Here is a 261,073-nt window from a genome sequence, read left to right as displayed (position 1 = left end):
CCGGCCCGGCACCACGCGGCGGATGGGCCGGTTCCCGTTCATGGCCATGATCTCCCGGATGCGCTTCCAGTTGGAGCGGGACAGCACGAAGTTGCACTGGGTGGCCCCGATGTCGTAGAGCACGTGGCAGGTCTTGACGCTGGGGTTGTAGCCCTCGGCCCGCGCCGACACGCGGTACTCGCCCGGGTTCAGGATGCGCCAGTAGTCCCCGCCGCTGGCTGCAATTGGGGGGCAGCAGGGTGGGTGGGGTGGGGTGGGGGTGGCACAGTGCTGCCAGCGCCCTGCCAGCTCCTCACAGTACCCACCTGTCCTGACGTTGTGGTTGATGCCCCCCACCACAATGGTGGCGTTGGCAATGGGCTCTCCCTGCTGGTCTGTCACCACACCCTTGATTCCCCGGTGAGTCTGGGTGACGGAGAGGGTTGAGTGGAACTGTGTGGGACACTGGGGCAGCTCTGGTCACGTCCCACTACACACCTGCTCCATGAAAGTGAGCAGAGACTCCTTGTTGTTCTCCCACTCCTGCTGCAGCTCGCTCTCATGGGGGAACTTGTCACAGCCCAGGTAAACGGAGAGCTCCAGGCAGTTGGTGTGCAGGTAGCTGAAGTCATTCATACCTGCAAGAGCACAGACACGCCCACCCAGCCCCTCGCTCACCTGCCAGTGGCCGGGTTGTGGGGCAGCCAGGCCAGTGTCCCCAACTCACTGCCAGCCCGGGGCCGCCACTTGGCGCCCTGCACGATGCCCATGGCGTCGGTGACGTCCTGCGCGTGGCAGCCCCCGCGGAAGGTCTCGGCCATGCTCAGGTGTGCCGAGGCGTAGGAGATGGCGAGCCAGCGGAACACGGCGTGGTCGGGGGTCTCCTGCAGCTCAGGCCGCTCGTCCTCGTAGTCCAGCGGGCGGGGGGCAGCCGCCGGCGTCGGGGGGCTGGGCCGGGCCGTGTCGAAGGGGAAGGACACCAGCTTCTCCCCGCCCTGCAGGTTGGCTCCCAGCACGAACGGGTTCTTGTCCATCCACGCCATCACAGCCCTTGTCTCCACTGCCACCTGTGAGGCGGGCACAGGGCATGAAATGTCACCCCCTGCCACTCTGTCCCCGGCCCTGTGCCCTGTGCCGCACTCACCGCCGCATCCTCGGACAGGTAGTGCTCCGGGATGGGGATGTGGTGGTTGGGGAACTGGTGGGGCACCAGCCGCCTCTCCTCGGCTGCCCACAGTGCTGAGGCCAGGTCGGGGAAGTTCTCAAAGAGGTCAAAGCCTTCCTCTGTCCAATGGCCCAGTGCCCAGTTGCCCAGTTCGGAGCCCTGCAGGCAGCCCAGGACACTGGTGAGTCCAGGGGGGCTGCATCCCACCACCCACATGCCATCCCACTGCTCCAGGTCCCATCCCCTTCCCTGACACATCGCAGGTGCCCAGCTTGGAGCCCTGCAGCCAGCCCAGGGCCCTGGTGAGCTGTGAGGAGGGAGCTGCATCCTACTGCTTTGCCATCCCATCCCATCCCATCCCATCCCACTGCCCCACAGCCCACCCCAGCAGCCCAAATCCTCCCCTGCTGCTCCCCTGCCCCATGCCACTGCCCCGTGGCCCCCTCACCGCCTCGTGGGCCAGCTCGTAGCCGTCGGGGTTGAGGGAGGGGACCAGGTGGATGCGGGTGTCGCTGACCAGGCCCCGCACGCGGGGATTCCCGTCCTGGTACTCCTTGCACAGGAACTGCATCAGCAGCAGCAGCAGCTCCCGGCCCAGCGCCTCGTTGCCGTGCAGCCCCGCCGTGTAGCGGAACTCGGGCTCACCTGGAGGGGCCCAGCAGGGTCAGCAAACACCCGGGACCCTGGCTGGGGGCCCCGGTCCCTCACACCCCCCTCACCCGTCTCGTGCTCGCCCGGGTTGTCGGAGATCTCCATGGCGTAGATCTTCAGCCCCCGTGAGCTCTTGCCAATGTTGTAGATGCGGGTGATGGTGGGACACTCCTCATTCACCACCTTCATCAGCTGCAGGGTGGGGAGACATGGGGCAGTGCTTGGGGAATGAGCTCAGAGCTGCAGAGGATCCCACACCCATGGAGGTCCCACCCTATGAAGATGCCCACGACCACAGAGAATGCCATGCCCCACAGAGGTGCCCACTCCTCATGGAGGATCCCACCACCGTGAAGGATCCCACCACCACGGGTGTCCCATGCCCTACAGAGGATCCTGCCCTTCAGCAGTGCCCACCTGCCTCATGTCCTTGTAGGAATGGTGTCGGAAGTCCAGGTTGTCCGTGGAGGTCACCTCGTTCTGCTGGGTGTAGTAGCTGCTGACAGCTGTGGAGGGGACAGGGACAGAGCAGCGGGGGATGGCTGCAGGGGTCCCACCCCTGCGGCCCCCAGGCTGCTTTGGGGTGACTGTTACCCGAGAGGGGACAGCCCAGGACCTCCAGGCGCAGGCAGAGGCTCCCGTTCCAGCGCTGGGGGTAGATGCGGATGTAGCGGGCCACCACGGGCTCAGGGAACTCGCTCAGCACCGGTGTGTCCTTGTCCACGTTGCCATAAAACATCTGCCAGGAGGGAGAGATGTACCCCAGAGACTCCCTCCCCGCGTTTGCCCTGTCACCCACCCAGAACAGTCCCCACCATCTCCTCGTAGCCGTTGCTGTACATCACCCAGTGCTGGCTGTCGTTGCTGAAGCCCACGTAGAAGCTGGTGACAAAGTCATCGCTGTGGGAGGACAGGGACAGGTTGGGACGGGGGTCCCCACTCTGCTGCCCCCCCCAGGTCCCCGGCTGCAGCCCTGGGTGGCCGTACTGGATCTGGGAGTCGCGGCCCTGGGTGACGACCCCGGTGAACAGCGTGACGCGGCGCGTGTCCACCTCCAGCCAGTGCGCGCGGCTGTCGTCCTCCAGCGCACCACGCGCCGTCAAAGAAATCCTCCTCGTTGGGGCCCGCCTGGGGAGAGGGAGGGGGCGTGGGCAGGGGGTGTCACTGTGACCATGGGGCAGGGGCTGGGGTGTCGCCGTGGGGCAGGGGCTGGGGTGCCCCTCCTCACCTGCATGTTGAGGCGGCCGCGCTGGGCGCCCAGCCCGTGGCGCAGCATGGACGAGGCCAGGATCTGGTCGTCCTCGATGCGGTGGGACTCCAGCCCGATTGGGGGACACCCTGGGGACAGCAGGGGTGAGGGGTTCACCCCCCCCAGCAGGGTGTCCCTGTCACCCCAGCAATGGGGACACTCACTTTTCTTCTCTGCTGGAGGGGCCCATTCCTCCTCCTCTGGATCCCACTTCTTCCCTCCTGGTTTTTTGGGTTTTCCTGGCAAAGGAGAAGGCACAGTGAGGGAGCAGGGATGGAGACAGGTGTGAGGGGACAGGAATGGGGGCTGGCACCCACCTTTGGGTGTGAGGGGACAGGAATGGGGGCTGGCACCCACCTTTGGGTGTGAGGGGACAGGAATGGGGGCCAGCACCCACCTTTGCGGTCCTGGCCCTTCTCCTCCGCCCAGCGTTCCTCCTCCTCCTCCTCCTCTTTCTTGGGCTTCGCTGTTGGTGAGGTGACACCCACCCCAGGGACAGTGACACCAGCCCCAAGGACATGCCACCCGCCCCAGGAATGTGCACTGATGCTAGGGGTGTGACACGCACCCCGGGGACATGCCACCTCCCTCACCATGCAGCCATGCCACTTACCCCAGGGACACGCCACCCACCCCAGGGATGTGCCACCCTCCCTGAAGACATGACACCCACCCTGGTGACGTGACACCCACTCCAGGGAGGTGACACCACGCAGATATGTCACCTGTCCCAGGGACATGCCACTGACCACGGGACATGTGACCCACCCTGGTGATGTGCCACCCACCGCGGGGATGGAACCCAGCCTAGGGACATGCCACCCTCCCTGTGGCTCTGCCATCGACCCTGGGGCACACGTGTCCCCCCAGCCCACCCCCAGCCCCCCCACCCCTCTCACAGGCTCTGATTTTCTCCTCATCCGTCTCCATCCCGTCCTCCTTGTCCAGGTGCTCGTGGGGCTTGGTGGGGGGGGGCAGCCCGTAGGACCCTGGGGGGCACAGGGGGGGCTGGGCAGCTTCTGGGGATGGGGGGCAGGGATGGGGGCGTTTGGGGCTCCCCGTCCCTCCCGTGCTCACTCACAGTCGTCGTAGTCCGGGGGCTCGAAGCCCTCGCCGTAGTCGCCCTCGGTCACGGGGCCGGGCAGGGGGGGCGGCGGGGGGGGCCGCGGGGGGGGCTCCTCGGGCTCTGCGGGGGGAGGGGCTGTGCTGGAGATGGGCAGGCAGCGAGGGTCCCCAGAGGGTCCCCATGGGGTCAGCACCCCCCCGGGGCACCCACATTTCCCTTTTGGGTCCCCATGTCCCCACAGGGTCCCCATGTCCCTGCAGGGGTCTCTGTGTCCCCACAGGACCCCCGTGCTGCCAAGAGACCCCCACACCCTACAGGGTCCCTACACCCCTTACGCTGTCCCCATGTCCACCCCAGCTCCAGCTGCCCCAAGGTTCCCAAGGCTGGGGACTGTCCCCAACGTCACCCTGGGTTCCCAAGGTCGGGGACAGTCCCCAGTGTCACCCTGAGGGGCGCCAGCCCCGTGTCCCCCCCCCCACCACGTACGTGTCTCCTCGGGCTGGGGCCACACCCGCTCGGGTCTCCTCCTGCCCGGGGGCTTGGGGGGCTTCTGCTGCCTCCGGATGAACTCGACTGGGGACACAGAGGGTGGCACTGCTGTGTGCTGAGGGCAGGGGGACGTTTCCTCCCTTCCCCCCATCGGTGGCCCAGTGCCCCAGTGCCCCCCAGTGCCCCCAGTGCCCCCCAGTGCCCCCCGGTGCCCCCCCGGTGCCCGCCCAGCTCCCTACAGTCCTCGTAGTCCTCCCGCTCCAGCTGCTCGTTGTAGTCCAGGGTCGGGGGCTCCGGCTCCTCGGGGACCTCTGCGGAGGAGGGACACGGGGGGTGAGGCAGGGGACAGCAGGGAGGTGGCACTTGAGACCGGGAGGGAGGCCCTGAGTTGAGGGTGGTGGCCCTGGGGCACACAGGAGGTGACACCTGGGAGCAGGGCAGGGACACCAGGGAGGAGGGAGGTGGCCCTGGCAGCAAGGGGATGGCACTGGGTGCAGGGAGATGGTGCTGGGACAAAGGAAGGTGACATGGGGTGCAGGAAGGTGGCATTTGGGGACAGGGAGGGAGTCCCATGACACCAGGAGATGGCCCCAGGGTGCAGAGCGGCGGCCCTGGCCTGCAGAGGAGCGTGCCCAGGACACAGGGTGGTGGCCCTGGGACTGGGCTCTCACCTGGCTCAGGGCTCCAGTCCTCCCGGCCCGGCTCCTCCTGCTCTCCTGGGGACAGGGACAGAGTGAGGGGCTGGCACAGCCACCCCAGGCCCTGCCCTGGCCCCCCAGCCCCACAGTGGGAAGGAAAGTGGGGGGACAGAGGGGAAACCCAGGGTGACGGAGCCCGGCCAGCTGTGGGGTGCTGCCAGGACATGGGGTGAAGCTCTGTTGGGTTGACACCCCAACCCCGACCCCACTAGGGGCAAGACGGGTGCCCCCAAACCCCACCTCGGACACCTCCATCCTCCTCCTCCTCCTCCTTGTGAGAAGGCTCCAGGAACTCGGGTATCTCTTCATCCTCCTTGCCCTGCGAGGGCTGCTGGATAGTGGGGGGGCTCGGTGCCACTGGTGGCTTCTTGCCAGAGACCTTGGTGGCCTTGGGTGGCTTCTCCTTGGGCTTTTTAGAGCCTTTTGGGGGCTTTTCGGAGCCTTTTGGGGGTTTTTCTGAGCCTTTTGGGTTTTTTTCAGAGCCTTTGGGTGGCTTCTCCTTGGGTTTCTTGGGGGGTTTGCTCTTGCCCCGCTCCTTGTCCTTGTCCTTGTCCTTCTTGGGGCCCCGGGGTCTCTCCTTGGGTTTCTTGGGGGGCTTTTCCTTCTTGCCCTTCCTGGGTTTCTCCGGCTCCGGCAGCGACCCCGGAGCGCCTGCGGGGACAGAGGGGGAGCGGCGGCCGAGCGGGGTGAGCGCGGCGGGCCCGGCCCGGGGCAGCCCCGTCCCGCTCCCTGGATCCCGGTGCCCATCACTCACCCGTGCCGGTGCCGGTGCCGGTGCTGAGGGCGGTGCCGAAGCCCAGCTCGGTGCCGTCCCCGTCCCGGTGCCCGTCCGGGTCCCCGCCGTCCCCGGGTGCGAGGAAGCCCCGCAGGAACGCCTCGATCTCGGCGTCGGTGAGCGCGGGGGGCCCCGGGGCCGCTCCCGGTGCCGGTACCGGCAGCAGCGGCAGCAGCGCGGCCGTCAGCAGCAGGCAGGAGCGGGGTGGCCCCGCCGGGACCATCGCGCCGCGCACCGGCCCCGGTACCGGAGAGCCCCGAGAGCCCCGCGAGGGCGGGCGGGGGGCGGCGCTCGGCCGGGGGCGGGACCCGCCCGGCACCGGCGCTGAACGGGACCGGGATGGCACCGGACGGGACGAGCACCGGCACCGGGAGCCCGCACGGAACCCGCGCTGGCACCGGCACCGGGATCAGCACCGGGACTGCCGGGAACCCGCGCTGCCTGGCACCGGCACTGGGACCGGCACCGGGACCGTCTGGGACCGGTACCGAGCCCACACCGGCGCCGTGCGGGGCCCAGCTCGCGGGGTCTGACGCTGCATCAGCGCTCGCACGGCCCGGGGACCGGCGGGACACCGGTGCCGCCAGCCCGGCCCCAGGTGCCGTGAAAGGGCGCCGGGGCTGGCACCGGCACCGCGATCCCGGAACGGGCGGGCACATGGCAGCGCCTGGACATCTGTGCCCCCAGACTGGCACCACCTGTGCCCCTGTGCCCAGCACGCCCCGTGTTTCTGTGCCCCCGTACCTCGGCACCCCCTGCACTCCCACACCCAGCGCCACCTGTGCCCCTGTGCCTCCGTACCTGGCACCGCCTGTGTGTCTGTGCCCCCAAATCCGGCACCATCTGTGCCCCCACAGCCCCGTGCCCCTGTACCCCGGCACACCCTGTACACACACAGATCACACACGAGATCCCACGCACACCCAGAACACACAGCACACGGGACTATGGGTCACAGAGGGCACAGGGACCCTGCACACGCCTGGCAGTGCCCGGGGCTCCTGCACACGCAGGGGACGCAGGGCACAAGGACCTTGCACGCAGGGGATGCAGGGGATGCAGGGCACACACTGCACACGCAGGGCACACACTGCACACGCTCTGCACACGCAGGGGACGCAGGGCACACACTGCACACGCAGGGCACACACTGCACACGCTCTGCACACACAGGGGATGCAGGGCACACACTGCACACGCAGGGGACGCAGGGGACGCAGGGCACACACTGCACACGCAGGGGACGCAGGGGACGCAGGGCACACACTGCACACGCTTTGCACACGCAGGGCACACACTGCACACGCTCTGCACACACATTACACACGTGTGACCCCCCAGCTGGCAGGGCTGGGGCTCGGGCTGGGGGGAGCACACCGAGGCCGCCCCCGGGGACGATGCTGGGGGTGTCCCGGGTGTCCCCCCGCCTCCCGGCCCCGCAGGCTCCCCGGGCCCCGCCGGGGGCAGGGCCACGTGGCAGCTCGGCCCCCCCGGCACACGCGTGGCCCCCCCGGCCGTGACTCACTGCCCAGCAATGCTGGGGCCTGCCCGGAGCTGGGGGGCCCCTGCACCTCCCCAAAGCCCGGCACTCCTGCCCACTCCCCAGCAGGAGCCCGCTGCATCCATCGCCAAAGAAAAGCCCTTTTATTGATGCTGGGGAGGGCCGGGGGCAGCAGGGAGGAGAAGGAGCTCGGGGAGGGACTCGGAGAAGCCACCACGGCCCCCAGCGCCTTCAGAGGGGGGCTCAGCTGGGACCCCCCAAGCCTTTCTCTCCTTTTACTCCTAAAGTGACAGCAGGGCAGGAAACTCCAGGGAGGGGCTGGGCTGGGCTTTTCCTTGTTCACAGTGAGTTTGGGCTGGGGAGGGGGTCCCACGCACCTGGCCAGGCTGGGTCTGTGCTGCAGGGGAGGATTTTCACTCCCAGTTCAAATCCCAGAGCAGGTTTGGGGTGAGGGAACAGGGGGAGAGCAGGGAGGAGAACACAGGATGATCACACGCGGTGAGCTCAGGGTGCGGCCGGGGAGCAGGGCCAGGAGCCACTCTCCTGCTCATGTCAGACCCTGCAGGACCCCAGAACTACTCTGCTGAGCCTCTCCAATGAAATGAGCCTGGGAAAGTCCAGTGTGGCTGTGGCAGGTCCAGGGTCACGGGAGGGAGAGCAGGGAGGGAGCACAGGGGGAGGTAATTTTTTAATTTGTTCCCTGAAAATTCCCGTGAGGGATTTGTCACACCCCAGAGCCAAGGGAGGAGGGCTCAGGGTGGGATGGGACCCTTCCTCCCCCCACCCAAGGGCAGCTGGGGGGGACAGGGGGCAGCTCCTGGGGGGCCCCACTGCCGAGGGACTGGGGAATGGCACTTCACTGAGAGAGAGAGAGAGAGAAAGAAGAAAAAGCCACGTGTCGTTGGAAGAGCAGGCAGGAGCTGGGTGGGCTCGGGGTCTGGAGCAGCCCCCCAGCAGCCCCCTACTCGATCAGCTCCACGTAGTTGGCGGGGAACATCCCGAAGTGGCCGTCGGGGCCGAAGCCGCGCCACCAGCCCTCGTCGATCATCTCGATGTTGGTGATGATGTTCTCGGGGTCAAAGGAGATCTCGGTGTCATCAGCTGCAAGGGGACACAGGGGGCAGCGGGGGCAGAGCACCCGAGCCACCCCAGCCCTGGGGTCTCAGGGTAACGGGGACGTGGAGCTGCCCCACGGGCTGGAGCCCCTCTGCCATGGAGACACACTGGGAGAGCTGGGAATGCTCCCCTGGGGCACAGAAAGCTCCAGGGAGACCCTTCCAGGGCCTGAAGGGGCTCTGGGAGAGCCGGGGAGGGACTGGGGACAGGGGCAGCAGTGGCTCAGAGCGTCTCACCAGCCTGGTAGTCATAGAGTGCCCGGGCACAGAGCCCCTTCCCCGCCAGCTCTGGGGGCTCCTGGTACTCCACCCTGTAGTCGTACTTGGCATCCTCAGCTTGCTCCTTCGGGAGGGAGAGGGAGCAGCATCAGCAGGAGAACGGGGGGAGGGAAGAGAACAATGCCCAGCAATGCCCATCAGCCCCCCAGGCCGGGGGAGCTGGGGCTGGAGGCTCTGGGTGCCCTCTGGAACAAAACCTGGGCTCCAGGGAAGCTGTGCCACGGGAGCAAAGCAGCTCTGAGCCCAAGAGCCAAGGCTCATCGCCCAACAGACAAGCTCCAGCCTCTGAAACCCTCCTGGCAGAGCCTGAGCTGGCTGAGGTTTGCTTTCCTCAGGAAGAGCCGAGGGGATCACTGAGCCCACCGCCCCGGGATCCCCTGGAACCTGCTGGACACCCCCAGACAAGCTCCAGAAGGAGAAAACGCTTGGAATGCTGATGGTTTGGGGAACAAACCAGAGGGGCAGGGAAGCAGGAGGAGGAGGAGAAAGGGCTTTGGAGGAGGCTGGTGTGGATCCTCTCCCCATGCTGGCTCTGACAGCAGCTGGAGCAGCCCTGGGGTGCAGGGGGTGCCAGGGACTCAGCACCAGCGGCTGCACTGGGAGGGGACACAGCAGCACCTGAGCTCTGAGCACCCCTGAGCTCTGGGGTTCCACCATTTCCAGTGGTTTCCGCTCAGATTTTCAGTTCCAGCTCACCCCAGGGATGGGCCAAGCCACGCTCCCCCACCCAGAGCCGGACCCCAGACTCACCTTGGGGGGCTCCTCGTAGATGGCCGAGGGCTCGGGGGGCTCCTCGTACAGGTTCTCCTCCCCGTGGGAGCCGGGCACTCCAGAGCTGTAGCCGGAGTCCCGTCCTGAGGAGGAGCCAGGGCTCTGTCACCAGGCCAGGCCCTGTCCCCTCCCCTGCCCGGGCTGGGGTCACACCAGGCTCAGCCGGGGGGTTCCCGGGACCCCCGCCCGGGCAGGGACGGGGTGAGGAGGGCTCTGGGGAGCAGAGGGGAGCACAAAGGACAGATCTGCCCCCGGCAGGGGAGGGATGAGCACAAGCTGGCTCCGGATGGGATAATTGCCACGGAGGGAGGGGCTGGAGCAGAGCCCTGGCCAAGAGCAGCATCTAGTGGTGACAGTGGCCTGGGGACACCGGGCTGGAGCCCAGCACGGCCCGGGGGGAGCTGGGTGCTCTCTGAGACCCCTGCCCAGCCCAACCCACCCGTGCCTCCGTGATCTGGGGGCAAGGGCAGCCCTCAGTGCCACCCACAGCACACGGGGAGCGCCCTGGGCACAGCCAGCCCTGCCTGGAGTCAATTCCTGCCCAGAGCGCTGGGCAGTGCCAGGGCAGGGACACCCCCAGTGCCCCAGGTGCTCCAAACCCTGCCCAGCCTGGCCTGGGCACTGCCAGGGACCCAGGGGCAGCCATGGTGTCACCTGTGCCAGGGGCTCACCAGCCTCCTATCCACTCTGAACCCTACCCCTGGTATCCACTCTGAACCTACCCCTGGTATCCACTCTGAATCTACCCCTGGTATCCACTCTGAATCACCCCTGGTACCACCATCCATCTGAATCACCCTGGTATCCCTCTGAACCTACCCCTGCTATCCCTCTGAACCTACCCTGGTATTTTTTCCTGGTCTCTGAACCTACTGGTATTTGAATCACCCTGGTTGAATCACCCTGGTTTGAATCCACTCCCTGGTACCCTCTGAATCACCCCTGGTACCCACTCTGAACCTACCCTGTACCCTCTAACCTACTACTCCATCTGAATCACCCCTGGTATCCACTCTGAACTACTTATCTTCTGAATCACCCCTGGTATCCACTCTGAACCTACCCCTGGTATCCACTCTGAACCACCCCTGGTATCCACTCTGAACCTACCCCTGGTACCCACTCTGAATCAACCCCTGGTACCCACTCTGAATCACCCCTGGTATCCACTCTGAATCACCCCTGGTATCCACTCTGAATCACCCTGGTATCCACTCTGAACACCCCTGGTATCCACTCTGAATCACCCCTGGTATCCACTCTGAATCACCCCTGGTATCCACTCTGAACCTACCCCTGGTATCCACTAATCACCCTGGTACCACTCTATCTCACCCCTGGTACCCACTCTGAATCACCCTGGTATCCACTCTGAATCACCCCTGGTTCTGACATCCCCCTGGTACCCACTCAAAACAAACACTATAAACAACCAAAACTAAACCATGAATCCCTGGTATCCACTCTGAACCTACCCCTGGTATCCACTCTGAATCACCCCTGGTATCCACTCTGAACCACCCCTGGTATCCACTCTGAATCAGCACAGGGAATGCTGGAATGATTTGGGTTGAAAGGGACCCAAAAGATCCCTCCTGCCTTGGGCAGGGGCACCTCCCCGTGCCCCAGGAGCTCCAAACCCCAGTGCCCAGCCTGGCCTTGGCACCTGAGGACAAGCAGGAACCATCCTCACCCTCAGCACCACCCTCAGCCCTGGCTGCAGGCAGAGCCCAGGGGCAAGAACCAAATGGAATCTCCAAACGCCCGAATTTGTGAGAGATGCAGCTGGAGAGAGGAGGGGAGCAGCCCTGGGGAGAGCAGGGAGCCAAGCACCAACCTGCTGCAGGGCCTGGGGAGCCCGGGGGGGACCCCCAGACATCCCTGCTGGGGGAGGCAGGGCTGGGCTTCAGCTCCTTCTGCAGGAACGGGCTGCGCAGCTTGCCTGAGGGGAGAGCAGGGGCTGCTCAGGGAGGGACCCCGGGGCACACACAGAGGGGAAGGGGCTGCTCAGGGTCCCCCCGCCCCCCGGGCACCCCCACGCTGCTGCCTCACCCTCCCAAGCAGGATTTTCCAGCTCCAGCCCTGGCTGTGCAGAACAAGTTTGGCAACTGGCTGCAGCAGCAGCCAAGGAGAAATGTAAAGAACAAATGAATAAATGAATAAATTAATAAATGAATGAATGAATGTGTTTCAGGGGAGGAGGGAGAGCGGCAGCCTCTGGCTCCCCGTGGTGACTCTGCAGGGAAGGCCACAGACAGACTGGGAGGGGATGATGCAAACGGGTTCCTGCCAGAGCATTTCCTGTGGCAGGAGGTAACTGGGCTGCTATCTCCTCATCTCCACCTCCAAACCAAACAAAAGCTGAGGAGAATTCCTGGATCAGCCCTGCGAGCACCAGGACTCCTGCCCACCCTTATCTCTGATCAACTCCAGGGCATTTATCTCACTTTCCTCCATGAAACACCTCAAAGTCGGTCTCTCCTCATGATCAAAAAAGACATTTTCAACCATCCAAACCACCAAAAAAGACATTTTCAACCACCAAAAAAGGCATTTTCAACCACCAAAAAAGGCATTTTCCCAGCCTGGCATCCCCTCCTCTCCCCCCCAGGGTGTGCCTGCCCAAGGCACAGGATCCCTGCTCCTGTCACCAAGTGGAAGTGATTATTCTGATCAGTTCAAGGTGCTTTGGAGGGGGCTGGGCTGAGGAGAGGAGGAGGAGGCAGTCACCCAGGGGTGTCACGAGTCACAGCCACTTCCTCAGCTGCTCTCAGCTCTGCCTTGCAAACTTCCTGATTTCTGTCTGAGAGATCAGATCAGGCCCTGCTGACAGCACACGGCTCTGCCTGGCTGGGGCAGTGCAAAAATCCGGGTGAAATGTCATTCAGTGGGGACAGATTGCAATAATGATGTTTTCCTGGTGTTAACAGGTTGAACTCCAATTAAAAAAAAATAAAAAATAACTTCAAGGCTCAGAAGGGGAATCAGAGTTTGGAAATCTGCTGTCTTTGTGATTAAAACTTGGCTGGGGCCGGACACAGAGCAAAGAACAGCAGTGTGCTGCTGTGGCCCCTCAATATCACTGCCCCATGGGACCCCTCCTCAGGCAGAGGGACCCAGGGGGGCCTGGGACTGCCCCAGCCCCCTGCAGTGTCCCCAGGCACTGCCCTGTCCCCCTGGCAGTGTCCCCAGGCCATACCTGGCTGTGCTGGCAGCCCCAGGCCATACCTGGCTATGCTGGCATCCCCAGGCCATACCTGGCAGTGTCCCCAGGCCCCTGGCAGTGCCCCAGGCCATACCTGGCTGTGTCCCCAGGCCCCTGGCAGTGTCCCCAGGCCATACCTGGCTGTGCTGGCAGCCCCGTGTCCCCCGGCCCCGCTCTCTCCCTCTGCTTGAAGATGTCTCGGGGGTTGACGGCTCTCTGCGCGATCAGCGTGGCTGCCTCCTGCCCGGGGAGGGGGCACGGGGTCAGTCAGGGCCCGGGGACACGGGGCAGGGCCTGGGCAGCCCCCCTGCCCCGGCGGACAGGTGAATTCCCCACCTGGGCTTTCTCCACCGACTGGCTCCTCCTGACGCCCTGGCGCGCCTCATCCTCCTCGGCGTGCTCCTTCTGCACCGGGGGACGGGGACACGGCTGGGCCACCAGACACCCCTGCAGCCCTGCCAGAGCCCCCTCCCGCCCCCTCGGGCCCCAGGGAGGATGAGGAGGGAGCCTGGCTCCGGGAGGAAGATGTGGGAATTCTGGGCTTGGTGTCACGCGGTCAGGGAATGATTTTGGGTGGGAAAACCCCCGAGAGCAGAGTGCAGCTGCTCCCCAGCACTGCCACGGCCACCCCTGCCCCGTGTCCCCAGGTGCCACATCCCCACAGCTGGGACATCCCCCAGGGACGGGGACTCTGCCCTGGGCAGCTGTGCCAAGGCTGCACAGCCCTGCCCATGAAGGAATTTCCCCAATGTCCAACTTAAACCTCCTCTGGGCAACCCGGGGGCCATTTGCACTCGCCCTGTCCCCTCCACCCTGGGCAAACCTCGCCTGGGGCCAGCACAGAGCTCACCCACTGCTGCTGCTGCTCCCTGTCCCTGCTCTCAGCCTCCTGCTGCTGCTGGAGCCTCCTGTGGGCACAAATGGGTTAAAAGTGAGCATTGGAGACCTCACCCCATCGTGCCAGGTCCAGGGATAGCACGTGAAGGCCGCCCCTCACTGCAGGGCCAGACAAGGCGCTGCAGCCACCCCTGAGCAGAGGAGCAGGGCGAGAGGGGCAGGAGCTGCTCCAAGCACTGGGATCATTCCAGGGAGATCTCCTTGGGGACAGGGACATGAGCACCTCATATGGGAGCTGGGCAGCTTTCCCTGAGCCATCCCTGTGGGGCTGGAGCTCCCTGACCTCTGACACCCCAAAACAGGGGCGTGGGCGCCAGGCAAGAGTTTGGGGAGCAAAAGGGGGAGAGCCCTGGAGCAGGACCCATGGGCAATCAGTGATGCTGGGAGATGTTCCCTGCACAGCGGGATCAGGATCCCCTCCAATCTGTTCTCTTACAGGAGATTTCCTGCAGGAATCCCGCACAGAACCCACCCTCCGTGAGGAACAAACGCTGCTGGAGCGGGGGATGGATCGGGGAGGCAGCGACCGGGGCGGCAGCACGCTGCAGGGCAGGAGGGGCAGGGATCCCCCCAAACCCCGCTCACTTGTGCGCCTCGATCTCGCTGGCCCGGGCCTGGCAGAGCCGCTCCCGCCCCGCCGCCTCCCGCAGCTCCCGCTGGCGCCGCTCCTGCTCCAGGCGCTGCCGCTCCTGCTCCGCCCGCCGCCGCTCCTCCTGCCGCCGCTCCTGCTCGTCCTTCTGGGGAACGGGGCACACGCGGTGGGCTGCGGGGCTCACAGGGCCGGGGGTCCCACTGCCCGGGCTCCGAGCCCCCCAGCCCTCTGCACCCCGGGCACACGGCAGGGCTGGGGGACACAGCGGGTCCAAGGGACACGGCACATCCCTGGGACACGCAGCACATCCCAGGGCACACAGCACACATCCCAGGGGAGGACATGGTTGGTCCCAAGGACATGGCACATCCCTGGGACACGCAGAGCACATCCCTGGGACACGCAGAGCACATCCCAGGGCACCCAGCACGTCCCAGGGCACGCACGTCCCAGGGCACTTTTCCAGTCAGAAGGTTCACACGTTATTGCTCAAGCCCATAAAACCCCAGGTGCAAGGCAAGGACAGAGGGAGCAGCCTGCAGAGTCAAAGCCCGGTCTCCCCACCCAGCTGGGGTTTGCTGGGAGCTGGGATCCAGCCCAGCCCGCCCTCCCCGAGCCAGAGCCAGGTGAGACGCAGGAGATGGAGCAGCACCTGCAGCCCCTCCTCGGGGAGCACCCAGGGCAGCAGCTCTGCCGTCCCTGGGCCCGGGCAGGACTTGGAACGAGAGTGGAGAACAAGCTCCAGCTACCCCCAGACACGCTGTGCTCACGTGCACCCACCTCTGCTTTGGCCCAGAAATTGTCCTTGTTGACCCTCTTGATCTCGGACATGGCGTTTGTCTTCTGGTACACAGAGCCCTGAGCAGACACACACAAAACACCTTTCTGGCACCTTTTGTCACACATCAGCCCAAACCAGCCCTCCCTGAGAATCCCCATAACCCGATGCTTTGTTTAAAGGAGGGCTGGTGAGGCCAGTGATGTTCACATTGTCAACGCTGGGGAATTGCTGGTCCTGGCACAGGTGGCTGCTCCATCCCTGGAATGTCCCAGGCGAGGCTGGACGGGGCTTGGAGCCACCTGGGATGGTGGGAGGTGTTCCTGCCATGGCAGGGGTGGCACTGGGTGGGCCAGAACCCCCTCAGGTGCTGGAAGGGGCCCCAAGTTCCCCCTGGACCCTTTTATTCCCCAGGCTGACCATCCCACAGAGGGCCAATGCCCAGGGTGCCCCTTCCACCGTGGGACCAAAGCGGCCCCAGAGGCTCCCAGAAGCCCCCCTGCCCCAGCTCACCACGGGGGCCTGGGGCCCTGAGTCCTGGAACTTGCTGCTCTCCTTGTGGAAGCTGTAGTTGGCCCCCGAGGCCTTGGCCACCTTCTCCATGATGAGCTCGGGCTCCACGTCCTCCTCTGCCCGGGCGTTGATGGTGACGTGAGCCCCCTGAGCAGGAGGAGCCAGCAGGGGCTCAGGGCTCGCCCCGGGAGCCCCCAGACCCAGCAGGGGCTCAGGGCTCGCCCCGGGAGCCCCCAGACCCAGCAGCTGCCCCGGAGCTCCTGCCTGGGCCCCAGAGCTCCCAGGGCAGGGAAAAGGAGGAGACACCCAGGGGGATCATTTGGGCAAGGGGCTCTACTGGAAAATGTCCCTGAGGGCGGCAGGGGGGCAGAGGGGGGTGGTCTGAGGTCCCCCCTACCCAAAACATTCACTGAGGGAGGGCAGAGCAGGCTCAGACCTTCAGGAAGTTGGCCACAGTGCTGACGTGGTTGGCACAGGCTCCTTTCCTCACGTCATTGACACCTTCACCGGTCTGCAGGAGACACCAGCAGCTCACCTGAGCCCCCTGGGGGGCACTCGGGGCTGCACGAGCCCCTCCCCAGCCCCCCTGAGCCCCCCAAGGCACTGCAGGGGGCTCTGAGATGCCCCCGAGCTGCCTCCTCTCCAGGCTGGGCACCTCAGGTATCCCATCCCAGCTCACCCAGGGCTGTCCCAGCTGTCCCCACGCCTGTCCCCACGCCTGTCCCCAGGGCTCTCCCCACTTGCCCAGGGCTGTCCCAGGCCTGTCCAGCTGTCCCCAGCTCACCCAGGGCTGTCCCCAGCCATCCCCACTCACCCAGAGCTGTCCCCAAGCTGTCCCCAGCTCTGTCCCCACTCACCCAGTTGACCAGGACGTATTTGGGCAGCCCCGAGTTGGGGTCCCTGACGCGGCAGAAGCCGTACATCACCTTCCCGCTGTTGAGCTCCTCCACCATCTCCTCCAGGCCCCCCTCTGCCCCGGGAGGGAGCACAGGGGTGAGCCCAGCCCGCCCTGAGCCCGGGGGGAGCAGCCAGAGTCCCCCCAGAGCCCCCCCAGCCCCTCTGTGCCTGCTCTGAGAGCACAGAACCTGAGCGTTCCACACCAGCCCCAGCAGCCTTCGTCCCCCCTGGGCACTGGGAGAGGAGCCACTGCCCCTTCCCAGCGCCGGCAGGAGCAGCGAGCCCAGCACAGCTCACCCTGCTCTGCAAACCACCCGGATCGTTTCCTCCTGCCCATTAAACATTCATGGTTTGCCTCTAAATTTGGCTCCAAACCCGGCAGGGAAGTTGGGGGTTGGAAGGCTGGAGCTGGGTGGGCGAGAGAACGCTGGGGGGAGCTCGGGGCACACCCTCTGCAGCCCCCCAAAACTCCCCAAAAGAACCCACAAAAAACCCCCAAAACTCCCCAAAAAACCCCAAAAAAACCCAAAAAACCCCAAAAACTCCCCCAAAATCCTCATTTGAGACCCAACACCAGTCTTCCTCAACAAAACTCCCCGGCACCAAAGCCCTGGGCTCCACCAGAGCCAGGAACTTCCAGAGGCTGGGAAAAGCTCCTGGGAACTGAGGGAGAAGCTGGGGAGGGATGAGGGGATGCAAATCCCCAGCCTGGACGTGCTGCTGCTGCTTCCTGGAGGCTTCAGCTGCCCGGCCAGGGGTGTCTCAGGCACGAAACAAACAAGAAGAATGGCAGGAAGGAGGGAATCGGGCACGAGGGGCTTTGGGAGCACCGAGCAGGGTCAGAGCTGAGCGAGTGGCTCGGAGCAGCGCGTGGCCCTGCCCAAATCCGGGATTTAAACACCCCAGGGGTGCAAGGAGCAGCCAGGATCCAACCCGGGGATCCTCTGGAGAGGGGGAAAAGGACAGGGAAGGGGAAGCAGAGCTGGCAGAGAGGCTCTGCTCCGTGGTCCTCACTCCAAAACCCCCCAGACACAGCTCCCAGCCCCCAAGGGGATTAAAACCCCCCAAAAAACCCCAAAAGCCCCTCAGGGATTAAAACCCCCCAAAATCTCAGGCAGGTGCAGTGAGGTGAGCCCAGGAACCCCCCAGACCCTGGAAACAGGGGATGGTCCCCAAAATCAGCCCCCAGACCCTGGAAACAGGGGATGGTCCCCAAAATCAAAATCCTCACCTCCGGAGCCAGCCACTCGCAGGTCATTGCTGTTGCCTTCATAAGTGAACAGGGCCCTAAAATTAAGGCAGAAATGGGATTTTTAACCAGCTTTAGTGCTTATCTGGGGTGTTCACACACCCCTGGCACCTTGTGAAGTGCAGAACCCCATAGGGACCCCCTGATCCCCCCAGGGACCCCCTGATGCCCCCACAACCCCTCTCACCCACCCCACATCCCCCCAACCCCACCCCCCGTCCCCCGCCCCCCCATCTGTCCTCCCCAGCCCCCCCGGGCCCATCCCCCACCCCGGCCCCCCCGAGCCCCCTCCCCATCCATCCCCCTCCATCCCCTCCCGGTTCCCCCGGTCCCGCCCCCGGTCCCGCACCAGTCGGTTCGGCTGCCCGCGGCCACCACGCTCCCGTAGGCCTCCTGCAGCGCCCGCCCGTTCTTGGCCAGGTTCAGCGCCATGGCCGCGCCCGCTCCGCCCGCCGGCAGCGCCGGGCCCGCCCCGCCGGTGGCACCGGCACCGCCCCCGGGACCGCCCCCAGGAACGGCACCGCCCCTCCGGTGCTACCGGTACCGCCCCCGGTAATACCGGTACCGCCCCCCGGCACCGCCCCGCTGGTGCTGCCGGGACCGCCCACGGGACCGCCCCCGGCCCCGCCCCTCCGGTGCTACCGGCCCCGCCCCCGGCACGGCCCCCTCTCGTGTCCCCGGCCCCGCCCCCGGGTCGTCCCGGGGATACCGGCCCCGCCCCGGAAGCGCTTGGCCCCGCCCCGGGCAGCCCCACCCCACCAAGCCACGCCCAGCCGTTGTTAGGCCACGCCCCTGCATGGACAGACCACGCCCCTGATCGAGAGAGCGGCCCTCGAATAGCGGAGCGCGCCCCCCAATAACGGACCCCCCGACAGGGAGACCCCCAAAATAACGGACCACCCCCGAAAAGGAGACCACCCCCCAATAGGGAGACCCCCCCAAAATAACAGACCCCGACATGAGACCCCCCCTTCCGAACAGACAGACGCAACCCCCGGGGCAGAAATTCGCCATTTCCGAGGATTTCCCTCATTTCCCAGCCTGGGGGGGCACACGGGGGGTGCCCCGAAGCTTTTTGGGGTGTAAATACGACTCAATTTTAGCCCAAATTGTCAAAATTGTGCCTCTCGCCCCGAGGTGATGGCCCTCCCGAAGGGGTGTTCTGGGGGGGCGGGAGGAGGGCTGGGGGGCCCCGAGAGGTGCCCGGGGGTCCCGGGAGGTGGCCGGGGGTCCCGGGAGGTGACCCGAGGCACGGGCGCTGTCCCCAGGACGCGCTGATGGGACATTCGCGGCTCGTTGTCCCCCTGCCCTCCCCTCTGCTGCTGGGGAGGTGGGATGGGGCGGGAGATTGAGAAGCAGCGATGGAGGGTCCTGGGGTCTCCAGGGCTCCTGGGGCGTCCGAGGGTCCTGAGGCACCTCAGAGCCCTGGTGTAGGTCCTGGGGCACCTGGGGGTCCCGGGGTGCGCAGACTTCCTGCGGGGACTCGGGATCCCCCAGCGCACGGATCCCCCAGAACACCAGGTGTCACGTCCCGGGGGATGAAGCCCACTGAGGAGGCTCTCCCGCGTTCGCAGGACCTACAAAAATGTTGGGAAACCCCAAAACTGCAGGGCTGGCTTGTTTAGGACTTAGGGTGCCACAGGAGGGCAAAGTTTTGGGGCATCTGGGAGTGCTGGGTGGCACCTCCAGACGTCCCCTGCTGGGAACCAGCCACCTCCTCACACCTCGAGGGTTATTTACGGGAAATATGGGCAAAAATAATGCATAAGGGGATTATTTGTATTTTTTAGCATCCCGGGACTCACGCAGACGCCGGGACACATCCACACCGCTGCTCCATGTGCCCCCAAACCAGGAGCGGTCCGGGAGGCAGGGGCAGATGTGAGCTCCCCATTCAGCACGTGGCTGGAAATGTGAATTAAACCCAGGGCAATAAAACATCTGGAGGGCCGGGAGCGGGGAAGGGCCAGCCGGCACGGCCCCCCGCAGCTGCCTCCCGCTTTTCCTTGGGAATCTTGGGCAGGGGGGACCGGGGTCACCAGCGATTCCGACGGTACAAAAGCCTTTTCATGAAGTATTTCAGGCACAGCCACTGAAGGGGCTTTGTGGCGCAGAGCGAGGGGCGGCCGGGGGGCCCCGGGGGTCTGGGGGCTGCAGGCGGCTCGGGCTGGGGTTCACGGCCAGGCTGTGGTGATGGCACGGGGACAATGCCTCGGGGGTGACGGATTGAGCCCCGTTTGGTGCCACCCCGCCAGCCCTGCAAGCGCCTGCCGTGCGGGAACGAGCCCACCCTGTAAAAAAAAGGAGAAAAAGGGTTTTTTGGGATGAGTCTGGCCTGCGGGCTGGGCGCTCCCGTCATGGCAGGACCGTGCTCCCAGTGCGGGGAGGGATGGGCATCTCCCCCGGGGCATTCCCTGCCGTGGGGGACGGGGGCACCATGGATGGGATGGGGGCACCATGGGTGGGATGGGGGCACCCGGGAGGAATGGGGGCACCATGGGTGAAATGGGGGCACCTTGGGTGGGATGGGGGCACCATGGGTGGGATGGGGGCACTTTGGGTGGGATGGGGGCACCCGGGAGGAATGGGGGCACCATGGGTGGGACGGGGGCACCATGGGTGGGATGGGGGCACCCGGGAGGAATGGGGGCACCATGGATGGGATGGGGGCACCCGGGAGGGATGGGGGCACCCGGGAGGAATGGGGGGCACCATGGGTGGGATGGGGGCACCTTGGGTGGGATGGGGGCACCCGGGAGGGATGGGGGCACCCCGGGAGGAATGGGGGCACCCGGGAGGAATGGGGGCACCTTGGGTGGGATGGGGGCACCATGGGTGGGATGGGGGCACCCCGGGAGGAATGGGGGCACCATGGGTGGGATGGGGGGCACCCGGGAGGAATGGGGGCACCATGGGTGAAATGGGGGCACCTTGGGTGGGATGGGGGCACCCGGGTGGGATGGGGGCACCATGGGTGGGATGGGGGCACCCCGGGAGGGATGGGGGCACCATGGGTGGGACGGGGGCACCATGGGTGGGATTGGGGGCACCCGGGAGGGATGGGGGGCACCCGGGAGGGGGGGCACCATGGGTGGGATGGGGGCACCCGGGAGGGATGGGGGCACCCGGGAGGGATGGGGGCACCATGGGTGGGATGGGGGCACCCGGGAGGAATGGGGGCACCCGGGAGGGATGGGGGCACCATGGGTGGGATGGGGGCACCCGGGAGGGATGGGGGCACCCGGGAGGAATGGGGGCACCCGGGAGGGATGGGGGCACCATGGGTGGGATGGGGGCACCCGGGAGGGATGGGGGCACCATGGGTGGGATGGGGGCACCCGGGAGGGATGGGGGCACCATGGGTGGGATGGGAGCACCTTGGGTGGGACGGGGGCACCTCGGGACGGGGAGGCAGCTGAACAGGGTGGGGGACAGGGATGGGAGCACCCAGATGGGAAGGGACACCCTGGACGGATGGAGGGGACCCAGGGCACGAGGGGGACCCCAGGGCAGGGTGGCAGGAACACGGATGGAATGGGGGAGGCATGAGTAAGCTGAGAACCCCCAGATGTGTCAGAAGTGTCACCCCGCGTGGGACGGGGGGGACCAGGGGTGGGATGGGAGGTGACACCCGCATGGGACGGGGGGACCCCAACTGGGGCACCCCAGACCAGGAGAGGGAACCCAGGATGGGCTGAGGGCGGCACGGACGGGACGGGGGGAGCCCGGAACGTGCAGGGAGCCCCGGTCGCGGCGGGACCGAGCGGGGCCGGTGCGGGACCCGCGCGGAGCGGAGCGGGCCCGGCGGGGCGGCGCGAGCCCCTGCCCGGCCCCCGGTGTCGGTTTGCATCCCGGCTCCTCCCCGCCCCGCCGCCCCGCGCATTCCCGACCCTCCGGGCGGTGGCGGCGGCGGCGGCGGGGCCCGGCGGGGCCGGGGCGGGACCCCACGATGCCGCAGCTGGAACCCACGGGGGGGACGACCTGGGGGCCCCCGACGAGCTCATCGCCTTCCAGGACGAGGGCGAGGAGCAGGACAGGGCGCGGGGGCGCGGCTCGGCCCACGGGGACCTGGACGAGCTCAAGTCCTCGCTGGTCAGCGAGACCGAGAACCGGGGGGCCCCGGCGCGGCGGCCGGCCCCGGCCCCGAGGTGAGGCGGGGGGCGGCGGGGAGCCGGGGGGAGGCGCCCCCCGCCCGGCCCCGCTCCGCTCACCGCCTCTCCCCGCAGGCGGAGCGGCCCCCGCCGCCCCGGGAAAGTTTCCAGAAGCCGCGGGACTCTCTGGCAGAAGGTACCGGACCCCCCCCTCCCCGCTCCCCGCCGCATCCCCCGGGACCCGCCGGCACTTCCCAACTTCTTTGTTTCCGCCCCCGCTGCGGGCGGGACCCCTTGTGTGCCCCCCCGCCCCTCCGTGTCCTCCGCTCCTCCCCGCGGTGTCCCCCCGGGGCCGTGTCCCGCTCCCCCCGTGCGTGTCCCCCCCGTGTTCCTCTCCCCGGGGTCCTCACCCCCTCCCCCAATCCCCCCTCCGTGTGCTCCTCGCCCCCCCCGTGTGCCCACCCGCCGTGTCCCCCCTCCCCCGTGTCCCCGCCCCGGTAACCGGCCCCGGGCATGGATCGATCGGTGATCGGTGCCCCCGGGGCTCGGGACGCCCCCGTGGCTCGGGACGCCCCCGGGGCCGGCTCCGCTCGGGGGGGAGTGACCGGCACCGGCGGCCGCCACCCCCGGGACTGCCCCGCGCACCCCATCGGGGACCCCCCCAGAAAAACCAGGGACACCCCCAAGGGACCTGTCCGGGCCCCTCCCCAGCGGGGAGCCCCCAAAAGACCCCCCGAAGGGCCGTGGGCACCCCCAGAGGGCCGCACCCAGCTGCCCCCCAAGTGGGAACCCCTCGAAAATCGGGGACCCCACCCCAAGCGACTTGGGCCCCCCGAGGGACCCACCCACCCTCCACGAGAGCCAAGGACGCCCCCAAAATTCCGTCGGAGACCCCCGGAAGAAGCCGGGACCTCCCCCGAGGGATTTGGGCATCCCCGGGGTCCCCCCGCCCGCAGCCCCCTGACGCCCCCGTCCCTTCTCTCCGCAGTGCTCAGACGGCAGCAGGATGGGGCTTTCTTTAAGGGCCCCCCCTACCCCGGGTACCCCTTCCTGATGCTCCCGGAGCTGGGCAGCCCCTACCTCGCCAACGGAGCGCTCTCCCCCGGCGGAGCCCGCACCGTAAGTGCCCCCCGGACCCTCCCCTCACCTTCCGCGGGTGCTCAGACCCCCCCAAGCCGCACAGCCCGTCCTGCAGGAAAGCGACCACCTGATGCTAAAGAAAAAAACCCAAGATATTTGGTTTATTTATTTTATTTTTGGCTCACTTCGCCCCTTTTTGGGGGGGAGCTTTGAGGGGGGTGGGGAGTTTGGGGGGGCTTCGCTCCGGGGGACCCGCCCCGAAACCTGACCCTGAGCTGCTGCTTTTCTCATTTAAAAGGGTTTTAAAGCCGTTAATGGGCCGACATTGGCCGCGGGGGGAGAAGTGATTAAGCAAATTGAGCGAGAACTGGGGGGGGGGAGAGGGGGAGCGACCCCCTCCCCTCAGCAGAGTCCCTCGACCCCCAAACCATCCCGCTCAACCTCGGGCAGCATCCTAGAGTGATTTGAGGGATGTGAAGGTGCTTTAGGAACACAAGGGGTTCCTACAGGGCCATCCCGGGAGGAATTCTGAGCCCCCCCGGGGGAGGAGGGAATTCTCAGCCCTCCGGGGGTCCCGACCCCTCGGGGGGGGGGGGATGCTGACAGCGGAACTCCCCTCGCTCCTGATTGTCCAGGTGGAATCTCGCTTTTCCACACGTTATTTCTCCGGATCCACAGGGAACTGCGTTCCCGCGTGGAATTTGCATGGGAGAACAGTGTTTGTGGTGGTTCGGAATCCCGGACCCCGGCTGCTTCGCCCGGAGGGTTTTCCGTATTTTCGGGGTTTCCCTACTTTTGCTTTCCTGGAAGCAACTGGTTGGAGCGGCCGTGAAGTGCAAATCCCGGGATGGGGAGGGCAGATAAGCTAATTATCCCGGCCGGATAAAGGTTGTATTCCCAATTTGTCACTCCTGGGATTAGGAGGTTTTGGAGATGAAGCCGGACTGACCGCGATGCCAAACACTGGCAGAGAATCCGGGATAATGAGCAGCGATTGGGCTCGGGATCCGTCACAAGCGGCCACTAACGATGATTTAATGAATCCCAGAAAGGGGATTAATTAACAGGGGCTGGGGCGGGTGTCCCCTCCCGGATGTTTCAGAGGGATGGCTGGGTTGGGAAAGCGTGGATTTGGGCTGAATTCCGACGGAATGGGGCCTCCGGTTAGTGAGGGGTGTGTGTGGAGATGCTGGGGGCGGGTTAGGTGAGTTTTGTGATGCTCTGGATCGCACGGGAGAGCAGCAGAGCTCTGTGCCCAGCACCAAGCCCCTTCTGTGGGCTCCCACGGCGTGCAGCACAGGGATCCCCCAGATCCCAGGATGGGCACAGCGTCCCTGATCCCGTATTGGATCCATGTGGGCACAGCACCCCGACCCTGAACCAGACCCAGCAAGGCTCAGCATCCTCAATCAAACAGAGCACAGCAGGACAGGGCATCCTTGGTCCTGCTCTGGATCCATCTGGGCACAGCACCCTGACCCTGAAGCAGACCCAGCAAGGCTCAGCATCCTCAGTCAAACAGAAGAGTCAGGACAGAGCATCCTTGGTCCAGGTCTGGATCCAGCTGGGCACAGCACCTGTGATCCTGTGCAGCATCCTCAACCCCACCCGAGATCCTGCTGGCTCAACGCACTTGATCTCCTGTTGGATCCTGTTCCTGACCCCTCCGGGCATCCCTGACCCCGTCCTGGATCCGTGTGGGTGCAGCATCCTGGACCTGACCCTGGATCCGTGCAGGCTCAGCCTCCTCGCTCCACACTGCTGCCTTCTGGGAACAGAATCCTCGCTGGAGCTGGACACAGCACCTGGATCCATCCAGGCACAGCTGGACACAGCGCCCCAGTCCCCCCTGACACATCCAGGCAGATCCTCCCAGCCCTGTGCTGGCAGCAGCGTCCCCCTGGCTCCAGCCCCACGGCCCCAGGGCGCCGCGCTCCAAACCCGCCTCCCACCCTCACCCTCGGGATGAGCCTGGACACGCGGGGCTCCGGGGTGGCAGGAGGCACAGCCTGCCTTCGGAACCATCTTTCCCCCGTTTCCTTCTTGGTTTTGCCCCAGTGTTGGGGGGAAGGAGCTGATCTGCAGGACGCAGCCATCCCGTGGCACCCAGCCTCGTGTGTCACAGCCAGGTGCTGTGGATTGAAGGGGAAGAAAGATTTTAGGAGAAGAAACCCAAACCCCAAATGATCTCCATGGCCAGGAGGTGCTCGGAGGAGGTGGCCAGGAAGGTGGTGGAGGGATCCTGGGGATGGATGAGTCTGCAGGTGCCAGCACTGATCTGACAGCCAAACAGCTGGAGGACTTATTTGGAATACTGGGAATTCTGCATTTCTGCACTCCAAAATCTTTAGAAATCTGAGATGTCTATGGAAATCTGGGAAATATTTAGGAATCTGGTTACACAGTGCCTTCCCACACTCCAGACCAGGAGAAGTCACATCCCTGTGCCAACCCACCAAGCACCAATGGATGGATGCTCCTGCTCTCCAATCTCTGAGAATTCACTTTGCTCCTGGGTTACTTCCAGCTGGGACCCTGGCATTTGGGAAGTCTCCGTGGTCCCCAGAATCACTTTCCTGGCAGTTTCTGCCCAGGTAGAATTTTGGGGGCTCTGCTCTGATGGCGAAGGAATTTGTTGGAATCTAACGATGGCGTTGTTTGAAGCAGCGTTCCTGCCAATTTTCCTCAATTCCAATCAGGAACTGGGGACCTGTGAGGCTGTGTTTGGCTCCTTGGGATCATTCCCAACAACACAAAGGTCTCCAAGGTGGATGGAGAGGGAATACTCTGGATGTGCATGAGCTGGATGGATGCAAATCCCCATTGCCACAATGCCGGATCCATTCCATCAGGATGGTGTGGAGCTGATGGGTTTTACCCCAAACCCAGAATGACAGGGATCCATACTGGGTAAAACCTCATCCCAGCATCTCCCTCCCGCTTGGGAAGTGGATGGGAACCAGGCACGGAGCAGCGACCATGCACAGGATTGGCACCATTCCCAAAAAAACCAGTTTAACCCCAGGAATTCGAGTCTGGAGGCGAGGATTTAAATAAATCCAAACCTTCCTCAGGCGTGGAATTCCATCCAAACAGCTCTCCCGACGCCGTGCCGGTGTAATTAATGCACCTCGGTGTAATTAATGCGCCTCGCCAGGCTGCGATCCCAAAATAAATGAGGGAAAAATCCATAACCTGGACTTGTTCCGGCTTTTTTTGCGCCACTCCTGCGATGAATTCCCGAGGATACAGAGCCCTATCTGTCTCCTAAGGAAAATAGATCCTTAACTGCGCTGCTGCCAAGGAAAATGATTAAAATACAGATTTTTGGCAGGGAAAAGGGCTGCTCCAAAAACCGGGCGGGTCTTGCTGGCGGTGCTGGCAGAGCCTGGAGGGATTTTGGCACTGGGATGCGATGGAGGTGTTGGAATGGGGGGATTTTTCTGGCGTGGGGGCCTGCTGGATGCTCAGCATCCTGGGACCACGGCGGTTCCTCCTCCTCCCTGCGGCACTAATTGGGGATTTTCTGCTTTATTTGGGATTCGCCCCCCACCAGCGCCGCCTTCCTTCCCCACCTGGTAAATATGAAGGGAAAACCCTGTTTTTCCCCCACTTTTTGGCTTGTGCTCGTTGCTGTGTGCAGCTGCTGGGCTGATCCAGCCCTCCCCGGCCCCGAGCCCTCCCCGTGCCTCAGTTTCCCCGCTCCCAGACTCTGCAGAGCTGCCGCACACAATGGCCCCTTTATCCCGCTCCTTAATTATGCTCTTCGGCTAATTACCCCGCGGGCGGGGTTTGCAGACCTACGGGAGGTTTCCACCCCCCGAATCTCCCTCCTCCCTCCTTTTCTAACACGATTCCCAAATTAAAGCGATGAAGTAAGTGCTCGGGGCGCCTCTGCTCAGCCCTGGGATTGTTCCGGGACTGAGGCGCATTCATCATCCTTCTGGAATTCCCAGCAGCTGCTTTTCATTAGTTTTCCTTCCTTGAAGTCGCGGGCGGGAGCCTGGGAGGGAAGAGGAACCCGGGGGGAAGTGCCCGGTGCATCCTGGATGGAGGAAGAGGAGGGATAAGGGAAGAAGGGGTTGGAACCAGGACCAGTTGTGTTGTGTTTTCCTCTCTGGGAGTCTGGGGAAAGGGGATGGAGGTGGGGAGGCTGCCCGAGGAGGAGGAGGAGGAGGAGGAGGGCCCATGTGCCCCTGCTCGGTTTGCCTTTTTTCTGGTGGTTTTTTGGCGAGGATTTCAGCCTGTGTGTTCAGCCCGGGGGTCCCTGGGGATCTTGGGGGTCCCTGGGGCTGCTGGTGAGGGCTTGGCAGAGGGCAGGGCTGGAGCTGGCTGTGCCGGCGCCAGCCCCAGCTCCGGGACAGGGCTGCTGGTGCTGGGCAGGCTGAGCCTGCTGCTCCCGCTGGGATCCCCCAGAGGATGCAGGACATCAATGGATCCGTTGAGGGAGCTGCAGACAAAAGCCCGGGCCAGCAGCAGGGCTTGGGGCCACGGCCTGTGGGGACAGGGAGCAGGGGGTGGGAGCTGGGGTCCTCTGTGGGTGGGGAGGCTCGGGATGCTCAGGGCACCCAGTGTGGAGCAGGGCCAGGGTCAGCCTGGGCTGTCCCCGCTGCTGTCCCCATGGTAGTGCTCCAGCCTCATCCACAGCATCCATCCCATCCATCCCATCCCATTCCCATCCCATTGATCCCATCCCATCCCACTGATCCCATTCCCATCCCATTGATCCCATCCCATCCCATCCCATCCAATCCCATCCCACTGATCCCATTCCCATCCCATTGATCCCACTGATCCCATTCCCATCCCATCCCATTGATCCCATCCCATCCCATCCCACCCATCTCATTCCCATCCCATTCCCATCCCATCACCTTCCTCTGGGACCCAGCTCTCCCCAGGCTGGGGACATGGCATGTGTGGATGGAGATCAGGTTGCACAAGTGCCACCTCTCCAAGCTCATCCCAAACTGAGGTTTGCTTTTTTTTTTTAGCTTATTTTTCATCTCCCAGCCACTTTTCCCACTTGTCCTTCCCACCCCAGCCCCTTGGGCATTTCCCGTCTGGTGCCTGTGGCTGTGGTATGGGAATGGACAAACAGCTGCTGTTAGGGTGTCACAAACCCTCATTCCCACCTCGAAATCCCCGTCCCCAGCTGGGACACCCTTTGCCGGGCTGGTGTCACCCAAAAAATGCCCAAAGGGAACGTGGAGATGTCGCCTGCATCAACCCCACATCAGCCTGTAGAAACCCTAACTCCTGATGGGACAACAACTCTTATTTTGGGGGATTTTGGAGGTTCTCCCTGGGACGTGGGGGTGCAGGAGACCCTCCCAGGAGTCTCCTGGCTGGGATTTGTCATCCTGGTGCTCATGGGCAACATCTGGAGGAGATTATTTGGCTGGGAAGCGGATGGATGGCGGGGGTGGGGGAGAGATTTATGTCTGCTTGCCTGGGCTGTAAATCCAGCTGTAATTGGGATTTCTGCCTCCCCAGTTATCCCAGGGAATGCAGCAGCTGTGGGGCCGGGATGCTCCTGGCTTTGCTCCCTGCCTGTTGGCATTGGGGGGATTTGCTGGAGGAACTGGAGGATGCATTGAGCCCAGAATCCCCATTTCTCTCAAAAATCCCATTCCCTGTCACTCCTGGAGCCAGATTTGGGTGGTTTTTGCCCAAACAATCCAGTGACACTGCTCAAAGCTGGCTCTGGGGATGCCATGGGGCTGCAGTGGCCACACCTGGACAAAGATTTTGGGGGCCTGCATTAAACATCCTACAAACGCCCATTTTCTGCCCTAAGGCTTGGCCTGTCCTGTCTGGGCTGGCGTGATTTTGGGATGAATTTTGGGGGAAAAGGGAGCAGAGGGACAGCAGGACCAGGACAGAGGGACAGGAGGGGCTGGGACACACAGCTGGGTGATGGAACCCTGGGACAGGGTGACAAACCGCTCTGGGACACGGGCCATGGGCACGTGCAGCTGCCAGGACCTGCAGCCCTGGGTGGGACACGGCAGGACCCACAGTGGGACCGCAGCCCCACCAGGGGCTGGTGCCTGGGCAGAGCAGGAGGAATGGAAATCCTCTGGTGAACGCCCCCAGCTGGACCTCAGGGCATCCCTGGCTCCTTCTCCTGGGTCTGGGGGCTCCCAGGGGGCTGGGCTCCAGCAGGGAAGGGGTTACCCCTGCTTTTAATTGGTGGTAACGAGGACCCAGGGCTGGCTCTAATCTCTCTGGAATGTGACCGATTTTCAACTATTTTCCTCTCTTTATTTTTTTTTTTCTGCTGTTTCACAGCTCAGTCCCCAGTGCGGGGACTGTGCCGTGCCGGGGGGTGCTGCCTGGGGGTCCTGGAAGGGTTAACGCTGCCCCCACCTCCTGCCGGCTTTTTTCTCCAGCTGCCCCGGCTCAGGCGGGTTTGTGTTTGGGGAAATTCCTGCAGCAGCTGCTGCAGCCGCGGTCCCACATTCCCACATTCTGCAGCCCTGGCATCTCCAGGGACCCTCCCTCCCTCCTGCTGCCCTCGGGAAGGGCCTCTGGCCCCCCAACCACGCGCAATCCCCTTTTTGGGGTGCCAGGGAGACACCCCAGTGTCACAGCGGGATGTTAACCCAGAAAGGGAGAAAACTTCCCAAACCTCTCTGCCCATGGGTTGTGGGGTCCTCGGCTGGCTGTGCGGGCGAGGCTGGGGTATTTGGGGGTCAGAGGGTTGCTTCTGAGCTAGGGAATATTTTAGGGTTGGGGGGAAGTTTTGGGGCTGGGGAATCTTGTGGGGATAGGGTTGTTTTGGAGGGCTGTGGGAATGTTTTGGGGCTGAGTGGGATGCTTCAGGGTTGGGGGTGCTTTGGGCTCAGAGGGTGTTTGAGGCCAGGGCTGGGGTGATTTTGGGGCAGGGTATTTTTTGGGGCAGGGTTTTTTGGGGCAGGGGGTTTTTGGGGCCAGGGCTGTGTGGGGTCCCTGCAGGGCAGTGTCCATCCCTCCCACAGTACCTGCAGATGAAGTGGCCGCTGCTGGACGTCCCGGCCGGGGCCACGCTCAAGGACAGGAGCTCGCCCTCGCCCGCCCACCTGGTGAGAGAGAGCAGCCCCCAGACCCCGGGGGGTTCACAGCACCCCCAGAACCCCCACAGGCCTGCCAGGGACCCTCTCCCATGCCATGGGGGGGATTCGGGGGTCGTTTGGGCTGGGGAGGGATCTTAAAGAGCAAAGGGGGTAGGGAGACCCCCAGTGGGGCAGGGACACCCCCAGTGGGGCAGGGGCACCCCCAGTGGGGCAGGGACACCTCCAGTGGGGCAGGGGCACCTCCAGTGGGGCAGGGGCACCCCCAGTGGGGCAGGGGCACCCCCAGTGGGGCAGGGACACCTCCAGTGGGGCAGGGGCACCCCCAGTGGGGCAGGGGCACCCCCAGTGGGGCAGGGGCGCCGTCCCTGGGGCAGGTTTAGGGCTGGTGGGGCGCCCTGGCCGTGCTGAGCCCTGCCCCTGTGCTCTCCCCGCAGTCCAACAAGGTGCCCGTGGTGCAGCACGCCCACCACATGCACCCCCTGACGCCGCTCATCACCTACAGCAGCGAGCCCTTCCCGCCTGGGTCACCGCCCGGGCACCTGAGCCCTGAGATCGACCCCAAAACGGGTGAGCGGGGCTGGGGGGACACACTGGCGGGGGGCTCTGGGGTGCTCACGGGAAGGTGCTGGGGGGCACGGGGGGCTCCCTGGCTGCCCTACCCCTGCTCTGACCGCTCCTCCTGCCCCCTCTGCCCCTCACAGGGATCCCACGGCCGCCGCACCCCCCCGAGCTGCCCCCCTACTACCCCCTGTCCCCCGGGGCCGTGGGGCAGCTGCCGCCCCCGCTGGGCTGGCTCGTGCCACAGTAAGGACGGGGGGCACGGGGGCTGGGGGCTGGGAGGGGGCACGGGCAGGGGGTTTGGGGTGCTGGGAGGGGGCTGGGGCAGAGTTTGGGGTGCTGGGAGGGGTCTGGCTGTGCTGGGAGGGGGCTGGCTGTGCCCAGAGGCAGTTTTGGGGTGCTGGGAAGGGGCTAGGGCAGAGTTTGGGGTGCTGGGAGGGGTCTGGCTGTGCTGGGAGGGGGCTGGCTGTGCCCAGAGGCAGTTTTGGGGTGCTGGGAAGGGGCTGGGGCAGAGTTTGGGGTGCTGGGAGGGGTCTGGCTGTGCCCGGGGGCAGAATTTGGGGTCCTGGCGGGGTGGGAAGGGAGGGACTCCCCGCTGCTGGAAAATTTGGGAATCCTGCAGATGGACAGAGCAGCCCAGGGGTGCCCACGAAGTGGAAAAGGATCTTTTTTCCCCAAAAAGCTCGTGTTTTTGTAGGCAAGGACAGCCCGTGTACTCCATCCCTGCCGGGGGCTTCCGGCACCCCTACCCCGCCCTGGCCATGAACGCCTCCATGTCCAGGTGGGGCTGGGGGTATGGGGTGGGTTTGGGGTCTCTGGGGCAGATTTGGGGTCTCGGGGGTGGGTTTGGGGTCTCTGGGGTGGGTTTGGGGTCTCTGGGGTGGATTTGGGGTTTCTGGGGTAGATTTGGGGTTTCTAGGGCAGATTTGAGGTTTCTAGGGTGGATTTGGGGTTTCTAGGGCAGATTTGGGGTTTCTGGGGTAGATTTGGGGTTTCTAGGGCAGATTTGAGGTTTTTGGGGTGGATTTGGGGTTTCTAGGGCAGATTTGAGGTTTCTAGGGTGGATTTGGGGTTTCTAGGGCAGATTTGAGGTTTTTGGGGTGGATTTGGGGTGTCTGGGGTAGATTTGAGGTCTCTAGGGTGGGCTGGGGTTCCAGCACGGTTTTGGGGTTTCCGGCGTGCATTTTGGGGTCCGGCACGTTCTCGGGGTTCCCAGCTGGGTTGGGGCAGGTGCTCTCTGAGCGCGGGCGGTTCTGGGGGGTCCCTGGCTGTCTGTCCCACCCCTGCTGTCTGTCCCCTGCGCAGTTTGATGTCCAGCCGCTTCTCCCCGCACGTGGTGCCGCCCCCCGCGCACGGGCTGCACCCCTCGGGCATCCCCCACCCCACCATCGTCTCCCCCATCGTCAAGCAGGAGCCCCCCCAGCCCAGCTCCAGCCCCGCAGGCACCTCGTGAGTGGGGACAGGGACGGGGGGGTCCTGACCCGCGGTGCTGCTCGCAGGGGTCCCAGGGCGAGGAAAGAGAACCTTGACTCCGTGTGTCAGAAGGCTGATTTATTATTTTGTGGTGTATATTATATTAAAATGATATAATATATCATAAATTAAAATTTTAATTTAAAAGTTAAATTTAAAATTTTAAAAAATTAAAAATTTAAAATTTAAAATTTAAATTAATATATTATATTAAATTATATATTAATATATTATAAAAGATAATATATTGTATATTATTATAGTATGTATTATTAATAGTATATTAATACATTATGATATATTAAGATATTATAGTGTAATATTTTATATTATGGATGAATTTATTATAATACATTCATATATTATAATATTGTAATGTATAAATGATATATTAATATATAGTAAATGATATATGGGTATATTATAATATATAAAATATTGTATATAGTTATATTATATATAATTGATTATATATTAATATACTATGCTATATTAATGTAACATTTTATATTATGTGATATATATTTATATATTATAATATATATATTAATGTATTATAGTATTATAATATATGAATGATATATTAATATATTATATTAAAGTGGTATATTGAAACTATACTAAAAGAATAGAAGAGAGGATTTCATCAGAAAGCTAGCAAAGAATAGAAAGAAATGATAATAAAAGAATAGAAAATAATGATAATGAAATCTTGTGACGGACCAGAGAGTCCGAGACAGCTGGACTGTGATTGGCCATTAATTAGATACAACCACATGAGACCAATCACAGATGCACCGGTTGCATTGCACAGCAGCAGATAACCATTGGTTACATTTTGTTCCTGAGGCCTCTCAGCTTCTCAGGAGGAAGAAATCCTAACGAAGGGATTTTTCATAAAATGTGTCTGATTTTTCATAAAGCGTGTCCGTGGCACTGACCCCCTGTCCCGCTGTCCCCGGCAGGAAATCCCCCGTGGCTGTGAAGAAGGAGGAGGAGAAGAAGCCGCACATCAAGAAGCCTCTGAACGCCTTCATGCTGTACATGAAGGAGATGAGGGCCAAGGTGGTGGCCGAGTGCACGCTGAAGGAGAGCGCGGCCATCAACCAGATCCTGGGACGGAGGGTACGGGCGGGACAGGGACCCTGCAGAGCCCCCACACCTGGGCACTGCCAGCCCGGGGAGCCCCCACACCTGGGCACTGCCCCAGGGACCCTGCAGAGCCCCCACACCTGGGCACTGCCAGCCCGGGGAGCCCCCACACCTGGGCACTGCCAGCCCAGGGAACTGCTGGGGACCTGGGATGGGGAGGGATGGAGCTCCGCAGCCCAGGGCAGCAGGTGCTTGGGGTCAGCAGTGTGGATTTGGGGATTCCAGCCGCCTCTGGGGTCCCCAGCGTGGCTCTGGGGGTCCCCGGGGTGGCTCTGGGGTGTCTGGGGTCCCCAGCGTGGATTCTGGGGTTCCTGGGGTGGCTGTGGGGGTTCCTGGGGCAGTTCTGGGGTCCCCAGCGTGCTGTCCCCGCAGTGGCACTCGCTCTCCCGGGAGGAGCAGGCCAAGTACTACGAGCTGGCGCGGAAGGAGCGGCAGCTGCACTCGCAGCTCTACCCGACCTGGTCAGCGCGGGACAACTACGTACGTGTGACCCCCCCCGGGGCCCCCAGCCCCTTCCTGGGGTCTGGCTGCTGGGGAGGGGGCTGGCTGTGCCCGGGGGCAGAGTTTGGGGTACTGGGAGGGGTCTAGCTGTGCTCGAGGGCAGAGTTTGGGGTGCTTGGAATGGTCTGGCTGTGCTCAGGGCCAAAATTCAAGCTGCTGGGGCAGCGTGTGACGGTTCCAAGCCCCTCCACGCGCTCTCCCAGCCATGTTTCCCACCCCAGCACCCCCGTGGCGGCCAGGAGCCGCGGCAGGAGCTGAGACTCTCTCGTTCAGGGCAAGAAGAAGAAGCGGAAGCGCGAGAAGCTGGCCCAGCAGCAGCAGCAGCAGCAGCAGCAGGGCCCCGATGCCGACGGTGAGTGCCCCCCGTGCCCCTCACTGACAGGGCCCCAGGTCTTCTGATTAAGCTTAACCCCGAGCAAGGCAGCCTTTATTTATCTGGGTAACTCAGTCCCTCTGGCAGACAGAGTGCCCAAATACCCACGCTGCTGCTCGACACCGTGGCTACCTTTGGCAAGCTAAGTGATTCTCAGCTCATTAGTGATTATCAGCTCTCTTGGGATTTCAGCTTGAGCTTGCCAAAAGCGCCATAGGGTTGCAGTTATTACGGCGCACAGGTAGAAGTTGAGGAGGGTGAGTTTAGGGTTGTAGACGATAATGATTGATATTCAGCCTAGGTGGGAGATGGAAGAAAAGGCTAGAATCCTAGGGGTAGAAGCAGACAGCGAGAGAGAAGGGTCTTGGCGTTCCACAGCGATGGTTTTATTGAGGGGTCTGTGAAGGATTCCAGCAACAGCTCTTCTGTCAAATGGGCTAAAACAGCCCCTTTTTTTAATAGGGTATATGGGGATCCAAACTTGTCCAATAGTAAGGGTTAGGGAAAAGTGACCTATGGGGTTACAGAGATAAGCTATGGGTCGAGAAGCTGAAGACAGGAGCTTATTTTGCTGTCTCATCATGACTCAGCAGTTCCTACTGTAAAGTCTCAATCCTCCAGGGAGCTCTAGCCAGCTCCATGGGGTCTGCTACACCTCACGCCGTGCCTGTCCCCTCATGCCGCTGCCTGTCCCCTCACGCTGTCCCTGTCCCCTCACGCCCCCCCGCCGTCCCTGTCCCCTCACGCCGTCCCTGTCCCCTCACGCCCCCTGCGCCCCTCACACCGTCCCTGTCCCCTCACGCTGTCCCTGTCCCCTCACGCCGTCCCTGTCCCCTCACGCCCCCCACGCCCCCTCACGCCGTCCCTGCGCCCCTCACACCGTGCCTGTCCCCTCACACCGTCCCTGCGCCCCTCACACCGTGCCTGTCCCCTCACGCTGTCCCTGTCCCCTCACGCCGTCCCTGTCCCCTCACACCCCCCGCCCCCCTCACGCCGTCCCTGTCCCCTCACACTGTCCCTGTCCCCTCACGCCCCCCGCGCCCCTCACACCGTCCCTGTCCCTTCAGGCTCGCTGCCCGCCCGGAGCAAGAAGCCCTGCGTGGTGCCCTTCCTGCCCGAGAAGCCGTGCCCCAGCCCGGCCTCGTCGCACGGCTCCATGCTGGACTCCCCGGCCACGCCGTCGGCCGCCCTGGCCTCTCCGGCCGCGCCGGCCGCCACGCACTCGGAGCAGGCCCAGCCGCTCTCGCTCACCACCAAGCCCGAGGCCCGGGCCCAGCTCAGCAAATCCTCCTCCTCCTCCTCCTCCTCCTCCTCCTCGCTGCTCTCCAGGCCCGTCCCCTTCGCCTCGGGGACCCCCTCGGCCCTGCTGGGCTCCCCTCCTGGCGCCATGCCGGCCGCCCTGGCCGCGCTGCAGACGCAGCCGCTGTCCCTGGTCACCAAACCTGCTGACTGAGGGACAAACCTCCCCTCCTGTCCTTCCCCACCCTGTCCCCTCCCCGCTGTACATTGCAGAAGCCACAATCAAGATTCGAACGCAGCCAAAACCGTTATTGGTCAATATTTGACCCTTTCTGAACTCTTTGGGGAGCAGGCTCTGGAGGGAAGGGGCTTTCTGCTCAGAGCTGCTGCCAGCGGTCAACCTAAAGACTGTTTTTATTAAAAAAAAAGGAGAGAAAACAAAAAAAAAGGGAAAAAAAATAATGGAATAGACCCTCCAGAAGGTGCCGCCGAGGGGGATCTCTGAGGGAGGAACTGATGCCCATCGCTGCCGTGGGGCACGGGGATGGACCCTCACGGTGGTGCCAGCCCCAAACACGGCAGGCGTGGGCTGGAACTGGCTCTCCGTCCCGGATCCAGGAGCAGGAACGCCTCCAGCTGCTCCCACCATCCTGCTCCACGCCCTGGCATGGAGCTGGTGCTGCTCCGCTGGTGCTGCTCCTGCCCTCGCTCCTGCTGGGCTGGGCAGGGCCTGGGGCTGAGCCCTGGGGGGTTGTGTTTTTATCACCTCAAAAAATCCTGTTATTTTTCACAAAAGGAAATAAAAACTGCAGCTGCAGCCGGCGGTGTGAGTGTGGTCTGTGTGGGAAGTGCTCGCCTCTTTTCCTCTGCCACTTTCCTGGGAAATACCTCGGGATGGAATTCCTGCTCCCGAGGTCCAGCATCCTTAAATACCTCTGTCCATGGGCTCAGGGGGATTTTGGGGTGCCACCAACAGGGTACAGTTTGCTGGAGTCACCCAGGCATCAGGACAGGGGGCGTTGGGTGAACCAGTGCCTGAGGAGCCGGGCACTGGGAGTTACTGGTGTGTGCTGGGTGCTCTGGGGCTGCTTCTTCCAAACCAGGCAGGAAAAGGGACCAGCAGGAAACCAACCCGATGGATTTTCAGCCCACTTGGAGCCCTCATTCAGCTCCATACTTGGGTGTATCAGGACTCTTCCCTCTCCTCATATTTCAGCAGAAAAAAAACCCCCAATTTTCCCCCTGGCCCTCACGATTTTGTCTCTGTTGCAGACTGACCTGGAGCTGCACCTGCCTGGGGTTAATTTACAGGGTTCACAGCCCTGTTCCATTCCCCCCTGGAACTCCCTGCCCTGCTCCTGCCTCCCAGGCCCAGCCTGGCTGCTCTCTGCCTGCCCCTCACCTTTACTTTGGGGACCACCACGCTGTCCCCCAGCTCCCAGAACATCGCTGATGGGTGAGCCCATCCACAGCTGCTGGGTCTGCTGGGACTTTGGTGCATTTGTGACGCGTTTTCCTGCTGTTGTGACATTTCTCCTTTCCAGTGCTGAGAAGCCCCCAGGGAAGTGTTTGTAAGGAAATGGAGCAGCAGGCACCTGTTTGCAGGTAGAGGGGAAAGGGAACTTCATGGGAGTGAGGAGGATGTGTCTGTGTTTTCCAGATGTGTGAGAGATGTTGGCATCCATATCTGCAGCAGAAAACACCTGGATTGGAGGATTTTCATACAGAAAATCCTCATAGAGTTTTTCATACAGTTGGGCAGAACTACAAAAACTCCCACCTGAACCAGGCCCCAGCCACAGGCACTGACCTGAGCCCTGGGGCCACACCTGGGGCCAGCTCCAAAACCTTGAGCAAGCTCCTGATGCCTTTGCAAGCTCCAGCAGGAGCGTGGCTGCTGCATCCAGCTCAGGACCATCATGTGGGCACAGCTGGGATTGCCAGCTTGGAGCATCCCTGAGCTGCCAGAGACAAGATTTGGGAGCTGCTTCCATTATTTAAATTTCCAAATTATTTCAATTTCTTGCTTTCAGAGAGAAAAGCCGGTGGGAATTCTGGCCTGGAGCTGGGGAGGAGCAGCCACGTGTCACACAGCCGGGCTGAGGGGATTAGGGTGTCACCCAGAATGTGCGTGGCCATCGCCTGTAAAGAGCCAAAATTGAGCTTTTTTTGAGAGAAACCGTTCCAAGAAAGTGATTTTTGGTGAGGAGGATGCTGAGCCCCGCTCTCCCCAGCACCAGGAGCAGGCTGGGGACAAGCAGCCCCCTGGATTGGATTTCATGGGACATTAGAGGCATGGAGAGCCCTGTCACAGGGATTAAACCCCAGCCAGAGCCAGACAGCCCCAAACAGATGTTGGGCTCCAGCAGGAGAATATTCCTTTGTTTGACTCAGTGCTTTCCCATAGGGACAGGGAACATCTGTTCCACTGCCTGGTGCTGCTCTGGAGCTGGGGCAGGCTGGGGGGAGCCCTGCCAGGGGCACCTGGTGCCCAAGCCCTGCCCCTGGGCAGGAGGTGACGCCAGGGGAGCAGTGCTGTCCACAGAAATTGGGTCCTTTTTGGATTTTCTTGTCCTCTGGAATGCTCCTACAGGAGCTGTGTCTGCCCGCGGGAGGGGACTGGAGCTGTTCTTTAAGGTTCCTTCCAACCTAAACCATTCCCTGGTTCTAGACGAGGGAAACTCCGGGGTTTATCTTTGCTGTAGAAAAAGAACCTGAAAAAATCCAGTGTGTTTCCACTTGAGATGGTGTGACCAGGAGGCTCCACTCAGCTTCGGACAGGTTTTGGGTGATGTTCCTCATGATTTAACTTGTCCTCAGAGCCGGGGGGCTAAACGGAGCCGGCAGCTCAGGATGAGGGAGGCCTGGGATGCTCCCCAGCAGGGTTTGGCTCTCGGGATGTGCCTAAAGGGGGCCCAGGAGAGCTTTTGGGACAGCTTGGCAGCACCTGGAGCTCTCCTGGCCTCTCTGGACACCTTGGCAGCACCTGGAGCTCTCCTGGCTCTCTCTGGACACCTTGGGAGCACTGGAGCTCTCCTCGCCGCTCTCTGGACACCTTGGTAGCACCTGGAGCTCTCCTGGCTCTCTCTGGACACCTTGGGAGCACCTGGAGCTCTCCTGGCCGCTCTCTGGACACCTTGGGAGCACCTGGAGCTCTCCTGGCCACTCTAAGGACACCTTGGCAGCACCTGGAGCGCTCCTGGCCGCTCTCTGGACACCTTGGGAGCACCTGGAGCTCTCCTGGCCGCTCTAAGGACACCTTGGTAGCACCTGGAGCTCTCCTGGCTCTTTTCTGGACACCTTGGCAGCACCTGGAGCTCTCCTGGCCGCTCTAAGGACACCTTGGCAGCACCTGGAGCTCTCCTGGCCGCTCTAAGGACACCTTGGGAGCACCTGGAGCTCTCCTGGCTCTCTCTGGACAGCTTGGTAGCACCTGGAGCTCTCCTGGCTCTCTCTGGACACGGGGCTCCTCCCGTCACCTCCCCCCGATTGTTTAATTGCAGCCCTGCCCCCCCGCAGGCTGGCCAGGCGCTAATTGAAAAGCCTAATGAGGTCCCGGGGGTCTCCTGCAGAGATGGAGCTAATTAGGGGCTGTGCCACGGGCTCCGAGCTTTCTCCAAACCCCTTTTTCCTCGGGGGCTGCAGGGGAGGGCGCGCCAGATGTCCGGGGTGAGGCTGCAGCTCCCATCCTCGGGGCTCCTGCCAAAGCAGCTGCTGCAAAGGCACTGGCTACACTTAATACATTTTAATTAGCGTCATTAAATTCTGCCATTTGCTAATTGTTCCTCCTTTTGATCCTTTATCCCGAGCAGATTAGCCCTCGGGGGAAAGGGGCGGGCTGGGGGGCGCAGACACGTCGGGCGAGGTGAGGACTTTATTATCCTGACACCAGACCTCGGGACAGCGGTGAAAACACCCCAATTAGCGCTAATTAGGGCCAGATCTGCGTGTCCAGCCTGCTCCGGGAAAGGGCCATCCCCAAAAGGTGAATTTGCAGGGATTGGGGAGAGCGGAGGGCACCGGGAACGCCCCAAAGCTGAGGGGGGAGAACGGGCGCAGGTGTTGGGCGGTCCTGGGGCTGCACCCCGGGGTCCTTGGGGGTCCCGCCAGCCTGGGATACCCCAGGATCCATGGCCAGGAGGCGAGGGGAGTCACTGCTGCTCCTCATCCTCAGAAATGCTGGATCCCGTGCTGCCCGCGGTGCTTGGGGCAGAATCCCAACCCCCGAGGCACAACCTTGGCCTGAGCTCAGCCCCTCGGGACTTCCAGGGGGTGCGTGGAAGCCGAGCATGAGAAACAGCCTCGGTTTTCTGTTTAAATCCCAAAAAAGCGCTGGGCCAGCTGCTCTGGTCTCCCTGGAAAGGCTGGCACGGGCAGCAGGGACTGCTGGAATGTGCTGAATGGAGCTGAGATTCCCCAGAGATCGGGAAAAAGAAACCATGAGAGGAGAAATTCAGCCGCATCTCCTGCCACACTCCAAGGAGGATTATTCTCTGTTGGTTTCCATGTGATGTTTTTGCTGTGTTTTAGGGTCAAAACTGAAGCGACTGGAGCGGGCCATGGACCATGGAAGAGTGTGATTCCTGCTGGAGACAGATTCCTGGATATTCAGCCCGGAGAAGGGAGATGTAACAGTCTAAAGCAGACGAACAGAAAGAAGTGGACAGTCCTGGGTGCCTGCTGACAGTTTCCTGCTCCGCTGGGAATCGCTGCTGTGCAGGAGGACGTGCCTGCTTGGGCCAAGAAAGAGAAACAACAGGTTATCCAAAAAAGCGAAACAGCATCGAAAAATAACAGGTATCCAAAAAAACCTAAAAATCCGAAAAACAAGAGGGTATTTTAAAAAATAAAAATAATACCAAAAAAAATAGCGGGTTATCCAAAACCAGCAGGTTCTCCACAGCTGTCCTGGAGGAAAGGGGAAAGGAAAAGGAAAAGGAGCCCTGATTTCCTGCCGCCTGTCCCCCAGCCTTGCCCACTCCAGAACCAGGAGTGCCCTCCTAGCGCCTGTCTGGGGCTGCAGTCTGCCTCTCTCACTGACTGCCCGCCCTGGGCTCCCAGGGCCGGGACACAGATCCGGAACCGGCGGGTTTTACCCCGAACCGGCGGGTTTTACCCCGAACCGGCGGGTTTTGCCCGGAACCGGCGGGTTTTGCCCCAAACCGGCGGGTTTTACCCCGAACCGGCGGGTTTTACCCCAAACCAGCGGGTTTTACCCCAAAATCCGGCTGTGACCGCCAGGGGGCGCCAAACGCCTCCCAAAGGGGCTCCCCAAGCCCCGCCCCCAGCCGGAACAAGCTCCGCCCCACGCTCGGATACGCCCACAACCCCGCTCCTTGGCAAGCCCCGCCCCATAGAGAGATGCTCCGCCCAAATATGCAAATCTATTCAGTCTCCGCCCCCTCGCTGCCGCTCTCGCCCCCTCCCCGCTCTCGCGAGAGCCGCGGGCGGAAGCGGCCGAGCCGGCGCTGAGGGCCCGCCCGCCATGGAGGCCCCGCGGGCGCTGCCGCTGCTCTCCGTGCTGCTCCTGCTGCTCCTGGGGCTCTGCGCCGCCGGTACGCCGCGCCAGGACACTGCCGCGGGGGCGGGAGAGGGCACCGAAGCCCTGGGGCCGGGGGGGGTGGTCAGGCACCGCGCTAGGTTTGGAGGCTTCCTCTGCCCTTGGGGTTCCGCCGTGTTCGGTCACCGGGGTTCCCCCTCCGCCCTTGGCAACCCCTGATCTCCGCTTCCCCGAGGTTCACCGGGGGTTTCCCCTCCGCCCTTGGCAGCCCCCGCTCCCCCGAGGTTCCCGTCCCCCTCTGGGCTCCCCGGGTCCCGCCGCCCCTCTCGGGGTCTCCCCCCGTTCCCCCGGTGCCCACTGACCGGGCTCCCCGTGTTTGGCGCTGCAGACAACCCGCAGACGGACACCAGCAGATCTTCCACGGGAGCCGGAGCAGGTGACAACGGGGAGCACACCAACACAGCTCTAGAGAACGGAGACGGGCAGAAAAACAACGGGAACTCCAACAATGGCGGCGCCCAAACAGACACGAACAGCGGGAGCAACACGGCTGAAAACACGGCAAACAAACAGCAGGAAAACAAGCCAGCTGTAAATGGCAGCGACGACGAGAAGAAGAAGGAGAAAGACGAATCACAGAAAGGCAGCAGCTCAGAGGCTGCTCAGCAGGGCCAAGGTGAAAATGGCAATGATGGAACCAGCAATGGAGGAGGTGGGGGACAAGGAGGTGAAAGCCAGAACAGCAACAATGGTAACACAGGCAAGGCAGGCAGTGATGGCCAGGACAATGCAGGGACCGGCAGTGTTGGCCAGGGCAGTGATGGCCAGAGCGGTAAAGAGTCCAGCACTGGAAACACGGGCAACCAAAGCAGTGGCACTGGTGGCCAGGGCAATACAGGGACCAGCACTGACGGTGAAAGTGGCAGCCAGAACAACAAAAATAACCAGCAGAACAGTGTCAACGAGAACAACCAGGCTGGCAACCAGGCAGGGGGCACTGAGCAGGAGGACAGCAAGGATGGCAAGAGCAAGAACAGCAATGACGAGGGCAGCAATGGCAAGGACAGTGAGAACACAAATGGCAACACCAACCAGGACAGCACCAACCAGGACGGACAGCACAACCAGGACAACAACAACAAGGACAACAGCAACAAGGACAACAACAACAACGGCAAGGGCACTGATGGCAAGGACAGCAAGAATACAAATGGCAGCTCCAACCAGAAGAGCAACACGCAGGACAACACCAACCAGGAGCAGGACAACACCCAGGATGGCACCAACCAGGACAGCAGTGACAAGAACAAGGCTGCCAACGAGGCCACCAGCCAAGGAGGGCAGCCAGCCCAGACTGAGAGCCAGGGCAGTGCTGCTGGCGAGCAGCCCCACGGCCAGGACAGTGCTCAGAACTCCCAGGAGGAGCAGAGCCCCGTGTCTCACTCGGCTGCCCCCGCTGGGGACGGTGACAGCTCCTTGGAGAATGAAGAGAGCGCCGTGGAGGACGTGGCCAAGGCTGAGGAGGGCAGTGACGCCTCCCTGGAGCAGGACAGGGACAGGAGCGTTCCCTCCCTGCCCAGGCCCCGCTCGGAGAGCAGCCACTTCTTTGCCTACCTGGTGACCACAGCTGTCATTGTGGCAGCCCTGTACGTGGCCTACCACAACAAACGCAAGGTGAGCGCCCTGCTGGACCTGCCAGCCCTTTCCCCTCCTCCTGACTGGTTCCACACCAGCACCTCCCAGTCTGGCCCACGTTCCTGTGGTCCTATAGCAGCGGGAGGGTTCCTGTGACCAGGAATGGGCTGGATGTGGTGGGAACTGGGTGTTCTCAGCTGTGCTGCTGGTTTCCAGCTGAGAGGTGAAACCACAAAGGGGTGTGGAACCCTCCATCTTATCTCTGACAGTTTCCTCCTGACGGTTTTCTGTAGCAGCATCACAAGGTTGGGGTTGTTTTTCCTCACATAAAGCTGGTTTTGAGGGAGGACCAAAAAAAAGAAAATTCTTCCTGTTTTCTGCTTATTGTGCAAACCTCATGGTCCATCTCAGGAATGGTTGAGTACTGGCATTTACGTGTTTCAAGTGCTTGGTCACAGGAAAAGGGTTGTGGGAGCAGGAAAATGAGAATCCAGAGGTGAGCCTGGGTTGGAAGCTGCTGTTCCACTCACCCTGTCTCCATTTTTCTCTCTCCAAAGATCATTGCTTTTGCTCTGGAAGGAAAAAGATCCAAAACTGGTCGGCGGCCCAAATCTGGTGATTATCAGAGACTGGATCAGAAGGTGAGAGCCAGCCCAAAGTGGGGGTTGGCATGCCTGGTGTGTGTTGGAAATACAAAATATTGGCCCTTTGCATTGGAACGGGTCCCAAAGCCCCAGCTGAGGCAGTTTGGGAAGCACAGTTTGGTGCAGAAACAGGGTTTTGCCAGGAAGTGGAGAAAGTGAGACTGCGGAGTGCTGGCAGAGCTGCCCCAGGGCACAGATGGGAGCTGGGCTGTGCTGGATGTCACTGATCCAATGACTTGTCAGAGAGGATTTTAGAGGGAGAAGGGTAGGATTTGTGGAGAAATCCCTTTGTTCTCTCCCTTGAAACCTTGTTCCACCTCTTGCCCTTCAGATGCGCCTGTAATTATCTTCTGCCATAGGAAGAGGAAAGTTAGGAAAGCAAAGGCAGGAGCTTGTGCTTGCTTTGGAAGTTTCTCAGCCCACTCGAGCCTGGACAGAGCAGCAGAGTAATTCTGAGCTTTCAGGCAGCCCCAACCTTTCCTTTTGCCTTTCCAGATCTAATTCCTGCTCAGAGGATGGCGGGGACGCAGTGCTGCCACAGCTGGATTCCAGTCCACGGGAAGGAGGGGACACGCTTTTTGTTTTGCACCTGCACCTTGATAAAACCTCTCACTTCCCTGAATTGCTCCTTTCCCAGCTGCCTTGCTTTCCCCCTGGGTGTCTGGCTGCTGGAAAAGCCAGACCCAGGATTTGTGTCCCAATGCAATGGAATTTGCCATCTGCTGGACTGAGCCCTCCTTTTGGGGGGAATTAAGGATCTGCTGCACAATGAGCCATGGGACTGTCCCTTGCCTGGGAACGAAGCTGCCTTGGTCTCCTCCTGCCCCTCCTTCTCCACCTGTTGGGTTTGGACGCTCAGGTTGGGACACCTGAGTTCTCTTGTTTGGCATTGACCCAGCACAGACTCAGATTTGGGTTTTCTCTCCCTGATCAGTCTCACACCCAGCTTCCCTTTTTCACACCCACCCCTGGCCACGCTGAAGCAGTTTTTGTAGCTCAAACCCTTCGTGCTCCGTGCAGGTCTCTTCCCTCCCAGTGCTCCCAGTTCAGCTGTGTGCACTGGGGGTGTTGCTGGTGGAGGAGGGGGTCAGGCTGGGCAATGCATGCCTTGTTGGCTCAGGGATTCAGATGGGAGGATTGTTTCCTGCCCTTGTCAGGTGTAGGAAGGAGGGAATGTAAATCCCTGAGGGGTTTGGGATGAGGGAGCCTCCCAGTCCCTCCAAGGCTGGACTGGTGCTGGTCAGCCCAAGGGTTGGTGCCCCACTTACACCTGTGAGGTTTTCATTCCTGCAGCTCTACTCCCCAGAGGTTTCTCCAAGCTGGGATGTTTCTGGAGAGGGCACAAAGTACCTGCTTGGCTCCTGCTTTGGATTTTTCCAGACAAAAAAAGGGTTTGAGGAGCCCAGAGCTCCTCACGTGGGCACCCAGCTGCACCACATCGGGTGCCAGGTGTGTGCCAGTCCTGCACTGACTGCATGGAAAGAGCCCCAGGATGGTTAAATTCCCTCCTGGGGGGCTTTGTTTGCCCTTGCCAGGCTTGGGAACAATCAGCTCCTCGCCCTGTGGTCACCCTGGACAAGGGCAGAGCCATTTCCTGGTCATTGTGAACCCTGCAGCTCTAGTTTGATTTCCTAATGGTTCATCCCAAGAGGGGAGAGAGACCCTGGCCTTCTCCAAACCCTAAAATCATCCTTTGCCTCTCTGCTGGCTCTTGGCAAGCATCAGAGTCCCTCTTGGCTTTGAGGAGTTCTCAGGATTTCCCTAGGAAACATCTAGGATGCTGAAAGGACTTCCAGGAGTTGTTTGGAGAGCAGGAGCGTGGAGGAAGGGAAACAGGGCTGGGAATGCAGCTCTGGGGAAAAAGGGTGGGAACCTCCTGCTGCAGAGCCCCTGGGGGATCAGCCGGGCTGGGGCTGCTGCAGGGCAGGGCTGGGCAGGGGGACACCTCTGCCTTTTTGGGCACAGCAGGGACACAAACCCTGCTGCAGTGGCTGGGATTCCGTGTGCTGCTCTGGCCAGGGTTTTTGGAGTGAGTGTGCTTTTAGGAGTGTGAGTGCTCTACGCTGGCTTTGTCCTGCTTTGTGTTTGTTTTTTTTTTATTGAATAATAATTTAGAAAGGCTTTCTATTTTTTCACCATCTACTTGCTTTCCTGTCCTGGGAGCTGTTTCAAACCCTCTCTTGCTCCAGGCTGTGGGAATCCCACCCTGCTGCCAGCAGGGCAGGGAATATTTTGGACCTGGAGCACCAATCCCAGGCTGAGCCAAGCATTCCTTAGGGTGATGAGGACACACCTCAGGGTCTGGGGACAGGCAGGGCTCACAGCAGGCTCAAGTGTGGGGTTTTCCCCCAAAATCTCCACACCAGCACTTCCCAGGGCTGCTGTGTTCTGCCCGCAGCCTGGGCTGCCCCAGACCCCTGGGGTTGCTCCCAGTTTGTTGAGTTTTATGGTGTTTGTGCAACGTGTCCCAGAGGGATCAAGGTGCACAGAACCTTCTCCCTTTGGACGCACGTGTTTTCCGTGGATGCTGTCTGTTGGTACAGAGGGGTTTTTTGCCAAATATTCTTACTTTTTAGGCTTGAACCAGCACATGATTTGTTTTCTGCAGTGCAATGCACCTTGCTTGGAAGGATCAGAATTTTTTACAGTTCTTTGTACTGTTTTTTTTAATTTTCTGTGTGGTGAAATCAGTAAATGGATTAAAAAAGACACAAAAGGTTGACTTTTCACTTCTCTCTTGGTTTTGTTTTTTTGTCGCGTTCTTTGCATGGTTTTCATTGACACCTGGCACCAAAGGCGCAGGGTGGCTCCTCTTTATGCAAAACCAGTTTGATTTTGATAAAACCCTGTTTTTGTGGAGCTGTCTGTGCTCAGAGCTCCGTGTGCAGCCGGAAGGAGCCCAGACAGGCCCGGGCCAGAGCGGATTTGAAGTTTCCAGTCTGCTTTCCAGGGCCCAGTATCAGCCCAGCTCCACTGGGTGCTCTCAGGTCAGGGCCCAAGAGGAGATTAAACTGCTCTGGACACAGCTTAGTCCTGAGCTCTCCTCTGGGATTTCTTCTTTGTCCTGCAGAGAGCCCCGGAGGGCAATGCCAGCGAGTCCCAGCTGGTTGGAGCAGCAGCTGGGAGACTGGAGAGGTGTGGAACGGGGAGCAGAAGGTTTTCTCCAGGAGTGGAAGAAAGTCCCTCCTTTCCCCCGCCTCCTTTCCCTCCCAGGAGGAAATCCCGCCTTCCCCTCTCCTCCAGTCCCAGCTGGGAACAGGGAGAGCCGCTGGTTTTCCTGGGAATGCGCTACTGACAGCTTGCAGCAGGAAAAAATGGTGAAAATGGGGGATCAAAGGAAGAATCCATGGGGATGTGGGGTTGGGAGAGGCCTTACAGACCCCCAGTTCCCAGCCTTGCTGCCAGGGGATCAGAGCTCTGCTCTGCTCTGTATCCTCAAGGTGATTTCCCAGAAAACCCCACTGCACTGTGCTCCCAGAGCTCATGAGCCCCCTGCCTGCTCCCACCCGGATCTCAGGGCTGGAAAGGCCCCAGAATGCTTTGGCAGGCAGGGCAGGTCCTGTCCCTGGTGCAGGAAGCGCTGGGGGCGTCCCAGGGCTGGGGACTGCCTGTGGGGTTGTGTGGGGGTGGCTGCCCCCGAGACAAAGTCCATGAGTGGAGGTAATGTCAAATAAAATCAGAAATGCTTTGCCAGCTGGGCTGGGCCCTGCTTATCGGGGCAGGATTGAGACGTTGTGATAGAGGCAGTTCAGCAGGGAGGCCCTGAGGGTGGAGGAGCTTTCATGCATGAGAAACTGGGTGAAAGTGGGCACGGGGCTGGGGCGTTGCCCTTCAGCCCTCCTGCTGCTCTGCAGAGTGCAGCTCTTCCCCAGCTGGGGGCTGGGCTCTGCTGACAGGGAGCAGGATCAGAGGAAACGGCCTCAGGCTGTCCCAGGCTGGATTTTGGGAAGATTCCTCCATGGAAACAGCAGTTCAGGCCTGAGCAGGGGGGAGACCCCATCCCCGGGGGGATTTGGCAGCTGTGTGGATGTGGCACCTGGGGACATGGAGCACTGGTGGCCTTGGCAGTTGGACTTGGTGTTCTCAGGGCTTTCCCAGCCCAGAGGATTCCAGGGTTCTGTGAAATGCTGCTGCAGCCACTCCCTGAGCTCTGCTCTGCCCCCCTAGCCTGCGAACCCCATTAACCTCCCCGGGTTTGTTTGATCTCATCTTCCTCTCCCAAAAGCTTTGAGTGCTGCACGGCCTCCTGGGCAAACAGCTGAACCTGGGCTGAGCTCACAGCAGGTATTTTCCTTACGGGCAGGGCACCAGCCAAGCAAACACATCAACTTGGCATGACAAATTCCATGGCCTGGGACCGTTTGTGTGGGTTAAAAAAACACCAAAGTGATGGGGATGGAGCTCTTTGGGGTGAGAAAAGCAGGAGGAGAGGCAGGTTTGGGTCTTCTTGGGGCTGCTGGGTGCAGGTTGGGTGTCACTGCACTGTCCTGGGCCTAAATCAGGTGTTTCTGCTCTCCAAAGGGTCCCTGGGAAGAGGACCTGGCTCTTCTGCCAGGGGTCCAGGGGCAGCCACAGCTGCTCTGGCACCCTGTGCCAGGGCCTGCCCACCCTCACATGGACAATTCCCAATTCCCAAGATCCCATCCAGCCCTGCCTCTGGCACTGGGAGCCATTCCCTGGGTCCTGTCTCTCCAGGCCTTGTCCCCAGTCCCTCTGCAGCTCTCCTGGAGCCCCTTCAGGCCCTGAAGGGGCTCTGAGCTCTCCCTGGAGCCTTCTCCAGGTGAGCACGGCCATTTTTCCCATCCTGGCTCCATGGCCTGCTCTGGACTCGCTCCAGAAGCCCCGCGTCCCTCAGGTGTTGGAGCAGAGCAGGGGAAGCTCTGCAGGTGGGGTCTGGGCTGGAGGTGCCCAGAGCAGCCTCCCCAGTTCCCTGCTGCGCCCCTGGGCTCCTCAGGGGCTGGCTCTGGGTGATCTCTCCTGGCAGAGCTCACCTTCTCTGCAAATCCCATCCCATCACTGAATTATCTCTCTGCTCAGTGATCTAATCCTCTTTGCCAGATCAGCCATCAAGCCTCTTTCCAGGGCCCCTTTCCAGCACGGTCACACTATTCCCTGCTCCGCCACACTGCTCAGCAGCTGGCTCTGGGCTCTGTTTTTCCATGCTTCCATGTTTCTCCATGCTCCATCAGCACGTTCCATTCTGCTTCCCCTTCCCCTTCTCCCTCACCACCCCCAGCCCCACTGACCCATCATGAGGCACAAATCCCAGGGTCATGATCACTATTTTATTACTTCCAGTCTCACGTGCCTCCCTTCCCATCTGGAGCGGGCTTTCATCGTGTTCCCAAGCTTTTTTACCAGCAGACAGAAGGGCTTTGTTGCTGCTAAAGGAGCATGAGCTTGTGTCTTGGGGCAGCGGGGGGAAAGCAGCACCCAAACACTGGGAATTCTGGGGGGCTGGGGTCCTGCTGCTCCCAGGAATGACTCTGGAAGCACTGGACAGCCTGCAGGCTCTCAGGCAGCCCTGGGGCTGCAGGGGCAGGTGGGCTTTGGCTGGGGGCTTTGGCTGGGGTCAGTGATCCCGATGGGATGAAGCAGCCACAGGAGATGCTGGTCTCCTGTTTTGGGGTTATCTTGACTTCTCTCCTGCCACAACAGCTCCTGGGGACTCCCTCCATGGCCAGGGACCAGCACTGGACATGATGGTGGAGGGGGATGCATTTTTTTAGGGGGTGAGGTCCAGCACAATCTGTCTGGGAATGGGAACGGCGTCGCCCTGGATGAAATCCCTCAGCTTGGCACAGAGATGGGTCTGCTACAGGTGCGTGGCAGGCTGCGGGGGAGGTGGGGTGCTGTGCTGGGGCCCTGCTGGGGGGATGGCAGCCTTTAGTCTCCCTTCTTGGGGTCGGTGGCCTGCAAGCGCAATTTCAGCCACGCCACGTCCGCGTACAGGTTGCGCTTGAGGATGGTGCTGGCGCAGATGATGGCTCCTTGCAGGGCCCCCATGAAACCCCCCAGGCACAAATCCTGCCCTGGAAGGAGGGAGCAGCAGTTGAGGTCCCCCTGTGAGCAGCCCTCAGTCCCCACTCTGTCCCAGCCAGCCATCAGTGGTGTTTGGGCATCACCTTCCAGCTGCCCCCGCACCATCCCTGGGGTCTGACCCACACCTCCCTTCCCTTGTGTGCAGCAGGAAATGCCCAGCGTGCCCTGGCCAGGGAGGCAGCCTCCCAGAGCTGGGGGAGCACAGCCTTCCCTGCTCCCTGGCACCACGGAATTCTGCTTTTCCAGCCGTTATCCCATTGCCCCACAGCGGCTCTTCCCGTTATTCCATTTCAGGATTGCAGGTTTTCCCCGCCCCATCCCACTCCCCCGGAGCTGTCCTGCTCTGGGGACGCTGGTGGCCCTGTCACCTGTCAGGTAGAGGTTGGGCACGGCCGTGTCTGCCCGCAGGGTGGCAATGGCCTCGGCCTGCAGGCGGGGGATGCCATGGTCAGCGCCGTAGAACTCGCCGTGGGGACTGGCAAGGTAGTGCTGGTTGGTGAGGGGAGAGCCACCCGAGAGGTACTCGATCTGTGGGGGACAGGGACAGGGTGGTCATCCTGGGATGGTCAGCCAGGTCTGCCCAGGTTGGATGGGGATTGGAGCAACCTGGTCTGGTGGAAGGTGTCTGTTCATGATGGGGTGGAACTGGATGAGCTTTACGGTCTTTTCCAACCCAAATTATTCCATGACTCCACGGTCATTGGGTAGGTAGAGGGGAGGACCCCTGAGCCCCGTGTTCCCTCACCCGGCCCTCGATGCGAGGGTACAGCTTGTAGACAGTCTGCATGATGGCATCCACAAAAGTCTTCTTCAGGTCCTCATAGTCATCCCCCCTCTTGTGGACCTGCTTGTCCTTCCACTCCTCGAACCACTCGTACCTGGCGAAGGTGACGATGGCCAGCGTGGATTTACCTGCAGGAGGACAAGGCTGGGGTGCTCGTCCCTCTGCCCACCTCATCCCACCCTGTCACTGCCCCAAACCCAGGGGATGCCCCCAGATCTTTGGGGTTCCCTGTCCTTCATCCAGGTGCATTCCATGAGCCCTGCCCAGCTTTGGCCATGGATGGCTGAGTGGAAACTCCTTGTTTGGGATCACCAAGCCCCATCAGGAGTTTTGAATCCCCCCACAAGCATTTGTGGCTGGGTGTCAGCCTCACCTGGGTGCCTCATTTCCCAGGTGGGGTCCTTGGCTGATGGCGAGGTGACAAAGAGCAGAGGGATGTTGTTGGCAGCTTCTTCTCTGGAGGAAGCCAGGTAGCGCTGCATGCTGCACGAGAGGGAAGGGCTGAGCTGGGGCTCGGGGCACAGCTCCCCCTGAACTGGCCAAACCCCTGAGTCACTGCCCAGGAATCCATCTCCTCACGCTCAACCAAGCACATTCAAGGCGAAGCCAAACCTACATTCCATCCAGGTCGTTCCCTGGGAACATGAAGTAGTTGATGGGCTCCAGCCCCAGCTCCTCCCTTGAGCCGCTGAGGCCGACGAAGACGGTGAAGCCCCCCTCCCCAGGGGCCAGCATGTGGAGCTGGGACTGGATCTCTGCAGCGGGCAGGGAAAAAGGGCAGTTAGGGGAGGAAATCAGGCTCTTCTAAGATTCCTGGATACAAAGAAGTGGTTTCTCCAATCCTGGTGCTTTCCCACCAAACCCTGACCCTTCCCACCCACACAAACCATTCCCTTTCAACCCGACTGTGCCCCTTCCCAAGCACCTCTGTTCCCATTCCCCCCATCCTTGCCCCTTCCAGAAGATCTTCTAGGACATTCCACCAACTCCCAGGAATTTTAGGCCCCTGCACTGTGTATTTCAGGGACTCCTTGCACCAAACCAGGACTTCCCCAGCCACAGCCAGTTTGGGCCGGTTACTTTGGGCTGAATGAAACCCGCGTGAAGAAAGGAGCGGGCCAGGCAGGGGTTTGAGGGCTGTGGCACAGGAGCGCCGGGGGGTTTGCAGCGTTAATTGGTAAATCGGCTTTCCCGCGGGGCTCGGGGCGGGATTAACGCCGTAACCCCGGCGGAGCCCAGCGCTGACGCCGCACCCGGCAGAGCCCGCGCCTCCGCCGGCAGCAGCCGCTCGTAGGTGTTGAAGATCCCGGCGTCCGAAATGACCACGGGAGCCAAGATATCCACCGAGTCCTGGCCTTTCCTGACGCTCACACCTGGCAGGGGGAATGCAGAGGGGGGACAATGAGGTGCTGGTGAAAGGAGCCGCGCTTTGGGAGCAGCCCCGTGGCCGGAGCTCACCGCAGGCTCTGCCCTGGGCGTCCAGCAGGATCCTCTGCACCGGCGCCTTCCCGAAGACGTTTCCTCCGGCCCTGCGGATCACGGGGATGGTGTGGAAGGCGATTTCCCCCGCCCCGCCCTTGGGGTACCAGGCGCCGTGCAGGAAATGGTTCACCAGGATGCTGTGCATGGAGAAGCTGGCCTTGGAGGGGAGCACACCTGGGAAAAGGGGTGGGTGTGGGCAAATCATGGGCTTGGAGCTTATCCTAAGTGTTTTAAGATGAGGACCACTTTGTACATCCCCTTGTACAGGAATGATGTCAGCCCTGAGGAAGATGAAGAACACAGAGGGAAGGAGATGCAGATGAGCAATGGGGACGTGTCACCTGCCAGTGACTTGGGGACAAGGATGCTGGCAAAGCATCCACAGAACATTCATGCAAACCTTCCAAAAAAGGGGTTCTCACCCTTTTTTCTGTTTCTAAAGCGTTTAACACCACCCCAGGGCCTCCTGTCACGTACCATAGGTGGGGAAGATGTAGCTGAGGACAGCGCGGAGCTCGGGGTTGGGGGTGAGACCATCCACCACCTCCTTGAGGCTGCGTGAGGCCAGCTGGGAGAAGGAGCAGAGCCGTGGCAGCAGCCTGGAGCAGGTCAGGAGCCTGGCCAGGAACCTCGGGAGCAGCTTCAGGATCCCCAGCAGCACAACCCCACGGCCAGCGCTCTGCAGGGACAGTCAGGGGCTCAGACACGCCCCACAGGTGCTCCAAAGCAGTTTTTCCCCTTAAATTCACTGCTGGGCAGCCTGGTGAGCTGTGGGCAAGGGCAGTACTGGCTCCCTCAAAATCTTCCCTCAAAAATCTCCTTCAAGAGAAGCTTACGCAAAAAAGCTTCCCCATCGAAGCTCCTCCAGAGAGTTCCTCCCAAAAAACTTCCCCAAAAAATGGTTCTTGAGAAAAACGTCCTTAAAGACCTCTGCCCCAACTCCTTAAAGAACTTCTTTAAAGAAATCTCCCGCAAAACATCCGTGATGCTGCATTTTTGAGGCCGATAGGGGAGATTTTGCCCGATTTTGCTGACTGGTGTGTTTCCCAACGCTTTTGGGGTGATGCCATCGTTCCCTGGGGGTGCCAGGGGGGCTCCCCTCGTTGTGTGACCCCCAGATCCAGGCTCCCCTGGTGTTACCCCACCTTCACCAGCCGCTGGAACTCGTCGATGGCCGCCGCCTCCCCGGGGAACTGTTCCTTCAGCCTCCAGAAATATTCCCTCTCCCCAGAATGGATGTGGAAGGTCTTGCCAGAGCCCTGGGGGTCCCCCAGAACCACGGCATCGTAGGTGGCCGGCAGTGGGGCCCACTCCAGCTGCCCATCTGTCAGCTGGTCCACCAGGAACCTCATCAGGGAGCCCTCCTGCATCTGCCCCACGTAGTGGATCCCTAAAGCAGACATTTTTTTTCCTTTATTTTCCTCTTTTTTCCCGTATCTTTGCCTTCTTTTTTCTTTCATTTTCCCACCCCAGGACACACCAAACCCACCATCCCCACCCCACCAGCTCCCTGTGGAAGGGAAAGGGAAAATCTGGGATACACCTGCCTTGCAGCTGGGGTGAATGGCACTGACCAGTGGTTTTAGCTGGCAATTCTGAGGTTTTTTTTACACTTTGCTATCCATCTCTGCTGTAAATAATCAATCCTGGAGATTCAAGGGCACGCAGAGCTGGACTTTGTCTCAGCACAAGAAGTTTTCCAGCAAGAAATGTCCTGAGGTGACATCCCCATGCTGGGAACCACACAGGGGCCTTGGTATCCTGCACCCAGAGGGTTTGGAGGTGAAAAGCAGGAGAATGGTTTGTGTAACAGGAGGGAACTCCCACACAGGGGCTGGCTGTGGAGAATTTGGGCGTTTGGTATCCTGCACCCAGCGGGTTTTGGGGTGAAAAGCAGGAGAATGGTTTGTGTAACAGGAGGCGTGTGCAGGCGAGCTCCCACACAGCTGTGGGGAATTTTGGGCGTTTGGTATTTGGGGATTTTGGGGTGAAAAGCAGCAAAATGGTTTGTGTAACAGGAGGTGTGTGCAGGGGAGCTCCCGCCCTGAGGGTCTCCCCCGCCCCTCCCCGGGCTCCGGGGGGATTTGGGGCCCCCGAACTCGGTACCGGTGTCGAACTCGAAGCCCTTCTCGGTGAAGGTGTGGCAGCAGCCGCCCAGCTTGCCGTGCTGCTCCAGCACCAGCACCCGCCAGCCCGCCTTGGCCAGCAGCGCCGCGGCCGCCAGCCCGCCGATGCCGCTGCCCACCACGATGGCATCGAGCTGCGCCGGCACCTTCTCTGCCGAGAACGCTGCGGGACACGGGGGCGTCAGCGGGGGGATCCCCGCGGCACCGGGGAGCCCGGAACCGCCGGGAGAGGGGGGGACACTGGGGGGACAATGCCACCCTGGGGGGCCCGTGACACTCGGGCGGTGCCACCCCGGGGGGATGTCGCTCCGGGGCCGCTGCCAGCCCGCGGAGGTGGTGCTGTCCCGGGGATGATCCATCCCGGGCTGGCGATGCCACCCCGGGTCTAACCCCGCCGGGGGGGTCCCGTACCTGTCTTGACGACGGTCCTGCGCACCGCCTTGTCGGTGACGAGCGGGCCGGGCGGGCGGCGGCTGTCGGTGGCGAAGGGGTTGCGGCTGCCCGAGCCCCGCAGGAGCACGAGGGAGAGGAGGACGAGGAGGAGGAGGAGAAGGGGGGCGAGGAAGAGCAGGGCCTGCAGCCACATGGTGCTGCGGCAGCCGCGCTGTGCCGGGAGCCGGGAACAGCGGGCACGGGGGTGGCTCCGGCACGGGGCGGGGGGACCGCGGGGAGGAGCGGGGGCGGGCACTGCGAGCTGGGACCGGGAAGTGGCATTGGGCACCGGGAGGTGGTCCTGGGCACTGGGAGCTGGGACTGGGAAGGGGCATTGAGTACCAGGAGCTGATCCTGGGCACCGGGAGCTGATCCTGGGCACTGGGAATTGGGACTGGGCACCGGGAGCTGGGACTGGGAAGGGGCATTGAGTACCAGGAGCTGATCCTGGGCACTGGGAATTGAGACTGGGCACGGGGAGCTGGTCCTGGGAAGTGAGAGCTGACACTGGGCACCAGGAGCTGGCACTGGGAATGGCACTGGTGTCGCCAGGTCTGGTCGCCCCACTGCAGGCTCCGGGAGCCCCGAGTACCCTTCCGGGCACCGGCCCCGTTCCACCTCCGCCGCTCGGGCCCCCCGCCCCACCCACTTTCGCCCCGCCCACCGGGCCCCGCCCCGCCCCGCGTGCCTCCGTTTCCGCGTCGCGCGGTGCCCGCCGGGAATTGTAGTCCGGCGTGCGCTCCCTAGCGGGCGGAGGTGCGGACTACAGCTCCCGGGGTACAGCGCGGCCGCGCCTGCGCAGTGCGGCGGCCTCGGGCTGGGGGAGCTGAAGGCTTTTGAGGGGTCAGAGGGGCTGGAGCGGGAACGGGTTTGGAACGGGTCTGGAACGGGCTCCTGAGGGGCTGGAACGGGTCTGGAAGGGGTCCTGAGGGGCTGGAGTGGGCTCCTGAGGGGCTCAAACGGGCGCCCGAGGGGCTGGGGGCGCCGAGGGCAGCAGGAGGGTCCTGAGGGGGTGTCAGTCGCTGGGACGCCCCCGTTCCCACCAGCCGGTGCCCTTCTCTCCCGCAGGCCATGAGCGGCGCAGCGGGCTCGGAGCGGCCGGAGGAGCGGCAGCGCGTTGTGCCCCCGGCAAGTCCCGTCCCGAGCGTGTCCGGCCGGAGCCCCCGCAGCCGAGACCGCGGGACCCCCCACCTCAGGGGCCGGCCCCCCTCTTCCCCCCATTGCTCCATTTCTACCGTTACAAGCACATAAAATCCTCCTGAGGGTGCAGACCCTCCCTGAAGGGGCCTGAGCCGCCGGCCCGGGGGCACGGGGGCTGTTCCCTGGGGGGAAAGCTTGGGATCGGGGGTGGGCCGGAGTTTGGGGTCTGCCGCGGGGGTGACGCTGTGTTTGTTCCCTCTGTCCCCCTCAGATTCCAGCTCTGGGGCAGGGAGGTGTCCTGCAGGAGCTGGTGCTCGCAGAGGGGCAGCCCCCAGCGCCTGGTGAGCTTTTCCTGCTTCCCGTGGATCGGTCCTGGCGTTTCCTGGTGGGAAAGTCACCTGCGAGCCCCCAGGGATCAGGCAGGGGCGGTGTCTTGGTCAAATCCGTCTGGTCCCAGATCATTCCCCTAACTCACAAAAGACAAGCCTTGTGGGGTGGCACCGGTTGGGATTTTATTTGGAAAAGAGGAAACACAGCCCCAGGGTGTACTGAGCGGGGCTGGGGGCAGCCCCCCACTCCGTGCCTGCCCCCCAGTTCTGACTCCGGCACCCCTTCCCTCGCGCAGGGATCAGCGAGGAGCAGCGCCAGGCCCAGGAGGAGTGGGAGGCTCTGGAAGAGATCCAGTCAGGTACTGGGACTAACTGGGAAGGGGGAAAGGAGCCGCGGACGGGTGAGGGCGAAGCGGGGGCGTTATTTGGGATGGAGGGGAGGGAGGGGGCGGGAGGTTCCTTTTTCCCCTTGTGCCCCACGGCTTCCTTCTCCTGGAACCGGGGTTAATTCGGGGTGAAACCAGGGCTCCGTGGAGGTCTGACCCGCTCCCTGCCTCCCTGCAGGGTTGGGGGGCACCTCGGGCGCGGCCCCCCCTCCGATTTCCTTCACTGAGGCGCTGCAGCACTTCCAGAGCGCGGAGCTCCCTTCGAGCCGGGTACGGCCGGGCTCCGGCTCCGCTCCTTACCGGGAGAGGGGCACCGGCCCCTGCCCCGCCTCGGGCCGCGTCCCTGAGCGCTCCGGGCTCTCCTCTCTCCCGCAGGGCACGGCCCGGGCCCCGGGGCGCCGCGGCATCCTGGCTGCCCTGCTGCGCTGCCTCCGCGGGCCGCCCCGGCTCCGCCCGCAGCTCCGCGGGGAGCAGGAGCTGGCGCTGGCCATGGCACAGTGTGAGTGGCCCCGGGGTGCCCTCGGTGCCCCGCTGGATCCCATCCCCGCTCCCCGCGGCACAGCCCTGGCTCCGCGGCCCTCCTGCCCCTCAGTCCGGGGGGAGTGGGGTGGGAATCACCCGCACCCTTGGCATGAGGGGGGCACACACACATGGGAACCCTACGCCTGTGGGTCCGGGGGAGTGGCCTTTTCTGGGCATCGAAGGGGTTTCTAACGTGCCAAGCTGTGCTTTTTAGGTGCTGTGAGGGTGAGGGTTTGGTTTTAGGCACTGAGGGACATTTTCTGACTTTTTCAGGGTGTTGAGGGGTGAGTTTGGGGTCTTTTGAGCGCCAAGAGGCATCTTTTGGGTGCTGAGGGGTATTTTTGAGAAACGGGGCATTTTTAGGGTTCCATGGGGCATGGGTTTGGCTGCTGAGGGTTTTACAGTGCCAAGGGGCGTTTTCAGGTAACAAGGGGGCTTTTTGGAGGATGTTTTTTCAGGCACCAAGGAGCATTTCTGGGGCCAAGGGGTGTTGTTGGGGCACTGAGGGGTTGGTCACAGCTGCCAGGGGTGTTGTGAGCAGCCAGGTGCTGGCTCCCTCCCTGCAGGTGCCCTGGATGACTCGGAGCGGGTGCACATGCGGATCCTGCAGACCATCTACCGGCAGCTGACGCGCTCCAGGCTGGGCTGCCCGCGCTACGGGGCACACTGGGAGGAGCTGGGCTTCCAGGGTAGGGCAGGGAGCACCCCTCTGCCTGGGGACATCCCCAGAATCCATCCAGACCTCCCCTGGAACCTCCCTGTTCCATCCCAGCTCCCTCGGGCACTCCTGTGCTCCAGAGCCAGCCCCACTGGCCTCCCTTGGGCATGTTTCAGCACCTCAGTGTCCTTCTTGGACCCAAAAATGATCCCAGGCTTTGATCACCCCGATCCTCCCACTCCTGTCCATAGCCCTACAAAATTCCCCGGGGCACTCTCAGTCCCTTTGGAGACTCTCCCCATAGGAGAATTAAACAAAACTGGCCCCAGTACGACATCTGGTGTGGTTGGCTGGGTCATCCCAGTACCACGTTCCTAAAAAAGCTGGTAATTCCTGGAGAGGAGTGGGAGTGGTGGGGTGGGGCAGGGGCTGGTTAATGCCCACATGAGCGAGGTGGTGGCCCCATCAGGGAAATGCCCTGCAAGCTTTTCCCAGGGAAGGGGGATCCCAGCATTGCTGGACTCTGGAAGTGCAGTGGCAGGGGGTACAGGGAATAAACACCCCACGGAGGTGGGGAGGGGGCAGGGGGTGATCCAGGCTGTCTCTCACCCTCCCAGGTGCGGATCCTGGCACTGACCTGCGTGGGACAGGAATGCTGGGGCTGATGCAGATCCTGTTCTTTGTCCTGGATTCCCGGATGCTGCCGCTGGCACGGGAGATCTTCCAGCTCTCCCAGCATGAAACCCAGGCATGACCTTCCCCTCCTCCCTGCCAGGGGGTCTCCCTTGGAATTCCCCATGCTCTGGGAAGCAGAATAACCAAAACCTTCTCTTCTGAGATTTTTGGGGTGCTGAACCACCTTGTCCTCATGAGGGGAGGAAGGTGGTGCCCAAGAGCCCCGATCCAGGCTGGGGCAGAGCTGTCTTTATGTTGGGAATGGGATTTTAGGGATTTGATACTGGCTTGGAGCAGGTTAAACAGTCTGGAGAGTTGGGCAACGGGAAAATGGGAACGAGTAGAGACATTTTAGTCTGGGTTTAAGCCTGGGTACAAGATAGGCTCAGCCTTCAGCACCCGTCCAAGCCTGGGCCTGTAGGGCTGTTAGCCCAGTGCGTGCATCCCATGGATCTGTCCCGTGGATTTGTGGATGCATGGATGCAGTGTCAAAGGGCCAGAGGGGAGGAGGGTTTTCCAGCTGAGCTTCCATAATGCTGGGATTGTGGTTGTTTTCCAGAATTTTCCCTTCTGCATCATGTCTGTGAACATCACCCGGATCGTCATCCAGGCGCTGCAGGAGGAGCGGCTCTCGCGGTGAGCGGGGTGGGTTTGGGCTCTCAAGCTGCATCCCAGGCTGTTCCCCTGCCCAGCAGGGGACTGAGCCCTCTCCTGCTGTAATAATAATCAGAGGGGACTCAGTTTCCTCATGCAGAAAAGCCAATTCTTTATTCACATAACTCATTTTATCCAGTTTTCACATACCTCTCATGTAACTCCAGTTGGCTGGTGGTTTTCTTGCTAATCAATTAATTGGTTAAAAAGTGTCTGTGTGTGTAAGACTCTCTCCATCTACAAGTGTTCACATATTTCCTTAGTGGATTCTCATGGGACAGATCAATTTTAATGGAAGTGTAGATTTCTATTTTTCTCCAAGAATAGGTGTCCATGTTAACAGACTTTTCACTCCCAACACTGTTCCGCATGGGAACTTCCAACCTATTGCTAGCTTAGCTAGACCAGCAGGGCCTAAACCCCGTTTTTAATGACTTTTACAGTAGTTTGAATTGTCAGTAATGTCTGTGCTGCCCCTGCAGGGAGTGCAACCGGCGGCAGCAGGTGATCGGGGTGCTCAACGACCTCTACGCCGCCGCCTTCCTGCGCCTCTCGCGCCTCTGGGAGCAGCAGCACGGCACCGTGGCCAACGCTGGCTTCTTCCTCAAGGGTTTGTCTTCACAGCTGCTCCTTCCCCTGCCCACTGACACGGGGGAGTCCAAACATTCCCTGTTTAATCCCCACACTGAGGTTTTTGCACTGTTTTTCCCTATCCCAGGGGTGTTTTTCCTCACATTTTCCACGCCAGGGGGATGCTCAAGGTGGGGGACATGTGGGGACATTCCCTGCTCCACAGGCAGGGAGCCATAGCTCAGCCCCTGTCCATCAATTACTTACTCCAGAGAGGAATGCTCTCAGTGGGAGCAGTGTATCCCTCAGAAATCAGGGTCCAGCTGGCGCTGCTGGGCTCCAGCTCCACCCCATCTTCCCTGCACTGCAATTTTAGGGTGCTCAGGCTGGCACTCTGCTCCCTCATCCCAAGGAAAGCACGAGCCTGCCCTTTACCAAGGGAAAATGTCAGGAGATCAGATGTATTGGACCCTTGACCCCATCCAGGTCTGCTCCCCTCAACCTTTTCCCCCTCTGGCCTTTCCAGAGCTGGAATTATCCACCAAAAAGAAGCCAAGGCAGCTGCTGAAATCCCTGGAAGCCTACCTGAGCCGTGGCCTTCGGCCTCCCTCCCCTCCCTCCTCCCAGATCCACTTCACCAGCATTTGTGACCCTGGGGTGGAGCTGGAGGGAGATTCCTGACTGCTCTGACGCGGACTGGGACCTGCACAGGGAATTGTGCTGGTGGATCAGCCCTTGGAGGGACACACACGGGTGTTCCCCTGGTTTGGGGGCGCGGGAAGGGCCAGGAGAGGTCATAGAGCCGGGATTTTGCCTGCTCCAGGTGGAATTTTCTGGAAGCAAAGGAGGAGGAGGTGGTAGAACAGGGGATTCCATGAGCCTGGCATTGGGATAGTCCCTGTCCCCACCCCAAATCTGGGGTCCCACCTGGGTCCTGACCCTCCCCAGGTGGAGCTGAAGGTGGTGCTGGGTTCCTGGGTCCCATCCCAGCCCCATCAGTGCCTGGAATGGGTAACCCCCACTTTGGGGGCTGTGTCAGACCCCCAGGGTCACTGTGGGCTGTCAGCACCCAAAAAAGTTATTAAAGGGGGAGACGAGGGATCTGGTGGGAAAAAGAGTTTTGGATTTGCCACTGGGCTCTGTGTGTGGGGGAAGGAAAGGTGAGCTGGGGTGCCCAGAGTCCACTTTGGGGTGAAAAAGGTGCTCTGGAGGAGAGAAACGAGGGTTGAGAGCTCCAAGGGTTATTCCCTCTGTGAACTCAGGGCCAGTGCTTGGGAATGTCCCCAGCCCCTAAAAATGGGGAAAAGCAGCCCCCAAAGCCCAAATCTGGAGAGAAGTGAGGGGTTTGGAGAAGTGGGAGCTGAGGGAGAGGGGAACGTTGTGGCCCCAGCTCCCCTGAGAGGGTGATGGTTCCTGGGGGCTGGGAATGCTCCTGGATGGAAAAAAAATAAAATAAATGGAGAAAAAGCACCCTGGAGTTGGGGTTTGTTGCGTTGATCTTGAATTATTGTGGAAATTGGAGGGGGAATCCCTTTCATGTGTTTTGGGGGAACAAAGATGTGGTGGGGTTCGGGACAGTTTTGCACCTGTGGGAACACATTTGGGAGTGGTAACTGAGATCTGGGATAAGGGGGGGATAGAAAAGATGAGAGAAAAGGTAAAAGGATGTTTAAAAGGAGAATAAAACCAAATAGACAAGAAAAAAGGAGGGAAAACAAAGAAATAGAAAGGACAAGGAAAAAAGGAGGAAGAAAAAGATGAGGAAGAAAGAAGTTTGAAGGGAAAGAGGCTCCACCACCCTTTTCCTAGTTTGTTGTTTGTTTGTTTGCCTTTTCCCTCTTTTCCCCCCTCCTTTCTCCTTTTTGTCCTTTCCGCCTTTTCCAGGGGTGGTCCCGGAGGTGCGAGGCCCCCGCCCCTCCGCAGGTGAACCGAGGCCGTTTCGGCCTTTCCGGGCCGGTGCAGCCCGTGCGTTCGGAGCCGTGGGACGGACAGGGCTGGGCACGGGACGGGGCTGGGGCTGGTGGTCCCGGGGCGGCGGCGACCGCTCCTGGAGGCTGCTGGCCCTGGGGGGACCGGGACCGGGACAGGCCGGGAGCGACGGCGGGGCTGGCGCGGTGTCCGCAGCGGTGACGGGGACCCCGGGCCGTGGGGGGGCTGTCCCGGGCCGGTTCCGCCGGCGCCGGGCCCGGTTCCGGCCAGGCCGCCCGGGGGCGGGCGGGCGGGGGCCGGAGCGCGGGCCTGCGGTGAGCGGGGCCGGGGCCGTGACCCCAAAGGCCGCGGGGCGGTGGGACCGAGACCCCCAGGCCGGGCAGAGACCCCCGGGCCGGGCAGAGACCCCCGGGCTGGGCTGAGCGGGGCCGGGGCCGGGGCCGGGGCCGGGCCGGGGGGACCACGGCGGGCTACGGGGCCTGTGCGGTGGAGCTGCCCCCAGACCTGGGCCTGGCGGGCCGGGAGGGTGGGCAGGGGCAAATCCTCAAACCCTGCAGGGGATGTGGGGTGTGAGGAGTCAGTGTGGGGTGAGTAACCCCCCAAATCCTGTAGGGAAGGTGGGGCATGTAACCCTTCAGATCCTGTAGGGAATCTGGGGTGTGTAACCCCCCAAATTCCCTCTAGGCAATGTGGCGTGTGAGGGATCAGTGTGGGGTGTGTAACCTCCTCAATCATCCCCAATTCCATAAGAATTTGTTTGTGTCTGCAGGATTTTTCCCAGGACTCTTGAGCACCAGTGTCTCTTCTCCCCAGTTTGGGGGTGACCTCCCAGCCATGACACCCCCCAGGGTATGTGACACCACAGGGACCCCCTGTGCCCCTTGTGAATCCCCTCCAAATCATACCAGGGTCTCCTCATTTTCCCCCTTCTTGTCCTCTCTCCCAGCTACATTTTAAACCAAATTTGCTTTTTTTTTTCCTCTCCTTATTTTTTAAGGAAATAGAATTTGTTAGCCCCACCCATCAGAAAGAGAAGGGGGATCCCGATTTGGGAGCCAAGGAATTGGAACCCCAGTGTTCCAGGGTACCCCTTGACTCTGGAGGTGGGGATGCAAAGGGCTGATGAGGGGTTTGGGGTCTCCCCAGATACCCCTGAGCCCCCTCAGGCCCATATTTCCCAGCTGATCCCACTGGATCTGTGTCTATGAGGGAGGGAAAACCCAGTGCCAGGGCGCTGATCCCCCAAAGCCAGGTTAATTCCCCTGCGTCCAGGTTGATCCAGTCCACACAGTCACTAAAGAAGTTCCACCAGCTTGTCCCAGCTAAAATTCCTTTATTATTTCCATTACTCATCAACCCCCCCCATCACAAGCACATTTTGGGGTGCATCCTCCCACATTTGGCATTCCCAGGTGCCCTTTCCCATTTTCCTTCCCCCGCGCAGATCCAGACGTGGCTCAGCCCCTCGTGCCCCAAGCTGGACGTGTTCATCCCCTTCCTGGGCAAGTACCACCGGCCGGTTTCGGTGCGCTGCTGCCAGACCTGCACCCCCAGGAGCTGGGTAGGAGAGTTTGGGGTCCCGGGGTGCCGGGGTCTGCTCCTGCCGGGGTTTATTCCTGTTTTTTCCCTGCCAGGATGGATTCTACCCCGAGGAGCTGGCGGCTCTGGGGTTCCGCGACGCCAGCCGCCTGACGGAGGCGGACACGCGGTGAGCAGCGAGGAGCTCTGTGTCCTGCACAAACACTTCTTCCCCCCACGTTTCACCAAAGTCGAGCTCGTTAATCGGTTTTGGGAGGCTGGAAGTGGCGGCTCCGGGGGTTTGGGCTGTGCTGCAGTCGTGGGATTGGGGGTTTGGGGTCGTGGCTTTATTTGGAGTCTTGGTGGGAAGAACAGGGAGGTGGAGGGTTGTTCGCTCTGACTCGCAGGGAAAAGGGAAAACAGGCACTTCCCCCGGAAGGAAAAATACCAGGAAAGGCAAAATTGTGGTTATCCCCCCTTTTCCTCTAGGCAAGAGCCATTTCCAGGTATTTTCATTTTTGAGGTGCCAGATTGCTTTAGCTCCACTCCCCTTTAGGAAGTAACCCCTGGATTATCCATTTTTTGCTTTTCTCCTTCCCAGGTCAGGTCATTATCCTCCATTCTGTTCCAAATGTTCTCAGCTTCAGCTTTGGAACGTTTGGAGGAATCCATTGGGATCACAGGGAATGCAGTTCCCCTGTCCCACTCCAGCATGCTCTGGGATGTCCCAGAGCTCCCTCCCACCCTGCCCTCAGCGCACATTTGGGGATAGATTGGGAAATTTCCGTGATTTGGGAAATCTGGTTTGAATCCCAGTTTTCCTTCCTGCTGGGCACCATGAAGCATCAATTCACCAGTGCCTCAACATTTCCAGCTGTGAAATGGGGAGAAATGCCCTGAATCTGGCAGAGAGGCAGGCTGGGGGGGCTCTGATGCCCAGGATGTCACCGTGTGTCCCCTGCAGGTTCCGGGGCTGGCTGGTCAGGAGGGTCTGTGGCTTCCTCGCCGCCTGGGAGTGGGAAATTCCAGCAGAGAGCCCCGGGGAGCTCCTGGAGCGGATCTGCAGCAGCACGAGGTGGGTGGGGGCAGCTGGGGCCGCCCCCCAGTCCTGGGGATCCTTCTGGAGCCCAGCGAGGCTCGCTGCACCCCAACACGTGGATGCTGGGTGCTCCCCCTGGCTGCCCTGCTCTCCCCAGGGTGCAGGATGCTGCCTCCAGCCCGGAGCCTGGCCCCAGAGGGGATGAGGGGTCCCAGCGGTGCTGCAAGGAGGAGATCTGCCAGATCCTGGGGGAAATCCAGGCCCCACTGTCCCCCCTGCTGCTGAGGTCAGGGGGCTTGAGGGGAAATGCTTTGGGGGATGGATGCAGATCCTTCTGGGGGGTGCACATGGATCCTTGGGTGGTTCCTGGGATCCTTCTGGGGGATGTGCTGGCATATTTCAGGAGATGTTTTGGGATTCTTTGGCTGGCTGCCCTCAGAGTCCTCTCTAGCTCCTGGAGCCGTTCCCCCAATTCCTTCTGAGGAACTGGAGTGGGAAAAATCCAAACCCCACAGGAGGGATGGAAGCAGAGAAAACTTTCCTTTTCCCTTTCCCATCCCATCACTGACAGCTGGGGATTTGGGGCCTTATTGCCTGTCTGACCCAGTGGGAATAAAGAGTACTTTTGAGCTGTTAAAGGGCAGGTATTCCCCTGGGAATAAGAGCATTTGGGGATCCCAAAGTGGGACAGGAAGATGGAGGGAATGCAGAATAATGCAGGATTCCCAGTGGCAGCTCTGGTTGCCAGTGGAAAGGAGGATGTCTCATCACACCCAACCTTTGACGTGTGATAAAAGTGGGAGTTTTGAGCAGGGATTTTGGGGTTTTGGGGCAGCCCTGTCCCTGGCAGAGTTCCTCATTGCCATTTTTCCCGCAGGCTGTGCCACTGGCTGCTCCCCAAGCTCCTGACCCGCGTGTTCCTGGGCGTGCAGCTGCACCGGGGGCAGCTGGAGATGGTGCTGCGAGCTGCCAGGACGGTAGGGAGCCCGGCCCGGCCCTCCCCGGCCCTGGAACGCCAGGAATTCACCCGGGATGCCTCCCCTGCAGCCCGAGGTGCCGCTGGTGTTCCTGTGCAGCCACCAGTCCCCGCTGGACGGGCCCCTGCTCTCCTTCCTCCTGCTGTCCCAGGGCGTGGGGCTGCCCAGGGTGGCCGTGAGCACCGGGACCAGCCCTCGCCTGAGGTAAGGCAGCACCAGGGATGCTCCCAGAGGATCCAGGGCCATGCAGGGGTGCCCACGGTGTCCTGCCCTCACCAGGTCCCTGCTCCAACGCCTGGGAGGGATTTTCCTGCCTTCAGGAATGGCCCCAACATGGAGTGAGCGAGATGAGGGGCTCCCAGGGGCCGTGCTGGACGCGGTAGGTGCTGAAAAATCCCCCTGGAGCCCTCGGGGAGGTGCTGGCCGCTCCCAGTAGCCCCGGTGTGTCCCCAGTACGTGCAGGAGGTGCTGCGGAGCCGCCAGCCGCTGGTGCTGTTCCTGGAGGAGCCGTCGGCGTTCCTGCGGCTGGCGGAGCCCGCGCGGCGCTGGCTGCTCCGCCTGCTGCGGGCGCTGCGCGCCGGGGCCGTGCCCGACGCCCTGCTGGTCCCGGTGGGAATCGCCTACGACGTGGCCCCGGGCAGGCTGGAGCAGGCTGGAGCGGTGAGAGGGGCTCAGGGGGCTCAGCAGCGCTCCCCTCAGTCCCTGGGGAGATGCCTAGGGAGAGGCATGGCCCAGGTCTCTGGGGGCATCCCTGGGGGTGGCATCCCCCCAGTCTGCCACTAAGCCCTGGATGCCCTGTCGTGGCAGCCCCCCGAGCCCCTGGGGCTGGGCTCGTGTCTGCGGGCAGCGTTCCGGGCCCTGTGCTGCCAGCGCCGTGGCTGTGCCCAGGTGGATTTCTCTCAGCCCTTCTCCTTACGGGTACGCCAGCTGTGGATCCATCCCCTGCATCCACCCTGCACTGGGACACCCTTCCTGGGGTGTTGCTGGGCTTTGGGCTGCCCGGGGGGAGCTGGAATCCATCCTGGGGATGTCTGTGCTGCTCCCAGCCCTGGGGATCCAGGGTGAGCTCCTGGTGCTGAGGGCTGTGAGCACCCACAGGCTGCTTCACCCTCATCCCCAGGAATTTCTGGACAACAACCTGGTGGGGCCCATCCTCAGAGGGAGTCCCCCGGAGCAGCTGCTGCTTCCCACCATCCTGGGCAGGCGGTGAGGAGCTGAGCCCCTTGGGGGGCAGCGTTCCCCTTTGCCCTGGCATCTCTGCCCCCAGCCCTCTCCTCACCCCTCTCATCCCGACTTCCCAGCCCGCTGGACGTGGGGAGTGTGGGGAATTCGGGTCCCACTCTGGGGACTGAAGAGGAGATTCTGGTGACGGCGCTGGGGCTGCACGCGCTGAGCGGTGAGGGGGGGGTCCCTGCGTCCCTTGGGATGGCATTCTCTGCTCAGGAATGGGGGGTAGGTAAATCCCCCCTGGACAACGAGTGCTCCTGTCCCGCTGCAGATTCCAGAGCCTGCTCTGCTGTCACGGCCGTGGGGATCACCGCAGCCCTGCTGCTGCACAGGCACCAGGAGGTGGGAGAAGGGTTTGGGTTCCACGCTCTCTGCCCCCAGAGCAGCATTCCCAGCGGGAATCCCCTGTGTCCCCAGGTGGTGCTGCTGCCCCGGCTGATGTGGGATTTCTCGGAGCTGCTGGAGCAGCTGCTGCTGCGGGGCCGGGCCGTGGGCTTCTCGGGGCAGCTGCGGGCGCTGCTGGGGCACAGCCTGCACCTGCTGCAGCCCCTGCTGCAGCCCCCCCTGCGCCTGCTGCAGCCCCCCCAGGCCTCGGCCCGGGCGCGGCTGGGACGCCTGGCAGGGGGGGTCCGGCACCAGCTGGCCGGGGAGGCCGTGGGCGGTGAGTGGGGACAGCGGCGGCACCAGGGAGCAGGGATGTGTGAGAATGGGTGACACCGGGGCCCAGGGGCACTGGGGGAATGGGTGACACCGGGAAGGGGTGGTGGCTGCAGGCTGGAGAACAGCCAGGGGTGTTTATATTGTCAGTGACATTGGGATTTGGGACAGCAGGGAGATGGTGACATGGGGGATTCAGTGCCCCCAGGGTAAGGGGCACTGGGGAAATTGGGCATGCGGGGGATTATTGACCCTGGGCAGTGGGGATGCCAGGGGTCACGGGCACTGGGGTATTCAGTGACTCTGCAGCTGGTGACAGCCCTGTCCCCTCAGCCTGTGCCATCCGTGCCCTGCTGCTGGAGGTGCTGCCCATCCTGGGGCCGCCCTCCAGCCTCACCAGGATCGTGCTGAGCCGGGACGAGCTGCTCCACAAGATCCTGGAGCTGCTGCAGCTGCTGCCCCCCACCCTGCTGGGGCTCCAGGTGGGCACACGGGGCTGGCCTGTCACCCCCAGCCCAGCTGGGGACACCGGGCTGGCCTGTCACCCCTGCGCTGTGTCCCCAGCCCTGCCGGCCTCCCGACTGCCACAGCCTGGACATCCTGGACAAGCTCATCCTTGGGGGGCTGCTGGAGGAGGAGGAGGTGGGTGACCCCCCTCCCCAGGGCTCCCCCGGGGCACAGGGGCAGGGTGGGTGGCACTGCTGTCCCCCCGTGGGGCACAGGGGCAGGGTGGGTGGCACTGCTGTCCCCACAGGCAGAGGGCGAGCGCTGGGGCTGTGACGTGGCCCCGCGGCACCTCGGGCGGGGACAGTCCCTGGGCTTCTTCACGGATGACAGCGACAGCGACGGCGAGCACGGCGTCCCCAAGCAGTGCTACAAGGTACTGGGGGTCCCCCACTGCCCCCGGGGCTGGGGGGAGCGCGGTGTCCCCCAAACCTGGCCGTGTACCCCCCCACAGCTCCAAGAGCCCCAGGGCTTCCCCGGCTTCCTCCTCTTCCTCTGCCGCCTGCTGAGCCCCGTGCTGCTGACCTACGGCCGCGCCGTGGAGTTCCTGCAGAGACCCCCCTGGCCCCAGCCCGGTAGGACCCCCCAGCCTGGGGAAGCCCCTGGGACTCCCTGGGGACACTGAGGCACGGCTGCAGCCCCAGAGGTGGGATCTGACCCCCCTCCCCACTGCAGAGCAGGACTACGTGGAGGCACTGCTGGAATTCCTGGCCGAGGATGAGGATGGTGAGTCACAGTGGGGGGGTCTTGCTTCAGTGACCCCCGAGCCAGGCTGAGGGTCCTTGAGGTGCATTTGGGGGTTCCCCGGGGGTCTCTCTCCCCACAGGGTACCCCGACAGGAGCCTGGCCCTGAGCTCCCTGCAGAGTTTCAAGGACATGGGGGTAAGCACAGCTCCCCCAGCCCCCTCTCCAGCTTTTTGCTGCCCCCTCCCTCCCCTCCTGACCTCGCTGCCCCCCCCAGGTGCTGGAGGAGCTGCAGACCCCCACGGGACCCGCCCTGCAGCTCTCCCAGCCCTTCCAGTCTGCTTCCAGCCGGGAGAGGCTGGCAGCCTTCATCCAGCAGTTCACCCAGCTGTAGCCCCCAGACCCATAAACAGGGCACAGAGAGCAGAGGCTTGTGGATTTATTGATCCCCCTGGGGGAGGTGGGTCCTGGGGCTCCTCTCCACCGTCACACCACCCTGTTGCAGATGGTGCCCAGCTCCTCAATCTCACACTGCACCTCGTCACCGGGCTGCAAGGGAGGGGCGCGGTGGCACCTGTCCCCACTGGGGTCCCCGTGTCCCCCCCGAGCCCCCAGTTCCCCTCACCTTCAGGAAAACGGGCGGTTGGCGAAAGAGCCCCACTCCCGCGGGGGTCCCCGTCAGCAGGACGTCCCCAGGGACCAGTGTCACAAACCTGGGGGCACAGGGGCTGTCAGCCACGGCCCCCGGGGCTCTGGGGGTGCCCAGGGCCCCCCGTTCCTACCGGGACACCCAGGCCACGAGGGCGGGCACCCCGAAGATGAGGTGCCGGGTGTTGCTGTCCTGCATGCGCTGCCCGTTGACGCTGCAGCGGATCCAGAGGTTGTGCACATCTGCAGGGGACACGGGGGACATGGGGACAGGGCCACCGTGCCCCCACCGTGGGAGGAAACACGGGGCTGCGCTGGCTGAGAAAGGGTCACGGTCCCGGTGTCCCTGTCGCACCTGGCACCGCCTCCCTGGTGACAATGGCCGGCCCCAGGGGACAGAAGGTGTCGAAGGTTTTGCTCAGCAGCCACTGCCGCCCGTTGCGCCTCTGCCAGTCCCGGGCGCTCACGTCGTTGGCCACCGTGAAACCCAGCACGTGCTCCAGGGCCACCGACTCCTGGGGACAGCGGGGACAGTCACGGGGACAGGGCCGGGGGGGCCCCGAGGCGGGGACACCGAGAGGGGACACTCCTGGGGAGCCCCGAGGCGGGGAGGGCGGGGGTACCTCGATGTGCCGCCCCCTCTTCCCGATGACGGCAGCCAGCTCCACCTCCCAGTCGAGCTCCTGCGGGGACAGAGGGGCTGGGAGCGCCGCGCCGGGGGCTGTCCCACGGGGGGACACCGGGGCACCCCGGCTACCCACGCTGGTGTCCTGCGGGTGCACGATGTCATCGAAGGGCCCGGCGATGGCGCTGGGGAACTTGCTGAAGATGAGGGGCTCCCTGGGGACCTTGGCCGCCTGCTCGCGGCAGTGGTCGTGGTAGTTGAGCCCCACGCAGATCACCTTCTGCGGGTCCCCCACGGGCGCCAGCAGCCGCGCAGCCCCCCGGGGCACGCGGTGCTGCCCCGAGCGCAGCGCCCTGCGGGGACACGGCGCACGGGGGGCGCTTGGGGCACCCCCCGATCGGGGACGCGCTCCTGGGGCTCTCCAGGAGGGTCAGCGGTGTTTTAGGGACTCTGCTTCGGGCCCCGCGTTGGGGTCCGGCTCTCTTGGAGGTCACACATCATGGGGGTCACCCATGGTTTGGAATTCCCACCCCTTTGGGGGGCCGGCTGTTGGGGTGGCCCACTGTGGGGTCATCCGGAGCAGCAGGCAGATTTGGGTGGTCCCTCCTGGGGGGATCCATGAGGACACCCCCGTTTTGGGGCTCCCTCTCCTTTTGGGGGCTCCCGCACCGCTGGGGGTCCCCGTTGGCCTCACGCACCTCTGGGCGAGCTCCAGCCCGCGGGGGCCGATCTCCAGGAATTCCCGCATGGACCGGGGCAGCTCCGGCTCGGCCGCGCTCAGATCCACCAGGTCCCCCCCGGGCGCCTCCTCCAGGCCGAGCCGGGGCCCCCCGCCCGCGGCCCCCCGGAACCGCACCAGGCGCAGCGCCCCGCGCATCCCCTGCGGCACCGGGCCCGGCGTGAATCCCCCTCCCCGGGGACCCCCAGAACCCCCCGCAGTCCCGGGGATGCGCTGCCGGTCCCCCCAGCCCCGATTCCCTCAGTCCAGGGGTCCCCCCGGTCCTGCCCAAACCCGGAGTCCGGGGATCCCCCCCGTTTCTCACCCACTCAGTCCGACCCCAAGGGATTCTGCACCGACCCCACAATGCCCCCAGTCCCGAGTTCCGCACAGCCCCGATCCCGGGGATCCCCAACATTTATCCCACAGAGCCTCGGTCCCGGGAGTGCCCCCGATCCCAGGGATCCCCCCATTCCCAGAGACTCCCCCGATCCCGGGAATGCCCCTGATCTTGGGGATATCCCCCCCATTCCCACAGAGCCCGGATCCCGGGGATCCCCCCGATCCCGGCCACTCCCCCGTTTTCAGGGACCCCCCGTTCCCGGGGCCTCACGCGCCGCTCCTGCCCCGCTCCGCCAGGGGGTGCTGCGGGCCCCGCCCCGTCACGTGTCACGTCACGTGCCGCCCCCGCCCTCTGAAGACGGCCGAGGCCACGCCCCTTCGGACTGCCCAATGGGAGCGCATGGGGGCGGGGCCAAGAGTTCAATGAGAGCCAATGAGAGGAGAGGGCTGAGGGGAGGGGCCGCGGGACCGGGAATGGGAGAGGGAACGGGGACGGGGACGGGAACGGGGACGGGAATGGGGACGGGAGTGGGAGTGGGAACGGGAATAGGAGAGGGAACAGGACTGGGACTGGGACTGGGAATGGAAATGGGAGCGGGAGTTGGGACTGGTAGCTGGACAAGGACAGGGACTGGGAGAGGCACTGGAACAGGACTGGGAGCAGGACAGGGACTGGGAATGGGACTGGGAATTGGAGACGGGACCGGGCCACGGGCAGGGCCCGAAAGCAGGACAGGGACCGGGACACTGCGCGTCCCTCCCGTCCCCGTTGACTCCATTTCACCCCCAAATCGTCCCCATTTGGTTTATTTATAAAATCCCCCTCCCCACGCTGCTGGGGGAGCAGGGGCCGTGCTTTGGGTCGCTGTTTGGGGGCTCCATCTCACGGCTGCCATGTGGACACACCCCCACACCCGGGGTCCCATCTCGAGGGTCCCCATGTCCCTGGGGTCGGGTTTGTGCTGTCCCTGCACCGTCGGGGGGGATTCGTGTCGAGGGGGCTCAGCCCCCCAAAATGGGTCAGTCTGGGGTGGCAGTGCCGTGCCCGGGGGCTCTGGCGGCAACGTCGTCCTTGTCCTTGTCCTTGTCCTGTCCCGTCTCTGGGAGCCGCATGCTGGACTTCGCCTGCCTCTGGTTCGTCTGAAACAGCAGAAAAGCTCCGGGGGGAGCAGGGTCTAGAGCACGCTGTGGAAGATCTGCATGGAGCTCATGATGTCCTTGTCCTGGGCAGGAGAGAGCAGAGACCCTGTGTTCCCCTCCTCTTGTCGCCCTTTGCCATCTCCCTCCTGTCCCCTCCTGTCCCCAGCATCCCCATTTCCCATCCCAGCCCCAAACCCCGCGCCTCTCCTCCCGTCCCTGCTCTCCTGTCCCACTCCCGCCATGTGCCCCTCTCCCCTGATGCCCCCAGCGCGTCATTCCGGGACAGAAGGAGGATGAGGAGGATGAGGAGGATGAGGATGGCGCCCCCAGAGCCCCCCAAGCCCCTCACCTCCTGGCAGGTGGCCAGGAACTCCTCGAAGGTCACCACGCCGTCCCCGTTCCTGTCCATCTTCTGCAAGGGAGCGGCCGGGGCTCAGCGGGGCGGGGCGGCCCGGGCGTGGCCCTGGGGACACCCTGGGGACACCTTGGGGACACCTTGGGGACATTCTCACCTGGAAGAAGAGCTCCACGTGCTGGGCGGGCGCGCTCTGCCCCGGGGCGGGCTGGCCCATCATGGCATAGATGGACTTCATGATCTCCAGCATGTCCTGGGGGGGACACAGGGCGCTGGCAGCCCCCGCCCGCCTGTCCCCACCCCGCCACCCCCGCTGTCCCCCCGTGTCACCTCCTTGCTGACGTAGCCGTCCTTGTTCACGTCGTAGAGGTCGAACGTCCACTTGAGCTTCTGCTGCTCCGTGCCCCGCAGCAGCACCGAGAGCCCCAGGGCGAAATCCTGCGCGGGGGGCGGCGGGAGGGACCCTCACCCCCCCCCCCCCCCTCACCCACCCTCACCCCCCTTCAGCCGCCGCCCCATCGATCCCGGGCCGCCCCGGGGATTTCAGCCCTATTGATCCCGGTATTTTTACCCGGCCACAGCCGGGAGGGGAGAGGAGGAGGAGGAGGAGGAGGAGGAGGATGTGATGAATCACGGTGCTGGCACGGCCGTTCCCCCCGGAATTCCCACCTGGAAGCACAGAGCCCCGTTGCGGTCGGCGTCGAAGGCGTCGAACAAGAAGTGCGCGTAGGAGCTGGCGTCTGCGGGACCGGACCGTGACTCCCGGCACCGCTCCCGGTACCGCTCCCGGTACTGCCCCAGCCCCCCGGGCTGCGGGGACCCCCGACTCACCGCCGTGCGGGAAGAAGCGCGAGTAGATGAGCGTGAAGGTCTCCTCATCCACGAGCCCGCTGGGACACTCCTGCCGGGGGAGCGGCGCCGGTGACCCCGGGAGCGCGGGGACGCGCGGGTTCGGGGGCTCGGGCTCGCTACCCCCGACTCACGTTCTTGAAGCCGCGGTAGAGGGACTGCAGCTCGCTCTTGGTGAACTTGGTGCGGGCCAGGAGCTGCTCCAGCCCCTCGGGCGGGTGCCGGGCCGTGGGCAGCTCCACGTCGGGATCGCCGCTGTCTGCGGGGGAGGCCCGGGGCAGAGACCCCCTGAGGGACCCCCTGAGGGACCCCCTGCACCCCCCCGGGGCAGAGACCCCCTAGGGACCCCCCTGCACCCCCGAACTCCCCCGCACGGCCCCGCAGCCCCGGAGCTCCCCGGGGCCCCGCGGCTGCCGCGTCCCGGGGCTTTCCCCGCACTCCCGGGGCTCCGAACGTTCCCGAGCCGCCTCTCGGCCGCCGCCGCTCCCGCCCGGCCTGGCGCAAGGTAATTAATAAATGATGCTTCATTAATAATTCCCGCCCGGGAAGCCCCTGCGGGGCCGTTCAGCAATTCTGGGATGGGCTTGGGAGCCCCGAGCGTTCCCAGGCGCTGTCAGAGGGGGGTGAGGGGTCTCAGGGGACCTGGGGGGGCCTTGCGGGTCCCTGGTGTGCAATCTCAGGGTTTGGGGGTCCCTGTGGGGTCGTGACCCCCACCTCGGGGGGCTTGTTGGGGTCAGCGCCAGCTCGGAGCCCTCCCGGCCCTCCTTGGGAAGGTTTGGGGGTCGCCGGGGGTCCCCATTGCCGGCTCCTGGGGGTTAATGGGGTGGGGGTCCCGTTCTCCCCGGGTGTTTGGGGTGGGGGTCCCCATCCTGGTTCTTTTAGGTGGGGGTCCCTATCCCGGGTGTTTTGGGGATGCTCTGGGGGTCCCCCAGGCCAGGGCACGGCAGGAGGGTCTGGGGGCTCTGCCCGCTCCCCCCAGCCCCAAATCTTCGTCCTTCCCCCCAAATCTTCGTCCTTCCCCCCAGACCCTCCCGAGACGACCCCAGACCCAAACCCGGCTCTGCTCCAGGAGGTCCCCGGGCAATGGGGCCGAGCCCTCATTAATTCATTAATTAGCGTTAATTTGGGCTCGGGGAGGGGGGGTACCTTCGGCAGAGATGGGCTCCAGGATGCCGAACTGCTTGAGCACGGCGATGAAGAGGAGGATGACCACGGCCACGGCGCACAGCTCCATGCCCTGGATGCCCATGGCCCCGGGGGCACCGGGGGCACCGGGGTCCCCCAGCCCTGCGGGGCTCCTGCGGCAGCGCGGGGCGGGTGCTGCCCGTGCCCGTCCTGCCCTCCTCTCCTCCTCTCCTCTCCTCCTCCTCCTCCTCCTCCTCCCTTGGCGCCCTCCCCTCCCCGCGGGTTTTTGCGCTTTCCCACAGAAGTTTGGGGTGGTTGTGGGGAGGGGCCCAGGGCCGCTGCCCCCGCTCCCCGCGGCGCCCCCGGGGTTGGGGTCACCGCCGGGAGGGTCCCGCCGGAGCGGCCTCGAAACTGGGGGGGAAAAGGTCCCTGAGTGCCCCCCCGGGCCCGGGGGATCGATGGGATCGATGGGGATGAGTAAGCAGCGCGGGCAGGGGAAACTGAGGCACGGAGGGCGGGCGGCGGGGCTGTCCCCGCTCCCCGCAGCTGTCCCCACCCCTCGCGGGGTGTCCCGCAGCCCTGGGGACATCGGGCCTGTCCCCTCGGGGTGTCCCTGTCACCTCCAGGGTCCCCCCAAATCCCGAGGTGTCCCATCCCAGGGCCTGGGGGACATTGTCCCTGTCCCCTCCAGGGGCTGCTCCTGTCCCCCACACTGTCCCTGTCCCCCCAGTGTCCCTGTCCCCCCTCAGTACCCCTGTCCCCCACACTGTCCCTGTCCCCTCGGGGGTCCCCTCTCCCATCCAAAATCTCAGCCCCGCCCACCGGGACCACCGGGCCCGCACCGGGGGCGGGGCCACACCCAGGGGCGGGGCCGCATCAGGGTGTGGCCAAAACCGGGGCGGGGCCGCATCAGGGTGTGGCCACGACGGGGCGGAGTCATTCCCAGAGGCGGGGTCATCCGTAAGGGGCGGGGCTCTGTGGTTGTGGGCGTGGCTCCGGTGCTGGCGCGCCGCTACATCTGGCGCTCCCGCCGTCCCGCCCAACGTCACTTCCGCTTCCGCCCGTGCCGGAAGTGCCGCCAGTCCCGCCGCCATGGCCTCAAGGTTACTGCGGGTGAGCGCGGCCCTGCGGCTCCTGCCCGCGGCCTCCGCCCGCGCCGCGCCCGCCCGCCAGCTCGGCGTGCCCGGTGAGCGGGGACGGGGGAGCGGGGAGCGGGGCGGAACAGCGGGGAGGAGCGGGGGGAGCGGGGCGGGGCGGGGTGGGGTGTGTGCAGCCCCGGTGTGACGGAGCCCCGCAGGGAACCTGGCCAGCGATGAGGAGCAGGCGACCGGGATGGAGCGGAAGGTGATGGAGGCCATGAACAAGGGGCTGGTGAGTGCCGGGGAGCGCGGTGGGGCTGGGGCGGGGGTCAGCCGGAGGGTGGGGGTGGCCCGAGGGGTGCCGGGGGGCTCCGGGGCGGTTTCGGGGTTCGGCTGCCCTTGGAGGGGCAGAGATTGGCGGATGGGTGCGGGGGGGCTCAGGGCGGGGCGGGGGGCTCGGGTTGTTTCAGGGTTCCGGTGCCCTTGGCAGGAGTGGGGTCAGAGGGGTCAGCGGGGAGGAGATCTGGGGGTTCCTGAGCTTTGAGGGGTGGCGGGGTCATCTGGGGGGGATGTTCCAGGTGGGGTGTCCTTGGAGGGCGGCAGGCTCTGGGGCTGGAGTCTCAGATTTGGGGGAGTCTCAGGCACACAGGGTCTCGAGGTGCAGCTGGGGCTGCCAGGTTGGGGTTCGCGGGGCCAGGCTGCCCTCGGGGGGCTCGGGGGGTCTCACAGCCCGGGGTGCCCTGCCCTGCCCCCAGGACCCGTACGGCATGTTCCGGCCCAAGCGCTACGCGGGCACCAAGGAGGATCCCAACCTCGTGCCCTCCGTGTCCAACAAGCGCATCGTGGGCTGCGTCTGTGAGTGCTGCTGGTCCTGTCCGTGTGTCTGTCCATCCCTGTGTCTGTGCGTCTGACCATCCCCGCGTCCATCTGTCCTGTGCTCGTGTCCGTGTGTCCGTCTGTCCCTGTGTCCGTGTGCTTGTCCTTGAACTGTCCATCTATCCGTCCATCCCTGTATCTGTGTGTCTGTCCCTTTCCTGTCTGTGTGTCCATCCTCCCACCCGTGCCTGTCCACGGTATTGATGTGTCCATTCCTGTCTTCCTGTCCGTTTGTCCGTCCCCTTCTGTCCTTGTGCTCCGTCTCACACTGTCCCTCTGTCCCTGTCCCTCTGTCCCTGTCCCTCTGTCCCTGTCCGTGTGTCCCACACTGTCCCTGTCTCCCCAGGTGAGGAGGACAACAGCTACGTGGTTTGGTTCTGGCTGCACAAGGGCGAGGCCCAGCGCTGCCCCTCCTGCGGCGCCCACTACAAACTGATCCCCCACGAGCTGCCCCACTGAGGGACCCCAAATCCCCCCAGACTGATCCCCCTCTGAGGGACCCCAAATCCCCCCAGACTGATCCCCCTCTGAGGGACCCCCAATCCCCCCAGACTGATCCCCCTCTGAGGGACCCCAAATCCCCCCAGACTGATCCCCCTCTGAGGGACCCCCAATCCCCCCAGACTGATCCCCCACTGGGGGGCTGGGGGCCCCCTCCCTCCCCTCCCTGGGGCTCTGTTGGACCCCCCAAGTCCCCCCATAAAGAGTTTGTGTGGAGAGCCTGGCTCTGTCTGTGCTGGGGGTGTCACCGTGGGTGGGGAGGGCTCTGAGGGGGACGCCGTGGTCTAGGGGCAGAATTTGGGGTGGGGGGACCCCGTCTCATTGTCCCTGTGCCCTGGGGACTGGTGGGGGGGACGCACCGAGTGGGTCCCATGGTGGCTTTGTCCCCTTTGGGCTCCCAAAGGAGCCCCTGAGCGCTGAGGGGGCTGCGTGGGTCCCACACCCTCCTGGGCAGATCAGGGTACCCTCCCTGGGCCGTTTGTCCCCTCAGACATGTGCTGGCCTGTCCCACGGCTGTCACCCACGAGGGTCCCAGGGCGCCTGTCCTGCCGAGCACTGGGGGCTGCATTTCCTGGGGGGGATGGGGGAGAGCCCACCTGGGGCCAGGAGATCCCCAGAGGATCCACGGGAGGTCCCTGAAGGCTCCTGAAGGATCCCAGGTGATCCCAAGTGGTCTCAGGAGGTCGCTGAAGGTTCCCAGGTGATCCCCAAAGACCCTGCGTGGTCCCAGGGTGTCCCTTAGGGGTGGCCGTGGCCCTGACTCAAGGATTCCCCTCGGGCAGCTCACCCCGACCTGGGGTCAGGGAGGGTTCTGGCAGGTTCTGGTGGGTTCTGGCAGGTTCTGGTGGGTTCCAGGAGGTTCTGGAGGGTTCTGCCCTCCAGGCCCAGCTCGGGGCAGAGGATGGAGTTTGCCTGTCCGAGGTGTGGCCCCAGTGCCACTGACCAGCCATGATGTCATCGATGATGTCACGCTGACTGGCCATGACATCATGCACCCCCGGCTGGAGGGGGCGGAGCTGTGAGCCTCACTGGCCAATGGGGGCTGAGCTAACGGTGAGAGACAGCTGGGGGTGGGGCTTTGGACAACACAGGCCAATGGGGTCTGCGGGATGCTGTGATTGACAGCAGGGAAGTGCGGGAATCTGCGCTCAATGAAGGGAGGAGCTGGGGGCGTGGCCTCAATGACCAATAGGAGCGGTTAGCCCCCGTGACTGACAGCCGGGGGGGTGGGGCCCTGGGCCGCGTTGGCCAATAGGAGCCAGCGATGGCCGTGATTGACAGCCGGGCAGCGGAGCGCTACGCTCAATGGAGGGGAGGGGGCTGCGGGGCGGGGCCCGGGCCCCGCGACCAATGGGAGGTGTGGCCGCGGTGACTGACAGCTGGGGGCGGGACTCGGGGCGATTATATTGGTGGGGAGGGGGCTTCGGGGCGTGGCCTGGCGAAGGGGCGGAGCTTCGCCGGGGGCGCGCGGGGACGCGGCGGGCGGGGCCCCCGGCGCACGTGACGGCGGCGGTGCGGCGGTGACGTCAGCGGTGTCGCAGCGGGGCCGGAAGCGGGCGGCGCGCGGGGCGGGCGGACAAGATGGCGGACGGGGACAGCGGCAGCGAGCGCGGCGGCGGCGGCGGGTTCGGGACCGCCCGCGGCGGGGCGGGGGGGGCCGGCCCGGCGCGGGGCCCGGCGGCGGCGGCGCGGCCGGCCCCGAGCAGGAGACGCAGGAGCTGGCGTCCAAGCGGCTGGACATCCAGAACAAGCGCTTCTACCTGGACGTGAAGCAGAACGCCAAGGGCCGCTTCCTCAAGATCGCCGAGGTGGGCGCGGGGGGCTCCAAGAGCCGCCTCACGCTCTCCATGGCCGTGGCCGCCGAGTTCCGCGACTACCTGGGCGACTTCATCGAGCACTACGCGCAGCTGGGCCCGTCCAGCCCCGAGCAGCTGGCCCAGGCCGCGGGGCCGCCGGGCGAGGACGGCGCCGGGCCCCGCCGCGCCCTCAAGAGCGAGTTCCTGGTGCGGGAGAACCGCAAGTACTACCTGGACCTCAAGGAGAACCAGCGCGGGCGCTTCCTGCGCATCCGCCAGACCGTGAACCGCGGCCCCGGCGGCCCGGGGGGGTTCGCGGGAGGCCCCCCCGGGCTGCAGAGCGGCCAGACCATCGCGCTGCCCGCCCAGGGCCTCATCGAGTTCCGCGACGCCCTGGCCAAGCTCATCGACGACTACGGCGGCGAGGAGGACGAGCTGGGCGGCCCCGGCGGCGGCGGCCCGGGCGGCGGGGGTCTCTACGGGGAGCTGCCTGAGGGCACGTCCATCACCGTGGACTCCAAGCGCTTCTTCTTCGACGTGGGCTGCAACAAGTACGGGGTGTTCCTGCGGGTCAGCGAGGTGAAGCCGTCCTACCGCAACGCCATCACCGTCCCCTACAAGGCCTGGGCCAAGTTCGGCGGCGCCTTCTGCCGCTACGCCGAGGAGATGCGCGACATCCAGGAGCGCCAGCGGGACAAGCTCTACGACCGGCGCGCCGGCCCGCCGGGACCCGGCAGCGGCAGCGGCGCCGGTGACGACTCCGACGGCGACGACGTGGACGACGACTGAGCCGATCCCCCCAGCCCTCGACCCCGACGCCGGCCCCCCACCACCCCCCCCGAGCCCCGGGGCGAACGGGTCCCCGATCCCCCCTCCCAGCGACGGGGCAGAGGGGTCCTTGAGCCCCCCCTTCCCCCTCCCAGCGACGGGGTGAAGGGGTCCCCAAACCCCCCGGGTCCCCGCTCCCAGCAACGGGATGAAGGGGTCCCCGAGCCCCCCCCAGCAGCGGTGGGGCGCGGGGGTCCCCGAGCCCCGCTCCTGCCGCCACCGGAGAGAGAGAAACCGGCCCGACCGTGCCGCGGCCCCCCCGGCCCCTCCCCGGCTCCCACCATGGGACCCCCGGACCCCAGGACTCGCTGCTTTGGGGGGGGGCAGGGGGTCCCCCGCGGCCCCCTCCCCTCCCGGTGCCCCCCCATCAAAACCAGCACGCGAGGGCCCCGGAGCCGAGCGGCGGCGGCAGCGCCGGGGGCGGGGGGGGCAGCGGAGGCACCTTGGACCAACGGCCGTTCCCTCGGCTTGTGATTTTCCCTTCATTTTCCTTTTTTTTTTTTTTTCCCTTTCCTCCTCTTTCCACGTTTGGTTTTTTTTTTGGGGGTGGGGGTTATTTTTGGTTTTTTGGTTTTTTTTTCGGGATGCAAACTCCAGGCACCCGAACTGGAACCCGCCCCGAGCTGGCGGCTCCCTGGCAGTTAGGGAAGATTTCCTCGGTTTTGCCGATTTCTGACCGTTTTTCCCCCCCCTCCCCGTTTCCCGCCGGGAAGGGGGAGGCGCCGGCACAAAGCACAAGGAAAAACTCGACGGGGCGAACCATCTTCCCCTTCTCTCCAAATAAGGCGCCTCCGGCCCCGTTTCACCAGGACCCGCCGGAATCCGCCCCTTGGCTTCACCCAAATTGGATTTTCCGGCCCCAAATCCGTGGCCACGCCCGGCCCCGGCACCTTGGGGGTGGATTTTGGAGATTTATTGTTATTTTTTGCCTCCTTTTGTCTTTTTTTGCCCCCCTGGGCCCGGCCCTGGCGCCGCCTGGTCCCTCCAGCCACCTCCTATTAAACACATTTTTCCACTCTCAAATAGTCTTTTTTTTTTTAATTCTTTTTCACTCCCTCGGCTCAGTCCTGCCCTGTACAGAATTCCGGTTTTTCACCCCGTTTTCCCATAACTCTGAACTCCATCGCTCTCATTCCAAAGTTTTGCCTCTTCTTCTCCAACGGTTTCACCACTTCTAGGACTTTTCTTTTTTTTTTTCCTTTTAATCCATTTTTGGGAGCCCAATCAGCTGCCTCCTTAATTTATTACCACGGATCCGGCATCTCCCTCTCTCCATATTTATTGGGAAGTGAGGAACGGCCGCAGACCCCTGGGGGAACCCCCACGCCGCTGTCCTTCTGTCCGTCCGTCCGGCCCCCGGCCCCATCCCGCTGCTCCCGCCGCTCCCGCCGACGTCGCTCTTTTTAAAGGGATTTTTAAAGCGAATTTCTTCCGTTTATCCCGTTTTTAAGCCTTCTCCGTCGCAAAGGACCCGGATCCCTCACTCACTCACTCGGGAGCAATAGTCCTTCCTCGATGGCCGATGTGTCCTGTACTGTATTTTGTACCCTCAGGCAGCTCTTTCCGGTGAATTCCTGCTGTATCCACCCATCCTCCTGGTCCTGTGTTCTTTGCCACGGAGAAAAATCCATAAACCACGACGGCAACGACGGATTTGGGGGGAAAAACGCTCCCAGCTCCGCGGGACTCACCGGCATCCAGCCGCGGGACCTCTCCTTTTATTTTTGAAGAGGATGAGATATATATATATATATATATATATATAAAAATATATATATATTCCTTTGGGTTTCTTTCTTTTGGCTGAATTGCGGTGATTTAGCCTTATTTCTACTCTGGGAGAGCGGCGGAATCGCTGCCGGCCCGGCCCAGCTCTGGGGAGCTGGCTAGAAATACATGGAAGAGGAAACAAAAAAAAGGCAAAACCACCTAAATCCAGTAATAAACCCAAAAAAGCAGCTCCTGGCGTTGGCCCAGGGAGCCTTTCCTGGCCAGAGAAGCGCTGGATCCATGGACACAACCTCCCACAGCTCCATTTGGGTGGGAAGAGCAGAGCACGTCGGGGGAAGACAGCAGAAAAAAACAGCCAAAATGAGATAAAATAGGGGAAAAGGGGATTTGAGGTGCCAGCTGGAGCGAGGGGAGCGGCCATGGGGGAGGGGATCTTGGGGGGCAGTTTGGGGGTTTTTTTCTCTTGGAGCCCCCCAGGAGGCGTTGGGTGTTTCCAGGAAAGCGGGACAACGCCGGCATCTCTCCCGAGCCCCCTTCCCATCTCTGTGTGTATAGACATGGCTGTGTGTACATAGCTCAGATTCGGTTGGGTTTTGGGTTGAATTCTGTAGAAAATGGGCAAATTGCTTTTTTTTCTTTTTTTAATTTTTATTTTTAAACCACAAATAGGGGGAAAAATATCCTGAATTCCTGGTACTTCCAGCTTTGCTGCCCCAGAGGGGCTGATGGAGAACGCGATGATGGCTGTACAGACAGAATATTGGAAGTCTTGTACAGCGCCCCAAAACCCACTGGAAATACCCCAAATGGCTGGGTCTGGAGCGGGTGGTGCTTCCAGGGCAAGTTCAAACAGCTTCAGTTCTTTTTGCCCTAAAAAATACAGAAGAAAATTTGGATTCTCCTGCCTTGTTTCCAGGCAATTTGGGGGCAGTGGGGGTTGGCTTGGGGGGCCTCGCCATGGCTCCTCATGTTGGTGACAAAACCAACCCAGCCCTTCACTGGCCTCTTATAAAAAAAGCAAAATGTGGAAAAAAATCGCAAAAAAACTGGAAAAGATTTTAAAAGAGCAGCTGAGGGAGCACTGGGGGTAGGCAGGGTGGTGCACTGCGGAGCTCAGCAGGTATTCCCAGTCTGGGCTTCGTGGATGCTCCCAGATGTTCCTGCAGGGCGAGGCCCTCGCCCTCCTCGCCCTCCTCATCCTCGCGGAGCCGGTAGAGCCAGCGTTGCCGGGGCCAAGCCACGCGGAGCCGGGGCTGGGCGTTGGCGGGAGCAGCCAGATCCGGGCGGGACGGCTGGGGAGGAGCACGGCACGGCACGGCACGGCCTGCAGCCCCATCCCACCCTGGGGCTCTGGCCTCAGAGCAGCGGCTGAGAGTGGCTCCAGACACGGGGCAGCCCAGCCATGGGGCTGGGACAGCAGCGGTGGGGAGAGCACTGCATCCTCCTCCAAGAGCCACGCGCTCCCAGAGTTGGATTCGCTGACAGCTGGGTCCTCCAAGAATGGCATCCTCCGAAAGCTGGATCCTCTGAGTGCCCGATCCTCCTTCGAGAGCTGGATCCTTCAAGAACTGGATCCTCCAAGAGCTGGATCCTCTGAGCACCAGATCCTTCTCTGAGTGCTAGATCCTCCTCCGGGAGCCAGATCCTCCTCCAAGTTGGATCCTCCGAGAGCTGGATCCTCTGAGAGTTGGATCCTCCAAACACTAGACCCTCCTCTTCGAGCTGGGTTCTTCTCCAAGCAGCAGATCCTCCTCGGAGAGTTGGATCCCCTGAGAACTGGATCCCATGAATGTTGGATCCTCCTCCGAGCAGCGGATCCTCCTCGGAGCAGCAGATCCCGGGAGCGCCGCCTCCCTCCCCGAGCGCTCGCCATGACGTCCCTTTGCCGAAAAGAGAAAAAAAAAGAAAGTTTTATTCCTGTTATTTTTTTAATGAAAGAAAAACAAAAACTAAAGCAAACCTGCACTTTAGGCGGCCGGGGGGGCCGGGGCCCCCGTGTCCCTTCCCTGCGGCCGGCGGGGCGGCTCCAGGGGCCGGAGGCAGGTCCTGGGTGTTACCACTAGCGCAGACGAGGCCGACGCGACGAACTCCTCCTGCTCCGAGCACTCCTGACGTAGCAGATTTTTGCAAATGGAGTTTTACAGTCTATATTTAAAGAATTGTATGTTTGTAACAAATAAAGTATGCGGAAAAGTGAATGAAAACCAGCCCAGGCCCGACTTGCTCCTTGGGGGTGCCGTGGGGGGCCATGCAGGGTGGAGCTGGTGGTGAGGGGTGGGGTGGTCACCCTTTGGCATTGCAGGGACGTGCAGGATGTCCTGAAGGCACAAACAGAACGTGGGGTGTCCTGAGGGGATCGCCTGACTCAGGGGAGCTGGGGGTGTGCGGTACCAGCATGGGGGGGAGGGAGGAGGCTTGGCGTGGCGTAGGCATGGTGTGTGACATCTCAGGCTGGTGTGTGCACAGCATAACGTGTGTGTGGGTGTGTGTAAAGTGAGTATACGGCATTGTGCCATCACATGGCTGCCTGCCGTGTGCGTGTGTAAGGCTGGCAGGGTTCGGCGTGGCCCGTGTGTGGTGTGTGTGCCATGGCTCAGGCAGGTGCGTGTGCACAGATGTGAAAGCGTTGCGTGCCATGCACACGCCTGCGTGCCGTGTGTCAAGCGCGTGTGCCATCCCACGGCTGTGCCATCACAGTGCGGTGCCCAGGGCGGTGTGCCGTGTCCCCGCCGTGCCCGTGCCGTGTCCCCACCGGCGCTGCCGCAGCCCCCGCCCCCCGCGCTGCGGCTCCCTGCGGGCTCGGGCTCATCTGAGGACACGCGGGGACGGCCTGCGCATGAGCCGCCGTCACCGCCATCGCTGTCACCGTCACCGGGGCCCGCCGCGACCCCCGCCCGCCCCGCGGCTCCTCCCCGTGCCGAGCCCGCGGCCCGCATATCCCCGCGGCCGGGGGAGCGGCTCCTCCGACCCCATCCCCGGCCCCACCGCACCCCGCAGCTGCTCCGGCCCCCCCCGACTGGCCCCGGGGATGGGGGGAGCTGGGGACAGCTGGAGGGGCCCCGGGGACAGCCGGGGGGCCCTGGATGGAGCCCGGGGGGGCACAGCCCGCGGCAGTTGCTGCCCGGGGCAGGTGCGGCACTGCCGGGGTGCGGGAGCAGCTGCGGCATGAGGGGTGGGCGCACGCTCAGCCTCCCCGGCAGCTGCGGGGGACGCGCGGTGCCCCCTGCCCGGTACTGGGGGAAACTGATGGGGCAGGGCAGGCACCTCGGGGAGGGCCTTCGTCATCCTCCTCCTCCTGCTCCTCCTAGCCCGTGCCTGGGCCGCGGTGCAGCCGGGGCAGGGAGGGGGACTGGGGGCCGCCCTGAGCCCCGCGGCAGCTGCAGCGAGGGGCGCGGGCCGCCTCGCCCCTGCCCAGTGCAGGGAAACTGGCACCGGGACGGCCGGGGGGGAGCAGGAACAGGTGCTCAGCTCGCCCCACAGTCAGGTTCCATTCGGCACTGAACGGGGCCCCTCACGAGGAACTGAGGTTTTATTCGCTGTGACATGTTTGCTCGGAAACGGGGCCCTCTTCCCCCCAACTGTGCCGTGAATTTTTGGGCTTTTTGGCCCCAACGGCGTCACCAGTGACAGACCCTCCGGCCTCTCGGGGTCCGCCCCAGCCTCCAGTCCGGCCCGGGGGCGGCGGGGTCCGTATTACCTCACGACCGCTGCCCTCCTCCCTCATCCTACGGAGCAGCGCCGGGTTATGTGTGTACTGCACCAGAGGCACTGGCGGGCCCGGGTATCCCCGGGCCGGCTCCCCTCTCAGCCCCGAGCAGCGCCGGAGGAGCGAAGCCCCCGGAGCCGCCAAACCCCCGCGCTCCCCTCACGACCCGCCCCCCCGGTTCCCTCACACAAACACGACCCGGGGCGGAGCCATGGAATGGGCGGGAAACAGCACCCATTTTCAATTGGATCATCCAGCTGTCCATCATCATAACCCCGCCTCTCATCGCCGCGTTCGTTATTGCTATTCGCCGGGCGGTGACGTCACCGACGCGAGGGCGCCCCGCCCTCACCCCGCTGCGTGCCGTGTGCAAAGGCAACACAGCCGTTAAACGAGCCGCTGGGCGGAGCCAGCGATGGACGGGAAAAGAAGCGGCTCGCCCATTGGGCACCGCGGGATGTTCAAACTAGTATGGGAGGCGGTGATTGGTGGCGACGCGGCGCGGCCCGCCGCCCCCGCCCGGGCGGGTCATTGTCTGGCGGCTCCTGAGGCGGGTCGGGCGCGGCGGTGGCTTTGGGGTTCGGACGGCGGCGGCGGTACCATGGTGAGGGCAGGGGCAGCAGTGCGGCTCGGGACTCGGGGGGCCGGCCAGGACAGCGCGGCCGGGTAGAGCCGGGCCCCGTGGGGCCGCCAATGGGCGCCGCTGTCAGCACAGGCCGGGCGGGGGGAGGGGGCCGGGCCCCGGTCTGTGACCTTGGGTCCGGCCCGGCGCTCTCCCGGTGCCCCGTGCCCGCTGCCGCCTGGTTCCTGGGCAGGGGGTATGTCCTGCCCTCCAAGCCCGGCCCCGCCGGTGCCGTCCCGCGCTGTCAGAGCGGCGCGGTTGCGGCCGGGGTCTCCTCGGCCGTGGCTTGTGCCGGTTGCGGGGCGGTTGGACGGCAGGAAGCGGCTGTCGTGAGGGAAACGTCGATCGAGGGGCCCAAGCTGGCTCTGTCAACCGCCCGGCGCCTCCTCCGGGGTTACGCGGACACATCTCGGCCCGCTTCCCGGGGAAACGGCCCGGTCCGGGGGGAGGAACGGGGAGTTCATTCTGCCCGGTGCCCCGTTCCTGTGGGCCCGCAGGGGGAATGGGGGCGGCCGGGTATGGAGCTGTCAGCCAAGGCGGGCAGGGGGATGTGGGTTACGGGGTTCCGTGGATCGGCAGGGTCCCTGGGGGGGTTCCGCGGGTCAGCGGGAGCGTTCTGTGGTTCCACAGGCGGGTTCTGTGGGTTTGCAGGGGGCTCGGGCGGTTCTGTGCAGCCGCGGGGGTTCTGTCGTTCTCCGAAGATCCACGGGAGAGGTTCTGTGGGTCCGCAGGGGGCTTGGGGGGTTCTGGGGATCCACCGGTGGGTTCGCTGGTGGCTCCGGAGCCGGCGGTGAGGGTCCCGGTCCCTCCGCGGTAATGGCAACGCCGTTGGGTTATGCAACTCCTGCTGCCGCCAAGAACTTGTGCTCGGGGATGTCTGGGAATGTGCGGCACGAGATAAGAAGTTGCTGCTTGCAGGGCTTTTATCCTGTTTGAAGCAATAAGAAGAAAAAAAAAAGTTTGCCTGCCGTGAAGGAGCCAGCGGGTCAGAGCCAGGGAGGGAGGATTTAGGTCGGGAATGTGCTCCCAGCGAGGGGCTGTGGTGGAGAGGAGGGATGGAGATGCCACAAGGATTGTCCCAAGCCGGAGGGTGAGGAGAGAATTGCTGGGGATTGCCCCCTCAGGAGGGAGGAGTCCTGGAACCCTCACTCCCAGCACGAGGGGGAGGGATGATTTCCCATAGGGAGCAGGAAGCACCTGGGCTGGGGGAACTTCCCATCGGGACAAACCTCGGGATTTCCACAGCCAGACCTTTCTTGCTCTTGGTAGTCAACCCCCCTGTGAAAATGTGTCGGGCAGGCAGCTCCGAGCTGGAAAACCTGCTGGGGCAGTGGGAAATTCACAGCTGGCTGATAAAAGCCCGCAGTGGGAACAGCCAGTGCTTTTCCCAACGCTGCTTGTTATTCCTGGGGCAAGGAAATATCCACAAATCCCCCTTGCCTCCCCCTTCCTTTCCCATAAATCTCCATTTCCACCCCTCGAATCCACCCCCAAAACGCCCCCCTTGAGTTCAGCAGTTTGATGCAGCAATGTTTTCTCCTGTTGAAAGTAACTGCTAGGGAGAGGATTTGCTGGGTCCCCCATGGCCTCACCCGGCGCCCTCTGCTTGCTTTAATCACCTCGGGATTAATTAATGCCCCCCTCGTGACTAATTTTTTTTTCCAATGTTTGAACTGATCGTTGTGTTAACTCCCACCTGGCTGGGATTGGACCCAGAGCTTGGACATTCCCAGATTAACCAGCATCTTATTTTAAGGATTAACGTGCTCCACTTGCTCTCCTGGTGTGTCTGAATCCTTTCAGCTCCCTCTCCATGAGCCAAAATTCCTCCTTTGTAGAGGGGATGGGGATTGTGGGATCAATATATTCTAGAAAAACAGGGATTGTGAATATCCAGGGTGTTTACAGGCTACCTTGTCTTTCTGTGGGCTGGAAAACTTGGTTTTGGGGATTCTTATCCCTGTTTTTTTTACCTGGAGCGGGTTTTGGGTTGCTGACGTCTTTCCCACTGGGAAGGTGCAGCTCCCTCTGCTTTCCTGCGTCACCCAGGGCTCTCACCTTCATTAGGAACAGATCTCATTAGTGATTAATGATGTCATAGGGGCTTCCCATATCCCTGGAATCCGTGGATTTCCTGGCAGCGGATGGGAGAGCCCGTTCTCTCTTCCTTGTTACTCAGCAACTCCCAAACTCTTGGCTTTGGCATTTCCACCCCTCCCAACGTGGTTTTCATTAAACCCACCATTTCTGGGGCTCCTGGTGATTTCCACTCTGGAGTAGGAGGGGAATTGCCCCCGAATCCCACAGGATTCACATTCCCATGTGCAGGAACAGCGCCCTGCCCAGTGTCAGCATGTGGAGAAATCCGATCTGAAAACAAACTGGATTCACAACTCAGCAATGGGATTTTGGGCTGTTTCTCCCTCATTTGGCATTTTCTAGAACATACTGGGAGTAGTGGCAGCACGATGAGACCCCTGGGTGAGGGAGCAGCTGCTGCACCCTGAAAACCTCCCTTGTTTATCCCCTTGAATCCACGTGGTTCGAGCGGCCCTGAGTTGCCAGGGAGCTGCCAGCTTATCCTGCAGCAGGTCCCTCTGGCTTAGAATTAACGAGATTGTTTGGATTCAGGGGCTGATTAGATTAATTAACGGGCCCCTTTCTCCCCCAGGCTGGCGGCAAGGCGGGCAAGGACAGCGGCAAGGCCAAGGCCAAGGCCGTGTCACGCTCCCAGAGGGCCGGGCTGCAGGTATGCTCAGGGTGCTGGGCACCCCCACGCCTCTGCTTTGGGGTCAGAACTGCGTGTTTTGGCACTGGGAGGGCTATGGAGCCATGGGGGGCTTGCAGGGGGGGTTTGCTGTCACGGGGGACACAGGGGATGGGAGGAGTAATTGGGAGAAGTATGATATTATTATATTTTGTTATAACATTTTATATTATAATATTTCATGTTATAATAGTTTATGTATTTTTATAGCCTAATATTTATAATATAACATTTCTATATTCTATTATTATACATTACAATACTTTATATAATTATATAATATATATTTTGTTATGGTATTTTTATTATATATTTTATTATAATATTTTAAAAATAATTATTTTAATTAAAATACAGTTATTTTATGCAATACAAGATATAACATATACACATATACACTTATATACATTTTAGTAAATTATAATTTATGAGATCTATGTATAATAAAATATATAAATATATATTTATATTTTATAATATTTATGTTATTCACATATAAATATATATCGTAAAAACATGTCAATACATATCATAAAAATATCATGTGTTATTATAACATATGTTAATATTAGCTATTAACTAGTAATAAATGAATCAGATTATGATCTGTTTGGAGAGTTGCACCCAAATCAGCCGTGCAGTGTGTAAATGTGTACGCTGTGGGGGCTGTGGGTGTTAACGAGGTCGCTAATTGCCCCCCAGTTCCCAGTGGGCCGCATCCACAGGCACCTGAAGACTCGGACCACCAGCCACGGGCGCGTGGGAGCCACGGCGGCCGTGTACAGCGCGGCCATCCTCGAGTACCTGACCGCTGAGGTAGGGCCCCCTTCCTCTGCAGCCCCCGCAGCCCCCTGCCCCGGGCATTCCCACCCACTCCCGCCCTCCTGCAGGTGCTGGAGCTGGCCGGGAACGCGTCCAAGGATCTCAAAGTGAAGCGGATCACGCCCCGGCACCTGCAGCTGGCCATCCGCGGCGATGAGGAGCTCGACTCGCTGATCAAAGCCACCATCGCCGGAGGAGGTGGGCCTGGCTCCCTGCTCCTCCTGGGGGGGACTGGGGCAGGGAGAGAACGGGGGAAACCAGACAGGGATTGGGGCAAGGAGGGGACGTGGGGACAAGGATTGTGGCAAGGAGGGGAATTTGACAGGAATTTGGCATAAGCACCCGGGCTTGCTGCTTCCCTCGATTCACACTGAGGGGGATCCGCCTGACATTCACAAAATGGGGAATTGAGGTTTTTTTGCAGTTCTTGGGAATTCTGCAGGTGGCTTCACAGGATTTCTCCCCTCCTCTCTGCAGGTGTCATTCCCCACATCCACAAGTCTCTGATTGGAAAGAAGGGACAGCAGAAAACGGCGTAGAGGGAGCGCAGCACCAGATCCCCCCGTCATCGTACTGTACCTGGGCACAGGAACATCTCGGGGACACGAGGGATTTTTTTAAGGAATAGTTGAAGGGAAGAGCATAGAGGATTGACTGTAGAGGAAGCATTGGGATGGGTTTAGATTCTGAGTAGGACACACCGTGGGCTGTGGGGCAGCAGCTGGGGGTGGGCGAGGGGCTTGGCTGCCCCCGCGTTTTATACAAAAATGGAACCCATAAACCATTTTTTACAAAAATCCAGACTGTCTCCAGTGGTGGGGTGGGAGGGGGCGTCGGGACCTCCCCGGTACCGGAGAGGGACAAGCACCGCCCACTATGCAAATGTTGGGTGGGTGGGGCATGTCCCAAGGCCCCGCCTCCCGGGAACACATGGCCGGCTCTGTCCGTCTGTCCTGGCCCAGCACAGGAGTGTTTGTGCGTCCGTCCCGCCCATCTGAACAGTATCTGTGTGTCCGTCCGTCCCCGGGCCGGGGGTGCGAGCGGGCAGCAATTGGGAGTGTGCGTGTTTGTCAGACAGGTCTGGCTGTGTGGGGGCCACATCTCCATCCCTCCGGTCCGTCTGTCCGTCTGCGACTGTCAGGCTGTCAGTCCTGGCTGTCCCTCTGTCCTGCCCACATGGGTCCTGCCCAAGCTCCCCCCGAGCCCCGGATGTAGCAGCTGGATACAGGGGTGCTCCGAGCCGGGCCCGGAGGCGGTGCCGGGGGCAGCCGCAGCCGGGCCGGCTCCTGCACTGGCAACACCGGGCGCCGGTTGCATCAGGCGTCAAGTGGCCCTGAGGGCCGAGGCCACCATCAGGGCCGTGCCCGGGCTCAGGTGCGCCCCGCCGCACCGCAGCGCCTGGGGTAGCCGCGGGAGCGGTTGTGACCGGGGCAGGGGCCGGGCCGGGCCGGGGTCGGTGCCGGCGGGCCCGAGGTCGCACAATGGCGACGCCGGTCTGCGCAAGATGGCGGCGGCCGGGGCGGGGCCGTCCTCGCTGCCCGTGGGCAGAGCACTGCGCATGCGTGCTCCGTGCAGTCGCCGGGCGCATGCGTGCGCCGCCGCGCGCCTCTAGCTGCCGGGCCGCGCGGGAGGCACCATGCGGACACCACGGGGGAGTACGGCGGGGGCATCGGTGTCCGACCGCAGCATTGCGCCGTGCGGAGCACAAAGGACGGCCTGACCGGCGGCTTAACTCCGGTAAGTGCCCGGCTGGTAGTGGGGCGCTACGGGCTGCCCCGGAGATTGATCCCAAGTTCCGTGTTACGTAACGTGCTCCCCCTGCCCGACTGCAGTGGTTCTGGCTCCCCGCCCCCGTGGCCCATATGAAGTTCGCCATTGGCTACAGCAGCAGAGGGGCGGGGCGAGGAGGCTATAACTAGAGGCGGCGCAGTTGGGGCCGCGTTCAGTCCATCGCTGCTGCTCTCGGGTTGTGCTGTTCGTGTGCTCTCCCGCTCTCCCCTTCCGCCTGTCGCCGCCCATCGCGCCGCCATGAACGGGCAGCTGAACGGTTTCCACGAGGTGTTCATCGAGGAGGGCACCTTCCTCTTCACCTCCGAATCCGTGGGCGAGGGGCACCCAGGTGCGGGCCGAGCGGGGCTGGGCGGGGCGGCGATCGCGCAGGCGCGGCCGGGGGCGGGAGGGGGAGAGAAGGAGGATGAGGATGGTGAAGATGAGGATGAAAGCGAAGGAAATGAGGATGAGGATGGAGGGGAATGAGGGTGGGCCGGGGCGGGCGGGCGGGCGGTGACGCGGGCGGGCGCGCGCGCAGTGTGAGGCGGGCGCGCGCTCGCCGCATTGCGGGCCCGGCGCGCACGTGCGGCCCGCGTGGGGCGGGACACGGGGGGCGGGGGGGGGGGGGAACCGGTGCCGCCGTGACTCAGCCGTGACTAAGCAGCTCCCGGTGCCCCCGCACCCCACGGGAACCCCCCCTCCCCGTGGGCTCCGTCCCCGCGTGGATGCCGGCGGTAACACAGGCCCGGTGACCCCCACACATACACACCGCTCCCCCCGGAGTGTCGCCCTCAGCCCACCCCGCGCCCCCCGACGGTGCCGCCGGTGCCGCCCGGCCGGTGATGAAGTGCCGTAGGTATCTCCGGGGCGGTGGTTGGAGCCCCCCAGGCTCGGTACCGGCCGATGCCGGTCTCTCCCGCTCTTTGTCCTCGCCGTTTCGGGGCACATGACCGTTAATCTGCGGAGGCGGCTGCCAACGCCCAGCGCCCGCTTCTTGGGCACACCCAGAACCCCTAAACCCTCTCAGCTCTGTCCATTCGGGCACCCAGAGCACGCTGAGCAGCCCCCGAACTCTCATCAGCTCCGGATCCCACTCGGGCCCCACAGCGCCCCACAGCTCTGCTTCTTCTGCCTCCAGCACCCCCAACCCCGTGGCACAACCTGTGCTTGCTCTGGAGGCTGGGAGATCCGATACCTCCCTCTTTCCCACCAAAAAGCATCCGGGGCATCGTCCTCCCCTCACCCAGCTGGGCGCTGCCTTGTCCTCGCCCAGATCCTGCCCGGAAGGTCGCTGCCAAGGACACCCGCAGTCCTGGGAACACGGGTGGCCCTTGGGACACCCCCCGGGAGCAGGAGGGAGCTGGTGTCTGGTGGGGTATGGCTGGAGCAGCTTTGGCTGGAGGCAGAGCTGCTGGGAGCTGGCGTGCTGCAGATTTGGGAAGCTGGCACACGGGTCTGATCCCCTCAGTGGTGCCACAGGGCTCAGCCTTAGTTGGAGCTGGAGCTTAACTGGGACATGCCTGGAATTCCAGGCTGGGGACAAGGCGAGGGCTGTGTGCACCCTGGGGGGTTCCTGGGTCATGGGGCTCCGATCCCCGTGCTGGAGGCTCCGGAAGGAAGGGCTGTGCTGTGCTGGGCTGTCCCACGCCACCGTGACGCCTCCTGCTCTCCATGTCCCCAGATAAAATCTGCGACCAGATCAGCGATGCTGTCCTGGACGCCCACCTCAAGCAGGACCCCGATGCCAAGGTGGCCTGTGGTGAGTAAGGGCACCAGGGAACAGGCGGTGGGTGACGTGGAAGTGACAACACGCTGACGTCACCCTTGTCCCCGCAGAGACGGTCGCCAAAACCGGGATGATCCTGCTGGCGGGGGAGATCACCTCCCGGGCCAACGTGGACTACCAGAAGGTGGTCCGGGACACCATCCGGCACATCGGCTACGACGACTCCTCCAAAGGTGTGTTCCGGGCTGCCACGGCCTCAGCGACAGCTCGGGGTGGCACCAGGCTCACAAGAGCCCCCTTTGTCCCCTCAGGCTTTGACTACAAGACGTGCAACGTGCTGGTGGCCCTGGAGCAGCAGTCCCCGGACATCGCCCAGGGCGTGCACCTGGACCGCAGCGAGGAGGACATTGGTGCTGGTGACCAGGTGAGCCCCGGGGCCGTGGGCTCCCCGTGGCGTGACCGAGGGCCGAGTGTGACCCCCTTGTCCCTGTGCCCCAGGGGCTGATGTTCGGCTACGCCACGGACGAGACGGAGGAGTGCATGCCCCTGACCATCGTCCTGGCACACAAGCTCAACGCCAAGCTGGCCGAGCTGCGCCGCAGCGGAGCCCTGCCCTGGCTGCGCCCCGACTCCAAGACACAGGTGAGGAGTTGGTGGCTCCACAGAGCCCTCGGCAGCCCCGTGTCCCCGCCTGGCCTCTGACTGGTGTGGTGTCCCCACAGGTGACAGTGCAGTACATGCAGGACCGCGGGGCCGTGATCCCCATCCGGGTGCACACCATCGTCATCTCGGTGCAGCACGACGAGGACGTGTGCCTGGACGAGATGCGCGACGCCCTCAAGGAGAAGGTCATCAAGGCCGTGGTGCCCCCCAAGTACCTGGATGATGACACCATCTACCACCTGCAGCCCAGCGGCCGCTTCGTCATCGGCGGGCCCCAGGTGCAGCCCGGGGCACTGTGGGGACAGCAGTGACACTGTGCTGGTGACGGTGGCACAGTGATGGTGTGGTGCTGTGGGCAGGTGACAACATGGTGACAGTGCTGACGTGGTGATGGTGACACTTAGGGTGGCACAGTGGTGGTGAGAATGGCGTACAGGTGGTGTGCTAATGGTGGCAGTGGTACCATGACAGCGCTCACAGAACAGTGATGATGACACTGGTGACAGTGCAGACAGGGTTGTGACGCTGCTGTCCCTGTCCCCCCAGGGTGACGCGGGGCTCACCGGCCGCAAGATCATCGTGGACACGTACGGGGGCTGGGGGGCGCACGGCGGCGGCGCCTTCTCGGGCAAGGACTACACCAAGGTGGATCGCTCGGCCGCCTACGCCGCGCGCTGGGTGGCCAAGTCCCTGGTGAAGGCCGGGCTGTGCCGCAGGGTGCTGGTCCAGGTGGGTGCTGCTCTGGTCTGGGTGGGTGCCAATCCCCCCTCTCAGGCTCCTGGGGTCCGGCCTCACCCGCAGCCCCGTCCCCCCGCAGGTGTCCTACGCCATCGGGGTCTCGCACCCCTTGTCCATCTCCATCTTCCACTACGGCACCTCGCAGAAGAGCGAGCGCGAGCTGCTGGAGATCGTCAAGAAGAACTTCGACCTGCGCCCCGGGGTCATCGTCAGGTAACGGGCGCGGGGGGCTGTGCCGGGGGGCGGGGCGGGCGGGGGTCCCTCCCGGAGCAGCCCGGGGACCGCCTGGCGCCTGGACCCGGCGCGGAGCCGCTCGGCCGGACTGAGAAGGCGCGCTCGGGGCGCGGACGGGGTAAGTATCCGCCGGAGCCGAGCGCTTGGAGCTTCCCCGGCTCCCGCCCGAGCCCCGGAGGCGCGGCCCGGGAAGCTCCAACCGCCCCGCGGGGCGGGGAGGGGGCGGAGGCGCCGCTGCGGAACCCCCGGCCAGGCAGGGAAGGAAGGGGCGAAGGCAGGAGCCCGGGGCAGCCTCACTGAGTCGGGAATTGTGTATTCCAGGGATCTGGATCTGAAGAAGCCCCTCTATCAGAGGACTGCAGCCTATGGCCACTTTGGTAGGGACAGTTTCCCTTGGGAAGTGCCCAAAAAACTAAAATACTAAGGAGAAAAGAGCATTGTTAGGGCTTTTCCCCCCACTCCCGCGGGCGTAGGTTACAGAGAAGCCCGTGGGCTCTGGGGGAAAGAGCTCCCGGCCCCCCCCAGGCTCCCTGGCCCCCCCATTGTCTCTCACCATCGTTTTGGTTGTGTGGGGACCACGTGCCTCTCCTGGAGCCCCCCCTCGTGTCCCCCCAATTCCCTCTAGGTGGTTTTTAACAAATCTCCCTTCACTCCGAGCTGTGAGATGGGGAAAAAGGCCCAAGTGCCCTCTCTCACCCTCCCCGTGCCCCCACAGTCTCTCTGTGGCAGGGGCCTCCCCGTTTTGGGTCCCAGCAGTCCTGCTGTGGGGGGATACTCCATTTTATCAGTCCTCTTCTTCCCCAAATTCCACTACATCAGGGGGACCCCCGTTTTGGCTGCCGCCGTCCCTCCCATCCTGCTGCAGGGGGGGACACACAAACCCCCCGTTCTGGCTCCCTGTGTGTCCCCCCACAGTCCCCATTCCACTGGGAGGATTCTCATTCTGGCTCCCCCAGTCCCACTGGTGGGGAAGACACTTCCCATTCCACCTCCCCACCCCCCTGGGACCTCGCTGGTGCTGGGTTTGGTTCTTAACCCTCATTTTTAACTTCTTTTTGTTCCAAAAATGCACATTTTGGGGGGGACACGGTAAAACCAACCCCAAAACCCCCCTGAGGGTTTGGTACCAGAGGAAAACATTTTACTTTTTTTTTTTTTTTTTTTGGGGTTTTAATCCAAAAGCTGAGAAGCAACTCCCCAACTGCACAACTCCTCCACCCCCCAACTTTGTCCGGATTTTGGGGGGCAAGGGGGGGCATTTGGCGCTTGATACTTGAAGGTTTGGTGTATTTATTGTGCGCCGAGGCGGGGGCGTGAGTACAGAGAAGCCCCCGCGCTCAGCCGGCAGCTCCTGATCCCCGATGAAAGCCCCCCCTTCCCCTTCCCCCGCCCTCCCCCCAGCCCCCCAGCGCTTTGGGGTGAAACGGGGCGGGATTGGGTTTGTTGGAGCGCCGGGGGTGCCCGGGCGCGGCGCTGGTGGCCGGTGTGGTACAGAGAAGCCGGCTTGTTTACTGCCCGCCCGGGCTCCGGCCCCCAGAGTGCCTTGGGGGGGGGCAGGGGGGGCTTTCCCTGCCCTTGAGGATAGGTTTTTTTTTGGTTTTTTTTCTTGGTTTTACTATTTTCGGGAGGTTTCGTCCGAATGTTTTAATCCACTGAATCCAAAAATGAACTCAAAAAGAAAAAGAATCTCAATAAAAGCGATGGGTTAGATGGAGCCACCTCGAGTGTGTGGGGGACGCGGGGGCAGCTGAGGGATTTTGGGAACTGAGGCACTGGAGAGGGAGAAACTGGGGTGCAAGGGAAAGTGGGGGTTGGGGGAGGAGATGGGGAGAAAATGTGTGTGGGGGAAATAGGGTGGGGAAGCGGAGTACAAGGCAGGAATGAGCATTGGGGCAACAGGTGCGGGGGAAACTGGGGTTTGGGGAGATAATGGGAATGGGAAACAGGTATGGGGGAAACAGATTTGGGGGAATTGGGGTATGGGGGAGATGGGATGGAGGAACCAGGAGGGGGATGTGGCTGAGGGATGGAGGGAAAGGGGCACAGTGGGGAACGCACAGGGCAGGGGGGCGGTTATGGGGAGAATCTGGGGACCGGGGGAAACTGAGGCACGGGAGGATTTCTGGCTTACAAAACTGCATTTATTTGGGGCGTTCAGAGCTCGGGGCCCCTCGGGGCCCCCCCGTCGCTCTCGGGCCGAGCCTCCTCCTCCTCCCCGCGCCAGCTGGCGAAGGCCACCTCCTGTGCCAGGCGCTCCGGGGCAGGGCGGCCCAGCGCCAGGTTCCGCAGGGCGATCAGCGTCATCAGGGCACTGCGGGGACAGCCGTGGGCACCGGGGGCACTGGGGACGCGAGGGGACGCGAGGGGACAGGGGGCTCCGGGACTGACCTGCGGCGGAAGAGGAAGAACTTCCTGCGGAGGAAGCGGCGCAGGCGCTGGGCCAGGCTGGACTGGCGCTCCCGGCGCTGCTGGCGCTGCTCCCGCCGCAGGAACAGCGACACCAGCGGGTCCGGGGGGGCCCCCGCGGGCAGCGGCTCCCCCAGCAGCGGCCGCAGCTCGGGGGGCAGCGGGGCCTGCTCTGGGGGCAGAGGGGCTGCGGGTTGGGGGGGCTGTGATCCCCCCAGCTCAGCCCAGGGATTCTCGGGGTCCCTGTGATCCCCCCAGCTCAGCCCAGGGATTCTGGGGGTCCCCATGATCTCCCCCCCAGTTTGGTGATGGGAACTGGGGCTGTTGCTGTGATCTCCCCACCCCAGTGGCAGGGATGGGCTGTCCCTGTCACCCTCCCAGGCTGTTGCTCACCAGAGAATGAGGTGACTGCAATTTGGGGTCCCTGCTGTCCCCCCAACCCCAGTGACAGTGACTGGGGTCTTCCATGGTCCCCCCAGCCCACTGCTCACCAGGGGCTGAGCTGACTGAGCTTTTGGGTGTGAGGTGATGGGGATTTTGGAGTCCCGGGAAGCAAGGCCTCAAGGATTTTGAGGTTCCCAGGTGTGCAGTGCCAGGGGTGCCCAGCACTGGGTGTTTGGGGGTCTCAGGGGTGCCCAGCGCTGGGTGTTTGGGGGTCTCAAGGGTGCCCAGCACTGGGTGTTTGGGGGTCTCAGGGGTGCCCAGCGCTGGGTGTTTGGGGGTCTCACCGGTGCCGTTGCGCACGCGCTCCCGCAGCTCCCGCAGCCGCGTCAGGTTCTGCTCCAGCTGCAGCGCCGTGGTGTTCACGTACAGGTACATGTAGCACGAGGGCTCGGGGGACACCGTGTGCACCTTGTGGTACTGCCCTGCTGGCAGCTGGGGGAACGGGGTGTCAGCACCCCCGGGCACCCCCAAACCCCCCCGGGGAACCCCCGGCCTCACCTGCATGCCCTGCCCCTCCTGCAGGGAGACCCTGGCCTCACCTGCATGCCCTGCCCCTCCTGCAGGGAGTGGTTCTGCTGCTGCTCCACCAGCTCCACCAGCACCTGCCCCTTCAGCACCCGCAGGCTCGTGTTCCCCAGGTCCTCGCTCACAAAGTTCTCCAGGTGCAGGCCTGGAACACAGCTGGCTCTGTACCCCCACCCCAAACCCCCGGACCCCCTGTGCCCCCTCCAAGCCTCAGGTACCCCCCATGTCCTCCACTCCACCCTCCCACAGACTGCACGGATGCCCCTGAAGCCCTGTGTCCCCCATGCCCCCTCCATGCCCCATGACCCCTGTACCCCCCCAGGAGCCCCGGGCCGCACCGGGGAAGTCAGCGATGAACACGGTGTCCGTGTGTCCGTCCAGCTGCGCCTCCAGCTCCTGCAGCCGCTGGCGCCACGGCGACAGGTCCACGAGCAGCGGCAGCAGCCACGGCGTGGGGGTCCAGGGGGACCAGGGGGCGCGCACCAGGTCCACTCGGGGGTCCACGAGCCTGGGGGGATGAGGGCTCAAAACCCTGCAGCGCCCCCAGATCCCTGGTGTGCCCCCAAAGCACTGCTGGAAGCGACAGTGCTCATGGCACCGGGGACCGTAACAGCACACAGGGTCCACAACAGCTGTGGGGACAAGCCACCCCCTTGTGGCACCCCCACGTGTCCCTGTGTTGCCCCAAAGCCTGTGTCCTCCCCGACCTCAGCTGAAAGGAGCAGCAGCAGCAGCCACAGCTCCCAGACCAGGCCCACCCGCGGGTCCCCATGGCCCCTGTCCCCCACATCCTCTGTCCTCCATGTCCCCGCATGTCCCCTGTCCTCGTGTCCCCTGTCCCCCCATGCGCCACCTCTGCTGGAAGCGCTCGTTGATGGACACCCAGACGTCGAAGTAGATCTGGGGCTGGCTGACGTTGTAGCGCGGCAGCAGCCGGCTCAGGCAGGCCGAGTACTGCTTCAGCATGTCAGCGTGGTCCCGCCAGCGCCGGCTCTGCGTGAACGCCTGCGGAAACGGGGAAACTGAGGCACGGGGCAGCACTGCAGGGCCACTGGGCCATGGGGACACTGAGGGACAGAGAAACAGAGGCACAGGGATAGCAGCATGGCGAGACTGAGGGAGTGAGGGATGAGGAACTGAGGCATGGGGACAGCGGCGTGGGCAAACAGGCACTGAGGGATGGGGGAATGAAGGATGGGGGAAACTGAGGCACGGGGGAATGAGGGATAGGGCAAACTGAGGAAATGAGGGATGGGGGAAATGAGGCATAGGGAAAAACGAGGCTCAGGGGTTCCATGAGTGATAGGGAAACATGGGGAGAAACAGAGGCACAGGGGGAAAACGAGGGATGAAGGAAACTGAGGCCCACGGGGGAAGTCCCCGCGTTTGGGAGCTCTGGGGGTCACTCACCCCTGGTTTGAGGTAGCCCACCTCCCCAGTGAGCCCGTCCCTGTAGGTGATCTTGACATGCTGGTGGAAGCGGGAGTGCACCATCATGTCCCACGAGTAGCCATAGAGCCCGTTGGTCCAGTTGTTGTAGCCCTGGGGGGACATGGGGGGGTCACAGAGCACAGGGCAGTCCCCAGCCCAGGGCACAAGGAGGGGACAGGGCCCCCAAACCCACCACCATTCCCCTTTTACCACCCTAAATCCCCCCAAATGCCCCAGTCCCCTCCCTGTGCCCCCCAAACTCCTCCTCATCCTCCCCAGAGCATCTCCCCGTGCCCACCTGGGTGATGAAGTGCGAGTAGGGCAGGAAGAGCTGCTCCAGCACGTAGAGGATGGTGAAGGCCGCGGCCAGGTGCTGGCGAGGCCGAAGGCCCCCCCGGGCTCTCCTGCCCCCGTAGTGGCAGTCGGGGCTGGGCTGGGGGGGCTCCGTGCTGGGCAGCCAGGCCTGCAGCCGGGGGGGGCAGCGGGCCACGAGCCCCCGGGGCCAGTGGGGCCGGCAGAAGAGCCCGTTGGTGGCCAGCATGGTGTACGAGAACATGCCTGGGGAGAACAGGCAGGGACCCCCGCTGCACCCGGGGCTGGGGGGGTCCCTGCACAGGGCCGCGGCGTTTTGGGGTGTCTGGGCACCCCTGTTCAGGACTGGGGGGTTTGGGGCTGTGGAGGGGGGAGATCAGCCTGGTTGGGGTGCCATGTCCAGGCTGCAGATGCTCGGGGGGTGCCCTGGGCACACTCGGCGGTCTGGGGGTGCCTTTTCCCCCCTCACCGATGCTGAAGAGCTGGGAGTTCATGCAGTGGAAGTAGGTGACGAAGACGAGGGCCAGGGGCCGCGTGGCGTCGAAGAAGAGCAGGAATCCGGCGGAGAGGTCGAGCACCAGCCCGCCCCCGTGCACCACCAGGCGGCTGGTCAGCTCCTCCGACAGCACCAGCCTGGCCACGGAGCCCTCCTCGGCATCGGCCCCGCCCCAGCGCCGCCCCCAGCCCACCCTGCCCCTGCTCAGCCCGTCCCACCACCGCCCTCACCTTCCTCCTGCTGTGCGTCCTTCCTCATCCTCAACCCAAACCCATCCCCCTGTACCCCTCCTCATCCTCATCCCATCCCCATCCTAACCCAGCCCAGCAGCCCTCCTCCCTTCCCCATCATCATCATCATCAAACCTCCTTAATCTCACTCTCCAAACCCCATAACCCTCCTCATCCCATCCCACTGATCCCATTGATCCCATTCCCATCCCATTGATCCCATCCCATTCCCATCCCAATCCCATCCCATTGATCCCATCCCAGCCCCATCTTCATCCTCATCCCTTCCCTATCATCCCCTCAATTCCGCTGCACCCTCATCGACCCCCTTCACCCTCCTCATCCTCACCCCTCCCCCACCCCGTGCCCCCTGTGGCCCCCTGCCCTGCCCTGCCCTGACCTGAAGGGTGCAAAGAGCCAGTGCCGGGCCAGGGTCCCCATGGAGAAGCCCCCGACCCAGTCTGCGTCCAGCTTCTTGAGCCCCGCGATGAAGTACACGATGAACACCTGGGGGGGCACGGTCAGGGGGGCCTGGGGGGCTCCCAGGGGGTGCCATGGGGGGTCCCGGGGCAGGGACACCCACCTGGGCACGCAGCAGGGCGTAGTTCCACAGCGGCACGTGGGCGTTGCGCTTGCGGGGCCGGAACAGCCCGTCCACGGAGCTGGGGGGACACGGGGACATTGTCATTGTCCCCAGCGTGTCACCCACTGCCACAGCCCTGGGGACACCGAGCCAGGCCTGGCACCCGGACCTGTCCCAGCAGGTGGGTGCACAGCGCCACAGGGACGTCCCCTGGGGACACGGCACCATGGGCACCTGTGCCACTCGCTGGGGACACTGTGGCCTGTACCACTCCAATGCCACGGGGGTCCCCAGGACCCGTGCCACCCCCTGAGCACCCACTGCCATGGGGACCTTGGGATCTGGGCCGCCCCACTGGGACCTTGGTGGCACAAGGGACCCCACAACCTCTGGCACCCATGGGAACCCCAGCCCCACGTCAGCACCTCGCAGAGCCCCACAGCCTGGGATCCCCCGTGCCCCCCGGGTGCCCACCCGTAGCGGTCAGCGCCCAGCAGTGCCAGCTGGAAGCCCAGCAGCCCGTAGAGGTAGGAGTGGTTGTTCCAGGAGGTTTTGTCCAGCAGCAGCAGGTACCAGTAGGGGCACAGGAACGCCAGGCAGCTCAGGCGGTAGCAGCAGCCCAGCATGATGCCCAGGGCACCTGCGGGCACAGGGCCCCCGGTGTGTCCCTGTCCCCAGTGTGTCCCTGTGCCCTCCTGCCGCCTGTCCCAGCCGCCCCCAGCTCCCCTGCCAGTCCCAGCGCCCATTCCCACCCCAGTGCCCATTCCCACCCCAGTGCCAGCCCTTGCCGTGGTTCCTGTCCCCATCCCACCCCCGTTCCTGTCCCAGTGCCACCCCTGCCTGTCCCAGTGCCACCCCCGTTCCTGTCCCAGTGCCACCCCCGTTCCTGCCCCATTCCCCCCGTTTCCCCGGTTCCCGGTGCCCGTACCCAGGAACATGACGGTGTAGAGCAGGTACATCCAGTCCAGGGGCAGCGGCGCCAGGAAGGGCAGCAGGGGGAAGCGGCAAACCTCCAGCCCGTCCAGGTACCGCTGGTCCAGGTGGCCCAGCCCGCGCTCCTGCGGCACGTCCAGGGCCATCAGCAGCCCTGGGGCACGGCGGGCACGGGGCACTCGGTCAGTGGGCACTCGCTCCGTGGCCGCAGCCCGGCCGGGCACTGACCGCTCCTCCCGCCCGGGCCGTGGCCGGACCTTTGCTCCGGTGCTGACGTGTCACGGCCGGACACCGCCGGCCCCGGGGATGGGGGACCCCCGGATCCCGGCCCCTCTCCCCAAACCCCCGAGCCCCCGCGAAGTCCCGGTGTCCCCGAGCCTCCCCAAGGTCCCGGTGCCCCCGAACCCCCGGTACCCCCGGAGCCCCCGCAGCCCCAGCCTCCCTGTGCCCCCCGAGCCCCTGCTCGTCCCCCGGTGCCCCCGGTGTCCCCCGGTTCGCGGTCCCCCTGTCCCGGTGCCCCTCAGAGCCCCTCGGTTCCCCCAGCCCCCGAAGCACCTCCGGCCCTCCCGGTCCCTCCCGGTCCGTCCCAGCCCCGGTTCCCCGGACCCCCCCCCCCGGTGCCGGTCCCCGCTGACCGAAGGCGGCGCGGAAAGCGCCGAGCGCGGCGGGGTCCTGCGGCCGGTGCAGCAGCCGCACGAAGCGGTGCCAGCGCGTCAGCTCCCGCAGCTCGAACCCCAGCAGCCGCCGCGCCAGCCCGGGCCCGGCGCCGGTACCGGGGCTCTTGGGGGTCCCGCTGGGGCTCGGGGGGGGCTCCGCCGCCCCCGCCCGCTCCGGCCGCCGCCGCCGCGCCGGGCCTGCCGGGGGTCACAGGTCAGGGTCAGGGCCCGGGGATCACGGGGGTTCCCGGGGGTCCCGCGCCCCCCGCCCCGCTCCGCACCCGCCGCCGCCGCCGCCGCCGCCATCGCCGCGGCCCCGCCCCGCCCGCCGCACGTGACGGCCGCGGCAGCCAATCAGCGGCGAGGAGGGCGGGGAAAGAGAGCCACACCCAGTCAGACCCCGCCCCTTCTCCCCTCAGACTCCGCCCCCGCCACCCCGGTACCCCCGAGCGGGACCGGAACCGGGACCCGAACCGGGACCGGAACGGGGACCCCCGGGTCCGCCCCAAAGCCCCGGGACCCGCCGGGACCCCCGGCCCGACCTGACCCCGCCCTGACCCCGCCGCGCCCCCGGGCCGCCCCGGGCCCGCCCCCGGCGCTGCCGCCGCTCCCGGAAGCCCCGGGCGGGCGGGGCGGGTCCGGGGCCGCCGCGGGAGCCGAGCCGAGCGGGGCCGGACGGACCATGGTGGGGACGGGGCACCGGGGGCACCGGGTGGGGTACGGGGGGCACCGGGGGACACCGGGGGCACCGGGAGCGGGTAGGGGGGCACCGGGATGTGGGGGGGCTCCGGGGTGTGTGTGGCGGAGCAGCCGGGGTGATCCCGGGTGTCCGTGGGCTGTTTATGGGGTGTCGTGGGGGGTCCCGCGGTTCCCCCTGATCCCTGCCCGGTGTCACAGCCGGGGGTCCCGGGGGTCCCCCTGAGCCCTGCCCGGTGTCACAGCCGGGGGTCCCGGGGGTCCCGGGGTTCCCCCTGAGCCCTGCCCGGTGTCACAGCCGGGGGTCCGGGGGTCCCGCGGTTCCCCCTGATCCCTGCCCGGTGTCACAGGCGGGCGGGGGTCCCGGGGTCCCCCTGATCCCTGCCCGGTGTCACAGGCGGGGGTCCCGGGGGTCCCGGGGTCCCCCTGATCCCTGCCCGGTGTCACAGGCGGGGGTCCCGGGGTCCCCCTGATCCCTGCCCGGTGTCACAGCCGGGGGTCCCGGGGTCCCCCTGATCCCTGCCCGGTGTCACAGGCGGGGGTCCCGCGGTTCCCCCTGAGCCCTGCCCGGTGTCACAGCCGGGGGTCCCGGGGGTCCCCCTGAGCCCTGCCCGGTGTCACAGCCGGGGGTCCCGGGGGTCCCGGGGTCCCCCTGATCCCTGCCCGGTGTCACAGGCAGGGGTCCCGGGGGGTGCCCCCCTGGCAGACGGCGCGGGGGGCTCGGGGCGCGTGCGGGCGCTGCAGCAGGAGGTGCAGGGCGTCACCACCATCATGAGCCAGAACCTGGAGAGGATCCTGGCCCGGGGGGAGAACCTGGAGCAGCTGCACAGCAAGAGCCAGGACCTGGAGGCCACGGTGAGGGGGCTCGGGGGGCACAGGGGGGGCGCGGGGTCACCAGGATGGGCAGGATTGTCCCCAGGGTGTCAGGGCTGCCCTCAGGACCTCAGCTGATGTCCCTGGGGTGGCAGTTGGGGTGCCCAGGTGACAGAGGTGTCCCCATGGGCTAAGGGCTGTCCCTTGCACGGCATTTGGGTTCTCCAGGGTGTCAGGGCTGTCCCAGGGCTGTCCCAGGGCTGTCCCCAGGTCCCTGAGCACTGTCCCTGCAGTCGGAGCACTTCCGCACCACGTCGCAGAAGATGGCCCGGCGCTACTGGTGGAAGAACGTGAAGCTGCTCATCATCCTCGGCCTCGTGGGCGTCATCGTCCTCATCCTCATCATCCTCCTGGCCACCGGCACCATCCCCACCTAGAGCCACCGTCCCCACGGGGACACGGCCACCACAGGGCCCAAATACAGATGGGGCAGAGCCACAGGGACTGGTGTGTGTGTGTGTGTGGGACATGGGGGCGTGGGGGCGTGGGAGGGGACACAGGGGGACATGGTGAGATCAGCATGAGGATGTGGGGGGACATGGGGGGACATGGGGGGGACACAGAACACATGGGGACATGGGGGCACACGAGGGGACAGGCACAGGGACACAGGAGTATGGGGGACACAGGCCCCAGGGATGTGGGGGCGCTCACGTGGGGACCCTGGCATGAAGGGATGTGTGTGTGTGTGTGTGTGTGTGTGTGTGTGTGTGTGTGTGTGTCTGGGGGTTGTGCCGTGCCAGGGCGCCGGGGCCGTGCCAGGCACCGAGGGACAAAGGACACTGTGGTGGCACTGCCACCCTCGGAGGCTGGGCACGGGGGGAAGGGGAGGGACAGGGACGGGGACATGGGGGGTCCCCAGGGACCTGGGCACGGGGTCCTGGTGTGGCCCCACAGCTGCAGGGACGTGGGGACACCGACATGGGGGGTGCGGGGTCCCTTTCCTGGGGGACAGGGCAGTGCCAAGGACACGTGCAGAGGAGTCCTGGGGACACGGTGACAGGGGGGACACGGGGACAGGGGGGACATGGGGGACACAGGGATGGGGGGGGACACGGGGACAGGGGGGACACGGGGACAGGGGGACACAGGGATGGGGGGACAGGGGGGACATGGGGGACATGGGGGACATGGGGACAGGGGGACAGGGGGCTGCAGGGACAGGGGGACACAGGGATGGGGGCAGTGGGGGTCCCGGGGAGCCCCGTCCCGGGTGCGGCCGGGCTGTCCCGCACTGCGGCCGGGCTGTCCCGCACTGTGGCCACTCGAGGGTGGCGGGGGGGCGGTCCCGGTCCCTCCCGGCGGGGGCGGCCGCTGGGCCCGAGGCGGGACGGGTACAGGAACGGGCGCACCGGTACCGGCCCCGAGCCCGGCCCGCGGTACCGGGACCATGGTGAGTCCCGGCGGCCGCTTTCGCTTTCGCTTTGCTCGGGGCAGAGCGGGCTCGGGATCCGCGGGTGCCGGTGCCTGTCCCGGTGCCGGTGCCGGTGCCTGTCCCGGTGCCTGTCCCGGTGCCCGTCCGCCCCCGGGCTCTCCCTGCCGAAGGGAGGGACGCGGGCCCCGGGGGGGTGGGAGGTGGCCCGCGCGGGACTTCCCGTGTCCCCGTGTCCCTGAGTGTCCCCCGCGGTGCCGCTATCGCCGCAGTGCCCGTGTCCCCCCGGTCCCCATCCCCCGGTGTCCCCGTGCCCCGGTGTCCCCCCGGTCCCCATCCCCCGGTGTCCCCGTCCCCACGGTTCCCTGTCCCCGCGCTCCGTGCGTGTCCCCCTCGCGGCGCCATTGTCCCTGCGCTGCCCGTGTCCCCATGTCAGGCTCTGTCCCCAGGGTGGTTCCCGGTGTCCCCATGTCCCCGCAGGGCCCGTCCCCGTGGGCCGGTGTCCCCAAGTTCCCCTGTCCCCGTTCCTCACGGTGCCCATGCCCTCCGTGTCCCTGCCTGTCCCCGTGTCCCCTCCGTGTCCCCTTGGCCCGCAGCGCCCACGTCCCCGGTGCTCCCCACGGTGCTCCCCCCGTGTCCCCACGGTGTCCCCACATTGTCCCCGATGTCCCCAGGCGGGGCTGGAGCGGTGCCAGCGCGAGGCCGAGGAGGTGGCGGAGCTGATGCGACAGAACGTGGCCAAGGCGCTGGAGCGGGAGGGACACCTGGAGGAGCTGCAGAGCCGGGCCCAGGACCTGCGACAGGCGGTGGGACACGGGGGGACACCCAGGGCTGGGGACACTGTGGGGACACCCAGCCTGGGGAGGAGAGGCTCCAGGGCTGCAGAGGGGCTGGGGGGTGTCTGTCTGTCCCCACATGTGACCCCAGTCCCGGAGCAGCCCGTGGCACTGTCCCTGTCCCCTGTCTGTCCCCACATGTCCCCTCTGTCCCCCCAGCCCGTGGCACTGTCCCTGTCCCCTCTGTCCCCCCAGAGCGAGGCCTTCACCCGCACCACGCGCACGGTGACGCGGCGCCAGCGCAGGCGACACCGGCGGTGGCACCTGGTGGCCCTCGGCCTCGGCCTCCTCCTCCTCTTCATGCTGGGGCTGGCCCTGGCGCTGGCCCTGGCACGGTCATCGCCCGGCACTGCCACCAGCACTGTCCCCACCCCGCCGGGGGGCACCAGGCACCCCCCCAGCACCGCGGGGACCCTGTGAGGACACAGCCCGAGGGACCACGGCGGACAATAAATAACGGCAAAGAAACAGCGGGGCTTTTGGGGACACCCACAGTGACAACAGGCAGTATTGCCACCCTGCAGTGACACCAACACACCAGTGGGACATCCTCCAGGAGACCCCACAACCAATAAACTGCAAAATCTGCTCTGGAGGGAGCCTACAACGAAAACCCAGCCAGCCCCACCCGAGGGAAACAGCACAGCAAGCACGGGAGCTCCCTGGGGAGACCTGAGATCCCAAAGCACGAGGATGGACTTCGGGGAGACCCTACAGCAAACACACACCAGGATCTGCTTTGGGATGGCCCTACAAGAACTAAGAATCCAGAATCTGATACGAAGATACCCCACAAGAATAAACCAGCAGAATGGACTCTTGGGGAGACCCTACAATAAACAAACACCAGGATGTGTTCTGGGGAGACCCTACAATAACTAAACACCAGGATCTGTTTTGGGGTGACCCTACAATAAACAAACACCAGGATCTATTTTAGAGAGACCCTACAACAGATAAATACCAAGAGCTCTTTGGGAAGACCCCACAAAGGCAGAGCAGTGGGGGGAGCCCCAGGGTGACCCCACAACAACAAAAGGCCCTGAAATAACAAATAAACCCCACAACGCACAGGACCCGCCCTGGGGACACCCTGGGCACAGCTGGCCCTGGCCCCAGGTGCCACCAACCTGGGCTGGGGCAGGAGGGGACGCAGAGGGGACGCTGGGGACACAGTGGCACCTGAGGAGGGGACATGGTGGCCGCTGGCAGGGGCCTGGCAGCCAGCGTCACTGCAGGGCCACCCTGCCTGCTGCTGAAGGGGACCGGTGGCAATGTGACACCTGGGGACCCGGGGGCTGCGTCACTCCTGGCCCCCACACCCCGTGCCTCAGTTTCCCCGAGCAGTGAAGGACACCGGAGCCTCGCAGCACCTTTATTGACACCGGGGGGGGCGGCACCGGTCCCGGGGGTGGCAGTGCCCGGGGAGGGGTGGCCGTGCCCGGGGCCGTGCCCGGGGCTGTGCCGGCAGTGTCACCCCGTGCCCCGGCGCTTGCTGAGCTCGTCCTGCACGCGCTGGCACAGGGCCCTGCGCAGGGGGGGCTCCAGGGGGCTGCGGGCACACACCCGCCGCGTCACCTCCTCGGCGCTGTCCCCCTGCGGGGGCCACCGTGTCACCCGGGTCACCCGCCAATGGAGCCTGCCGTGGCCCCGCGTGCCGGGGAGCCCATGGGGGGACCCCACTGTCCCCAGGGACCCCCCAGGGCACCCCCACTGCCCCCAGGGACCTCTCAGAGCACCCCCACTGTCCCTGGGCACCCCCCAGGGCACCCTCACTGTCCCTGGGCACCCCCCAGGGCACCCTCACTGCCCCCAGGGACCCCTCAGAGCACCCCCACTGTCCCCGGGGACCCCCCAGGGCACCCTCACTGCCCCATGGCACCCCCTATGGCACCCCCAGTGTTCCCACGGACCCCCCGGGACACCCCCACTGCCCCACAGACCCCCCAGGGCACCCCCACTGTCCCTGGGCACCCAATGGGGAACCCCCGCTGTCCCCAGAGACCCCCCACGACACCCCCACTGCCCCATGGCACCCCCAGTGTTCCCACGGACCCCCCGGGACACCCACCCTGTCCCGTGGGACGCCCCCCAGCAGCACCCCACGGCAGCTGAGACCTGCGGCACCCCCATCCCGGGCACCCCCCGCCCCGGGCACCCCCCGCCCCGGGCACCCCCATCCGGGCACCCCCGCCCCGGGCACCCCCATCCCGGGCACCCCCATCCCGGGCTCCCCCCGCCCCGGGCACCCCCATCCCGGGCACCCCCATCCCGGGCACCCCCCGCCCCACGGGCTCCCCCCGGCCCGGGCACCCCCATCCCCTCAGCTCCCCCATGCCGCTCCCCGCTCCCGCTCCCGTTCCCGGTGCCGCACCTGGTGCACGATCACGGCCGTCACCCGCCCGTCGTCCCCCTCGTACTCGAGGCAGAAGAGCCGCGGCCCCCGCGCCGGTTCCGGGGGGGCCCCGCTGCCCTCGGGGGGGGGCCCCGCGCTGGCATCGCCCCCGGGCCCGCCTGCGGCACCGGCACCGCCTCAGCGGGGCCACCGGCACCACGGGGGGCCCAGATCCCCGGTGTCCCCATCCCCGGTTCCCCCCGGTCCCCGCTCACCGCCCCGGTGCGGCCGGTACACCTGCTGGTCGGGCCCGGTTCCCCCGGTTCCCCCGTTCCCCCCCGGTCCCCGCTCACCGCCCCGGTGCGGCCGGTACACCTGCTGGTCGGGCCGCCGGGGCCGCGCCGGGCCCGGTGTCAGCCTCGTCCGCGCTCGGCCCCGCGCCTGCCGCACCGCACGGTCGTACGCGTCCCTGGCACCGGCGGGACAGCGAGATTAGCGGGTGAGGGGGACCGGGAGCACCGGGGATGAGGGTCCCGGGAGGGCCGGGCCGGTGCCGGTACCTGGCGAGCTGGTTGCGGCGGATGTGCCGCACGAAGCCGTGGCTCATGTCCAGCCGTCCCCCCGGCCGGCAGCGCCAGCCCGGAGCCGCCGCTGTGGCCGGCGCCGCCTCCATCCCGGTACCGGCGGCGGGCTCGGTACCGGGGCGCGGCGCCTTTAAGAGCCCCGCGGGCCCGGCCGCAGCCGCCAGGGGGCGCCGCAACGCGCAGGCGCGGTAGCGCCTCTTCCCGGAGCGGCGGCCGCGCATGCGCAGCGTACTGCAGACGGTTTTACCCCGCGCCGCGCATGCGCACAGCGCACAGCGCCGAGGCCATGTCGAGCCGCGGGCGGCGGGACCGGGAGCCCCGGGAGCCCCGGGAGCCCCGCGCGGCCTCCGCCGCCAGCGCCTCCGCCCGCGCCTCCTCCCGCAGCCGCCGCGACGCCGACGGGGAGCGCCCGCGGGGCCGGCGGGACGCGGAGCGGGAGCGCGCGCGGCGGGAGGCAGCGGAGGCGCTGCCGGTGGATCTCGCGCGCGTCAAGCGGGAACCGGGCACCGGCACCGGGAGCAGCGTCTGGGGGGGCTCCGGTAGTGCCGGGCCCGCCGCGCCCGTGCGGGTGAAGAGGGAGCGGGAGCCGGATGGAGACTCCGACCCTGAGCCCGAGCCCGCCGGTGGGGACCGGGGGAGCGGATGGGACCGGAGGGCTGAGGGGACACGGGGCTGTGGGGGGGTTCTGGGACCGGGGGGTCACCAGGGGCACCGGTGCTGGTGACCTGAGCTCAGCTCTGGGCAGGGTTTGGAGGCGCGGGGGGATCTGGGGCTCAGCCCCGGGAGGTGTCTCAGAGGGGAACCGGGGGGGGATCGTCCTCTTGGTTTTGGGGTCCCGTGCCCCCCTTTTCACACCTCCCACCCTCCCCAGTGCGTTATGGGCGCTTCGACCCCGAGGACCAGCGCAGCCGGCACTGCCCCTACCTGGACACCATCAACAAGTGGGTGCCGGGGCTACTTTGGGGTCCCCCCCGCTGCCCCCAGCCCCCTGACACCGCTGTCCCCCCAGGAGTGTCCTGGACTTCGACTTTGAGAAGCTCTGCTCCATCTCCCTGTCCCACATCAACGTCTACGCCTGCCTGGTCTGCGGGAAGTACTTCCAGGGTGAGAGCCCCCTCCGGGGCTGCTGGGGCGTGGGGACAGCAGGGGACAGCCGGGGACAGCCGGGGGCGATGGGGGACAGCAGGGACAGCAGGGACAGCCAGGGGACAGCCGGGGGTGATGGGGGACACCAGGGACAGCCAGGAGAGATGGGGACAGGAGGACAGCCGGGGGCGATGGGGGACACCAGGGACAGCCAGGAGAGATGGGGGACAGCAGGGACAGCCAGGGGACAGCCGGGGGTAATGGGGGACACCAGGGACAGCCAGGAGAGATGGGGGACAGCAGGGACAGCCAGGGGACAGCCGGGGGTAATGGGGGACAGCCCGGGGACAGCCGGGGACAGCCAGGGGTGATGGGGGACAGCCCGGGGACAGCCAGGGGACACCAGGGACAGCCGGGGGACACCGGGGACAGCCGGGGACAGCCGGGGGCGATGGGGGACAGCAGGGACAGCTGGGGGCGATGGGGGACAGCAGGGACAGCCAGGGGACAGCCAGGGGACAGCCGGGGGTGATGGGGGACAGCAGGGACAGCTGGGGGCGATGGGGGACAGCCCGGGGACAGCCGGGAGAGATGGGGGACAGCCAGGGGACAGCCAGGAGAGATAGGGGACAGCAGGGACAGCCGGGGGCGATGGGGGACAGCTGGGGGACAGCCAGGAGAGATAGGGGACAGCAGGGACAGCCAGGGGACACCAGGGACAGCCGGGGACACCAGGGACAGCCAGGGGACAGCCGGGGACAGCCAGGAGAGATAGGGGACAGCAGGGACAGCCAGGGGACACCAGGGACAGCCGGGGGACAGCCGGGGGTGATGGGGGACAGCTGGGGGTGATGGGGGACACCAGGGACAGCCAGGAGAGATGGGGGACAGCAGGGACAGCCGGGGGCGATGGGGGACAGCTGGGGGACAGCCAGGGGCAGGGTGGCTGCTGGGACAGCTTGGGGACTCTCCAGAGGGCACAGCTCCCCAGACATGCTCGGGGATCCTTCCTGTGCCCCCGCCTCTGGCGCAGTGTCCGGTGCCATGGCCGGTGCCCGGTGCCATGGCGGTGCCCGGTGCCATGGCCGGTGCCCGGTGCCATGCCCAGTGCCCGGTGCCATGCCCGGTGCCCGGTGCCATGGCGGTGCCCGTGTCCCCGCAGGCCGCGGGCTGAAGTCGCACGCCTACATCCACAGCGTGCAGCTGAGCCACCACGTGTTCCTCAACCTGCACACGCTCAAGTTCTACTGCCTGCCCGACAACTACGAGATCATCGACTCCTCCCTCGAGGACATCACGGTGCGGGCTCTGCCCCACATCTCAGGGGTTTGGGTGGGGGTCACCCCACATCTCAGGGGTTTGGGGTGAGATCTGAGGGGCTCAGGTTGGGGTCTCCCCCAGCTCTGAGGGGCTCAGGTTGGGGTCCCCAGCTCTGAGGGCTCTGTCCCCCCGCAGTACGTGCTGAAGCCCACGTTCACAGCCCAGCACATCGCCCACCTGGACAAGCAGGCCAAGCTGTCCCGGGCCTACGATGGCACCACGTACCTGCCCGGCATCGTGGGGCTCAACAACATCAAGGCCAACGACTACGCCAACGCTGTGCTCCAGGTGACACCGGGGTTAAAAACGGGCTCCCAAACCCCTCTGTGGGGCCGGCAGGGATCCTCCCCACCTCTGGATGCTTTCCAGCTCAGGCTGTTTGGGATTCCCCCCTCACAGCAGTGCAGGGTCGGCCCCAAACCCCCCCAGCTCCCCTCCCATGGGGGTCCCGGGGCTGAAGCCCCCTGCTGTGCCCCCAGGCCCTGTCCAACGTGCCCCCCCTGAGGAATTACTTCCTGGAGGAGGAGAACTACCGGCGCATCCAGCGCCCGCCCGGGGACATCATGTTCCTGCTGGTGCAGCGCTTCGGGGAGCTCATGAGGAAGCTCTGGAACCCCCGCAACTTCAAGGCACACGTGTCCCCCCACGAGATGCTGCAGGCCGTGGTGCTCTGCAGCAAGAAGAACTTCCAGATCACCAAGCAGGGTGGGCTTTGGGGGCGCAGGGCTGGGGGGCACAGCTGGGTTTGAGGGGAAGAGCTGGGCCTGGGGGCCTTTGGATTTGGGGGTGCAGGGCTGGGTTTGGGGGCTCTGGATTCAGGGTGCAGGGCTGGGTCTGGGGGTGCAGGGCTGGGTCTGGGGGCTCTGGGTTCAGGGTGCAGGGCTGGGTTTGGGGGCTCTGGGTTCAGGGTGCAGGGCTGGGTTTGAGGGCTCGATCTAGGGGTACAAGGCTGGGTTTGGGGGGCAGCCCTGGGTCTGGGGGCTCTGGATTCAGGGCGCAGAGCCCGCGGGATCCAGGCTCAGCTCCGGCCGCGCTGTTGCAGGGGATGGGGTGGAGTTCCTGTCCTGGTTCCTGAACGCGCTGCACGCGGCGCTGGGCGGCACCAAGAGGAAGAAGAAGAGTGAGTGGGGGGAGGTTCTGGGGGGGCCCTCGGGGGCTGCAGTGCCCCCACTGAGCCCCCCCTGTCCCCCCAGCCATCGTCACCGACGTGTTCCAGGGCTCCATGCGCATCTTCACCAAGAAGCTGCCACACCCTGACCTGGTGGGACTGGGGGCAGTGGGAATGGCAGGGTCAGACAAGGGGGTGTCAGGGTCACATGGGGGGTGATGGGGTCTGGTGGGGTTCTGACAGGGGGTCTGGGTCAAATGAGGAGTGTGATGGGGTTAAATGAGGCATTGGGGGGGTATTGGGGTATGCTGGGAGGGCTTTGGGTACAACAAAGGGGTGTTAGGGTGCAGTGGGGGTGGCAAGGTCAGGTGAGTGGTGGGGAGGTTCAGGGGGGCTGACGGATCCAGTGGGGGTGTTGGGTCCAAGGGGGATGTGGGGTCCAGCTGGGGTGTGATGGAGCCAGCAGAGCTGATGTGCCCCTCGGGTCTGCTCTGTGGCCCACGGGTGCCCCCAGCCCGCCGAGGAGAAGGCGCAGCTCCTGCAGAACAGCGAGTACCAGGAGCGCATGGTGGAGTCCACGTTCCTGTACCTGACCCTGGACCTGCCCACGGCACCGCTCTACAAGGACGAGAAGGAGCAGCTGATCATCCCCCAGGTGCCCCTGTTCAGCATCCTGGCCAAGTTCAATGGCAGCACCGAGAAGGAGTACAAGACCTACAAGGAGAACTTCCTGAAGCGCTTCCAGCTGACGCGCCTGCCGCCCTACCTCATCTTCTGCATCAAGCGCTTCACCAAGAACAACTTCTTCGTGGAGAAGAACCCCACCATCGTCAACTTCCCCATCACGTGAGCCCTGGGGAGGGGGCTCGGGGGGCTGGGAGCTTGTGGGGGGGTTAAAAGTGTCCAAGAGGAGAGTGGAGGTATCTTGGGGACAGTTAAAGGCATCTAGAGGGGATTTTAAATGCCTGTGAGATGCTGGAAACATCTAGAAGGGCTTTGGAAGCACCTGTGCTGGGAGAGTAGAAGTGTCCAGGGATTTGAAGGTGTCTGGGGTGGTATGGGGGTGTCTAGAGGGGCTTTGTAGGCATCCAGGTGGGCTTTGAGTGGTTTTTAGGCATCAGAAAGGGGTTTGAAGGCACCTGGGGGTGTCGGGGAGTTGGTAACATCTGGGAAGAGGGGGATGTGGATATGTGAGGGCTGTGTTGGGCACCTGGGGGTTGCAGCAGCCCAGGCGGGGTGCCTGAGGGGGCTGTGGGTGCCCAGGAACGTGGACCTGCGGGAGTACCTGTCGGAGGAGGTGCAGGCCGCGCACTCCCACACCACCTACGACCTCATCGCCAACATCGTGCACGACGGGAAGCCCTCGGAGGGCTCCTACCGCATCCACGTCCTGCACCACGTGAGTGTCCCCTCCCCGGGGGGCTGGGGGGCCGTGGGGACCCCCCCGAGTCACCCCGTCCCCTCCCGGGTCCTGGCAGGGCACAGGGAAGTGGTACGAGCTGCAGGACCTGCAGGTGACCGACATCCTGCCCCAGATGATCACCCTGTCCGAGGCCTACATCCAGGTGAGGGGGGACCCCCAGAATGTGCTGTGACACCCCCTCAACGTCCCTGACACCCCCAGACATCTCCTGAGCCCCCCCAACCCCTCCTGCTCTCTGCAGATCTGGAAGCGACGCGAGGAGGACGACACGAATCAACAGCAAGGCGCCTGAGAGCATTGGGGACACCCGAACCCCCTTGGGGACACCCAAACCCCCCTGGGGACACCCAAACCCCCTGGGGACACCCAAACCCCCCTTGGGGACACCCAAAACCCCTGGGGACACCCAAACCCCCTGGGGACACCCAAAACCCCTGGGGACACCCAAACCCCCCTTGGGGACACCCGAACCCCCTTGGGGACACCCAAACCCCCCTTGGGGACACCCGAGCCCCCTTGGGGACACCCAAACCCCCCCTGGGGACACCCAAACCCCCCTGGGGACACCCAAAACCCCTGGGGACACCCCCAGCTCCCCCTCGGGGGTATCCCCAGCCCCCCAGGGGTACCCTGAGACCCCTTTAGGAGCACCCCAGGCTCCGCCATGGACACCCAGAGACTCGCAGGGACACCCAGCACCCACCTGGGGACACCCCCAGACCCCCCTGGAGATGTGTGCATCCAGTAAATGCCACCCACTATTTTTGTAACTCATCTGCACCTCTTGTCTTCTTTGGGTTTGTGGTTTCTGCTGCTTCTTGTGACACCCCCCAGCCCTCATCAGGCCCCCAAACCCCAAACGCTGAGGCAGAGCTGCATCCAAGCTTTATTGGGCAAAGCTGGGGGGTCCTGGTGCCCCCCTAGAGCCAGACGTGGTCCTTGCAGTGCTGCAGGGCCTGCGGGGGGGCCGGGGGTCAGTCGGGGGTGCAGGGGGTGGCAGCCCCCCATGTCCCCCCCATGTCCCCCCCTGTCCCCACTCACCTGGCAGCGCCGCGCCGCCTCCGGGCCCGAGCACCAGAAGATGGGGCCCAGGGCACAGGGGCCCAGGGACAGGGACAGCGCAGGGACAGTGGCACCTTTGGGGTCCTGGGGGAGACACAGCCATGAGGGGCTCCCCCAAGGGTGGGGGCACCCCCAGGACCCCTCCCCAGGCTGTGCCTCGTGCGCTCTGGCACTGTGCTCTGGAGGGAGGGTGGCACTGGCTGGGGAGCTCAGTGTGTCCCCAGGGGTGACAGGGCTGTGACACTCAGGGTGTGTCCCCAAGGGCTGTGGCACTCAGGGTGTGTCCCCAAGGGCTGCACCAGCGTTTGTGTCCCTGGCATGGCTCCCGGGGACCGCGACACTCAGGGCTGTGTCCTGGGGGCTGTGACACTCCCGGACGTGTCCCCTCAGTGTTGTGCCACCCTGGGTGCCCTGTCACCTCCTGGGGACCGTCCCCCCCGTGTTCCCCCTCACCTCCTCCGTGACACAGTCCGCCAGCCGCACCACGATGGCCTCCAGCACCCCGGGCGGTGGCAGCGGCCCCTCGTGCTCGCTGTCCCCGCCGTCCCCGCCGCCGCTGCAGGCCAGGAAGAAGCGGCAGAGCACGCGCGGCCCCAGGCGGCCCAGCAGCCCCTCGAGGGCCAGCGCCGCGTAGCGCTCGGCCAGGCACTGGCAGGCCCCGGCCACCGGCAGCGGCAGCGCCCGGCACAGCCCGGCCAGCGCCGCCGCCAGCGAGCGCACCGGCACCGCCGCCTCGGCCCGCGCCACCAGCGAGCGGCACAGCCAGCACCGCGGCAGCGGCAGCGGCAGCGGGGACAGCGCCGAGCCCTGCGGGAGAGGGGACACTGCTGGGGACACTGCTGGGGACACTGCTGGGGACAGGGGACACTGCGGCCAGTGCTGGGACACAGCAGCCGCTGCTGGGGACTCTGTGTCCCCCTGCCACCCAGCCCCGCTGTCCTCGTGTCCCCGTACCTGCAGGCGGCTGCCAGGCCCCTCAAGGACGGGCACAGCCCCGGGCCCTTCAGGACAGAGCTTCAGCTTGGCACAGACCTTCAGGGAGTCCTGCGGGCACACAGTGTGACACGGCTGTCCCCAAAGCCCGGGGTGGCCCTGGGTGCCACGCTGTGCCCACTGCCCCCGCGTGTCCCTGGGGGCCACAGTGTCCCCAGAGCCCCTCCCGTGTGCCCCGGTGGCACCCACGAGGCGCCAGAGGTCACAGATGGGTCACGGACACGCCACGGAGCCGGCTCCTCACACAGGGTCCCCGGGACGGGGAGATTGGGGCTCACCAACCCCGCCACCTGATCCAGCACCAGGGCACCGCCAGGGACAGGGACAGGGACAGGGAAAGCTACAGTGACACCCACACTCACAGTGACACCCATGACACCCACAGTGACAGCCACAGTGACAGCCACAGTGACAGCCACAGTGACAGCCACCACTGCCATACTCACCACCACCACACGCCAGCCCCACCTGTCACCACTGGTGCCCACGAGTGGCACCTGTGGCCATAGCACACACGATGGCACCCACCCTGTCACCGCAGCACTGTGGCACCCAGTGACGCCTGCCACCGTCCCAGCACCCGCAGGGACACGCATGGTGGCATCTGGGACCGTGGCACCCTCAGTGGCAGCCACCACCTCATCAGCCACAGGGGCACTCCCAGTGCCCAGTGGCACTTGCTGGCACCCACCGTGACACCCGGTGGCACCTGTGCCCGGGGCCCCCACGGTGACACTCCCAATGGCTGTCCCCCCCCAAGTGGCACCTGTGCCCCCCCAAGTGGCACCTCCACAGCCGATTGGTTGGAGATTTGGCGGAGTGACTCCAAGAGCTGCTGGCACAGGGCACAGGCGTCCTGCAGGAGAGGACAGGGGGACATGGGGACACGGGGACATGGGGGTCTGGGACACTGGGGAATGGCCACAGAGGAGGACAGGGACACGGGGAGCATGAGGACACGGGGGTGTGGTGGCACAGGGATGTTGGGAGGTGGGACATGGGGACACGGGGACCGAGGGGGAATGGGGACATGGGGACATGGGGACATGGGGACATGGGGACCGAGGGGGATGGCTGTGGGCTCGCTGGTGCGGGACCATGGTGGCAGGACTGGGACCCCTCTGGGGGTCTGGGGACATACAGGGAGGGGGCACAGGGGCGGAGGGAAGGGCCGAGGGACATCAGAGGGGTGCTGGGGACACGGGGGGTCTCTCACCTCATTGGGGGGGTCTCTCAGCGCCTCGGGGGGTCCCTGGCCGAGGTGGGGGCAGCGCCCCAGGGCCCCGCAGCGCAGCGCCGTCACCCAGTCCTGGCACCAGGCTGAGGGGGGCACCCCACAGCGCCCCCCCGGCGCCCCCAAACCTGCGGCCGCGGTCAGCGCCCGGCCGGGGGGGCCTGGCAGCCCAGGACACCCCCAGTACCCCCCCAAAGCCCCTAACCCCAGCCCAGCCCTCTGGGGGGACCCGGGTGTGGGGCACCCCTCAGTGAACCCTCCCCATCCCGTACCCATCCCGGGGGCGGAAGGGACCCCCCCGTGACACCCCCACACCCCATCCCCCACCCCAAGGGGGCTCCAGACCCCACCCAAGGGTCCCTGCCCCCCTTGCCAGGGTCTGCGCCCCCGTCACTCCAGCACAGGGTCCTTGGGGGGTGCCCAGCGCGGGGGGCACGGGCCCTACCTGGGCTGGTCCCGAGCAGGGCGAGGAGCAGCGGCAGTGCCAGGGCCATGGCGGGGCCAGCGCTGGCAGGGCCGAGCCCGCGGCCTCTTAAAGCCCCGCGGGGCCGGCGGGATGTGGCCGCTGGGGCCGCGCCAGCTCCCGGGGACAGGTGTGTCACACCCAGGGGACACTGCGGGGCCGCCACCCCCGCCCGGCCGCTCTGCGCTGGCCCCACGCCCGGGTCCCCGTCCAAGGGCCCCGTGTCCCCAGCAGGGACCCCCTGCAATGTCCCCAGAGAGTCCCCACTGCTGTCCCTGTTGGGGTTCCCATTGGGGTCCCCCTGCCCCAATCTCCCCACATCCCCCCAGCCCCCCGTGCCCCCCACCACGTCACCATCCCCCTCCCCTCTCCGTGTCCCCTTTGTGCCACCACGGTCCCACACCCCGATATTCCCCCATGTCCCTCCTGTCACCCTCCAGTCCCCCCCAGGCCCCTCTGCTCCCCTGCGTGTCCCCCCAAAACCCGCAATGTCCCCATGGCTCCAAACCCTCATGTCCTCCCTTGTTCCCGTGTGCCTCATGTCCCCCATGTCCCCATATCCCGTGTCCCCCATGCCCCCCGTGTCCCTCCTGTCCCCCATTTCCCCATATCCCCCGTGTCCCCCAGCGTCCCCAATCCCCCTGTCCCGCCCATCCCCCAGCCCTGTGCCCCCTGTCCCCTCCTCCCCGCTCCCTTCCCGGCAGGTCCCTCCCTGACCCCACTTGTCCCTCGAGAGCCCTCGGGGCAGGCGCGGCCCCGCGGGCGGGGCACCTGCCCCAGGTGAGGCTCTGCGACGGCTCCCAGCTGTCCCTCTGTCCCCCCGTGCCCCCCGTGTCCCTCTGTCCCCCCCGTGTCCCTCTGTCCCCCTGTGCCCCCCGTGTCCCTCTGTCCCCCTGTGCCCCCCGTGTCCCTCTGTCCCCCTGTGCTCCCCCTGTCCCTCTGTCCCCCCCGTGTCCCTCTGTCCCCCTGCGCCACCCCCAGTGCCACCCTCCCACCCCGTCCTTGTCCCCCCCCCGGTGCCACCCCCGTCCTTGTGCCACCCTCGGTGTCCCCTCCCCTCCCCTCCCGCAGCAGTCCCTGCTCTTTCGTAACCAAATAATTTATTTCCTAACAATCAAACAAGACAGAAATATCCATGGACACAGCGAAGATCTCCTAAAACACGGAATTCAAAAAAAAAAAAAAAAAAAAAAAAAAAAAAAAAAAAAAAAAAAAAAAAAAAAAAAAAAAAAAGAAAAAAGCACCATTCTATTGGCTTGCCACAGGGGTTCAGCCCTGCAGTGGGATATTTACATTTACAGCAGGAACGGCTGGAAATGGGAGCTGAGCCCCTCCCAGCTGGGCTGGAGCCACTGCTTGGGGAGAGCAGAAAGAACAGAGAAAAAGGAGGGAAAATACAAATAATCAGAGGTGTCCCAAAGAATAACAAAGGAAAGCTTGAGTGGGGACGGGGTGAACCCGCTGGAAAAATCAAGGATGAAAAGAAAAGGACATTTTGGTGCTTCCTGGGAGCTGGTGGTTTGGGATCTGCATTCCAAAAGGAAAAAGAAAGGAAAACCAGCCCCAAAAATGGGTGGGTTTGGTTCCCACCCGTCCGTGCCCCGATCCGACTCCCCCCACTCCCTGGGTTTTTTATTTTTGTCACAACCTATAAAAAAGTCCTTCCTGCAGCTTGTTTGATAGGAATGCTGGTGGATCAGTGAATTCCAGGAGAAGGCTGGCACCGCCCCTGGGACCCGGGGGATTCCGGGTTAGTGCAGAGTTCTGGGGGCCCTGGAGCAGCCCCGCAGTGCAAAGGGCTGGGCAGGGTCAGCCTGGGCCAGGAGCGGGAAAAAGGGGAAAAAGGCATTGGGAGCTCAGAAAGGCACAAAGCTGCCAAAACCCCTCACGTGTGCTGAGGCCAAGCCTTCAGAATGCCCCAAACCAACCAAAAATCAACGCTTGGTACCTCTGGAAGGGCCTTCCCAGCGCTGGGAAGCACCTGCCCAGAGCTGGGATTCCCCAGGTGAAGGCAAAGCCACCCCAGCAGCTGGCATTCCTCTTTTTCTCTGTGTTTTCCACCTTTTTGCCTTTTTTCCCCTCTTTTTGCCCACGCAGGGGTTGAGCTCAGGTGCCCAGGGTCTGTGACAATGCCAGAGGGTGGAAAATTCCAGCAGCTTTGAAGGAAAATTCCTTGTGGTTTGGGTTTGGTTTTTTTTCCTCTCTTATGAGCCAGGACATGGAAAAAAAAGAGCCAGAATCTGGGGGATTTGGGCAACTTGTGGGGTATGGGAAGGGAAGGGAAGGGAAGGGAAGGGAAGGGAAGGGAAGGGAAGGGAAGGGAAGGGAAGGGAAGGGAAGGGAAGGGAAGGGAAGGGAAGGGAAGGGAAGGAAGGAAAGGAAAGGAAAGGAAAGGAAAGGAAAGGAAAGGAAAGGAAAGGAAAGGAAAGGAAAGGAAAGGAAAGGAAAGGAAAGGAAAGGAAAGGAAAGGAAAGGAAAGGAAAGGAAAGGAAAGGAAAGGAAAGGAAAGGAAAGGAAAGGAAAGGAAAGGGGAAAGGGAAAGGAAGCACCGGAGTCTCCCGCTGCCCGTCCATCCCCTCGCACTCCACGGAGCATCCCGCTGCCTTTCAGCACCTGCATTCCCTGAGAGGCGCCGGCAGAGGGTCCGGGCTCTGTGCCAGCCCCGGGAGGGCTCCCGGGCCCCTCAGCCCGGCCTGGCCGGCCCCAGGGGCTGGGAAAGCCGCGGAGCAGCCCGAGGGGAAAGGGAAGGTGCTGCAAGCAGAGCTCTCCACGTCTCCACAAGCAAAAAGGGCTGGGAATGCTCCTCCAGTGCGCTGGGGAACGAATCCACACCACGGCTGGGAACGCCCCTCCCTGTGGCGGCTTCTGGAACCTTCCAGGAGCCCGGACCGATCCCGGGCGGGGGGAGAGGGAGAATCCCGCGGGGTTATTGCTGAGCAGAGGCATCATCTTTGTGCTGAAGGGGTGGAGAGAGGCCCCGGGCTCCCTCCGAGGTAGAAGAAGCTGTCCCCGAGAGGACGGGGAGGGAATTCCAGGGCTCTGCAAGGCCGTGCCACGCTCCAGGAGCGGCACAGGAGCCCAGGGCTCTGAGCGGCCCAGCCAGGAACGCTCCGGGGCCGGGCAGGGCTGCGCTGGGGTCCCTGAAGGTTTAGAGTCGGGCAAGGCAGCCCCGACTGAGGCCGATCCCAAACGCTCCCAGCCCGGCCCCGCGGATGGGAACTCCACAGAGCAGCGGCTCCGTCTTCAACCTGCTCCCAAAAACCCTCGGCTCTTCCTGAGGCTGGAGGAGATGGGGAACGCCGGGCACCGAGAGCCTGGGGACAGCCCGGGCCCGGCTCCTGAGGTCGCTGCTGCTGCCGGGACACGCCCGGGGGCTCCAGGCCGGGCACAGAGGCCGGCGGGGCCTCGGGAGAAAACGGAGCCCCGGGAAAAGACGGTGCAAACGGAGCCCCGGGAGCAGAGCAGGCGGTGCAAACGGAGCCCCGGGAGCGGGCAGTGCCCCGGGAGCGGGCGGTGCCCCGGGGGCGGGGGTTTCCGTGCAGGGAGTGCTGGCGGGGTCGCTGTCGCTGCGCTGGCTAACGGGATCCCGAGGGAAGAGCTCCCTAAACGCCCGCGGGAAGCTTCCTGCCGCCGGCCGGCTTGGCCCGGGTCCCGCCGGAGCTGGAGTAGCCCTCGTCGCTGCCCAGGCTCTGCAGGCTGCCGCGCTCGTCCGAGTCGCTGGGGCTGCTGCTGCTCCAGTCCAGGTCGGCCGGGAGGTCGTCCGTGCTCTCCACATCCACGTCCATCTCTTCTGCCGGGGACACGGGGAGGGTTGGGGCTCCCGCAGGGCCAGGGCGCCCCCCGGCCGCGCCCCGGGGCGGGCTCTCACCTTGGTCCGAGTCGGAGCGCTGGGAGGAGAGGCTGGAGCCGATGCTGTCGATCCTGACCCGCTCCATGCCCAGCTTCTCCAGCTGCCGCTGCAGGTGCCGCTGCTCCCGCTGCAGCTGCTCGATCTGGTGCAGGGCACGGCGCTCCTGGTCCTCCAGCTTCTGCGGGGACACGGCACCCTGAGCCCGGGATTCCCTCGGAGCCACCCGGGACAGAGCACTCTGAGCCTGAGATTTCCTTGGAGCCACCTGGGATTCCCTTGGAGCCACCCAGCATTCCCACCCAGTCCACGTCAATTCCCAAGGGGCTCCCATCTTCAGCACACGTGGGATGTGGATGGAGCCATATGGATTCCTCCCAGTCATCCCAGCCCAATTCAGAACTCCCCCAGTTACCCCAGCCCCATCCCAGGGCTCTCCCAGTCACCCCAGCGCTCTCCCAGCCCATGCCCCATCCTGGGCTGCTGCTCCCAGCCCCCCCCGGTGCTGGCTCCCATTCGGGGCTCACCTGGATGTGCAGCCTGGCCCTGGTGAGGAGGCTGAGCGTGGTGTGCCGCCCGGCCGCTGCGCCCAGGGGCACCAGCCCCTTCAGCCTCTCCAGGCACAGCCGGAGCTGGGCACGCCTGCAACGGGAGCACACAGCTGCCTCAGCTCCCCGAGGGCCATCCCCACCCCACTGCTGGGGAAAACGGGGTGCTGGGAGCTCAACCCCACCGGGAGCCTCCCCAGCCCCCGTGGGCTCCCAGAAACTGGGGCAGAATGCAGCCAGGCAAAAGGAAAAGCTCCTGGATAAACCCTGCTGGCTGCTGGGGGATCCCAGGCAGCAAAATGCCAATGAGTTCAGGGATTCTGGGTGAGAATATCCACTTTTGGTCATTCTCCTCCATCTCAGGTTCCTGTGTGGTTCCTGCTGAGAGCTGAGGCTGCCCAGGCTAGCACCCAGCTGCACACCCCTTGGGAGTGCTCCCTTTCCCTATTTTTAGTAGGAACAGGGTGGTTTGGGATACAAAAGCCCCAGATCCCTGCAGGAGCGCTGGCTGTTCTCCAGGAATCCTCCCTCTTCCTGTAACATCTGGGTTTTCTCTGCTTTACCAGGTTAGTGCAGGAGGGAAGCTCCAGCTCCTGGAGGAAATCCCTGTTTGTGCTGGACAAAGCAGCAGATCCCAGATTCCCCGTGCTCCCAGCAGATCCCAGATTCCCCGAGTCCATTCCCAACCCCGAGATGTAGGTCAGGTCCTTGGGAAGGGGTTGTAACACCCATCCCTGAACCACCTGATCCCGGGCAGCTCCGAAGGGATTTTGCAAGGACCTGCTGGTCTTGTTTGGGATATGCTGGGAGGGAACAGGGATTTCCTCACCCAAAGGGCCTCGGGATGGCAACACAGCCAAAAAAGTGGGATTTACTTGGGGTAAATCCCAAACTCCAGCTGGCTCAAAGATGAGCCTGTGAAAAGATAATTTTCCTGGATAAGCAGGGCTGTGGAGATGGATGCCATTCCCAACAACCAAGGACAGGGGATGCTTTAATCCCTGGTGTCCTTTATCCCCTTCCTTCCCTCCCAGGCCATCTCAGGATGGTGGAACAGCCCTGGAAAAGCAATAATTGCCCCCAGCCCAGCTCCTGACACCCCCTGGCACTCACCTGTTCTTTTCCATCTCATTGTGTGTCGACCTGGAATGGAAGGAAGAAGTTATTAACTCCCCTGGCTGATTAGGGATTAGCAGTTGGGATTAACATGTGGGAATTAGCAAAGGCTCCCTGCAAAAGCTGCACACCCGGGGGGCTCCCACAGCTCCACACCCAGGGATGTGAGTGCCAGTAAAAGGGTCGGGAAAACCATGAAATGGGATTTTAAACCAGAGACTCCTGAGTTTTTGAGCTGGGGTTGGCATCAACAGCTCACCCCTGCCCCTCAAACCAGGAACACAAATTGGAAAAAGCCTTTCCTGTGTCCAGCAGCACCGAGCAGCTCTGGAGGAGACCCCAAACACAGGAAACCCACAACAAACCCCCCTGGAGGTCCCAACTTCCACAGAGCTGGGAAAGGGTGGAAAACAAGCCAGGGCTGGCTCTCCCTGCTCTGAAATCCAGGAGGAAGGCACAATCCCAGGGAGGAGCTGCTCCCCTGCCCTGACTTCCTAACACCTCCAGCAGCTCCACTCCACTTTGGGGAAAAATGTTGTTATGTGCCTGAAAAAGCAGGGACGCCTGCTTGGATGGGCCTGGGGGGGGGGAGAGGGGAAAAAACGGGGAAAGGAAACCAGGGGGGATGGCACCGAAGGGAAAATGAGGGATGTCACCAAAGGGAAAGCAGGGATGTCACCACCAAAGGGAAAGCAGGGATGTCACCACCACAGCAGTGGGAGATGCTCCCCAAGGTCTCCTTCCCTTTTCCAGCCCTTCCTGCTGGATCACCCTGCTCCAGTGGCTTGTGGGCTCCATCTCCCATGTCCCCAGAATTGTCCCATCCCAGCAGGGACATTTCCCACTCCAGGGGGATTGTCCTGGCACGCTGGAAGGGCTCAGCTCCTGGGCAGGGTCTCCTTTCCATTTCTCCCTGGATAAATGTGTCACACCCAGCCCTTTACCAAGGGGCTGCCATGGGCTGCAGCTTTATGAGTTTTCCTTGATTCTAAATTATCTAAACATTTCCTGACCATGGGGTGAAGCTCCCATCACCTCCACAATCACTAATTACAAATCCATCCCCTCTTCTGCCTGGATCCTTCCTGGAATGGCTCTTTTCTCTTCAGGACTTGCATTCACCATCACCAATATTTAGAGGGAAAAAACCCGAATGGATTGATGGATTTAAATTCTGGATAAAACAAACAGGGACAGAGGGGCTGGCAGCCTCACCCCGGGGCAGGTGGAGCTCCCACATCCTCTCCAGAGCCACCTCATGCCCACAGAGCCACTGGTTTGGATTCCCAGCACTCTGAACCTCAGCTGATCACCAGCTTTCCCTTCGGAATCTGCTGTTTTATCCCTGAAAACCTCAACAGACCGACCCAAAGCAAACCAAACATCCCCAGCAGGAAGCCCGCAGTGAGTGCAGGCAGGACAAACCCCGGATTGCCCCGGAGCCCGGGTGATTCTGCCCCTCGAGGGGCACCGGGAATCGCACACTGCCAAAGGTCGGGGCGGCGGCGCCGCGCGGCCGGCAGCGCTCGAGCAGGAACAGGTGACAAGGTGACAGATGCGCTGCCACCGGCAGCCGGCTCCTCCTGGCCCCGGGCACGGGCCGGGATGGAGCTGCTGCCCCCGCGGGGGCACGGCCCGGAGCCACGAGCGGCTGGGGCAGTGCAGGGCGGCAGCGAAGGCTCCGGGCGTGCGGCCTGCCCCCGGAATTCAGCATGGGTGCTGCGGCTCGGAGAAAAGGCTTTAAACCAGCGGGGGACAAGGACAGAGGGACAAGGGGAGGCTCTGCTGGGTTTGGGGCAACTCAGGAGGTGACAGGAGGGTCCCCCCAGCCCTGCCCGGCTCTGTGACAGCAGCAGCTCTCCGGGCCGGTCAGCCAGGGACAGGAAGGTGCCAGCCAGGCTGTCACACCCGCTGACAGGTGGACTTTGGTGACAGCAGAGCCCCACCCAGCGCTGTCACACACCCAGCGACAACAGGACCGGCCCGAGCCGGGTCACCCACGGCCAGAGCAGGGTCCCCGCTCTGTCACACACACCCCGCGGCAGGACGGTGCCCCCGGCACTGTGACACCCCCAGGGACGGCGGGGGGGCCCCACCAGAGCCCGGGTTACCGGGGAACCGGCACGGCCCCGGGGACAGCGGGGCCTCCCCGAGCCGGGACAGCGCGGACAGGAGCCCCGGGCCCGGGGCGCACCTGGGCACAGAGGGACCCGGCAGACACCGTGCCAGGAGGGTCCCCGGGCCTGTCGCACCCCCGGTGACAGCGGGAGCGGGGCGGTGAGCCCGGCCCGGCCCGGGAGCAGCGGCCTGACCGGACACGGAGCCCCGCGGGCCTGTCCCCCGCCCGCCCGGTGCCAGCGGGGGCTCCCCGGTTCGGGCCGCGCGGGGCCGGAGCTGCCCCGGCCGGGCCCCTCCGGGCCGGTCCCCCGCCCCGCCCGGTGCCGCCGTCACCTGCCGCCGCCGCCGCTCCTCCGGGCCTTGGCGCGGCGCCGCGGGGCCTCGCCGTCCTTCCCGCCGGGCCACAGCGAGGCGTAACCGTGCTCGGCTTCTGCGGAGACACAACGGCGGGCGCGGGTCACGGCGGGGCCCGGCCGGGGGCGCCGCCGGGGGCACGGCGGGGGGCACGGCGGGGGGTACCTCGCTCCCGCCGCTCCAGGAACTCGGCGGCCTCCAGCAGCATCTGGATGCCGAGGCGGGGAGGGGCGGCCATGGCGGGGCCGGGACGGGCCGCGACCGGCGGCGGGGGGGAGCGGCGGCCTCTGCCCGCCCCGAGCGCCGCTCCGCCAGACCCCGCGCGCGCCACGCCCCCAACGCCGCTCATTGGCGGAGGTTGAGACAGGCCCCGCCCGGCCCCGCCGCTGATTGGAGGGTGAGGGGAGGCCCCGCCCAGCGCCTCCACGAGCGGCGGAGAGGGAGCGTGGCCGCGCCTGAGGACACGCCCCCCTCTCGCTGCTATTGGGCGAGAGCGCCACGCCCTCCTGCTATTGGCCCGACCCTCCCCGGCGGGGCCCCGCCCACACGACCGGCACCGCCCCGCTGGCCGCACGCTCTGCCCTGACTCACTTCCTGCCGCTCAGCCAATGGCGAGGCCGGACGGGGAGGGGCGGGGCCTCGGCTACGTCGGGCAACGTAAGCACGGACGGGGACAGAGAGAGGGACAGGGACAGACCCCCGGACAGGGACCCCGGGATGGGGACAGACCCCCGGGATGGGGACAGGGACCGGGACCCCGGGATGGGGACAGGGACCCCCGGGATGGGGACAGGGACCGGGACCCCGGGATAGGGACAGACCACCGGGATGGGGACCCACGGGATGGGGACAGGGACCCCCACAGAGCCAGGACCCCACGCCAGGGCAGTGACACCCCCGGGCAGGGTCCCCCTGTGCAGGGAGCACCTTGGGACCCCCAAATCAAGAACCACCCCCAAGCCCGGGCAGGGCTCAGAGCACCCAAATCCCCTCCCAAAACACCCCAGATCCCACTGCCCCCCCGGGGGCTCCCAGCCCCAAAATCTCTGTCCACCCCACGGATTTGTGGCAGGGGGAATGCAGGCCCTGCTTTATCTCTGAATAATAAAAATTAAAGGAAAAAGTACATCTGGGGTTTTATTAACAGGGAAACAAACCAAAACTGGGGAGAACACAGCAAAATCCCAGCCAGAAACTGACCTTTGTTGTAAAAAAAACCCAACAAAACAAATATCTGGGAACTCGTGGAGGCTCTGGATGTGGGATTTGTTGGGAATAACCCAAATTCCACTGGAATCCAGCACGGGACCCAGCCAGGAGAGTGCAGGGAAGAGAAATCCTTCCGTGGTGGGAGCCTATGCCAGCGTCAGGCGATGAAATCCAGGGGCCTGTTGAATCCTCCTTTTCTGTTCATGTATTGCCTGGGCGAGGATGGAGCCAGAGTCAGCCCCAAATCCAGGGAAATCGGGACAAAAACACCCAGGGGAGGCCACAGGGAACCCACGCGGGAAGCCAATTCCCCAGGGATTTGAGCAAAAGGAGGGCAGGAAGGCTCCCAGCGAGGAGCTGCTGCAGAGGAGCCCAGGTTCCAGCAGAAAGGGAGCAGAATTGACAGTCTGGGTGGTTTTTGGGGTGAGCAGGGTCGCTTGCCTCTGCTCTGGTCCTGCCCAGGCCTCACTGGGCACATCCCAGCAGTTCCTAAGGTGCTCCTCACTCCTCATCCTCCTGATTTCCCCATTCCCAGGGGATCTGGAGGGCTCTCACCTCTGCTTTTGAGCCTAAACCTCACCAAATTTCCATTTTCCCTGGAGGGTGAGACAGTGGCCACAGCTACCTCACAAAAACTCCTCTCTCCATCCCAAAGCAGGGGGACACACACCTGTACTTCCTCTTCTGGGACACGTTGATGGCGTAGGCATTGGCAGCACCATCCACCTTCTTCCCCTGAGGAGAAACGCCCCAAAATCCCATGGATTACCCCCAAACAGGGCAGCTGACCCCGCAGAGCCCCTGGAGTGGCGCTCACCTTGGTGGTATCAAAGGAGGCAAAACCCATCATCTTCATCATCTCGATCTCCTCCTCTGTCTTGCCCTGCAAATCCTCCTCTGGGGGAAGAAAATTGGGGACTGAGCAAACACGGATGTTGGGATTCCCAAAAATCCAGGTGTCCCTGGGCTGGCCCTGGTCCCGGGGGGCACCTGGGGGTGCTCCAAGATGGAAACCCCCCTCACCTGTGATCTGCCGCTCCTTCTTGGAGTCCTTGAGCTCCTTCTTCTCCTCATCCCGGCGCTCCTTGGGCCGTGCTGGTGACGAGGAGCTGGAGCGGTGCCGGCGCGGGGACCTGCTGAGGCACGGAGCTGGGGCTGCAATTCCCACCTGCAGTCCCCACCTGGAGCTCCTGCTGTCCCCACGTCACCCAGGGTGCCCTCACCTAGATGTGCCCACCCCACGCTGGTGCCCTTGCCCTCACCCGGATCATCCCTGATATCACCTGGATGTCCCCACCCTCACCTGAATCATCCCTCCCCCTCACCTGGATGTCTCTGCCCTCACCTGGATCGCCTCCGGTGCGGGGAGCGGGAGCGGCTCCTCCTCCTGTCCCTGTCCCGGGACCGCGATCGCTCCCGCCGCCGCCGGTCCCTGTCCCGGGACGTGGAGCGCGAGCGCCGCCGCTCTGCCCGGGGAAGGCTCAGCTGCTGCTCCCTGCCCGCTTCCCAAAGGGAATCCCACGGAAACCCCAGCACCGACCCGGGACTGCCCTTCCCACCCCGCTCAGGGACCCCTCTGGGCACCCGCAGGAGGCAAGGAGCAGCAGGAAAAATCCCCAGCTGGAGCGGGGGGAATGATCCAGGGGAATCACCCGCGGGGATCAGCCAGGAGGGGCTGATGGTCCCAAAAACTGAGCAAGGTGGAGAGGGGTGGGAGGGGGTGATGGTCCCAAAAACCGGAGCCAGGTGGAGAGGGGTGGGAGGAAAGAAAGAAAAGGAGAGGAGGAGGAGATAAGGATGGGGAGGGGGAGAAGGAGGAAAAGGAGAGGAGGAGGAAGTGGAGAAGAAGAAGAGAAGGAATGGAGAAGGATGAGGATGAAGAAGAGGAGAATGAGGGAGGCAGTCTCTGCTCTCCCCCAGAGCGAGGAACCGGGGCCTCCCCGCCCTGAGGGTCTCAGTCCCCCCTACCCCCGGCCCTTCCACCCCGATCTCCCCGAGCCCCATCCCCCGGGCTCCCCCTGACCTCCCCGGCCATTCCCATCCCTCCCTGGCTCCCCCCGGTACCCCGGTGCCTCCTCACCCCGCCGCGGCGGTGACCGGGAGCGGCTGCGGCCCATGGCCGCCCCTCAGCGCCGCGCTGCTGCTCCCACGGCGCCGCCGGCCCGAGGGGACCCGGCTGAGAGGAGCCGGGCTGAGGGGAGCCGGGCCTGAGGGGACCGGGCGAGGGGCCGCTGAGGGGAGGGGCCTGGGGCCGGCTCGCGTGCGCTCTCGAACCGCTAGGACGGCTAACGCTGCCGGGACCGCTGAGGGGGCCGCTGACCTGGGCGTGCCGGGGGGCGCTGGGGGGCCGGCCTGAGGGGACCCGGCCTGAGGGGCCGGTCAGCACCGCATCGGGACGCACCGGGCCGGTCCCGCCGCTCGCTCCGAGAACCCGCCCAGGCCGGAATGCGAGGGGAGAGCCGGGAGGAAGAGGAGGGCTGGAAAGAGGAGAGGGCAGGAAGGGGAGGGGAGGAAGGCGGGGCCGTTACAGTCGCCCTCAGCCGGCCCGGAGTCCGAAGGTGCTGCGGCTGTGCCGGCTGCGGTAGTGGGGGGTTCATGAGGGGCTTCTCTGGGAAGCTGCTGGAACCTTCCCGGTGTCCGGCACACCCAGTGCCAGCGGCTCCGGGGGCAGTCCCGTCCCTGAACCATGGCACCGTGCCGTCCTCACCCCATCCCCATTATCCCCTTCCCATCCCCATCCCCACCCCTCCCATTCCTATTCCTATCCCGATTCCTGTCTCCACCTTCTCCCTTGTCCCATCCCCATCATCCCCTTCCCATTCCCATCTCCACCTTCTCCCTTGTCCCATCCCCATCATCCCCTTCCCATTCCCACTTCCACCTCTATTCCCATCCCCATTCCCCACACCTATGTCCAGCCCATCACCATCTCCATCCCATCTCCATTCCCATCCCTCGGGCTCCGAGCGCTGCCGGGTGCCAAACACGGGGTTTATTTATTTACACCGGCGTTCCACGCGCTCCCGGCCGCGATTGTCACACGCGGGGGGACGTGCCACCCCCCGGCCTCCTCCCGGTGCCGTTCCGCGGCTCCAGCGCCCGCCCTGCCGCCCCGGTGGGCAGAGGAGAGGTGCCGAGCCCCGCGGGACTCGCCCTTCCCCGCTGCCAGGGTGGGACCTGCCTCTGTTTTCCAGCGGGGGTGCGGATCAGGGATTTGCCCCCACCCTGAGCCTTGCTGGAGCGAGGGGAAGGGGAGGCGGGGAGGTGGGCTGGGGGAATTACCCGAGGGGTGGTCCTGGGGGGTGATCTTGGCTCTGTTTACCTCCATCGTGGTGATGATGGTGGCACTGGAGCCTTTGTCCCTTTCTACCTGGAATTTCATGGATGGGGAGGTCATCCCCAGGGTCCTCTGCAAAGCCAGTGGCCCTTGGGAAAAGGGGTGACAAAGGCCCTGGGGACAGGCCCCTGGGGAGAAAGGGGTGACAAAGGCCCCGGGGACAGACCCCTGGGGAGCAAAGGGGTGACAAAGGCCCTGGGCACACACCTTCAGGGACAGAGTGGGGACAAAACCCCTGGGGGAGCCCCCGGGTTGGGCTGGGGGTGTGGCAGTGCTGTCATTCAGGAATTGCCCCCAGGTGTGACAGTGCTACCCCAGGGAGGGGACACGGCTGTCTCTGCGGGCTCTGCTGCCCCGGGGCACCCAGGTGACAAAAATGGCCTCAAAGAGCCTCAGAATCAGTGGCAGTGAGGAACAGCCCCCCAGTGACAGGGTTGAGGGGCTCAGAGTGTCCCCTCGGTTTGAAACCACACTGATGGCACGCGGGGAAACCCTGCTGGGCTGGGGGAGCCCCAGACGGGGGTTCTGGGGTATCCCAAACCTCCTGGGCAGGGCTCCACGGACGCAGCAAGGCTCAGGGCGAGCACCCCAGGAAGGGGGGAGGGTTTGGGGCTGATCCCGGTGGTTTATCCCCAAATCCCAGCGCTGGAAGGGCTGTGGGGAGCGCGGGCAGGGCTGGGGCTCTTCCCGGGCAGGGGTGGCCAGGAGGCTGTAACGCTGGGAGGGAAGGGAACGCCAGGAAGGATGGAACTTGTGCTGGGAATTCCAGAGCTGGGAAAAGCAGGGGGCCGGCGTGGCCGCTGTGAGCTGGCAGCGTGTGTTCATCCCGAAGTAGCACTTAGTGAGTGAGTTTTGCTCAGTTTTAAATAACACAGACAAGTCCCGGAGGGGTGTGGGGTTCTTTTCCCTATTTTCCCAGGTGCGGGTCGTGCAGTGAGGTGGGGGCTTTTCCAGCGGTGGGAAATCCTGCTGCTCTTCCTTGGGTGGGGAAAACACGGGCTGGGGCTACCAGGAGAAGGGGAGGAAGTGGTTCTTGAGCCCATGGGGAGGAAGGTTTACAATCCGGGGAGGAAAAACCTCAGCTCCTCTTCAGGAAAAGCCTTCAGCTCGATCCTGTTCTCCTGGTGAAGCGATGGACAGTTTTCCCTGGGGATGAAGCCGGCGCCATTCCAGCAGAGCTTGAAACAGAAGGTGAAGAGAATAACCACGAAACACCCTTTTCTTCCTCAAACCAAGAAGATCTGGGCTCTGGTGGAGACAGTCCAGCCCTCGGCCCACGGTGTGGGAAGGGGCCGGAGCCCAGGAGGGAGAGGGGCAGGGAGGTGCAGCGGGAGCTTCCCCAGACAGGGACCACGGTCTCTCTGAGCCCGGTGACAGCCCCCAGAGGCGGGTGATAAGGGGGACGAGGTGCCTCGGGCCCAGGAAGCAGCCGGGTTCTGGGGTTTAGAGCCGCGCCTCGGGGTCCCGGCGATGCCAGGATCCCTGGTGAGGCCACAGGACACTCAGGACTCGATCTTTTCCTTCTTTTTGCCTTTTTTCAGGAAAGACGGGGTCCGGAATTTCTTCTTCTTTTTGGAGGGTGATTTGGAGGGTGAACCGTCGGGGGACACGGGGTTGCTGGTCACTGTCTCCTTCTCCTTGGGGGCATCCTGGTCGGCGTTGGTGGTTGTCCGGTCTGTCCCCCCTTTTCCAAGGTTTTCCTCGGTGCTTTGCTCCTCATCCTTCCCGTTCACCACCGCCGGTGGCTCCTTCTTGGCAGTGGGATCGGGGGGGGCTTGGCCACCATCGGCCTTCTTATCACCTTGGGGAGAGGGAGCAGGGAGTTGGGGCAGCAGCACCGCTGTTCTGGGGGGTTTATCCCCCAGAGGTGCAGTGGGGCCTGGGCAGGAGCGGGATTTGGCCTCCACGAGAGGAGAACGTTGGGATTTGATCCTGTCCTGCCACAGGCACCGCTCCCCGAGCCGCCCCCTCCCTGCGGGACAAGCGATGTGGGATGGAGAGCCGGGAAGAGGCAGCAGGAGAAGCAGGAAGCGACACCAGGGAGGGAGGGAGGGATTCCCCAGGGGGTTTCCTAAGGGATTTCCACGGAGACCGAAGATCCCCCCGAGCCCCTGTCCCTCGTCCGTCCGGGGTGGCCTCTCCGTACTTACTACGGCGCCAGGGATTCAGGGATAACTCCTTGGGTGACAGGCACACGGGGAGGAAAGAGAAAGGAGACGTTGTGGAGACAGACAGACAGACAGACGGACACCACGAGACACCATGGCAGAGCCAGCAGCCCCGAGCCGCGCCCCGGCACCCGCTGTGGGTGGGAACAGTGGGGCCCGGGCTGGGGGACAGGGCTGTCCCCTGCACCCCACAAAGCCACCACCAAGGCAGAGCTCACGTCCTCCTGCCACGCTCCCGCTCAGCCCCTCTGGAGTGGGGTGGCAGCGCGGGGTGACACGAGGTGACAGCCAGCTGCGTCCCAGCCACAGCCGCCCTTGTGCCCCACTCCTGCTGCTCGCTGGGACCCCAGCCCTCACTTTGGGGTGCTCGTCGCCCCACTCACCCTCCGTGGGCTCCGTGGGCGCCGGGGGCTCTGGCGGGGGCGGCTCTGGGGGGGGAGCCCCGCTCTCCTCAGCTGCCGCGTCCTTCTCACCTGCCACAGAGAGACACACGCTGGCCTCGGTCCCCTCGCTGCCACCCGCGGCCCTGGGGGCTTTGGGGGTCTCTCCTACCCTGCAGGCGCTTCTTCCTCTCCACCTCCTGCTTGTACTCCTCCAGCTCCTGGTCCGTCAGCTGGCTGAAGGGGTTGGGGGGCTCTGGCTCGGGGGGCGCCTCCTCCCCGCCCTCCTTGGCCTCTGCGTCCCCCAGGTGGCTCTCGGTGGACTGAAACGGAGCCACAGAGTGGTGTCACCTCCCTGGGGCAATGTCACCCCCCTGGGGCAATGTCACCCCACTGGGGCAGTATCACCCCCGGAGAGTCGGGGACGCGGGGTGTCACAGGGTGACGTGGGCTGGGGACACGGGGTGACACAGGGCTGGGGACACGGGGTGACACAGGGCTGGGGACACGGGGTGACCCAGGTGCCACAGGTGCCGTACGGGGCTGCGGCTGGTCTCGGCGATGACGCTGGCCAGCAGCTGCGACTGGGGCCCGGCTGATTTCACGTCCTGGCGGTTTTGCTCGCGGATCTGTGGGGGAGGACAGGGCTGAATCCCCTCCAGGGACAGGGCTGAGCGCCCCGAGACCCCGCTGCCCACAGCCCTGCCCACCTTGTTGCGCATCTCCAGCACCTCCTGCGGGTCCGTGTAGAGCGGCACGAACTGGTTGGGGTTCTCAATGCGGATCGGGGTCCCGCTGCTGCCCTTCTCCACCTCGTCTGCCCGCAGCCACTGCAAACCCAGGAACAGGTTTGGGGACGAGGAGACCCCAAAAAATGAAACTCGTATAGAGGGGAGACCCCGATGTAGAGGGGAAGCACCATAAGTGCAGGGAGACCCCAATAAACTCTCCTTGCATAGAAGGAAGAACTGACTGAATGCATCATGCTAAAAGGAGGATTCCAGTAATAGAGGAGGACCCCAAAAAAAGCATCTTGTGTAGAAGGGAGACCTTGATAAACAGGTGTTACATGGAGGAAAGACCCCAATAAATGCACCTTGCACAAGGGAGAGACCCCAGTAATAGAGGGGAGACCCTTATAAATAGGTCTTGTGTAGAAGGGAGACCCCCCATAAAAGGGAGACCCCAATAAAAGCATTTTATATAGAGGGGAGACCCTGACAAATGTGGGGAGATCCCAAACAATGCATCTTGTGTAGAGGGGAAACTGCAATAGATACATCTTATGTAGAGATCCTGATAATAAAGCAGAGACCCCAATAAATGTAACATAGAGGGGGACCCCAATAAATGAGGGGACCCCAATAAATGTATCTTGCATAGAAGGAAGCCCCAGTAAATGAGGAGACCCCAATAAATGCATCTTGCACAGAGAGAAGACCCCGATAAAGCCAATAGCACTTGGCCCCACAAGAATGAGGTGGCAATATTTCAAAATGATCATTTTTGCAGGATGCAGGTGGTCCCCAGGCCTCCCTACACGCCAGGTTTTCACGGGGTCCATCCCAGGACCCCCTCCACCTCCCTGGCCGTCCATCCCCAAGCCCCTGCCGCCCCCTCACCGTGGTCTTTGTCCTCTGGGCCCCGGCGCTGCCCTGCGCCTCCTCGGCCAGGCTGACCCTGGTGTAGGTGTTGGGGGTGTTGAGCCACCGCGTCTTCTCCTTCTGCTGCTTGTGGGCGTGCTGGCGCAGGGCGGGGGTCCCGGCGGGCTCCTCCTCGAACACGAAGGCCGTGACGGTGGCGGGGATCAGCACGTCGCTCTTGGGCTTGCTCTTCTCCTGCACGAAGGGGTAGCGGTACGTGTAGCCCGTGCGGTAGCCCTGGGGACACACGGAGGGGGAAATTGGGTGCCTGAGCACGGTTTTGTCACAGACAGGTAGAGATATTATAAAGAAAATGATTTATGAGTTCCCATAAAGAAGAGTTAGAGGAATGAGGAAACAGCTAGCACAGCAACCTATTTTAGTGAAAGAACCTTTTGCACCTGCATAAACTATAGGTCAGTGAGCAAGATATGTAAACATGTCTAAAAAGAGAAAATATTATTATATTCACTGGCCCTTAACAAGCACTGAACTGGGTTTCACTGCGCTGCTGACCTGTTAGGTTTAACCCAGTGCACTCCGATATTGATATATAAATATTTATTTACATATAAAATACATCAACATAAAATATATTATATATATTTATATGTATATATAAATATATAAATGTATATTTATATCTAAATGTACAAATATATTTAATAAACATATATAAAATAGACATATATAATATATAAATACATACAATATATAAATAAATATTTATGCAGAAATGTAATAATATAAATACATAATTTACATATATTTATATTTATGTATAAATGTATAAAATATAAAGAAGTATTTATACATAAATATAATAATATAAATATATAATTACGATATATTTATATGTAAAACGTATAAATATATAAAAATCTATATTTAAATATATACTCTGAATAGAGCAGCGGCCTTTCTTGCACGAAGAAACCGAGCCCCTGATAAAACCCGCGTTATCGCCGCCCGTTTCGGGGCGGGTCTCGGCGCTCACCAGGTTGTCCAGCATCCTCATGAGCGCCTCGAACTCGTGCTCGCCCAGGCGGCTCTTGTGCAGCGGCCCGAAGGTGGCCCCGGCGCGGCGCACGGCGCTCAGCCCCTGCGGGCCGCGCTGCTGCTGCGCGCCCCGCTCCAGCACGATCAGGTTCTCCGCGCCGCCCGCGCTCGCCAGCGCCGACACCTGCGGGGCACCGGGCACCGCTGGGCGGGGACAGCGCGGGACGGGCCCGCGGGCACCGCCGGGGGGGCACATGGGGGGAACGGGGCTGAGAGAGGGCACAGATCGGGGCAAGGGGATGGGACACTGGAGGGACTGAGAGATGGCGCATGAGGGAGGGAATGAGGCTGAGAGATGGCACAGATCGGGGCATGGAGGGGAAATGAGGGGCAGAGAGCTGGCACAGCTCAGGGCATGGAGGGGAGATGAGGGGCAGAGAGCTGGCACAGCTCATGCCATGCCCTGGGCACTCTGGCTGACTGCTGCACAGCTCGGGGCAGGCAGACTGGCACGCTCGCGGGTGCGGGGCCGGACCTGCCCCAGCCCAGCCCCGCGGCCCTGCACCTGGCGACCCGACTGGCACGCTCGTGTACAAGGGTGGAAATGAGGGGCAGACACCTGGCACAGCTCATGCCATGCTCCTGGGCACCCTGGCACCCGTGGTTCCGCAGCACCAGGATCTGCCGCGGGCTGTCGCGTGCCGGCCCGCGCCGGGCCCGGCGCGCCACCTGCACCTCGCAGGCCGCCTGCAGGTGGAGTGGTAGAAGCCACTTGCCGAGCTCCACGCGATCCGCCTCGTCCTCCACCTCCCCGCGGAAGTCGAAGTAGGCAACGTCCCCGCCCCCGGGGGCAGCCGCGGAGATGGGCACTGGAGCCCCGCGATGCGCCTCGTCCCACTCGGGAGACGTGGGCGACGTCCCGGGGAGAAGGGCAGCGGGGGGGCAGGAGCCCGCACGCATAACCCCACAGGGGGGAAACACCAAACATCCCCCAGGAAACACCAATAGCCCAAAAAACCACCAGCAGCCCCAAAATCCAACAACCAAACAAACTCCACCAACTCTTCCAAAACACCCTTCCAAATCACCCCCAAACCAATCTCCCCAAAAGGGGCCCAAGCTCCCCTAGCTCCCAAGCCCCCCAAATCCCATCTCTCTGATCTCCCCAGCCTCCAAATCCCCCAACCCCTCCAAAACACCCTTCCACTCTCCCAAATCCCCCCAAACACCCCCACATCCCCCTACCTCCCAAGCCCCCCAAACCCAACCTCCCCCAAAAATCTCCACATTCCCCTCACTCCCAAGACCCAAACCCAACCTCCCTCAAACGACCCCACATTCCCCTCACCCCCGAATCCCCCCAAAGCCCATCTCCCCCAAGTTCCCTTGCATCCCCAGCCCCCAGATCCCCTCTCCCCGCTCTCCCGCCCCGTTCCCCGCGTACGGCGGCCGCGGCCGGGGTGTGCAGCCGCACGATGCAGCGGATGTCGGGGCGCGCCGCGTAGATGGCGGCGTGGAGGCTGAAACTGCGGGCGTCGGGGGCGAAGCCGGTGCTGCCCTGCTCCACCACGGCCCCCAGCACGTTCACCTTCACCTGGGGGGCACGGGGGGCTCAGGGGGCTGCTCCCCGCCCGGGCAGCCCCGGGTTCGTGGGTTGTTGTTTTGGGGGGCTCACCAGGCTGGCCGCTGTCACCTCGCTGCACGCCAGCCCCTGCGGGGCCACCAGGAAGTGCTCCTGCTCCTTGCTGACCCGCAGCTGCCACGGGGGACAGGGTGCGGTGAGAAACAGCCCGGGAAGATCCCAAAATGGACATCCCCCAAAGCCCCACACGCCTCTGACCGCCCCCTAAAGCATGAGAAAGCCTCCAGAACTCCTCCCCAAACCAACACCCCGAGGGAACCCAACAACAACCCCAAAACCCCCCAAAATAACAACCCACAAACCCTCAAAGCCCCAACCCACCTCAAATGTCCAAAACCACACAAACTGCCCCACAAAATCACAACACACAAACCCTCAAGGCAACCCCAAATCCCCTATTTTCTGTTTTTTGGGGTGCTCACGGTGACAGCAGCGTGTCCCAGCTGTGCCCAGCCGTACAGGTCCAGCAGCCGGTGGATGCTGCCCACCTTGCAGCGCATCAGCCGCTCGCCCTTGGCCAGGGCCGGCCCCTCTGTCCCATGCAGGTCATTGATGGGGGTGACCGACGCCAGCCCTGGGGATTGGGGACCCCCCGTCAGCTGTGGGACCCCCAAACCACGGGGGGTTCAGCGGGGGAAGAGAGTTGTGGGATGGGTTTGGTGGATCCAAAGGTTTGCTGGACATCAAGGTTTGGTGGCCACAAAGGATTTGGGGGTCCCCAAGGCATTAAAGGTTTGGTGGCCACAAAGGATTTGGGGGTCTCCAGGGTGTCAAAGGTTGGGTGGTCCCCCAGGTTTGATGGCCCCAAAGATTTGGTGGGCCTCAAAGGGTTTGGGGGATCCCAGGGGTTTGGTGGCCCCCCAAGATCCCAAAGAGTCAATGATTCCAAAGGTTTGGGAGTCCCCAAGATCCCAAAAGTTTAGAGACCCCCAAAGCTTGGTGGTCTCAAAGGTTTGATGACCCCAAAGGTTTTTGGTGTCCTCAAGGTCCCAAAGGTTTGGTGGTCCCAAAGCATTTGAGGCCCCTGAAGGTCCCAAAGGTTTTTGTGAGATTTGGAGGTTCCAGGGGTGCCAAGATTTGGTGCCCCCCAGATTTTGGGGTTTTTCCCAGCCCGCCCCTCGTCCCCAGAGGGCCCCACGTACCCATGGGGGAGGTGGGCAGGGTGGCAGGGGACGTGGTGGCCATGAAGTCGGCGATCTGCCGCAGCGCCCACACGTGGGACGAGTTGTTCCCCTTCTTCATCTGCTCCTGGATGAGGCTCTCCAGCTCCTCCCGGAAGGACTGCGGCACGGGGACAGGGGGACAATGGGCTGGGTGGCACCGCTGGGGACACGGGGGTGGGGGCACAGTGGTGGCAGTGGGGACAGCACCGCCAGCTTGGTGCCACAGAGGTGACGGTGGCACCGCCAGGTTTGTGGCACGGTGCAGGTGGCACTGGCAGTTCGGTGTCAGGGACATCATTGCCCTGGTGGCACTGCCAGCTTGGTCACACGGGGACAGTGACACCACCAGCCTGGTGACATGGTGAGGGTGGCACTGCTGACTTGGTGGCTCACTGGTGGCACCAGTGTCACCAGCTCGGTGACAGTAACACTGCCAGCTATGTGCCACTGAGGTGGTGGTGGCACCACCGGATTGGTGGCACCGTGATGGTGGCATTGCCACCCTGGTGTCGGTGTCACCGCTGCCTCGCTGGCACGGTGGCACTGGCAGCTCAGTGACAGCAGCAGTGGCACTGCCAGGTGGGGACACCGTGTGGTGACATGCATGAGCTTGGGGACAGGAGCGACGGGGCGGGGACAACAAAGGACGGGGCCAGCGACAAGAGGGGGCTGGCGACAGGAGGGACGGGATGTGGGCCGGGTGGGGGACAGAAGAGAAGAGGTTGGGGACACGAAGAACAGGGTTTGGGGACAAGTGGAACGGGGCTGAGGAAAGGAGCAACGGGGCCGGTGACAGGTGGATGGGGCTGGGGACACACAGCACGGGGCTGGGGACCGGTGGGACAGGGTCGGGGACAGACAGATGGGGTTGGGGACAGGGCCAGCGGGGGGCTCACCGGGCTCTGCAGGATCATGGTCACCCGCTTCTTCTGCTCCATCAGGTTGAAGTCCTGGCGCAGGTCCCCGGCCCCGCTCCGCGCCCGCAGGAACTCGGGGTCCTCCTGGGGGGGACAGCGCGGCCCCGGCGCCGGGGGCTCGGGCAGGGGCTCGGGGCTGGCGGCCGTGCTCATCCTGGGGAGCCGCGGGGACACGCGGCGTCAGCAGCCCCGGTACAGATTGGGGAGAAAGCACCGAAAACACGGAGCGGCTGCGGCCCGCTGATAAGGGCAGAGGGGAACCGCCCTGCCCGGCGCGAGGGGACAGCGTGGGGACACCGGGAGGGGACACCGGCCAGGCTGGGTGACAGCGCGGAGAGGGCTGAGAACGGGCACAGCTCAGGGCACCCATGGGCGCTCCCCCAAATTGGGGTCACCCACTATGGGGGGCTCAGCCCCACTCTGCCGTCACACGGGGGGTGGCTCCTGGCCCACCGACCCCAGTAAGACCCCAATGAACCCCAAAAGGGCCCCAGTAGGACCCCAGAGGACCCTCCCTTCCCCTCCAGGTCACCGTCCCCGATCACTGTGGGGATGCTGCCGCCAAGGCCCCCCCAGAACCCAGGGCGGGGCCGCCCCCCAGTCCCCCCCGCTCAGAACAGGAGGGCACCCCCCGATTTCGCTGCTCGGAGCGCACCTGTCTCACCGGGCGGGGATAAACCCGGGGGGGCCGCGCTGACCCCCGGAGGGGACGGGGGGGGCTCTGGGGGGCTGGGCCAGGACCCCCCCACCCCGGGCTCGCCCTTCCAGCATCGCCCCCCATCCATCCATCCATCCATCCATCCATCCATCCCCGCCTCCGCCCGCGCCGCGCCCAGCGCCGCTGCGGCAGCCGCAGGGCGGGGGGGGAGCGAGAACCGGGCTGGAACCGGGATAAAACCGGGCTGGAACCGGGATAACACAGCGCTGGGAGCGGGGATGGAGCGGGGATGGAGCGGGGGGGCCGCAGCATCGCCCCCGCCCCGGGGGGGGGAGGATGCTCTCGGTACCACCCGGGATGAAGGCCCAGGCACGGGGGGAAGGGTGGGATGCAGCCCCCCACCTGCATGCGGTCAATTTGGGGGGGGGCTGAGGAAAGGGGGGGTCACCCAGGCTCCCCCCAGATCCCCCCCGCCCCGAGGGGCCGCGGCCGGGGGCTGCTGCCATCACCCACCTTCCTCCTCCTCCTCCTCCTCCTCAGAGCATCCTGACAAAGGGCCGCCCCCCGCGCACCACGCGTGTCCCCGCGCCTCCCCCGCCCCGCCCCCCCCGAGCCCAGCCCCTGCCCACGAACAGCGGGGGGACCCCGAACCCCGCAATCCCTTTTTATTGTGCGATTAATTGGGGTCGCATTAACAATCGTTAATAACCCCTTACCTGGGGGGGGAGGAGCTAATTGCTAATTACAATCTCAAAGAAATTAATTACAGCTCTGCATCCCCCGCCCCCAACCTCTGCGTTTTAAGGGGGACAGACCCCCCCCGTCCCCCTAATTCGGGGGTGTGGGTTTTATGGGGTGCAGGGCACCAGGACAGGAGCGTGACCCCAAAAATGGGAAATGGGGGCTGGAGCCTTGAGCTTGGCCTTCGGGGCAGACCCCCACGAACTTCTAGGGGAGTCAGGAAACACCTAAAAAAAAACAAAAAAAGAGAAAAAAAGGAATATTGGATATTTTAGAATATTTGGGGGGAAAAGGTGATTTTGAGCCTCCCTCGTTTATTTACCCAGATGCTCCCCCAAACCCGGAGCCCATTGTGACCCCCCCAAGGTTTTCTGTCCCCCTGCAGGTGGGGCTGATCCCCCCCAAATTCCCGGGGTGCCCCCCCCACTCACCGTGCCCCAGGTTTGGGGGGTCCCCAGGGGCACGGGGGGGCCCGGCCAGGCCAGGCTCAGGGGCCCCCCCGGCCGTGCCCCCCAACGCCTGCTCAGCGCCGACCTCCTGGGAAAAGGGGAATTAAAAAATAATATCAGAAATGGGGGGTGCTCCCCAACAATAACACCCGCTCCCTCCAAGAATAATCCCCCCAAAATAAATCAATTCCATTATTAAATTAATCCCAACCTCAAATAACTCATGCAGGAAAGTCCCCACCAGGCCCACAAATTATAGGGCGGGTTTGGGTCAGTTTTGGGGTTTACCATCAATAATAATTCAAATTATTTTTTTAATTTTTAAATTAATTCCGACCTGAAAAATGAGAATAAAAATCCCCCAAAGCCCACTTTAAAAACCCACTTTACAGGGGGTCAGTTTTAAGGTCCCTCTTCGAACAATAATTCAATTTAATTTTGATTATTAAATTCATTCCAAGCTGAAAAATACCAAGAAAAATCCCACGAGCCTCCCCAAACCCCAACATTATAGGGGAATTTGGAAATGGAGGGTCAGGTTTGGGGTCTCAGCTGGCAGTCCCGCAGCACCCCATTGTTTCAGAGGTTTGTGAGCAGTTTTAGGGGCAGGTTTGGGGTCTCACGTGGCAGTCCTGCAGCAGCTGGATGTTTGGGGTGTTTAGGGTCAGGTTTGGGGCAGGTTTGGGGTCTCACCTGCAGCACGGCCCGCAGCAGCCGGATGTTTTTGGGGGTTTGTGAGCAGTTTTAGGGTCAGGTTTGGGGCAGGTTTGGGGTCTCACCTGCAGCACGGCCCGCAGCAGCCGGATGTACTCGGCCGCCGCCCGCAGCGTGTCCGCCTTGTTGGGCCGGCGGTCCCGCGGCACCAGCGGCACCAGGGAGCGCAGCTGGGAGAAGCCGCTGTTGAGGTTCCGGATCTGCGGGGCACAAAGGGACCCGGTCAGAGACCCGGGGGGACCCCCTTAGAGACCCCAAAGGGAATTGGGTCAGACACCCCAAAAGGGCTCCAAAGGGACCCCGGTCAGAGACCCCAAAAGGAATTGGGTTAGAGATCCCAAAGGGAATCAGGTTAGAGACCCCAAAGGAACCCCAAAGACCCCCATTAGAGACCCCAAAGGGAACGTGATCAGAGACCCCAAAGAGACCCTGTCAGAGACCCCAAAAGGGCCCCAAAGGGACCTCAGAGACCCCCAGGTTATCCCAAGACCCCCGAGTTACTCCAGGATCCCCCCAGGCCCAAACTGGGCTCTCTCAAGATTAAACTGGGACCACCCCCAGGGCTCAGCAGGATCAAACCAGACCGGCCCATAACCAAAATTGGGGTCCCACCCTGAATTAAATCCCACCCTGGGACTGAACTGCCCCGAAGGATTACAGTGGGTCCCTCACAGGATCAAACTGGGTTAAACTGGGACCTTTAAACCGGGATTAAACTGGGCTCACCACGGCCGAACATGACTCTCCCACAATTAAACTGAGACCTCAGAATTAAACTGACTCCAGGACTAAACCGACCCCCCAGAATTAAACCAGGCCCTCCTAGAACTCCCCTGGGCCCCCCAGGATTAAACCCACCCCCCAAAAGCAAAGTCCCCCCGTGGCACTGCCGGTGTCCCCCCAGTGTGACCCCACCCTGGGCTGTGCTTTGGGGGCTCAGCGGGATGTGGGGTTTTTGGGGTTTGGGGTTTTTGGGGTGCTCACCCTCTCCCTCTCCTTGGCGTTGGCCGCCTGCCGCCGCTCCAGCACCTCGGCCGGGTCCCCGGTGGGTTCGTAGCCCCCGCTGGGGCCGCGGCGCAGGCGGACGATGGGGGCGGGCTGGGGCAGGGGCCCGAAGCGCTGCTGCAGGAGCTCCCCCAGCAGCTCGGGGGGCGGCGTGGGCTGCGGGACCCCCGGGGGCTCCAAGGGCTGCGGGACCCCCGAGGGCTCTGGGACCCCCGGGGGATCTGGGTCCCTTGAGGGCCCCGGGACCCCCAAGACCCCTGAAGGCTCTGGGACCCTCGGGGACTCCAATGGCTTTTGGATCCCTGAGGGCTCCAGGACCCCTGAGACCCCCGAAGGTTCCAAGGGCTTGGGGACCCCTGAGGGCTGCAGGACCCCCGGAGGATCTGGGTCCCTTGAGGGCCCCGGGACCCCTGAGGGCTCTGGGACCCCCGAGGGCTCCGAGGGCTCTGGGTCCCTGAGGGCTGTGAGACCCCCGAGGGTTCCAGGACCCCCGGCCACCCCCCAGCTCTGCCGGGCTCCCCCATCCCACAAAAGGACCGAGGCTGCACCCCCTGAGCTGACTCTCAAAAAGGGTGAAATTTAGGGAAAAAAGGGGCCCTTAAATACCCGGGGCTAACGAGGCACAGGTGGGACCCATCTGGGCCTGACGAGCTCGGGCTGTGCCCGGGTTCCCTCACCCACCGTCCCGGCCTGTACCCCCAAAATCCTGAGGTACCCCAAATTCCTGATCCCTTGTACCCCAAAATCCTGATCCCTGGTACCCCAAAATCCCAATCTCTCGCTGTGCCTCAGTTTCCCCTCTCCCCATGCCAACCTGGTCCCCACAAAGCCCTGAGCCCAAAAAAGGCTCCAAAAGTGCGCTCAGGGGTATTTGGGGGTATTTGGGGATATTTTGGGGTCCTGGCACCCAGGGGCACCTGGATGGGTGGGTTTGAGAGACTTGCTGTGCTCCTAAAGCCACTTTTGGGGGTTAAAGCAGAAAAAAGAGGTTGTGTGACAGCGGGCCCGGCTCGGTAGGTGGCAGTGTCAGTCCCTGACATGCCGCAAAACTCGGGGAGGCTGGAATAAAAATGGCAAAACCGCCCTTTTTCCTCCAAAAAACCTCAGGTCACTTGGGGTTATCCACCATGGGGGGATCCCCATCCCAGCCCCGGGCTGGGTTTCCCTCCCCGAGCCCTCCGAGGGGCTCATCCCGCTGTTCCCAGGGGATCTGGGGGCTCCAGAGGCGGCTCCGAGCCGTGTGTGGGGCACGGACCGTCCCCTGTGCCGGGCTGGGGCTGCCCTGCCTCAGTTTCCCCACACCTGGAACCCCTGGACACCACCCCAGGTTCCTTCTGGGCCCGTAAGGAGAGTGAGAGCGCAGAGCAAACTCCAAAAAAACCCAAAATGACCCTAAAATGAGAGGCACACGGCAGTTAATGGAGGTTTCCCCTAAGAACTTAGAAAAACCCAATTTCCTCCTCTTTAATGCCCCTTAATGAGCTTCCCCGTCCCGCAGCAGGCCCGGGATAATCCCATTATTCCTGCCCCGATCTGGGCACGATTCTGGGGCTGGCAAATTAATCGGAGGGCAGGGAGGTGCAAAGTCACCCCAAAAATGGGCCCGTGCCCAGCTGCTCACCCGGGATCACCCCTGGGAGCTCCTGGGGAAAAGCTGGGAAACGCTCCAGGTTCAGCAGAGGGGCATTAAATACTGGGGGAAAATGAGGGCTGGGGGTGGAAATGGGGTTTGAAGGGGTCCCAGTTTTGGGGGTTACAATAATCAGAATTTGGGGCTATTTGGGGTCATGGTTTTAAGGGGTCACAGAGTTATTAGTGACCTCGTTTCAGGGATCATGGTTATTGGGATTTGGGGTTATTGGGGGACACATTTATTTGGGGTCGCTGTTAATAGGGTTTGGGGTTATTAGGGGTTTTAGGGGTTCCAATAAGGGTTCCAATAGGGGTTACAATAGGGATTACAATTGGGGTTACAGTTTTAGGGGTTACAATAGGGGTTACATTTTTAGGGGTTACAATAATTAGCATTTGGGGTTATTAGGGATCATGGTTTTAAGGGCCCACATTTTTTATGGGTCACTATTTTTTGGGGTCGCTGTTATTAGGGGCCTCATTCTCGGGGGTTTTGTGTTTTAGGGTGACAGTTATGAGGGACAGGGTGATAAGGGGTCCCGGTTAGGGAAGGGAGCTGGGAAAAGGCTGAACCCCAGTGAAGCCCAGCCCAGAACCCGGGTGCTGTGCTGGGAACGCTGCTCCCCCCCCCCAAACCCACTTTTCCCTCCCATTTCCCCTCCCTGAGCTCGGGCAGGGCTGGGAGCAGCTCCCCGTCCATCCCTGGGTGCTCCCCAAATCCGGGGGTCTCTGCCCCCCACCCCAGCGACCCCTCTGGCATCGACACCGCGGCTGGGAAGGGTTTCCAGCTCCGTGCTGGGGAGGTGGAAGGGCAGGGAAGGGCAGGGAAGGTGCCAGGGAAGGTGCCAGGGCTAATCTGGGCCCGGGGCAGCTGTTGGCACGGGATTAAACCCAATCTTTCCTGGCACAATCCCAAACGTCCCGGGAGAGTTCGGTGCCTGCCAGGGCTGCCAGCCTCGTGCCAGCCTCGTGGTGCCCAGATAAAATAATAAAACGTTTATGGGAGGGAAATATTCCAAGGGTCCCCAACGTCCCAGGGCGCCAGGCTCGTGGTGCCCAGATAAAATGATGAAATATTTTATGGGAGGGAAATGTTCCAAGGGTCCCAAATGTCTCAGGAGAGTTTGGTGCCAGCCTCGTGGTGCCCAGATAAAATAATGAAATATTTTATGGGAGGGAAATGTTCCAAGGGTCCCAAATGTCTCAGGAGAGTTTGGTGCCGGCCTCGTGGTGCCCAGATAAAATAATAAAATATTTTATGGGGGGTAGAATATTCCAAGGGTCCCAAATGTCTCAGGAGAGTTTGGTGCCAGCCTTGTGGTGCCCAGATAAAATAATAAAATATTTTATGGGGGGTAGAATATTCCAAGGGTCCCAAATGTCTCGGGAGGGTTTGATGCCTGCCAGGGCTGCCAGCCTCGTGGTGCCCAGATAAAATCATAAAATATTTTATGGGAGGGAAATATTCCAAGGGTCAGAAATGTCCTGGGAGGATTTGGTACCAGCCTTGTGGTGCCCAGATAAAATACTAAAACATTTTATGGAGAATGAAGTATTCCAAGGGTCCCAAATGTCTCAGGGTTTGGTCCCTGCCAGGGCTGCCAGCCTTGTGGTGCCCAGATAAAATAATAAAACATTTTATGGGGAATGAAATATTCCAGGGGTCCCCAAATGCCCAGGCGGGCATCGCTTGGATCCCCGCCACCCACCCCTCATCCCGAGGGGATACCAAACAACCCTGGCTTGGACAAATCCGAATAAGCGCTGGAACCCCGCTGGGGCTGGGTGATCCCGGCGGGCAGCGGTGGCCGGCGCTCCTCTCCCCGCGCCTCCGCTGGGTTCGCGCTCCTGGCGGCTCCCGGCGGGGAAGGGGATGCGGGGAACAAAGGTGGCTCTGTCCGTGCGGTGAAGGAGCCTTTGTGCGAGCCGGGGCGGCGCGGGGAGGATCCCAGCCCGAGCAGCCCGAGCCTCCCGTCCGAGGAGAGGAATTTTGGGAGATAAAAGGAGTTTCCGTGGGATGGAGGCGCTGCCAAAGCCGCGGCGTGAGGCAGGTGGGTGGGGGGACAGCTCGGGGTGGGGGTCCCTGTGCCAGGGTCGGGGGGAGCCCTGGGCTGTCCCTGCTGGCCATGGGATGGGATGGGATGGGATGGGATGGGATGGGATGGGATGGGATGGGGACAGGGATCAGGATGGGGTCCAAGTTGGAACAGGAACCAAGACAGAGATGGGATGGCAGGGATGGGGATGGGAGCAGGTTCGAGATGGGATGGAGATGAAGATGGAGATGGGGACAGGGCAGGGATGAAGATGGGCATGGGATTGGGGCAGGGATCGGGATGGGAACAGGGGCAGGGATGGGACCAAGGCTGGAGCTCAGCTCTGCCCTGCCCCACCAGCTCACACAGCGCCCAACCAAGGGCTGGGGCTGGGCTCAGCACCTGGACAAAGATTTAGGTTTGGTCTTAAGCTTTAGCCCATCCAGGCCGTTCCTAAATCCAGCTGGAGCCTGCTGCTCCCAAATCCGAGCTTTACCCCTTCTCTCCAGCCCGTCCCTCTCTGTGATGGGAAAACGAGGGGCTGCAGCTCCATCCTCCTCCTCCCTGCCAGCAATTCCTGCCCTTCCCATCCCAGACAACCCTCCAGCCCGGGCTGCTGGTGCTGCTGGGCCCTCCGGGCTGGATAATCTCCGTCAGAACGAATAAATGAATCGACCTTAACCCTCCTTTGCCCTGCAGCTCCTCTCCAGCAGCAGGGACGGGCCCTGCGTGCCCACTGTCACGTAGGGATGGACCCACGGAGCCCCGCGCTGGAGGAGGAGCCAGGCAGCTCCTTTCCCCCTCTTTCCCCCTCTTTGCCCCTCTTTTCTCCCCCATCCGGGTTTTTGGGATTCTCGGGACTCTCACAGCTCCTCCCGAGCGCCGGGAGCCGCCGTGGCAGACGCTGCGGATCCCAATTAAGCCCTTTGCCGGGTCAGAGCCTCGGGGGAGGCCACGTGTGCCCGCCCCACGTGTGTCCTCACACGCAGCACACATTTGCACACGCATGAGGAGGCTGCAGCAAGGCTCGGCCGCGGCCTCGTTCCGCCCCGGGGCTCCCGGCCCCTCCGCACCCACCCCAGCCCCGCTCCTGGGGGCTTCTCCATTTATTGCGTCTCTCTGAGAGGGGGCAGAGAGGGTTCCTCAGTCCAGAGAGGGTTCCTCAGCCGAGCTCGGCTCTGGAATTGGGGCTGGGGGCAGCCGAGGTCGCCCTGCAGGACAGAGCGATGCTCAGTCCATGATCTGGCTGCTCCTGCTCGCCGTGCCCAGGGCTGCCGAGCAGAGGGGTCCGGAGCAGAGGGGCGCCCCGTGGGGCTGCCAGGGCGGGGCAGCAGCAGCCCAGCCCCTCTGCAGAGCATCCCAGCCCCGACAGCTCCGTCAGTGCCGTCCCAGGGCTCCGGGATTACAGCGCTGCTGCTCAAATCCCGTCTCCATCCGCGCCGTGCCCAGCCAATGACCTCGGCGCTGGCACGCAGGGCCTTCCTCCGCGGGGATCAGAGGTGATAAAGCCCTCGCAGACCCCGCTCGGCGCGGCTGTCTCAGCAAACCACCGGGGGTGCCACCGGGATGGCGTCCACGCTCACGGAGAACGGGATGGACGGGGAGAGCTTCGCCCAGGTAAGGGATTTCACCCTGGCTTGGGATGGGGAGGGAGTTTGTGCTCCCTGTGCCCGGACTGGGATCTGCGGTGGGTGAAGCACAAAGGGGTGACAGGGAGCAGCTGAGGGTGCCAAGGCATCAGGGGAATGAGTGATGGCAGGGTGGAGAGCAGGTCCGGCCTCCACCAGGTGGGATAACGCTGGAGCAAGGTGGGATGGAATATTTGGGGTGGTTTTCTGCCTGGCAGAGCGAATTGGTGGAAATGCATGGGGCTGGGGTCTTTGGGCTGTGATCGTCCTGCCAGGGAGCGAGGGAGACGCTGCCTGCGATGAGCAGGGAGCCCAGGAGAGCCCAGCTCTGCTCCCACACCCCAGGAGAGCCCTGGGCTGGGCTCAGGAATCCTTCTGGCCTTGGGGCACGGGGGGTTTCGGTTCCCTGCCCCCAGCAGTGCCGTGGCCTTTGGGGGGCAGGAGGGGGCTCCCAGCCCCTCTCCCCCTGTTCCCTGTGCCTCCCCCAGCCCCGAGGACGGGCTGGCAGCTCATCCACCCGCACGTGGCTCTGCCACGCTGCTGTGGGCACTGCCAGCCCAGCACGGGCTGGGGGTGGGATCCTGTCACGGCTGTGCCTTCCCCAGATCTGAGTTTTGGGTGATGGGATGGGGAAGATCTCACAGGCTCGGGGCAAGCTGGAGGTGGCTGTGGCACGGGACCATCAGGGTGGCTGTCCCAGCCCCAGGAGACCCGCAGGATCCAGCTTGCTCACACCCACAGCGCTGGCAGAAAGGAGGAGGGTGCCCAGGGCAGGGCTGGGGAAAAGCCCCTGGCTCCCTGTCCGTGTCCCTGCCCCAGTTTGGTGGCACCAGGGACGTGGCAGCGCCCATGCCATGCCCACGGAAAGAGCCCCAGGGAGGCAGGAGAAGCCTCCCCTTTCCGCTGGGATTGGGAAAGTGCTGCACACGGGAGTTGCTCATGCCAGGGCAGGGTGACTCAGGGTCCCGTGTCCTGACCGGGACTTTTGACCTCGGAGCTGTGCCAGGGCTGGTGGCACCTGGCACGGCCCCTCTGGGGTGCAGGATGGCCCTCAGCTCTCCCTGCCTTTGGCCGTGGTGGTTTTTGGGGACACCTTTTCTCCTGCCACAGCTCCTGCCAGCGCCAGCATCCAGGCTTTGGGTGCTGCACTGGGACTTTTGGGACATTTCTGGGACTCTTGGGACATTCCTGGGACTCTCGGGACCTTCCTGGGATTTTTGGGGACCTTGCTGGGGTGTTGGGGACAGTGTGGCTCCTGGGAATGGAGGGGGCCAGACATCTCCTCTGGCTGCGGCGTCACGAGGCCGATCCCGTGGAGCAGCCGATGGATCAGGAGATGTTTGATGGGGCTGGAGGGCTCCTGCACAGCTGCATGAGCTGGCACTGCCCCGAGGGAGGTCTGGTCAGGCCAAGGTCACCCTCACAGTGTGGTGAACAGGACGTGCGGGGCAGGAGCTGGGAGTGCAGGGGGAAAGGGGATGTGCCAGAGCAGGGGGTCCCCCTGCAGAGGGGGCTGCTTGGGGTGGAGTGATCCCAAGGCTGGGGGTCACCATCACCAGGGGACAGTGGCCGCCACAAGGGGAAGGTGGCCACAAGCCAGGAGCGGTGACCATCCCTGGAGGCAGATGGCTGGCACTGACAGAGAGTGGCTGGCACTGATGGAGGGTGGCCAGCCCCACTGCAGCGTGGCCATGGCCATGGAAGGGGGTCACCACCCCCAGCCCCTCCTGGCACAGGTCTAGAGACCCCCATGCCCACCCGCCCTGGGTGCCACCTCCCAGCCAAAGCCCCTTTGGGTGCCTCCCGTCCTGACTGGTGGCCCTGGTGGCTTTGGGGGCTGCGCGGGGCTGGGGGAGCAGGGGAAGAGCTGGAGCAGTGTGTCAGCGACACGTGAGGACGCTAAAATTAGGCAGCTCCAGCTAATCTAATTTAATCTCCCCTTTTCCGCCCGCTCCTGGGGATTAGCCCCAGCACAGGGGTGGGCAGCCAGGCTGGGGGGCAGCCCAGTCTGACCCCCGGGGATCCCCCTGGCTCTTTTGGGCGTCCATGGGGGTGACAGGGGTTGGGATGGGCTGGAAATGGCAGCAGCACCACGAGATCTGCGGAGGGATGGATGAAGGATGGATCCCCAGCACAACCCTCACCGCCCTCTCCCTTCATGGGGCAGCTGGGGCTGGCTGAGCCCCCTCCCTGGCAGCAGGGCTGGGGAAAAGCTGGAGAAAGGCTGGGGAGAGGCTGTTGCACCCGGCCCGGCCCGGGGTCACGCGCTCGCTCGTCCTGCGGCCGCCCAAGGAAGGGAGAAAAGTTCTCCGACCGGTTTTGTGCTGCCGGCCCCGTGCGGGGCTGGGGCCAGCCCGGCTCCGGAGGTTTCCGGTGCGCTGGGTGACAGGGCAAAGTCACCAGCTGGTCACCGGTGCCACACCGGGTTTGTGGGGCCGTGGGTGCCCCTGCAGCCAATGGAACCTCGTTGGGAAGTATGTGGAGCAGCGCGGCAGCCCTGGTGAATCACGAGGCAGGTGATGCCCGATGAGCTCACGCCTCTCCTGGAGCAGCTCCAGGCCCAGCCCAGCTGCCCCGTGCTGGTTCCCCATTCCCCTGGAGCCACCCGTGCCTCAGTTTTCCCGGTATGGAAGTGGGTTATGGGTTCCTGAGCGTGTCCTGGGGGTCCCCAGGAGCAGCAGCACTGCGTGGGATGGGGCTTGGCTGGTCCCAGGGCTCCAGGCTGCTCCGGCCCTGCTCTGGCCGCTGGGCACGGCTCTTCCTCCCGCTCCACGCTGTCATTACTGCACCACTCGTCCTTAAGGAATCACATTTGAGAAATTAGAGCCGGTTCCAGCTTCAATCCCTGCAATCAGCCGCTTCCTTTACCCCAGGAACGCGGCGCTAAATGCCGATGGATTATTACAAGCCCATGTGGAGCTGGGGTGCCTCGAAAGGATTCCCACTGGGAGCTTTATTCCATGAAAGGAATCCCAAAACCAACAGAAAAACCTCAAATTAAAAAAAAAAAAATTACTTTATTTAGAGGAGCTGGTTGAGCAGAGCCCAGCTCCTCCTGTCCTTCCTTGACTAGGGCGTTATCTGGGGAATCAGTGGGGTGTTGGGGATTATTTTCCCTGAATAAACTGATTTTACGGGACAGAAGGATGAGACAGGTCCCTCATTTTGCACAGACAGTCCCTCCCTTCATCCAGCCAGGCTGGCAGCAGATGGGGAAGGCGGACAGATGTGTCCAGCTATTTTTAGGCTCAAACGCTGCTTTAATTTCAACATGACCACGGAGAATTTGCCTTTTCAGGGGTAAAAAAAAAAAAAGAAGCTGGATCAGAGGGTGAATTGAAATGTAGGGCCAGCGACAGAGATTAATGGAATATCCTGGGTTGGAAGAGATCCACAAGGATCATTGAGTCCAAATGCTGAAATGCATCAGGTCACGATCTGGGGGCTGAGCTGACAGATTCGAGGTGGGTCTGGCAGGACTGGATCCTGCAGGAAAAGGTGTCTGGTAGCAGCATTGCCTCGCCTCTGGCTCGGGTTGCTTCTCCCCCTGTTTCCTTTGAAAAAAGGAGTTACAATTCCCTGAGCAGAAACACCAAAACGATGTAAATGGCCGCGTGGAGAGGGCTCCAGAGAGGGGGAAGAGCCGGAGCTGCTCGGGCCGGGTTGGGAAAGCGGCGGGAGCGGGCAGACGGGTTGGGTAACTCCTGCCCCAGGGCTGCTGGGACCGGCTCTGCCGGCAGCGGCGAGCGGAGCCGCTCCGGAGGGCCAGGACGTGCCGCGGCCCTCGTAGGGCTCGGGGCCACCAAGGCCCGGCTGCGGCCGGGGAATCCCGCGTGGGGCCGGGAGGGAGCCGGGATGGGGCAGGGGTGGGGCTGGGATGGGGCAGGGGTGGAGAAGGGATGGAGCAGGGATGGAGCAGGGATGGAGCAGGGATGGAGCAGGGATGGAGCAGGGATGCAGGCGAGGAGGAAGGCGGGATGGAGCCGGCATGGAGCCGGGATGGAGCTGAGAAGGAGCAGAGTTGGAGCAGACATGGAGCCGGGATGGAGCTGGGATGGAACATGGATGCAGGCGAGGAGGAAGGCGGGATGGAACAGGATGGAGCAGGGATGGAGCTGGGATGGAACCGGGATGGAGGCGAGGAGGAAGGCGGGATGGAGCAGGGATGGAGCAGGGTTGGGGCAGGGATGGAGCCGGGATGGTGGAGGCAGAGCTCAGCCGCGGGGACCCTCCCCAGCGACGCTTCCCAAGGTTTTGGGGGAGCAGGGGGCACCCCCCGCCGTCCGTGGCCGCGCACGGGGAGCGGGACACGCGGGCGGAGCGGCAGCGCCACGGGCCGCGGGCTGATGGATGCGACCTGACGGGTGCACAGGGCCCCGCACGTTCACACGCATGTGACAGCGACAGCGCCGGGCACGCCGGGCGGGGCGGCGGCGGCGGGCACGGGCTGCGGGCACGGACACGGACACACGGACACGGACACACGGACACGGACACACGGACACGGACACGGACACACGGACACGGACACGGACTGGGCACGGACACGGACTGCGGGCACGGACACGGACACACGGACACGGACACGGACACGGACGGACACGGACACGGACACGGACTGCGGGCACGGACACGGACACACGGACACGGACACACGACGGACACGGACACAGGGACACGGACACGGACACGGACACGGACACACGGACACAGACACACACACACGGACTGCGGGCACGGACACATAGACACAGTCACGGGCATACACACGGCCTGTGGGCATGGACAGACACATGGACACAGTCACGGACACACAGACACACACACGGGCTGCAGGCACAGCCACGGACACAGCCATGGATACACGGACACAGCCACGGACACACACACGGGCTGTGGGGACGGACAGACACACGGACGCACAGACACACACACGGGCTGCAGCACACGCGTGACACACCCCAAATCCAGCCCCCCACTGGACACCCTCACTGCATCCCCAGTGCTCCCCCACCCTCCCAATGCACCCCCCAGTACACCCCAACCTCCTGTATCCCCCAGTATCCCCCAGTGTAACCCCCGGGGCACCTGCAGCCCCCCAGTGCACCCCCTGTGCAGCTCCCCAGTACAAACCAGTGCCCCCCAGTGCCCCCCCAGTTCACCCTTCGACTGCACCCGCACCCCAATGCACCGCCCAATGCACCGCCCAATGCACCGCCCAGTGCACTCCCAGTCCATTCCCAGTACATTCCCAGTCCATTCCCAGTGCACTCCCAGCCCATTCCCAGTACATTCCCAGTCCATTCCCAGTGCACTCCCAGTGCATTCCCTGCCCCCTCTGTACCCACCCCAATGCACCCCTCCAGGACACCCGCAGTGTCCCCCCAGTATCACCCCAATGTGCCCCCAGTATCACCCCAGTGTCCCCCCTCAATGTCCCCTCCGTGTGCCCCGGTGCCCGCCCAATGCACTCCCAATGCACCCCCAGTGTCACCCCCAGTATCACTCCAATGCAACCCCACTGTCGCCCCGGTGTCTCCCCCCAGTATCACCCCATTGTCCCCCCCAGTGTCCCCCAGTGCACTCCCAGTGTCCCCCCCACCGCCCCCCCAGTATCACCCCAATGTCCCCCCCAGTCTCCCCCCAGTATGACCCCAAAGCACCCGCGATGTCCCCCCAGTATCACCCCATTGTGCCTCCATTACCACCCCATTGTCCCCTCCAGTGTCTCCCCATTGATCTCCCGGTGTCCCCCCATTGATCCCCCACTGATCCCCCATTGATCCCCCACTGATCCCCCATTGATCCCCCATTGTTCCCCCGTTGTCCCCCGGTGCCCCCTCACCCCCCCCGCGCCGGTGCCAGGCCCCGCCCCCCCGCGCGCGCCGGGCACACACCCTCGCCTTTGGGCCAATGGGGGCGCGGCGGCGCGGCCACGTCACGGGCGCGGGGGAAGCTCCTCAATGAGCGCAATTGGCGCGGGGAGCGCGCGGCGCTGCCGGGGCCGCTCCGCTCCGACCGCTCCGAGCCGTGCCGAGCCGTGCCGAGCCGTGCCGAGCCGCTCCCGCCATGATCGCATCGCACCTCCTCGCTTACTTCTTCACCGAGCTCAACCATGACCAGGCGCAGAAGGTGAGGGGGGTCCCGCGGGGAGCGGGAAAAGTGGAGAGGAAAGAGGTGAAAAGGGGAAAGTGAAGAGGAAAAGGGAAAAAAAAAGGGGGGGGAAGAAGAGAAAAATGGGGGGGAGGAAAAAGGAAGAAAAAGAAAGCAGGGGTAAAAGTAAAAACAAAAAAAAAGGAGGGAAAAGGAGACGGGGAGAGTGAAGAGGGAGAAAGAAGAGAGAAAAAAAGGGAAGGAAAGTGAAAAGGGGAATAAGTGGGGAAGGAAGAAGGATGAGGAAAAAAAAAGTTGAAAAAAAAAAGTAAAAGGAAGGAGAAAAAAAGAAAAAAGCAGAAAAGGGATAAAGGAGAGGAAAGGAGTAAAAGAGCAAAAAGAAAGGGGAAAGTGGGAAAAAAAGGAGAAGGGGAAATAGGAAAAAAAATTAAAAAAACCTAAAAAAGTAGAACAAACCCGAAAAAACTTTCTAAAAGGGAAGAGGAGGCGAGATAAGCGGGGAGCGGAGGGGAAGCGGGGCCGGGCGGGCGGAGGCCCCGGCGCTGCCCGGCCGCGGCCGCGTGCGGTACGTGCCGCGGGACCCCGCGTGGCCGGGCGGCCACGGGGAGGAGGAGGAGGAGGAGGAGGAGGAAGGGGGGATCTCCGCGCCTGTGTCCGCCCGCCGCAGCCGGGACCCCGCGGCCGCCCCGCGCTCCACGTGCCGCCGTTCCCGCCGGCGCCGAGCATCCATCCCCGGCAGCGGCTGCTCCGCTCCGCGCCGGGCCGGGCCACCCAACGGGGCACCGAGCCGGGCCACCGGGCCGGGGCACCCAACGGGGCACCGAGCCCCGCGGGCAGCGCGGGCAGCCCGGGCCACCAGCCACTTGTCCCTCGGGTCCCCTTCCCCACGCGGTGTCCCCAAGGCGCACGTGTGCCCCCGTCCCCGCGCTGACAGGGGGGAAAACGCATTCCCGTGTGCCGTTCCTTTAGTTTTGGGCTCCTGGATCCTGGGTTTGGGGTCCGGATCTCCCGAGCCTGTTCCCAGCGTGGCAGCCCCTTGGGATGTTGGTCACCCCCTGCCCCGGAGCTCAGGAAAAGCTCGGGTGTTCCTGCTCTCCATGGCCCCGGCCTTTGTCTGGCCAGGACAGCGCTTAGGCTGGGCTTAATAAATTATTCCCGGAGGAAAAATGCTGGGTGGGAGGCTGGGGCTGCTCCTGCAGTGCTCTGCTGGCGTCTGGGAGCTGTCTGTGATTCCAGCTCCGGGATTTGCTGGTCCCGGTGTGAGGCGGTCGGGATTTGCAAAAATCGCCGTAAAAAAACCCGAGGGAAATGCTTGGAGAGACCCGGGAATAAAAATACCCGAGGGAAATGCTTGGAGAGATCCGGGAATAAAAATACCCGAGTGAAATGCTTGGAGAGATCCGGGATAGCGCTGGGGATGCTCGCGGGGAAGTGAAACTTGCCACGTTGGCCTTTCAGCGGGGTGAGATAGGAAGGAAACCGAGGCAGAACATTTGAAAAGGAAAAGAAAAAAGCCGAAAAGAAAAAAAAAAAACAAACCAAACCAAAAAAAAAAAAAACCACCCAGGAACTAAAAAAAAAAAAAAAAAAACAACAACAACAAAAAAACCCAAAAAGCCAAAAACAAAAAATAAAAACAAACAAACAAAAAACCAAAAGAAGCGAAAACTAAAAAAAAAAAAAACCAAAAAACACCAACACCAAAAAACCAAACCAAAAAAAAAACCCCAACCTAAACAAAGTGCAGGAAAAGTTCCCAAGGCAAAGCGATCCGCAAGGAAATACGGGCTCGGCTCCTCGCCGCTGGCCCCGGGGTTGTGCAACAGCCACATCCAGGGTAGGGACGGGGCTGTGTTGTGTAACCCCGGCAGAAATAGGCCAGCGGCACAGCTCACGCCTTCCTTATCGGGGATGGCTGCGAGTGATGCAGGGCCCGCGCTGGGATGGGGAATTCTCCTTCCCCATCCCCTGTGAGGAGCCCCAGGAACCGGCTCCGTGCCCCTCGCGCCTCCCAAACCCCGATTAAAAACGGCTGTTGGGATGTGAGGGAGGGAAAAGAAAAATATCCGTGCGCTGGGGATGCTGTGGGACCCGGCGCTGCCCTCCTGGCCGCCTCCACAACTGGATTTTCTGGGATATTTTTAAACAAATTCCCGTGAATCCTCCCGTGAGGCGAAGCTGGGGGAGAAGCCAGCTGTCTGCCCTGGCTGCTTCCACCGGGGCTGGGAAAATCATTCCTGCTGTGTAGAGCTCCCCAGGCAAAGGGAGAAGGCAGGGAGTCCCCAGCACAGGGGGGGAAATTCTTGGAAAGCTGCGGTTTGTTTGCTTGGGTCTTCTTATCAACCCCTGTGTTTGGGAGAAAAGATTGTAGGTGGTGGCCTGGGGTGTGCTTTCCCTTTGGGTCAGGGAGAAAAGGAGCTCAGTTTGGGTAAAAAAGTGCCTTTTCCAATAGCTGTGGTTTGTGTCCACCTCAAGGCCTTGAAAATAGCCTCAAAAATGGGATTTTTCTGTCCATTCTTGCCACGGAGCAGCTTTACCTGCTCTGCCACCCGTCTGGGGGCATATTCCCTCCCTCCCCAGCTCCTGCCCTTCTCCTGCCTGCAAAGTGGGTTGTCCAGACTTATCTAACCCCCAAGGGATTGTGCAAACTTTAATTAACCTCCGCAGCGTCCTTTGAGATCCCGGCTTGAAAGTTTGCTGCCGCTGCCCTGGGATGTGCCAGCTCACCCTGGCCTTCCTCATCCTCATCCTCGTCACCGGGAGGGGGGCTGAGCCTCTCCTCTCCCCCATCCCTCCTTCCAAAGGAGAAAAAATGGGCATGGAATTGACTGTCCTGCATTTGGAAGGCAGGGGCAGGTTTTTAGTTAGTTTTTTAGGGTTTTATTTAGTTTTTTAGGTGTTTTTTTAGTTTTTTAGGGTTTTTTTTTTTTTTTAGTTTTTTAGGGCGGTTTTTAGGTTTTTTTTTTTTTTTAGTTTTTTTTTTTTTTAAATTTATTTTTCCTTTGCCCAGGGATTAGTTTTACCCAGCTGATTCCTCCCTGCTGGCTGCCTCCGTGGGTGTGGGAGGGGCACCTTTGGCAAATTCCTGGAAAACCCAACTGAACATCTTCCCCCGAGGCTGCCCAGGCCGCTGGCAGGAGCCCAGGTCGGGGGCAGGACAGCTCGTCCCACCCTGGGGAAGCCACCCTGGGTCTCCTTCCCCGCCAGAGCTACCCAGCCTCAGTTTCCCCTGCACAGGGGGTGCTCCCTCCATCCCAGGGGGGTCCTGGGGGCAGAGAGGCATCCCAAGGACCTTGTGGGTTTAACGAGGAGCATGAGGGGCAGGGACAGCAGCAGCTGGATGTCTCCAGCTGCAGAACTGGGGGGCAGAGCCTTTTCTGGCTGAACTGGGTTTTACTGGGGTAGTTGGATGTCTCCAGCTGCAGAACTGGAGAGCAGAGCATTCTCCTGGCTGAACTGGGTTTTACTGGGGCAGTTCCAGCTGCAGAACAGAGGGCAGAGTGTTTTCAGGCTGAACTGGGTTTTACGGGGGCAGTTGGATGTTTTACTGGGCAGTTGGATGTTTTACTGGGGTAGTTCGATGTTTTCAGCTGCAGAAGAGAGGGCAGAGCATTTTCCCAGCTGAACTGGGTTTTACTGGGGCAGTTGGATGTTTTACTGGGGTAGTTCCAGCTGCAGAACAGAGGGCAGAGCGTTTTCAGGCTGAACTGGGGTTTACTGGGGCAGTTGGATGTCTCCAGCTGCAGAAATATGGGGCAGAGCTCTTTGTGGCTGAACTGGGTTTTACTGGGGCTCTGGGGCAGCGGGGTCACCCGAGGATGGGCTGCTGGATGCTCCCTGGTGTCACTTCCTCACATCAGCACCCGGCTCCTCCTCCGGCGTGGATCCAGCTGCTGGCCCGGGGCTGAGGATGAGGAGGAACCGGCTGAGCAGGAAACATCTGACTCACAGTGAGGATGACTCCGGGCGTGTGTCATCCCAGGAGGGAGGGAGGGAGGGAGGAGGGCACACACGTGGGCTTGGAGCTTGGAAGGACAAGGACGTGGGTGCCAGCAGGGTGGGGGCAGCCCAGCATCACCCCTGTGTCACCCGGGCAAGGGGACGAGCCGGTTCCCTGCCCTGAGTCACCCGGGGTGGGAAACGGGGACAGGCACGGGCAGCACCGCAGGGACCGGGCGTGTGGAGCAGGGGATAAACCCTCCAGGCCCTCCCCCTGCTCCCCTGCCCGGCTTTCCCCAAATCCATCACATCCCACCCGGGATTTGGGTGGGTGGTGCTGGCGCAGCATCCTCCTCCCAGGGAGGCAGCGTCCCCTCAGACTTCAGGGGTTCTTACAGAACAGCACGCTCCAAGTTAAAAACCTGGCGTGGGGAGGGAGGTAATTTAAAGAAAATATAATTCCCAGCACGAATTTCCCTGGAGAGAGGGGTGAGAGCACGTGCTGTGGGTTTTGGGGTGTTGCAGCCTTCCCCACATTTGAACGCTGCTCCCTCATCCTGCAGTCAACGAATGTTTGGCTTTGTTTCCAAAAAGGCGAAGAATCTGTCCCAGGAAGCAGCCCCCCTCTGCCAGTGCTCAGCTTTTGCTCCAAAATCTGCAGGAATCAGTTGCATTCAGCTGAAACTGCAGCAGGAGATGCTGAGGGATGGGGAGCACGTGCTCCTGCCCTGCTTCCTGGCAGCCACGTGGCTCTGGGACAGGGTTCAGATCAGAATGAAAACAAAAGGCACACAGCTTCCTCTTCCCAGAACCGGGGTCATTAGTGGGAAAGATGCTTTGGGACCCACAGGAACAAAGCTCCCTTCCCTTTCCCCTTCCCCTTCCTGCTGCGGTGCCAGCAGGGCTGTCCCCCTCAGCAGCCCAGCCCCGCGTGCCCAGGAGGTGAGGCTGGGAATAAAAAGCTGTTTTTTGGGGTGCTTTAAGCTGGGCTTGGCTCAGCAGGGTTTGGGCAGGCTGAGGTTTCCCAGCGGTGGCTGGGACAGGCGACCCTGGGCTCTGCTCCAGCATCCGGCGTGGCAATGAGCTGAACCTTGGAGACAGCCTCGAGCCAGGGGATGGGCATTTGCTGGGGTTTGGTTCAAAAACGTGGCATTGAGCTCATTACACCCACAGCTGCTCCGTGATCCGCAGCGTTAACGCGGTTAACTGGGCTGGGGCATGCCTTTCCTTTCCTTTCCTTTCCTTTCCTTTCCTTTCCTTTCCTTTCCTTTCCTTTCCTTTCCTTTCCTTTCCTTTCCTTTCCTTTCCTTTTCCTTTCCTTTCCTTTCCTTTCCTTTCCTTTCCTTTTCCTTTTCCTTTCCTTTCCTTTCCTTTCCTTTTTCCTTTCCTTTCCCTTTCCTTTCCTTTCCTTTCCTTTCCTTTCCTTTCCTTTCCTTTCCTTTCCTTTCCTCCTCCCTCCCCCTTCAGTTTGTTTGGGTTTCCTCGAGGAAACGCCGCTGTTTAGGCTGGAAGCTTTCCAGGAACTCAATTGCCCCCTTCAGGATCCCAACCTAGTGGCTTTGTTTGTTGGGAATTGCAACCTGACCTAAACTATTCCCTGCTCTTCAGAAGTCTAAAGCAGCTGGGAAGGTGTTTTGTGCCGAGAGATGCTCAGGCTCTGGCACTGCAGGCTGAATTCCTCATTTTAGCCCATCTCTGTAACAATTTGAGGGGTGCTTGGGGTGACCAACCATGCCACAGGGAGTTTTGGGGAGTTTTGGGAAGGCCAGTGGCTCTCCCTCGGTGGGGCCAGGGTGGATTCAGTGGGGAAGGAGCCCTGCTGTACGCCCTGACCTGCTTTAGCTGCCAAGTGGGGTGAGATCCACCTTGGGAGAAGATGATCCAGGTTTTAAGGGCTTTGGAGATTAGGGGGAGGTCACCCTGCTGCTCAGGCTGGGGTTATTCTGGTGTGGAGGACATGGGGGACGTGCTGGGCAGGGCCTGGGGGAAGGGGCTGAAACGCAGGGGGGTTCCCTGTGCTGGGGTTTTTGGGTAGGGGTCTTCACTGCTCTTCAAGCCAGCTTCTCTGGGATGAGCACTGTGTGCTCTGGGCTGATAACCAGGCTGATAACCCTGGGGATAACCCTGGGCACAGCCCAAGGGCAGGTTTCCCACCCTGGGGCTGGCGTGGGGCAGAGCTCCAACCCCAGAGCCACCTCCTGACCAGTAACTGGAGCTCACTGGTGCCACTGAGCAGGGCCTCGGCGCATGGGGGGGAATTTCCAGCAGGTGAGAGCAAACAGGAGGGCAGGGAGGAGAGTGTTTGACTTCCTGCTGGATAAGGAGAGGCTGGTACACACCTGGTGCCAGGAAATCTCCAGGTTTCCCTCTCCTTGGCCTTTCCCTCGTGTTCAGCCCCTGGTTTTGGGAAGGAGCTGGGAGCACCAGGAGAAGGGGCAGGAGGTTTTGCTGCTCCTCAGGGGATGCAGCATCACTCCTGGAGTGTGCTGGGCTGGGCTTTCCTCCCTCACTTCACTGTGGGGATCTCAGCTCCCAAATTTCCAGCAGAACTCAGGGTGGGGGAACAAGGGATGTGCTGGAGCACCCTGAGCCTGAGGCACAGGCAGCCAGAACAGCAGCAGGGCTGTTGTGTCCAGCCCAGGGTGGGATGGCACGTCCCTGAGCGAGGTCACCCTGGCCCTGGTGCAATTATTTGCCCACAAAATGCCCATTTCCTGCGGCTCAGCCCCATAAAGCGCGGCCCGGGCCCGGTTCCGGTGAGCCGGCCTTACGTGCCTGCTCACAGGTGAGCACACGGGGTGGAGCTTTCCTGCTGGACTTCTCAGGGCTTGCAGCTGCCCTTTAATTAGTGCTGAGTGGAGCTAATTGGAGCAGGGCAGGGTTTGGGAGCGGGCAGTGTCCGCCTGCCCTGCTCCCTGCTCCGGCCAGGCTGCCCGGTGCTGCTGGTGCCTGGGGAGGAGCCGTTCCCCGCCTGCCCCAGGCAGGACAGGAGGCTCTGATGCCGTTTTTGGGAGCGTTCTGCACACCATCGGCTCGAGGGTGCAGCGATTTCCAGGAACAGGGAGGTGGGGTGGGTTCCTTCCCTCTCCGGCCACGCGCTTGTGTCGTGCCAGCCTGGCTGGGTCGCTGCAGCTGCCCCTGTCACTGCAGCGCGGTTTGCTCTGGGCTCCGGGGTGATCTCAGCGGGGCAGAAATGACAGGGCCCTGCATTCCTGGGCAGGACAGGCCCTGGGGGTCAAGGGCAAGGTGTGCTGGTGCCGAGCGCTGGGAAGGGCTGTGCACCTGCAGAACCTCCTGAGTCACCCCTGAGCTGGGGTTCCTGTTTGGGTGCCCCTGTCTGGGTGTCTGCAGGTGCCTGAGCGGGCGGCAGCAGCCTGTGGGTCAGCACTCCCAGCTGGCACGGCCTGGCCAGGGGTGAGGGCGGCCTTGGGAAGGGGCAGGAGCAGGGCTGGGGGACGCCTGCCGTGAGCAATCCCAGCCAAGCTGCTGTGCCCTGCACTTTGGGATGGCTCAGAGCCTGCTCCAGCTCCTTGTGTGCGCTCAGGAGGGGCTGGGCACTGTCCTGAGCTGTCCTGAGCTGCCCTGTGCCCCTGTCCTGTGCCTGACCCCATGTCCTTGTGTCCCCTGCAGGTGGACAAGTACCTGTACCACATGCGGCTCTCGGACGAGACCCTGCTGGAGGTGTCCCAGCGCTTTGAGAAGGAGATGGAGAAGGGGCTGGGGGCAGACACCAACCCCACGGCCTCCGTGAAGATGCTGCCCACCTTCGTGAGGTCCACCCCGGACGGGACAGGTACGGTGAGGCCGGAGGGAGGGCTGGGGACACCGCGGCGGGGGTGGCACTGCCACCAGAGCCACCTGCCCTGCTGGGGTGAGCGTGGGGACAGGCCTGGCTCCCTGCTCCGTGCTGGGGCTGGAGGGGATCCCAGTTCCTGCTGGCAGCAGGGAGGGAGAGGGAGGGAAGCCGCCCTCGCGTGCCCTTGCTGGCAGGACAGACACAGTCACGGGTCCGGCTCATCAGATTCCATGGGCAGCAGTGCCAGCGCTGTCTGAGTGCCACAGGGCCCTGGGCACTGCGGGGCCCTCACAGTGTGGCCTTTCTGCCTCTCCCCGAGCTGCCCAGGCCGCGCTGCAGCCAGGCACATCCTCCTCTGCTCCCTCCTGTGATGGGGTTCACAGGGCTCTGAGGGTGAGGGAAGAGAATGTTGACTCCATGTCTCAGAAGGCTTGATTTCTTATTTTAATATACGATGATTATTAATATCCTATAATAATTTTATAATATTATAATATTATAACATTTATAATATTTTATAAATGTCATTATAAATAATTATAAATTATAAAATCATAAACAATTTTATAATTTTATAATATTATAATATTATTGATAATTATCGAACAATAATATTTTATAATAATGCATTACTTCAATATATCGTTATTATATATGATATAATATAATATGATATAATATAATATAATATAATATAATATAATATAATATAATATAATATAATATAATATGATATAATATAATATAATATAATATAATATGATATAATATGATATAATATGATATGATATAATATAATATAATATAATATAATATAATATAATATAATATAATATAATATAATATAATATAATATAATATAATATAATATAATATAATATAATATAATATAATATAATATAATATAATATTTGTTATTTTCATATATAATTAATATATAGTATATATTAAAACGATACTAAAAGAATAGAAGAAAGGAGTTCATCAGCAGGCTAGCTAAGAATAGAAAAAGAATGGTAACAAAAGCTTGTGACTGACTGAGACAGTCTGAGACAGCTGGGCTGTGATTGGCCATTAATCAGAAACAACCACATGAGACCAATCACAGATGCACCTGTTGCATTCCACAGCAGCAGATAACCATTGGTTACATTTTGTTCCTGAGGCCTCTCAGCTTCTCAGGAGAAAAAACCCTAAGGAAAGGATTTTTCAGAAAATATCATGGCTACACCCTCGGGCACCCAGCTGTGCCAGGCCCGGGCTGCCCTTTCCATGAAGGAATTTCCCCAGCAATTTAAATGTTGTATAAACTTCAAACTTCCAGTGTGAAACCATTGCCCTGTCTCTCACTCCAGCCCTGCTAAAAGTGTCTCCATTCCCCCTGAGCCCCTCTAATCCTCAGAGCACCCCCTGATCCTGGCCCCCCAGCTGCACCCACACCCGAAAGCTGGGCCTGGCTGCCTGCCCTGGCACTGAGATTCCCATCTAGTTAAATGTTGGAGGATATTTTTAATTACAGGCACGGCCAGGAGCCGCCCCTGGGCACGGGAACTGGCGCAGCCGAAGGTGCTGGGTGCAGGTGGAGCGTGTGTCAGCACTTGAGCAGCCTGACCCGCCTCTGGGAGAGGGAGCAATGCCTCCCCGTGCCCTTCCAGGGCAGATCCTTGGCTCCCTGCCCTGTTTCCAGCCTCTCCAGTGCCCCAGCTGGCATTTCTCACCCGGGGCAGGGGGGGAGAGAGGAGCAGCAGCACGGAAAATGTCACATGAGAGGGATGCTGGGGCAGTCAGGGCCCTGCAGCTGCCCAGGGGCTGGAAAATGAGGGAGTTCAGAGCAAATCCCAGGGAAATGAGAGCTGGGACTCCCTGTCCAGCTGGAGGTGCACCCAGCCTCGGAGTGGCATCTCTTGGGTTTTGGGGAGGGGGAAAATCAGGGCTGGGGGCTTGGTGCCAGATCCCTGGGGAGGATCTCAGTGCCCAGGGCCACGTCCTTCCTCCTTCCCTCCTTTTAAAGCTCCTGGGCAAAGTCTGACCTGGGCTGGGCCCCTGTGCCAGGTGTCAGGAGCTGCTCCCAGTCCAAGGCTGGGTTATTGCTCTGCTCCAGCCCTGCTCTGAGCTGGGGCTGGTGCCACAGGGCCCCAGCATCCACCTGTGGGACATCCCTGCCCTGCATCCACCTGTGGGATGTCCCTGCCCTCCCTGCCCCGTGTCCCTGGGCGGGATTAGACCCCGTTTAATGCCCAGCTCCAGGGGATGAGAGGGGCTTATGGAAACGCAAGGTCACACCTGCACGTTAAGCCAAAGCCCAGCCCTGGCTCTCAGGGGCTTTGCCATTGCACTGTGGGGTGATAAGAGGGGGGAATTCTGCTTTGAAAGCAGAAGCTCTTCTCAAATCAACTTTCCCTGCTTTGCTTGGCTCTGGCACCCCCTGGAACAGCTCCACAGGGAGACAGATCCCAGATGAGCTTCTCCTTGGAGCCCAGTGACTCCCGAGGGCTTTCCCTGCTCAGTGCCACCAGCACCCTCCTCCTGCTGCACTCCTGGTGCTCCCAGGCTCTTCTGGGTGCCCAGGTTCCTCCTCCACAATGGTGGTGATTTAAGGACCTTGTGGTGCACCCTGTGCTGAGCCCCAGGAGCTGAGAGCCCCAGGCTGGAGCTTCCAGGGGGATGCTGCAGGATTTGTGGGCTGCCCAAAGGGTGGCTCTTGGCAGCACCTTTCCCTTGCCTGGGGGGCTCAGCTCTTTCCCTGCTCCTGTGGCACAGAGCCTTGGAAGGCTTGGAAAGAAATTCTGTTTTCATGCCCAGGGAACACAGGGGGTTACCACATCCCAGCAAGGCTTCCCAAGGAAGTTGTGTCTGCCTGGAAGTGCTCAAGGCCAGGCTGGATGGGCCACAGGTCCAGTGGAGGGGCAGGGGAGAGGAGCTGAGGGCTCCTTAGGGTCCCTTCCCATTCCCTGGTACCGTGAATTCTCTGGAGCTGCAGTGGGAAGTGCCAGGGGCTGCAGCTCCCTGGCCAGGTCTGGGCCTCCCAGCTTTTCCTCTTCCTCTCGTTTGTCACCAATCCCCTTTGCCAGAGGGTTCCCAGGCAGTGCAATTGGGCTGGAAGCCTTGAGGGGGGCTCCCTGAGGTGCTGGGACAGGGTCCCCCACTCCAGGAGCACACCAGGCTCTCCAGGCACTCAGCTCTCACCCTTTGCCGAGAGCAAACAGCCCCTGGGCCCAGGGCTCTGTGTTTGCCCTGCCTGTTTGGCTTGTGGGCTCAGCACCAGGGCTGATACCTTATCACAGACCTGGGAGCCCAAAGTGGGGGCAGTGCCCACACCTGGCACCCACCACGCGCTCCAGGCATGGCTGGGAATGTTCCACCTTCCCTGCCCTGTTCCTGCTGCAAAGCTGATCCACCCAGGAATTCACAGGAATTTCCCCCAAACTGCTCTTTTTTGGGGATCCTCCCGGGTTAGCCCCAAGCAGCTGAGACCCTGTGCCCCTCTTGGCTCCTCTTATCCCTGGTGGGTTTATCTCCCCCTGAGGTGTTCTCTGTGCCCTGCAGGTATTGATCAATCACCTGAGGTGTTCTCTGTGCCCTGCAGGTATTGATCAGTCACCTGGGGTGTTCTCTGTGCCCTGCAGGTATTGATCAATCACCTGAGGTGTTCTCTGTGCCCTGCAGGTATTGATCAATCACCTGGGGTGTTCTCTGTGCCCTGCAGGTATTGATCAATCACCTGAGGTGTTCTCTGTGCCCTGCAGGTATTGATCAATCACCTGGGGTGTTCTCTGTGCCCTGCAGGTATGACACAGGTTTTCTGTCCCTGAGTATGATCAATCACCTGGTTTTTCTGTGCCCTGCAGGTATTGATCAATCACCTGGGGTGTTCTCTGTACCCTACAGGTATTGATCAATCACCTGGGGTGCTCTCTGTGCCCTGCAGGTATTGATCAGCCACTGGGGATGCCCATCCTGGGGCTGTTTCCAGCTGGAATCACTGGGGATGCCCATCCTGGGGCTGTTTCCAGCTGGGGATGCCCATCCTGGGGCCGTTTCCAGCTGGAATCACTGGGGATGCCCATCCTGGGGCTGTTTCCAGCTGGGGATGCCCATCCTGGGGCCGTTTCCAGCTGGAATCACTGGGGATGCCCATCCTGGGGCTGTTTCCAGCTGGGGATGCCCAGCCCGGGGCCGTTTCCAGCCGCAGCCCTGCAGGTGCTGCTGCTCTGTGCATACCAATGGCACCGATGGCCCGCGGGTTTTGTTCCCTTTTGTGCCTCACAAAGCGGCCCCGGCAGCCAGCGCAGCACATTCGGGGCTCTGAGTGCTGAGAGAGGCTTTCCCCTGCCCCCAAACAGCCAGCTGGGCGCTTTTCCCTGCCCCAAACAGCCCGGGGACAGCCCTGGGGCTGCCCTTGGAGGAGCCTTCTTGGAGCCCTGCGTACTGGGAATTTCAGATTTTCTGTGCTGGCAGGCTCTGGCCCCCTGCACTGACCTGAGGCCGTGGAGAAAACTTCCAAAACTGAGTGATAGCGCTGGGATCGTGGGTGTGGAGTTTGGATAGAAATTTGTGATATCACGGGGTAGAAAACTTTAAGGTTTTGGAATATAGGAAAATCTATAAAGCAAGATGGAGGTTTTAGGGCAGAGGCTGGTCCTTCTTTTTCACCTTCCTTCCTTCTTCCTCCCCTTCTTCCTCCCCTTCTTCTTCCCCTTCCTTTTCCCCTTCTTCTTCCCCTTCTCCTATTTCTCCTTCTCCTTCCTCTCCTTCTCCACGGCTTTGGGTGGTTTTGTGTAATTGTTTAAAAAGTCCCCATTGCGGCCATGGGTGGTTGGTTATTGGGTTAAAAGTAAAGATAATTTCAGCGTCATTTCTTAATTGGACAGTTTATCCTTAAAAGGCCTTGGAGAGAGAGCGGCGGGGCTCCGGTTTTAGTTTGTTGGAGTGAAGTGCTGCAGAGCTCAGGGTTTGTGAGAGTATAACAGAGATAAGAGCCAATAAACATCTGAGTCCCAGCAAGAAGTTCTGTCTTGCACGTTTAATCCTAGCCCTGGCAAAAAGAAAAGAAGCAGAGATTCCACAGCAGCTGTGCCTGGAGAAGGCAGCAGTGAGGCCCCGGAGCTCTTTGGGATGTTCTCCCTCCCTGGTTTCCTGCAGCCACGTTCCAGGAGCGTGTGGCATTCCTGGGGCAGGGAGGGAGCCTGGGCTGGGCTGAGGGGTTTTAGCACAGCAAAAACCAGGCTGAGGAGTTCCCACAGCTGCCATCAGGGTTTAACCCCTTGGATGGAGGTTCAGGAGCCTCCAGGAGCATCAGGAGGGTCAGGAATGGCTCTGCTGCCTCCTTCCTGATGGAGCCTGAGGCTGCAGCTCATCTTCCCTCAGATCCCTGCTGGTCTGGGCTTTTCTGGGTGGGATTCATGCCCCAAAGCAACAGTGATGGTCAAAATATTGATCCTCTGTGGGGGCAGAGGAGGGGCAGGGAATGCAGCAACTGCTCCAATAAAATACCGAAAAAATAGAATAATGGCCAAAATGATGGAATATAATACAAAATCTGGCATTTTCCGGTTCCTGGGAGGGGGTGGTGACCTCGGGGCTCTGTGCACGGGGGAATGAACGCGCTGTCCTTGTCCTGACCCACAGAGGACGGCGATTTCCTGGCCCTGGACCTGGGGGGCACCAACTTCCGAGTGCTGCGGGTGAAGGTGTCGGACAACGGGCTGCGCAAGGTGGAGATGGAGAACCAGATCTACGCCATCCCCGAGGAGCTGATGAGGGGCAGCGGGGTGCAGGTGGGCTCCTGGGGCGCTGCTGGCCCCGGGGATGCTGCTGGCAATCCCTGGCAGCCAGCGCTGGCCACGGGGGACGTGGCATCCCCTCACACTGGGGCCTTTTGTCACTCTTTACCTTTTTTCCAGCTTTTCGACCACATTGCTGAGTGTTTGGCCAACTTCCTGGACAAGCTGCAAATCAAAGACAAGAAGCTCCCCCTGGGCTTCACCTTCTCCTTCCCGTGCCACCAGACCAAGCTGGACGAGGTGGGTCCCTGTCCCCCAGGAAGGGCAGGGGCTGGGGGTGATGCTGGCTCTCCCTATCCCCCCAGGAAGGGCTGGGGGTGATGCTGGGCTCTCCCTGTCCCCCCAGGAAGGGCTGGGGGTGATGCTGGCTCTCCCTGTCCCCCAGGAAGGACAGGGGGTGATGCTGGCTCTCCCTGTCCCCCCAGGAAGGGCTGGGGGTGATGCTGGCTCTCCCTGTCCCCCCAGGAAGGGCTGGGGGTGATGCTGGCTCTCCCTGTCCCCCCAGGAAGGACAGGGGGTGATGCTGGCTCTCCCTGTCCCCCCAGGAAGACAGGGGGTGGCTCCATGGAGCTCGGCAGCCCCAGCATGTCCTCCCATCCTCTCTGTGCTCCATGGAGGATCAATGCTCTCCTCCTGCAGACCCGGGGCTGGGGAAATGCAGAAATGCAGGAGGAAGGGTCCGTGCCCCCTGACCTCACCGGGGTCACATCATCAGTGCCTCAGTTTCCCCAGCTCTAAGGCAGGGCGGTGTCTGCCTCCCTAAGGGGCTGTGGCCATAGGGCTGGAGATTTCAAATCTTTGAAATTGACTTGGAATTGGATGGAGGTTTCAAATCTTTGGAATTGAGTTCTTTTCCTCCCCCCAGGGCTCAGCTCAGCCCCTGGCCAGCTGCCTCTGGCCACAGGGGACTGAGAGCCCCCCGCCCCACAGGGCTGGGTCAAGGAGCATTCCAAAGGCACCATGAGCCTCTCACCCCACAGGGCTGGGTCAAGGAGCATTCCATAGGCACAGCCGGCCATCCACCCCTCAGGGATGGGTCAAGGAGCATTCCTTGGGCTCGTGAACAAGTTTTGCTGCAGGGCTCAATCAAAGCTGGTCATGGGAAGCACGTTCCTGCTGCCGGGGCAGCAACGAGCAGCTCACGTGTTGCTTGGTGGCCATAAACTTTATCTGGCACGGAAGCTGCGGCTGATAGCGCAGCTGGTGAGCTGATAACGGGGGGCTCCCCCCCGTGCCAGGAGCCAGGGGTCACCTCCAGGCTTCCTCTCGCTGTTCCCCTGCAGAGCATCCTCGTGACGTGGACCAAGGGGTTCAAGTGCAGCAGCGTGGAGGGCAGGGACGTGGTGTCCCTGCTGCGCAAGTCCATCAAGAAAAGAGGGGTAAGAGCCTGGGCTGGGGGCACGCGGCTCCTGGCCAGGACACCTGGGCTCCGGGGAGGGGTTGTGGTCAGTTTTGTCTCTGTTGGGTCAGCCTCTCTCCTTTCCACCCTGTCAGGACTTTGACATCGACATCGTGGCCGTGGTGAACGACACCGTGGGCACCATGATGACCTGTGGCTACGATGACCACAACTGTGAAGTTGGCCTCATTGTTGGTGAGCTGCAGCCAGGGGAAAGATGTGCTGGGGGTGATTCCTGGGCTCCAGCAGAGCCAGAGGGAGATCCTGCTTCTTGCAGACCTGGGGGTCTCTGGGGGAAAAGAAAGAGGGGGATACCAGTGCTGGAAAACCAGCATTGTCCAGAGTTTGTTTGCTTAGTTCTTGGCTTTCTTTGGTGTGTTGGGCTGTGGCCAAAGGGAAATTGGGAATAGTGGGAATGGGGGATAATGGGAATGGGGGATGATGTGATAAGGGATAATGGGAATGGGGGATAATGGGAGTGGGGAATAATGGAAATGAGGAATAATGTGAATAAGGGATAATGGGAATGGGGAACAATGGGGATGAGGAAAGGCAGTGTCCCCGCTCACCCTGTGCCCATGCTTGGCCCAGGAACTGGAACCAACGCCTGCTACATGGAGGAGATGAGGCACATCGACCTGGTGGAGGGGGACGAGGGCAGGATGTGCATCAACATGGAGTGGGGAGCCTTTGGTGACGACGGGGTGCTCAACGACATCCGCACCGAGTTCGACCGCGAGATCGACATGGGCTCGCTCAACCCTGGCAAACAATTGTGAGCGGATTCTTGGCTCGGGCTCGTGGTTTGCTCAGCATTGTCCATCCTCCCACAGTTACTGGGACTGGGGAGGTCAGCCTGGCTAACTGGGTCAGCGTGTCCTCTGTCACTGGTGCAGAGAGGGGCTGTGTCCCAAAGCAGAGCTCTGTCCCAAACCAGGGCTCTGTCCCAAACCAGGGCTCTGTCCCAAACCAGGGCTATCTGCCCCACCTGCTGCCCTCGTGACCCCCTCATGTGAATGATTCCTGTTCCCTTCCTGGCCAGCAAAGTCCCCCACCAGCCCAGGCAGACGGCCTCACCCAACGTCCACATCCCAATCCTACAGATCTCCCATTCCCCACAGGGCTGCTGTGGCCTGGGGGTCCCTGCAAACTGACCGAGCCCCTGCAGGTGGCCACGAGGTCTCTTTGCAGGATGATGGTCGTGTCCACATGGCCTCATATGCTCAGTGATGGGATAAAGTGCTCTGGGAAGAGATTACCCAGATTCTGTTTGGGATGGGAGGCTGCCAAGGGGTTTTCAGGTCAGCCTGTGGCCACCTCATGGCACACACAGCCAAACGCACAGATCGTTTAGCCTGGACAAAAGGAGGCCTGGGAGGAGATAATGGAGAGAGAGGAGAGGTTACGGTTGGATATTTGGGAATATTTCTGCTCTGAAAGGGCATCAGGTGTGGCACAGGCTGCCCAGGGCAGTGGTGGTGTCACCATCTCAGAGGGATTTAACAGCTTTGGATTTGGCACTTGGGGTTAGTGGTGGCCTTGGCAGAGCTGGGGAATGGCTGGCCTTGATCACCTTGGGGGGCTTTTCCAGCCCAAACCATTCCCTGATTGCACCCCATGCCTCCCCACGGGCAGGTTTGAGAAGATGATCAGCGGGATGTACATGGGGGAGCTGGTCAGGCTCATCCTGGTGAAGATGGCCAAGGACGGGCTGCTCTTTGGGGGAAGGCTCACGCCAGATCTGCTCACCACGGGCCACTTTGAGACCAGATTCGTGTCAGCCATCGAGAAGTAAGTAGGATCCAGGGTTTTCCTGTGTCCCAGCCCGTGGATGGAGCAGCACCGAGCCAGCCTCGGCCACCACCCGCATGCTGTGTTCCCCCCTTTTGGCACGAACCCCCTTTTGTCGTTCCAGGGAGAAGGAGGGGCTGCAGAAAGCGCACGAGATCCTGAGCAAGCTGGGGCTGGAGCCGTCGCACGAGGACTGCATGGCCACGCTGCGCATCTGCCAGATCGTGTCCACGCCTCGGCGCTCCGTCACGCTGGCCGCCGGGCCACGCTCGCGCCACAAGGGCGCGGCAAGCTGCGCCCCACCGTGGCGTGGAGGCCCGTGTACAAGAAACACCCCCAGTGAGTGTGGGATGGGGACAGGGACAGGGATGGTGCTGGGGACAGGGACAAGCTGCGCTCCACCGTGGGCGTGGATGGCTCCGTGTACAAGAAACACCCCCAGTGAGTGTGGGGTGGGGACAGGGACAGTGACAGCAGGGTCTGGGGACAGGGACAGGGATCTGGGAACAGGGACATGGATCTGGGGGTGCTGGGGACAGGGACAGAGAGGGATGTGCTGCTGCCAGCAGTGCGCACAGCTCGGCACAAGAGAAGCGCCTCCAAATATCCCCTCAGGCCCCTCGTTTGGATCCCAGGGTGTCCCAGAGGTCACACTCGGGTCCCCTCTCCTCCTCCTCCCCAGCTTTGCCCGCCGCCTCCACAAGACCGTGCGGAAGCTGCTGCCCGACTGCGAGATCCGCTTCATCCGCTCCGAGGACGGCAGCGGCAAAGGCGCGGCCATGGTGACGGCCGTGGCCTACAGGCTGGCCGCACAGCACCAGGCCCGCCAGAAGATCCTGGAGCCCCTCAGGCTGAGCCACGAGCAGCTGCTGGAGGTGAAGGAGAGGATGAGGATAGAGATGGAGAAAGGGCTGGGCAAGGAGACGCACGCGGAGGCGACGGTGAAGATGCTGCCCACCTACGTGTGCTCCACTCCCGATGGAACAGGTGAGGTGTCCCGTGTAAAACCCCTGTGTGTGAGCCCTGCCTGTCCTGCGTCCTTGGGAGGGGCTGGATCCTTTGCTGTGGCCGGTTCCTCTGTGGTGGGAGTGGCACAAACCTCCAGTTTGGTACTGGGCAGAGCACTGAGCCTCTGGGACGTTCTGCACCTGATTTTACACAAAGCCTGGCCACAAATCCTGCCACGGGATTCCCTCCACCCTCATCCTGGGTTGTGCTCTGGGCTCTTCCTGTGGCTTGGGCGAGTGCCTGACCTTGGCTTGAAGCTGGTGCAGGTCCTGAGGGCCAGGAGCTGGACTTCAGTGATCCCTGTGGGTCCCTTCCAACTCGGGTTTACAAACCTCTCCATCCTCCTGCAGCCCCTGTTCCCTCCTATCCCCAGCCACGTCTCCATTTCCGTCCCTCTCCCTGGAGGAGGGCAGGTCCCTGTCTGCTCCGGGCCCCACCCTGCATGCCCCGTGCTGGGATCTCTCCTGAAGATCCTCTCTGCCTTGCAGAAAAGGGAGATTTCCTGGCCCTGGACCTGGGAGGAACCAATTTCCGCGTGCTGCTGGTGCGCGTCAGGAACGGGATGCGGCGCGGGGTGGAGATGCACAACAAGATCTACTCCATCCCTGTGGACATCATGCAGGGCACGGGAGAGGAGGTCAGCGTGGGCAAGCAGGGAGGGGAAGGGGCCTCTTCCCTGGGCTGGCTGCAGCAGGGCTGACCCCGGAGCTGCTTTTGCCTTTCCAGGGAGCTGAACCAGCCGTGGGGAGGGCTGGGGCTCTCCTGGCCTTAGGGCAGCCAGCTGTGCCCAAGGCTCCGGAGCTTGGGGAGCTGGGGTCTGGTTTTTAGGTTGGAAATGGTGTTATTCCCAGACATGAGCGAGCCTCCCTGAATCCCACACACTCCACAAGGGCAGATAAGCATCATCCCCATTTCCCAGATAGGGAAACCACAACTCAAGCAGTGAGACATGTTTGGAAAGAGTTTTGCAAAGGCCTCCAGGCAGTGCTTGGGGACTGGGAGTATCCCCAGCGGACTGGGCTGGGGGGGGATCCCTTGCAGAGGGACTGGGCTCCTGTGTCACCTCCCTGCTGGCCCCCAGCCCTCCAGGGACCTGTGGGTGGAGATAATGCAGGGGTTTGGCCACGCTGTGGGTGGGAAGAGGGTGAGCTGAGCCTTTTGGGGTTGCTCGCCTCCCGCAGCGCAGCTGAGCCGCGTCCTGCTCCGTTCAAAGTCCTGGGAGCGATTTGAACACTCCAGCAGGCCTGGGAATGGGTCAGAACCCCCAGAAATTTGGCTTCCAGCTGGGCTCTGGCTGTGGTGGTAACTGTTCCCTTTGGCTTTGCTCGTCCAGCTCTTTGACCACATTGTCCACTGCATCTCTGACTTCCTGGAGTACATGGGCATGAAGGGCGTGTCGCTCCCGCTGGGGTTCACCTTCTCCTTCCCTTGCCAGCAGAACAACCTGGACGAGGTAAGCCCAGCCCTCCTGGCAGCACCCCTGGCTGTGCCTGGCTCCTCAGGGGGACTCACTGCGGCTTTTCCCACAACAGGGAATTCTCCTGAAGTGGACAAAAGGTTTCAAGGCCACGGGCTGCGAGGGAGAGGACGTGGTGGGGCTGCTGAAGGAGGCCATTCACAGGAGAGAGGTGAGCAGCCACAGGGCTGGGAGAAGCCAGAGGCTGCTCCCACATCCTGGCTCTCTTCAGCATCATTAATTGGCCTGTAAAACAAATTACTGGGCTGAGCTCAGTGTAATGAGTGTCAGAATTTTCACAGCCGCCCTTACTCATCACTTGAGGTTGGATTTTCAGACCCTGGAGCTACGGGCTGGCTCCTGGCCAGGGCTGGAGCAGACTTGTCTGGCCCTGAGCTCAGGAGACAGCGGCTCGTTTCCTCAGCACAGACCACCCCGAGCTCTGAGCTCTACCTGCAGGCAGCTGGGGCTGGGGGAAGTTCTTGGGTGTCTCTGTGTCTGTGGAGCTGGATGGTCATGGAGGACAAGGGGGAACAGCTTTAAACTAAAAGAGGAGAGATTTAGGTTGGATGTTAGGAAGAAATTCCTCCCTGTGAGGGCACTGAGGCCCTGGCAGAGGTGCTCAGAGCAGCTGTGGCTGCCCTGGATCCCTGGAGTGTCCCAGGCCAGGCTGGATGGGACTTGGAGCAGCCTGGGACAGTGGAAGGGGTCCCTGCCCATGGCAGGGGGAGAGTGGGATGGGCTTTAAAGACCCTTCCAGAGCATTCCATGATTCTGTGACTCTGTGACTGCCACACTCACCAGACAGCCAGGTCCTTTCCCAGCCGTGGGAGCAGACCCAGCAGGAATTCCAAACCCTCCAGGAATAACTCCTGCAATCCATCCCTCTGCAGGAATTCGACCTGGACGTGGTGGCAGTGGTCAATGACACCGTGGGCACCATGATGACCTGTGGCTACGAGGATCCCTACTGTGAAGTTGGGCTGATTGTCGGTGAGAGCTGAACGCTCCTTGTGCAGCTCCTGCTCCGTGCTGCCCCCCTGTCCTGCCCTGCCCTGGGGGGCACGGGGGGTGCCCAGGTGTCCCCCTGATCCTGCTGCTCTCCACAGGCACGGGCAGCAACGCCTGCTACATGGAGGAGATGAGGAACGTGGAGCTGGTGGAAGGGGACGAGGGCAGGATGTGTGTCAACATGGAGTGGGGGGCCTTTGGGGACAGCGGCTGCCTCGATGACATCCGGACAGAGTTCGACATGGCCGTGGATGAGCTGTCCCTCAACCCTGGCAAGCAGAGGTGGGTGGTGGCTTTGGGGGGCTGGAAGGGGCCCCCATGGGGCTGAGGGTGCGGAGCAGTTCTGCCCCAGCCCCTTGGTGGCTCCAGGGGATGATGGGCAGGACACCGAGGTGTCCCTTGTCCCCTGCCCGGGTGGGGGCCGTGCTGCTGAGGGGATTGTACAGAGGGCACCTGGCAGCCAGCCCCGGTGTCCCTTCCTGTGCTCATGTCCAGCCTCGTCCTCTCCTGCCCAGGTATGAGAAGATGATCAGTGGGATGTACCTGGGGGAAATTGTCCGCAACATCCTGATGGACTTCACCAAGAAAGGGCTGCTCTTCCGGGGACGCATCTCGGAGAGGCTGAAGACCAGAGGCATCTTCGAGACCAAGTTCCTGTCCCAGATAGAGAGGTGAGCTCCAGCAGGGGGTGAGCACCAGCTCCAGAGCCGGGATGGAATGTGGGGGATGTGCCCCCAGGGCTGGTGGGAGAAGCTCCACGCGCTTGGTGTGGAGCCAGGGCGATGCAGGATGGTGCCCCACGGATAAATCGGCAGAGCCCACGTGGTTGGTTGTGTGCAGAGACAAGGAGAGGCTGCCTGGGGCTGGCAGCACAGATGGCTCTTTATCCTCTGCCCTGGGCAGGGTTGCAGGGGTGGCACACTCTGCTGGCTTTGTCCTGGAACAGCCTCCCCGGTCAGGATGTGACACCACAGGTCTGGCCATGTCCAAGTCTGGCCACGTCCAGGTCTGAAAGCTGAGATTGAGGGGGGCTCTAGGGCCACCCCAGGCTCTGCCACAAGCCCGAGTGCCCGGGCTGGGCAGGGCGAGGATGAGGAAGGGGAGGCTGCACATCCCAGCCGCTCCCTCCTGACGCTGCCGCGCCGTGTCCCCGCAGCGACTGCCTGGCCCTGCTGCAGGTGCGCTCCATCCTGCAGCACCTGGGCCTGGAGTCCACCTGCGACGACAGCATCATCGTCAAGGAGGTGTGCACGGTGGTGGCGAGGCGCGCGGCCCAGCTCTGCGGCGCCGGCATGGCCGCCGTGGTGGACAAGATCCGCGAGAACCGCGGCCTGGACTTCCTCAAGGTCACCGTGGGCGTGGACGGGACGCTCTACAAGCTGCACCCTCAGTGAGTGCCTCTGGCTGTGCTCCTTGGGCAGGTGGGGGGAAGTTTGGGGGGTAATGGGGGAGGATTGGAGGTGTTTTGGGGGCTTGAGGGCTGCCAGGAGCTCGCTGACCCAAACTTGAGGCCCAGCAGGAGTCAGCTGCTGGGCACTGGAGCTCAGGGACCAAGGCACTGGGCTGAGCTTAAATAGGGCTCAGGAGCCCATGGGCAAAGGGAGGCACTGAAGACTCCCCCCAGGTGGGGCTGGTCAGGGCTGCTGAGGCTCACTAGTGCTCCCAGGGCTTGGTGAGCCTTGAGATGGGGCTGGGTTTAGTCCCGAGTGAAGGCACAGCATGGTTGTGTTGTAACCATGGGCTTGGGCTGAAGTGTGGAGACTTGGGCTTTCTAAGCTTCATCCCTGACCATCCATCCATCCATCCATGGTGCATCCATCGTCCGTCCATCCATCCATCCATCCATCCCTCCGTCCATCCATCCATCCATCCATCCACCCATCCATCCATCCATCCATCCATCCCCCTGGGGTCAGCGTTGCTCCTTGAGGCTCTGTGAAGGCAGATGAGGGGTTGGGACTGACACCTTCACCCCGTGGCCGCTCAATTCAGAACCTCTCCCTCTCCTTGCCCCGCAGCTTCTCCACGGTCCTGCAGGAGACAGTGAAGGAGCTGTCCCCCAAGTGTGAAGTGACCTTCCTGCAGTCGGAGGACGGCAGCGGCAAAGGCGCCGCGCTGATCACGGCCGTGGCCTGCCGCATCCGCGAGGCCGGCCAGCGGTAGAGGGAAGCAGGTTTGCCCCAGAGCTTGGTTTGAGCAGAACAGGACGTTTCCTCACCCAACCCCTCCCTCCTCCCTCTGCACACACTCACACACCCCCTCCCCTCCAAGCAGACTCGTAGCTTTACTCGTTCTCCGGGGCACCACGGCGGGACTGGAGACGCCGTGGGCTCTGCCAAGTGTTGTCGTAGGAGTTTCCTTGCATGCCATAAAACCAGCTGTCGAGTAAAGCTCACCGTGACTTTTGGCTTCTCCCTGCATTTCCAGGTGGAGCTGGAGCTGTCCCACCTCCGTCACACCCCAGCTCTCCTCCCACCACTGGCCCTCCCCTAGCAGCAGTAGGGATAACACTCGGATAATTCAGACACTGCATTGTCACTTTAACAGAACCTATTTATGTGTGTCGGAGCCGTAGCTGTCCGTGCTGTAGAAGCAAACCTCTAAGATTGGGCTAAAGACCTCCACTAGTCTTTTACCCTGATCAAGGCTGTATTATTTCCATGAAAGTCATGGTAACTCTTAAAGCACAGGGTGCAGAGTTCCACAGGCGTGGCTGTGGCTGCACTGGAGGTACCACGTACCTCCCTTGGTGAGCGATCCCAGAGAAGCTGCTGGGACCAGGCTGCTGGGCTCCTCAGCCTTGGTGAGCGATCCCAGAGAAGCTGCAGGGCCCCTCAGCCCTGGTGAGTGACCCCAGAGAAGCTGCAGGGCCCCTCAGCCAGCCCCAGCAGAGCACGTGCCTGGAAATAATTGGGGACTCAGGGTCTGATCCCATTTCCTGACCTCTCCCCCACACCCTGAGCAGTGTGTAGGAACGTGGCGTGTGTAGGGTCGTGTTTCCTTCCCTGGTGCACGCGTGGGCTCCAGGAGCCACGGGTCAGTGTCTCCCCTGCCAAGCCCCAAGCCCGTGGCCGTGTCTGCCCTTGGCGTGGAGAGTCTGGTTTGCTTTGTCTGTGAAATAGTTCTGCGGCTGCAGCCTTTAGGTGGCACCTGATTTATACACTGTATATTTATGTTTTAAGAGATCTGATGTCTTTTTATGTACATAGTCTTGGGGGGGTTGTATCAGTTTTAATGTCACCTTTTCATGTTGTCAAAGAAGAGTACAGAGTAATTATTTTCTTCTTTTTTTTTTTTTCTTCTGTCGTGTAATTTTTTTTTTTAATTTAAAATTTTCTTGGGGTAGACTGGAGAAAGAGACCCAAATACCTGAGGAACTGTTGTACAAGAGGTTTGGGCATTCTGACTTTATCACCAGGACAAAAGGGAAGGCGGAAAGCCAGGGCGTGCAGGAGCGGCGGGGCCCTGCGGTGATGCTGTGGGCTTCAGGCTGGGTTTAACCTTAGGAGAGGTTTTGCTTTGTCCCCTGCCCTCCCCAGCTGTGCTCCAGGTCACATCCCTGGGGGGTGACATAACCCAGGGCCCTGCAGGTCCCCCTGTGCCCGCAGCATCACCCGTGTGCCATGGCCCAGTGCAGGGATCCGTTTTTGCCAACAGAAAACTCTGGATGAACTAAAAGCTGCAGGTCTCTGCCTCAGGGAGAGGAGGCAGACAGAGGGTGGGGGGGTTTTCTGTAAATATTTAGAAGAAGTTAATGAAATTTCAGTGATGTACAAAAAAAATTATAACTAATAAACCCCACAAACAGCCCTTCAGATTGGAGGATAGAGTTTTGTCTATTTTTATGTATATTTTTATACTGCTTGGGGTAACCTCATTACCAAAAGTCTCTCTTCTGTGTTGGGGGTCAAGTTCAGTAGCACAATTTTAAAGGAAAATTACTCTTTTGGGCATTTTAAATGCTTATTTTTTTATAAGCCTCAAGACAATTATAACAAATAAAACCTGTGTATAGAAATGATGTAAGAAACCAAGTTTAGTGGAAGTTTTAGAAGCTGTCAAATAAATCTTTGAAGGATGATACAGAAATCCTCTAATCTGGTACCAAGCAGTTTTGTGTGATTTTTTTTTCCTCAGAAAACCAGCATTTTGCCTACTGAAAAATCAAAACAGAAATCTTTTTAGCTGCTGCACTGTGCAGAGTTGCATTAGTGCCTGTTGTTACTCTTAGCCAGCTGTGCCCCTGCTGAAATCCATAGTGCTTTCATCTGTTAGTGAGTGAAATTGTATAGTTTTGGGGGCAGAATGGGAAGGATGGGGATCTGAGCAGCCCTGCTTTTGAGCAGGGAAAGGACAGGGTGAGAGGGACCTGGGGAGCTGAGGTGCCTGGCCTGGGGCAGGGTCCCCACAGCCCCCTCACCTGCCTGGGGTGAAGGAGGGGCTGCAGCTCACAGGGGTGAGCAGGATCACCCTTGTGGATGGTGGTGGAGGATTTTTGGCTGGGCTTGGTCAGAGGGACCCCCCTGGCTCTCCAAGGCTCCCCTAATGCTGGGAAGCTTTTGCTAAGACTCAGAATCAAGCAGGGTCTGGAATGTTCCCGGTTGAGAGTGTTGCAGGAGAGCTGTGGGTGCAGGCCCAGCCTCCCTGGGGCTGCAGGGGGGTTTGGGGAGCCCCTGGAGGCGTTTGGGATCCCCAGGGGCACCAACCCTGCAGGTGTTGGATGTCCAGCCCAGAACCTCACGCCAAAAGCGTCGCCATGGGATGTTCTGTGAATGTGTTTAAAATGAAGAAGGGAAGATTAAATCCTAATTACTGATATGAAGGGAAGATCAAACGATTATCTGTGGGGACAGACGGACAGACTGCTCAGCCTGATTTGTCTTCCCTGCAGCAACAAGTGCTGCTTTGTGGGTTTAGGATGGTTTTGTTTTGCTTGGTTGTTCCCATCTGGATGCATTTTCTTTGCTTTCCCGGGGTGCTGGAATGTTCTCTGGCCACGCAGGCAGCAGGAGCAGAGTCTCTGCCCTTCCCTCCCCGGCAACTCTCCCCTCCTTGGTACTTTGGACAGGATTTTATTGGGCTTTTAAAATGTATGTACATCTATACAAACACAATCAGCAAATTACTGAGACTCGCAAGCAGAATGTGCCTGTTCCCTTCCTGGAGCCCAGGGCTGGGAGGGAGCAGCTCAGTGGCCCGAGGGTATGAGAGGGGCGCAGATCTCTGGCCTGGCAGCAGCTCAGGTGCAGTTTGACCCCAGATAACTCGGTGCCTCCTCTCCTCCCTTATCAGGCAATCCAAACCCATCTGGCTGTCACAGAGATAAGGGGGTGAAAGGTCCAAGTGCACAGAGGGGAGAGGCGCAGAACGGTGCCAAGTGCACCGTGCAGGGGCTGGGAGGTTCAAGATAACCACAAAATAACCTGGAATTCGGGGAGCCCTCACCCCAGTCCCCTCCAGACACGGAAAATGCCTGCTTTGGGCAGATCAGTCGCTTGCTCTGGCACAAAAATGGGCACGGAAGGCAAAAAGAGGCAATTCCTGTTCTCAAGGTAAATTGGAGAGAGGAAAATTCTTTCTCTTGTGACATCCCTGACCAGCCTGAAAGCCTTCTGGCCTGAAGCAAAGAAAATGCACCTGGATGTGGGCCTGGCTCCGTGCGGGCAGGGGAGTCCTAAAGCCAAAGACTGTGTGGCTGCTGGCAGAAACGAGTGCTGTAGATTCACCTGATGTTGTTCTCTCGTGTTTACAATATTTATTTTAGCAATTGACTGCAATGATATTATATATAGGCTTCCTTATTTTTGTACTTTTCATACCTGAGTGTGGTGTTGTACTGCTCAGCTCCCCTCGGCCACCACTGCTGCTCCTCAGTGACAATAAACCAGAGAAAAACAACCACCACCCAGTGCTGGGCTCAGTGTCGTGTGTGTGGGCCCCTGAGCTCCCCTGTGCCCCCCAGCCCACCCCAAATCCCTGCTGCTGGCCCTGCGAGGGGCTGTCCCCTGGCACTGGCAGTGCCCCACGGCCAGGGGGGCACAGGGACACCCAGGGACCAAGGGAAGGGGTTCCAAGATGAGTTTCCTGCTCCACATCCCACATCCTGGTGACACTGGGTGGGTCCCAGCAGGGAGGGAGCCCTGGGGTCCAGAGGGCAGAGCAGGAGCAGGCCCTGGCAGGGTGCAAACCCTGCACAGCTCAGACTTTGATGTGCTGCAAAAAACCACCTGGATTTGAGGTACCTGCTCCCTCTGCCATTAACCAGCTGCCCCTGCTCCTTTCCATGGAATCAATCTTAAGGAGTGGGTACTTCTAATTAAAACCAAAGTATCTAAATACAGTTAATTCTATAAATAAATTTGATGCTGCAGCAGCTGAACAGCTGAAAATGCTTCTGCTCTCTGCTGCCAAAGCTGTGACACAACACAAGATCACAGTGAGGTGCTGAATCCAGCACAAAAAGCTATTCCCAGTAGGAAAGGACACACATGGACAAATATTCCACTTGAAATCATTTACTGACACGTTGCCATGTTTTTCTATCTTGCTCAGCATATTTTTACCTTTGTTATAAAGTACAAATGGTTTTATATTTTTCTGATATTAAAAAAATAGGCTAACGAGGCAAAAACTCCCAGTTTGAATCAAAAAATCCTGCTGTAAGAATTGAAAATTGTAAGAGACAAACATAAAACCCAACAAAGACTGAACAGAGTGTACCATGGCACGACTCATCCACCACACCAAGTGGAGAGGAATCTCTTGTTCCCAGCTCTGCCTTTGGATCCTGTGACCTTGCTGAACTGATGTGAAGTTGGTGTTACACATACAACTCAAAAGGCACTCGAAAGTCACAAGTTCCTGAGCTAACATGGGATGTATTCCCAAGGTAACAGCTAAAACAAGCCAGAGAAAATGTTTAAAAACTGGTATTTGGTTTGTGTGAGTAGAGTCAGCACTCAGGAGAACTCCAGCTGAGAGCTGCTGCTGACAGGACTCAAGTAATGGTGAGGACATTGGTGTATTTGCTGTACATGGAAAAAATAATTCATTTATGAACATCCTTAATAGTAAATTAACCTGCTAAAAGACAGAGAATTGTTGGCTGCAGTGTTAGAACAAGACCAAGAATGAAATGTGTGTGTGTGGGCTTAAACCCACCAGGTGGGAAAGGCTGTGCAGTTAAATAACCAAAGTTGAGATGCCACATTTACAGAGATTATTTGGCCCTAAGAGAAAAGGACCAGGAAAAAAGCAAAATATGGATCTGGTATTTACAGATCAGTTATTTAAAAACCCAACAAATAATACAACCAAAACCCACACAACCTACAATGTGTGCTCAGAGTCCAACAGGTAATTTCCTAAGTTGTGATCCACACAAATTCCCTATTTGCAATTTGGCTCAGTTTTCACCCAGAAAAGCCCAAGTGTGACAACACTTCTCAAACACGGAATGGCTCCTGCCTGACGATGCAGAACAGAAATAAAATTTTAAAAAATTAAAAAGGATGACTGGTTTTGGCCTACCTAATGCCAGAGCTGCATAGGAGAGCACTAAGGCCAGGGCTGCTGCCACAGTGTAAGGCCTGCCCCAGCCTGGAGCAGCAGCCAGGGTGGAGAGGGGCTGCCCAGGCCCCAGGGAGGTCTCAGGATTCCAGATGGTCCAGCTGGGCCTCGCTGTCTGCCCTCTTCTCCGGGGATGTGTACAGGAAGTTGCAGCAGATGTACAGCGGGAAGGTCAGGAGTCTGCTGTCCAAATTCATCACGATCTGCTCCTGGAGCACACACAGCACATTTGTGTGGGGAGGGGACCAGAAAGCACAACACTGACACAGCACTCACTCTGCACAGCTCACTGGCTACAGACTACAATCAGAATATAGACATAAAGCAGAGACAGCTCCCCTTCACCTCAAGTTTCTAACACTGACACATTCTCAGCCTGCCCACAGCCCCCGCCCCAGAGCTCCCAGCAGCACAGGGAACAGCCACAGGAAATGCTGGAGCACATTTCCCCTCCAACATGCTGGGGAGAAAGGGACAGTTCTCAGCTTTGGGAGATTTCACCAACCAGGCATTCCACAACAGAAAGCAAACTTCAGTTTGTGGGTAGGAATTTTTTTGTTCCACTCTAGGAACGGGTTTTGGGGAAGCAAAATTGAAACTTCAACCTCGTGAGGATGCAAAACAACTGAAACTTCAAAACTGAAACTTCACCCTCCAGTGAGGATGGCACTGACAAGGGAAGGTTTTCTGTGTTCTCACCACCTTTGTATCACTGCTGGCTGGGATTTCAGAAACTTGATTAACAAGTCCCACACATGCCCCACTAAATCCTGCTTTCAGCAATGGGTGGAAAAGGGCACTTGCTCTAAGAAAACTCCACTCCTCTCCGGGGCTTTCTTCAATTTATTTAATAGAGTAATAAATCCAACCCTTAAACAACATGCAGACATTCTTTTAACTCCTCAGTTTATGAGAGTCTTCACATTCTGGATTTGCCTCTAAATGAGCAGTCTGATGGCCAGATTATGCAGAGGGTGATGCCAGCAGTGCTGAAGAGCAGCTGAACATGACACTGGCAGCAGACAGCAGCACCACAGGCACTCATTTCACTAATATGGGAACTAATTTCACATTATCAACACTCATGAAACCTACACTACCCTACTCTAGATCCACTTCACAAATTAGCTTAATTACCCACACCTCTAACAGGAATGCCTGAGATTCCACATAAGCAACGACAACAGGAACAGCAACTCCCCTTCAAAAGCACCGGTGACTTCTGAGCATTTTTTTCATGCCTTGAACTGCAGCACTCAAGCCCACAGACACACCTGGTCCTTCTCCAGGGTGAGGATCTGATACCCTGTTGTCCTGCTGCAAATCATCTTCCCGCTGCAGTCGAACGAGGCCAGGCGCAACCTGGGGGCACACAGACCACCTCAGCCTCCCCAGCTTCAGCACCCCCCGAGGAGGCAGGTGGGGAACACGCTGTGACAGAGCCAGCAGGGCTGGCAGCAGGGAGGGAGCTGAGCCCAGGGTGCACCTGAAGGCGATGCTGCGGCGGGGCTGCAGGCTGACGGAGCCGCTGCACGGCTGGTTCAGCGTGTTGCGCTTGAAGATGATGTAGCGGTTGGTGTAGGTCACCAGCAGGTCCAGGCCGAAGTTAAAGCCAGTCCAGCGCCAGCAGTACTGCAGGACAGAGGGGACACACACGGGGGACACACACACAGAGGGCACACACACAGAGGATGGGCTGTGACACGCAGCAGGAGCACCACCCCAGCTCCGAGGGGTCACTCCTGAGCTGCACTGGGGGTTCAGGGATCCCTGCCAGCACCTGCCTGGGACACAGAACTTGGTGGGGACAACTGTGACAGCAGCTGAGGGTCAGCTGCCTCCCAGACAGGCAGGACACATGTCACACCAGTGGGTATCAAATACCAGCACTGGGTAATGGGGCTGATCTGTGAGCCCCAGCCATGCCCGGAGCGCTCCTCGGGGTCAGCAGCCTTGGGTTATGTGACCTCAATGGGAAAAATGAATGTTCTCAGTTCATTTCACACGACCTGTTACCTAAAGTCACCGAGGGGCCCTGGCTCTGAATGTTACACATTTTATCTACAGAACTTCCTTCTCCAGCTGATAAGTGATCAGAGCTCTATTTAACTGCCTGCACTAACAGTTTTCTCAGTCTTGCAGCACAAGAGCACAATGAAACTCCAGTTCCTCACTCCTTGCAGAGACACGGCTTCCATCCCTCTGGGAAGAAAAAAAATGGTATCTTTCTGCATGACACCTTTTGATGCAGTTTGCCAATGAGGACGCAGATGATTTGGAAATGCCTGACTTATCTCAGCCATGCCAGCCCTGCAGTTGCCACGTGCCACACTTACATCACCATCCTTGGCCAGTTTGCGACCACACCTCATGCTGTTTCCTTCCAGTTCCTCCTTATTGATTTCTTGAGGCCTGAAAAAAACCCAAACCAGCATCTTTAAAAAGACTTCAACAACTTTGTGTGATACCTTAATGTGGGGAAGATGAATGGACTGGGTAAGCTTGTCTGACCACACAATGATGGAATACCCTGAGCTGTAAGGGACCCACAACTGACCTTTCTCTGAGCAGAGGCAGGACTGGATGAGCTCTCAGAGCCTCTTCCATCCCAAACTGTCCCATAAACATCCACCTACACTACAAAACTGCAAAATAAACCAGGCTGTGACAGCTCAGTTAAGCAGGACTTCTACAAAACAACTTTTCCAGATAAAATAATAGCTCTTGCAATGCAATACATTCTCTCAGCCTTGTAAAAACCCAAGTGTTTTTTAAACACAGCAGGCTGACTTCTCAGACACAACCAGAGACAAGTGCTGGGGCACAGCTGCAGGGCTCTGCACAACAGCAGTGCTATGAAGCAGCAGCCACGAGACACTGGGAGAGGTTTCTCAAGGGGCTGGTTATGCAACTTGACTAAAAAAAAAACCACTTCCCCTCAGCGCTCAAGAAATGAGAGCTCCTGAGATGCAGAGCCCTTGGCTGTGTCATCCCACACCAAGATCAGCTCCTCTCACCCAACACTTCCCCTGAGTCCAGCACGCAGAACAGCCTTGCAGAGCCAGCACGAGTGAGATCAGCCCTGATTTTCCACAGTTGTGTTACTCACTTTGCTTCACTCACCGTGACAGCATTAACCCAACACCCACTGCCAGAAAGTGTCCAAGTTACACCAGGCTGAGGGCTGGCAGTGAACTTTATTAATCCCAGGGACATCAATCCCCACAGGCTCAACTGCAAACCCACAAGACCCAGCAGTGCCCTCCAAGCCAGAAGAGATGCAGCCTCTGTTCTCCTCCTGCTGCTCACTCCACAGCAACTCACAGCTAAATCTTTTATAAGCTCAGCCCAGGTCTCTTCTCTCGTGTCTGTAAAACCCAATCCTGGGAGGTGAAGTGTTCAAAGAACAGGTTATGCATACAACTCATCACACTTCAACAAATTCACCCAGGAACCTCCCGTGTGCTTTTCCCCATCTTCCAGCTGAACTGGTTCTGTGGCTGACCTAAATGCAGTAATGGTGATAAAGGATTTATTTCTGTTTAATTAGTGACAAATTTCACAAACATTAGTCCATAATGCTCAGACTGACATTAACATTCCCCTCTCCATCCCTCGAGCAGCCTCAGACAATGCAGAACTTCAGCTTGAACCACTTCCACCAGCTGCCACACAGGGAACAGTGGAGCCATTCTGTTTCCTTCTTACACACTGCCAAAGAGACTTCTAAGAGCAGAAGTGATTCCAGTCCCAGACTTGAAAGATCTGTCTGGCTTCTGCCACAAAACACATGTTTAATTTAAAAAAAAAGTGATCCACTTTAACACAAGTAAACCCTGAGCAGCTACAGTTCAAAGCCACAAACTCCACTGCTAACGCTAAAAAATTCTCCAATTCTGAAGAGTGAATAAGACGTTTAATCCTTTTAAATGCAAACTCAAAGCAGAAAGGAAACGCTTTCTTCTCCTCTCTCTAGAGCCACATCACAGTTTCCAGGCAGTGCCATTTCCATGCTGGCAGTGCTGGAAGAAGCAGGTGCAATTATGCCCTGCACCAGGTGGGATATGGAAATAGAGCCTTACTTCAGCTCAGAGGAGTCAGATTCATGTCTTGCTCTGATTCCTAAGTCTGCCTCCTTACCCCTGAGGGAAAACATGTGTTTGATGCTGACACGGGCAGTAGGTGTGAGAGGAAGAGCAGCAGAGCTGGATAAACCATGGGCTTATAAAACCTGAATTCTTTTCCTGCAGCTACACGTTGGTCAAATGGCCAAAACATTTGCACTAACACAAAGGAACAGCTGCATGTCTGCCCTTCGGAGGCTGAGACCTTTGCTTTTCACTGTCTTAAAAGAAATAAATGTGGAAAAATACTCTGCCCATTCCAAAAGTCATTGAAATCCTCGGCTGTAGCTGAATTTTGAAATTGCTCTTTTCCAAGCTGGATGACCCCCATCACCCTCACTCTGTGGGAACTCCCTTTTCCAGAAGCATGTGTATGCAGTGGCTGACAATTCAAATGCTCCCACTGCACTCAACTACCGAAACACATCAAAATTAGCAAATACTGCCTCTTGTATCAGAATTCTGGTGACTCACTTCCCTATGAAGCCTGTTTCCCCCTGAGCCAGGAGGTGACATTGCTCTCAGACACAGTCACAGCAGCAAAAGCCTTCCCACGAGAGCAGCATCAGAAACAGGGCACAGCCACCCAAAATTCACCTGCAGGAGCTGAATGCGAGAGCCACAGTTCTGCACCTTGCCTCCACCACTTCCCAAAGCACTGCTGCCTAACAGAACAACTTTCTAAAGATCTTGGCTATTGTTCAGACCAGAGTTTGAGGCTTTTTTGAAGCTCCTGTTACAACCCAACACGTCCCTGCCCACAGTGTCACCTGCTGGGTGACAGGACAAAGGAGCAAGTCAGCCTGCTGGGTTTGGGGAGGTAACAGGCATTCTGCAGCTGCCTGACTTGGCATTTTTTCTCCTCAAAGCACTCTAGGAGCCAGCAGAGAAGACAAAGGCAGGACCAACTCCCCCAGCTACATTTTGCCATAGTTTTGGTGTTAAATCCAGGACCTGGCTCACTGCAGCATGGCCAAGAGCAAGCAGAAGCAAGGGGAACAGTCTGACGGCCAAAGCATCCTTAAAATGGAAGGCTCAGAAATCCCCCTTTCACAGCCTCAGCACAGATTTCCAGGTGAAGGGCTAGTGAGAAGCATTAACCCACATGGAGGAAAGTACAGAACTCATGTCCCCCACCCAGCATTTCCCTCTGGTGCCATCAGATCAGTTTTCCAGAGTTCTGCAGGTTGAGGGAGGGGAGACCAGCCAGCCCAGGGGAACTGAGAACTCAACAGAGATCAAGAGTTCAAAAGCACTGAAGTATGCTTCCCCCCTCCTTTTAATGTAAACTCCAAAATAGCTCATGTCAGAATTTCTATGAGGAAGGTTTCTAATTTAAGAGAGAAAATATACCTACCCAATATCATTGTCTTGTTCTGCTCTGAGCATGGCAAACCACTGCTGTTTGTAAACAGAGGACAGCCATTCTAAAATTAAAAAAAAAAAAAAGTTTGGTGTTGCCTTTGGAGCTGGGAATGGGGATGGTCATATACATTCTAAATAGAAATAAAATTTCATAGAAATAATAAAGTTACACTTATGAACTGGACAAGTGTATGCACCCCACCCCCTTTAACTCCCTGTGCTCTCCAGCTCCCAGGCACAGGGGAAAGGATCAACATCCACAGCTAACAGCAGCCACTCCAGACTGTGCTCATCCCCTCAAACACCCACTGCTGCCACAAGTGATGCAACTCCACATGTTTTCTCAGCACACACAGCCCTGCTCAGCCAAGGAGCTTGTTAACAAGCTCTGGGGAGAAGGTGCTGTGCTCTGAACCCCCAGGGGAACTCTACATAAGCTACAGAAGGAGAAAACACAATCAAGGGATAAAAGAAAGCAGCGACTTAACACAAATATGGTAAAACAAACACAAGTTGTACCCTGCTAAGAATAAACATAAATCATGTCTTCCTTGGAGAACACACAAAGATTTTATTGGCTGTGTTAATTTAATGTTGCAACCAAGAGATAGAACAGAACAAAACTCAGTAGTTTGTCAGGCAGTTACACAAAAGGGATCCCAACATCACAGGGTGTAAGAAGTTCCTAGCCAAGATAACAAATGGGGCAAGGGGGCAAGGTCAGAAATGAGAACCACCTCTGGGAAATGGGCTGGGTGAGAGAACAGGGAGAGCCAACGTGACTAAAACCAATCCAGGAAGCTGCTGAATGGGACAGAAGTGGGGAGAGGCCAGATCATGGATGGAAAACTTCAAACCAGCCTTTGTCCCACTGACTCTAGAGTGAAAGTACAGACTGTGATAGGAACAAACTGGGCATCAACCAAAGTACAACTGACAATAAAAAATGAATTAAGGAAACCTACACAGGCAAGGAACAGAGAATGGATGTGCTAGAAGGGAAGGAAGAAATACCAGAAGGGAGAGCATCTTCTCTATTTGTGTATTGCAGGTGTCTATTTCCTACCTCACATTTCAGCTGCAGCTCATCTGCTGATTTATGAAGAGGGAAAGCAGAGCTGAGGAAATGCTCACAAGCCACCAATAAAACAGAACAACAAACACTGTGCTCACACAGACACATTATGTATTCCTGTCTCTTGCACCTTTTCTGCACAAAGATCAGACTGCAGAGAACTCCTAACACAGAATTTCAGTTCTCCCCTCCAGGACCTACACACCAGAGTATAAAAATAAACAAATAATCACAGCACTACTTTCAACTACTCAGTGTGATTTGCTTCTCTACCTCCTTGAGAACAATTTCATCTGGAATAACCTTCCAGCAGAGCACAAACTACCCAGCAATGGCCCTGCCTGCAGCCTCTCAGGTACACAGCATCCCCTCAAATACTGAATGCTGGCAGCCACCAGCCTGCTCCAAAGTGCAGCCCAGGAGTTATCTCAACCTCCTTGTAAATGAAGAGCAAAAGGTCTGATCTTAACACAGCTCGTGGCTGCACCCTGGCACAGACAGATTAGAGGGGCAGGCAAGCCCCAGACAGCACTTCCCAGCACACAGATCCTCCTGCATGCAGCACGTGCCCTGTGCCCCCTTTCCTTACATCACAGGCCCTGTGTCCCCTCTCCCTGTCACCACAGTGCCACCCTGTGTTCCCTCTCCCTGTCACCACAGTGCCACCTAGCTGCCTGTGTCCCTTTTCCCTGTCACCACAGTGCCACCCAGCTGTCCTGTGCCCCCTTTCCCTGCCCTGTGCCCCCTTTCTCTGTCACCACAGTGCCACCCAGCTGTCCTGTGCTCCAGTCCCCTCCCCAGCTCTGTCCCTCCTGGGACATGCCCAGCCCCTCCCTGTCTCTCCTGGGCTGAAGAAGCCGAAGGCAGGAGTGGAGGCGAGGGCCCAGCTGTGCCCAGCCCTCCCTCCCTCACTCACCTGAGGGCAGCAGGGCATCCCTCTCCACGATCCTGGCTGAGGCCAGGTCACTGATGATGTACTGCAGCCTCAGGTGAGCGAACACGGGCACGAAGGCGCTGCCCTGCGCCGACTCCAGGAAGGCAACGTCGCCCCCGAACTCTGCAACACAGCACCCACACTGTGGTTTGCCTCCCCAAATCTTCCCACACCCTGTTTATACTGCATTTTACTTATTGGTTAGAGAAAGTTATTATTGGTGTTTAATGGCTTTGATTTTATGATGGTTATTGAATGGCTTTTGCCATTAAAATGGAGAAATTATTGGGCCAAGGGCTGGCCAGCTCCTCCTACCTCTCCTGCGCTCAGCAAACCAGGCATCAGCTTCAGTCAGCACCTGCTTGAAAGACCCATTCCAAGAAGGCACGAGCTGAAGGAACATCCACTGGGCAAAACAAATAAATTCTAGTGAGTCAGCTGAAGTTTCAGGTAAGAATCTGCATGTTAATAAGAGACATTTCCAGAGTACATTCATTTCTATAAAAGTTCTGCTATTCTACTAAATACTTCCAGTCAATCTTACAAAGGTTCACTGCACAGAGCCCCAGGCAAGTACCTTTTTGAGAGCAGTGTACACATCCATCTCCACCTGCAGCACAAACAGGTTGGAGGAGCTGATCAGCTGCTTCATGAGGTTTATGCTGGAAAAAATCAATTGTAACAGGTCAGTGAGACACAAAAGAGAAAAAGGAGAAGGGGACGCAGGGAACAAGCAATGGCCAGAAAGTGATCTGCAGTGGGCTCCAGCCTTGGGCAGGGACTGTCCTTCATCCCTGCCAGGGAAGTGCAGCCCCAGTACCTGAGCTCCTTGAAGAGTCCAACACTCTGGTGAGTCATCAGATTGTTCAAGAGCCACTCAAGGCACCTGCAAGGAGAGCAAGGAGTTAGGACCTCTGATTGTTCCTGCTCTGTGTCAACACTGCTGCAACAGCTGCTCCCTCAGTAAATCTGGAGCCACCACTAAGCTGGGTGGGATTGTGGATCTGCAGAAGGAGCTGGACAGATTCAATCAATTTAGATTAGCCACTTGATTTTTTTTTCCCCTGTTTGGGTGGTCAGGCATTGGAATAGACTGGCCAGGTATGTGGTGGAATCACCAGCCCTGGAGGTGTGAATCTGGCTCTGGATTATGTGGTTTAGTGGTTTCAGTGGTAGTGCTGGGTGGGTGGTTGGACTGGATGATCTTATAGGTCTCTTCCAACTCTGATGTTCTAAGATTCTATTCTAAAGACATATTAAAACAATTAACCTGGTCATTATGCTACTGTGTGTAAATTCACTGTTAACTGGCAATGTCCAAAGCAGTTTGGAGACAGTAATTCTTACTTTTTCTTCACGGAGTCCAGCCCATATGTCCCTGCAGAATTGTAATAACCACACACAGTTTGGGCAGTGATGGTTTCCTTCATTGTTTCACCACATTGCTGGATTAAGCCATCCTGCAGGAAGGAAAAAACACAGACATTCTGAGTGTTCACTTCCCAACAGGAAATGTCAGACACAGATTTTCATGCCTGAGCCACCCCCTAAGTCCCATAGTGACTGGTGCTATGCTGTTCAAACCATTTAAACCACCATTCCTCAGAAACACAGATGTTCCTAAAGAATATTTCCCATGAAAGAAAAGGGTACTGAATGCCTTCAGGGTAGAGCAAGCAAGCTCCAAAACCTATTTAATCTACTTGTAGCTATCACTCACAAATCACTTAATCTCACACCTCAACCTTAGTCACAGCATTTTTCAATAAACCCACTGCTTTGTGTTTGGCTTTTTCCCCAGTTAGCCTGAAAAGCTGATTCACTCCTCTGGGTGAAAACGGCCACGTGGGCGAGGATCCCCTGAACTGCTGTGCTTCTTTCAGGTAAAGACAGAAGGAACGGCGTTATTTCTGACTCACCAGCTGCAGCATGCAGGCTGCTGCCAGCAGGGCCACCACGCGGCTGGGGTTGATCAGCACATCGTCTCTGTAGAGCGAGCCAAAGGCCACCTGCAGGGCTGCAGAGGGAACACGAGTCACAGAGAGGCACTAAACACAACTTAAACACAACCTTAAAGTCCCTAAACACAAGCAAACCCCTCACTGCACGCTCACAACCCACAACCAAACCCCTCACTGCACACTCGCTGTGTCTCAGTGCTGGTTCTTTATCTAGAACAACTGACCAGACAGAAAACACAACAAAGGGCAGTAACCAATCCATTACTGAGCTCCCAGATTTAAACAAACTCTCCAGCACCCCTGAGAGTTAAAAAACTGCACAAAGAGAAGCTCAACCTCATGAGCCTTCTCTGAACATCACCAGGTTTAACCCAAGCTCTCCCTTCAGGGTTTTGTTAAAATAAAAGGCTCCCACTTACCTTCTACATCAATATTTTGATCAGGAATCTCCAGCTCTATGACATTCATGCTGGATTCTTTCCAAGAGCCACTGAACATACTGGAAAAGTAGCCTGACTGTATGAAGGAAGAGAGAAAAAGAAACTCAACTAAGAGATTTCATCCCACTTAAAACTGCCAAAAGCAGCACCAAACACGGTTAATATTTACCTTTATGCAGAACAAAATATATTAAGGGAGCTTTCACAAGCTAAAACATTCTGACAGACTCGAGGGGCTGACTGTAGCTGCTGTTTCTGACACTCAAAATGCCTACAGGAAAGTTGGGCTCCGTGTGTGCAACCAGAGTAAGGAAAGAGTTTGAAAAGGCCAGAAAAGCTACACAAGCTCTTTTTCCCACAAACCACATCACCAGTGGGGTGACAATTAGTCCAAAAACTAAGTCCTTAAGGTTACTGGCAAATAACAAATCCTGCAGGCATTAGGGAATGCCAGTTAGGGGTGGAAAAAGGAAAAAAAAAAGGCATGCAAGACATACAAATTACTGTACAAGGCTGCAGCCTCATACCAAGGACACAGACACACACACCATTTACGGCAATATACCTTTTATTATTAAGTGAAAAGCACATAAAACTAGAATTTGAGGTTTCCATCCAAAGGAAGGGAAAGATAATGCTCTACTAGGGTTCCTGATTTTCCTTCCCAGCAGCAGATGTGCCCATTATGAGATGCTATCAATGCAGTTTACCTGAGAGATCAAAAAAATAAAGTCTATTTGTACAGCACTGCATTCCCTGACCTCTTCCCTCAGCATTTCAGCTCATGGCAGCAAATAACACAAAACTCAATTCTGATTTCATTTGATCAGGTCAGTATTTTTGTACCCTTGGTGCATCCCTAACTCTGAACCCCACATGTTCCTATCCAAGACAGGGCCTCACTCATCTCTGTCCCCCTCACGAGGCTGCCTCAGCTGTGCCACAGAGATCACCTGCCCAGTTTCATAAGGATTTATCATTTTTGTAACAGCATCATGAGAAAGAAATGCCCCATTTCTCAGAGCTGCTGTGACCAGCACCTGACTGTCCTTCCTGGAACCTGGGGCAGGGCCTGGGGAGAGCAGGGGAGCAGAACCAGCCAGGCTGAGTCTGCCTGGGGGCACACAATGGTATTAAGAGTCATTTACATGGAGTTATTCCTGACCTCCAACTCCACTTTACCTCCAGTAACACAACTGCAATGCAGGAGTGTGCCTGGAACAGAACCTGCCTGAGGAGAATGGTCAGCTCCCCCCAAAGCTCACATCCCAAAAACACTGCTCCTACAAGGGCTCTACAGACAAGGTCACAACTTTCAAACCCATCTAAACAGCTGCACTCACAGAAGGGATTTCACACCCAATTTCAGGGTCTCAGGAGCAGCTTCACCAACTTGAGACACAGCAACCACAGAACCACAGTGACAGGAAACAGCAGCCACATCAGTGCTGTGCCCACCCTGCACAACCCAGGCTGCCTGTCCCCATCCCTGGGGTGCAGAGTGGCAGTGGGAGCTGTGCCAGGCAGCCCTGCTCCTGTCACACACCATAAAACCCATCAGTGCCAGCTCTGCTCCTGTCACACACCCCACAGCCCCTCAGTGTCACTGTTCCTGTCACACACCTCACAGCCCCTCAGTGCTCCCTCTCTGCCTCACTCAAAGGACTCTCCTGCCTGCAGCTCATGCTTGTTAAAAGGTTCTCACACTCCAAAAACAAAAGGCTTTTTCCTACAAGAAAGCAATGGAACACTCCCCTCACTGGGACCACACAAGCATTTGCAGAAACTGCTCTGGAATTCAGGCACTGACACAGCAACAGCCACAAAAAACCCCAGAATTGGCTCTTCCTGTCACTTGTTGCACCAGAGAAAGTGCAGCCAGGTGTGGAGCAGCTCCCTGTGCCACCGTGTCCCACCCCTGCTCTGGCTCCCACTGCAGCTGACACACAGGTGCCCTCCTGTCCAGGTACAGCACCTGAGGGCTTCACACCAACCCCTGCCAAGGGCAAACCCCTGAAAGACATGGGCACAAGTGAGTTTGGTGTTTGAGGGCACAGCCAGGGCTCCTCCCTGCTGCTGCTGCCACAGCAGGAGTGACACAGCACAGACAGTGAAGCCACCAGCACCTCTGTGCTCCCACAACACAGACACAAAGAACTCCCCCTCAACACGAGCCCAACTGGAAATGTTTGTAGAAACAGCATCCTTTCTGGGCTATGCACTAGGGTTTATTCCTTTTCAGAGTTCCTGAGAAAACGCTCCCCCTGCAGCAGCAGAGATGCTCCAAGGAACCCTTTGTGAAGGCTGGTAACAATCACCTAACACCTGCAGTGACCCAGCAGCAGCAATTCCCCTGCAGGTCCCTGCACACCAGTCCAGGGGACAGTAAAACCGAGCTGGGGCACCACAAACCCCTTGTGGAATCCCTGCTTTGCCCTGCAAGAACATTCACATCACAGGAGTCTCTCAGCCACTTGCTCAGCAAACAAGAACATGTTCTCAGGACATCAAAGACAACTGTCAGGACTGTTTTCACAGACAATGCACCAAGATTAGGAATAAAATAAATTAAACAACATAATTAAGCGGTATGAGAAGCAAAAAATTTTTGAAATATGAACCTACAGCTCTGCTTCCCAACAGGAACTCCTGTTGCTAACAGGAGCTGGTTAACTGTTAACATCTACAAAAAGAGTTAAAGTCCTAAATATAAATTGGAAAAAAAAAAGAAAGATCACCAGTCATACTTCAGAGTTCTCAGATTCTCAGACATCCTTTTATTAAAAACACAGTTCCTACTGGGAGTTAGAAAGGAGCCACTTACCTGGCACAAATAAATTTTGTGCAAGTTCCACTCCTCTCCCAGAGCACAAATTTTGATATCACTGTTCTCCCCATTCAAAAACAGAGTCTGATAAATATACTTCGACGTGCTTTTCAATTTTTTCCTAGTAAAAACAAAACAGCACACCACGAACAGTGAGACACGCCCCTTGAGACTCTCCCAAGCGCTCGGGGGGTTGGTCCTGCCCAGCCCGGCCCGGCTGCCGTGTCCCCCGAGCCGGCACCGCTGCCCCGCGCCCGCCAGGGCCTTCCCCCGACCCGGGGAGCCCCATGAGGCCTCACCCCGACACCACTCCCGGGCGGGCTCCGAGAGGAGGCCGGGCCGGGCCCTGCGGCGTCCCCTGAGAGCTGCGCCCCGGCCCGGCATCCCCTCAGCCCAGGCCCGCATCCCCTCAGTCCCGGCCCGCATCCCCTCAGCCCAGGCCCGCATCCCCTCAGCCCCGGCCCGCAACCCCTCAGCCCCGGCCCGCATCCCCTCAGCCCCGGCCCGCATCCCCTCAGCCCAGGCCCGCATCCCCTCAGCCCCGGCCCGCATCCCCCCGGCCCGGCCCTGGATGCCCCGAGCCCCTCAGCCCGGCCCCCTCTGCCGGGCCCCGTCCCTCAGACCTGCGGCCCCGGAGGTGCAGCAGCCGCTCCTCCCGCTCGGCCTCGCCGTCGCTGTCGCTGTCGCCGGTTCCCTCGGCCCCGCCGCGCTTCCTCTTGCCGCCCTTGCCCGCGGCCGCCGCCTCGCCCCGCGGCAGCCCGGCCTTCCGCCGCAGCACGCGGCTGCCCAGCGAGCCCATGGCCGCTCCGCCGCCTCATGGGGCCGGAGCGGAGCGGGGCCGGAGCGGCGGCGGCGCTTCAGCAGCCCCGGCCGGCGGCGGCCGCGGCCCCGCAGCTCCGCGCCTGCGCGGGCGGGCCCGGCCGGGCCGCGGTGGCGCGGGCGGGCGCTTTTCCTGCGCCGCGGGCGGTGGGAGCGAGACTGCCTCGCCAGGATTGTAGGTAATGGTCTACATTGAATTCTGCGTTGCTTTTCTTAATCATAATTTTCTTAATCATCATCTATATACAGATCTATAGATCTATAGATATATGTATGTATGTGTGTATATATATATATTTATATATTATATATAGGATCTATTTAAGAATGAATAAATAAATAATTACATATATATATATATATATATATATATATATATATATTGCTTTATTCTTAAATTACTCCTAGCCAGCGTTTAGCAGAGTTCCCATAAGCTGCTTTAGTAGAAAGCTTGGGAACTTACTTACTGAAACTTACTGAAACAAACAAACTCTGATATACTTCAATGAACAAAACCTGGAAGAGAAATGTATTGTTGAGGTTGGACATCTGGAGTGTAGAATGTACGGACGACAAGGACAACTTCCAGAAACCAGAAGATAAAAAAGAGACAAAGAGTGAGTCTATGTGTTTAAAGTGCTTACCGGAGGAAAAGGATACAAAGACTAAAAATGTGGATAAATTAGCATAAGAAGCAGCTCTGCAGCCACTCCCCAACGAGGACCTTGGGACAAAACGAGTTCTTGCCAGTGTGTCCAAGTGTCCCCTCCCAGAACACACCATGGCGACAGGAAATACAGAAACAAATTCTTTATTCATTTTCCAACACTCTGAAACCCAACCAGACCCAAGGCACTGAAACCCACCCCAGGCAGCACCTCTGCAGCTGCTGTGCTGTGCTGGGCTTTTCCCCTCAGAAGAACTGGATGAAGCTCTGCCTCCTCTGCTGGCAAAACTCAGGAATGTGTCTCCAATGGCAGCCCAGGGAACAAGAAAGAAAATTATTTTATTGGAGGCCACAGAGGCTTCTCCTAATCCGGCCAGTTTTAGAGGAAAATGAGGGATGGAATTGGGGTGTAGCCACCTCCGTGTGGGAGCTGTGACAATGCAGCCTCAGGCTGACCCTTCAGAACAGGGTTATTCACCAGCAGTAAAAGATAAATTGCTAAGCCAAAGCAGGGTCCCATTTTTGGGGTGCAGACACTGAACAGTGTGCAGGGTCTGCGGGAGAAGTCTCTCCCAGAGGCCGATGGGGACACCCAGTGAGGCCCAGGCACAAACACGGGTCCCTTATGGGGCAGGTGTCAGTCGGTGTGGGGAGATGTGGGCAGGTGTCCCAGGCAGGTCTGGGAATCACCTCAGGGACATTTGGGGACATGTCCCAGGAAAACCTGGGGAATTGCCCCAGCACCAGGCTGGTGAGGCGGGATTTTGGGGACAGGTCATTCCTTAAAAGGCACCACGCCAATGACATCACTTTATCCAGAGCAGGATTTATAATATAACCCTGCTATAATTACATATACTCCCATGATCCAGTATAATTATTTGTACTCCCATGATCCAGCAGACTGACCAAAAACACAGGGCTGCTCTAACCAGGGCAGAAAAAGGTTTTCCTCATGTCACCAGTGACAATTCCCTACTTACAGGCAACATATACACACAGCACAGCCAGCTGTTAATGCTTCACACTAACAGAGGCAAGTTAATATGTAAACGTGTTTGTATTTTAGATATTTGGTTTCTCTGTGTTTTAATTCTACTGAAAAACTGGAGCAAACCCATGTTCTGCAGTCTCCATGTACCAATGAGGTTGGCTTTTCCCTGTGCAGCCTCTCACTCTCAGGTTTGCTTTAGTTGATGCATTTTGCTGTGAGCACAACAGCAGAGGGGCAGCTGCTCAGGAAACAACTTCTATACCTTTGGTTACAGCATTCTGTGTAAGCTGGGCTTCACCAGCCCAGTTAGTAGGCAAATGGGTGTTCCAAGCATAAAAGTGTATCAAAAGGGTCAACCAGAATGGCCACTACCTAACCAGAACATGAACTAACCTAAGTCAATAATCAGAGTAATTAATAAGGCATTTGGGAGGAAAAAAAAAAAAAAAAGAAATCTTTATCATGATTGGGCTCGATGATCTTAAAAGTCTTTTCCAACCTAAACCATTCTATGACCAGCTGCTTCCCATCACCCAGCAGGTTCCCCAGGCCTCCTTTAATCCTCCCCACCACACAGCCTGAGCAGAACCTTCCTGTAGTCCCCTGAGCAGTCTCCCTAGAGAGAGCAGAAAAAAGGAACACCATTAGTTTTGCAGCTCCATGGAAAGCAGGGTTCCTTTCAGCATCAATGACTTATTGCAGCGTTTGTATCCTCTTTGACAACTTGATAACCAAGAACGTTCAGGAAGGTTTCCAGTACATAAATGTAAAGTCTCCTTAATTCCACCCCCTGTAAAATACCCAGATGTTGTTTTGAGGGTCTCCTTGGTGCTGCTTAGCAAACCCAGGTGTGTGTAAGACTCTGAGCTCACCTTGATGAAGGAGTGGAGTGATTTCCCATACATGGCCAGGAACTCCCTCCTGATGTAGAGCATGTCTATCTCAGCACGGGACACCATCACCCGGATCAGCGTGCTGTCATCAGTGCCCAGGCCCTGAGGGGACACAACAGCAGCTGGGGACACACAGGGACAGGCACTGAGCCTTGGCCTTCCCTGCAATCCACTCCTGACGAGACCATTTTTGCATTAATGCAGGCTTCCATTACCAGCTCTGAGCCTCCTGGAGGAAAAGAGCTCCACAAAAAACCTCTGAGCTTCCTGAAGGGAAAGAGCTCCACAGAAAACATCAGATCTCTTTCTTTTTTTCCCCCCAATTAATGCAGTTTCTTTTTCTCTAATTGCTGTCATGCTATTGACTTAAGCATGGAGAGGCAGGGGGGGAAATAGCAAAATCTCTTTACCTTCATGGATTTGTACAATCTTTCAGCAAAATAAGCAGGTTTATTCCTCATGCACTTTACTGGAAGGGAGACAAGAACAAGATCATTAAAACCAATAAACACTGAAGGATAAATTCTTCCAAACCCTTCCAGCACTTTCTCAGTGCAGACATTTATTCTGTAAAAATGCAACTCAACAAGCACAGTGCAGACATCCAGAGTCAGTGACCTGCTGTCAGTCGATGTCTCCACGTCCAGTGCACAGAAATAAAATATTTTTAAGGTCTTAAAACTTCCACACAGCAAATGCCATCTGCCAAAGCATCCCTTGGCAGAGAAATATAAAGCACAGTGCCTTCTTACCAGGTCTTTGCATCTGCAAAGATTAAAACACTGTGGCTTGTAAAACAGTGAGAAAGAATGTGCCTCCTGAAGCTGTGCAAACAGTCAGGGCAAGAGACAGTATCTTTAATTATTTAATTAGTTTGTAGACAAAGATTAAAGGCAGGGAACTCACCCACAGCTAACAAAGCATCCTCAAGGTCTCCTGACATCTCGGATTTAATGCTGTCTGTGATGTCCTTATTAGCAATCACTCTGTACACATCAAAAACTAGGAGGAAGAGTTGGATAAAAGAGCCAAGTGAGCTGCTTCAGTGTGTACCCCCCGAGGATCACTTTGCAAGATCAAGCTCCTCATAGCCTGTACAAACACTGCGCCATTACCATGACACTGTCAGCTAAATCAGGGCTGCCCCTCGGAAATAATTCATTTTAATTATCAGCTGTCTTGCTAATTAGCCTACCACTGCTGCAAGGATTTTCCAGAACTGCTATTTAATGCAGACATTTTCCATGCTTAGCTCTGTCCCATGGGAGTCACAGTTCATTATCTCCAATTCACAGGCTAGAGGAAGTTGTATGGGTGTTTTACTGAACTCCCATTTTGAATCAACTGGCCCTGAGAATATCTGTTGTCTCAGGAAGGGATCACAACCAGTTAATGAACAAGTAAAAAGCTCCTACAAAAGTACTGTCCTCAAAGCAGGGAAAAAACCCAGACACCAGAGAGGTCCTACCTCTGAGCAGGTGGCACCTGTTCCTTGTGCAGAGGATGGTCATGAACTGCACCTCATCTGTTCCCCATTTCTTCTCCCCAGCTTCATACAGGGCCTGCAAGACATGAACAAAGTGGGGTTAACTGAGAACACCAGATGTGTATAATGAGATTTTTACTTCATAGAACCATTGGGGCTGGAAAAGCCCTCTGAGGTCATTGAGTTCACCACTAAGTCATGTCCCCAAGTGCCACATTCACATGGCTGTGGAATCCCCTCAGGGATGGGGACTCCACCCCTGCCCTGGACAGCCTGTGCCAGAGCTGGACAACTCTTCTGGGGGGAAAATATTTCCTAATATCCAATCAAGTCTTCACCTGGGGCACTGCTGACTAGCACAACTTGAGGTTTACTCATCTACCTTGAGAAAGACAGGTCTATAAACAGCAGGGATTCACCACACATCACACATACAAACCCAGTTCTTGCCAGGAAGCAAATTGCTACACACCTGAGCATCTTGTTGAGCAAGGGCCTCATCCACAAATGTTCCCTCATCTCTGTTGCCCTGCAGTAATACAAGGATGAAAAACTCATTTCAACAGAGCAACTAATGGAAGTCCTGCAAATTCTCCATTCAAAGCCAGTTATTTGAGATGTATAATGGGATTCTTAACATTGAGTAATGGGTTACAAATACAGCAAAACATGATTCAGATGTGATTTGTTCTTTCTTTTGAAACAGTAGCCATCCACTTTATTAAAAAGAGCATATGGCACTAAGGCATGGCAGAGTGAGGCTGCTCTCCCTGCAGAAGCTGGGGTGAAGTGCTGGCAAGGTGAAATGCAAGGGAAGTGAAACAGCAGCCAGCCTGAAGCACCTCTGTGGGAAATGGATTGATAGAAAATTCTCAAAGCCTGACAGAAGGCTCACAAAGCGTCCATCTGTACGCAAACTTTGGGATAAGAAATGAGTGAGAGATGTCCAGTAGATGTTCAGCCCTGTTAGTGCCCTGTCCTGGACTCACCGTGGCGAGGGACACGAGGACCCTGCGGAACATGGAGGATGTGTCAGAGACAATGTCGTCCTCCAGGGTGGAGCCGTACTCTGCCAGAACACACACACAGCACATCTGTTACTAACAGCTCACAGAATGCAGGATTTGCTGACTGGGAAGGGACCCACAAGCATCCCCAAGTCCAGCTCCTGGGCCTGAATAGAACATCCCCAGGAGTCCCACCATGTGCCCAAGAACATTGTACAAACACTCCTTGAGCTCCATCAGGATTGCTGCTGGGACCACTGGTCTAGGGAGCCTGTTCCAGTGCTCAGCCACCCTCTGGGTAAAGAAGTTATTTCTAACATCCTAAACTGTCCCCAGGATTTGAATTGCCTCAGCAGTGCAGCACAGGGGGACAGGCATGTCCTGCTGGCCACACCGTGACTAGGACAAGCCAGGATGCCCTTGCCCTTCCTGGCTGGCATCACAGCAATCCAGCCATCATATTGAGTGGTGCAGGGCAAAATGCAGAAGCAGAGCCAGGACAAAACTGGCAAAAGATCCACCACGGGTAGACCTCCAGCTGACAGACATAACCACCCCACCCCATTACACCAACTCAATTTCTGGGTGTAATTCTAGTCCTTGGTGCTGACAGACCCTTGTCCTGCCTCCCCACACACCCCTGCACACACAGAGGTGGCTTCTGAGGCAGTGAGGCATTGCAGAGCGTGCTACATACGGAGTTTGTAGTTCTCATTGATGTGCCGAATCTCGGCGTTGGTGCGAGAAGCCAGGATTTCAATCAGGCAGCCTTCATCTGTCCCTGCTCCCTAGGGAATCACAGAGACAAGACTGTGACAGCCAGGACTCTTGTTTATTAGGTATGGCTTAAAAAGAAATTAATAATTATTATACAATTATGCCATTGCATACTGAATTGACCATAAGTCATGCAACACAAAAAAGGATTTCCAAACCTTTAGAGCCCTCCTCAGTTCATGCACGTCATACATGGTGGTAGAAGTCATCAAACCAATGATCACCCTTTCAAAATTCCCACTCAGCTCAGACTTCAAGTCATCAATCAAATCCTAGAAATCAGAAAGAGAGGAAAGGAGAAAAAGACACGGCCTTTGAGAAGGGGAAGAACTCATTCAATACTTTTCTTGGATGAACAGTTACTCTGAAGTGAACAAGAACAAAAAAACTTGGCCAAGGAAAGCTTGTGCTCAGTGCCAGTCATGCTCTTGTGGAGACTGGGATGTTCTTCACATTTCACCCGAGTGGTACAACCCAAAAAGTCCCCATCTCCCAATGAGAGACACAGGCACTGATCTCTGAAGAGCACCTACCCTGCCAATAGTGCTTTTATAGGTGATCAGAACTTGCTGACGTTGGGAAACGTTCAGTTTGGTCAAGGTCTCAATGATGGCATCTTCATCTGTGCCTGGAAGGACCCAAAGAAAACCAGTCAGTCTGCTTGTAGCAGAACCAGAGGCCTGCTCTGGCCTTGCCCAGGGCGTGCCATTGGCCACACAACCTTACACACATCCTTGCACAACCTGGGTCTCATGTGTGCACGAGCGCCTCGGCCCAGCAGCACCACACCACAGACAGAGAAAACAAAACCTTGACTAAAGACATTTTTATGGCCAAGACTTGGATTTCCACTGGGGTTCAAGTTCCCTCCAGTGCCCTCACAAGGCAGTGAGGTGATGCAAATAGCTGAACTTCCCCTCCAAAAAACCGCCAGTAAAAACCTTCCCAACCGGCAGAGCTAAAAAAGAAGGTTTAACAGTGGAAGGAGACAACTTACCAAGTCCCTTCATGGCCTTCCTTAGTGCATGTGCTTCTTGCTCAGCACTGAAAGCTGAGACACCCTTGACTGTTGCCTAAAACCAAAGGAGAGGAGTTAAGAAAAGTAGTCACAAAGTGAGACATTTACAGAATAGAGCTGAATTAAAAAAAAAAAAAAAAGACAATTCAAAAGATGCAATCCTCTCTTTTGGAAAGTGACAGCAAGTAAAGTCTATCCTCCAAACATGAGTGATTTTATACCAGGTTCCATCCATTCCAAAACTGAAATGGTTTGTTCCAGGACTTCCCAGCCACGTAAGAAATAAGCTACAGGGACTCAACTGAAAGGAGAAAATACCTTAATGTGGCTGCCCATGCAGTATCTATTTTCCAGCTAAATAAGGGCACACTGCCAGACATCTCTGTTCAGACCAGCTTCTTCCCAGCAGTTTTCCATGTAAATCATAGAAGAAGCTGTTCCCAGCAAAGCCCCATTCCTGACTTCTCTAAGAGCAGTCAAGGACCATCATTTTGTTAAATAACACACCAGGAAGTGCAGTGTTTCACCCCAAATAGTGATTCACAAACAGGTTTCTCCTGCCTCTGGTCTAGTGCAATTTCTGGGGAAATAGACTTTTCTTGCTAAGCTCTTCATGTTCCCAAGAAAACCATCAGTGGTAAAAGTACCACTTAACATTCAATGGGCAGAAAAGTGTTTCCCTGTCCCTGGAAGTGTTCCAGGCCTGGCTTGGAGCAGCCTGGGAGGTTTCCCTGCCCATGGCTGGAGATGGAACTGGATGATGTTTATAAGGTTCCTTTCAACCCAAACCATTCCAAGATTCTGTAATAACAACCATAGAAATGGCTGCCTTGTAGGCTCAACCTGGAAGGAATAATATGCCTAGGAAGCTTATCTGGAGAAATTAATGTTCTTTGAATTATTTGAATATCTGATCTGGTTTTCCATTAACTCCCCAAAGGCAAAAGCCTTTATGTGTGGGTCATTCTCCTCTACAATGAGGAAGCAGAAAGAAGTGATAAATTCACCCCCTTGAAGGGACAGACAGGGACAGTGTTCTTCCTGCTGTGTCCTTATCTGAGCTCCACTCCCCACGTTTATCAAGTCGGAGCAAAGGCTTGGCACAGCCTGGCACAGCAAACACACTCACCATTCTGCTCAGATCTGGTCAATCTGTTATTGTCTGTGTCCAGGGCACTGACAGCTGTAATAATAATACACAGGGAGTGTTAGTTTTCTAGCAAATTATTAATAGAATACACCTTCCCTCGAAGGTTAATGGGGCTGATTAAATAACCATCAAATTCTTTGAGGAATAAAGCAGGATTGAGCAGCCCAAGTGAACGCCCAGGGCCGCTTCCCAGAGCGTCCAGCCCTGCTTTGTGCTGGGCAAAGGCTGGGTCACACAGCACAGGGCCAGGGCCAGGCTGGGAGGGATGTGCGGGACACACGGGTGATTGGCACTGCTAATTTAATGATTCTTCTTCATTGCCTCTGTTAGTGCTGAGTTTGCTTCCTTTCATCTGATCATAAATTCCAGTGATCATAGTATGACCTAGACCTCAGAAAAGTCACCGTTGCTCTTTTCTAATCTTTCTACAGAAGTAAAAAGCCATTTTCATTTGCTTTAGTCAGATACGAAATGAAGGCTCCAAATTTCACTGCTGTTTTTGTGATGGAGCTGGTTGGTACACAGAAGCAGGAATATCAGACAGGCTGGTTGAGCAAGTCAATTAGAGGGCAAAATAAAGGTCAGTAGCAAGGGAAAGGGAAGCAGGGAAATTCTGAGCTGGCAGAAGGAAACCAAACCATGAGGAGAGGCTGCATGTACTGCACTCAGGGAGAATCCTCTGGCAACATCCATTAATAGCAGAAATACCGCACTGGATATTGACTGCAAGACTCTGATTTCTTCATCCTGGGAACACCACAGGGAATTGAAAGAGCAGAGCCCTGGAAAGGCAGCAGTGCAAAGCCACTGCTCCGTCTGCAAGTGCTGGTTTGTTCCTGGTGCACTTCTGTGTGAGAATGAGCACTGAGGTTACAGGTGGGAGAGCCCAGCCAGGCTGTCTGGCAGCAGCCCCTGTAACCCTTTCACAGCTGAAGGGGTCTGCAGGGACTGCTCATGCTGGGGCTTTAGATGAATGAAACTCTCCTAAGCCACCCTTTGGCAAGCAGAGAGAGAGGGAATTGCTCAGCAGATTTGCCAGTGCTCAGCAGCTTAACACAATTCCTGGTGTGCAGCTCAGTCAGGGAAAAACAGCTCCAGGACAGGAACAATACTTCACTCTGTGTTTTGAAGAATTAAACTGTGCAGGCAAGAGTCAGCCAGCCTGTGCTATGGTCCTGATGTTATTTGCTTCACCCCAGAATAAAGGCCTGGTACAATGAAGCTGGCAGAGAACAAGCTCAAAACACTGTGCCCAGGTGACAGAGTGCAAGTGTAGGAGGCATCCCTCCCATTACTCGATTTTTTTTCCCATGGATGATCTTTCCCTGGCAGGCTTTATCAACTAAACAGCCAGTTTTAAGTCCATATCAAACATCCTCTAAAAGCTGAATAAACCTGATTTATCAGGAGAGTGCTGACACTATCACATGTGCTGGCCAGTTCAAGTTTAGGCTTGCTCACAGTCAGGTTTTCCTGGCTATGCTCAGAGCACACACACAGGAACAACCAAGGAAAGTTCCAACAGCTTAAGAGGATATAAACACAGGGCTTTTCCCCCTCAGTTTGAGCTCGCAGCGTTGCCAGTCCTCCACCTCGGGTCTGGATGGAAACCCACCGCTTTGCGACCCTTTTCCTTGCCAGGCAAACACCGGACCTGTCCGACGAGTTCCTTTACTGGGTGCACGTTTACCCAAACACAACCCACACCCAGGGCCGCATCAGCTTTTCCAGAGCTCGGTCACTGCCAGCTGCTGCCGGTGTGCGGGATGAGCTGTGCCCGGCTGGGGCTGTGCCCGGCTGGGGCTGTGCCCGGGCTGGGGCTGGGGCTCGCCGCAGGGTCTGACCCCGAGCCTGCAGCTCCGGAAAGGATCTGCCACGAGCCCCGAGACAGCTGAGGTATCCCAGCGCCTCCCACACAATGACCTTTATGTGGCCACTGCCCTCAGAAGGAATAAAAACATGATTCTTACAGCTTTGTACGCCTCATTCACCAGTGCGCGCCCCTGCCGTGCCCGCGGCGCTCCAGCGGCCAGACGTGCCAGTCCCGGCACCAAACAGGAACGAAAACCCGCGCTCCCTGTGCCCGGGGAAGGTCAGCCCTTCCCCCATCCCAAACTGCCCCCTGTCCTTGCTCAGCCCAGTCCGGGCTGCCCCAGCCCCGCTGGCACCGCCCAGCCTGGGGCTGCCGCTCCCGCAGCGCCTCAGTACCCGCTGCAAAGGGGACTGGCACCTTCCCAGGCACCGCCGTGCCGAGGGGGACGCTTGGCACTCACCTGCTGTCCCTGCGGGTCCCTGGCACAGATGGGGAGAGCTTTGGTGGCTGTCCCGGGTGGCGAAGTCCCCGCCCTGGCGACACGCGGCAGTGACGTGAGGGAGCTCCAGCCCTGCCCTGCCCATCCCTGAGCACTTGGTTGTGATCCAGAGCAGGGAGAAGCTCCCGGGAAGCCTCACTCGCCCTGCACGTTTGGGATTAACCCCGAACTGCCCATCCCTGAGCACTTGGTTGTGATCCAGAGCAGGGAGAAGCTCCCGGGAAGCCTCACTCGCCCTGCACGTTTGGGGTTAACCCCAAACTGCACTTTAGGGGTTACACGGAGGGCTGGCAGGTTGGGACGGCATTCCCTGTAAAAGTCCCTGGAGCAGAGGGGCTCTGGTCTCTCACTCCTGCCTGCAGCAGGGCACAGCCGAGGGAAGGGGACAGCGGCGTGGGGCACACGGGCAGCAAAACCCTCGAGCAATAAGTCCTGTTCCTCCCCCGGTGTTGTTTGTGGGGATTTCTGATCTGTATCGTGCCTCCTGTGCTCCCACAGCACCTCTCTGGCTCTTCAGCATCCTCACCCCTTGTCTAAGAACTCTGCACTGCAAACGGCCATGATGTCAGTTAGGATGGTTCTTTGCATAACGATTATTCATTTTGCCCCAATAAATGGCAGTGCCCTCAAGCCAAAACCCTTCAGGCAAAGGGACTTCGGTTTTACCGTTCCAGGGCTAGCCACGGACATGATCACAGGGCTGACAGAGGGAAATCAGCCTTGCAATAGAGATTCCTTGTCTTCAAGTGATTATCCTCAGCACTTTTGGTCTCCTCTGATGCCAAACGTGCTGTTATTATCATGGGTAAGCCAAGCCTCTCAGTTTTTTCCAGCTCACAGGACAGCTCTGTCTCATCCCTGTGCCTCTTTGCCCATGCTCCTTTGCTGGAAAGAACCTAAATTTAGCAGCCTGGATGTGGGCAGGCTGTGCCTCAGTGAGCATGTCTGTGTGGGTTATTTATTACAGCTCCTGCTGCAGCTCAGCTCCCAAAACAGCTCCACAGAGCCCAGCACCTACTGCTGATGCAAGGGGATGGACCAGGGGAGCAGAAAAACCAGGTTCAAGCCTCAAGCCCTCTCCTTTTGCACTGCAGAGCCTCTTTCCTTGCAGAATCTGGCACTTGACCCTGACCAGGATTCAGTGTGGACCAGTCCATATAAACTGTTGCTAAGGAGAAAGTTTTCTCTTTCCTACATCTGTGAAAGTTTCCATTCTCAGCCCTTCTTCTCACGTCAGCAGTCCCTGTTTGGGCCCATTTTAATCCCCCAGCAGAATTGCTGTGTTTCTCCATCTTACATTGCCAGGGATTTTTTTAGCCTGTATTTTCATCCTTCTGTTTGCTTCCCAGTCTCTTCAGCCCTCAGGACTGGAAGGCCCTGTCACTGCAATCACTGGTATATGCAATAGTAATTGTTTAATACCATAAGTTATTAATTTTCTTTGCAAATTAGTTAAATATTGCAGCAATCCTCTCATTCATTGTTTTCACAATTTAACCTTTTCTTTCCCACTGGCAGAGGCACCAAGTAGGAGGAATACTTGAAGATACAAAGTGTTTTGGCCACCTGAAATTAGTCATGTAAGTGTATTCCATTCAGCAGCCAGATCCTGACACATCACACAGCCAAGTTCCCTGTAGTCGTGGCTGGTTATGGGTGCTGGCTCCAAAGCCATCTGATTCAGTCACGAATATTTGGACCAGAAAGGAAAACAAAAAGGCACAAAAGCTTCTGAGCATGCTGAGAGTTGTCTGAGCTTCTCTGGAAGGTGGATAGAATGACAGGGGGTTTAAGGAACCCTGTTATACCTTGCTCCAGGAGCTGCTCCCTCCAGGAAGGCAAAGGATTGTTGCTGTATTTTCCTAGGCAAGGTTCAGGTGACAAAGCTTTGTCTCTCCAGGGGTCCTTTGTGCAGGGTCTGCTCAACTTTCAGCTTTGTCTTCATCTCTGAAAGGATGGAAAGGCTATGGTTATTCTCCTGTACCTCCAGCTGAAGGATATCACTGTCTGGCATAGCTTTGCTGTCCTTGCATGAAAAGAGGGACAGCAGGGGACAAGCCCACAGTCCCTCTCAGTGCAGTGACAGAGCACGTTGCTCTTCTGTTCACAGATACTTCATTTGTCCTGTCAATTATTTTAACCACCCTTGGTTTAAAGCCCTCGACCCCCCAGACTTTACTCAGTTACACACATGCTTTCTATTCCCATTCCACCCTGCTGTTCTCCCACCTACCAAAGACCTAATGAAAACTAAAGGTCACAGAAAAACAGGGAGGGCAGTGTGCATTAAGTAAATAACTTGGGCTCAAGCAGCAGCCCTTTAGATAGGGGTATTTCTTCAGGCCCACAATGAGAGCAGAACTGAACCTCTAGAAAATAGCAGCATTTGTTTTTGCCTGAAGGACCTGACCTTTTAAATTTGCATCTGAGAGAGCAAAAGAGCCTTGTGCTAGGAGGAGAGATTTTCAGTGTGCCCTTTCATCAGCAGGTACCTGCCTTCAGCTCTAGAGGAACAGCCTCACCTCACTCACTGAGCTCCAAATTCTGACACTATGGGGATTAAGCCGGTGTTTTTAGGAGGTTCACAAAGGGAAGTGCTCATTTTCATCCCCGAGCGCTGGCAGTTTGCAAGCAGCCCCTGAAAACGAGGTTATTGAAGGGTTGCACAAGTGCTGTGGGAGTGTGTTGGATGCTGCAGCTCAGTCAGTGTTGTCTCCATAGCAGCAGTACCCGAAGGTAGGGTGGAGGCTGGAAACCAGCCCTTGCTTTCCCAAAGCACTGAGTTCTGTGTGCTTTTAAGAGGGCAAATTCTCATTCCATGTATTAATATCACAATAGTCCCAAAGTGAGCTGCAGTTGTTAGGGCTCACTGCAGACATCCAGGGGCACTTCTGGCCCTTAGAGCCAGGGTGTGTCCTTACCTGCTGTTCAGCACTGTGGAAGGCGAAACAGCCACAAGTCTGAGGTGTTTTGGGAAGAGGTGTTTTGGGGAAGGCCTTAGGAAGAGGCAGCCTGGAGCTGTTGATCCATGATTGGACTAGAGCCCTTTTAACACAAAGAGAGGAAGGAAGATTAAACACTCCCAGACCTAGGTAAGCAGTGCTTATTTGAGTGGGAAAACTGAACTATTCCAACTCACATAAGAAACTGGAATGTTCTTAACTCTTCATAACCACTAGAAACACTGCTTGTGCACTCAGCATTATCAGGGGAATGCGCAGCACTCTCCCTTTTAGCAATCCAGGCAGGATTTAGAACCCTGAGCACAGCATACCAGCACTGCTATGCAAGTCAAAGGCTCTCTGGGTAGATTACATAAACATAAATGTCACACAAGGCCAAGAAAGAACTGGGGAGCAGAACTGATTTGAGAAAACTCCTGTAACCCAAGATGCCTTTAAAACAAGAGACCACTTGGACACGGGGGGAGCCCACCTGGCTGAGACAATGAGCTGTAAGGGGAGACAGCGATGAGCACTGCAAGGAGTCGAATTCCCTTTCAAGTGTGCTTCAATCAGCAGGTTCTCAAGGTGGGGATGCTCGTGTTCTGCAGGCACAGGAGGGGATCCCAGCTCGCTCACAGCTCCTCACGCTGACAGCTCGAGCAGCATCTCGGCGGCGGGGGGCTCTCCACACTGCTGTCCCCCAGCATATGCCGTGCTGACACTGCCTCGGAGATGCCCACCCACTCTGCCTTTCTCCCACTGAGAAACTGAAGGCTGCACTTGGCCACGGGCCCAGTCTGCTGTTTTCTTTTAATCACTAAAGCTATAACCAGCAGGGAATGCAAGCAGTCCAGGCCATCCGTGGTCTGAGGGCTTTGCTGGCTCCCTGTGGCCCAAAGGGGAGCAGGAGTCAGCAAAACCCTCCAGAGAGGGAGGGGGCTTAACGAAGGTTTACTTTAATTAGCATACATATCGTTCTGAAGAGGAAATGAGTAGCTTTCACTTTTTTCTTCTTAATTAATATCTGTCTCCATGTAGTTTAATCTCACTTAGCTGCTCTGTAATTTGGCCATGACCCAGCTCTAGGGGATGGAAACAGAGCCATGACTGCCCAGCTCAGGATGACTTTTCCTGACCCTGCACTTAAACAGAAGTGAGCAAAGGGTGTGGGCAGACCCGGGTGAGGTCGCTTGGGGCAGGAGGAGCCCCAACAGGATCCTGACACTGGAAACACAGCAGATAAATCCCTTCTCAGGGAGAACCCAGCCTGCAAACTTCCCTCAGCGTAGCAGCAGCTGCTTTAAGGGACTGAGTGGAGCTGTGGTGCAAAGTCATGCTCCTTGACAAGCAGGGCTGTGTCCCACCAGTGCTCCATCCCCTGGCTGTACACAGGGTCAGTCCAGGCCGCTGCATCCCACGTGTGTGAGCCCTCCCTTACTTTGAAACAGTTACCCCTATCACTGCGTAAAAAGGGCTCTCCCAACTTCCTTATCAAGATAAGCATCACCGCGTGATTAAGACCTCATTATTATGCGGTGAATTCAGGAAAATGTGACCATGGCTGTGTTTCCCCTGGCCGGTGAAGTGGCAGCGAGCACAGGAAGCTGCGCCAGCTCTGCTCTCCGTCGCTGCCTCTCCCCGAGCTCTCCAGAAGGGGCCAGTGTGCCCTCGCCTTTCGGGGCTCGCAGGAAACCTGCGCAGGCCTGTGTTTTTATTTAGAAAATGCTGAGCTGTCTGGAAAGTTTGATGAAGAGGGATGCAGCTGTATTAATGTGCTTCTTCCTGGGGATTTGAATGCATTTTCTGAGCAGTGCAGGAGGAGCAGGGATCAGGGAGACAAAGTGCAGGGAAGCAGCTCTGCTGACCACACTCGGATATTTTAAACCTCGCGTCATGGGATTTCAGCAGCTTAAAATTCAGTGTTTAGGATTGAGTGCATTAGTCAGAGGTTCCTCTCTGCAGCACGACAAGCCTGGGAGCGCTCTGGAGTCGCTGTGACACGGGAGAAGCACCAGGCCCTGTGTGTGCCGTGGCCACGGATCAGCGTTTTCACTTGGAGCTCTCAGGCTCAGTTCCCTCTGATCCCTGTGAAGGTCACTGGGATTGCAGCAGCGCAGCCGAGCCTGGTGCCTGCTGGAATAACGAACATCCTCAGCGTCTGCAGCCGGGGATGGCTCCGGCTGTGCTTTTGCTCCCCAAAATGGTCATGGGTGGGGTTTGTGTGCGGTGGGCTGAGCATCAGAGCCCCCAGCCGCGCGTGGGTCTGGCACTGCCTGCATTGCACTGCAGGTACGGTTAAAAAAAGCCCTCTCGGAGCCAGGGAGGAGGCTCAGCAGTGCATCTGCAGCTCTCTGCATGCAGTGGCTTTTATCTTCTTTACTTGGAAATGACTCATTTCCCTGTACTGTACAGAGATGCCCAATTTCCTTGGAAATGGTTCAGTTCTGCAGAGTCCCCAGAAATCCCCAGTGATGGGGCCCAATTTTTGCACTGGGTGTTTTACCTGTCTTGAGAGATGCCTGGGGATTTTCACAGGTTAGAGAAATTAAAAAAATAATTTAAAATAATGGATAGAAGCAACTGAGACTTTACTCAGTTCATATTTATTCCGAAGGGCACGTAAACCTTCTGTACTGAGCACTGGCAGTTAATCCATCACAGAGCCCCAAAGCACAGCCAAGCGTGTTCCATGCAGATTGAAGGCTGCAAATGAAAAAGGACTGTTTGCACACGTGTGCTGGCTGCCTGGCTGCAATCACTGCAGCTCCAGCTGCGCGGACTTGGGCTGTACTGGAAATGAGGGGCAGCCAGGAGCCACCCAGAAATTATGGGTGACTGAAGGTGGTCAGAGGAGGACTTTGGGGCCTGCAGGGTGGGCTCGTGGGCCCATACCTTTAAGACCTGCCGAGGATGAGGATGGTGGAAGAGGTGTAGCATTATCCTCAGTGAAGAGGCACAGTGGCTCAGCAGAAAAACAACTGCAGTGATGTGCTGTCAGATATGTGTACTGCTAAATGTTACCACCAGCAATTTTACCTGCCTATTCTCAGAGCCATATTCATCTTAAAAGCCTTCAAACACTGCGAGGAAAAACCCAATTAGAGCCATTTACAACAGGCTGATCCAATCTCGCTGGCATTGCTGGAAGCCCAAAGCCAGGCCAAGGACTGTGGAAGGATAAACATTTTTGTCACCCCAAGGCAACCAGGCCTGGCCTACCCTGGGGACAGGGGCTGGAGCAGGATGGCTGTAGTTATTACCATAATACAGGAAATAATAGTCATTGGGAAAATGGGACCATGCTTTGGTTTCCTCTTCCATCCCAGTCAGAGGGGAGGAAGGAGAGTGGTGCTGTTGTGGACGTATTCATTTGGCAGCCAAGGGCTGCTTGGGTTTTGTATTCTGGGGCTTTATTCTGGAAAAAACAATTTTTGCCATTTTAACATTTCCCTCTGCTGTTTGAAATCCAGCCTTCAATAGTGCATGAGGAGTTGGCTGCTCTGGATGCCAAAGGCTGGGAAAATCTCCTGATTTCTGAGGAAAAAATGCTGAGAAGAACCCAAAGTGCATTTAAACTGAGTTTCCCAAGATCTGAGCTAAACTAAACCTTTCCAAAGCCTGACCCCATGGCTCTGGGCTCTGGAGGAGCTGCAGTGCCCCTGAGGAGCATCTTGCCAGGCAGGGAAGGAGGAGGAAGCTGTAATTTAACAGCAAATCCAAGGCACAGGTTGTACAAAACCAGCTACCAGGTGTAAAACACTAAAGATATTTTAAGGGCTTGGGATATCTCTGCTGTCAGGATTTTTTCTTAGGCTCTCAAAGCAGGCGCTAGCAGGGCCTGTGTGAAGATAAGCCTCGTGCTTCAGGTTAATCCCAAGATATCACAGCAGTGGCCTTTTATTATTATATGACGAAAACATCGACTTTAGCGCATTACTTCAAAGATAAACGTAAATACCCGTCACCATGCAAAGCCCGAATGTGGGCCGTGGTTCCTCACGGACAGGATTTCTGCACTCATCCCTCAGGGCGAGGAGGACACAGAGCCCCCGGGCCCCTCCGCTGTCCCTGGGGCGGCCTCCGGTCCCGGCCGGTCTGAGGGGCGACCCCGGCCCGGGCGCTCCGCCACAGCCCCCGCACGGCCCCGCGCCACAGCGCCCCCTGCCGGCCGGAGCCGCGCGGCATGCCGGGACTTGTAGTCCCCGCCGCCGCATGGCCCCCCCCTCCGCCGGCCACGGGAAACTACCGCCCCCAGCGTGCCGCGCGCGGCGCCGCCATCCCGCCGAGCCCCCGCTCCCCCTCCGGCCGCACCGTGGGGCGCTCCGAGGGCTGCGGGACGGGACATCCCGGGACGCGACATCCCGGGACAGGGCAGAGCGGGACGGGACGGGACGGGACAGTCCGGGGCGGCGGGGCCGGGCCCTGCAGCCGGCGGAGGCGCGGGGGCGGTGCTCCCGACGGCAGCCGGGACTTCCTGTGACGGCCCATTTCCTGGTCGGATGGGGCCGGCGGGGGGGCGGCGGCGGCGGGGTCGGTCCCTGTCCCTGACGGGCTCGGTGGTCGCCGGTGACGCCGCCAGGCAGCGATGCGGGCCCCGGGCCCTGCCGGCAGCCGGCCCCCGCCGTGACCCGCTGGGGCTGCGCAGGCCGGCCCCGCGGGGCGCATGGAGGCACCCGCCGCCATCTGCGAGGTACCGGGCAGGGTCCCTGCGGGCCGGGGCTCGCGGCGGGGCCCGCGGGGGTAACGCCGCAGGCCCGTTATCCCCGCTGCTTTTGCAGGTGTGACTCCCCGGGGGACAGCGCGGCTCGGCCCCGCCAGGCCAGCGGCCCCGGGCCCCCCTCAGCGGCCGCGGCAGGAGCCGGGAGGGCTCGGCACCGACACCGGCATCGCCCCGTGGCCGGCACTGCCGCCTCCTGAGACATGAAGAAGTTCTTCGACTCTCGCCGGGAGCAGGGCGGCTCCGGGCCCGGGGCGGGCACCAGCGGCGGCGGCGGCGGCAGCAGCGGCCCGGGCAGCGGCTACATCGGCCGGGTCTTCAGCATCGGCCGGCACCAGGTCACCGTGGACGAGGTGCTGGCGGAAGGTAAGGTCCCGGTGCTGTTCCGAGCGCTCCATGGATGCTGCTTTTCCTCCCCAAGCTGGAAGGGAGGCCTTGGGCTGTCCCAGGCACCCAGCCTGCTCCTTGACCCCCATATTCCTGAATATTTCATTGTCCTTGGCAGAATTGCAGTCCAGTGGTGTCTGTAAGCTGATGTGTTTGGTCCTCCCATCTGTAAATCCAGTGTGGATTTGGCAGAGTTAGTTGTGGTTTTTTTAATGCTTTAGAAATTGCGAGATTTTCAGAATTGTTTCCCTCTTCTCCCAAACTGGGAGTTAAAAAAAAACAAAAGAAACACCCAAACCAAAATTGTCAAATATTTTGGTGCTGAACAAGGTGCTGTAAATAAAGAAAGCAGTGTCCTTCGCTCTTAAACTTTCTTCTGCTGTTGCCTCCTTTCCCACCTCAAGCAGAGAGGATTAAAACACTGGAGTAAATTCCTTGTAGCTGTGTATGCGCATAGGTAGGCTGAGCAGGACTGGCTGTGACCTGGCATGAGGGATTTCTCTGTGTGTGGGATGTCTGCAAGGCAAAGTGGTGATCCCAATTGCCTTTTTTCTTTCCCCCCTTCCCCCCAAATAAAACATTTAGAGACCTAAAAATGAATCCTAGGGGTTACAGAACTCATGACGGGTGCAGGCCTTGCAGTGCAGCAAGCTGCTGGTGGCATTTGTTTAATTGTAACCAGCTCTGCTGCCTGGACTATCATTTTACATTTCGTTTGTTGGGGCTGTAAGGAGCCTCCTGAATGGCTCTGCCTGGTAACCTTAGCCTCGACCTTCAGAGGGATGTTGGCCTCTTTAGACCTGCTCCTGGTCCCTCCTGCGCAGCATCCTGGGCAGATTTAGTCCAAACTGTTTTGTTTTGATGGCGAGGGAGAGGAGAGCTGCTGGGAGAGAGCTGAGTGGGAGGACCTGTGTTGGCTTTTACAGAAAGAGCCCTAAAATGGAAAAGGGACTCTGTGTACACTGCCTGTGTTCAGATTTGTAAGAGTTCACCACGGTGTACAAGAAAATAGGTCTGTGCCTGTTTTTCAGACTTGGTTTCTGATGTGTTCTGCTGAGAGGAGCACTGTAACCAAGCTTTTATCTAGCAACTATAGTGATTTTTTTTGCCCTTGAAATTTGCAATATGGGTTTGCCTGGACTGGTATTTCCAAGGCCCTTTTGGCCCTGGAAGCTGAGGACCTACATGAGCTAAACTTGAGAAGCTGTCAGTCTCCCTTTAATGCAGGATGGCCTCATCCTGGTAACATGGGAAGGCAGAGGCTTTTTTTGCTGATGAGTAATGTGCTGGCAGGTTCTGCCCTGGGAAGAGAAGCCGTGTGTCACCGGGCTCTCCTGCTGCTGCAGAGGTGGAGGTGGGAGCACAGATTGCCTGGGAGGGAAGAGCCTCCCTTCCCTGCCTCTCTGTCCTGGGGGAGCTGCTCATTCTGGGGGCTTCTCCCTGCATCTCCTGGTTCCTGTCTGTGGGATGGAGCGTGGCCTGCAGCTCTGGGTTCCTTACATGCAGGCTGAGCACTGTGAAACAGTGAGGCAGAGGCAGTTCTTCTGGTGGAAGGTGCTGCCCAGGTATCTCCTCCCAGTGAGACTCTGCTGTGGGCAGTGTGAAATCCTTGTGTGTGCAGAGCGGAGCCTCCGAGGGGCACGAGCAAGGCGGTGTGTTGGTTTGCAGGTTGTTTGGTTGGTTTTTGTGCTGGGGAGCAGTGTGGCTCAGGAGTGCTGCAGCTCTGGGTGTGCTGGTAAACAGCCTTTTCTCCCTGACTCAGCTGGGGACCTGGGGAGCTCGTGGGCAGCCCAGTCCCTGCACTCCTGACGTCTGAAACTCGGCTGGAAAACCTCTCTGTATCTGCAGCGGTGTTTCAGCAGTGCTGAAGAGGCAACTCCTGGCTATTTCTGCTAAAAGGAAAAGTCCCCTGGGAAGCACTTCGTAGGAGGAGTATCCTGTCTGGGAAGGAAGGACCTCTCATCCCCGTTGCTTTAGGAGGGAGTGGGGAGGGCTGTGTTTAGGTGCAGCCTGTGAAACATGAAAAAAAATGAGCTGTAAAAGTGCCTTAAAAGAGAGAACCAATGAAGTGAAGAATGGTGTGGAGGAGACTTGAGTTGAACCAGAAGTTGTGGAATGGAAGTGTTGGGATTTGGCTCTGCCTGTCCGAGCTGTGCCTGGTCACCCTGAATTCTGCTGAGCAACCCTGCTGGTGAGGAGTGTGCCCTGGCTGCAGCACTGCCTGTGCCAGATGCCAAATGGCTCCATGTGCCTCTGGGCTCTGGTGTAAATCCCCCAAAATACCTCCTGTTAAACCTGCGTGGTTTAACTCTTCCACCCCTGAAAAATAGTTCTGTCTGGATACTTGCCTGCCTGGGCAGGGAGGAACATCCCCTCCTTTTGGAAGGAAGGAGATGGGAATAATGCAGAAGGAATTTGAGGGGTTGGTTGTGGTGTCAGGATATGGTGAATCAGTGGGTTTTTTACAAACAGAATGTTGCAATAGGTGATTCCTACTTGGGTCCTTGTAGCTCTCCTGCTCTAATCCAGATAAAAGCGCAAATAGTCTCTTGAACAATTCCCCCCAAAGTTTGCACAAGGATTATCTGTGGTGGGAGGGCAGTGCTGCTGGCCCAGGTTTAAAGTCACAGAGTGTTGTGACTACTGGTTTTGGGGTGAGTGGTGTTTCACAGAGCTGCAGTGAACGCCCAGGAGCTCTTGCATTGTGGGGCTGAGTCAGGCTGCTGTCTTGCTGTTTTCTTTCTGAAAATAAAAAAGTGTTGGACCAAATCAGATAGTGCTCTTTGTTTCTGCCTGTGTGTAGGGGAAAAACCAAAACAGCAGAACCCCACCCCAGAGCCCCATGCTGGAGCTCTGGGGAGGTTGGTGTCCCTCTGATGGGGATCCAAGCAGCAGGAACATCGAGAAGGATGCTGCCATAAATGAGGAATTTGCTGAGGAGTTTGGGAGAGCTGTGTGTGTGTGGCAAAGTACCACAAGGCAGGGTGAGCTAAACCAGGTTGGGGATTGCCCCAGTGTCCCATTTTTGAGGGCCTCTGTGTTTTGTGTGACTCTACTCACAGTGTTGTGAGAGAGTGCTGAGCTGACCCGAGGTGTGTAAACATTGATGGGGCACGTGTTTGAGCAGGGTTTTGTTTGTCTTGCTCTGCTTCTAGCACAAAGTACAGGCTGAGTTTCTGCAGGCCTGTGAAAAGTTACTTTTAAAATGAGTTGTACTTTTTTGAAGGTCTTTTCCCCTTCAAGTGTGTAAGTAAGGGATTCGGGTTTAATAATTGTTGGATATCTCACTGGAGTTTTTCAGGTACATGCCTGTGTGCTGTAGCTAGTGTTGACCTGAAAGCATTTAATGGTTGGTATTACAAACCAGTGCAAAGTCACAGAATCATCCTACGTTTGCCAGCTGTATTTTTTCCTCTGTTTTGAAAAGGAGGACATTGTGGGATCCATCCTGACTTCCCTTAGCAGCCCTGCAGGGCAGTGCATGTGGGAAGCAGCTGGGAGAGGCTGTGAGTGCCCAGCCTGTGCCCTCAGCTGCCCAGGGCTGGCCGGAGTGCAGAGGGTTTCTGCTGACCCCTGCCCTGCTCTCCCTTGGCACCTCCTTCCCCTGCAGCTCATAACACACGTGAGCTTCTTCTGAAATAATCCCACTTTGAAGCAAACCCCATCTGAGGAACGTTTTGCAGATTTATGTGATCCTCAACCCATTTCCAGTGTGGCTGGGTTCAAGACATTGCTTTGAAGTGTATTTTGTGAGTTACTGCTTTCCAGCTTCAGCCAAGGGCCAGCTGCTAATCACCTGACCAGGGACATTTGGATTAGGAATTAAACTGTTTCTCCTCTTGGAATGGGACATGTGATTTTTATTTTTTAATTTTTTTCCCTGTTTCTTGTGAGGCAGAACATGTACTCTGCACTCTGCTCTGCCAGGTAGGATGTTTGATTCCGTGTTCCTGCAGTCTGTTTTTCTGAGAGTAGAAGCCAGGGGAACTTGTGAAGAATCCCACGGGAGTTCTTTGCTAAATGCTGAGGTATCCCAAGTGTTTTGGTGCTTTTAGCAGCACAGCTTTTGCTGGGACAGCATGTGCTGTGTCCCGAGATGTAATCAGGGAGGAAAAGCAGGTGTTAGTGGATTTAAGTGTGTAAGACTGGCCTGGCCTGGCCTGTGGGCTTTGTGCAGCCTGTCACAGAAGGGGTCTGGCTTGTGCCTGTGGGGCTGGTTCCTTATGGAACAGCTGTGGCAGCTGAAAGCTGTTTTAAAGGCAGTTTTTATTCTCTGCCCAGCCAGTCACCATCGCAGGAAGGAACTTCCATGTGAAACCAAGAGAGTTTCTGTTTCAGCACTCCAGCAATGAAGCTGTCAGTATAAGAAAGCCTAGTTTTGGGATTCTGGCTGGGGGTAGTACATGGTTTAACTCCAGCTGGGGTCTTACAGAAGTGTTCCGGTAGTTTTAAAGGAACAGGCTGCTAACCTTGGTTGCGTGTGCATGATGTTTTTATTGTGGCATGGGCCTTCTCCCCTTTGTGCAGGAGCTTGTCAGCAGCTTGAGGAGAGCAGGTGGGAAGTCACAAATGTGCTGAAGACAAGCTGGAATCCGCTCTGGATTTAGCACTTCTTGCCTTCCAAGCTCACCCACCTGCGTTAATCATGGCTAATAAGGGGTCAGCACTGGCTGGGTGCTGCACACTTGTGTTGGGGCTGGGAGCTGCTTCCCTTGAAGGTGACTTTATTTCAGGGTAAATGTTCTGGGCAGGCTGAGGCTGTGCCCGTTGGGAAGGCAGCGTGCCAGCTGCAGGGCTGGTGCTGCTTCTCTGGAAAGTCACAACCAATTTGCCTTCTCTTGTGCTAAGTGTTTACTTGTGTTCTGCATGTGGAAGGAGACAGGAAGTCTGAGGAGAACATGCCATAAGCAAAATTGGTTTATGGAGGAGTTATCTTCTGATAACGAGAGGTAACTGAGTAAGTTTCCCAGGAAGGGGTGCTGCCTTCCTTGGATGGGGGAAGCACAGGATGTCCTTGTGGTGGTATCATGCTGGAAACAAACCTCCTTGGATCAGATACTGGCTGCTGTACTTCTTGAGAGTAGGAACAATACTGACAGTGATTTACAAGCACAAGGAAAAGATTTGGAAAGGCTTAAGTGAGGCACTGCAAGGTAATTCTCATTTGTGGCTTTTTGTCATTATGGAAACTTTCTCCTTTTGTAGGAGGTCCAGGAATTGCCACTAAATGAAATGAAGGTTATTGTTAGCTGCCCTCAGTGTGATGCAGCAGAGTGAAACGGAGGGGAGGTGCTGCAGCTCCTCTAATGCCAGGAGCTCTCACTACCCAGAGTATCTGAGCCCTGGCACAGCCTGTGGATGTGTCCTTCCACCTCTTTTAGGGCTTCTGGGAACTCCGATAGGGAGGTGAAGCACTGCAGAGCATGTGTGGCCAAGTCAGGAATTGATCTCTGGCCTTCCAGATTGGGTGCTCTAATTGCAGTCTGTGTTTCCTCTCAAGTGCTGCCTCGCTGTGATTTCAGTGAAGCTCTTGGCACACGTGTGATTTGGGTGAAAATTCACACTTGCTCTGTGGCAGAACCCCTGCTGACGCCAGGACCCCGGGCCATGTGTTGCAGGATTGCATTAAAGACATTTTTGGAACAAGATGCTCATAGCATCTGGTTTGCTTCATGATTTTGCAGAAAGAAATTACGTACCAGTGACGGGTGATCTCATAGATTAAAAATAAAAAAAGCCATCAGCAGCTGAGTTCCCTGAGCAGGGATTTGCGTGTGCATCCCCTCACAGCTGAGCTGGAAGCTGCCTGGTGCTGTGATGAGGGCAGGTAGAGCTGATTTCCATTCATGTTAGTCACAGACCAGTTTCCCTTCCCATAGGCGTGTGGTAGGGGGCCCCAAAATGCGCCTGTGTGAACTTAGAGCAATCTGACAAGCTGTTCTCGAGGGTGTGAGAGCAAAATGCAAGATCTTCTGAGGCTCCCTAATTGCACAGCTGTTGTTCAGATATCAGGTTGTCTCTCCTTCGGCAAGCAAAATGATGCTTGCAGGGCTGATGTGTGCTTTTGCTGCACAAATGGCAGCAGTGGAATAAACTCAGGCTTGTCTCAAAGATGTGCAGAATGCTCCATGAGGACATGATGTGCCTAGTTCCTGTGGCTGTCACTGAGCATCAGTCTCTCTCCAGGGCACCAGAGCAAGCAGGAGGAGCCCTTGGGTTGGTGTGTTATACATGTTTTTGTGACTTCACTATCCCAGGTTCTGTAGGGGGGCTATTCAGATGTCCATGAGAGGGATGCAAAATGTGGACTTCCAAACCGGTTTGAAATTCTTAAAAGCAGCACAAGAAATCAGTGCTGATGTGAGAAGCACAGAAATGGAGACCTTGGCCTTCTGTGCCTTCTCTGCATGACCTGCCTGCTAATTCAGCGTTACTTCAGTTACCTGTTGTGACCCTCTGAAGGATTAATGGCTTCTGACTTGGGCCATAAAGACCTGTCGGGCACTGAGCTGCTGCTTGTGAGGAGGGAGCTGGATCCATGGGAAATGCTCCCCTATGGCCACAGGAAGGTTATTTGTGGCTGCTGCTGGCCCAGGGCTCTGCTCTAATGACTCTTCATGACCTGTGGAAGAAGTGTGTAGCACCAGGGGTATGCAGGTGGCTGGTGGCATGAGCAATACCCTGAGATTGTTAAAGAAAACACTCTCTGGAGTTGGAAGGAACTGTGACAGTACCTGTGTGTGTGCAGGGACTCAGTGCTGCCACACTTGCCTTTTCACCCAGCTGATGAGATCCTGCTGGTTCCTGTGTTTGTGGCTTTTATTGGCTGTGTTTGTAAGGAAATGGATAAATGCATCGCAGGGCCCTGATGTGGGGTGGCAAGGGCTGGAGGAGGGACAGTGTGGGAGAGAGGGCAGGACAGGCAGGTCACACTGTCCTGTCATCCTTGGGCACGAATTTCTGGGAAGAACAAACCTGCTGAATGTCAGAGCCTTTCTTTCAGCCTTTACCTGTTGCTTCTGAGTCAGCAGATGTACTTGGATATGTGAACGTGAGTTTACCCTGCTGTTTCTGTGCTGCATTACCAGTTGCAGTTTGAAGTGCTGAGCTGTTCTGCAGAACACAAAGGCTCTGGGTGTGAGGTGTGCCACAGCCTGTGCCTCTGTGCCTGTCCCCTCTCTGCAGAGCAGACACAAACAGATGGTGCCAGGGAGCCTTATCAAATTATTTCACAAATGAGAAGCTGAAGCCCGTGAAGATGAAGCCATTTGATAAGGGCTGTGTAGCAGAGCAGGGACAGTCTTGTATTAAATGCAAATATAACTCCTTGCCTGGTGTTTTAATCACAGAGTCATTAATATTCATGTCACCATAGTACCCAGGAACTTTTATCATGGGCCAGGGCCCTGTGTCACATAATGCAAATACAGAACAAAGCCTGGCCCTGCTCCTGGGGATTCCTGGCCCTTCCCTTGGTACCAGAGCACACTGATGTGCTGCTGCCTCTCTGCCTGTTCAGAGAGAGGGTGTGAGGAACAGGCAGCTGTGATGGTTGGTACAGCTCATCATGGTGTGAGCGCTGACACACAGGATCTTCTGGAGATCTGCTGTTATTCAGAGAGCACAGAAACACACAGACTCAGCCTTGCTCACCCAGCTTTCAGCAGCACATGAGACAGGATTAAATGTATTGGACTTGTTTAAAAATTAAAATGATGCTGGTTTTGAAGTGGGACAGGTGGTTGTTTTCTACCTTTTGCTGCTGTTTTAAACTTAACATAACAAGGCCTTACACTGTACCTTTGAAAGTTTTTCTGCAACTGATGCGTTTAGTGATATATTTATTATTTAAGTTGGGATATAAATAAGTAAAGCAATGACTTAAGTTCATTTGAACTGATGAATTCAATCCCCAGTGGTTACAGGCTTGGTGAGTAACAGTCACAAGACTGCAGGTTCTGGACCCCAGCAGCTGTTTCCTGTTCCTAGACACCTGACAAATGAACAGACAAATAGTTCATCCCTCTCCTCTTCACCTGTGCATGTGTGGAAAACTCAAACCCTGTTTCATGTAGAGCTGATATTTTTTCCCATTAAATGCTGAATGATGGATCCTTTGTGCTCCTGGCTGTGCCTGGGGGTGCCTGCTGGGATGGTGGATACCTCTCTCCATGCCTGGCATGTACTCAGGAGTTGAAAAGTTCATTGCTGTCTTCAGGGGTGGATCAGCGTCTGCCCTGCAGAGGGATGGGATGTGTCCTTAAGTTGTGTTTTCCTGTTACTCAGGGGGGTGGCACTCTGGCCCAGGGCTGCCTGTAAGCTGTAGTTACACAGGTCACCTGTATTATCTGCCATTCCTGGAAAGGTGAGCCATGGATTCCTGGGGCTGAGGAGAGGAAGCTGGTTGGAGAGAAGCCTCCATGCACTGCTGTGGAGCTCTGGCAGGGTCCTGTTGGCTGTGAGCTCGGGCTCTTCCTGGAACGTGTGGAGTTGTGCTTGTGCTGCCGTGCTCAGGAGCATGTCCGGGTGCTGCCCAAGGAACCAGAATTCCCAAATGCTGGAACCAGAATTCCTGAATGCCTGACTTGTCTGTTGCTGTGAGCTGTCTTAGGATCCTTGCATAATTGCTTCCCAAATGGAGTGTGCTGTTTCCATGACACTTCTCCACAGCCTGCTCTGCCTGGCCCTTGCAAGCCAGCCCAGTTAGTCCCAGCCCTGGCCTTCATCCTGCTTTCTCCCTCCTCTTCACCTCCAGCTACAGCCTGCTGTCTGCTTGACTAGTTGTGCTTTTTTCTCTGCTCTCCTGATGTGATTCACGGCTTCCTTGCCTTTCCAGGGAAGCTCCTGAGCTGCCTGCAGTTGCTGCAGCTTCTTGCTGGCGTTGCAGTTCCAGCCGTGTTCACTCAGCCCGTCATGCTCCACAGCATGTTGATGCCAGTGCTAATTTCACTTGGAGATGAACAAGGGCTCAGATGCTATTAGCAGCTGCTGGGAATAATAGCAGCTGAAATGTGCTTTTTAAAGGGCTGACTGATAACTAAACAAATGATTCTTTTAAATTTTTTTAAGCCGTGAGTTATTCATGACCCATTAATTTTTATTTTTTTTCGGGCTTACAGTGGAAGTTCAGGGACTAAAATTGTTACAATAGAGAGGGACTGAGTCTGCCTTGCCAAGTAATCTATTTGGAGACGGCGTGTCTTGCTGCATAGTAATAAAACCCTGTTCTATCAGCTTTGGTTTGGCAAGTCTGCCTGTCAGGGAGGAATGGAGTGGATGCACAGGGCTGTGCAGCAGAGCACATGCCCAGCAAATCCACCCACGTGAACACCTAAACGTGCTTCCTGCTGTGGCAGCCAAAGCCTCCAGTGAGCTGCTGTTTGTTATGAAATTGCTGTCACAAATACTGCAAATACTGGGAGACTTTAGTGCCCCTGACTTGGGGTGTCTGGGCTGCTCTCGAGTGCCCAGCTCCTGCTGCCCTTGGACTGGAGCTTCTGACAAGAGTGTGGCTTTAATGCACAGCCTGGATCTTGCCCAGTGATTATTTTAGGCTTCTAAAATGCTGCTGCATGGCAAAGATTCATTTCCTTCCCCTCCTTTCTCTGCTGTGTTGTGATTTACAGCTTCCTGTTTGTCCTTCTCCATGGGCCTGGCTGGGAGTTGCAGGAGGATTGTGTGGGGAGTGAGGTCTGTAATGAGTTGGGGTCCTGAAACATGCAAAGAAATGAAGCTGGATGGTTTTAAAGCAGCCCCAGAGAAGTGACAAGAGGCAGTTATGCTTTTCCCATGCTGTCCATGCAGTGAAATGCCTGTAAACTATACAATTATTTTGTGTCTGTTTGTTGTTGTGAGCATCACAGCTGATAGACTGAATGTTCACTCCCAAAACTGGCACAATCCCTAGACAACCAGTCTTGCTCTCCTAAAATCAGGAGAGGCAGAGGCTGTGCTGGTGTTGTGTGGGGTTCCTGGCTGTGTTATTTTGCACAGTTCAGGCACTCCTGGCTGGGGCTGCCACACCAACATTAACCATGGTGACGTCCTGCCTGTTTAAAAGGAGAGGGTGGAGCTTCTAAATCTAAATCTGTCCTGTCGTGGCCTAGATATTGCAGCAGTGACATTAAGCAAGGGCCCTATAATTATGTTGGTAATATTGGATAATCACATTAGGATTCTCAGCTATGGTAAAGCTGTGTGGGGCTGACTGTGGCCCTGCTTTCCCCTGGCTGAGAGTCTGACCCACAAACTCTGTGTGAGCTTAAGCCTTTGTTTCACCTGGGGAGAAGTCCTTTGCTCAGATGTGCTGGATGTTCTGTTAAAGTTTTCCTGGTGGTATTTAAAGCCTAAAGCTTAAGCAGTGCTGGAGCTGGAAGAGCTGCAGCTTTCTGGGGCTGGAGTGAGAAGGGTTTGTGATCAGCAGGGCTTTGCCTGGGCTGTTCTGCTCTCTTGGGAGCAGACCTTTGCCCTGATGATGGGTGCTGTCTGATGGACTCTGGAGGTATCTTTGAAGCTGGTTCTTTAGTTTTTTTCCCTTTTTCTTGCCGCCTCCCACTGAATCCCAGTTGCATTTTGTGTGGGCCGGTGCTGGGCTTTCCGTGCCTGGAGAGCTCACGCAGCCTGAGGCTGGCTCAGGGATTTCTGCAGGCCAGCCTGAGCCTCCTCTGCTTGCTGCTTCTGTGCAGATGGACTTTGTGCGGGTCAGATTCTTCCCAGCTCGAATGTGAGCTGTGTGGAGAATTTCTGACTGCTTGAAATGGCGATTATTGGAAGGACAGTGCCCAACTTTGGGAGCTGTGGGGCTGACATGTATTTCTCTTCATGCACTATGAAGCAGTGAGTTGTTGCCTGCCCTGTCAGAGCTGCTGCTTTTGTGAGTGTGGACTGGGTGAGCAAGAATCCACCTCAGTTTCCCAGCTCTCCTTTGCTCTGGCAGCAGGATGAAGGCTGGGAAGCCCCAGCATTTGCTAGGAGAAAACAGGCTGAGCACATTGCTCTGCAGGGAGGGAAGGGGAGCTGGGGATTTGCCCAGCAAAGCTTGAATATTCTTCAAGAATTTGTCCTATGCCAGGAAGATTCTGTCCTTGGCTGGCTTGACACACAACCTGTATCTGTGTCCTTTGTGTTTCTTCCACTAGAAACACAAAATAGCTGCATGTCCTGTCTGTTCACTTTAGCTCTGAGCTCTCCTTTTTACAGTTCAACTGTAAAAAAGCTCAACTTTTTACAGTTGTAACTGTTACAATCTTCTTTAGAGTATGTTCACTATTAAATTCCTGATCTTGTTGCAAAAATACCTTTTTAGCTAATTTTCCATCTGGGGAGATGCAGGATTCAGCTGATTCTCCTGATACTGTGCACGTTTCAGGTTTCCTGTCATGAAATACTAGATGTCTTCTCTGCTTTATCTGGGTGCTATCTATTTTCCCTGCAGTTCTGGAGCTCTGATTGCCTCCTACAGCCAATTAAAATGGTCAGAACAGGGCTGAAATTTGAGTTACTGTGACCATTGCTCCTTACACAGACAAAGCTCTTTCAGCTGGAGTTAGTGGTGTGCCCTTTCGTTTTTGCCCTCAAGATAAAACATAAATGTTCAGACTATTTAATTGGCGGTTGATGTTTCAAGATCTGATTTGATAAGTTTCCCAGAGCAGTTCTATCTCCACTCCAGGATGAAACCTTTTAAAGTGCTGTTTAGGGGCATGGAAACAGCCCAAAGGAGCAGATGAAGCCACAGCTGAAAGCTCAGTGAACCACCCAGATTTTTGTTTGGTTTTAGTGTGTTTAACTCCCTGCTCAGGTGAGTATGGTGAGGTCAGGCACTGAGAGCTCCTTGAAATTCTGCTCTGGGAGATGCTGGGACAGGCCTGAAGCAGTCCCTTCACCTTGGCACTGTTATGCTTAAATAAGTCAAGGGACTTAATACAACAAAAACCAACTAAGTAAAGCTTGTTATTTCCTTTGAGGTAGAAAATCTGGGCTGAGAGAGGCCCTGTTTAATTTAGTGTTATTATCTGCTCTTCTCAGCTGGGCAGGACATGAGGATTTGTTTTGTTCTCGTTCAGAGCTGGGCTCTGGTTTGTAACACACATGTACACAAACACATGCACTGTTTACAGACATTTGGGTGAGGTAAGACCAGGAGATCCACGTTCAGGCCCTCTTGGAGCAGAGCCTGCTGCTGCTGTTGTGTGTGTTGTGTCCTGAGTGTCACCTCTGTCCCCAGTGCCTCCTTCAGACGGTTGTGCAGGTACCCCTGACCCCCGTGGCTGACACACCCTGTCAGTGCTTTGTGCTTCAGCGTGCTGACTGTTGACACAGTTACCCCAGGTGCAGAAAATCCTGCTTTTTTAGCCTGGGTTATGGGGAGCAAACACTGGTTTTGTCCGTGTACTCCTGAGAGGTGATGCAAGCCTGTGCCTTGGGACAGACTGTGTGTTTCTGTGCCTGCAGCTTGGGGGTGAATAACCTTCACTTATATGGCTATAAAATGGCATGTACATACCCTACTGTAAGCAGAGGATTGTGGAATTGGGTGGCAGAGTGAGTCACAGGCACTAATTAAATTCCAAACCCCAAGTGTCGTGTCTCTCCAACATGTAGTACTAAAACAACAAAATGCAGACACAAAGGAGAACATTAGTACGAGCACACTGCTTTGAGTCCTTCCAGCCTTGTGGTGCTGGATCATCTGGGGAAGAGTGGAGAGCATCCTTCCTTCCAGGAGGAAAGATGGGTTACAGCTGCACTGGCCTGTAGGGGAAAAACTTGGGGTTGAAATCCAGAGGAGATTTTGGTCCTGGGGGTGACAGGGTGACAACAGCCAGGAACACCCAGGAATAAATCGCTGCAGAGCACGTGGGGAGTGTGAACAGAGTGGTGAAAGAACAGCTCAGAAAAGGTGCTGGGAGGGACTGTGGGCAGCGCCAGTGCTGCCAGAGAGAGGCTGGGTCAGGTGAAATCCTTTGTGGCAGTGCTGGGAAACCTCTGCAGGTGTTCATTCCTGTTGGTAACCCGTTCTGCCACAGCCAAGGTGTCAGTCCATCCTGTTGGGATGACTTGTTGCTGTCTCTTAGCAGGAGGTGCTGTGGTTTGGGGGCTCAGCTCTGGGCTGGGACCCCCTGGAGGTGCAGGTTTTGCTTTCTGCAGCCAGGCTGCAGAGCTCCTGTGGGAGAGGAGGTCTGGGTGGGCAGAGCCTGTAGCTCACCCTGCTGCTCTCAGTGGTGTTGGCAAACTGACCCAAACGTTCTCCGCTCAAGTTCCAAGTTTTTTGCCCTTTCCTGTTAATCACAGGTTTTCCCATCCCAGTAACATCCTTTTTAACACCCTGGCTGGAAGAACAGAGAAATTACTTGCAAATTGCTTGTGTTTCTGACTGTCTCCATCCAAAGGAAGGGGGAGCAGAGATAATGTTCCAGGTTGAACTCAGTAAATCATGGATTGTACCAGTGTTGTCTTCACTTCCTTTGGTATTTTCATGATCTTGGATATTACAGTCCTAAGTCTGCCTCATTACTGTGCCTTCTGAATTATGCCTCAAATGACTTTCAAAACAAAATGAGGCAGTTGTATTTTTCTAAAGATGTTAATGCCGACACACCGTGACTTGAAAGATGTTGCAGATGCTTCATAAAGCAGAAAAAGCAGTGTGCAGTGATCCTGTTCATTCCAACCCCTCGTTATGTATCACACAGAACACTTCACAGTGCTGCCTCTGGTTTGTGGGCACATTTAGTAATAACAAGGAATAATGCTGTAACAGAAAGCTTAATTTGGAGTCAAATATCCAGTCCTGGAAACAAAGAGCTCAGAAGTGGCATAAAAACGGGGAAAATGGGATTTGAAATGGTGTGTTTTCAGCAGGTATGTGCAGCAATACCCTCCTGCTGGGCAGTGGAAGAGTGGAATAAAGGCAGCAGAAAGAATACATTGGTGCAGATTAATAGCCACAAAAATAGCACTGTAATCCTAATGCAAATCATGGGGAGCTATTATTGAAATAAAAAGCCCATATTAAAATAGAGCAGCAAATATTTACTTGTGTGGAGGGTCACAGCAGAGCGTGGCACGAGGCAGGATCAGTGGGGCTGTTTCCCTTGGCTCTCCTCCCTGCACTGCTGGGTTTGTGGGACTGTGGTGCTTTTTGTAGGGACTGCTGGGAGTTTCCTTGAGACTTCTGCGGGGGTCCCAGTGCCACTTCAGCAGTCACAGGAAGGTTTTTGGGGTCTCTGCAGCTCAGCTGCTCAGAGCATCCCAGGGCACATGGGTCTCTAGAAAAGATACCCAAAAACATTGGTGCTTTAGGATCAAGAATCACATCACAGAATGGTTTGGGTTGAAAGGAGTGACTATTGTGTATACTCAACTTGGGGAAAAACTTTTATTTTCTTTTTTTTTCTTTTTTTAATGACTGTATGTTGCTCCAGTTAGAGGAGCCAGAGGTGCAGGATGGCTTCCTCAGGACAGCAGCAGAGAGAAAATGGTTCTGGTGCTGCCAGGTGCTGATGTCCAGTGATGGGTGATGTGCAGCGTCTGTGTGACAGCTGCTTGTGGCTGTGGCTGGGGGAAAACCACATTGCTGTGTGTTGTAGTAAAGCTTTGGGAATGGTGAGCTGGAAACACCCCGTGCAAGGGAGTCACTGTGGTTTTCCTGCAGCTGGAGCACAGCATCCCGACTGTGGGGGAAAAAACAAAACCTGAGCGAGCCTGCCCTTGTACTTAGGAAGGTAAGTGCTAAGGAAGTTCTTCTGGCTGGTGAGATAAGGCCAAATATGACATAATTCTTGATGGATAAGGATCAGTGAGTATTGGAATTGTGCAAATGGAGTGGCTTTGTGCCTGGTTCAGCAGAGCACTTAAAATTAAGTGCCTGCTGGTACAGCTGGAGCTTAAAATGCCTGGCTGGCTGTCCCTGGAGGCTGAGTGTTCCTGGGGCAGTTCTGGGGATATCTGAGCAGCCCTTGGCTTCCCCTCAGTGCTGGAGCACAGTGGGGTGTGTGCATGCAGAGCACTGAGGGGGTTTAGCTGCTGCAAGTGCCCTGCAGCAGCAGTGCTGTGCCTGGTTGGCATTGCTGGACCATTCCAGTCTGCAATCCACCACGAATCCCTGGAACTCAGCACAGCTCTCTCCTTACCTGCAGGAGCTGGGAGGGGTCACCTGCAGCTGCTCTTACCTGGTTTAGCTGTGCTTGCCTGGCTGTGAGGAGTTGTGCATCCTGCTGAAATTACAGAAGGGCTGAAAACACAACCACCAGAGCTGGCAGCTGGCCAGTGCCCTGACACAAACCTGCACGGAAAATTGCTTTGGCATCTGTATTGACTGGAGATAATTGGAACTTCCCAGTATTTTTTCAGCTTATCCTAAAACCTTTTAGCAAGAACAGCAGTCAGGCAGCAGTGTGTAGCTTGATAACCATGTTTCCATGCAGTTCAGGCAGGCCTAAAGTGCCAAAGAGACACAAAACAGTTTCCCCAGAGACACCCCTGTAGCTGGTGGTGGCTCTGAGCTGATGGTGATCCCAGTGCTGGCTGTGTGCTGCCTGCTCAACAATATTCATATGTCTTAAGGGTGAACACAGAAATTACTTCTCACATTTTAGAATGGGTATTTTAGTTTTTGCTGGCTGCTGTGGGAGAAGAGTTGAATTTCCTTCAGAACCTTAAATCAGAGGCACATGTGCAGGGGAAAGCTGTCCTCTGAGGTGACTCTCAGGCTTAGCTCTTGCTCCTGTCCCTTCTGGCACTTGCAAGTCTCTGGATTTATTTGTTCTGTTGCAGCTGCAGCCTGCCCTGGTGTCGTGCCTTTGCTTTCCCCACGTGCACTGGAAAAGAGGCTTTGGCAGCAGAGAGATGGGGATGTTCCTGGTGCCTGGAATACTTTAAGCTGTGCCTGAGTGTGACCCACCCTCCCTGGGCACGTGTAGCGCAGGCTCCTGAGCTGACCTTGGCTGCTCAGATCCCAGGATGATCATCTTCAGTTGGAGCTGGAGTGCCTGCTGTTGTCTTGCTGTTCTCTGAGGAGAGGAGTAAATGGTCCTGTAATGTGCATCTGGCAGGGCTCCATCATAATTGCTTGTAAATTTGTCTTTGATCTGTTTCCTTTCAACTTTACCAGGATTTAGCCAAGCTGGGGGTTGGACTGGGATATTGAGGGAGAAACTGGTTGTGGTCTGGAGCTCTGGAGGCTGAGAGCCCTTGAGGCTGAGGAGGTGCTGGTGGTGGTGTCGATGTGCAGTGGGCAAGGAGGAAGGGTTAGGCAGCTGTCAGCAGTTAAAAGATAAAGTAAATGTATTTTTGATGTATTTTTGCTGCTCAGCTCGTGTTTGTTTCTGCTGAGCACAGCACTGTAAACAGAGATCCCGTGTCCTGCTGGCCAGAGCTGGGAAAAGGAACTGAGCCCTGGGGTGGGGCAGGGCTTCTCTGGGTGACTGCTCAGTTTGGGGGGAGGGAAACCCAAAAGTGTTGTTATTACCAAAACCAAAATTGAGACTGTAATAACCAAAACCAACTCTTTGGGGTTTTTTTTTCTTTTTTTTTTCTCTAGTATTTTTCTGAGATCCATGGAAATACTGTACAGAAATTTAAAAAAAACAAAAAAAAGGATTCCAAACCTGATCTCTCCAATGATTCTGAAAAATATAGGCTGTTAGCAAAGTAGGGTTTGGGAAAATTGACTTGGTTATGGTCCCTTATTTCTTCCTGGCTCCATTGTGGGGTATAAGAGGAGGAAGAAAAATCAGCGCAGTGCTGCGTTACTCTTTTCCTCAGCCACCCTTTGGGCTGAAGATTCACAGCGGGATGTGCAGATCTGTTCTCCAAAAACGAGACAAACGTGGCTGGGGAGAACAATAAGGCTACTGCTGTGGGTTCAGAAGCCCTTAAAAATGACTTGTAATTTGAGATCCTCCACTTGAAGCAGCTTCAGGGAGAGTCAGGGTTATTTTTGGGTCTGAATGGAGCGCTGTGCACGGAGGCCCCTCCAGAGCTGCGAGGGGGCTCGAGCAGCTGTGGCTGCTGCATCCCAGGGCCATGGCCCACTGTCCTCACTTGGAGTGTCCATTCTGCAGCCTGGCTACAGTTTTCAAGACCTTTAATTGAAGTCTTGATAATGCTTATATTTTTTTGTGGAGAAGAAGGGAGGATGAGTGGGTTTTGTTTTGTTTGTTTCTTCTTTCTGTCCCATCTTTCTGCTGCATCTCTGGGGCTGCTTCTGGAAGTCAGTGGGGCTTCCTGTGAAAGCTTGCTCTAGTTCTGTGGCAGACTGTGCTGTGTAAAACGGGTTGGGCTGCCAGGAGAGATTCCTGCTGAGTGCCGTGCTGGCAGGTGAGGTGCCTGTGTGTGTAACTCCTGTGTCCAGGTGGAAGGGGAGCTGTAATGTCATAAAAAACATTAAAAACAGCCAGGGAGGGTTGTACATTACACACAGCAGTGTTGTCTGGTTATTTGCTCTTTTTCATTCTTTCCTGGTCAGTAAATTTCACCCAAGTGTGGCTTTGTTTGAATAACCACGAGCACAGACACATCCGTGGAGCTGTGTGTGCTGGGGGTCTGCTGGTTTCGGGCAGCCTGTGGAGAAAAGGGGAATTCTTTGGGATGTGACTTGGGATCTGTGTGTGTAGCTGCTGCTCCCCTTGTAGTGGGACTTCTGGAGACACATAAATCACCCCTGAGCTGGGCCTTTATGGGTCCTTGGACATAAAGGAAATATGTGTGAGGTGCTGCTGGGCTGTGGCATCAGCAGTGTCACTGTGCCTCCCTTTTCACCAGTGTGCAGCACTTGTGGCTGCTTGGATCTGTGCCACTCTGCCCAAATTCATCCCATCTCCAGAGCCAGGTGTGAAACTTTTGATGCCTCTGCCCCTCCATCCTCCTTCAGCTTCCTATTTCTGCCAGGACTACAAATGCAAACCTGTATGTTTGGATGGAGAGCTGACAGAGAGGAAAGGCTTTCATCTGAAACAAGCCAAATTATCCTGGGAATCCTGACTTTACTAATAGCAATGACCACAGAATGAATTGTGGGTTTTTCCCTTGTTCTTCTGTCCTGATTTAGAAAGCATTAACATCAAACTGCATGTGGGAGATGTTTCTTTTGCTTCTTGCACCAATCAGCTTTGTAATGTAACTTAGATGCTTCAAAGTTGCAGAGCCTTTTAAGTTTAGGCCTTTGGTGGTTCAGTGGGTGATCTGTAGCTCTGATTTCTGTCCAAGGCAGCATTGCTGTCCTTCAGCTTTCTTCTTCATAATGGGAATTAATGGAGCAATGAGGGACTGTCTGGCAGGACCAGGAACTGGTGTAATTGCTTGTTTTTATGGAGATGTTAAGTGTTAACTTCGTTGCCATTAATTGAGGATTGCCCCCTTGGATCCCTGCGAGTTCCTAGAGCAAAGTGTCCAGGCAGAGCTGGGAGAGGGGCAGGGAAGGAGCATTCCCACTGGGGAGGGTGGGAGCTGCTCAGGGCCCCCTATCCCTGCTGCACTGCCCTGGCGGGGACAGGGCTGGGAACACAGGGGTTTTTGGTGAATGAGCAGGTGCTTTTGTGTCCTCCACAGGTGGCTTTGCAATCGTGTTCCTGGTGAGGACGAGCAATGGGGTGAAGTGTGCCCTGAAGAGGATGTATGTCAATAATGAGTACGACCTGCAGGTCTGCAAGAGGGAGATCCAGATCATGGTGAGTGCCTGCTCTGGGCTGGGCACCTTCTGTGCCATCAGGTCACAACCCCTGCCTTTTCCTAGCAAAAATGGCTTTTGTGTGGGAAATCCTGACCTCTGGAGTGTGTGAAAATCTAATACTGAGCTATTTCAGAAGTTCCTGTTCAGGGGATAAGGAAAACCTGAAAAAAACAGGGAATTCCAGGAAAAAGAGGGGAGAACTGCATGGCTTAATGGGAAAAGGAAGGGCAGAAGATGTGAGCATGGCTGGGGATGTTGGAATTCAGTCTCACAATCTTCAGCTGGGATCTCAAGACTTCAGCCTTTTAAACCTGATGAGAAAAGGCTGATGATGCTGATATCTCTGAACTGCAATCAGTGCATGAATGGCAGACATCCATCCTGAGATAAATCTGTATCACAGCATCTTCTAATCCTTGGGGTTGGGATGAAGGTTATCTCTGCATCACTGAGGTTGGTAGATTAGAACAGTATTTGTGGGGTAGCTGCTGCCAGGGCTTTTGAAATGTAAAGTATTTGTAATAAGCTCTGGGGTGTTTCTCTAGATTATTGGACACAAGGATTTATAGGATGGGATAGCTATTTTTAATAGCTGTTTCAAACTTAGCTTCCCTAAACAAAGACAAAATGGAGATGATCCAAATAGATTTGCCTAATCTTGTTTGCAGCGTGGTAAACATGGAAGTGCCACTTCTGAAGTTGTATTCAAAGATACTGATGAGCATTTAGAGCAGCTGCCAGGTGGGGAAGGAAATATAAAATCCTCATTTTGTGAATTTACCGCACGAGGCACAGGTTTGGGGTGGATGTCAGAAACTCCTACCTGTAGCAATGCTGTGTGTGATTCCTGCAGTAGCTTTAAATGAGGTTAATACCATTTAAGTGAGCTGCTGTGGTTTGTGATAGTGCAGGGAAGCTTTGGGCTACGTGGGGAAAGGTGAGATTAGATCTCGCATCAAAGCTTGTTTACTTGGGTTTCACTTGCTGCTGCTTTCTCTTGTCTGCCTGTCTTTGGTGCCTTTGGAATGGTGGCTGGTGGAAAGTGAGGGTGGGGAGGGTCCATGGTCTGGATTGGGGCTGGTCCATGGTGGGATTTGGGCTGGTCCGTGGTGTGATTTGGGCTGGTCCTTGGTGTGGATTTGGCTGTTCCATGAGTGAAGTTGTCTGTCTTGCAGCGGGATCTGTCTGGCCACAAGAACATTGTGGGCTACATCGACTCCAGCATCAACTCAGTCAGCAGTGGGGACGTGTGGGAGGTGCTGATCCTCATGGACTTCTGCCGGGGTGAGTGGGGCTGGGCACGGGCTGGGTTTGTCCTTCTGTGCCGACAGGACCTTGCACATGTTCCTTTTGAAGCAAGAGCTGTCCCTGAGCTGCCAGGAAGCTGTTCTGAGCTGAGCAAAGCCAGGACTGGGGCTGTGCTGACTCTGCCAGTGGGATTGGGACCATCTTTGCTGCTGCCCAGGGTCCCCTCTGTTGTGGAGGAGAACCCTCGAATACATCTTGCTCTTGTCTTTAGAATGGTCCACACAAGAAGTGACTCCTCTTAAAGCAGCCAGGAATGTAATTTTTCTTCACTTTAATCTCATTGCAAGCTTTGTTCCACATCACCCTGGCCTAGGATTGTTCTGGAAGAAGCAAGACATGGATAATGGGAAGCCAAAAAGCATTTCTGTTACCTCTGACCTTTTTGCTTGGCTGTCTGTAGCCAGACAGGCTGTTCCATCTGTCCCAAAGCTTTGATCTTTGTGGTTGGGATGTGGTGTTTGGAACATGATGCATGTGCTGGGCTCAAATTCTGTCTTGTCACAGAAGAGTGTTCAGCAAAAACAATGTTTTGGCCAGGTGACTTCAGGAGCCCGTGGCTGGTTTGGATGGTGGCAGCTGATGGAAATGGGTATTTTTGGGCCTGTCTGGCTTTGAACTCGAAAGCACTGTAGCATTTACACACATGTACATGTGTGTGAGCAGGCCCAGTGCAGGCTTCTGTTCTGCCACATCCTCTTTGCTGCTTTGTTTGCTGCAGGAGTCTGGCCTGCCTTGCCCTGGGTTGTTTGCTGGTGAGAGGAGGAACTTTTTGGGCAGTTTTGCTGAAGGAATCACCCATAATATCTCTTTAAGCTTCAAGCTGAGCATGGCCAGAGCTGTTGTCAGCAGAGGCCTGGCAGTGCTGGCAAATCCCTGCTCAGCCCCATGTGAGGGAGGTACAAACCTGAGCTCTTCACAGACCCACCAGTGCAGGACCCACATTTTGGGCTGATGAAATAAAACCCATCTTTCTGAGGAGTTTCCTTCCATCTGGAGGGAGGTGGCTTTTCTCACGTGGCTCTTGCCAGATGCTGTGCTGCTGCCTGCAGCCCTCCCCCTGCAAGGCTTGTTACACACTGATTTTCCCTTGTTACTTTCCTTTTGTGGCCGGCAGTTTCCAAACCAAATCAGTGCCTTTGTGTGCAGAGCTGCATTCATTTTGGGTGTAAAATGTTCACAGCTGTAGTATTCATTAAACTGAGCTTTTCTTTCCTACCACGAAAGTTTTCCAGCCTTGTGATGTGGAATGATGCAGTCCTGCTTCACCAGAGCTCCAGAAAGGAGTTTTTCTCTGTCTGTCTAGGGCATTTAGAGGAGAAAAAACCCTCAGGATTGTTTTGGAAAGGCCTTGACAGCAACAAAGCCCCAAAGCTGAGACAAATCCAGGACTCGTTCATGAAAACTTGCTTTTGTTTGTCCAGAGTTTCCCTTGTTACAGATGGATTTTTAATTCTTTGCAGTCAACAGCTTCAGCCAAGCCACTTAACGTGTGGGTTTTCTGAGTGTCTCCCTTCCTCCCTCCTCTTGCTTACGTGAGGCACACTAATCTGTGGACTGTGGGTGCTCCAAATCCATCTTTTTATTCCTCTAGTCAGACAAAAGAAGTCCTACTTGGAAGAAAAATAAGAAAATTAGTCCAGAGCTCAGTGTCCTGGTGTGAGAGGGGACCCCAGAGCTCAGTGTCCTGCTGTGGTTGGGGATGGTCAGAGCTCTGTCCCTGCTGTGGTCTGGGATGGTCAGAGCTCACTGTGCCTGCTGTGGATTGGGATGGTCAGAGCTCACTGTGCCTGCTGTGGTTTGGGATGATCAGAGCTGTGTCCCTGCTGTGGTTTGGGATGGTCAGAGCTCACTGTCCCTGCTGTGGTTTGGGATGGTCAGAGCTCACTGTCCCTGCTGTGGTTGGGGATGGTCAGAGCTCACTGTGCCTGCTGTGGTTGGGGATGGTCAGAGCTGTGTCCCTGCTGTGGTTTGGGATGGTCAGAGCTCACTGTCCCTGCTGTGGATTGGGATGGTCGGAGCTGTGTCCCTGCTGTGACTGGGGATGGTCAGAGCTCACTGTCCCTGCTGTTATTGGGGATGGTCAGAGCTGTGTCCCTGCTGTGGTTTGGGATGATCAGAGCTGTGTCCCTGCTGTGGTTGGGGATGGTCAGAGCTCACTGTCCCTGCTGTGGTTGGGGATGTTCAGAGCTCACTGTCCCTGCTGTTATTGGGGATGGTCAGAGCTGTGTCCCTGCTGTGGTCTGGGATGGTCAGAGCTCACTGTCCCTGCTGTGGTTTGGGATGGTCAGAGCTCACTGTCCCTGCTGTGGTTGGGGATGGTCAGAGCTGTGTCCCTGCTGTGGTTGGGGATGGTCAGAGCTCACTGTCCCTGCTGTGGTTGGGGATGGTCAGAGCTCACTGTCCCTGCTGTGGTTTGGGATGGTCAGAGCTCACTGTCCCTGCTGTGGTTGGGGATGGTCAGAGCTGTGTCCCTGCTGTGATTGGGGATGGTCAGAGCTCACTGTGCCTGCTGTGGATTGGGATGGTCAGAGCTCACTGTGCCTGCTGTGGTTTGGGATGATCAGAGCTGTGTCCCTGCTGTGGTTTTGGATGATCAGAGCTGTGTCCCTGCTGTGGTTGGGGATGGTCAGAGCTCACTGTCCCTGCTGTGATTGGGGATGGTCAGAGCTGTGTCCCTGCTGTGGTCTGGGATGGTCAGAGCTCACTGTCCCTGCTGTTATTTGGGATGGTCAGAGCTCACTGTCCCTGCTGTTATTGGGGATGGTCAGAGCTCACTGTCCCTGCTGTGGTTTGGGATGATCAGAGCTGTGTCCCTGCTGTGGTTTGGGATGGTCAGAGCTCACTGTCCCTGCTGTTATTGGGGATGGTCAGAGCTCACTGTCCCTGCTGTTATTGGGGATGGTCAGAGCTGTGTCCCTGCTGTGACTGGGGATGGTCAGAGCTCACTGTCCCTGCTGTGGTTGGGGATGGTCAGAGCTCACTGTCCCTGCTGTGGTTTGGGATGGTCAGAGCTCACTGTCCCTGCTGTGGTCTGGGATGGTCAGAGCTGTGTCCCTGCTGTTATTGGGGATGGTCAGAGCTCACTGTCCCTGCTGTGGTTGGGGATGGTCAGAGCTGTGTCCCTGCTGTGGTTTGGGATGGTCAGAGCTCACTGTCCCTGCTGTGGTTTGGGATGGTCAGAGCTCACTGTCCCTGCTGTGGTTGGGGATGGTCAGAGCTCACTGTCCCTGCTGTGGTTGGGGATGGTCAGAGCTCACTGTCCCTGCTGTGGTTTGGGATGGTCAGAGCTCACTGTCCCTGCTGTTATTGGGGATGGTCAGAGCTCACTGTCCCTGCTGTGGTTTGGGATGGTCAGAGCTCACTGTCCCTGCTGTTATTGGGGATGGTCAGAGCTCACTGTCCCTGCTGTGGTCTGGGATGGTCAGAGCTGTGTCCCTGCTGTTATTGGGGATGGTCAGAGCTCGCTGTGCCTGCTGTGGTTGGGGATGGTCAGAGCTCGCTGTGCCTGCTGTGGTTGGGGATGGTCAGAGCTCACTGTCCCTGCTGTGGTTGGGGATGGTCAGAGCTCACTGTGCCTGCTATAATTTGTCACCCCACCCCTCCCTATCGTGCCGTGTGTCCTGCAGGGGGGCAGGTGGTGAACCTGATGAACCAGCGCCTGCAGAGCGGCTTCACCGAGAGCGAGGTCCTGCAGATCTTCTGCGACACCTGCGAGGCCGTGGCCAGGCTGCACCAGTGCAAGACCCCCATCATCCACAGGGACCTGAAGGTGAGCTCTGGCCCCAGGGGTGCAGCAGGGAGCTGCTGGCATCCTCCTGCCTGTCTGCCAGCTGCCCACGCTGTGCTTCTCCTGCTGGTAATGAGGGAAAGTGGGCACAAACACACCTCTCTGCTGGGAGATAAAAAAAGGAATGAGCCTCTCAGTGCTGCTTACCATATGTTTGCCATCTATAGATCTACTTAAACACAAATGTTTGTGAATAATTGTGGCTTGCACACGTGCCAGAATGTACCCGATGAATTATTCACAGTGGCCTGAAACGCTGCTTTATTTAAGGTAGCTCACAAAATTGTTTCCAGATTAAAAGGAGCGCTTCAGAAGTGTCGGCCTTGGGGCAGGAATCCTTAGGAGTTTTTGAAAGTGGCCTCTGGAGCTCTGACCATGAAAGTGTGTTGTAAAACTCTGTGTGCTTAGCTGGGAGCAGAGCTGGGCCAGCTTGGGGAAAATCCTGCACCTGTAATCCAGCAAACAAAAAGATGTTCCCTTTGCTCTCAAGGAGCTGGGATGAAACACTCAGCCAAGAAGGAGGCTGCTGTGTGCATTTGAAATTCAGATGTGCTTTGTGGGGCAGGTTCTATTTTCAGAGCCCTCACAGATGTTTGTTTGTGCCACTGGCCATTGTTTTACATGCCACGTGTGCCAAGGAGAGCCAGGTAGAGCAGGGGAAAACATCCTCAGGGTTTGGTGTGCTGTGGCATGTCTGAAATGACAGTGATGCCACTCTCCGTCAGTTTGGATACAGGAGCAGCTCTGTGTCTGTTCCCAGGGCTGATCTCTTACCGTTAGTCCTGGATTTAAGGCTGTAAGGTCTGTGGGCAGCTTGCAGGAGTTTGTCTAGGTCAGGACAGCAGGGTGAGGACCAGGAGCCTCCCCAGCTGACATTAACCCTGCCCTTACCCTTTTGGTGAACCCCTGGGGGGTTCATACAGAACAACCTCAGTGTGTTATAGGGGAGTAAATCTGGGACATCTGTGCTGGATTAGTGAGGTGATCTGTGGTGTTGCTTTCTGCCTGAGTTGCAGCTGAAATGGGCTCTTGGGGCTGCTGTCCAGCCCACTGCTGCCTGCCTAGGCCAGGGCAGGTTTTGCAAGGCCTGATCTGGGTAGGCTGTGCCCAGAGTCAGGCTTGGCTCTTCTCTGCTTGGGTATTGTTTGTGTCATGGTGACCTCTGGGGATCTAAGCACTAACACAGAATTAATATTTATATATATATATTGACTTTATTTGTGTTAAAATGTAATACTGTCAAGGGGCAGTTGCAAAGCCAAGAGCGATGAAGGGCCAGAGAAGTTTAGTACAAGTTCTGGGTGTAAGGAAGAGCATGTAGGTGTTCTCTTGGGGTGAGTATCACCCTGCTGAAGAGGGGCAGCTGGGGGCCTGGAGCCCTTTTTTGCCTTGCAGCTCTTTGATGCTGCTCTGGAGCTGGAGGTTCCTGCCAGCAGAGGGGAGGCTGTGAATGAGCTCTCAGCCATTCACGCAAGAGCAGCTGGAGGAGCTTCAGTGGCCCCTGGCTCTGATTTTGAATGAACCCAGAGGCTTTGCCTGAGGCAGAGCAGCCTCCTGTTGGTGGGAGGTGACCAGCAGCTGGGGACAGCAGCCTTTACCCAGCACTTCTGTAGGCAAAGGGGACGTGGCACTGTGAGTGAGGATCCTCAGGGCTGCAGCTTTCTGGGTGTTTCACCAGAAGAAGACACCTTCATACTCCTCTTAAACCACTTTTCTCTGGCCTGACAGTGGTTAGCAGTCATTTATTTTGCTGTGTTTATTTTTTCTTTCTCCTGGTGTTTGCTGGTCAAACAGGTTGCTGATGTCTGACAAACCTTTCAGGGAGCCTGAGTGAGAAATCAGCCTGCTCAGGCACATACAGTGGGAGGGCTCCTGGGGAAGTGTTGGAGGAGTGCTTGCAGGGAGCAGGGAATAACAGGGCCAGTGTTGCTGTGCTGGGGAGAACATCTGTGTGCAGGGCTTTATTCAGAGCAGATGGATGCACAGGGGGAAGGGGCGTGTTTAACCCTTGGTTTCAAGCCAGCCTTCTCCCCCTCAGCTGCTCTAATTTGGCTGCATTTTCTGATGCTTAAAATGCTGACTCCTTCTTTTTCTTTCCTTCTTGTAAAGACCATCCTTGATGGGGAGCTCTGCTTCCAAAGGGTTTTGTTAGCAAACGCTTATGTGGTGATTTTTTTTTTTTTTTATTTTGAGCTCTATGAGCAGGATGTTTTATCTCGTTGTTTTATCTGAGCATTTGACACTGATTGAAGATAAAGACATGAAAAATGGTGTGTTCCCTCCAGAGAACATGCTGTTAGCACTGCTGCACAGATGAGGAGCTGGAACACAGGGATGCTCTGCCAAAGCAAAGATCTGAACACAGGGTTTCACACATTTAAAGTCAGTGTTGGAACAGGCAATTTTTAGGTGGGTGCAAGGTAGAATTTTGTTAATGCACAGGAGAAGGTTTCTGCTGATTTTATTTGTTTTTGATGCCTGATTGAAGGCACCAAATCATATTTGAAAGAAAGGGGTCTCAGCAGCCTGGAGGAGCCTCTGCTGCTACAGCCCCTGTTTAGGGACTGGGGGCACCCAGCAGACACTGAGAACCAAGCAAATAAATGTGAGCATGAGCTGAGGTTTGTTTTGAACAAGACCCTCAGGGACAGGTAAGATGCAGGCAAAGACCTGGAGATGTGTTTTAATTTCATAAATATGGAAGTGTGTGTGTTACTGTTTGCCTGCCCCATGGCCTGTGAGGAGTTACAGCCTTTGTAAAGCTGGGACAGTTTGGATTGGGACAGTCAGGTGCCAGACCAGGGCCGCAGCAGCTCAGGAACCTTGAGCTCCAAAGGCACTGGGACACTGAAGTGTTACAAGAGGCAGGGAAATGTGCTTGCAGGAGAAGGGAGGAGTGGCAGGATGGAAGGCAGTGTTACAGCTGTGCCTCCATGATTTGATATCTATTTTAGGAGATGTGACAGTTTTGATGCCTGTTTTCTTTGCTGTCACTTTTAGACTTCAGTGTCAGAGATGTCTGATATGTCTTCAGGCACTTAAAACCTTGACTCATCTGTAAAAAAGCCAAACCCTGAATATTTTTTTTTGTCTGAGTGATTCTGTGTCTGTCTGTGATGCTCCCAGGTTGAAAACATCCTGCTGCATGACCGTGGCCACTACGTCCTGTGTGACTTTGGGAGTGCTACCAACAAATTCCAGAACCCTCAGACAGAGGGGGTGAATGCGGTGGAGGAGGAGATCAAGAAGTGAGTGTGCTTTGCCTTTCCAGCCCAGCTGTGCTTGTGTTTGAAGGGTGGTTTCTCTTGTGCTGGGGCTGGTTTTGCCCAGCCTGTTGCAGCAGATTGGCTCTGCTGCATGGCAGTGTCTGCTGCAGGTGAGTGAGCGCCCGGGGGAAGGTGAAACAATAAATGGAGCTTGATGTAATTGCTCTGGAGCTGAGATTAATGCAGAGCAGCAGCCCCTCCTCGGCGAGGCAGTGACCTGCTCTGTCCTGTGCAGGGTCAGGCTGTCTGTCCTTCATCTGTCTTGGCTTCTCTGAGCTCCACGCTGGGCTGGCACAGTCCCATCCTGGCTGAGCTCCCCTCCCCACGGATCTGGGCACTGACAGGGGCTGATCTGGGGAATGCCAGCTCCTGGAGGGGTCCAGTCCAGCTCCTCCTCCTGCCCCAGCACTGCCAGCTGTCCTGGCAGCATCTCTGGTGCCCCTTGGTGCTTTTTAAAAGGGGGTTCACCTGCAGTTCAGTGAGCCCTGGGCCAGGGGTGGAGCACACTCCAGGTCCTTGGCCTTGCTTTAGTTCTGACAACATCACTGCTGCAGACTGCCCACTCCTGTTAATGCAGTTAAAATGGGTACAGATGCCTCTTTTTTGTTGGGATTCAGCTACACCTGCCTGGATTTCCTAGGTTTGTTTGAGTGGAGTTTTCAGAGTGCTCCTAATCCAGCATTGCAGTCCCCCTGGAGTGCCCTACTTGTACACCTAAGCCTACAAAACCTTTGCCTTTGGCAATGCTTTCCTGTGCTCAGGGTAAGCAGCAGGCAGCAATGACAGACCTGCTGGCAGGAAATCTCATCAGAGGAGCCTCATAATCTGTGGAGCAGTTTCCAGCTTTTCTGTTTGTTGTGATCTCTTAGGATGAGGCAGATTCTCACTGTGGTTTGAGGTACACAGTGACCCACCCCTTGCCACAGTGGCTCTGAGCAGGACTCCTGGTGTGGAAATCTGATTTTTGGGAGCCACATATCCAGTTACAATCTCTGTAATACAGCTGGGCACAGCCCTGCAGTGAGGGCAGTGCAGAGGACGTTTGATTACTGACCTTGTTAATGCTTTGAATCCTTGAATGTTTCTGTTCTTAAAATGACTGCACATTTTGTGGTGGATTCTGTGCTTTAGGGAGGATTGTGGTTACTGTTTAATTCTGTGCTTTAGAGAGGATTGTGGTTGCTGTTTTGGCTTCCCAGGGCACTTGGAGGGGTGTTTTACTGTTTGAGGTGTCTAGCAGGTGATGCTGTTAGAACATTTTACCAATAGATATCTTTAGCATTCCTTTCCTTAAAATGAATAGGGGAAGAGTGAATTTTGAGTTCTTTGGGAGTGTGACAAACCTGCTATCCCCCTTTTGAACCCCTGACCCACCTTCCGCTGCAGGTACACGACGTTGTCCTACAGAGCCCCGGAGATGGTGAACCTGTACAGTGGCAAACTCATCACTACAAAAGCAGACATTTGGGTATGTATGGACCCCCTGGGCATCCCTGCACTGCCAGGGCAGGGAAATGGGGCTGGCCTGCTTTTCTGGGAGCCTGGGCAGTTCCTGAATGCAGAATTCCTCTGATGATGTGTCTGATGAGACGTGTGTGCTCCTCCTGTGTGCTTTGAGTTTAGAGATGGATCAACCTCCAGGACTGAATGGGGCAAACCTGATTTTGTATCCTAAGAGTTAAACCAGAAGATTCAGGGTGTTGTGGCTCGTTGTGCCTGAGCTGGGTTGTTGGTGTGTGGAATCAAAATTCAGTGGAAACCTGAGAAAATAGCCCTGCCCCAGCAGCAGCAGTGTGCTGCTCTGTGTAACACAGGGCTGAGGTGTCAGACTGGCCAAAGGCCAAACTGCTTCTGGTGATCAGGGCAATCCTGCCATGCTCTTTCTTCATGGTGGGAACAGAATCCAGCTGTGGAGGAATCCATTCCTGGCTCACCTGGTCTCCTTTGGTGGGACAGAGGTGAGAAAGAGTCTGTGCTGTTTGGAGTGGCAGTTCAGCACCTGTGTTTAGAAGTGTTTAAAATGCTAACTGGGAGCATGTTTTGTGTTTTCTGGAGCTCTGAGCTAGGAAAAGCAGAAAAACAGAGTTTTGATGTATGTTCAAGTGTTCAGCCTCTACAAGAGGGAGATTTGCTGGTGTGACATCTCCTGAAAGTCCCCTCAGTGAGCAGCTTGAACCAGGGGTCTGTGGGGTCAGCCCTGCACTGGGCAGGGTCGCTGGCCTGGAGGTCACAGCTGTGCCAGGGGGAAAGGACAGGCCCCAAAGGCAGCCAGAGCAGAACCAGGATTTGCACTCCTTCCTGGGGTAGTGTGGAGAGGGGAGATCCAAAGGCTCTGCTCTTCCTGGCATGGCAGGAGTTGGGTTCCAGTGACACTTGGAGTGTGTCCAGAGCAGTGTGTGGTGGTGGGGCCTCAGCTTCCAGCCCTGTTCGCGTGCTTGTCCTGCTGGAAACCTCCCTTTCCCTGAAATCTTACCGAGGTTGTTTTAAGCCAGCCTGCAATTTCATTGTGAAATCCTGTGACAAAAGAGATGAGCTGATGGTGAGTTTCTTAGGATTAGGAAATGTTTCCTGCTCCCCGCTCTGAGGTGGTGGGAGTGTTTCATAATTAGCTCTTTGTGCAAAAACAGTTTTCTTTTGCAATAGGTGGTGGTTCTTGGTGCCAAAAGCAGCGTGGCAGTAGAGGGAAGGGTGGCAGAACCTGGCAGCCTGCAGAATGAGCTGTACTTCCCTGGCATTTATTTATAGCAGCTGAAAGGTTGTTTGGACTTAATGTTGGAAACAGTTTGGGTTTCTCTTTGTCACAATGGATGTATTAATGATGATGGTTGCCATTTATTTGTGCTGTTGCTTTGCTCTTTCCTCCCAGTGCGTGGCAGAAAGGCTTTGCCTGTTCAGTGACACTCAGGGTCGTGTGATGATGAACAATCCCCCAGACCAGAGTCTGATGGAGGAGAGCTCTGCCTGTTGATCTTCCCCTGCAGCTGAGGCTGTCCCAGGTCCCTCACAGGGTGCTGGGCAGGCCTGGCAGCAGCAGGATCCTGCCGTGCTCAGCGTGGTGAATCCCTGCCCTGTTCTCTCTCTGCAGGCCCTGGGCTGTTTGCTGTACAAGCTGTGCTACTTCACCTTGCCCTTTGGGGAGAGCCAGGTGGCCATTTGTGATGGCAACTTCACCATCCCAGACAACTCCAGGCACTCCCAGGACATGCACTGCCTCATCCGTGAGTGTCCGCAGGGCTCTGCTCCTGCGCCCTGCCCCAAACCAGGAGCTCTCTCCTTTCCTGAGGCTTCCCTGCACACAGCGGGGTTAAAGGGATCTTGGGCTGCTTTGGGAGTGATCATGGCAGAGATTTCAGTCTGGCCAGGCTGGAGTGAGCTCAGTGCAGGGGCAGGAGCACACGCAGCTGTTCGGTGTGAGTCCTGCAGGAGCTTGCACAATCAGCCCATTTATGCAGAAACGTATTTCTGCTGTCATAAATCTGTTTGGATAAGGAACTGAAAAGACCACAGTGACTTAGGCTAGTGATAAGAATTCATCTCCTGTGAACTGGGAAACAGAACTGAAATGATTTATAAATATCCCAGTGACTAGAGTGAATGTGTAATTAAGTGTACAATGCACTACTCTTGGCAAAGCTGGGGCAGCTCTCTTGTTTCCAGCACAGCTTTTGACTTTTTCCTTTCCATAGCCACAGTCTTGACTCACACAGAGTTGGATGTGTTTGCAGAGCAGGCTGGTATTTTCCTTGCTGCTGTGGGCTGTCTGCAGTGGTGCCTGTGGCTGCCCTGTCTCCCTGCCCTGCTGGCACTCCAGGATCAGCCCCTTTCCTGTGCTTCATCTGAAGTGCCCTGTCCCACCCAGTGCTGTTCCCTGTTCCCTGGCCAGGCAGCATTTCCCCTCCCTGCCCCAGAGCCTTGGGGCTCCCAGCTCTGGTGGAAGATGTGTCCTGGCCCATGCTGGCTGTCGTGCCCTGTTCCAGCTGAGCCCACAGCCCTGCTCAGCCTGCACTGCTCTGAGGGAGGCAGGACTCTGTTAGCTCCTGGGTGTACCAAATGTGGAGTTGGGTGGGTTGGAGGGACCTTAAAGCCCATCCAGTGCCACTCCTGCCATGGCAGGGACACCTCCCACTGTCCCAGGTTGCTACAACCTGTCCTGGACACTCCCAGGGCTCCAGGAGCAGCCAGGGCTGCCCACCCTCAGCACAGAAAATTCCTGTGTTGCACCAATGATGTGCTGCCCTCTGTGTGTGTGTGCTGCTGCTCTGATCTCTGCATCTCCATCTCTTCAAGGGTACATGCTCGAGCCAGACCCTGATAAGAGACCTGACATTTACCAGGTCTCCTACTTTGCATTCAAGCTGGCCAAGAAGGACTGCCCAGTGCAGAATGTCCAGGTGAGCAGGGGGTGGCCTGAGGGGGCTCTGGGAGGGGCTGGGGGCAGCTGATGAGCACTGAGCATTTGCCTCTGTCCTGTTGGTTGGTCCCCAGTCCTCTAATCAGGAGGGTCTTGTTTGTAACAGCACGGTTTGGTTTGGATTTTTTGGGTCAGAAACCAGAGTTTCTCATTCTGTTTGTCCTTGATTTACCTCCTCACCCAGTCACCAGAGTGAGGCCAACCAAGAGATCTTGTGCATGTGAACATGGAAAATTAGGCCGTGCTTGGGAAAGCAATTTGATTTCCAGGCACTCTCATCATAGCATGTGTAATTTGGCCTGCACTTGGGTTTGAGCAGCAGTTCTGGGACTTGGCATTTGGACTTCATCAGCCCTTACACAGCCATCTGCCCCTTCTTGGTGTGTCTTCAGAGACTTCAGCTGAAAAATGCAGTGGACAATTATTTTCTTATGTTGTTATGGACACTGTGACAGACATTTTATTTTGTTGTTTTTTCATAAATAGAAATTAGGGTTTTTCCCTATTTAAGGTGCTTTTATGGTTATAAGAGGTAGTTTGGGTTCTATTATGCCTGTGTTTTATTAATAACTTTTGTCACTGCTGTCCCCTGGTTGTCTTTTAAAAATGCCCAGCTTGTGCAGTGGAGCTTTGTGTTCATATTCCATGTTCAGTGGTCAAAAAGCTGAGCCCTCTTTCCTTCCCCTGTAAAGACTCCTCAAACTCCTGTCTCCCCATGACATGAACCTTCTTTGCTGGTGTTTGTTATGTGTCCCCATGAGGAGTAATTGCTTTGGGAATCCACAGTTCTCTCTGTTTTATTGTGATGTTTTTGCACATTATTTCTGACTCTGTTTTCTGCCCTGAAAATACCAAATTGGGCGTTTTTGGGATCTGCAGAACTCTCCAATCCCTGCTAAACTCCCAGACCCAGTTAAAGCAAGTGAAGCTGCTGCAAAGAAGAGTCAACCAAAGGCCAGGTAACCAACCCCACCTGCTTTTTGCTCCCTCTTTTGTTGCCTGTTGTCTCTGCTGTTTATTAGCCCAGGTGGATTTAGCTGCTTCCTTGGGGACTTCAGTTGCCAAGGTATTCTCCCTGACTCAGAAACAATCTGATATCAGGTTCATTAGTTATCAGTTTGGTATCTCCAAAGCACAGAAGGCTGGGGGCATGGCTGCTCCTCTCTCTTGCTGTGCATTTTTGGAGCTCAGTAAGCACTGAGCAGAGATCAGGAGAGTTCAGTGGCCTGATTCTGGGGTGGGTGTACCAAAGTTAAAGTGCATCTAAAGATGGCAGTTCAGACAACTCTGCCCGAAGGTACCAGCTGCCCATGAGCTGATTGGTGTCCTTCATGTGCTCATTCAGAAGTCTGGGTGGTTTCAAGCAATCTGTTGTAGGAAATAGTTGGATATAAGTTGAGTGGTTTTGACAAGTCCCAGCTGTCCACCAGCAGAGGATGCCACGACTGGCAGAGAAGTCAGAACAATGGTGTTGGATTAATTGTGGTGAATGCATGCAGGAGCTTTTACTGTGCCTGGGCGCCCACGAGTGTTTCACCTTTGTCACTCACACCCAGCTGGGGTGTGGGTGAGTGTTTACCCCTGTTCTGTGCACCTGCTGCCCAGCTCACAGGCTGTGCTCACTGCCCTTCCTTCTCCTCCCTCCTTCACAGGCTCACAGACCCCATCCCCACGACAGAAACGTCCATAGCACCCCGGCAGAGACCTAAAGCAGGACAGACCCAGCCCAACCCTGGCATTCTGCCCATCCAGCCAGCCCTGACGCCCAGGAAGAGAGCCACAGCCCAGGCAGCCATTCAGCCCCAGGGTGAGCGATGTGTCTGTGTGCTCCCTGCTCCCTGTGTGCCTCAGGCACTGACCTAACCCTGCCTTTGGGTTCTTGTGCCAGCTGCAGGCCCGGCTGCCCTGGGCAGTGCCCAGCCCTCCAGCACCCCCCAGGCTAAAGCAGCCCCCCAGCAGCCTCCAGCCCAGCCCCAGGCCAAGCCAGCAGCAGCGCCCCAGGCACAGCCCCAGGTGCCCTCCACACAGCCCCAGGCCACCCCTCAGCATCAGCAGCAGCAGCTTTTCCTGAAGCAGCAGCTCTTGCAGCAGCAGCAGCAGCAGCAGCAGCAGGCTGCCTTCTTCCAGCAGCAGCAGCAGCAGCAGCAGCAGCAGATGATGCAGGCTCAGCAGGTGGGTGTGTGCACCAGGTTCATCACATCTGTGTCTGCAGGGCTGTAGCTGTGTGTTTCCTGCTCTTTTGGAGGGAATGGGTGCAGCTTTTAGGCGTTTCCTCTGTGTCCCCAGTCCTCCAGTAGGATTTGCTGTAGGTCTTCCACACCTCCAAGCTCTCAACCAGCAATTGTTTCCCAGTTCCCAGTGGTGCAGCAAGGAGCGCCCGCACAGCAGCAGCAGCTGATGCAGAACTACTACCAGCAGCAGCAGCAGCAGCAGCTGCTGGCCCAGCAGGCAGCTATGCAGCAGAAGACCACAGCAGCAGCAGCAGCAGCTCAGCAGAAGCAGCAGCCCCAGGCCCAGCCTGGCTCAGCACCCCCAGCACAGCCGCAGGAGCAGGGGGTGAGACCTTGGGGCACTGGGACTTGGGTACAAATGCTCCTCTGCCAGCTCCTGAGTGCTGGTCTGAGCCTTTCCTCCTCTGCTCTGGATCAGCCTCTCTACCCCTGAGCAGGTTTGAGCCCAGCCAGCCTTTGCCAAGTCCTAATGGAGGTTTTACCTCCAGAGCTGCACCACAGAAAGGGGAGAGATTCTGCCTGTGCAGTAATGCTGAAACACTGCAGAGCAACAAATCCCTTTGTTTGTCTGGTTTTTCCTCTCCAGACCATTCCCAGTCCATGACTGGGACACTGTGTGCTCCACCAGGAGCTGTTTTCTCCCCAGTCCATGACTGGGACACTGTGTGCTCCACCAGGAGCTGTTTTCTCCCCATGGCTGCCATTCTAATCGAGGTCCCTGTGCTTTCCTCCCCTGGCAGGCGCAGGTGCAGGCTCAGAGGCAGCAGCAGCAGCAGCAGGCTCAGGGGCAGAAGCTGGGCTCCCTGACGCCGCCCTCATCGCCCAAGGCGCAGCGCGCGGGGCACCGCCGCATCCTCAGCGACGTCACCCACAGCGCCGTGTTCGGCGTGCCCGCCAGCAAATCCACCCAGCTGCTGCAGGCTGCAGCTGCTGAGGCCAGCCTCAACAAGTCCAAGTAGGTGCCAGGGCCTGGGGCTCAGCCCCAACATGTCTGAGTAGGTGCCAGGGCCCCGTGTGGGGTGTGGAGTGAAGGCTGGGTCAGGCTCTGGGATGTGTTGGATGCAAAGCTCTGAATGGAGGTAGACACAAAACTTGGAGTGAGTCTTTGCCTTCAAGTCTCAATTTAGGGCTCGGGGCAGGAAGTGCTGAATAGTTTTTGCCCCTCATGAGCTGTCTGAGCTCCCAAAAAGCTTTGGGTGACCAGGGCCTTCTCTGACTCCCAAAAAGCAGTGTCCTTTCAGCCACAGGCCTGGTGTGCACTTCAGTCTCACTGCTTGACACCAGCACTTCCTGAAGGTTGGGCTTGATGGTCTTGGAGAGCTTAGTGGAGCTCTGATTCCCTAGGAGTATTTGCTAGGTCACTTTTACAGTGTCTGCGGGCAAGAAGCCTCTTGCCTGTTGGTTTTAACCCCTGAGATGTTGGTGCTCAGCCTCAGTCCTCCCAGGCTTCTGAGCAGGGACTGCAGTAACTTACACTGCATGTTTTAACTGGGAAGTCATTAGAGTGTAGCCATTAGAAGTCGTTAGAGTGTAGTGGCTTGGACCAGCTGATGGTGCTGGCCAGGGGGTTGCAGACGGGTTAATGGCTCTTGTTTGGGGTGATCCCATCCAGATCTGCTTCCACCACGCCCTCGGGCTCGCCAAGGACCTCGCAGCAGAACGTCTACAACCCCCCTGACGTGTCCACGTGGAACCCCTTTGATGATGACAACTTCTCCAAGCTGACAGCTGAGGAGCTGCTGAACAAGGACTTTGCCAAGCTGGGGGACGGTGGGTGCCTGGGGTGCTGTAACACCTGCCTGCTCTGGAAGGGAAGGTGCCATGGGGTGGGGATGCTTTTGGGCAGGACGCTCGGGGATTGGGGATGGTTTTGGGCAGGCACTGCTCAGGGATTGGGGATGGTTTGGGCAGGCACTGCTCAGGGATTGGGGATGGTTTTGGGCAGGACTGCTCAGGGATTGGGGATGGTTTTGCACAGGGGATTGGGGATGGTTTGGGCAGGCACTGCTCGGGTGCCCCATATGGTTACAGTCCTCTGGCTAAATCCTTCCAAGTGCTTTCTGTTTGCAGTTCAGTGGTGCCTCCAAGGCAGAAGTACCATCTGCTTTGACTGGTACTCAGGCACCTGTGGGAGCTGCAGTTTAACCTCTGCTTCATCTGCAAGCTGGGATTTGCAGCGAGGGCCTTGATTCACTTGTGTAACAGTGTCCTGGAAATACAGATGAGCAGCCTATTTCAGAATAGAATAGAGGAGTAGAAGTTTCAGAATCAAGGTTTCCCCCTAACTCTGGGTGTGCTTTGCAGGGAAAGCTCCAGAAAAGGCAGGCAGCTCCACAGAGAACCTGCTGCCAGGGTTCCAGCCCGCAGCCCCTGCAGATGCCTTCGGTGGCTCCTCCTTCCCTGCTGGGCCAGGTGAGTCTGGGAGCGTGGACAGCAAGGGAGGGCAGCTCCTGGCCAGAACCTCTTTGAAAGGGAAGGAAAACTGCTACAAACTGAGTGTATGAGCACTGAGAGCTGCAGGAATGGGGCTGGCACTTCAGGAGAGGAGGGAATGTCACAGCTGGGTGGCAGAGACTGTGTGGAGGCAGAGGTGGGGCTTGTGGTGAGGGAAGAAACTGAGCCCTGAGTTCCCAAGGAAGCTTCTTAGTGTGTGGAAGTTCCATGGAGCTCATAACAAGGAGTAGAACCTGCCACGTGCAGTGAGGGAGGTGGCTGGGAGGTGTTGGTCAGACCTGCTGCTCTCTCTGCAGGAGCAGAGGAACAAGGACAACACCTCTGCTGCAGAGTGAGGAGGGGAGCAGGGGTGAGTGAGCAGGGAAAGCCCTTGGAGGAGAGCACAGCCCCATAACTGACACGTGGAGTGATGAAGGCAGTAATTTCTGCCCTGGCTGGGCTGTGTGGCTCCACCTTGGCTGGTCTGAGGAGTTTCTCTGCCCGTGGGACCTTGTCTGCTTCTCCTTTGGTCCTTGTGTCCCAGGGTTTTGCTGTGAGCAGCCCTTCTGTGCCAGACACCCTTGGTGAGTGCTGCTGCTCAGTTCTGGTTCTCACTGGGGGCAGCTCAGACTGCCAAGCAGAGGTGGGAAGCTGCTCCAGGAGCTCCAGAAGCCAGGGATCCTCCCCTGGTGACAAATGCTCCTGGCTGGTCCCTCCCCACAGGAACAAAACAGCTCTTGTGAGAGGAGTCTGGGCAGAGGCTGAAGAATCCTTTGTGGGGCAAGGAGTGACAAATCCATTTGTGCTTATTTCTATTTATAAAAGGAGTTTCAGGGGAGCTTATAACTGAGCCTGGTGTGTTGGTTCTTACCAGAGAGTTAAGGAGTTGAAGTCCCTGACACAGGAGTGCTCCTAGGGAGTTGCTTTCTGGGTTTGTCCAGCTGTGAGCAGTTTCTGGTGTTCCATCAGCCTTTGTGGGTGATGCTGAGCAGCAGCAGCTCCGCGTTGAGCTGCAAAGCACCTTCTGCAAAGCCCGAGGAGCATCTGTGTGCCCTGGGCTCTGTGGTTGCTGTACCACGGTCAGTTCCTGCAGTGTCTGTCTTCAGAATGTGCCCCTTGGCTTCCCAGTCCTGGGGCTTGGCATAGGAAGGTACCTTGGGAATCTTGGTGCTGGGCTGGGCACTTCAGCCCTTCTCTTTCTTTCCTCAGAGACAGGAGCCTGTCCCAGCCTGGCTGCTGCACAGTGCTGCAGATTTTATTGCAGACTGTGTGTCCTTTGTGAAACCTTTCACCTGTTGTGCTGCTGTGAAGGCAGATAACAGTTCCTCCCTGCCAGGGAATGTTCTGAGATCTGTGGGTCAAACTGTGTTGGAGAGCTGCATGGGAACAGTAGTTTTGTTTGGGTTTTTATTCTTTTTAGTAGCACACTTGGTCAGAGTGTGCCTGTGTGTGGCTGTGCCTGTGCTGGGGTTTTGTTCAGTGCTTTCTCCTTTTCTCTGTTCACTCTGCCTTTTCTTTTCTTTTCCTTTCCTCTTCTCTACCAGCTGAAAAAACGAAAGACATTCTGGGTTTGGACTCTAGCCCTCCTCTGCTGACCGTGCCTGATCCTTTCATTCCTCTCCCGTTATCCGACACCCCAGGTAACCCGAGCTGGGGGGAGGAGGGGGCAGAGTCCTGCCCTTTGTTCTGGCCTCCGGATCTTCTGCTTCTGGTCAGGCACACCTGAAATCCTGGGCTCTGCTGGGCTCTCTGCACTGGCGGTGGTTTTCATGGCAGGGCCTGGGCTGATCTCAGAAGTGTGGGTGGGTGTCTTCAGGGGCTCAGCATCCCAAAAGTGATGGGAGGGCTGGAGCACCTCTCCTGCGAGGGAAAGCTGGGAGCTGGAGTTGTTCAGTCGGGAGCAGAGGAGGCTCCAGGAGAGCTGGGGACAAAATGGATGGAGGGACAGGACCCAGGGAATGGCTCCCAGTGCCAGAGGGCAGGGCTGGATGGCATACTGGGAATTGGGAATTGTGCCCAGAGCAGCTGGGGCTGCCCCTGCATCCCTGGCAGTGCCCAAGGCCAGGCTGGACACTGGGACACCCTGGAACAGTGGGAGGTGTCTCTGCCATGGCAGGGGTGGGATGGAATGATGATGGGATAGACTTTAAGGTCCCTTTCAACACAAACCAGTCCAAGATCCTATGAGAAATAATCCCCAGGTGATTAATTACCTACTTCTGACTTAAGCTGTTTTCAAATGGCTTCCAACCATGAAATTGTAGGTTTTGTTATTGTTAATCTTTCTTTCCTCTAAGAGTCAGTGTTTCTTTGGCTTCCAAAGTCTGTTGCAAATCTGAGCATCTTGAGAAGCACAAGTTCCATGTGACCTTTTCTGATTTGGCAAGGTTTTCCAGTGCAGTTGGTGCTATTTCATTTACTTTGCAGTGCTGCTTCTGAGCCTTTTCTGTGCACAGTTCTGACTGCAGCAGCCAACACTTTTTAGCACAGATTATGTAAGTGCTTAGGAGCTTATTTGCAAATCAGTGGGATTTGGAATGTGGGGATGTTTTTATCTTGCAGCCTCTCTGTGAAGGTGTGAGGCAGGGCCCAGTGTGAGCCCCAGAGCACAACTGCAGCTCCCATCCTCATCCTTAGCCCAGCTCTGGGTCACTGCTGCTTTGGAGGACCCAAAAAAGACAATTTCATGTGTTTGTTCTTTTTAAAGTAAAACCTGAGGCCTCATGAATATTTCCAAGGACTGGGGCTGCAGAGCAGTCTTTGGCTTGGAAACCGAGAGGGTCTGTTTGTAAATTCAGCAGAAAGGATCAAAATCCTGGGTTTGAGCTCAGGTTTTCACCTGGCTAAAGCTCAGCTCAGGCCTCCAACCTCGTGCCCTTGGCAGCTGGAGGTGCAGGTGGCATCACCTGAGTGCCTGTCAGGCTTTGCCGAGGCACAGGGGTGGTGTCAGTGTGTCCTTCCTCCTCCTCCTCCTCCTCCTCCCTGTGTAATGGCTGCAATTCTTAGTGGAACTGTAACTAGGAAGAGGAGCTGGCAAGAGGGATGTAAAAATATGGCAAAACATCTGTTAAAACAAGGGAGAATTAAATATTCATGCTGAAAACATATTTCCTTGTGTATGTGCAGGAAAATGAGCCAAGTTGTTCTTAATGAGCTTATTTCAGGCTTCAGCAGTGACTGATCCTGGGCTGTTGGTCAGGGAACTCTCTCTGGGTCACTGACTGATGTAGGGAGGGTATTTTATTTTTCTGGGAACAAAACACAGGGTGAGATGTTTTTAACCACCATAACTCTGCTCCAGGCCCATAAATTCTGGGAAGATAACCGGGTGCCCAGCTCTGCCCGGGTGTTTAGAGCAGCTGTAATAAACAACTGTATTGCTGCTGAGGATTTATTTGCACCACGATGACACATTGAGATAAAGTAATTGCACATGCTCAATTAGGCAAGCACAGCAGCTGTGGGTGTGCACTAATGATCTGAGTTTGCATCTTGAGCTGGGGAGATGCAAAAGGGCAACTGCTCATGTGGGAACCTGATGGATTTATTGCTGTATTTGCTGGGAGGACAAGGTGGGGTGTGATGATTTAAAGCCACAAAGCCAGCAGACCATGAGAATCCAGCTAAATGACTGTAAAGAGCATCCAGTGTTCTTCTGCCTGGGCTTTCAGTTTGATCTTAGGGGGGAGAATTTACTGTTTTACAAATATTTGAGGTCTTGGATGTGAACCTAAAATTGCTTGTTTTGCTCTCTTAAGGAGCCACTGTTTGTCACTGTTTAAAAACAAATGACACAGAGTTGTCAGAATGCCTAAATGCCTCAGTGTGCACTGAAGTGCTTCTTTTGTACACTGGTTTGATACAGGTGGGCCTGATTGGTCACTTACTCAATGCATTTCACCGGAAACAATAATTAACAATATGATTGGTCATTTACTCAATGCACTTCACCTGATTGAAGAATTAACAAGATGCCCATTTGTAAATCATCTTTGGGAATAACAAGAAAACAGATATTAGGAAAACAACACCTGCAGGTTGTTTATCATCATTGGCTATCATTGTTTATCTCCAGCTCCCTCAAGTCTCCCAGGCCAGTTCTGGGAAGGCGTTTTTAGCTTTGTCTCTCTGAGCAGGGTGCCACATCCACAGCTGCTGAGTGTTGTCCTGTTGCCCCATGGTGTTTGCAGAGCCCTGATTCCATTTCCCTTTATCCCCTTCTCTTCCTGCCCGTGTGGTGTGAGACCCAGCCCCACTTCCCCAGGCCAGAGGGGGTGCAGAGCCTTCCCTGGCCTGAGCACCAGGCAGGGCTGTTCTACCTGCTCCAGCTCCATCAGTGCATGGCAGAGCTCCTGGGCAGTGCCAGGTCCCTGCCCAGCTTGGTGCCCTCCCAGCCCTGCCCTGGCAGGATTTTCACATCCGTGTCTCTCTCTCCCAGCTGCCCCCCAGAGGAAAGGACTCTGCTGTGTGCTCTGCTGAGCTGGGTGTGCTGCCCAGGGCAGCCCTGCAGTGGGTGCCGGCCCTGCAGTGAGTACCAGCCCTGTGTGTGCCCCTCGTGCCTGCCGGGCACTGTGTCCTCACCCTGGCACACAGCTCTGCCCTCTGCTCCCTTTTAACTTGCAGCTTTTCAGGAGTTCTTTCTAATAGCCTGCTCTAACCCCAGCCCCTTTGCCTCTCTCATCTCTTGGTTGGTATTTTTGGTGTTGATATTATTGATATTACCTTGATTGGTGTTTTTTCCTAACTCTGGTGTTTCCTAAAACGCTTTCTGAGTGTTTGTGGCTGGAGGGATGTGTGGGCCGCAGTGAAACCAGCATGGCAGCAGAGTGTGGCAGTGGAGGCTGCAGGTGCAAAGTCTGAGCAAACTGACTGAGCAAACTCCATCAGGTGTGTGCATGTGCTGGGAAAGGCTCTGAAGGAAAAGCTGAGCTGAAGGAAGTGGGGTTTAGGTTAAAGAGAATCTTTGCAGTGAACCAGGTGAGGCCCTGGCACAGAGCAGCTGTGGCTGCCCTGCATCCCTGGCAGTGCCCAGGGCCAGGGTGGACATTGGTGTCCCTGCCATGGCAGGGGTGGCTGAGCTCTCACAGCTCCCCTGCAGCCCAGGGCACTCAGGCTCTGTTCAGAGCTCTCACAGCTCCCCTGCAGCCCAGGGCACTCAGGCTCTGTTCAGGGCTCTGATTCTGCAGCCCAGGGCACGCAGGGCTCTGTTCAGAGCTCTCACAGCTCCCCTGCAGGGCTCTGTGCTGCAGCCATTTCCCACCCGTGGTGCAGGTGCTGCTCTGGGGCTCACACGCAGCACAGCCAGCCCTGAGCCCTGAGCTGAGCTCCTGATTAATGGTGTCTTCTTCTTTCTTCTGCTTTTCTCACTGTTGCCTCCTTTCCTCCTTTTTCCTGCTTGCCCCAGAAAAACTGATTGAGGGCCTCAAATCTCCCGAGCCTGCGCTGCTGCTGCCCGAGCTGCTGCCTCTGGCTGACCCCTTCGGCAGCACGGCAGACCCTGCCAATGGTAACTGCCCCCCCGTGCCCCCCTGTGCCCCCCGTGCCCCCTGCATGCTCCCCTGGCTCCAGAGCAGCCCCTGGATGGTGCTGAGCCTCAGCTGCCTTTTCCCCCTGGGGTGGGCACTGAGCAGGGGGGACTCGGTGGCCGCTCTGCTCTGCTGGGCCTTGGGTGCTCTCTTGGGAGGAGAAGGGAATTGCTGATTGAGGATGGCAGAAATGCCTTTATCTGTGGTCAGGAGTTGGTGTTTGGCCGTGGCCCAGGCACTGGGCTGTGCCCGTGGTTCTCAGCAGGATGAGGAGGAAGGGGAGGGTTCCCTGGAGCTGGGAGTGCTGGGGGTGAAGGTGGGCAGCAGCAGCCCCAGGCAGGTCAGGGCTCTGGGCTGCTGCAGAATTGGGTTTTCCTTGCCAGGTGCCCTGCAGACAGGGAGTGCAGGCTGTGGCCATCAGCTGCTGCTGTGGGGTGGGGGTGACCTGTGGCTCTGACAGAAAGGAAGGAAGGACATCACTCCCTGTAACACCAAAACTTCTGCTGTGGCAGTTTCTGGCAGTTGTCTGAATTTTAATGATCAGTTACTCTGAATGCAAAGGGACTCCAGTGGTCACTGCTTTCCTTTTGCTGGACCAGGATCTTGTGGATATTTCCTTCCTGGCAGGTGTTAGCAGCCTGCTGTTGCACTCTGGGGTATTTCAAATTGGGCTTGTACAAATCAAAACAAATAAAAGCTGAACCCAGGCTTCAAAACCAACCAAACCCTTGAGCTGACGCTCACTGCAGGTCAGTAAAGGATTCAGACAACTCCTGCCTCAGTTTCCTCCTTCTGCTTTTCCTTGCACACTAACCTGTGGCTGCTGTGCCCGTGGCAAGGCCAAGCTGCCGTGGCTGTGGAGAGCCTGATCCCGGGGCTGGAGGCCCCCCTGGCGCAGCGCCTCGTGTCCCACAGCGACTCTGTGGCCTCCAACAGGACAGGTTGGTCAGGCCCGGGGCTGGGGGTGCTCCTCAGGAGCTCTGGCTGATCCTCAGGGGCTGCTCTGCCACCTGGGGCTGCCCAGGGACTGCTCTGGGCTTCCTCCTCTCCTTGTGGGAATGGAGAAGGTTCTTCCCCTGAGCGTGCTGGCACTGCCCAGGTTCCCAGGGAATGGCCCAGGGGCTGCCAGAGCTCAGGAGCCCTTGCACAGCTGCTGGGGATGCCCAGGGTGGGGATTTGGGGTGTCTGTGCAGGGCCAGGGCTGGGCTCTGATCCCTGTGGGTGCCTTCCCTCTCAGGAGATTCTGTGGTGGTGTTCCCTGAGCCCCCCCTCCCAGAGCTGGAGGTGCTGCTGCAGTGCTCCATGAAGGGGTTCGGAGCTCAGGAGCAGTCCCTGGTTTGTCCCAGGGGGCACAAAGCAGCTCCTGGCCCTTTCTCCTTGTGCAGCCTTGGTTGGGCCCCTTCCCACAGCAAATGGCTCGAGCTCTTCTCAGAGGCGTCTGCTGGGAGTGCCCTGGGCCTGCAGCTCCTCCCTGTGCCCTTTTACCTGGCCCTGTGGGATTCTCCTGGCCCTGTGGGATTCTCCTGGCCCTGTGGGATTCTCCTGGCTCTGTGGGGTTCTCCTGGCCCTGTGGGATTTCCCTGCTCAGCCCCAGAGGCACAGAGAGCCCTGCTGGAGCTGCTGGGGCTCTGTGCCCTCACTGGGGGCAGTGGGATCTCCTCCATCACGAGCAGGGCAGTTTCTGGGCTGGCTTTGCAGCAAAGCTGTGCTCCCACCCTGCCTGTGGGTGAGGGGGATGTGGCAAGCAGAGTTTAACGCTGTTTGTGTCCTGTCCAATGCCACCCTGGGATGCTCACCTGGATCCAGACTCTCTCACTGGGGAAGACTCTCTGCTTGACTGTTCTCTGCTCTCTAACCCTGCTGCTGACCTCCTGGATGAGTTTGCTCCTGTAGCTTTCGCAGCTCAGCCTCACAAAGGTAAACTCTGCTCTCAGCCCTGGCCCTCTGCTTCACAGGCACAGCTGCTCTGACCTGTTCTGGTGCTTTACTGTCCCCAGGCCACTGCTCTGTTTTCTTCCCAAGCTGCTCAAACTTGGAATGTGCACTGATGTACTAAGGGGGAAAAAACCCCAGTTATTCAGTTTGGCTGTAAAGACAGAGTTTGTGCAGAGTGGTGTTGTTTTCCATGGGGGTGGGCTCTGTGTGCAGCCCTTCCTCACTGAATGCACTCTGGGTTTGCTTTTTCCACGTGGCATTTGAGACTGGTGGGGTTTTCTGCATTATTAATTCCAGAAGGGAGCCTGATAATCATCTGGCACAAGGTTTTGGAACAAAAGGAATATTCTGTGGTTTTTGGAGTAGCATCCCAGGCAGATGAGCTCTTCCAGCCCTAGAGAATGTTGTCCTTATCAGGAGAAGTTCTTGAGTCCAGCTGTGGTGTCACAGCAAACATGAGTGGGAGCCTAAGGGGAAGGCCAGGGGGTTCCCTCAGGGTTGTTTTGCCTGTGTCTGATCCCCCAGAGCACAGAGCAGTTGCACAAGTGCTTTCTTGCCTCACCTCTCCCCAGACCCGTTCAGTCTTGGTCAGCTTTGGGTGGAAATCTTTTATTCCCAGCAGGAGTCAGACAGGGATGTTCTGTTCACGAAAACTGTTCACTGGGTTCATGTGTCCTTGCTGGGCTTTCAGGAACATTCACACAGGAGCTGAGGAGCAGATTTGGGAGGGTATTTGAGGTGTCTGAAGGAACAAGGAGTGATGCCCAGGGAGTTTGAGAGGCTCTGAAAACACATAATTGCCTGATGAGGTGGATAAATCATCTCCTCTCTGGAGAGGGTTGGAATTGCCTCTCCCACGTGTTGAGCTGCAGCTGATGTGGTTTGAATCACTGGAATTATCTCCCAGAACTGCCCTAGGGGCCTCTGGAAAGCCTCTCACAGCATCTGGGCACTCTCCAGGCAGGTAAACTCCTTGGAAATCGGACTTCATGTTGCCCTTCTTGTTTTATTGCTCAGGTAAAGCTCAGGAGTTTATCTCAGGTAGATGGCTGGAATTTCTGCTGTGGTTTGTTTTGTTCCCCAGCCCTTTTCCTGTCCCTGTGCATGAGAGCCAGCCTGAGCTCTCACACCAAGAGCGCCTTCAGTCCCTGGGAGCTCACCCAGGCTCTGCCACAGCTTCCAGCTGAGCCCTCAGACTGCTCAGGTCCTGCTTGGTTTGCTTTGATCCCCTGCACTTCTGTGTTTCATTGCCTCTCTTCTTTCCTGCCCAGACTTACCAACTTCATTTCACCTTTTAAATAAAACTCCTGCTTCTAAACGCTGTCTCTGAAAACATTAAACAGAAACATGTCTAACACCTCTGCAATTCTAACCAGCCTCTCTGCTGTCTTTGCTTCTTTGCCCTTATTTCTCTTCTATGCTGCAGAAGATACTAACCTGATATCAGGCTTTGATGCTCCTGAGGGCTCTGAAAAAGTGACAGAAGATGAGTTTGACCCAATTCCAGTGTTGATATCCAAAAATTCACAAGGTAAGCCAGGATGTGGGAGTGAAAAGGGAAGGAAAAAGGACAAGCAGTGGATCTGTAAATTAGTTTTGGGGCAGTGGTGCTGCAGCACATGGTTCAAGTCTGTGAAATGGGAGTCTGGTCCCTGTCCCACGTCCCTGAGGAGCCCTGTGGGGCAGGGAGTGGGCAGCTGCTCGTTCCAGCATCCTGGCCCCAGATGCCCTGGAGGTCCCTGCCAGGAGCAGGCACTGCTGGGTTATCAGAGCAGCTGTGCTGAGGCTTTCCTTCCCCAGGGACAGGGCAGGCAGGGAAGGATCAGTGAGCTGGGTCCCCTCTCTGCTGTCACCCCTCTGGAAGGATTTTGTAATTACTTGGGGAGGTGTAAAGACAAATCCAGAACTTTATTTTGTGTGGGTTTTTTAAAGGCTTTTTTGCCTTTTTTTTTTTTCAGTTTGGTCACAGAACCTTTTGGCTTCCCTGACTCCCAGTTTTGGTCTCAGCAGGAATGTGCTGAACCCTGCTCTGCACTGGTCTTGGCTTTCAGAGGCTGACACTGGTTAGGAACAGTTCAGACATTGCAAACTCCTCTGGAAGTCAGGGATTTCTCCCAGGGCTGGGCCAAGACAGGCTCCCCCTGGGGGGTTGGAACCAAATGGGCTTCAAGGTCCTTTCCAACCCAAACCATTCCCTGGGTCTCTCCTTTAGTATCCAACTCCCAGTCCCACAATAGCCCAGTTCTCCTGGAAGTGGCTCAAAGCACCCAAAGGTGCTCCTAAAATAGATTTTGAGATTTAAAATTCTGGCCTTTCCTTTCTGTGGGCTGTGGGAGTCCTTGAGTTTGTTTTAGAGATCCCTTGGCAAGGACAGGGTTCTGGATAAGCTTTGTGGAAGGAATGGGTTTGCAGGGATTTGCTGGTTTGGTTTGGGGGGAGAGGGTAAACAGCAAGCAGGGGATTCATTGCTGTGCTGATACAAATAATGAGAAGAGCTTGAGCAAATTCTCTGTTTTGCTTTGACTTTTTTCTTTCTTTCTTGATCTTGAACTTCTGAAACTGTCGCGTGTGTGTGTGTCCTGCTCAATACTGAATTCCTATCTCTCACACTTTCAGGTGGGCATTCTAGAAACAACAGTGGAAGCTCTGAGTCCAGTCTTCCCAACATAGCCAGGTCTCTGCTGCTGGTGGATCAGCTCATAGACCTGTAGCAGTGACACAGTAGCAGTTTCTGTAACGTACCCACACCTCCGGTTTCCTTGCCAGAAGAGTTTCCTTCCTTGTGCTTCTTTGGGGCTTTTTTTTTTCTTTTCTTTTTTTCTCCTTTAATTGAGAGAAAACTCTGCCAACAGGAGACAGTCACCCACCTCTCTCCCTGTCCTCCCGTGGCCTGGGGAAGGTTCTGGCTCAGCTCTCCAGGTAGCCTGGTGTCTCTCAGGCTGGTGGAGCCCTGTGCCATGGCCAGGGGAGCCCCCTGAGAGCCCCCTGGCCCTGCTCAGGGAGCTGGGGCTGCTCTGTGACCCTGCCCCAGCCTGCTGTCCCTGGGCAGGGTGTGAACAGGGCAGCCCCGCCTGTGCTTTGTGCTTTGGGCTCTGCTGCTGCTCTGGTTCTGTTCCCCACGGCTGGGCAGGGCCAGGGGCCAGTGGACAGTGGCAGGGACATCCCTGAGCTGCAGGGCACGGGGCAGGAGGGCTGGTGGCTCTGAATTGCTTCAGAGGAGGGGGAAGCCCCAGGTTCCTCCCGGCCATACTCTGGTGATGGTGCACGTGAAGAGTTTTCCAGCTGCCCCCAGCTCTTGGTTTGCTGTTTGACAATCCTGCTGGGAACAAACTGCACTTCCTGGGGGAGGGAAAACAGAGAAAAGGAAAAAAAAAGAGAAAAGGAAAAAGAAAAAACCAGATTGTTAAAGCTGCAGAAATGACCCTAAGTGAAGCGTGACAAGGTTTTGAACCAAATCCATGTGAGTATGGCTGTGACCAGTGTTTCACTGACCTTCTTTGGGGTGAAAAGGGCGCTGTGGCAGCAGCAGATGTATTTTCTGTGACTTCTTTTCTGTGTTTGACTGGAAAAAAAGAAACTCCCCTCAACCTACTGTAAATGGTGTATGAAACAAATTGTCCTACGGCTGTTTGTCTATTTTTAATCCTGGTTTTAGTCAAGCATCTGGTATCTGTTCTGGGTTCTCCATTTTCTCTTGTAACTGCTATAGTGCACCCCAGTTCAGTATGGAGCCATTGTTTCAGTAGACAAAGATTCCTGTGGGCCTCTCTCCACCCCAGTCTCTGTGACCACGCATGCCCTGGGTTCAGGTGGTTTGAAATCAGTGCTGCTACAACTCGATGGGTTCTCCCTTTTCCTCCCCCCTCGCTTGGTTTGTCCGTAGCTGGATCCGCTCAGCTCGTTCTCCTTGGCTTCCCACCGAGTCTGGGATTTCTATCTCGTGTTTGAAAGCCCTCTCTGAGCAGAAGGACTCTTCCTCTGTAGTGGAATTCTCCCCAGCTTCCTGCTCCCCGTGTTTGTGTTCGTAGCTGTATCAGTAGCAGTGCAGTTCCCCCGTGCGAAAGTGCGAGCGACTGAATGTGTCTGTGCTGACCTCGCTGGGAAGGGAAGAACCCCACGTTTGTGACTCCTCCTCTCCTCTCTCCATCTCCTCCCCAGCCCAACACTTAGTTTAACAAATTCTGTACATAGAGCTCCCATCGGTTGTGTCTCTACATTACTCTTCTTTTAAAACCTACACTTACTAATAAAAGTATTGCTTACGTGTGTTGTATCATTACATGTGTATACTGCACTTTCCAAGAGAAGCTTTACATGAGAACTATGGAAATGACCTTAGTAAAATTGTGGATAGAACTTTATTATTTTTTTGTTTTATATTCCTAAAGCACAGGCGAGCTGGACTGGAAAACACGAAGATGCTATAGATAGAAAGTTATTGTATAGTCAGATACTGAGATTATATGAAAAGAGAATGGATTTTAAAAAGTAACCATCTACTGTATATTAGAAACAAAGATTTCTGTGAATTAAAGTACTTTTAAAGAATGTTTAAGATTTTAAATCTAATGGCGCTTGTTCAAGGGTTCTGGAAAAAATGACAAATGCACTGGGTTGTTAATAATGCTATTAAATAAGCAGATGTGAATGTTTATTTTATTGCTTTTTCAAGTAGCTGTTCCTGGGTGTGGGTGGAAATCTGATATTTTAGAGACTGTTCTTAGACCTCCTTCATCAGGAAATACTCACCATGTGCTTGCAGAGCGAATGGAATTGAGAGCTGAGTGGAGATTGGGGATTCATTTTAAACTCCAGAAACTGTGAGTGTCCCACGGCTCTGGGTTGGTGCTCAGAACTGAGGAGTTT

General features: G+C 58.9%; 25 protein-coding genes across 35 annotated transcripts in view; 12 read left to right on the top strand and 13 right to left on the bottom strand.

Moving 5' to 3' along the window:
• Positions 1-6,346, bottom strand: part of AEBP1 (AE binding protein 1) — a 7,018-nt gene extending 672 nt beyond the window's left edge. The window contains 22 exon segments of the mRNA XM_030964104.1: positions 1-218; positions 306-405; positions 478-617; positions 707-1,046; positions 1,124-1,303; positions 1,593-1,789; positions 1,864-1,987; positions 2,213-2,301; positions 2,390-2,534; positions 2,611-2,695; positions 2,783-2,877; positions 2,879-2,923; positions 3,024-3,133; positions 3,209-3,283; positions 3,442-3,510; positions 3,944-4,033; positions 4,126-4,230; positions 4,597-4,683; positions 4,839-4,910; positions 5,271-5,315; positions 5,538-5,948; positions 6,052-6,346. The exon segment at positions 1-218 is cut by the window's left edge and continues 672 nt beyond it. Coding sequence (XP_030819964.1) covers positions 1-218; positions 306-405; positions 478-617; positions 707-1,046; positions 1,124-1,303; positions 1,593-1,789; positions 1,864-1,987; positions 2,213-2,301; positions 2,390-2,534; positions 2,611-2,695; positions 2,783-2,877; positions 2,879-2,923; positions 3,024-3,133; positions 3,209-3,283; positions 3,442-3,510; positions 3,944-4,033; positions 4,126-4,230; positions 4,597-4,683; positions 4,839-4,910; positions 5,271-5,315; positions 5,538-5,948; positions 6,052-6,295 — 3,066 coding nt within the window. The 5' untranslated portion in view covers positions 6,296-6,346.
• A 1,334-nt stretch (positions 6,347-7,680) lies between these two features.
• On the bottom strand, positions 7,681-18,353 carry DBNL (drebrin like). Of its 3 annotated transcripts, none has more exons than XM_030964117.1 (14): positions 18,219-18,353; positions 17,852-17,907; positions 16,581-16,693; positions 16,160-16,234; positions 15,724-15,870; positions 15,213-15,290; positions 14,426-14,577; positions 13,794-13,851; positions 13,280-13,348; positions 13,081-13,183; positions 11,576-11,680; positions 9,718-9,821; positions 8,926-9,031; positions 7,681-8,674 (listed from the first exon to the last, which is right to left on the bottom strand). In XM_030964117.1, the coding sequence occupies exons 1-14, from the start codon at positions 18,299-18,301 to the stop codon at positions 8,535-8,537; spliced, it is 1,389 nt and encodes a 462-aa protein (XP_030819977.1). In that variant the 5' UTR covers positions 18,302-18,353; the 3' UTR covers positions 7,681-8,534. The 3 variants fall into 3 exon arrangements, with proteins under 3 accessions (XP_030819977.1, XP_030819978.1, XP_030819979.1); XM_030964118.1 differs by having other exon boundaries at positions 14,426-14,574; XM_030964119.1 differs by lacking the exon at positions 11,576-11,680.
• Positions 18,354-21,818: 3,465 nt separating this feature from the next.
• On the top strand, positions 21,819-36,204 carry TCF7L1 (transcription factor 7 like 1). Its single transcript, XM_030964108.1, is given in 14 exon segments — positions 21,819-21,834; positions 21,837-21,977; positions 21,980-22,017; positions 22,096-22,156; positions 22,949-23,079; positions 30,024-30,107; positions 30,533-30,665; positions 30,800-30,902; positions 31,354-31,437; positions 31,962-32,105; positions 33,095-33,254; positions 33,654-33,761; positions 34,056-34,134; positions 35,223-36,204. Coding segments are annotated over 14 exon segments (1,668 nt in total). The 3' UTR covers positions 35,609-36,204.
• A 4,629-nt stretch (positions 36,205-40,833) lies between these two features.
• Positions 40,834-45,879, top strand: TGOLN2 (trans-golgi network protein 2). The gene is made up of 4 exons (XM_030964110.1): positions 40,834-40,949; positions 41,283-42,568; positions 43,087-43,170; positions 43,669-45,879. Exons 1-4 carry the CDS (start codon positions 40,880-40,882, stop codon positions 43,672-43,674), a joined length of 1,446 nt encoding a protein of 481 aa, XP_030819970.1. The 5' UTR covers positions 40,834-40,879; the 3' UTR covers positions 43,675-45,879.
• A 2,580-nt stretch (positions 45,880-48,459) lies between these two features.
• RETSAT (retinol saturase) lies at positions 48,460-54,261 on the bottom strand. The gene is made up of 11 exons (XM_030964107.1): positions 54,019-54,261; positions 53,588-53,770; positions 52,627-52,871; positions 51,959-52,160; positions 51,458-51,655; positions 51,253-51,372; positions 50,616-50,754; positions 50,373-50,482; positions 49,961-50,127; positions 49,584-49,743; positions 48,460-49,205 (listed from the first exon to the last, which is right to left on the bottom strand). Exons 1-11 carry the CDS (start codon positions 54,191-54,193, stop codon positions 49,060-49,062), a joined length of 1,845 nt encoding a protein of 614 aa, XP_030819967.1. The 5' UTR covers positions 54,194-54,261; the 3' UTR covers positions 48,460-49,059.
• A 1,180-nt stretch (positions 54,262-55,441) lies between these two features.
• Positions 55,442-59,663, top strand: ELMOD3 (ELMO domain containing 3; the record flags this gene model as incomplete). Its single annotated transcript, XM_030964103.1, is given in 11 exon segments — positions 55,442-55,520; positions 55,805-55,867; positions 56,073-56,164; positions 56,270-56,393; positions 56,983-57,105; positions 57,189-57,203; positions 57,206-57,281; positions 57,684-57,822; positions 58,309-58,385; positions 58,886-59,013; positions 59,500-59,663. Coding segments are annotated over 11 exon segments (1,080 nt in total), but the record flags the coding sequence as incomplete, so codon positions are not given.
• A 1,224-nt stretch (positions 59,664-60,887) lies between these two features.
• GPAT2 (glycerol-3-phosphate acyltransferase 2, mitochondrial) lies at positions 60,888-67,925 on the top strand. Of its 2 annotated transcripts, XM_030964106.1 has the most exons (22): positions 60,888-60,938; positions 61,672-61,751; positions 62,347-62,463; positions 62,537-62,610; positions 63,385-63,495; positions 63,617-63,745; positions 64,337-64,436; positions 64,507-64,640; positions 64,716-64,815; positions 64,890-65,096; positions 65,244-65,354; positions 65,557-65,642; positions 65,738-65,832; positions 65,935-66,005; positions 66,081-66,324; positions 66,654-66,802; positions 66,885-66,962; positions 67,075-67,200; positions 67,279-67,399; positions 67,500-67,550; positions 67,651-67,706; positions 67,786-67,925. In XM_030964106.1, the coding sequence occupies exons 2-22, from the start codon at positions 61,737-61,739 to the stop codon at positions 67,900-67,902; spliced, it is 2,292 nt and encodes a 763-aa protein (XP_030819966.1). In that variant the 5' UTR covers positions 60,888-60,938; positions 61,672-61,736; the 3' UTR covers positions 67,903-67,925. The 2 variants fall into 2 exon arrangements, with proteins under 2 accessions (XP_030819966.1, XP_030819965.1); XM_030964105.1 differs by having other exon boundaries at positions 65,935-66,324.
• On the bottom strand, positions 67,906-70,152 carry LOC115912532 (fumarylacetoacetate hydrolase domain-containing protein 2-like). The gene is made up of 8 exons (XM_030964122.1): positions 70,113-70,152; positions 69,480-69,661; positions 68,918-69,134; positions 68,780-68,839; positions 68,512-68,671; positions 68,291-68,399; positions 68,134-68,221; positions 67,906-68,057 (listed from the first exon to the last, which is right to left on the bottom strand). The coding sequence occupies exons 2-8, from the start codon at positions 69,656-69,658 to the stop codon at positions 67,995-67,997; spliced, it is 876 nt and encodes a 291-aa protein (XP_030819982.1). The 5' UTR covers positions 69,659-69,661; positions 70,113-70,152; the 3' UTR covers positions 67,906-67,994.
• A 768-nt stretch (positions 70,153-70,920) lies between these two features.
• LOC115912535 (calsenilin-like) lies at positions 70,921-73,434 on the bottom strand. The gene is made up of 8 exons (XM_030964126.1): positions 73,332-73,434; positions 72,320-72,444; positions 72,168-72,237; positions 72,006-72,076; positions 71,667-71,774; positions 71,494-71,589; positions 71,331-71,393; positions 70,921-71,064 (listed from the first exon to the last, which is right to left on the bottom strand). The coding sequence occupies exons 1-8, from the start codon at positions 73,432-73,434 to the stop codon at positions 71,017-71,019; spliced, it is 684 nt and encodes a 227-aa protein (XP_030819986.1). The 3' UTR covers positions 70,921-71,016.
• A 904-nt stretch (positions 73,435-74,338) lies between these two features.
• On the top strand, positions 74,339-75,954 carry LOC115912541 (cytochrome c oxidase subunit 5B, mitochondrial). Of its 2 annotated transcripts, XM_030964137.1 has the most exons (5): positions 74,390-74,496; positions 74,608-74,681; positions 75,145-75,244; positions 75,612-75,771; positions 75,880-75,954. In XM_030964137.1, the coding sequence occupies exons 1-4, from the start codon at positions 74,403-74,405 to the stop codon at positions 75,722-75,724; spliced, it is 381 nt and encodes a 126-aa protein (XP_030819997.1). In that variant the 5' UTR covers positions 74,390-74,402; the 3' UTR covers positions 75,725-75,771; positions 75,880-75,954. The 2 variants fall into 2 exon arrangements, with proteins under 2 accessions (XP_030819996.1, XP_030819997.1); XM_030964136.1 differs by lacking the exon at positions 75,880-75,954 and having other exon boundaries at positions 74,339-74,496; positions 75,612-75,831.
• A 1,393-nt stretch (positions 75,955-77,347) lies between these two features.
• On the top strand, positions 77,348-82,325 carry PURB (purine rich element binding protein B). Its single transcript, XM_030964121.1, is given in 2 exon segments — positions 77,348-77,432; positions 77,435-82,325. Coding segments are annotated over 2 exon segments (1,002 nt in total). The 3' UTR covers positions 78,352-82,325.
• Positions 82,326-84,242: 1,917 nt separating this feature from the next.
• On the top strand, positions 84,243-88,835 carry LOC115912536 (histone H2A.V). Its single transcript, XM_030964128.1, has 5 exons — positions 84,243-84,431; positions 87,121-87,198; positions 87,919-88,032; positions 88,107-88,236; positions 88,516-88,835. Exons 1-5 carry the CDS (start codon positions 84,243-84,245, stop codon positions 88,575-88,577), a joined length of 573 nt encoding a protein of 190 aa, XP_030819988.1. The 3' UTR covers positions 88,578-88,835.
• A 1,143-nt stretch (positions 88,836-89,978) lies between these two features.
• MAT2A (methionine adenosyltransferase 2A) lies at positions 89,979-94,883 on the top strand. The gene is made up of 9 exons (XM_030964120.1): positions 89,979-90,157; positions 91,490-91,567; positions 91,645-91,767; positions 91,846-91,958; positions 92,033-92,176; positions 92,257-92,475; positions 92,744-92,926; positions 93,015-93,148; positions 93,491-94,883. The coding sequence occupies exons 1-9, from the start codon at positions 90,067-90,069 to the stop codon at positions 93,591-93,593; spliced, it is 1,188 nt and encodes a 395-aa protein (XP_030819980.1). The 5' UTR covers positions 89,979-90,066; the 3' UTR covers positions 93,594-94,883.
• On the bottom strand, positions 94,576-101,869 carry GGCX (gamma-glutamyl carboxylase). The gene is made up of 15 exons (XM_030964102.1): positions 101,863-101,869; positions 101,165-101,383; positions 100,525-100,683; positions 100,071-100,236; positions 99,597-99,675; positions 99,414-99,520; positions 98,757-98,920; positions 98,274-98,533; positions 97,955-98,086; positions 97,398-97,549; positions 96,883-97,052; positions 96,559-96,689; positions 96,304-96,451; positions 95,558-95,747; positions 94,576-95,480 (listed from the first exon to the last, which is right to left on the bottom strand). Exons 1-15 carry the CDS (start codon positions 101,867-101,869, stop codon positions 95,324-95,326), a joined length of 2,241 nt encoding a protein of 746 aa, XP_030819962.1. The 3' UTR covers positions 94,576-95,323.
• VAMP8 (vesicle associated membrane protein 8) lies at positions 101,832-105,764 on the top strand. 2 transcript variants are annotated; one of them, XM_030964139.1, is made up of 4 exons: positions 101,832-101,870; positions 102,557-102,736; positions 102,988-103,201; positions 104,801-104,816. In XM_030964139.1, the coding sequence occupies exons 1-3, from the start codon at positions 101,868-101,870 to the stop codon at positions 103,129-103,131; spliced, it is 327 nt and encodes a 108-aa protein (XP_030819999.1). In that variant the 5' UTR covers positions 101,832-101,867; the 3' UTR covers positions 103,132-103,201; positions 104,801-104,816. The 2 variants fall into 2 exon arrangements, with proteins under 2 accessions (XP_030819999.1, XP_030819998.1); XM_030964138.1 differs by lacking the exons at positions 101,832-101,870; positions 102,557-102,736; positions 102,988-103,201 and adding exons at positions 104,092-104,147; positions 105,158-105,764 and having other exon boundaries at positions 104,801-104,932.
• Positions 105,765-106,413: 649 nt separating this feature from the next.
• C22H2orf68 (chromosome 22 C2orf68 homolog) lies at positions 106,414-108,045 on the bottom strand. Its single transcript, XM_030964129.1, has 4 exons — positions 107,858-108,045; positions 107,651-107,766; positions 107,337-107,476; positions 106,414-106,558 (listed from the first exon to the last, which is right to left on the bottom strand). Exons 1-4 carry the CDS (start codon positions 107,968-107,970, stop codon positions 106,436-106,438), a joined length of 492 nt encoding a protein of 163 aa, XP_030819989.1. The 5' UTR covers positions 107,971-108,045; the 3' UTR covers positions 106,414-106,435.
• A 122-nt stretch (positions 108,046-108,167) lies between these two features.
• Positions 108,168-113,237, top strand: USP39 (ubiquitin specific peptidase 39). The gene is made up of 12 exons (XM_030964100.1): positions 108,168-108,504; positions 108,753-108,822; positions 108,891-108,985; positions 110,130-110,266; positions 110,423-110,575; positions 110,767-110,992; positions 111,330-111,407; positions 111,481-111,548; positions 111,910-112,241; positions 112,659-112,794; positions 112,874-112,960; positions 113,060-113,237. The coding sequence occupies exons 1-12, from the start codon at positions 108,168-108,170 to the stop codon at positions 113,108-113,110; spliced, it is 1,770 nt and encodes a 589-aa protein (XP_030819960.1). The 3' UTR covers positions 113,111-113,237.
• A 5,760-nt stretch (positions 113,238-118,997) lies between these two features.
• MXD1 (MAX dimerization protein 1) lies at positions 118,998-124,850 on the bottom strand. Of its 3 annotated transcripts, none has more exons than XM_030964124.1 (6): positions 124,719-124,850; positions 124,533-124,629; positions 122,079-122,108; positions 120,945-121,059; positions 120,439-120,598; positions 118,998-120,360 (listed from the first exon to the last, which is right to left on the bottom strand). In XM_030964124.1, exons 1-6 carry the CDS (start codon positions 124,789-124,791, stop codon positions 120,173-120,175), a joined length of 663 nt encoding a protein of 220 aa, XP_030819984.1. In that variant the 5' UTR covers positions 124,792-124,850; the 3' UTR covers positions 118,998-120,172. The 3 variants fall into 3 exon arrangements, with proteins under 3 accessions (XP_030819984.1, XP_030819985.1, XP_030819983.1); XM_030964125.1 differs by having other exon boundaries at positions 118,998-120,357; XM_030964123.1 differs by having other exon boundaries at positions 118,998-120,598.
• An 814-nt stretch (positions 124,851-125,664) lies between these two features.
• Positions 125,665-127,997, bottom strand: SNRNP27 (small nuclear ribonucleoprotein U4/U6.U5 subunit 27). Of its 2 annotated transcripts, none has more exons than XM_030964134.1 (6): positions 127,843-127,997; positions 127,108-127,228; positions 126,786-126,898; positions 126,580-126,659; positions 126,433-126,497; positions 125,665-125,974 (listed from the first exon to the last, which is right to left on the bottom strand). In XM_030964134.1, the coding sequence occupies exons 1-6, from the start codon at positions 127,877-127,879 to the stop codon at positions 125,920-125,922; spliced, it is 471 nt and encodes a 156-aa protein (XP_030819994.1). In that variant the 5' UTR covers positions 127,880-127,997; the 3' UTR covers positions 125,665-125,919. The 2 variants fall into 2 exon arrangements, with proteins under 2 accessions (XP_030819994.1, XP_030819995.1); XM_030964135.1 differs by having other exon boundaries at positions 126,786-126,895.
• A 743-nt stretch (positions 127,998-128,740) lies between these two features.
• On the bottom strand, positions 128,741-138,437 carry ADD2 (adducin 2). The gene is made up of 13 exons (XM_030964141.1): positions 137,991-138,437; positions 137,074-137,212; positions 136,354-136,505; positions 135,965-136,045; positions 135,712-135,883; positions 135,019-135,161; positions 134,288-134,473; positions 133,270-133,527; positions 132,358-132,477; positions 132,187-132,276; positions 131,820-131,970; positions 131,651-131,740; positions 128,741-130,900 (listed from the first exon to the last, which is right to left on the bottom strand). Exons 1-13 carry the CDS (start codon positions 138,162-138,164, stop codon positions 130,602-130,604), a joined length of 2,055 nt encoding a protein of 684 aa, XP_030820001.1. The 5' UTR covers positions 138,165-138,437; the 3' UTR covers positions 128,741-130,601.
• Positions 138,438-140,458: 2,021 nt separating this feature from the next.
• On the bottom strand, positions 140,459-142,215 carry LOC115912516 (factor in the germline alpha-like). The gene is made up of 4 exons (XM_030964099.1): positions 142,185-142,215; positions 141,558-142,039; positions 140,639-140,773; positions 140,459-140,500 (listed from the first exon to the last, which is right to left on the bottom strand). Exons 1-4 carry the CDS (start codon positions 142,213-142,215, stop codon positions 140,459-140,461), a joined length of 690 nt encoding a protein of 229 aa, XP_030819959.1.
• Positions 142,216-152,817: 10,602 nt separating this feature from the next.
• LOC115912528 (hexokinase-2) lies at positions 152,818-179,068 on the top strand. 3 transcript variants are annotated; one of them, XM_030964115.1, is made up of 19 exons: positions 152,818-153,006; positions 160,558-160,720; positions 166,352-166,500; positions 166,627-166,746; positions 167,790-167,885; positions 168,001-168,100; positions 168,497-168,680; positions 169,541-169,696; positions 169,821-169,963; positions 170,041-170,137; positions 170,379-170,683; positions 171,193-171,341; positions 172,038-172,157; positions 172,237-172,332; positions 173,054-173,153; positions 173,270-173,453; positions 173,687-173,842; positions 174,328-174,561; positions 175,190-179,068. In XM_030964115.1, the coding sequence occupies exons 1-19, from the start codon at positions 152,944-152,946 to the stop codon at positions 175,332-175,334; spliced, it is 2,760 nt and encodes a 919-aa protein (XP_030819975.1). In that variant the 5' UTR covers positions 152,818-152,943; the 3' UTR covers positions 175,335-179,068. The 3 variants fall into 3 exon arrangements, with proteins under 3 accessions (XP_030819975.1, XP_030819976.1, XP_030819973.1); XM_030964116.1 differs by having other exon boundaries at positions 169,821-170,039; positions 170,081-170,137; XM_030964113.1 differs by lacking the exons at positions 152,818-153,006; positions 160,558-160,720; positions 166,352-166,500; ... (5 more) ...; positions 169,821-169,963; positions 170,041-170,137 and adding an exon at positions 170,026-170,035.
• Positions 179,069-179,670: 602 nt separating this feature from the next.
• GMCL1 (germ cell-less 1, spermatogenesis associated) lies at positions 179,671-194,314 on the bottom strand. The gene is made up of 14 exons (XM_030964331.1): positions 194,090-194,314; positions 193,464-193,587; positions 190,619-190,715; positions 190,158-190,255; positions 189,586-189,698; positions 189,059-189,124; positions 188,816-188,900; positions 188,554-188,644; positions 188,221-188,361; positions 186,222-186,291; positions 183,077-183,152; positions 182,227-182,372; positions 182,015-182,102; positions 179,671-180,949 (listed from the first exon to the last, which is right to left on the bottom strand). The coding sequence occupies exons 1-14, from the start codon at positions 194,263-194,265 to the stop codon at positions 180,821-180,823; spliced, it is 1,500 nt and encodes a 499-aa protein (XP_030820191.1). The 5' UTR covers positions 194,266-194,314; the 3' UTR covers positions 179,671-180,820.
• A 766-nt stretch (positions 194,315-195,080) lies between these two features.
• On the bottom strand, positions 195,081-204,666 carry ANXA4 (annexin A4). The gene is made up of 13 exons (XM_030964207.1): positions 204,551-204,666; positions 202,257-202,310; positions 201,107-201,182; positions 200,643-200,737; positions 200,268-200,381; positions 200,030-200,120; positions 199,315-199,394; positions 198,798-198,854; positions 198,308-198,401; positions 197,746-197,841; positions 197,250-197,308; positions 196,819-196,941; positions 195,081-196,562 (listed from the first exon to the last, which is right to left on the bottom strand). Exons 2-13 carry the CDS (start codon positions 202,257-202,259, stop codon positions 196,503-196,505), a joined length of 948 nt encoding a protein of 315 aa, XP_030820067.1. The 5' UTR covers positions 202,260-202,310; positions 204,551-204,666; the 3' UTR covers positions 195,081-196,502.
• Positions 204,667-211,911: 7,245 nt separating this feature from the next.
• AAK1 (AP2 associated kinase 1) lies at positions 211,912-260,859 on the top strand. The gene is made up of 22 exons (XM_030964205.1): positions 211,912-212,224; positions 212,313-212,617; positions 231,191-231,309; positions 232,487-232,595; positions 236,246-236,388; positions 239,533-239,654; positions 241,059-241,140; positions 242,758-242,890; positions 243,960-244,063; positions 244,963-245,042; positions 245,736-245,890; positions 245,972-246,242; positions 246,393-246,639; positions 247,055-247,269; positions 247,927-248,084; positions 248,619-248,726; positions 250,292-250,387; positions 254,152-254,253; positions 255,112-255,213; positions 256,079-256,189; positions 257,634-257,738; positions 258,824-260,859. Exons 2-22 carry the CDS (start codon positions 212,455-212,457, stop codon positions 258,916-258,918), a joined length of 2,820 nt encoding a protein of 939 aa, XP_030820065.1. The 5' UTR covers positions 211,912-212,224; positions 212,313-212,454; the 3' UTR covers positions 258,919-260,859.
• The last annotated feature ends 214 nt before the right edge of the window (positions 260,860-261,073 follow it).

The sequence above is a fragment of the Camarhynchus parvulus genome, chromosome 22 (genome assembly GCF_901933205.1).
Source record: "Camarhynchus parvulus chromosome 22, STF_HiC, whole genome shotgun sequence".
Lineage (NCBI taxonomy): Eukaryota > Metazoa > Chordata > Aves > Passeriformes > Thraupidae > Camarhynchus > Camarhynchus parvulus.
This window is presented reverse-complemented; position numbering and strand designations above follow the sequence as displayed.

What these genes read in the sequence shown, in the direction of transcription:
- C22H2orf68 (XM_030964129.1), bottom strand. Translation starts at nt 107,970, where the DNA reads ATGGAGGCGGCGCCGGCCACAGCGGCGGCTCCGGGCTGGCGCTGCCGG. An exon ending in CGCCGCAACCAGCTCGCCAG is followed by an intron (nt 107,767 to 107,857) that starts GTACCGGCACCG and finishes CGCCGGTGCCAG; the next exon opens with GGACGCGTACGACCGTGCGG. An exon ending in GTACCGGCCGCACCGGGGCG is followed by an intron (nt 107,477 to 107,650) that starts GTGAGCGGGGAC and finishes CCGGTGCCGCAG; the next exon opens with GCGGGCCCGGGGGCGATGCC.
- DBNL (XM_030964117.1), bottom strand. Translation starts at nt 18,301, where the DNA reads ATGGCGCTGAACCTGGCCAAGAACGGGCGGGCGCTGCAGGAGGCCTAC. An exon ending in GCGAGTGGCTGGCTCCGGAG is followed by an intron (nt 16,694 to 17,851) that starts GTGAGGATTTTG and finishes CTCCCGGGGCAG; the next exon opens with AGGGGGGCCTGGAGGAGATG. An exon ending in AATACGTCCTGGTCAACTGG is followed by an intron (nt 16,235 to 16,580) that starts GTGAGTGGGGAC and finishes TGTCTCCTGCAG; the next exon opens with ACCGGTGAAGGTGTCAATGA.
- GPAT2 (XM_030964105.1), top strand. An exon ending in GGCCGGGGAGGCCGTGGGCG is followed by an intron (nt 66,325 to 66,653) that starts GTGAGTGGGGAC and finishes CTGTCCCCTCAG; the next exon opens with CCTGTGCCATCCGTGCCCTG. An exon ending in TCCCCAAGCAGTGCTACAAG is followed by an intron (nt 67,201 to 67,278) that starts GTACTGGGGGTC and finishes ACCCCCCCACAG; the next exon opens with CTCCAAGAGCCCCAGGGCTT.
- LOC115912532 (XM_030964122.1), bottom strand. Translation starts at nt 69,658, where the DNA reads ATGCGCGGGGCGCTGCGCCTGGTGCGGTTCCGGGGGGCCGCGGGCGGG. An exon ending in GGGCTGGAGCTCGCCCAGAG is followed by an intron (nt 69,135 to 69,479) that starts GTGCGTGAGGCC and finishes GTGTCCCCGCAG; the next exon opens with GGCGCTGCGCTCGGGGCAGC. An exon ending in AACCGCCCGTTTTCCTGAAG is followed by an intron (nt 68,058 to 68,133) that starts GTGAGGGGAACT and finishes CCTCCCTTGCAG; the next exon opens with CCCGGTGACGAGGTGCAGTG.
- GGCX (XM_030964102.1), bottom strand. An exon ending in TGGCTCTTTGCACCCTTCAG is followed by an intron (nt 98,921 to 99,413) that starts GTCAGGGCAGGG and finishes CTCCGTGGCCAG; the next exon opens with GCTGGTGCTGTCGGAGGAGC. An exon ending in ACTCGCACTTCATCACCCAG is followed by an intron (nt 98,087 to 98,273) that starts GTGGGCACGGGG and finishes ATGTCCCCCCAG; the next exon opens with GGCTACAACAACTGGACCAA.
- LOC115912541 (XM_030964137.1), top strand. Translation starts at nt 74,403, where the DNA reads ATGGCCTCAAGGTTACTGCGGGTGAGCGCGGCCCTGCGGCTCCTGCCC. An exon ending in CCGCCAGCTCGGCGTGCCCG is followed by an intron (nt 74,497 to 74,607) that starts GTGAGCGGGGAC and finishes GGAGCCCCGCAG; the next exon opens with GGAACCTGGCCAGCGATGAG. An exon ending in AGGCCATGAACAAGGGGCTG is followed by an intron (nt 74,682 to 75,144) that starts GTGAGTGCCGGG and finishes CCCTGCCCCCAG; the next exon opens with GACCCGTACGGCATGTTCCG.
- VAMP8 (XM_030964138.1), top strand. An exon ending in CCCAGGACCTGCGACAGGCG is followed by an intron (nt 104,933 to 105,157) that starts GTGGGACACGGG and finishes CTGTCCCCCCAG; the next exon opens with AGCGAGGCCTTCACCCGCAC.
- USP39 (XM_030964100.1), top strand. Translation starts at nt 108,168, where the DNA reads ATGTCGAGCCGCGGGCGGCGGGACCGGGAGCCCCGGGAGCCCCGGGAG. An exon ending in ATCGTCAACTTCCCCATCAC is followed by an intron (nt 112,242 to 112,658) that starts GTGAGCCCTGGG and finishes GTGGGTGCCCAG; the next exon opens with GAACGTGGACCTGCGGGAGT. An exon ending in TGTCCGAGGCCTACATCCAG is followed by an intron (nt 112,961 to 113,059) that starts GTGAGGGGGGAC and finishes TGCTCTCTGCAG; the next exon opens with ATCTGGAAGCGACGCGAGGA.
- LOC115912536 (XM_030964128.1), top strand. Translation starts at nt 84,243, where the DNA reads ATGGACGGGAAAAGAAGCGGCTCGCCCATTGGGCACCGCGGGATGTTC. An exon ending in CCCAGAGGGCCGGGCTGCAG is followed by an intron (nt 87,199 to 87,918) that starts GTATGCTCAGGG and finishes ATTGCCCCCCAG; the next exon opens with TTCCCAGTGGGCCGCATCCA. An exon ending in AGCCACCATCGCCGGAGGAG is followed by an intron (nt 88,237 to 88,515) that starts GTGGGCCTGGCT and finishes TCCTCTCTGCAG; the next exon opens with GTGTCATTCCCCACATCCAC.
- RETSAT (XM_030964107.1), bottom strand. Translation starts at nt 54,193, where the DNA reads ATGTGGCTGCAGGCCCTGCTCTTCCTCGCCCCCCTTCTCCTCCTCCTC. An exon ending in AGTTCCAGCGGCTGGTGAAG is followed by an intron (nt 52,161 to 52,626) that starts GTGGGGTAACAC and finishes CTGTCCCTGCAG; the next exon opens with AGCGCTGGCCGTGGGGTTGT. An exon ending in CTGGGAAATGAGGCACCCAG is followed by an intron (nt 50,128 to 50,372) that starts GTGAGGCTGACA and finishes GTCCTCCTGCAG; the next exon opens with GTAAATCCACGCTGGCCATC.
- SNRNP27 (XM_030964134.1), bottom strand. Translation starts at nt 127,879, where the DNA reads ATGGGCCGCAGCCGCTCCCGGTCACCGCCGCGGCGGG. An exon ending in CCGGTCACCGCCGCGGCGGG is followed by an intron (nt 127,229 to 127,842) that starts GTGAGGAGGCAC and finishes TTCCCCGGGCAG; the next exon opens with AGCGGCGGCGCTCGCGCTCC. An exon ending in GAAGGAGCGGCAGATCACAG is followed by an intron (nt 126,660 to 126,785) that starts GTGAGGGGGGTT and finishes TTCTTCCCCCAG; the next exon opens with AGGAGGATTTGCAGGGCAAG.
- MXD1 (XM_030964123.1), bottom strand. Translation starts at nt 124,791, where the DNA reads ATGGCCGCCCCTCCCCGCCTCGGCATCCAGATGCTGCTGGAGGCCGCC. An exon ending in CCTGGAGCGGCGGGAGCGAG is followed by an intron (nt 124,630 to 124,718) that starts GTACCCCCCGCC and finishes GTGTCTCCGCAG; the next exon opens with AAGCCGAGCACGGTTACGCC. An exon ending in AGGAGCGGCGGCGGCGGCAG is followed by an intron (nt 122,109 to 124,532) that starts GTGACGGCGGCA and finishes CTTCCATTCCAG; the next exon opens with GTCGACACACAATGAGATGG.
- AAK1 (XM_030964205.1), top strand. Translation starts at nt 212,455, where the DNA reads ATGAAGAAGTTCTTCGACTCTCGCCGGGAGCAGGGCGGCTCCGGGCCC. An exon ending in GTGGAGGAGGAGATCAAGAA is followed by an intron (nt 239,655 to 241,058) that starts GTGAGTGTGCTT and finishes CTTCCGCTGCAG; the next exon opens with GTACACGACGTTGTCCTACA. An exon ending in AAGAGTCAACCAAAGGCCAG is followed by an intron (nt 245,043 to 245,735) that starts GTAACCAACCCC and finishes CCTCCTTCACAG; the next exon opens with GCTCACAGACCCCATCCCCA.
- LOC115912516 (XM_030964099.1), bottom strand. Translation starts at nt 142,215, where the DNA reads ATGGGTCCCACCTGTGCCTCGTTAGCCCCGG. An exon ending in ACGCCAAGGAGAGGGAGAGG is followed by an intron (nt 140,774 to 141,557) that starts GTGAGCACCCCA and finishes TGTGCCCCGCAG; the next exon opens with ATCCGGAACCTCAACAGCGG. An exon ending in TGCTGCGGGCCGTGCTGCAG is followed by an intron (nt 140,501 to 140,638) that starts GTGAGACCCCAA and finishes CCAAACATCCAG; the next exon opens with CTGCTGCAGGACTGCCACGT.
- ANXA4 (XM_030964207.1), bottom strand. An exon ending in CAGGTGCCACCTGCTCAGAG is followed by an intron (nt 197,842 to 198,307) that starts GTAGGACCTCTC and finishes TCTTCCTCCTAG; the next exon opens with TTTTTGATGTGTACAGAGTG. An exon ending in CACTCCACTCCTTCATCAAG is followed by an intron (nt 196,563 to 196,818) that starts GTGAGCTCAGAG and finishes TGCTCTCTCTAG; the next exon opens with GGAGACTGCTCAGGGGACTA.
- LOC115912535 (XM_030964126.1), bottom strand. Translation starts at nt 73,434, where the DNA reads ATGGGCATCCAGGGCATGGAGCTGTGCGCCGTGGCCGTGGTCATCCTC. An exon ending in ACGGGGCTCTGTGCTTCCAG is followed by an intron (nt 71,775 to 72,005) that starts GTGGGAATTCCG and finishes CCCCCCGCGCAG; the next exon opens with GATTTCGCCCTGGGGCTCTC. An exon ending in TCCTGGCCACCTGCCAGGAG is followed by an intron (nt 71,065 to 71,330) that starts GTGAGGGGCTTG and finishes TCTCCTGCCCAG; the next exon opens with GACAAGGACATCATGAGCTC.
- ADD2 (XM_030964141.1), bottom strand. Translation starts at nt 138,164, where the DNA reads ATGAGCACGGCCGCCAGCCCCGAGCCCCTGCCCGAGCCCCCGGCGCCG. An exon ending in TGAGGATGCTGGACAACCTG is followed by an intron (nt 133,528 to 134,287) that starts GTGAGCGCCGAG and finishes GTGTGTCCCCAG; the next exon opens with GGCTACCGCACGGGCTACAC. An exon ending in CCGAGACCAGCCGCAGCCCC is followed by an intron (nt 131,971 to 132,186) that starts GTACGGCACCTG and finishes GCTCCGTTTCAG; the next exon opens with TCCACCGAGAGCCACCTGGG.
- TGOLN2 (XM_030964110.1), top strand. Translation starts at nt 40,880, where the DNA reads ATGGAGGCCCCGCGGGCGCTGCCGCTGCTCTCCGTGCTGCTCCTGCTG. An exon ending in CCTGGGGCTCTGCGCCGCCG is followed by an intron (nt 40,950 to 41,282) that starts GTACGCCGCGCC and finishes TTGGCGCTGCAG; the next exon opens with ACAACCCGCAGACGGACACC. An exon ending in CCTACCACAACAAACGCAAG is followed by an intron (nt 42,569 to 43,086) that starts GTGAGCGCCCTG and finishes CTCTCTCCAAAG; the next exon opens with ATCATTGCTTTTGCTCTGGA.
- MAT2A (XM_030964120.1), top strand. Translation starts at nt 90,067, where the DNA reads ATGAACGGGCAGCTGAACGGTTTCCACGAGGTGTTCATCGAGGAGGGC. An exon ending in CGTGGGCGAGGGGCACCCAG is followed by an intron (nt 90,158 to 91,489) that starts GTGCGGGCCGAG and finishes CCATGTCCCCAG; the next exon opens with ATAAAATCTGCGACCAGATC. An exon ending in ACATTGGTGCTGGTGACCAG is followed by an intron (nt 91,959 to 92,032) that starts GTGAGCCCCGGG and finishes CCTGTGCCCCAG; the next exon opens with GGGCTGATGTTCGGCTACGC.
- GMCL1 (XM_030964331.1), bottom strand. Translation starts at nt 194,265, where the DNA reads ATGGGCTCGCTGGGCAGCCGCGTGCTGCGGCGGAAGGCCGGGCTGCCG. An exon ending in CTGCACCTCCGGGGCCGCAG is followed by an intron (nt 193,588 to 194,089) that starts GTCTGAGGGACG and finishes TGTTTTTACTAG; the next exon opens with GAAAAAATTGAAAAGCACGT. An exon ending in TCACCCTGGAGAAGGACCAG is followed by an intron (nt 180,950 to 182,014) that starts GTGTGTCTGTGG and finishes TGTGTGCTCCAG; the next exon opens with GAGCAGATCGTGATGAATTT.
- LOC115912528 (XM_030964116.1), top strand. Translation starts at nt 152,944, where the DNA reads ATGATCGCATCGCACCTCCTCGCTTACTTCTTCACCGAGCTCAACCAT. An exon ending in GTCCACCCCGGACGGGACAG is followed by an intron (nt 160,721 to 166,351) that starts GTACGGTGAGGC and finishes CCTGACCCACAG; the next exon opens with AGGACGGCGATTTCCTGGCC. An exon ending in AGTCCATCAAGAAAAGAGGG is followed by an intron (nt 167,886 to 168,000) that starts GTAAGAGCCTGG and finishes CCACCCTGTCAG; the next exon opens with GACTTTGACATCGACATCGT.